Source organism: Bactrocera neohumeralis, chromosome 3 (assembly GCF_024586455.1).
Source record: "Bactrocera neohumeralis isolate Rockhampton chromosome 3, APGP_CSIRO_Bneo_wtdbg2-racon-allhic-juicebox.fasta_v2, whole genome shotgun sequence".
Taxonomy (NCBI): Eukaryota; Metazoa; Arthropoda; class Insecta; order Diptera; family Tephritidae; genus Bactrocera; species Bactrocera neohumeralis.
Genome location: NC_065920.1, coordinates 15,250,813 through 15,539,170, shown reverse-complemented (window position 1 = coordinate 15,539,170; position 288,358 = coordinate 15,250,813). Strand labels below are relative to the sequence as shown.

At 37.2% G+C, this 288,358-nt stretch overlaps 1 protein-coding gene across 2 annotated transcripts; it reads right to left on the bottom strand.

Annotated features, from left to right (window-relative positions):
- Positions 1-128,348: 128,348 nt before the first annotated feature.
- LOC126753869 (uncharacterized) lies at positions 128,349-282,870 on the bottom strand. 2 transcript variants are annotated; one of them, XM_050465606.1, is made up of 4 exons: positions 281,836-282,870; positions 228,976-229,002; positions 185,930-185,981; positions 128,349-139,544 (listed from the first exon to the last, which is right to left on the bottom strand). In XM_050465606.1, exon 4 carries the CDS (start codon positions 137,702-137,704, stop codon positions 134,675-134,677), a length of 3,030 nt encoding a protein of 1,009 aa, XP_050321563.1. In that variant the 5' UTR covers positions 137,705-139,544; positions 185,930-185,981; positions 228,976-229,002; positions 281,836-282,870; the 3' UTR covers positions 128,349-134,674. The 2 variants fall into 2 exon arrangements, with proteins under 2 accessions (XP_050321563.1, XP_050321564.1); XM_050465607.1 differs by lacking the exons at positions 228,976-229,002; positions 281,836-282,870 and adding an exon at positions 190,237-190,334.
- Positions 282,871-288,358: the final 5,488 nt, after the last annotated feature.

Below are 288,358 nucleotides of genomic sequence, written 5' to 3'. Positions count from 1 at the left end.
AAAGCAAATATATACGAGTTGTCTGTATGACATTGCTGGCGTTATTTTTGTGGGCTGTGAAGACCGCGTCACTGCCTGCGCGGCGCTTAAAATTAGCATTAAAATGTCTGCTTGTCTAAAGCGCCGGGCAGACAGCATGTCTGTGAAAATGTTGAGTGTTTTCTATTAATATTCTTTCCTTACTATTTGTTTGCATTACTGTGTCAGCCACTTACGCCAACGATAGCAGTATTACGTTCGGTTTTGGTCTTAACCGATTACAATATGTGCGTTTGTAACGCGTAAATCTGAATTCATTTTGAAAAGGATTCACTCGCAAAGTTGTTGTCTTTCTAGTTGCTGCAAGGATTTAGAAAGTTGCTGGCGATATTATTGAAATATTAAAAATGGTTGGCATAACGTAAGTTATTTAGGTAAAATAAATGTTTTTTAAGCCAAATAAATTGTTGTGAGTTTACTTGACCCAAATGTTACTCATACGCACTGTACGTCGGCAGAGTTTCTTGGCTTCTTTTTGAAGAATTACTTATAATTTCATTAACTTAGATATATATTGTTAGTTTGTGCCTAAATAAAAGACATTTCACTATTTATCTTGTAGGCCCGGGTGTTGCTCCAGGAATCTACTCTTGAAATTCGTTGCAAAGCTGTTATCATACACATATAACTGTGGTAAAGGAAATTATAATTACTATATTTAGCTGTATGGAATAAGTAGCTCTCTTTGTAAAGCTACTATAATTGATTTTAAGATATTTTTTTGGTAGTTTTTGACATTTGATTCCTGTTTGTAATGGATATCAATTATTTCAGAAAAGTAATTTTTTGCAAAATTGTTTTTGTTCTAGTTGGTAGTAGGATTTATAATTATTGAAAAAATAAAAATGATTGCTATAATCTAAGTAATTTAGGTGACATTAATGTTGTTTAAGCGAAATAAATGCTTATGAGTTTACATGGCTAAAATGTTACTCATACGCACTATATTCCTACAAGGTTTCTTTGCTAGATTTTGAAGAATTAACAATAATTTCATTAATTAAAGTTAATATGACTTCAGCTTACATCAAGTTTAGAAGCATTTTCGCGCTTACTTTTTTAAATCTGGTACCGAATATGTGGTCCCCAGTGCCTATGTTGACTAAGAACGCATCTCTGTGCCCAAAATAGAAACTCGTCCTGAGGCTGATATAGCGAATATCAGAATTTTGAAAATCCATTTGACTTTGCTCCATAGTTTAATGCCGAAAGTATCTGAAATTTTTCGACAAATCACCCAAACTCTCATATTCTAAATATATAACAATGATATTCGTTATCCTAACAAACGTTATCTCGAATATGACAGTCACTGAAAATATCTTTTCGAATATAGCTGAGTAATGTCCAAAGTTTGCTTAATCAGCTCGCAACTCTTCAGCCCCCATAATACCTTATAGTGCTTTTCGACTGTCCACCTTTCTTTAAACCGTTTAAGTTGCTCTAAAATCAATTGGGCTTGGCTTCAAACTAAACAGCATACTTTCAGGTTTCCCACAGAACAGTGTTCTAGGACCTGTCCTTGGCACAATATTCATTGCTTTTCTGTCTGCTGTCAGAGATTGTCGAGTATTCAAGTAGCTACCTATATTGATGATACAGCTATAAGTGCATTTAAAGATACTGCGTGAGAAGTATCTCAAGTTATTCAAAATGAAATAGTTGAAATAGAGCGATGGATTAGGAACTGGAAAATAAAGGTTGATACTGGGAAGTCGAAACACGTCACATTTGCGCTGAGAAGGGGCAGCGCACTTCCAGCACTATGTTTAAATAACATACAAATTCCTCATAATGATACCACAAGATATCTTGGACTAGAAATAAATCTCACATTAGCTTGGAAAATTGAAAATGAAAAAAACAAAAATGCATTGGCTTCACGGCAGAAAATCGAAGCTTAGTTTGTAAAACAGCAAATGACTGTATGAACATTTGCTATCCCATTGTGGGATCCCATTGCAAGCCAATCACATATTGAAATGGCTTGTGAATAATGATCAAATACATACAGCTCCTCGCCGCACATTAGACATATAGTTTTGCGTTCAAAGTCAAATAAACCAAAAATTATTACGATAATTTTTTGTGTAATAATTATTTGAAATATTGTTTTTTTAATGAAATCGAGAAAAACTTCAATTATTTTAGTAGTTTGTTGATAAGCCTTTATTTTTAATAACAGCCTTCACTCTTTGAGGCATACTATTTAAACAATTCTTTCTCATTATTTTTCAATCTGGTTCATTTAGCCATACAATATTATGTTGAGTGCGGCTACTGTGGGGTTCGTCTGGAATGCAACTTCGATTTAAGGTACGCCCAACAGTTTTCTATGGGGTTTAGGTCGAGCGAATTCCCCAGCCAAGGTAATATATTGGTATCTAAATTGTGAATGAAATCTGTCGTTCGAAGGGAACTGTGGCTGGACGCCCTTTGGGCATATAGGTATGTGTATTGAGCTGCTGGAAGGTTCAGTGTTGCAGTACTGCTCATTACTCATCGCTCGCTCAACAAAAAAAAAATGGTCCAGGTTCATTTACCGATATGCAGCTCCAAATTATTACAGAGGAAAAATGTTCTACCGTTTTTTGAATGCAGTTCTTTGCATAACGTTCACCCGATCTACATCGCTTCTAGCCGGCATTCGTCGCTAAAGATAATCTTTGTTAAGAAGAAAGTCATGTTAAATAGCAGCGTGACTTTAAATGGGAGATTTTTGGAGGTCGCTCATAACTTTTTCTGTTTACCTTACTCCAATCCCTCTGTAAGTAGTTTTGATGGAGCTTGCCCATATTACCCGTTGATTTTTCATTCGCTTGGTCAATTTTGGTTTCTTTGCTGGATGGCGGCATTTTCGGGTTTTTTCTGAAAATAAGCGTTCAACTGTTCTTTGCGATATTTTCACATGGGCATCATTTAGCTCCTCTGTAAAAATATTTACATATTTACATATGTAAACATGCTATACGTTAAAGATGAAATTCGCAGAATAAACACAAAACATTGGGTAGTCGAAAAAGTCTTTTCGTGTTTTGTCAATAGATTTCGATGAAGTCGTATATCTCCAGTGGTACTAATTACATTTTGTACATATAGTGTTGGAAAGCCGAGATTGTAAGCTTTATTCAACCGAACGAAAACATTAAATTTGGGAAAGTTGAAAAAAGTTACAGCTGTTCAGAAATGAGTGAAAATAATGAAAAAATTCGCTATATTTTCAAATTTGTTTATAAAAAGAGGAAGAATGCCACGCAAGCCACCAATGAAATTGGTGAAATTTGCGGAGACAATGCTGTATCAGTTTGTGTAGCACAGTAATGGTTCGCTCGCTTCTATTCTGGAAATTTCGAAATTTAGATTTAAACTGATGAAAGTTTTACACTGATGGAATAATGTCTCTGCGTAAAAATGGCAAAGATTGGTCGACCAAAATGATACATATTTGTTTATTTAATTGTTATTATAAATATAAGAAAAATAAATTAAAATTTCATTAGAAATACGAAAAGACTTTTTCGACTACCATAAGATCTTAATTATAGAATTTGAAATATAATAGCTGTCCTCATTGAACTTCAACTTTTTCTGTGAAAATATTAAAATTTTCAATTGATTTACTCAATGTCATACCCAAAGATTGTAAATAAATAATTTATGAAAAAAATTAAAATTATTTTACTTTAGCTGATTTTCAGCCTAAAATTAAAGTCAATTGTTTATTTTAAGTTCACACTCACACATCGGCGTTCACGCACAAATTGTTTTGAGCCAGTTAATTTGGCGCTTAAACGCCACCTAAACTTAATGTTTACAAACATAATAGCCAATTAGTGCGCGTTAGTCGCTGGGCCAATTTTCGGCATTTAATATGCGTTTTTTGTTTACAACAATTCCCCCAAGTGTCAGCGTAAGCGCCGCGAATGAGCGCGCATTAGTCTATTAAATTACCTGCGGTCAAAAGGATATTCAATTAATGCCGCGCTGGCTGAATATTGAACTAAAGTGAGGCTGACAGCAAGCAACAGGTGTGGAAATGCTTAAATTCCGCTAAATGTGCCATTGTTTGCGGAAATGTAGTTTTAATAAGAGTTTACATGCCAAAGCTGTATTGTTGCTGCAGCTGAGCTTTGACTTTTAATATTACAACTACACACAAGCAGCATATTAAATTTATTTTGCTGCATTTATACTTAGATTTACTGACTGCTAACGCAAAGACTGGCGTTATTTATTCAAAAACTTCGTCATGCCGCTTATGCCGCTCCTTACCGTGCTTTTCCGAGCCAACGCTTGCGCCATTGCATAATTAAATTCCAAACCGAAGTAATAATATGAAGCAGCGCAGCGCAATAAAATTGAAATTCAGGGCTAGCTAAATGTTTGGCCGCTGCATGAGCGAAATTCGACAAGATAAAGCTCTACGCTGCCCAGGCTGTTCCGTTTCTCCTTTTCAGCGTTTCGCTTTTTGGTGTGTGTTTTTGCTTTTGCGTTGCTGTTTGGCTCGCACAGCTGCCGCTGTATTCGAGCTTGCAGAGTTTTTCTTAATTTCTCGGCGCGCTGCAGTTTTACAATGTTTTGTTTAAGTTTATCATTTGGCTGCTGCCGCTGCCGTCGCTGCCGCTTCGGCGGTCATTTAGCGCAGCTGCCAATTTAGACTGCATTTGATTCGGTTTGCCTTGCGCGCACGGCAGCTGCAGCGCTAAGTAATCTTGGCATGCTTGGCTATGCTTTGTTGTGCTTTATTGTTTTTGCTTTCTTTTTTACCCTTTTTTGTTGTGCACTCAACCATTTTTTACAGCGTGCCGATTGTTGTATAATTTAAGTTTGGTTAGTTTCGAAAAACTGCACAAAAGCGCCGGAGTGTAGAAGCGAATGGGTGAGGGGGCGGTGGGCTGTTGGTGTGCGCGCAAAAGCGTGAGTTGGTGAATTTGTGCTTGTGTTGATTTTAATTTTTTAAATTATTTCGTGCGCGTCGCTGCTGCCATTCGCTAAATGACCGACAGCTGCAGCTGCGTGTTGCCAAACGGGAATTAATTAAAACTTCTGTGTGCTCGCTTGACGAATTCATGATGTTGCATGTTGTTGCATGAAGCGGCGAAATTAATTCTCTTCAATTAGTTGTGTTTTTGTAAATTTAGTTTCCTATTGTTTACTTTGTGGTTTTATTTTTTCGGACGAAAAATTGCATGTTGTAGTTGTTGCCCACGTTTTATTTTCAAGCGATAGCCAAGTCGATTTCATGGTGATAAGTTCCAGCATATTTTAAAATATTTATATATTTACTGATCACGTATAAAGCATGCTTAACAAATTCAAAGTTAAACAGTTTGTAGTAAACATTTTAACAGCATTTTATAGTACGCGCGTACAAGGGTTTTAAGTTATGTAGCCAAGTTTCTTTAAGCGAGAAATCATTTTTGATTATTATTCTTACTTTTTTCATAAAGGGTGCGTTCGAGCTACATAAAAATTGCAGCAGTACACTAACTATGTGCCCTGCTTCCTGATACTCTGCTGATGTGCAGACAAAAATTTAGTTTTTTTTTTGTAAGTAAACAGGACTTTTTGAATCTAGCACCCCCTGGTGGCGCCATCTCTATATCGATGCTGCGTTAGAATCTGCTATCTTTACCAATTGTCCAGTGAAAATTTCATGACTTTCATGATTTCATTGATTGGAAGTGAAGTTATTGCGTTCTAAGTGTCAGTTTGTTTGTGTTATCGGTGCGAAAATGAGCTTCGAACAAAGAGCCAACATTAAATTTCGTTTTAAAATTGCTAAAACTTTTACCAAAACGTTTCAATTGCTGAAACAAGTTTATGGCGATTAATGTCTATCCCGTAGCAGAGTGCACGAGTGGTTTCTACGTTTTCAAAGTGGTCGTGAGGATATGTGGGTCAATCAAGATTACCGGAAATTCCTACGAAACTGTGCGTGAATTCATCTAAAATCATCATTGAAATTCATGGAAATGAAATTGAAAATCTCCAAAATATCGATTTATCCCATTTTCACGGAATATTTGAGCTTACAGGTGTATGCACGGTGTGTTCCGCACAAATTGACTCAGGACAAAAAATTGCTCAGAACCCAACATTCGAAGGACGATTATTTAACCAAAAATCACATTTTAACCATTAACCACTCCCCGTATTCACTTGATATGGCACCGTGCGGCTTCTTTCTTTTCGGAAAAATACATTTGCCCATGAAAGGAAAGCGAGGGTAAATTTCTTTGGGGATACCGCCCAGCAAGTACTATCATACCTTGCTGGACTTGCGTAACAGTACACTTACGTACTAAACCCTTAACTCCGACTGCAGTTCACTGAACTTACGGGATCGCCGTTAGGCATTTCTTAGCAGAACCAAGCTCAGGCAAGATTGGCTCTTCATGGGTACTTTTCTAATCTACTTATTCCTCGCTAATTCTTCTGTTTTCGTTTTCGCTTGCGTTTCTTTTCGTTTTTTCCTCAGAAGTTACTCTTCTGGGTGTTGGAAAGTCTTGTTCAAAGTGGAGTCGGCTTAATTAACCATCTATCGGGTGATTTTTTAAGAGCTTGATAACTTTTTTTTAAAAAAAAACGCATAAAATTTGCAAAATCTCATCGGTTCTTTATTTGAAACGTTAGATTGGTTCATGACATTTACTTTTTGAAGATAATTTCATTTAAATGTTGACCGCGGCTGCGTCTTAGGTGGTCCATTCGGAAAGTCCAATTTTGGGCAACTTTTTCGAGCATTTCGGCCGGAATAGCCCGAATTTCTTCGGAAATGTTGTCTTCCAAAGCTGGAATAGTTGCTGGCTTATTTCTGTAGACTTTAGACTTGACGTAGCCCCACAAAAAATAGTCTAAAGGCGTTAAATCGCATGATCTTGGTGGCCAACTGCCCATGCATCCCGAAAAATGCACTGTTTGGTGTTGTTTGTACGCTGGTGGAATCATTGGACCGTATTTTTTCAAAGATGCTGTTGGACGCAACGTTACGGTGAATGGCGATCGCTATCGTTCGATGCTAACAAACTTTTTGTTGCCAAAAATGGAAGAACTGAACTTGGTTGACATGTGGTTTCAACAAGATGGCGCTACATGCCACACTGCTCGCGATTCTATGGCCATTTTGAGGGAAAACTTCGGAGAACAATTCATCTCAAGAAATGGACCCGTAAGTTGGCCACCAAGATCATGCGATTTAACGCCTTTAGACTATTTTTTGTGGGGCTACGTCAAGTCTAAAGTCTACAGAAATAAGCCAGCAACTATTCCAGCTTTGGAAGACAACATTTCCGAAGAAATTCGGGCTATTCCGGCCGAAATGCTCGAAAAAGTTGCCCAAAATTGGACTTTCGAATGGACCACCTAAGACGCAGCCGCGGTCAACATTTAAATGAAATTATCTTCAAAAAGTAAATGTCATGAACCAATCTAACGTTTCAAATAAAGAACCGATGAGACAAATTTTATGCGTTTTTTTTAAAAAAAAGTTATCAAGCTCTTAAAAAATCACCCGATATAAATCTACCCTGTTACAGATAAACGAAAATTAGAAAAATTGTATGAATTCGAAAACATAAATAGCACTACAAGGATAATATCGAAAAGTTTTCCCAAACACATTTTGTATACCTCGAACAGCGTTTTCACTAAAGTTTAAAATACTTACAAGTAAACGTCGGATAGCCACTTTGATCGAGGTACCTCCAAAACATACGTTCATAGCATAGCGCATTTGCAATTCGCATCAATAAAACATGTGTGCAGTAAATTCAGTACAACAGAAATTTCTTACCTGCAATCGTTTGCCAAACTCATTTCGATTGACAATGATAGCTTAACACTAATGCTCGTCTATAGCGGAGGCAATTTATATCGCAACGGTCGCGGTTATAAAAAGCGCGGTCGAACACACATATCTACCAAGGATAATGCATACAATGCGCCTGCCAAAGGTGATCGACTTCTCGTGGCAAACAGTCGTACATTGCAATAAAAGCAACGGCAAATCAACACAGACGCGCCAGCGCCAAAACCAGCAAAGCAAATAGACACAAAGTCAGCCAAACAATGAATTATGATCAGCGCTGGCAAATGAATGCGTACAAAAACCGTGGCAGCCGACCTTTGTGCTGCGAGGTAAAACGCTTCAATTCAAGCGAACACAAACAGACACACACACACAGACAAACATACATACACACAAACACTCATTGATGCATAGAGTTCCACGTAGAGACACACACAGTTGGTTTGGTTGGGCGGCAAATCGCTGGCAATGGCGCAGACACAAAGCAGTAACTGCATAAATAACGCAGAAGCACAAAAGCAACAGCAACAACAACAACAATAATAAACGCGCATGAAACAATGATAACAGAAGCTGTAGCATAACCGTAAGCGCCGACAATTTGGTTATACCCAAACCGTACGCGACCGCAGTCGTCTATACTATTTGACTCGCCACACAGCACTACACGCCGACGAGCCAAAGCCAGGCGCACACATACACCCACACACAATTGCAATCACATAAATTCGTAGAGTTGTACGTTGGCCCTCTAGGTACCACCTTGCCACATGCACTTGCGATGACAGTCCAATTCATCGATCCCAACTCACCGCTGCCTACTTTTCTAGTGGTTTTAATGACTCCTCTGCCGGCGCTGTCAATGTCAATAACAACTAAAGTACAAAGCTATTTGCCAGCTTAACCGCAACAGCATTACCAGACGGCAGCACCGGTGTAGGCAGACAGCAATACGCCACACACATACACACACACTCGCATATATGCATACAGAGTAGACCTGCACTCAAGTTGCTGTTCGTTAGCCTATGCCATTGTGGTATAACCGCTCGGCAGTTGCTGTAGCTAAACCCCTCATCGATATGGCTGTGTGTATGTGTGTGTGTTTGTGTCTGGTGCCACTTCAGTACGTCTGCTAAACAAATATCTGCTTGTTCTCATACATAAACATGCTCGGCTTGTATTTATAAGCATCTGCCTGTCTGTCTGTTCTGCTTTGTCAGGTTAATGTGAAGTGGTGCGCCAAAGGGGGAAATAAAATGAAATTGTTGCAGGCAGTCAGCATGTGGCGAAGGCATAACTTTCAGAATCAATTGAAAGTGTAGCGCTTTTGAATATATGCAGAATTTTATTGACTTTTTTTATTGCCATGACGATGGCGACGATGACAATGAATGTGCTGATTGTATTTACGAGCGTCAGCACAGGGCCTTAGCTGCTGTAAGTAAATACACACACATATTTATATAGATATATATATTAAAACATATCGTATGTATAGCAAAAATTTCATAGCTGTGTGCAGCACGCTCGCTGAATTATTTACTTTGTCGAGGGTGAAAATTTGTATTTATTACCGAGCGCTAATAGCTTTGATAATAATGCAATCAATCAAAATGATTGGCGAATCATATTAGTAATGTTTGATGTGGATTGGCGTTTTACAAGCATGCATTTAGGCGCTTAAGATGGTTCATGTGCACATATTGGCTTCATATATATACAGAAGTTGCTTATCAGATTACATATATATAAATTCGACACACATGTAGCTGTTTTCATGCTATTTTCAGCACCATGTAATCTCGAAGTGAGCCTCTACGCTGTATTTCAATTAAATTTTATGAGCACTCGAGTTTATTCATGGCAAAAAATATTTAATTTTTTCTTAATTACACAAATTTGGTTGGTTGAATGCTAACTCAGAAACGTTTGGGTCCTTCTGGAAAATATCTTTTTCTTCTTTATTGCTGTAGACACAAGTGGAAAGTTTCTAGTTATACTATATTTATTGCATACGAATGCACTCCAAACCGCAGCATAAGATAAAAATGGGAGATCTACACTTATAAAAACTTTAGTTCGAAATCTCAATATTTACAAAATTTTCAAAGCGTATTATAAACAAAAATAAGAAAATTTATAATCTTTGGCTGCGTCAAAGCTATAATACCTTTCACAACTGAATTTCTCAATGCACCAAAGAGTATTGGATCAAACAGTTTGTACGGCGGCTATATGCTATCGTAGTCTGATTTGAAACATTTTTTTTTGGATACCGTACCGTAACCTTGAAAAATGATCTATTCAAAATTTTGTTATGATATCTCGATAAACAATGAAGTTTACCCTACAAAGACTACATTTTGATCGGTTAGTTATATGGCAGCTATAAGCTATAATAGTCCTATAAAAATAATTTGTTCGCAGATTGTAACTTTAGCTTGCAAGATAATCTGTGTTAAGTTTTGTGAAGATACCTGGACAAACAAAAAAGTTTTCCATACAAGGACATGATCTCTATCGGTTAGTTTGTATGGCAGCCTTATGTCATAGTAGTTCGATACGAACGATTTCTTTGTGGATTATAGCGTTGCTTTGGTGTAAGAGTTTTATTAAATTTCTTAAGAATATCTTTTCATATAAAAAAGTTTTGTATAGTAGAACTTTGTTTAACTGATCACTTTGTACGGCAACTATATGCTATAGTGATCTGCTATCGGTACTTCCAACAAATAAGCAGTTTCTGCGGTACTTAAGGTTATGTGAAAAGTTTCATACCAATATCTCAAACACTGAGGACCTAGTTCGGTTATAGCAGGTTTTTTTTTTAAACGACGCTACGAAAGTAGACCAATAGGGATAGCAAACGACGTCATATTTTTCCCGTTCTTTTGACATTTCTCTTCAGTAAGGTATGCCATTTCATTATAGGAAGACACATGATCTAACAACGAGTCGAAACTATTAAAATTTACTTCCGAAATTCGAAGTCAGTTACCTCAACTTTAAGAGCGCTACGTCGAAATTATGATCGTCATAATCGTCCTATCAAATCAACAACTGAGCGTCTAGTGGAAAAGTTTTAATCCACAGGCACAGTACAAAATGTTCCCGTGCCAGTGAGACGAAGATGTGCCAAAGATGTCGAGAATATAGCGGCCGCTAGCGGATCAATTGACGAAGACCCAAATCAGTCTCTCACACGTCGTTCTCAAGCGTTGGGCATCTCTGTGACGTCGTTGTAACAAAAGATCTTGGCTTACAACCTTACAAGATCAAATTAACGCAATAACTGAAGCCGCTTGAGCACCAAAATCGTCATATATGTATTCGTAAATTGTGCTGAGCAGCAGCTTCAAAATTATCCGGATTTTCATCGAAAATCATCTTCAGCGACGAGGCTCATTTCTGGTTGAATCACTTCGTCAAAAAGCCAAATATGCGTTATTGGTCAGTCCGCAATCCACATGTACTCCATGAGTCACCATTGCATACCGAACAAATTACGGTTTGGTGCGGTTTATGGGCCGACGGCGTCAATGGGCTGTGAATGGGAATCTTTACTGAATATTTTTGAACCAAATTGGATGTTATTATTTTGGACAATATGTGGTTCCAACAGAACGGCACTAGAATCCACACAGCGAATATCACAATCGATTTAATGAAAACCAAGTTTGGTGACCGTGTTATCTTACCAAATGGCCCAGTAAATTGGCCGCCTCAGTCGTGCGATTTGACGCCGTTTGACTATTTCCTGTGGGGCTTCGTCAAGTCTATGGTCCATGCCAACAAGCCAGCGACAATTGATGAACTTCTTAAGAATATCGAACGAGAAATTGCAGCAGTGTCGATTAATGCTTGAAAACCGTCTAAGATTGAGTTCAATGTCTGGACTTTTGCGATCGTGTCCGTGGTGGCCATGCAAAAAAAATCGAGTTGAATACATACTTTTGTAGCGCTCTTATTCAAAAACCCGTTGTTATATTAAATCAAACTAAATTGAACTAACTCGAAATATGGAAAGAGGGCAGTAGTTTCGGATAATATTGAGAATTTAGGTATATTTTGGAGTTAAATTGAATAATATTAGAATTATTTGCTTTTCATTAGAACAGGGTTGCCTAAATCATATTTCTTATATATTATAAAAATATAATTTTTTTTTTCATATTTCATAATTATTTCTATTTCAATTAAATACGTGCAGAATTAAGTAACAGAAAACGGTGTTAATACAAGCTTTGAGGTCAAGTCTTCAAATTTTTACTTTTTCGCGTCGAACCATATACAATTTGTGGTGGCAACTCCGGTAGATTCGGCGTTTCTAGTCTCAGATTAAAGCAGTAAGCAGTCAAAGCAGGCTTTAGAGAATACTCTCACATTATCTTGTCATTCGATCGATTGAAGCACGCGGCCAGCAAATTCTTTCCTTACACGCTGTGTACTTACATTTATATATAATTACAAGTTATTATGCATATTTTATATATATTTACTATACCATATATGGGTCTACAAGTACATATCGAAAACATCTTTCAATTTTCCAAGCTATCGTACACACTCTCACTGTTTTCCATGGTCAGCTGACCAGCAGACTAAGAGCATTAATTGGAATTGAACTTAAATGTTTCCGAGTTTTCTATCTCTATTTTTTTAATTTTTTGAAATTTTTTTTTAATTTTTTTTTGAAATTTTTTTTCTTTTATATATTTTTACATTTTTGTTTTAATTTCATGCCTGGTGCACAGCAATAAAGCGCGCTCGCCGAAAGTTCATGACTTAACGCATTTTATAACTTCAACAGATTACGTGCGAAACATTTCGCTGCACTCCACAGCCACTGTGGCTAGCTTCGTGTAAACACCAACCCTCATACCCCACCCAAATCATACGCATAGCCACACTTGAATATATGCGCGTCTGTCTATTCATTGCTGTTTGGTGCGCATTCCTTTTAGATTACATTTTATTTCGCCGATTTGCTGCTGCTCAAACTCCTGCATGCCGTTATAGACTCGGCCAGTAGCTATGAAAGTTGTTTGCCGTGTGCATGGTAACGTTATTAACAAGGCGCTAGATCACAATAAACACACACACACATACACATATATATACTCGTATTGTGGTGGTATTTGCGCCGATTGGCTGCGGTCCTCGCGCACGTTTGTTCACCTGAAATTATTCAGTGTGAAATTCTGGTAAATTAATGCTGTCCGCTGTATAGCAAAACTTTTCACCAAACTGCGTGAACTTCATTTGAATAACTAAAGTTTTTTTGCTGCCGTTATTTAATAGGTTGGCGGTGCGTCAACGTCTGCGCTTGGCACTCTTTTGTGTTTGCTTTGGTGTTGGCCAAGGGCGAGTACGTTAGCGTGAAGCACGTGCCGTCAGCAAGTTGATTAAGTAATATTAGCCGGCAATATATTATATTAATATTATCAAAGTTTCACATATAAAGTTAAATTGCGTTAAAATAATGTAGACTGAATTTGCTGGCAGTCGCGAAGGGGGGAGGCCAGTGAATTATGGAATTTCTTTCTCACCTTTGAAGAACGTGGAGCGTGATGTATAGTTCGCAGAGTATTCGATATTTTTATTACTTGCAATTTTTTGCAGCTTCTATAAGATTACTCGCTTGTCTAGTTTTTAAAATTTAAGTTTTCCAATTAAATTTTCATCGCTTTATTTAGGGTTGTTTCCTTTCCTTTGTTTCATAATAAAAGGAAAATGAGTTGGCTGATGATGAGGCTGGGGATAAATTGGCTGAAAAGCTCGTCCGCTCCGAAGCAACCACCAACATGGTAGGACCCGAACCTTTCATTATGGCTTATCCCCATACTATTAAAGAGCTGCTTCTCAAGGATAAAAGAGAGCGGAGTTATTGGCCAAGGCATTCGCTATGCAAAGTTGCTAAGGAGTGGTTCCAACCTTAAAAGATTTAAATATGTAATCAACCTCCCAAGGGATGGCTACTTGTCCATTTCCGAACTGATTCTTGCAAGCCCACGAGCTCTTATATAACATGAGCCTAGTTTCTTGTGCAAATTGCCGGTTCTACAACGTACAGGTAGAGACTGAAACTCTAGAACATCTGGATAAAGGCCCTTAGATCCATATTTCGAAATAGGAATCACATCGCCTCAATAGCAATTATAAAAAAAATTATTTTTAAAAACCAGAAAAGCACTCGAGTTACATATGTGGGAACAAAATATCATAAAAGCCGCAATATTTTTTTTATTTCACTGAAGGGTCTATGGATCATTCTGAATCTCAATACGCTAATGGACCAGGTAGCTTGTTGTACTCACTCCTATAAGCTTTAGATCTAGTTTCACTACATATCACTTATTTATTTAAAGAATCCACAGCGCTGAAGCGATTGATATCTTTCTCTCTCCAAGTAAACGAATATCTGCTCTATAAATATAGGTAATATAAACTTCGAGCTACTGCACTACATAGAATTTATGTTTTCAGGTTTTCATTTATGAATTCAGGTTTTGATTTTGCTTTTGACAGCTCTTCGCACTTTTTTCTACAAACGAATGCCAGTGTTTGACACTGCTGACAATCATCATATAAGCGACAGTTACTTTAATCTGTTTCAATACAAATTTCCAGCACTTTTGTTTTGCAGTGTTAAAATATTTAATTTTATTGGAAACTAAACCTACATTGTGCGACAAAATCGACTTTTTTCTGGGTAATTGAATCAAACCAATTTCTTTAAGATTTCGGCTTGTGGAAAAAAGAAATTTATCCTTTCTCGAAATTAGCCTGCAAACTGTCTTCGAATTTTGAAATAAACTTATTGAGAACATCACCATAATCTTTATCTTGGTTCCTAAATTAGTGGAATTACAAATTTCTTTTTTTAAATACTGTTTTATAGCTGATATACAGTTTCAAAGGAGGACAATTTATTTTTAAAATAAAATATTTTTTATCCTCATATCTTTTTTCCTTAATACGTTTGCAGTGGTCGTCTCATCCGAGGCTGTTTCGTTCCCCTGGCAGGGATGTTTTGCCTTCTCACTGCAGCTCGCCTTCAAACGGATATTCCTTGGCCATCCAGAAAATATTTGCTCCAAGAACGCAAGTCGTGAGCTGCTTGAGCGATATGTTAAAGAATAGCTTCTGACCACTCCCAAGTGAATGGCGCTCGGAGAACTTTCTTCACTTGTGTGAACTTCTACACTTGGCTCCATCCTCCTCTCATAGTACTTATGTATATCATACAGCTCGTATCTTCAAATATTTAAGCCTGAAAGGGAAATGATATATACCAAAAGCGTTTTTGGAGATTACGGAGAAACTATTTTTTTCTAACAGTGTTGGAAAGGAGTTAAAGGGAAAACGTGGCCACTATCCCCAAAAATGATGTTTTCGCTTAACGAAACCTTAGTTAAGCCAATACTGATCTATCTTTGATGGACGGTGCTCAACCGCTGCTACTTTTAAGGGCATTGAAAACGAGGCGCAAACTTTTTGGATCGAAGCTGAAGTAGAAGGTTGGAGCTGATAGTGAGCTCATAACTAGAAAGGAGTGCATTGCCTCACTAGCAGAGGGGTAGTCTTCTTCCGGGAGCTCTCAACCAATTCTCGTTTCAAGCTGTCAGGCCACTTTAGTGTATTTCAAGCAGAAGTTTCAGCCATCAAGATAGCAGCAGGTTCATTTTTTGCGACTTCGAAAATGCGACATTCTTTTAGGAAGCTATGCATCCGCTGCGATGAAGCATTGCTGCACAGCGGAATCGTCGGAAATACGATGAGCTGGCAAGATACACTCTAACTAGTTTTCCATATGAATGGAAACGAACCTGTCTTCGCGCATTCGGGCATTGGATTTATGATCCCCCCACTAGCTCAGTAAGCTTTGGTCAGTAACCAGCACTTGTAGGGTTACGAAAGATTTTTGGCCCAGTTTGGTAATTTGTCAAAGAGGTGTGAGGTGGAAAAGTCTAGATACTTTCCCCTTCATTGTCCTGCTCTCAATAGCCGTCTCAATAAATTTGTGGCAGAGTCTTGGCGTTTTATCGATATGCAACGATCTTTTTCATCTATAACTATGAGTTCAGAACTCTACAACGGACAAATGATGATAATTTCTTAAGCTTTGCTTATGCCACCTACGTAATCTCAAGGCACCCTAGAACAATCCTAAGCAGACCTAACCGAACTTTAGTTAGTAATTAGTAATTTTTTTGTCAGTTTATGGGTTTATGGGCTGAAAATAGATAAGTAATGGAAATATTATTATTTTTTCATTAACTTCAAGTACGACACACTCACATACATATAGTATACCAGTGTAACTATAAATATACATCCCCCAAAAAACTTATTTCTAATTCTGCATATCATAAGCTGTGCTCAACAAAAATTATTTTCGATTTGATGTGTCAATGAGCGCACTCAAGAAACTCAATAAACTGAACTTTTTTAACGACAAAACGAGAGCATGTGGAATGGACATGAAAAGTATTAGAGTACTGGCAACATCTTAGCAAGTGTTAATAGTGGCAGTAGACAAGCTTATAGCACATAGGCTTTAGGCTTATTTACATTTAGCGACACATTCAGCAGGAAAACTTTTCGCAAACACACAAGCTGCTGACACACATAACAACCGACACACTCACGCACGCATATATATGTCAGGCTCCAACTGTGAGCCTCCAACTATCTGCTTGCTGCGCATGTCCTGCATGTCAGACGAGTTTCCAGCATAAGTACTCATAAAGTTTTCAACATGCGCCTGAAAGTTATGCCTCAAAAATTATGGCAGAAAATTCCTTGCCATGTTTTCGCAATACAGTGTGTTGTTGTTGTTGTTGTTTTTGGCATTGCTACTCTGTTTTGTTTTCACTTGCTTCGCGTTGTTTACCAGTTCAACTGAGTCAGTTTAGTCACACGCACACATGTGAGCACATAGGAGCAGCATATCCCTTCGGTGTTTACTTGTATGCGTGTGTGTAATTGCTGCAGCTATTTTCGGCACCTAACTTATGAGGCACATACGCACACACATCGATATTCACACTAGAGCATACATTTAGGCGAGTAGGCACGCAATGACCTCGACTCGCCAACTTTGTAATGAATAAATGTCGACAACGCTTTGTGTTGTTTTCAGAAATCTGCAGGCGTCCCTCCGTTTCTCTGTTTGCAAACAATTTTCAGCAACATACGACTATAAAGAATAGTACTTGGGGTATTTCTGTAAGCTAAAATGTGTATGTGAAGTTCTTACAGATATGGTAATGTTACGAGTTTGGTGGAAGGAGTGAGGATTTGAGGTGAAGTGCTCGGTTCCGTCTCGTCTTCTACCGTAAAGCTTTTGCAGATGGCGTCTGGTAGAATTCCCAGCCTTACTGCGTGGACACAAATATTGGCCTGCTAAAAGCTTCACAACTAGGAAAGAGAAGATAGCGCTTGCACCTATGGTGGCCCAGCGCTAGCTAAGCTTCTGTGAATCCCAGCTATCTAGTAGAAGAGCACAAGAGGATATGGGCGCACCATATCCCATTCAAACGAAAGCGGTTCTAGAGTTTCTTTTCTTCCTAGCTCATCAGCTTTCCAGTTTCCTGCGATCTCGCTGCTCTGCTATCTGAGTGGATAAGTCTGAAAGACACTGCAACAGACAAGAAGTCGGAAGTTGGAGTTGATAAAGATCTCCTGGCAGTAAAGAAGCTCACTGCCCCTCTTTTCCAACGGCTTCTTCCCACTCACCACCCCCTCGCAAGTATATGGGCAGAAAAGGAGCCGCCAGAGTTCGGTTTGGCGACTCCATGATCCAAGTGATCCGGTATGATGTTAAAGTGAGTTAGGATTTCCGAATATTCAGACAAGTGTTCTTTTAGGAACATAGACTCTCTGAGTCTGATAGGAACTTTTGCAGCCAGACTCCTTCCTACGGTGTCTACGAGCGATATATGCAAGAGATGGCGTTAAGTGCCATGGTTGGAGTAGACTTTAGTGCACCACACATGCTGATAAGCGCCGCTCGTTGAACGCACTTCAGTTTCCTTGCAGGTGTGGTCTTTTCTAGAGCCCTCCTCCCCATAAAGACTCCATAGCACATAATGGCCTTGAGAGCAGGTATTGGTATTTCGACAAACTTAAACAGATTTCCAAAACAAAAAATTATCATTTTCATTTCCTTATAAAGCTTCGAGCTCATTGGTAATTTTGGGCTTCTCCAAAGCACAAAATGAGCAGCGAAAATGAAGCGAATGGTCCTGTGACCTAAATTATTGAGTCTGTAGAACCAACTGATGCCCACATGCTCTGTTACATATGTATATATACTTGTCAGCTCTGGTTTAGTGTAGGCGAGCTTCGAGAGTGTTGCCTTTTGGTGTAAAAGTTGTAGCAACTTTGTGCAAAAATTTGCGTGCTTCAGCCTTATTTCGCACAAAAATTGTTTCCAACAGCAATGACTGTGGCATGTCCCAACGTCGTATTACACACGCTCATGCAAAGAGAAATATACTTATGTACATTAGAGGGCGTTCATTCACAGAGAGAAAATACGGAAAAATCGCCATCGAGGAATGATTCTAGGGATCATACTGAACAACTTTTCCTTAAAGAATGAGGGTCAAGATAGAGTTTCGACCCAGCGACTTTAAGGTTAATTTTTTTAGCGATCATAAAAATTTGTTCGTCAGTGAGATATCCCAGGGAAACGTAGCTGCATTTTGATATTGTGTTCATCATTCATCTGAATCGGTCAGATCCGGTAACTGTATCACATATTATCACATATCTCCCATACAAGCGATTATTTAGACTTTTTAAACTTCGTATTAAGTCGCTAGCCTGAAATCGAGCTTTGACCTATAGTGTCTTAGGCAAAGTTCTTCAGAATGATATTTTTTTATAGAAAATTGATTTTATACAAAAATTTTTTATAGAAAAAACAAACCGACCTGCTCTAATGTACACAAATGCTTAAGCAAGCTATCTCATTGATGGCGCACATACCATTTGTCCAATTTCATGTTCACAAGACATCAAATAACAGTATTTCTCCTATACTCTTTAACATATGAGCACACACACATTACCAAACCTGCACACAAGCACGCATACATATGCATTTGGGCCAGCAGACTAAGTAATTATTCACAATGTTTATTGAGTTGGCGAACAATAAATTTGAAGACATGAAATAACTTTATCAGAATTTCTTATTTGTTATTTTTAATAGCTTCCTTAGGCGCATGATGTGGGTACTCACCCACACATACACACACATGCATACATGACACATATCTGCGCAAATATAAGTGAGTTTGTAATGGCATAGTTGGAATGTTGTTTATCTATACAGACAAAATGGCAACAAAACCCGCAAAGATTATTTTGGCCTGCTTCGGCAAAGTTTTTATTATTTAACTTTTCAAACATTTAATTTGCTGAGTTTTATCACATTCTCGAGTATGTGAGCTATTACAAAATGAAAAGCGAAAATATTTAAACACATATAAATAATATTGAGCTCGTTAGCTATGCAAGCGTATATACATTTGTATTTGCGGCACTACAAAGTAATGAAATTGTGGTTTCGGGCTGATGATATTTGCGCTCGTCTTCTACGTGCCGTTTAATTATTTCCTGGATAATTGTTTGAGTGTGGTGAACTAAAAGTGGAAATGCCTGGCTGTGTTATGTGGATATGTGAATATTATCTTGAATTGATTATACTTTATTATACATAGAATAATTTGTTATAAAGAGAAATCGAGTCGAGAACAGAAATGCAGAGTTGGTCCGTTAAAGTCTAGTACCATACACTAAATTCTTTTTGCAGTAATGTATAGTTGAATCACCCACATATAAGCCAATGATCTAGGCGTTTGATTTTGTAGCAGAATTGGTATTTTCAAAAAATTAAAGTCTATGTAACTGTTTAAAAAGCTTTCTATACAAACAGGTGGCCATTGAGGCGACCCAACATGGTATTTTATTAACAAACTTTTCTCATAATAATGGGTTGTCAAAAAGTCTTGCGGTATTTTTATTGAAATTTTTTTTTATTGAAATTGAAATGAATTTTTGATGACTCATGCCCAGCTCTTGACCGATGCTATGGCTGCTACTATGCCGGTCTCTTTCGACCAGTTCAGCGATTTTATCGCAATTTTCGACGGCAGGCCTTCCGGAGCATGGCGCATCTTCAACCATCTCTACACCAGAACGAAAACGTTGAAACCATCGTTGTGCGGTGGAAATGGAAACTGTATCGGGTCCATAAAATGCACAAGTCTTATTGGCGGCTTGAGATGCATTTTTGCCTTTATCGTAGTAGTACTGTAAAATATGCCGTATTTTTTCTTTATTTTGCTCCATGTTTGCGACGTTTATAACTCACGAACGACTCAAAAGAAACGACAATCAACACGTGTTAGCGCGTGAAATGAGCTTTCTAAAAAGGTATAGCATGACCCCATGCGACGAATAAAACTAGAACTACGCGCTTTCAGCGCCAACTAGCGAAAATACCGCAAGACTTTTTTGACAACCCAATATGTTAGGAATCTTCACTCTATGAAATATGAAACAATAAGCCACTACATTATGTTAAGTTAAGCCAAGAGTTCGACGACTAAGATTAAGAGAGTGCTTCATATATGTTTGGCGGAAATTAACTTATTTCGATATTTCAATACAAATTGTTAATTCAGCCACAGAAATTTGTTCTCATTTGTGTTGAATTGTTCTCAACTACAGAAATTGTTCTCAACTACAGAAATTGTTCTCAATTGTGCTTGATTTTTGCTGAAATGTAAATGCTTAAGTCATTTGTTCTCATTTGTGTTGAAATGTCAATTCAGCTACGAAAATGTGTTGTTATTTGTGCTGAATTTTGCTGAGCTACAGAAATTGTTGTCATTTGTGCAGAACGATTGCTTAAATGCCAATTTAGTCAAAAGTTTGGCTACTTCCTTGCAGATTGATTGCTAAAAAGTCAATTCAGCCAAAGAAATTTATTCATATCTGCGCTGAATAATTGCTGTAATATTAATTCAGCCACAGAAAAATTGTTCACATTTGTCCGGAACGAAAACAGATCTGTCAATTAAGACTTTCAATAGTGATCTCCTATGTGATGAAAGGTTGTTAATTAAAATGTGCTCACGTTTGTGCTGAATGTCTACGAAAATGTCAACTGAGAGAAATCTAAGTTCAATGTTTTGCATAAAAAATGCAGAAACAACAATTCATCCCTTGAAATGTGTTCTTATTTGTGATTAAATGTCAACTCAGCCCCAGAAATGTTCTCTTATTTGACCTCAAATGTCAATTTAACCGTTAAAATGTGATCTCCTTGATGAAATGTCGATTCAGGCATAGAAATTTGTTCTTTATTGTCGTGAATGTTTGCTGAATTATCAGTTAAGACATTAAAATGCGATCTTCTTGGTGGTGAAAGATTGTTGATTGAAATGTGCTCACATTTAAGCTAAATGTTAGCGGAAATATCAATTTAGAGAAATTTGTACTCATTCTTTTGCTGAAAAAATGGTGAAATGTCAATTCAGCCATAGAAATTTCTTCTCAATCGTTATTAAATATCAATTCAGCCACTGAAATGTTCCCTTATATGACCTGAAATGTCAATTTTACCATTAAAATGTGTTCTCCTTGCTGAATATTCAATCCAGCTATACAAATTTGCTCTTATTTGTGCTGAATAGTTGCTGAAGTATATATTCAATCAAAGAAATTTTTTCTCAACTAAGCTGAATTTTCGTGATCAGTTCAGCATTTGAAATGTGCTCTCATTTGCGTTCAATGGTTGCTGAGCGATTACTGTAGATGATAAGACTTTGATCTTGACGTATTATTGAATAAAACTAGCTAAAAAAAGTTGCTTTCGTTAAAAATTATCTAGACTCGACAGCAATTGGTAAAAAGGAGTTTTAGAAGAAAGATATATGAAGACCAACAAAGAATAAAATCCAATACGCATATAAATGGGTTTCTTCTAACATTTATAGCTCATTTGAGAAATTAACCCTCATGTGAGCCATACAGGGTGGCAAATAATGCATTAAAAATTAATTGAGTAAACGTATTAAATAAAATTTATAGAATTTTTATATTATTGAACCAACTTTCCCGTTTCAAGGGGTAAAAGCAAGCATTTGGTATTTTGCTATAATTTTTCAGCTAATTATAATCACGTGATCATATGGAATAATAAATAATGGGAATTAAAATTCGAATTTCAAATCCATAAACAAATTTAAATTTGGTAAAAAACGTTTTAATGTGCGCATTCAAGTAATAATTATTTGCATTATTGATTTTTAGTAAAAGTCATAAAATTAAGTAAATTTAAAGCAAATTATTTCTGATTACAATTCATGCCAGCAGTTACTTAATTAATGCTTTGTGCTAAAACAAACCGAAAAAAAAATTGTAAACATTCAATAATTTCCATCTTTTTTTGACAACTAAGTAGTAATTATGTGCTGAGAATTAGCATACATATATACATATAAAATGATATCAGAACAATTGAATTCAATTTCTGTTTATGTAAATGGCTGCCGAATGACTGCTCATCAAAAATTCCGGCAACATTTGGAATTGCAGCAAATATGCGAAAATTCTATGGTTTTTTCAACATTTCACAGAAATATAAGTAAAGCGCGGGGATTTGAATTCAATATAACTAAAATTGAAATGAAATTAATTGAATAAATTATGATGAACATTACAGGCGATTTACGCTGCGAGTGTGTGAGTCTGCGAGTAGGCGCGGCGCCATGCTGTATAACTGAAAATAATTTGTAAGCACCCAGCAGTGAGCCAATGAAGTTGTGAGAAAAATTGCTGCTTTGCAAAGCGAAGTTGCTGACGTAAATGGAACTAGTTAGTAGCAAACTAGTTTCAAACTAGTATGCAGCATAGTTAGGAAATATTGAAAAACATTTTTTTCGTATTTCGATAGTTAATGCCTTTGAAAACATATACTAGAATTTCGAAGCAGTAACTCAAGCCGCGCTTTTGAGTTATAGCTATTTAAAGGGCACCGATCAGTTCAATCCGGTGTGCCCTTCAAAGATTTCTGACCGAAGTCTGTCAGCTGACGTCTTGTAGCATATTATCATGTAAAAAATGAGTTATTTTTATAGTCGATGGACCAGTTCACGTTACGGTTCGAATTAGTAAATAGTTAGTTGGCAATTCGTTCTTTTTCTTCTTGGCTAACAGCACTCGCTTTTGTATATGTGTTTACATTTCAATGGCCAGACAGACACCACAGCGCAGCAAGATGTCATTTATTATTGAACAGAACTATTAAAAATGCGCAAGTCGAATAAACAAGCGCTACAAACAAACATACAATTATATATATAAATACATATATATATATACATAAATATAAGCTGCTCAGCAATGATATTGAGACGCGGCAAATGGCGTAAATTGTGGAAGACCTACGCTCCAGATTTTGTCTGTGGCACGTAAATATTGTGCGCCATTTATGTGGTAACGGCATTCATAATTCAAAATCGACGCTGGCTTATTTACTGAGAAGAAAATATAATTTTCGACATTTATAAATATATATTTTCAAGAAAATAGCCACAAGCGAAGGTTATTGATTAATTTTATGGAGATGTATTGAATGAAAACAGATTTTCAGATTTTGTGGCTGCTGAAAGTTGCTTTGCCCCAATCCGATTGAAATTTTTAGAGCAAAATTATTTAATTAAAAATTTTCCTAAAGGGCTGATAGCTGTATCAGGGTGAGATGGAATGCTTTAAGAATATCTAGGATCGCCAAGATAATATGAAAAGGTCCCGAAGAAAAGCAGCTATGGTTTTACTCAAACGGTCTTGAAATGACTGCAGTATGGTTGTGGGCCACTTGACAGGTCACAACCAAATGGCTTCATATGCAAGCCAGAAGGGCATAAGTCGCGACGATTCATTCTGAAAGTGTAGATAAATTGGTACGAGAGAGACACTGGAACGTCTCTTGTTCAGTCCAACATTTTCTGGTACTCGTATAAAATATCTAGAAGCTGCGCAGTTAAAGGGACTAGACTAAGCATTAAAACTAAGTTGCTCTGAAAGTTGGCAAAAATAATTGATGTGATGTATGACGAATACTTTAGCTAAAACCGAACTGAACTGGCATTACGAGGGACCAGTAAGTATATGCGTGACGTGACAACCGGCCAGTACAACCACACTTAATCATTTTAATTAATTTTGAATTATTAAAAATGGAGTCGCTTTAGTAGTAGTACGGTTACTCAACAATATAAACTCTTCTTTCTCACTATGGATCCTTCAAAACATATATGTATATGTTGCATGTTACTTTCTTATTTACTAGCGTAGACACCGGTTTCGTGGTTATAATCGAATGTGCCAGGTCTTTCTTCATCCGATCTCTCCAACGGATTGGTGGTCTTCCGCTTCTTTTGCTTCCACCGCCGGGTACCTTCGAAGCTGTAGTGTTTCCTTCCATCCGAAAAAAATATCGCCGTACTCAATATTCTTTTCAAAATTTTAAAGGAAAAAGCACCAACAAATGTATCGAGTTAAAGTCTACATAGAAGTACAACCTCGCAAAAGCGCATAACCGCTTGTTTTCCACCACTTATTTTTATACCAGTTCACCGGCAAATTAAACCATTTATTTTTCGATTCGCCACCCTTTTATAGTAATTATAATGTAGACTATTCTTAATTGAAGATACCATTGTATGGGATTTATACCGCTGCTTTCTAAGCATTACCGAAGCTAATGCTCAATAAAACATGCGAAAAAAATGTCGCCGTATTGCTCGTACAGCTCATCGATCCATTCACTGCGGTGCTCGCCATTGCCAATACGCAAAGGACCACAAATCTTTGGCAAAATCTTTCTCTGGAACACTTCTAAGGCCGACTCATCAGATAATGTCATATTTCATGCCTCCGCACCTAATATCAGGACGGAAATGATGATGGGCGACTTGTGGAATGTGGTCCTGTTCATCGGGAGAGACTTCAAATTCGTGATTGTCAACAGCGATATGTGAGCCAGCTTCCGAATGCGTGACTACTTCTTTGAAGACAGAGAATATTTCGTTTTGAAAAGTTTCAATGCGCTTATATAATATGATTATAAAATCTTGCAAATACCTAATCCCACAGCATTCATAACCCCACTTTCGCATGGAATAAATAGTAGTTTTTGATTTCAGTTTTGAAACTAAGCCAATGAGCATATAACTCGCCGCTATTAAATACTAAAACAGCGAGTCGTAAGCGTAAAATGCTGGAATTCAGCAAACTTTCTTAAAAGTGCACAAAGTTTCTGATGTCAATATTTTTACCGTTGCAGCAAAGGGTGCTTTTATTGCACAGTTACGTGATTTTCGTTTTCTAATGCCGCATTAAATTTAACGAGTACACCTCGACGAATTGATAGTCGAACCGTTTTACAGTTTTATGGCATGCAGTAACGGACTGCCACTGCAAGGGGACAGCGTTGATGTTATCGTAACGGTAGATTTGGTTGATGACGCGGTAGCTGATTTCAGCAGCGATTTCTGTGCATAAAGCGTTGCAAAGCGAATTAACGGTAAATGCAGTTTATTTTCGATGGACGAGGCAACCGCTCACCTGGAACTTTTTCTTTCTGCATCGTCCAACGCCGAAGCGCGGGTGAAACTCTTATTAGTTTCGGAATATGTTGCAAAGTTTAATGATGGCTGGTGGGCAAACTGGCAAAATACGTTGGTGCTAGGGGGGCGAGGGGAATTGCGTAAACTTCTGAATGTCACAAGAAATTACAAAAGTGGAAAGTGGAGTATGATTATTAAGGTCAATGTAAACCGGAGAGTATCATATTTTTTTGACCAAATTCTTCTTTATAGCCTGAGCAGATTATATTAAGTTTACCACGAAGTTTATAACAACCAGCAGGATACGTTGAAGGCTGTATAAAATACTAGTATTTGTATATAAATTAGTGACCATGGCGAGACAATAGCGAGTTGAGTCGATTAAGCCATTTCGGTCTGTCTGAACAATCAAACTCATTTCCTTGTAGGGAAAACTATTTTGTTTGTTGAAATATTCTCACGAAATTTGGCACAGATCATTTTGCAAGCCAAGGCTGCAATATTAGAAGACCTCTATAACATATAGCTGCCATACAAACTAACCGTTCAAAATCAAGTCCTCGTATAGAAAACTTTTGTATTTGGCAAGATATCTACAAGAAATTTGTCATGGATTATTACCTAAGGTAGCAGCATAATATCTAGAGTAACTGTTCAGATTGGGTGACTATAGCGTATAGCTGCCATACAAACTGGCCCGACAAGCTCAAATATTGTATGGAAAAATTTTCATATGAAGAGATATTTGCACGAAATTTTCCATGGATTATTGACTAAATCAGCTGTAGAATATTTCGAAAAATTATTAAGATCGGACTACGATAGCCTATAGCTGGCATATAAACTGAACGAACCGAGTCAAGAGCTTGTATGGAAAACTTTTTCATTTGACTAAATATCTCCATAAAATTTGGCAGCAATTGTTGCCTGAAGTAATAGTGTCATCTCCGTAGAAATTATCCATATCGGATTTCTTTAGCATATAGCTGCCATACAAATTCATTTTCATTCATTTCATTTGTATGGAAAACTTTTTTATTTGACGAATTATGTTCACAAAATTTGGCGTGGATAAATTCTTAATGCGGTAGTGTAATCTACAAAAAAAAATTTATAAGATCGGACTACTATAGCATATAGCCACCATACAAACGATCCTATTAAAATCAAGTTCCTTTGAATAATCGTTTATATTTGTGACCAAAGTTAATGTTTTTTTAGTTTTTAGAAATTGGTTTACAGTCATTTATTGTTTATTCCAAGAGTGAGCTTCGAAAAAACATCAATTGAACCGACTTTTTGACTTACCTACGCACACACATACGACTTACTAGTAAAACAAAGAACACGAAAACTTCGTTGCCTAACTCCAGGCGCGCCAATTAAGTGCTACATGTGTACGATAGGCGCTTGAAACACCTTTACAGCCGCCGTTGTGTTGCGCAGCGTTCCATTTGACTGCACGCCATCGAGTGACGCCTATGCGCTGCACGAAACCTAATTATCGAAGCAAGAAAAAGCTAAATCAACAAACAAAAGGGCAAGTAAAGCGGCAGCTGTCAAAGAGCGCAGTTTGTGTTGATTTTTCAAATGCTGCTTTGCCGTGCACGTCGCGCAAGGCATGTTGCGCAACGCAGTTGAACTATGAATGCATGGCGCTGCCTACTGTTGCAACTTTTGGCGGAAGTCAAGTCGCTATGTGTCTGTGTTTGTGTGCGGCTGTGAACGCATCGCAGCCAAGCGGAATAATTCAATCAACAAAAGCAGCAGAAGTCATCGGAAAACAACAAACCAACAGCAACCGAAGCAAGCGCAAATGAGTTGAAGTTGAAAATCAACAACAGCGTGATTACTCGCTAGCGCTAGCAAATACTAACAGCTCCTAAAAAAAACAAAAAAAAAAAAAACAAAAAAATCAAAAAGGCTGAGGAAACACACATGAACAACAACATATACCTATGTAAAGCTGTTCCTCCGCTTAAAAAGCAAAATGCAAGTGTTTCTCGTGGCGCTCGGTGCCTGGCGCTCACATACGCCATGCGGATGTAACAAGCGGCGCAAATTTTTGGCAGCAGCAAGGTGTAAATCCGCAGTCACATTTACAATAACGGTACACCTGCAGCAATTATGAGCACACATGCTAATGCAAACACACAACACGCGACGTAAACAAGTGTGTGCGCGTAAGGGTAAGTGCTGACTTAAGAGCAATGCCCGAAAATAGTGCGGGGAGCAACGGTACTTGAAATGCGAGCAAAAAGACGCAGTGCTGATTATATTTTTGCACACTTGCTTGCGCACCCTTTCTTAATTATAGACGCGATTGCGATTGGACCCCGCAAGGAAATACGCTGGCGTAAAAGGAATTTTGCCAGAAACTTGAATCAGAATTTAAAGAATCTGCTGTCCAGGGTGTCCTAAATCTGCTCGAAGTAAGATTCTAAGAGTTGTTTCAACCATTCCTGCTCAGGCTCCGAAGATAAAATATAAAGTTCCAATATCTTTGTGGTTTGTTGAGAATAGCCAGCATTTGATTATTGTTAAATCAATTGATAAGCAGCACTGCAGTCTCCGCTCTTCCTCTCGGTTCGCCAATTCTTGTTAGTGCTCTAATTTCTCGTTGAAAGTAGACAAAAGAAAGCAACAACAAATGTATCAAGTTGAATTCAACATAAAAGTGTAAGCGAACACCTCGGTAAAAGCGCATGACCGCTTAATTTCTATCCCTGCTTTATTATACCAGTTCACTCGCATATTATACTATATATTATTCGATTCGCCACTCTTCTATAGTTATTGTAATGGTATTTATACCAGTTAACTGTTCACTTCGCTGCTCTCTAGGCATCACCCAAACCAGTGCTTTATAAAGCATCCCTAAGCGGACTGCCACCACTTAACGGGTTAGGTGTAGTTAAGGCATAAAAAGTGACAATTTCAAGTCAATTGAACAAAAAAAATTATTTTGGTAATAGGCCAGAAGGAAACTTTTTATATCACACAACATTTTGCCACAGAGTAAAGTAAATTTTTTCTCATTCCGTTTGTTTATATCACCTAAAACTAATCAACATATATATGAAGTTACATATACACTAAAAAAGTTTGAAGACGCCGAACTAAAAGTAATATTGCATAAGAATGATGCTTTGAGTCAAAAGCAAATGTCAACCATGTTTGCATTGCACAACAAATAGTTTAAGAACGTTTAAAACTTTGGGAAAGATGCAAAAGTGTGAAAAAAAAGTTGCCACATGAATTAAATTAAAGACAAATTGAAATCCGAAAAACACTTCTGAAATTGTGTTTCAAAGTTAAAAAAGAAAATCAGTTTTGCCTCAAATTGTCACTGGAGATGGAAAATGGATTTAGTTTAAGAATCCTAAACGGAGAAATTCATGGGTAATCCAGGACAACCATAAATATCAACATATCGATTGGGATCCGAAGGCAATGCTTTGTGTTTGGTGGGATTAGAAGGGTGTGGTATATCATGACCTGCTGAAACACAAATTGGTTTGCTTCAAAAAATTAATTCGCAGCCAGCATGGTAGGCTTAGTCACCATATAACTGACATAAATATTTTCGAACTACTGTATCACTCTACCTTGCGAGAGTATAAAATATTTGGTAACACTTGCACTTAGTCCTTCCTTACTTGCTTTAATATATGATATTTGAAGTTATTCTAGTTTCAGGACTTCTTAACTACGATTTCTTGCATGGCATCTGCCAATATATGTATGTATGTTTGTATAATTATTTGGCTGCTCTTTGCCAGTACTATTTACTTGTATATAAGTATTAGTGCGCAAAATAACAAATTAAGTTTTCAAATTTGCCAAAGGGAACTTTTGGTGCGCTCCAACCCCTGCAGCAATAACATAGCCGAGTGTGTGGAGGTACTACCAAACATTCCTGGTATTAAATGTATAATAATTACAACGTTATCCGCGTTAATCTAAAAACATTTTTAGCATTTGTTGTATTTCAAAATTGTAGCCGAGTGATATTTTTGTATTTAAAACGTTAAGGAAATTTGAGGTGAACTTGAGTGTAATTGACAAACAGGTATTCTTGTAGAGCAAAAGCTTAAAGAGTAAGAAAAAATTTGAAAATCTTTTTTATTTTATGGTCTTTTGGGACCGATTCGACCGACATGTTATCAAAAAAATTTAACGATAATTCTGATAATGCTCAAACGAGGCTCTTAAACTCTTTGAATGTGTTCCATTGATAATTTGAGACCTAGAAAAGGAATGCTGTTGATATTGTTTTTGTTCCAACGATTATCCAGACTCTGCTTGTGGGAAAGCAATAACTTAACTGTCATCGAAATCACTGAAAGGTAGGCTCAGGAAGCTAGCTGGTTTGACGGGTTCGGACTATAAAGAAAAGGGTTTTAAGTGAGCTAGTTTTATTGTTCATACAAGATATTGTTAATGTCTTGCGGGTACTCATGGCTTACAGGACATAGGTTATGTATTTCAGGGTCTATTCTGTATAAGTAGGAGTTTAAGTTATTAATAGATCTATTGTGAATGGCGTGCAGTATCCGTCGGGAGTTGGTCGCGTCCGAAATTTGGACGCCATGTTGGACGAATGTTCCCCCTGATTTTCAAAGAAGTCGACTACGCTTCAAGGTGACTACAGAAATGGTTTCACTCAAGCACAAACTGCTTAGAGAAAAGTTTTGTTTGCTCTTTATTAGAAAGCATGCGGGACTTACTATGTAAATGCTGGTGGATAAAAGATATCAAAAGACATTCCGAAATATTCCAAGTTGCGGTATGTACCTTATCCATCTTCATCCTGCTTAATCCGTATGACCACATTTGGGCTCAATGACCAATTGGCCAATTGCTGTGTATGTTGCCAACAACGTTCCTTTGTCCTTGAACCCAAGCTGCCGACTAGCGACTTGAGAAACCTGGGACTCTATACTTTGGTTACAATTGCGGACATGAGCGGAGTGCAGCACTGCGAACTATCGAATGTAACACCTAAATCTTAATATCATTAATGGCAATGATCGAGTCCGTATTCCTTCATTCAGGTTGTAAATAGGATGGCAGTGGATTTGGCAGGGGAGAGTTTTAGGCTGAGAAGGAGCGTAAAGATTTTGGAAGATAAGCGTTACCTTTGAGCACATTAGAGTGAAGAGGTTACCACCCTGCGTAAACCCCGGTTTAATTATCTTTAATTTAGTACGGATGATTGTCGACCGCTCAGTTAGTTCATAGTCCACCTCTTCTGGCTCTGGTGGGAGCGCAGTTAGTTTAATGTCCTCAAGCAGCGTTGTATGGTGGATTGACTGTCAAAAGCTACGATACTGAAATTGATACAAATTTATACAGTCAAGGGATGCTATTTCGGGGAACTAATCCTGTTTTGGAGGATGGAGTCATGTGTAGAAGTTCACACAAGTGAGGAAAGTTCTCTGATCGCCATTCACTTGGGGGTGGCCAGAAACGATTCTTTTACATATAGCTCAAGCAGCTCACGACTTCCGGTCTTAGACCAAGTATGCTCTGGGTAGCCAAAGAACATCTGTTTGAATGGTTCATAGGGTTGTGCGCTGGGTTTGGGACCCGCCACCAGTAAAGAAGAAGAAAAATCCTGTTTGGTTCGATCATAAAGAATGATCGTGCTATGTGTTTTAGTTCAAACATTGAAGACAAATACATCGTAGGTTACACTTTTCTTTTACTTAACCCTCAATTTTGCTTTTATTAATAGTTTTTGCCTAAAATAACTCAAATGTTATCGAAAGTCGTAGAAACATGTGCCAATTTTGAAAACTGCATTTTGAAGCATCCAAATTTAGCAAACAAAAAGAACTTATTCACGACAGCAAGTGCTAACCGGTCGCGACTTAAGCTGACACATTTGACGGAGGTCACCAAAAAGTACACACAAACTTCAGAGCTGAGCCAATTTCTCACAAGCTGACGTCCACTCATTACCTGCTTCACACGCTCACACATAAACACATGCCAGTGCGATGAGCTGTGATCATCCTAATTTGAAAATTTATAATCAAAGGACTTTAACCCAGCTCACAACGCGTCTTAACAGGCTTAATTGCTGTCTTAAAAAAGGTTAGATTCTTGCGCGGCAACGCAGAACAAAGTGAAAGCCGTAAAAGGCAAATATTATAAATTTTTAAATTTATGACTACAATGCAGATTACACTATCAAATGTGAGAATCTTTTTTAACACAAACGAAAAATTTAAAGCCGCAGTGAAATGAAATTGAAAAGGGTGCCGTTACCTTCAGCAACCGTTGAGCCGCATAATTTGTGTAGCGAAAGCGGCGCTCAAGCAATTAATGGCTCGGCAGCAAACGTGCAGTAAAAATGACAAAACTCGAAAGTCAAGACTTTAAGTTTGAGGAATTTACACGTTCTTAAAACGCCTGGTACACGCACACAAGCGCACTTTCAGTTGCCTCCGTGTGTGTGTCAAGTTTTGGGGCATTTTGCAGCCGCCATTACTTGCCAATGCCAAAGATATGCGATCGAATTTGTTAAATGGTTCGGAAAGGTTTTCCGTTATTTATTAATTTTTGTGCAAGTTAAGAGCGCCGGGTTTCTGTGAGAGTATGTGCTCATTACGATGTGTGCCCTGCTGAAATTTGTGCGCTCCTTGAGGCAATGTTATTCATGTACTTTCTTGGTGGCAAGTGTGTTCATATATTTTCAAGGTACGGCAAGTAGGCAGCTTAAAAATGCCGTCGGGGCCCACACTACCACATAAAACGATTACTATTTGGGTATTTTTTGGTAGTAATCTATATATGAAGAAATTTATTTGACTGCTTTGGCTTTCCCTGCAGGGCTTGAGCGAGTTAAGAGACTGAAACAAGCAGCATTTTAGTTTCTAGTTTCTTTTTGCTTATAAGTTTGCAATATTGAAAAACTATGCCCGCTCCATTTAGCTTTGATCCGTTTTGAAAACTACATATGCATATATTATATGAATGTAAGAAAACGCTGAAAATTTATAGAAGTTTGCTGTTCTCTGAATTTAACGAGGCGGACTTCCTGTGCGCCGCAGCAAGTCCGGTGCATAAAGGCTAGTGCCAAGAATCTCTTCCAAGTTTAATGATTTTGTTTTTGCTGGTATTTACATATAATATTGAGAAGAATAGAGGATTAGTTTGAGGAAGTGTGTAGAAATCATTCAATTACCGTTTTTGGTTGTGATGGAACAATAATCGTTTTATTGCCGATTGGGACACGACAGAAGTTTAACAGTTGGCGTGGAGCAAGAAGCAATGAATGGCGTCCTCCCGTTCTTTACGGCTACTACAGTCAGGTTATCTGAGGAGAAGGTTAGATCAATATATGTCTGCATGCTTTTCTTTGCCAGTATGGCTGCTCTTACCTTACATGTTGTACTCGGAAAATATTTACAATATATTTCCGACATTAGTCCAGATACCATGCATTCTGAGGCTATCCATAGTTTCTGAACCAAGGCCTAAACGTAACCGATCCTCTCCAAACTGAGAAAATTTTGGCACAGGCGGCCTTGCATTTATGCAGGTTCATTTGAAGAGCCTCTGTTAAGTTCGAGTTTCTTCGGGAAGTCGAGTAAAAGCTCTGGCACTGGTCTGATCTCTGGTAACTCCTAGATCCTTCTCTTGTTTTTTTGTAGGTTCTTTTGAAGAGCTTTTGTTAAGTTCGAGTTTCCCAGGTCGAATCTTCGGCTCTCCTTTACCGGCATCGTGTCGCTTTAATGTGACTTCTAGAGTCACTCCTAGATCCTTCTCCAACTGTCGATCCTCTATCCTGTTTCCATTATTGTTGGCCTCGTGGCAACTCTTGAGACGCCTCTTTCACGAACAGTTCATATAGTATATCCTCTTGCCGACTTGTTTATTTGGAGAGAATGTATTTTTGGTTGTCATCGTCTTTGCCGAACTAGATAAAAGAACCTTCGCCCTCGAAATGGATTGAATGCAACTACTGTCCACTATTTTAAGAACGTCTTCTTCCAACGGCAACAGCTTCAACTTATAACAGTGAGGAGTGGTTCTTAAATTTTAGGATCTTCATCCCATTGACCCAGCCAGCATCATCGAAAGTTGGCATAGGCGTGCCCGGGTCTCCATACAATCTTGTAAAGAGCGCATTCAGCAGTTTCAGCTCTATTACTTTCTACATCTTCTCCATAATTTATTTAAACCAAACTTATTTTTTCCTTCTTCATACGATTTTTCTTTCAGCTAAGTTTTTCATGAATTTTCACCGTTGCTTTGTAAGTTTCTGCTTTCAACACGTACATACTGGATTTTGCACTCGACCTAGTCTTTAACGTCAACATAATACTTTTGACATTGTCCAGACAGCGTAGAATAGTGCACTTTTCCGTAGTGTTGAGCTTTGAATGTTTTCCAGATCTGCAAATAAGTAGCAAATCGGGTTTGATAGAAGCACCACAACCGCTTTGAACTGCCGCCTTCATAGCATAGCGCCAGTAAACTTGCTGCGCCCGCTTTTGGTAGAAGCCAGTGACGTTTGGGTAAAGGTTGGATATTCCTGTCCGCTTTTCTTCTATTTGTCCTCCATAGTGAGTTTTGTTTTCATGAAATCTCTATTTTTGGCGTTCCACATTAGCAATGGTAGTGTCATTTACAAATCAAGTTACCAGGAAGAGGAGAACTTTTATCTACCTTTGCCTTAGCTAGACGCCACTTGCTTGCAGCACCAAGATCTACTACAGAAACTAGTCTAGATATCAAGCTGTGATGATGCCAGCAGCGGCGTCCATTGCCCAGTTAGCATTCGCGAAGAGAATTTTCGCCGACCATGGTATAATAAGTTTGTCACGAAGTTTGTAACACTCATAAGCAAACGTCAATTATCTTATAAAACCTAAATATGTATATTACTGACCAGCATGTCGAGCTGAGCCGATTTGGCCGTGTCTGTCCACCTGTCTGTATACATACATACGTCTCTCAGTTCTTAAGATATCTGCAAGAAGCTGTTCACTTACCGGAACTACCGATATCAGACCATTACAGCATCTAGCTGCCATACAAATGGAGCGATCGGAATCCAGTTCTTGTGTGGAAAAGGGGGGTTGCCACTTACATCGACATTTTTATGAAGCAGTTAAATTATATGTAAGTTAAAAAAAATTTAGAAAAACAACTGGATGGGTTTAAATAAAAACATTTAATTTTTAAATATTTTCAGGAGTGGTTGCTACTTATGTCGATATTTTTTTATAAAAAATGTAAAAATAAATATTTCAATGTAGGCCAAAAACTATTTAGGGTTTGATAAATAATAAATTTAGTTTTGAAATAAGCTTAGCAAGGGTTGCCACTTACCATATTTCGAAATAAAAAAAATCAAATTTAATCTTAAAGTCTAGGCAAAAAAACTGGGTAGATTTAGATAAAAAAAATAATATTGAAAAATGTTTAGAAGTGTTGCCACTTACATATATTGAAATTTTGAATAAGAAAAGTAAGTTAAATTTTAAAATGTGGGAAAAAATTATTAAGCTTTAGATAAAAACATTTAATTAAGAAATAATTTCAGAAGTGTTGCCACTTATATTGAAATTTTTAATAAGAAAATTAAGTTGAATTTTAAAATTTGAGCAAAAAATTGTGAAGGTTTAGATAAAAACATTTAATTTAGAAATATTTTTAGAAGTGTTGCCACTTATATTGAAATTTTTATTAAAAAAAAATTAATACAAAATTAAAAATTAGGCAAAAACTTATAAATGATTATATAAAAACATTTAGTTTAGAAATATTTTTGGGAGGGGCTGCCGGATCAATCGAATTTTTTAATAAAAAGTTGAAATAAGTATTAAAATGTAGGGAAAACCGAAAAGTTTTGTAACAGTTCCTGCAGTTAATATGTTTGTTCAGCGTTGCCGTCCCTAACCGATAAAAATAAATTCAATATTGATATTTCTAAATACTTTTAGTTCAATACTATTATATTAAGGATATTAAAGTGTTTTTTTAAATTTTCCTAAATTGTATGCCGTTATTTAATTTTGAGAATTCAATGAAAATTTTCCCATTCTTTCTGTTATCTTCAGGGTAAAATAGGATATTTAAAGACTTTATAAATCTAGATGCAAGCATTCTAATTATCGATTATATCTTATTTACTTCCCTCTGTACCGAGATTTCGCTTGTTTATGACCTCCTCACCCTCAAAAACCCACACTGGCATTCAGCGCCCAATTCCAGCTTATTTATTTAATATTTATTTTCATGCACTTCCATTGTGCTGAACACTCGTGTGCATATATTTACATAAACATATTTGTGTTTAGTACATATTTTTTCAGCCCCCCGCCAACACCATGCCGCCTTCAGATAAAGAACTATGGCACACATGCACGCAAGCGTTTAAAAACGAGCATTTCTTTCGACCATTTTGCCTTTGATGTTGCTTTTGCGGCGCGCTGATACATAGTAGCCGCTTTAATAGCCGTATTGTAAAGTAAAAATAGTTTATGTCGGAAGTCATTAGGTGGCATGGTTTATGGTTACAGCAATTGCGGCAGTCGCTACAACAACACGAGCTCGAGCTCCAGTAAGAGCTAAAAATAATACACAAAGTGAAAAACATTTATACAGCAACAACAATGAAACGGAAAATGGTAATACAAGTAAGAGTAATAATCAAATTCTATGGTCCGGGTAAAAACCTTAACCAACGGGAGCACCAAGTGCACCATAACCATCAGCGCCTGCACTACCGCCGCGCCATTACGATAGTGGGACCCAATAGTTGGTTGGAGCTGGCACGAGCGGCGGTTAGTGCTGGAGACGGCAGCACGAACCGCAACCGCAGTAATTCAGTAAGGACAGCAATTGCGGTCGTTTCCTTTGGCTGCTGTTTATGCCTTGCTTTTCGCTTTTTGTTCTTGTTTTTTGTTTTCCATTTTTTTGACTTTCAATTTTCGTTTTTCGACGCGTCTCTTTCGGTTTGCGCTGTGGGGTTGTTTTGAGTTATGATTACGGCTTGGCACTTCATTGCGGTCGCAATTTAAAATAAATAAATATCAGCGCTGTGTGCATGCATATATACAAATAAAAGCGCATGTGTGTGTGTGTATTTTCTTAATTTATTTCGGTTAACGGCGCATAAGCCAAGTTTTAATGTGAATATGGTCAATATTGCCGAATTGAAACGCCACAACACTGTTATGCATATGCATCCATATACATATGTATTTGTGTCTGTGCGCTTTAAATGCGCTGCTCGTTAGTGTCTGCTATGTTGTTTATGTAGCAGATTCATAGTCGCTGTTAAAGCATACATTTGCTTTTTATGCATTTGTTTCTTTATGACTTTTTGCTTACATCAATTTCTTAATTTCCACTGAATATTTGATATTCGCCACGCCGAATGAATTTTCGCCGAGCTGCGCGCGTGATTTTAATTCACTTTCAGTGCCTTAATCTGTGCTCGAGCCACGCTGCGGGCATACATACACACACACATATATTTCCAGCGCAATATTGCCTTTTTCAACATAATATCCACACACACATATGTAGTTCTGTATATATGCTGCTCGTCTTAAAACAACTTTGTATCGATGTTGTTGCGCTGCGCTGCTCTGCCGCTGTCACGATGCGCTCATAAATATACGCTAAATGGTCATAACGCAATTTTTTATAGCAGCAAAATCTATTGAGTTGCACTTAACTTGCTTCAGTGCTGATGTTGCCGATACACATTAGTGCATGACTATATATGCTACTATATATATACGTATACATATGGAGATAACCCAATCAACCATAGGAAAGGAAAGAGTATTTTAAATTTGTGTTAAAAAAGCATATTTATAATTATTGTAGGAGAGCAGTGAAATCCCTAAGGAGTTAGATGAACATATCAAATAATCGATTTTTTTTTTGTTTTTTTTTTTTTAGCGAAGATTACAATATATTTAAAATATTCAAAATTTCAAATCGGTGTGAGTAAAATTCTAAGAAAAGACCATTCAGAAGTTCCGATCAACATGATTTTGCAGCGACTTTGTTCAAATTTTTCACACACCGTTGAAATTACATTATCGAGTCACTACATGATAGATATTTTAGAGTTTATTTCGATTAAACTAATTTCTTCGAGCCAATACGTGATAAGAATTTTGCCATAATCGTAGTTAAGAATTATTTTTGTTTTTCATTTCAGATTAACCAATATAGTCCTAACGAGCATGCATTAGCTTCTTTGTAGAATATGGTCGGATGAAAGCTCAATACACAAAAACAGAGACCCGGCAAACTGCGCCAACTACCGTGGAATAGGCCTCCTCAACATCGCATATAAGGTTCTATTGAGCGTATTGTGTGAAGGATTAAAGCCCACCGTCAACAAATTGATTGGATTTTATCAGTGTGACTTTAGACTTACAAACTCAACAACTGACAGGTATTCACCATGCGCCAAATCTTGGAAAAGACTCGTGAAAAGAGTATCGGCACACACTAACTCTTCGTCGAGTTCAACGCTGCACGAAAAGGAGCAGCCTTTATGCCGCGATGTCTGAATTTGGTATCCCCACAAAACTAATACGGCTGTATAAGCCGACGTTGAGCAATATCAAAAGATACGTCAGGATCGGGAATTATCTTTACGAGTCGTTCAAACGAGGTTTCAGACAAGGCGAGGCCCTATAGAGCGACTTCTTCAATCTACTACGGGAGCAAATAATTTGAGCTACAGAGCTGAATAGAGAAGGTACAATCTGTTACAAGAGTGTACAATTGCTGGCGTACGTCGATCACATCGATATCATTGTTCTCCAGGTTAGAGAAAGAAGCGAAGGAAATAGGTCTAGCAGTGAACGAGGGTAAGGCGAAATAGCAACCGATGAGTCGACGTTACGAGTTTTCGAGAGAAAGGTTCTGCGAAAGATTTATGGTCCTTTGCGCATTGGCCACTTCGAATATCACATTCGATGGAACGATGAACTGTACGAGATATACGACGACATTGACATAGTTCAGGGAATTAAAAGACAGCGGCTACGCTGGCTAGGTCATGTTGTCCGGATGGACGAAAACACTCCAGCTCTGAAAGTATTCGACGCAGTACCCGCCGGGGGAAGCAGAGGAAGAGGAATACCTCCACTCCGTTGGAAGGACCAAGTGGAGAAGGACCTGGTTTCGCTTGCAATATCCAATTGGCGCCACGTAGCGAAAAAAGAAACGACTGGCGCGCTGTTGTTAACTCGGCTATAATCGCGTAAGCGGTGTCTGCGCCAATTAAGATGAAGAAGATATGCTATAGTGATTCGATCTGAAGAATTTTTTCGGAGATTGTAATATTGTCTTTGACAGTAACGCATAACAAATTTCGTGAAGATAACTCGCCGAATGAAAATGTTTACAACACATGCACTTGATTCGGACCGTTTTCGGAAATCACATCTTTGGCTTGGAAAATAGCCAATGCTAAAATTCGTGGCTTCTCAAATAAAAAACGTTTGCATACAAGCACTTGATTTCGATCTAAATGCTCTAATGTTGCGATATCAGTAGTTCCGACAAATGGGCAGCTTCTTGCAATGAAAATAACTTGAGCAAAATTTCGAAACAATATCTCAAAAGCTGAGGGACTAGTTTGCGTATATTCAGACCGACGTACATGGCTAAATCAGCTCAGTTCATCAAGCTGATCATTTATCTATCTATCTAAATATATTATTCAATTCTATTCCAAAGACTGGGAGTAATAATCTTATTGCTTCTTTCAGTAAGCATCTATTTAATGCTCATTGGGCTAGAATCCACTTCTAGCAATATACGCCATCATAAGATTTCCAGTGATAACACATAACACACATAAGAATACACGGTCTGGGCCAGCCATAAGCGCAAAGCGAATCAGCTGTATAAATACAAATACAAATACATACCTTATACATATGTAAACGTACGTGTATTACACATGATACGCGCTGACGTCGGTAGCCTCTGAGCAGCTACTTGAAGTAACAAAGTATTTTTTCGGCAAAGCACAACGCATCTGTTTGCTGTCATGAATTTATACGCTTTGCCCCGCGTGTGGCGAGTGTGTGTGTACGAGTATTCTTACACAACGTTGTAATAAAATACGTGATATGAAATAATAACTTCTTTAGCTACTATTCAACTATCGATGGACTAGCGCTGAGGCGCAAGAGCCCACAAAATGGAAGCGTTACCTTGTGAGTGCGGTAGCGAAGGGAGGCGGGGGGATTTGGGGAATATATGAATATCGAAATCTACTATTCATGACAGAGATTCGTTGGTGCCGGGCTAACGCTTTATTGACACATTTTTAGACATTTTCACACTTATAGCAATAACAGTAACAACATTTGTATACAACTTGTATATTTGTAAGGACTTCTAGTGGCGCTGTAATAGGAAATGTTTATAAATACACAAAAGAATTTATGTTTTACGAATGGAAAGGCATGAAATGTGAATACGCCGTGCCATGCCCATTTGTCGTGTCACAAACCGGCAGCTACTAGTAATGAAATATGAGGCTATAATGTACTATAAATAGATCAGTGTCAAAAAAGTTGTATTTGTAATAAATTTATCTGTCTTTTTTGTAATAATAATATGTGATAAACCTCTTTTGAGACCCAAACAGGACACAGTAAGTAGTAGTACTAAACTCTAAACTCCGTCGTCATTGCTTTTATTCGGTTCACAGCACCTACGTGGGGCTAAGCTAAGCCATTCGGTTCTTCAGTCACGCATTTTCGCCCTAAGTCTAATTAATTCTTATATCTTCCCTGCGTTGCCACTTTATCCTTCTTAGTTCTTGCACAGCTATATCTGCTTACGCTCTCATTCTGTCTCAGACCACCTTCGATTGGATCATGTAAGGCACGATATTCTCCGGCATCACTCGATCGTTTGCTTGGTCAACCAATGTTAGCCATTATTCTTTTAGCGTCGCCGTCACCCTTCACGCTTTTTCGCAGGCTTTGTCTAGATGCGTCTTATCATTCAACCTCGAGTCTATCACCGCTTCTAGATATTTCAATGACGTAATGGCATATCCATCAATACTAAATGTGGCGACCTCTGGCTTCTTCCAGCTTATAATTTATATGGCTTCCGTCTTTTGGCCAGATAGTAGAAGCTTTATCGCCATAAGCCATTCTTTAATTTTTGTCGCAGCATGATTGCACAGGCGACTATCATCCGAGTATCCAGTTAATTGTACCTTCTTGGGTAATGGTAGGCCCAGCACTCCATCAAGTGGGCCCAGTATCATATTGAAGTACCCATATATATACAGATAGTTAATCGGCTTTGAAAACACTAAAGTCTCTTAAAGTTTCGCCCAAGTTGGAGAGAGAATATCATGATCTCTTGATGGCTTTAGTATCCAATTTCACGATAACCCTGCAATAGGTTCTGGAACATAGTCTCCCTGAGAACTGTGAGGCAGATCAACGACATAAGAACTCCAGGTAGAGTCAAGCGCCAGCAGGTTAGGAACCCCAAACCATGACTATTTTGGAAGCTTTTAGAAGGTAGCAGAAATAGATACTACAGAACATCTTCTTTTCGAATGAACGACTTTGTATAGAAAAATAATCACTATTATTGGGCGAGAGTTTGCAGACGTCGCCAAGAGATTAAATAAAATAATGTAATGTATTGATGAACACCTTTTCTTCAGGAGCACAGGGTGGTTTATATAAGACATAATGTAGTGAGGGGACTTTAGTGCCTGTGATTTCTCAATGAGTCTTTTAAAGACTTAAATACATCGTCAGACACCCAATCTAGATTTTGGTAATATAAGTGACAAATATATAGAATGAATAATTATCGTTATTAAGAGTCAAATTAGTAAGGTTATAAGCACACAAATCCTTTGAAATCCTTCTTCTTATAAAAAGGTTGTATATTTTCACAATATGTTACAGCGTTTCCAATCCACTTTGCATACACCACTATTAAAGAGTCTATTAGCCCTCAAATTTCAGCACCTGGCGCCTGTTGCTAAGCTTAAGCCGCCATATTAGCTCGCTCCCTTTGTGTTTTCGCTCCATAAAAGATTCAAAAGTCACCCTAATTATTAAACGCTGTGGCTATAAATTACATCGATGCCGTATAAATAAATCACCAAATGTTATTAACAACAACACAGTGTCGTATTAAAATGCATACACACACACACATATATACAAGCAATGGATAAAATTCGGCACGCACATTAAATGGCATTCGTACATAAAACGGTTATAAATATAAATTTCGCAAATTGGCGCTGTCACCAATTGTTCCTCGGGCCATTGTTAATAACATGTTCGCTATCGAATGGTGCGAAAGTCAAAAGAGTCTTATATAGGGCTTGGCTAAAGCCTTTAGACATTGGTGGTGTAAGTGTATGTATAAAAGCGTGTGGGTGTATATAAACGGGCATATATTGAAGGCCTCTGAAAATGACGTAAACAACTGTTGCTGCTGATTTAATTTTCAACTTAAACTGCTTAAGCTGAAACTCACACAGTTTTGCATATATAGTCAACAAATATTTATATATTCTTATGTATCCCGCAAGGTTTATTAAAAATGTGGTCCATTTGTGGGTTATTGAGCTTATTGAGTGGTCCATAAAGTGATTTTTTGTAATGGAGATTGCACCAACTCAAGTTCTTTAACAGCCAATTGATGCACGAGTATTGCCAATGAAAAAATATTCGTCGATCTCTGAAAAAATTACAACAAATATCTTGATAATGTATATTAAATTAGATAATTTACTTCTTTTGCCTGAAAGCTTGCATTAAAAAATAAAAGTACTTTTTTCAGCTAACCCATAGAGTGGTTACTAGAAAGTAGTCACAAAAGTAGTTTCCTAAAGCTACTATAAGAAGTACTAGGATGTCATAAAACGGTGGATTATGGGCATATCCAAGTCATCCAAATTTGAAATCGATTAAATCATTTTCAGACTGCTCTATGATCCACGGGGAGCACTTTTTTTAGTCATGTATGTAAAAATCTGAAGTAGAGATCATCCACGACTGAACAAAAATAAATTATTTGAAAGAATATTAAGTAAAAAAAAATCGACTTGTTTTGCCCGAAAATATTGTATAAAAAAAGGAAAGTACTTACTTTCAGATAATCCTTGGAGTAGTGGCTAGAGAGTAGTAAACTTGAGAGTAGTTTCCTAGAGGCAGAGATTTGAGAGTAGTAAGTTTAGTGTAGTTAGAAAAGTGGTTACCAAGAGGTACTCTAAGGAACATAATGGATGTCATAAAACGTTGAACTAAGTGTATATCCTATGCATCTCGATTTAAAATTGAATTGGTTGCTTTCGGAGTACTCTACGATCCACTTGTTGTTCTTTCTTCACACAGCTATGTAGTAATCTATATTGGATATACATATATATGCCTATATAATAATATAAACGTGACTGCGCGAATTTACACCGAAAACGATGAAATTATGTTGAATCAATAAATTTTACACAATGTCTGTGATTTATGACTATACGCAATGGCAATTTTGGACAAATATTTGCTCGTAAAATATTAAGTGTAAATAATTGTATAATTAGCTAATTTATTAAAGCACATAAAGCTTGATAGCATACAAATTGCACTTGGTAAATATAAACGCATTCATGTATATAGTATATATTTTTTTGTTCGAAAGGGTGTGGTCAGAAAATGTGTTATTATAAATAGGTGTACTTAAAATATATATAAATATTAAATTTAAGTAATAACACAATTTCGCGCTTTTATGGAGATAAGCTAAGTATCAGATATTAGGTGCACAACTAAGTTTTCGCTGTTTTTCTAATAAAAATAAAATTGTATGTTAAGAAAATGGTTACAAATGAGTTATTCGATGTATTGCTCATCGCCGGTCACAAGTTTTTCATCTTTCTGGCAAAGCTCGAATACCAGTACGGTAAAACTGTTTATGTTGTAATGCCGTTCAAGAAGAAAGATATTTTTCGATGTCGTCTTGTGAGTGGAATTGCTTCTGAGCCGTACCATGTGCCATTGCGTGGAAAAAATAATAAATGGACGGTGCAGTATCTGAAGAAAATGGCAGGCGTGCTAGGGTTTCCCATTTAAGCCTGTCCAGGTAGGTTTTTACGGGTTTAGCAACATTATATCGAACGTTGTCATGCTGCATAACCACTTTTTCGAGCCTTTTCTGTTATTAATCTCATTTGAACATATTTTTAAGCAACATAAAGTAAAATTTTTAGGTCAAAAGCAAGAATTTTACATTTTTTTTGGAATTTTCTAAATTTATTTTTGGATGATGCCTATATATAAAACTATAAATCCAAGAAATTTCGCTCTAATCAATTATTTCTTTCCTTCCCAAAAAAATCCTCAAAAACTCGATTTTTTGAAGCCTGTAAAGCAGGCTCCCCCCTGAAGTAGAGTTTCTGCCAACGAGCGCAGAAATGAGAGAAAGAGTATCCATGATTGGCAAGAGCAGTGAGATGAGGTGGATAAAGGAAGAAGGATATATAGACCAAATAAAAATATACTAGTCTGGTCTGAGATAGACTTCTATTTAACGCAGTTTTTGTCGGGCCATGGATGTTTCAGGGAATACCTACACAAATTTGATCACGACGACGAAACACAATGCTCCTTTTGCGGAAATGTTGCAGAAATACTCAGAGCACATCTTTTTTTCTGTTCGACCATAGAAGAACTAACAGACGAAAGAATGACGCCCAACAACATAATGAGTCACATGCTGCGATCCAAGCTGGTGTGGGCTAAAATAAAAGAGTGAGCCGACAAGAACTAAGGATGAAAGAAAGACAGCGGAGGCTAAGGCCACATGAATAACATTGGAGGGAAGGTGTAAAGAGGCATTAATCGCCCAGCTTGTCCCTCCGAAATAGTGCTTAACGGCAGTCACGAAGGTCCAAATACAAGCTACAGCAGCCGGAGTTAAGGGTTTAGTACGTAGGCATACTGTTCCGCAAGTCCAGTATAGTTATTTAACTGGGCGTGGTTCCGAAAGAGGTGTACTTTAGCTCAGCGATAACTTAGCTGAGCAGCTAATATTTCTCAATTGCAAAAGAGTTTAAAAATTGTTTCCGCCAGACTCTAGCTCTCTATGACTGCCATATATTTGGCTTTCAATTTAATTGTTTCAAATCGAAATTAGCTTTTAATAACAAGAGAGCGTAGAATATGATAATGGAAGGCTTAAATGATAAAACATATGCCAGGCCTAATACATACTCAGTGAGAACGGCACTGTAGAGATAATTAGTAAAGAATTTGTAAGTGCTCATGACCGACTCAAAGCTAACTCAGCGCTAATACACGCACAACAACACACCGACTTGCGAAGCGGCGGCACTAATTCATTCATTCATTAACCAAAGTGACGGGCCGAAATTGCTTGGCGCCGAAATTGCCAGTTGTGCAAATTTGTATTGTCCTTCAAGCTTTGCCAGCGGCAAGTTGACAGTAGCAAAGAGTAAATAGTGAGCACAGCTGAGTACAAACTGCTGGAGATTTTTGTGTATTAGTAGCTAATTATGTTTAAATTGGCGCGGCACTTGAACAAAGCTATGCGCCTCCCACCCGCCACACTCCACCACATTCAGCAATTGCGCCCCGGCATTCGTAGCCGAATTTCAAACAAATCGCAATGGGAGCAGGAACTGCGTTTGCTGTCGAGCGCCACCATGCATACGACCTCGCGCATTAGGTTCAGGCAGTGAGCGCCCAGTTTGTTGACTGCGGTGAATCGTAATTGGAAATGGAAAAAAATAGAAATTCGCTGAAAAGGAATACAAATACGAATACTTTTCCACGGCACCAACTGCGTATGCTGAATGTCTGGACACACACACACACACCAACACATTGAGCACTGCTGGGGAGCTTAGCTAGCGCGCTAAAGCTATATAGCAATTGCACAAGGTCAAACGAAAGGCGGACAAACCGACCGACGACCGACGATGAGTGCAATAGCCAAACAATTAGCTTATGCCCGGCAAATGGAAGCCACCCAGCAACAGCCAAATGGAAAATGTCACAAAGCGATCCAGCGGAGCTAAGCCGCTGCGCCAACACCAGCTCAGTCATCAGCGTAATTTGCCGTTCTGCAAATGTGTGCGCGGAATCGAAAAAACAAAATGTTCGCCACAGCGCTACAGTGCCACATGCAGTTATATATGTATGTTTGCGCGTGTGTCCACTGCAGTGCGCTGTGGAGAAAAAAGCAAATAAATTCAGCAAATGTGTAGCAAAAGTGGAAACAGATTGAATTGGCAAGCGACAATAGTCGAGGAATAAACAAAATTACTAGCCAACCGGGAGCTGCGAAAGGGCATTGTAATAAATGCGTCGGCATGGCGGAAGGTGTGTCGCCACATGTTCGCACAGTGCTCAGCACACACACACACCAAAGCATAGCGCGCGGCGCACAAAGCAAAGTGCCACCGCGGCGCGCAGCTTTTGTCTCAGGCGTGAGGGAAAAGCGCAGGGCGCAGACATGCATATATATTCGGTGCTATCACTCGAGGGCGAGCGCTATTGTACACTTCCACACCTATAGATGTATATATGTGCTTGCAGACGCGCTAACAGTATCGCGCACGGCTGTGTGGCAACAGCTGGTTGGGTGCTAAGTCAATTGTTTTGTCACGACTGTCGCAATGTTTATTGCATTTTATTTAACTGCGTTTTTGTTTATTTTTTTGTTTTTGGAAAAGTGTCTACGCTGTGACTTCTTTATATATGTGTGTTTGTATGCTTGTGTTTTTTCTCCACTTTCGTTGTTAAGTGAGGAGTAGAAAGCAATTTTCGGTGGAAAAAAATGTCTCTTAAATAAGGTTTAAGCGTGCAACTAATGTAAGTACTGTGAGTCTGCGCCTTTGTGTATGCTTCAATTCTTGGTAACTCGCTTTTACAAAACTATTTAAAATATATACTTACAGGTGCAACATTGCATATGAGTAATATTGAACGTTAGAGATTCATACTGTAAGTCTGCGCCTTTGCGTATGCTTCAACTATTAGTAACGCTCTGTAGTAACACTATTTTACTTATATGTAGATGCGTCATAGCGTATGAGTAATATTGAACGTTGGTGATACATATTTTGGAAGTGTTGTTATTTTAAACTGATTATAGTTACTAAACTGGCTGAAATCGCTAAAAACTTACAATTTTATATTCACTTATGTATATACTTATATGTGAACTTTGCATAGCAATTGAGAATATCATGCAACATGGTGTTTGGTATGCTAACAATGATGCAGTTTGTCGAGGTTTTCGTCTTCCAAATCTATATTTTGATTTAAGTTACTCTACACATTATTATTAGCTGCTTTTCTGTAATAAGCTTACCCACAATTAGTGCCATTGAAAACGAATTTCAAAACTATTTTTTTTATATCACAGACTACAAGAACTCAATTTCAGTTGTCTTTTACTCTTCACGAAGTGGCTGCCTGGCTTATAAATGAATTAATTTACTAAGTATTTGCACCAAGATAATGAAGGTGGGTCGGTAAGAGTCAAGTATTTTTGGCTCCACACATTTAATCTCTTAAGCGCATCCCTCGGACATGACTTAAAGGCTCCGGTAACACGTACATGTTTTCCTCTGTGGTGTATTTAATTTTCTTATATTACATTCTTTCTCTAGTTTAAGCCAGCAGACCTTATATTATTATGTCTAATCTCTTCCATATAACTATATCTGGTTTTAGGACTCAGTTCCTGAGCCAGCTGAGTGTTCACAGTTGAATATACATATTTTGATATTAATTTTCTAGCTCAGTTCTCTACCCTCAGATATTCTGTCTGAATCTGGGATAGAGAAATTGTAGCACCACTGAGTGAAGGAAGATGAATTTGAGGTACTTTGTGCTTCTTAATGAATAGCAACAGTATTCCGTTCAGTGTCACAACCTATGAAAGCGTGAAAAGGACACCTCTCTGAGGAGTCAACCTACTCGCAAAACTAGTTCATGTCACTAATCCGTCTGTTGCTATAATAGTTCTTTTCATAAGCATTGCAGTCATTTGAACACCTTATGGTCTATGTATGTATATTAAAGATTAATTGATCGCTACATCGTTGAAATCTCCTTGTATATCAAGAGTAGCCACTGAATACTGCTTGAGATGCTATGACTCTTGTATTATACTTATCGTTTCATAAAGTTCTGTTGAACGAACTTTTATGTATAGCAAAGAAGTCCTTAACGCAAGTAGTCGACTTTTTGTTTACGCCTTTGCATTTGCTCTTCTATGTAATGCATCAAGTAGTTAGTTAATACTACCCAGAACTAAGTATCTTGCTGTTATTTTTTTTTTCTAATAAATTCCTGAAATCTTCTCACAAAGAGCACAAAATTTGAGAACTAAGTGTATATATATGCTCGAATATGGACTCAGTTTTCAGACTACACTTATTTTCAATAATTTTATAGAATTTAGTATTTGTTCTAAATAGCTTCTTGGTACTCTTACTAAAATGATAATTGGTTTCATGCACCAAAATTTATTAAGAAATTCAAACATTCATAAAATCCCAGCAAAGAAATACGAATCTGGTTACAAAATATGTAACCTAGGGAAATGAAGTTAAAAAAGTAGTCAAATGGAATGTTACTGCCGCTATGTGAGCACATTTATCAACTTTCCCTTAAAAGAAATGCAGCGTATATGCGCCTTAACGAGTTTGCATTTTTTCCGCCCACCGAAATTCACTATTATAAAAAAATCGTGTTTTTTGCTTTGCTCTGCAATCTCCAGCGCCGTTAGTGGCTAGGCTTTTGGTAATGTCATGGCTGCGAACACCCATCTATCACAGAGGATATATGCGCTGTATGATGCATGTGCACTTCAGACAGCTAAGGCGTAAGGAGACAGTGACACAAGGGCACTCATGTGTGGGTTGTAAGACTATGCCACTACTCCACTACTCTTACACAACTACAAGAATACATATGTATGTGCCTACGTGGTGACAATCAGTAGTGTCAGCCTGCAGTGAGTGATGTCCTTTGTTTGTTGTACTTGGACTTGTTTATGGCGTGAATTATGCCACTGATTTGGTATTGTGGTGAAAGAGGGTTACTTTTTTCATTTTGGTGTGGAGAGGTAAAATAATAGAAAGGTTGGCGTTGTGAGCGAAAGGATTGAGACATACTATTAGAGATTTAAGTAACTTGAAAGCAAGCTTTTTTGGATTATTTAATATTTTCATTATTTCTGGTGACGTGGTCGCTTCATATTCGTGTATAGCTTGCTTCGCTAGGCAAATGAAATTATGTTTTATGCTTTGGAAAGGTGGTTATAATACAATGCTTGAGAGCAGCAACAACAATAATACTCTATAAAATCCCTCACAAATGCAACAGATTCCTTATAAGAACTCGATTTCGATTGTTCAGTTTTGTATGACAGCTATATGCTATAGTGCTCCGATCTGAACAATTTCTTCGTGGATTGAACTGTTGCTATAGGAAACAACTGATGCCAAACTTCGTGAAGATATCTCATCAAATAAAAAATCGTGCCATACGAGTATTTTATTCCGGTCGCTTAGTTTGTATGGCAGCTATATGCTATAGTGATATGATCTACAAAATTTATTCGGAGAATGGACTAATGCTCTAATTAATGATCAACGCCTAATTTGGTGAAGAAATCTCGTCAAATAAAAAATCTTTCTATACAAGCACTTGATTTCGACCGGTCAGTTTGTATGGCAGCTATGGGCCAAATCAATTCGATTTGAATGATTTCTTCGTAAATTGAACTGTTACTGAAAAAAACTACCTGTACCCAATTTCTTGAAGATAGCTGAACAAATGAACAATCTTCCCATACAAGTACATAATTCCGATAGTTCAGTTTGTATGGCAGCTATATGCTATAGTGGTTAGATATGGTTAGTTCCGACAAATAAGTAGCGTCTTGACGAGTAAAGGTCATGTGCGAAATTCCAGATCGTTATCTCTAAAACTGAAGGACAAGTTTGCGTATATACACTCGGTTCAAGGCATAAAAATTATTAGTAATATGTATTGGTTTAAAAAAAATTTTATTATTGCTCAAAACTTCAATTTTCCTCTGTATAGTTGAGTAAATATGTAAAATTAGTTTAATGCTATACTGAAAGTTAGCATACACGGCGTATACGTAACTAATATGTAACTCAAGTTAAAACGGTTCACATGATTACGTATACGCCATGTACTACGTTTTGAGTAAGTACAAGTAAGTTCACCATATTAAACGGTTACGTATACGCCACGTGTTCAGCAAGAACAAGTAAGTACATGGCGTATAAGTAACCTTTTAATATGTGGAACTACTATACTCACCTGCAAAATTTCATATATTTCATACTTTGTCCATTTGTTTACTCACATATACTGTTATAATTGCCTCATGCACCATAAATGACCTTTAAAGCGTATTTGTTGATATTTTCTCTTAATTTTTATTGGCTTAAATATATTTATTAATATTTTCGTTGACACGCAAATTCATTATATATAAATGAAGTAGGTAAATATGCATATATGTATTGGGTGTTTGAATAATTAAATTATTTAAATAAAAATATTTTATTTGTGCCTTCAATTTTAATTTAAATTTCTTGAAATATTGCGACACTTGAGTATATGTGCACGCATCACTTATTCAATAAACGAATTCCTTTGAGATGTGTGTTGACGATGGCTTAACTGCTTATGTGGTTTCAAATAAATATATTATATATGTCATACAAATACAACAACATATTATATCTGTGTGTATTTTTGTAGCAATAAGTATCTCCTTTATCATCTTGGCAAAATCTACGCAAACGCACACACAGCTGTGGCACTTATGCACATATGCATGCTCAACTGCTCTGTGATTGTCTGCGAGAGTGGCAAACCATTATTGAATAGCTAAACAATGTTTGAGAGCAGCAACAACAATGACAACTGATGCAAAATAACCGCACTGAAGCGATTTGGAAGCTGTGGTCAGGCAAGTGGCAAATTTATTTGCAACTAAAGCTATGTGTTCAGATGTGCTACCACACACACATACACACATACACATATTTTAGCCAAGGCTAGACAAACTGCAATGACAATCTGCGTAATGCTGCGTCGGTTGTGCGCTTGGTTATACATATTTTATTTTGTATAATATTATTTTGTATTGAATAACCACTTTCTTGCCGTAGCATGCACAAATGCTTATATAATACTTATGAGCTTCCACTTGTTGCCAAAATACAATTTGTATACACACATAGGGCGACAAATGATTTATGCCTTCTTAAATTGTATCCGCTTGTAAATTAAATTTGAATATTAAATACTACATTCCATAACGAATAGTATGTAGTTTATTGTATGCATGAAATCAATTGGTTATTAGCATAGTTGGCATTTTCGAAATTCCCATAATTAACATATGCATGGCATTATTTGGTATCAGTTTGTGGTTTTGGGTACCAAATTTAAGTTTTCTATTCACATTTTTAATGCACAGTAATTATTCGTATGCGTTCATTAAGGAATTGATATTGAGCTAAGGAGTTGTCTTATGGAAAAAGGATTAAAAGAATATTATGAAAAGGTTATGCTTAATGCTTTCAGAGTTTTTAGTTTTATTTTAATAATCAGCCGATACTTCTAAAGTATCGTCTCAGTGTGAAATTTCTGAGAAATCACTTTTTTTTGCGTTATTGGATAGTTACACTGTAGAGTAGATTTTATTTTATTTTATTTTTTTTGAATCCTATGTATTTTTTATGAAAAACTGTCGGAAAAAGGGACCAAAATCTATACCTTTTTCGAAAATATAGAAAACTAAATGTTTTAATTTATCTGACGTCAATACTTGCTCCATTCTCCTACCATGATTCTTAAATTCTGAAATTTTTGATGACAACTTGCAACTAACTTTCTCCCTTATTCCGCAGAAATTGATCTCCAGGTATCTTGTACTAGCCGAATGAATTTCCTTTTGATATTAAATTTTTTTTAATATTCTCTTCTCATTGTTATTGTATTATCTTTCTCTATTGAGTTACGGGCTAGTCACTGTTATGGCGACTCTAAGGTAACCAAAGGGGTTTCTTGTTTCATTTGAGTATAAAATGTACTCCTATGTTTCGGATCATTGCCTTCTTACAGTATCCAATTATGATTATTTTTTCCGTAAAACATTTCAGCAGACTTCAGCAAACCCATTTTAAACGATTTCGTCGGTCTAGTGCCGTTAAAGTTTGCTGTGAAGCACTTCAAACGCCAATAAAGAAGAAGAAGACGTACCTCAAAACACCAAATCTAGAGCAGAGCAAAGAAGCATCCATAAGTTCAATGTGATACAACTCATTACACTTTGAGAAGATGGAAAAATGACTGGCGCGTACAGAAAACGCATTATTTTTTGCAGGCGCTGTACATTAATTTCCTACAAAAATTGTCTTTTTTTATGGTATAGAGTCCATTGAGTGATATGAAATTAACTCACCTGTTCTACCAAACGAGATCTCCAAATGGGAAACTTCAAAAATGTTGCTTGTTGTGTTACGTGGTTCAACACTCCGAACAACATAGAATTAAACAAAATTTTTTCGAGTGAAGAAAAGTAAATTCTCAGATTTTTGAAGTTGTTCTCCAAAACTGCATTGTTTGTTTTCAAATTTTGAAACTAAGTTTCTGAAAAACGTTATTATTAATTACAGTGTATAAATCACTAAGCATGTCCATATACAGCATACTCATTTTACTCTTATTTCAGTGGTGTATGCCATTGCGCGATCAATCTTGTATAAAATGTACTATAAATTTGACGCGGATTTGGATAATCGAAAAAAAATTTATGTTTCAAAATATAGCCTCAACTTTAAAACCTCTGAGAGGAAATGTGGATGACGTCCGTAATTTGTAGCCTGTGATTTTCGGCTAAGAACCGATTTGAAATAGTAAAAAACCCTTATAAGTAACTGAAAGTATGGGAGTATTAATCATCCCTAATATCGAAAAGCTGGTCTATGTAACCGAAATGGATGTTGTTTGATCAAAGGCTTTGGAGAGAACTTTTTTGCGTTTTACAACAACAAACATAAATACTTTGGACAGAATTTTATTAGTTTTTTTTCAGGGTTATTTTGGCTCAGCATTCGTTAACCCCCTTTTGCTAACGATATTTGGTTTTTTTCTTTTCCAAAATAGTGTTAAATTTTTTTCATTAATATTTTATGCAAAATTTCGAAAAATTAGAGTTTCAAACAAATAAATCAATACTTAAACAAATTTTAATCAAGTGACTTCAACTTACTCAAAGAAAGATAAAAAATTCTTATAAAGATTTTTTGAAGCCAAAGAAAACGAAAATTAAATTCGTGAAATCACTTCGGTAAAAACTGATGCTATACTACATAGAAGAAGATATATATACAAGTATGTGTGAGATACCTAATACCAGCTAAAAGCCAGCTTGCGCAGCAGTGTCTATGTCTAACCACATGCCGATGGCGCATCGATATTGAATTAAGGAAAATATATTGGCAAAGCACACACACACAGCGTTTATTGTTGTTGTTGTTGTTGGCCAAAAGGCAGCAATACACACAAAGCGATACAATTAAAATCTAATGTTGGGCTGTTAGTGTTGGCGGTTGTTTGCGACAAAAGAATGAAGCCATTGTCGGTTGAAAGCGGAGAATTGTGGCAAAACGGCAGCTGGCAACCGCCAACAGAGTCAGCTTTACGGCGGCGATGACCAGCAAGGCAGAAAGGCAAGCAACACAATACGTGTGTATATGTGTGTAGGGGCCAGCAAAAGGTAAGGCAAATAAAGCAACCCAAAAAGCAAGCAAGGCAGGGCGTGCCGGGAGGAGGCGGGCGGAAGGAGCGTGAAAGTGGCAAGTGCGAGTGCGAAGTAGCTGCAGCTGCCACAGCATATGCGGCCTGTTTATTCAATAAGATTGAATCCTTTTACCCTGCCATGTTGTATATATGTGTGTGTGTATTTGCTGCGCGTGCGAGCTGGCGAGCAGTGAATGACTTCATTCATTTACGCACATTTTCCAAATATTGAATTTCATTTTTTCGACACAATGGCCGGCATGCAGTCACACAAGCGTCTAACGACCGTGTGGCAAGTAATTTCAATAGTAACCGCAGCTGTTATGCTCCCTTTGCGCACAATGGCCGCACAACTACTCACACATACGATGCTAAGCGAGCGATGGTTTGTGTGTGTGCCTGGCTGAGTGAGTGTGTGTGTTTGAGTGTTGCAACACAGCTGCTATGGCATCATGAAAACAATTAAATTTCCATTTCAATGAGAAATTCAGATAAGATATGTTAATACAGCACAGAATGGCGCTGACTTATGCGCGTAGCGCAGTTAACAACAACAAAAAACCACTCATACCACCAGCAAGCTTAATAAAGCCATTTGAAATGTGTAAACACAAAGGCATGCCACAGCACGTTACATACCTCCGGCCGTTACATTTTGGCTGCTCGTAATGAAAACTTACCACTGGCGTTGAGCACAGGAGCGTCCAGGCCGAATAACTTACGGCTAACTGGCGCTAGTGTTAATGGTGAAATTGATTGCGTATACGCCGTGTGGGTCAGCGCCGTGATACGCTTTGACAGCATGTTAGTCGGCTGATACATATTCCCTGCGCGCTACTTTCAACGCCACCATCAAGTAGTCAAGCCCACAAAACGCCCATCCGACAGCCCAATCGACAGCCAGCCAACCAGCTAGCCAGCTAGCCAGCAACAACACCAACCACACCATGAATGGCGCGGCCATGCCATTAACCACTCGCTCAAGTTGTTTGCTTTGTTGTTGGTTGTGCCGTTATTATTATTCTGGCTGTTTGGTTATTTAAGTGGCATTGTCGGGCTCCGTGCGTTGCTGGCGCACGCTAACCGTGCACGGCTTCGTGCTGCTAGTTGGTCTCTCGGGTGTATTTTGCACGCCTTTGATGGAGTGCATTAAAAATTTTCCTTCAATACTATCTTAATTTATCAACGGAAGGTTATTGAAAATAGATTAAGTTTTATTATTGGCACATGATGAGGATTATCGTATTTATGTGTGTGTGTGTGTGTGTGTGCACGCTGTTCGTAAAGTAATCGCTCCAACCATTTTTTATCAGGCAGAAAATTCCTTTTATACCAGCATTTGCTCCCACTCTCTTTTGGCTTCCTTGCCAGCGCTTTAGCATTTTGCTATATTGCCTTACTCAAGGCGAATATCATTAATCATTATGGACACGGGCTGGCTATGCAATGTTGAAAAACAGCATCATTTATTGTAAAAATGTAATAAGCGCATGGTGAGGGTTGGCATAGACCGAGCTAAGTGGGCAATGAGATTTCTATTGCTGGCATTAGTTCGATGCTTAGTGGGTTACACAACGCGCTGTGTGCACATACAGTTGGTAGTCAGTGCAATGTGAACACTCTCGTATGCTAGAAAGCATATAAAATATTTTACTTAAATTTTTTTCCAGAAAGAAAAATATTCTTGAACCTATTTTTGGTCCGATGTACATGTATAGTTTGTTATAAGACGGGTTATAATAATTTGGGCTGAAATTAATGTTGGGATCAGATTAAACAGCATTTGCATAGCCTTGAGCTTAAGTGGGATGGATTATATTATAAATTATATATGTGTACAATAGGGTGGGTAAACAAAATTAATATAATGGAACTCTAAGAAATAGGTTCTTAGACAATTCTAAGAGAATATCTCCAAATATAAGCTTTTAATTGAGACGGGAATGTCTTTCACTTCAGTTCTCAATTTTTTTCGTATTATCAGAAAGAAAAATTCATGACCCACTTCCAACGAATTAAAAATATTTCGTTACATAGAGAGATTTTTTCGTAAATTTTATCATTTAAAGATATTAGAATTATTAAATTTCTAAAATTTTTCGTATTTTTGAATAATTTCGAGATAGGCTTGCATGCAACAGTCATACATTACTCTTAGAGGACTTTATACTTGCTACAGTGGCCGTAATAGTAAAAATCGTTGTACTCTCCCCTCCCACTGAGTGGTTATAATTATTCTTTAACATTTGAGTTTGCAAATACAGATTAATTTGTGCTTAACTATTCGACATTTTGCAAACTTTAAAGGTGACCAGTCCAGTCCCTTGAACTGTGAGGCTCGTAGATATCGAAGCCGAATTCCAGAGAATTCCTACTACTTTGCATGTTCTATATATGTCATCGCTAAAGATGCCCATACGGCTCGCATAATCTTGGTGATCCGCACAAAGACATTTTTTCTCATCCTAATCCGTCTGTCAGCCTCTTTTGAATTGTGTATCATTTTAGTGACTTGCGTGACCTGGAACTCAGTGTATGTGCAGCCGGCTTCTGGCAGCCGCTTTATCAACTGCCTCGCTGCTTCTAAGGACATTGGAGAATATTTGAATACTACGTCTTCTACCTGACTGCTTCTGAGGATAGACGCTATGCTGCAAGAGCATATTTTTATAATTGTCACTTGGATATCGACAAACATATTGATATTCTTACTGTCGCTTCCTGCGGTTTAGCTGTCTCAGTAGCTTTCCTAACCACAAAGACTCATTGTGGAAGTTTTTCGTTAGCTTGGAAGATCGCCAGAGGTCCAGCTCCGCGCAGTATACCCTGGAAACTGCTCCATCAGCCATTTTCGATCAGTCCGTTCGTATAGATGTTGAAGGTTTTTAGTGGATCACATGCTCCTGCGCCATTCACTCTCGTTAGTGGGACTTGAAACGTTCTCTCTTAAATGAAAATCAAAGAAATATGATATGATTCTATTTAAACCACATAATCCCTGCTTTTTGCACTATGCCCGAATGTTCTTATGGTAAATTCACCTAAAGTCGTCAGTTTTGCAGCTAATCTTGCTGCCGTGCTCATCACTACAATGTCAATAAGTCGTAGGTTGTGTAAATTTTCTATTGCAGCCATTCTAGTCGGTTTTGTTGCTCCCGTTATGCAGAGAGAAATGAGCCGCTGTAATCGCTCCAATGATTTCCTGGCATCGATTCACCACACCAAAGCACGGTAAAGAAAGATTGGATTGACTTCCGCTGTGTGACAGCAATGCATGGGGATAGGGGCATGGCTTAGTGTTGAACCCATCACCATTTTACTTGCGTAAAGAGCACAACTGGCCTTTTTGTCTTAATACTTACAATAACAGGATCTTGTACCTCGTTATAAAGTGTACCAACATCGTTTTACCAACATTTACCTCTAGATTATTCGATAGCGCTCTTTGTCGTCTGACCGTTAGAGTGTTTTTCATCACGCTGCTAATTGTATCTTGGAAGTTGCTTGTCAGTAATCTATCTATGCCGTCCGCATAGGAAGTCAGTTTGGCTACTCTTCCTTCAAATTTTCCAGGAAGCTCATATGCTACAAGGGACACCAAAAAAGGTGACTTCTTCCTGAGGAATTGGAAAAATATTTGCAATCACATACAGGGTTTGTCCGGAAAGTAATAGGACTGATTTGCTTCTGCCGCGACTGTAGTTCGGAGCGTCCGCGCACTGACTGCATTCGGTAGAGGACGTTCCTAGCTAGTTAGTTGTATCGAGAACCCGGTGAGTCAGAGCAAACATTTTCACGTGACGTGTTTCTGTGAGTGGTGCAAGCCGAAAATGCAGCGGTCGTTAGTGCAGAGGTACGCTATTAAATTTTGTGTGAAACTCAGTAAATCTGCGACGAAGAGTTTGATATTATATGATGAAGCAGGCTTACCCAGATGTTGGCTTATTGGAGAGCCGGGAAGAGGTCGCTGATGAAGACCGTGCTGTGAGACCTGCGACTTCGACAAACACCGACAATGTGACTCGTGTGTTTTGAACTCAGACCGTCGACTAATTATTCGTTTAATTGCTCAGATGCTAAATTTATCAAAATTTGTGGTTCAAGACATTGTGATGGAACATTCAAACATGCGATAGGTGTGCGCGAAGATGGTTCCAAAAGTGGAAAAAAATGTTTGAGTTTCCTCTGTACAGAGGCCAACCTTAGAGAGAAGCTATAACTATTCGCAGAAGCAACAAATCAGACCTGTGAAAATATCAAAAAGCCTCGTGAGAATATTTAAAAACATCGTAAAATTACGAGTATGTGTGTGTTTGTAGGTCGCTTCATGTGTAGAGTGGCATGTGCATAGAAAACCCGCTTTACATTGGAATATGAAATCTGCCAAAATGAATATGAATTTTTCGAAAGCCCGCGTTTTCTACTAGCAGAGAGCAAATGCATGCGCGTATGTCCGCTTATTATATAAATGCAAATAGTGCAACGTGCAACAAAGGTCCGAAACTAAAATGGCGCGGTAGTCCATCACGTAGGAAATTGCAACTGCCCGATGAATTGTTGACAGCGCGTAGCTGTGCAACAGAGTGCCGCATGCAATATGCCGCGCGGATGAACACTTACACTTGTCACATATGCACACATACATTTAATTTTATGCGCCCAACTCACATGGTTGTTGCATACCGCATTCTCTATGTGACGCAGCTAAATAGCCAGTATGTAGCTAATGTAGCTATGCAGCCCACACATATGTACACATATACGTATTTAATTTTTGTTTAGAATTGCCGGTGCATAGAAATTTCAAAGTTCATTTGGTTTTAGGTGACATATCGGTGCATCCTCGTTAAACCTTGGCTAACTATTGAATTTTCTAAATTCCAGTAAATATGCGTAGCTTCCTTTGCACATATCTCTACAATTCTGCATGTGTGCGTATGCCTCGAACTTTGCAAACAAGGGAGCTAGCCTAAAAGCTTTTTTAAAACTTTGACGCGAGAATCAACTTCCCGTGTGAGCGCCATTTGCAGTTTCCGTTATGGAACTCTGTTGAAATTTTCGACATAAATTTGGCATTGATGGCGTAAAATATGAGATCACATTCAGTGGACATATGTGAGATATACAAGGTGCGTTTCAAAGTAAACAGGATTAAAAAAAAACAGAACAAATAGTTTTTCGGCAAAATCAATTTATTTTGTTCAAAATAGTCTCCTTCTGCTTCAATACAGCTTTTTGTACGGTCCAAAAGCATGTCGAACGAGTGTTTTAACTCGTTGGTCGGTATGACCGCCAGTACGCCGGTGCAAGCCTTTGGCTGGCCTCTACGTCTGCATAACGCTTTCCTTTCATGGGCAAATGCATTTTTCCGAAAAGGATGAACTTTCACGGTGCCATATCAGAAGAATACGGGGAGTGGTTAATGGCTAAAATGTGATTTTTGGTTAAATAATCGTCCTTCGAATGTTGGATTCTGAGCAATTTTTGCTCGTCAGTCAACTTGTCCGGAACAAGCCGCCCATACACTTATCGTAAGTCCAAATGTTCGGTCAAAATGCGATAAATCGATGTTTTGGAGATGTCTAATTCCATTTCCATGAATTTCAATGATGATTTCGGCTGATTTTTGATGAATTCGCGCATAGTTACGATGGAATTTCCGGTGATCACGGATTTTGGTTGGCCCACATGTTGATCGTCATTTATATCCTCACGACCACTTTGAAAACGTTGAAACCACTCGTGCACTCTGCTACGGGATAGACATTAATCGCCATAAACTTGTTTCATCAATTGAAACGTTTCGGTAAAAGTTTTATCAATTTTAAAACAAAATTTAATGTTGACTCTTTGTTCGAAGCTCATTTTCGCACCGATAACACAAATATACTGACATTTAAAACGCAATAACTTCACTTCCAATCAATGAAATCGTGAAAGTCATGAAATTCTCACTGGACAATCAATAAAGACAGTAGATTCTAACCCACTAGTCGACATACATATAGATGGCGTCACCAGGGGGCGCTAGATTCAAAAAGTCCTGTTTACTTTGGAACCCTCCTTATATGTTGGCCTTTAAGCAACAGGTAACAGACACCGGGAATGCAAGCCAGTTGCTACAATTAATAAATGAACAACTTACATTTTTCTCATAAAAACTGAGTATGGATTTATTTGATGGACGCTAAAATTATTTACCTAAGCGCAACTTACGGATGTGTAGCCCATTGTTCAGGATACTGCATCATTTCAGTGGCTTAAGAGTCCTATAGTTTAAAGTGAAAATAAAAGAGGCAGGTATATAGAATATGGACAGTGAATAAGAAATAGCTAGCTATTAATTGGTTCAATTATTTTCAGCCATTCTCGGATCTTTAAATCGCTAGAGGTTATATATGAAGATATCTTTCAGTGGTATATTTTTTCCAATATAAAAGGGTTACCAAAACTCTTTGTATTGACATTGATTGGTCAGTTTATATATAAAGGAGAGAGTGAGGAAAGTTCTCTGATCGCCATTTACTTGGGAGTGGACAGAAACGATTCTTTTACATATGTCTCAAGCAGCTCACGAATTCCAGTCTTAGACCAAGTACCCTCTGGGTAGCCAAAGAACATCCATTTGTAGGCGAGCTAAAGTGATAAGGCAAACCATCCCTCCACAAGTTGTTGCGCTGGATTTGGGATTAGCCAGGTAAAAAACACCCCCAATGAAAAGTAAACAACAGCTTCGGATGAGAGACTTTGATGACGACCATGGCAAACACATTCAGGATTACGATTTAAGGGAGTATAATGTTCGGACCCTTAATTGGGAAGGTGTCGCTGTCCAGCTGGTTGATGTCCTCTGCAGAGTAAAGGCTGACACCACCGCCGTCCAAGAAATGCGATGGCCGGGACAAGGACTGAGATCAGTAAAAACCTTGTGGCATTTACTTCAGTGGCCATATACAAGAGCACAAATTCGGTGTGGTTTTCATTGTGGGAGAGACTCCGTCATCGAGTTCTGGTATTCATCCCAGTAGATGAATATCTAGCCACAATCCGCATCAAAGCGAAGTTCTTTAACATATCGCTGATTCGCGGTAAATTCAGACTTCATGATGAAACATCCCCAAATGAGTTGAGGTTGCATCGACTTCTTCAGAGTCCGAAAGATGGTTATCTGCAGTTTTAGATTTCATCATAGAAGAATTCTTCATGCTGCCTCCGGATCCAGTTTAGACGTACGTACGATCCGAGGTCATAACATCGGCTTGGATCAATATCATGTTATAGATAAAATACGTACCCACCTCTGTGCTGCCAAAAACGCACTTCAACAAACATAAGAAGGTTCGACGTCGAGACAGCTGCAAATGAAATCATTTCGGAAAAAGCAAAAGAACTGCTGGTACGATGAGGTGCGCTATGTCGCAGTGGTGAGAAAACAAACTCCCTACCTCACAACGTTACAATCGACCATTTGCTTCGCTTCCTTATCCAGTCTGGAGAAAGCAGAATAAATGGCGCATTTGTTGAGGCCAATGATATAAATATCATCGGCGTACACCAACAGCTGTACACTCTTATTGAAGATGGTACCTTCTTTATTCAGCTCTGCAGGTCGAATTATTTTATCCAGAAATTCAGACATAGCGGCAGTTTAAAAATCGACAAAGATGTGGTGTGAGTCGATCTTATTTTCAGTTGTTGATTTGGCTTAAAGCCACACTGATAAGGTTACATAGGTTAGGTAATGTTTCAACAATAAGATGCTAAGAAGTATTGTTCCTGGTCTGTAGCACACCAGAACTGCTGATATTCATCGTGAAATAAAATTTTAGTCAGAGGCCCACTAAAAAGACATAGTTTATATGTGAATGAGGAATTATGGAGGCTGGGTTTTTTGACATTTCATCATAAATCTTGCAAGAAAAGGTAAAGTAGAAAATAGTGTACCATTTCTGAAAACTATGCTCTTTAAATCCCATTTGCAATTTTTATTTAAATTTTTTTTTCAATTCAGATTTAAGGGCTTTTGCTTTCCCGCTGTTTTTAATTAACTGTTATTGTGTCACAATATAATGAGCGAATTAGTCCGTTAACTTTGATTACACAGAATTACTACTTACAGTTATGCACACATGTGACTGCATATCTCGCGTTATTTTATTGTTGCTACTCTAAGACACACACACAAACATATGTATATACAAAATATGTTATTGTCTTTCCTTGATCTTCTCTTCTCTAAGCGCTAATGTGAGCGAGTCCAACTGAGCTGAGCGAGCACTGCTGTTGCCATGTCAAAGTGAAATTAGCCCCATGAGCAGCTGCTGCTCGGACAGCGCCCGATGGTGATGCCACAGCTTACCTACACACATGCGTATTCGTGCGTGTGCCGGTTAATATGCTACACAATGGCAATTAAAGTGCAATAGAAGTGTAGGAATTTTCGCTTTATTGCCTTTAATTTGCCTCTGCTGCTTGTCCGCTTAATCACTGCCTGCTGGTGCGTACTAAAATATACATACACATATATGTATGTATGTGTGCATGTGTAGAGATAGCTTGTTATTTTTCTGCATCCAGCTTCAGTGTAGGGCTAAAGCAGCCGTAAATAGCTTTGCCTGACAGCCGCTTAACACTTAAGATCCCTGAACGTTAATTATCTCCTTGGCCTATATAGAGAAGTGCGGCGTTATTAGAATTGCTATTAGCTGCTTAGTACTGCCAGCCTGTTGTGATTGTGCTGGTGGCATGGCTGCTTGGCAAACGCACTGGCCTTCGATAAGGTTCCTAGAAGTAAAAAAAAATACAATTTGTTGCACAACAATAAAAACAAAGTGCATTTATTCACTATTAATCTAACCGAATCGCAGCGCGCGTTTACTTAATTCTTGCAGCACCGTTGCCTTGAGCGGCTGAAAATAGTAACTGTATCAAATGAGGTTTGTGTGATGTAATATCTTTCCAATGATAAGCTTGTTAATTACATTTTAATATCGAGAATAAGTTGCGTTCAGTTTATAGGTGACTTCCGTTCATATACTATATATAAGATTTTGCTACACAAAAGCGAAGTAATAAAAACTTGCTTTAAAGCAACATATATACTATACATACTTAATGAAGGTTAAAATGAAAATTTTCTCTACTAATTTATAATTGCCGCCTAAACTGTGTGATTGACACATCTTGAAATATTTGTCAGACAGTGCGTATGATCAACATTTAACCATGACAAGTAGGAAATCTACCAAACACTGCTTGTGCCCAATTTTTTGTTGCACAATGAAGATATCAGTACTGGAGGTCAGCTTATGTTTGAATCTAGCCATGCTAGGAAACTAACTTTGCTTTGGGGAAACTCCGTTGGCTTTGTTGCTATCAAGGCGCATTGTTAAATTAGACTGACGTGATATGGAAATTTAACAACCAAAAGAAAACGTCATAAACATACATATAAATGAGTGATCAGCGTGGTGAGCTGAGTTGATATAGCCAAATACGTCTGGTCGTCTGGTCTGTATATACGCGTACGAGCTAGTCCCTCAATTGTTGAGATAATGATCTGAAATTCTGCGTAAGTCTTTTTCTCCCAACGAAGCTTCTCACCTGTCGGAACTGTCGATATCCGACCACTATATCATAGACCTTTATTACAAACTGAACGATCGGAATCAAGCACTTGTATGGGAAAATTTTTTATTTGACGAGATTTCTTCACAAAATTTTGCACAGATTATTAACCAAAGTAATGGCACCACCTCTGAAGAAATTGTTCAAATCGGATCACTATAGCTAATAGCTGCCATATAAAATGAACGATGGGCAACAAATTTTTATATGGGAAGCTTTCTAATTTGACGAGATATCTTCAAGAAATTTGACATGGGCTATCGTCTTAAGCAATAGTGTAAAATACTGAGAAATTATTCAGATTGGATCAGTATAGCTTATAGCTGCCCTACAACCTGAACGATGGGCAACACATTTATGTATGGGAAGCTTTTTAATTTGACGAGATATCTTCAAGAAATTTTGCTTGGGTTATCGTCTGAAAAAACAGTGCAAACTGTCAAGAAATTCTTCGGATCAGAACACTACAGTTTATAGCTGCCACGCAAATTGGCCGATCAAAATCAAGTTCTTGCATGGAAACTATTTTATATGTGAAGGTTCTTATAGCTTCGGCGCCATCGGAGTTAACGTGATTTCTTGTATACAACAAAATTGCTTCAGTATATGTTTTGGAGCACATAACTAACCTATACAGCGCACAAAATCAGCAAAATAATAACCACCCTTGATCTACGTATCAGCATTAATATTTTCGAAATGCATATATCACCGTAGCTTAGAAGCTCATTTTCGAGCTCTTCTCTCCCCACTTCCGCTATAAATATTTTGCAGTAAAATCAAAATGCTTTATGGCTCACAAGTCATTTAAGTGACATACATATGCATGTATTTTCAAGACTTAACTCGCCATTTTTAATATTTCAAGTAATCAGTATTGTGTGGCGCAGGGCTAAGTGAAAGCATAAAATTGTCATCTTAACTGGATTTGGTAAAGAAATATTGATCGTAAACTGGAAATGCATGCCCTAGAGCATGGCCACGCTAGTCCCAGAAGCCGATGACTGTGGCGCGTATACACTTTACAGTTCACACACCGTCGCCATATTAATAAATGCATGTATGTGTGTGCTTCGTCGTATTGCGTATTGCGAGCGCAGTGACTCAAATGCGTATCACGCACATAAAGTCATAAAGCAAATGTGTTGCGCTCATAAATTCATATATTCACGCTTTTCACCCGCCCGCCGGCACATTTGTCAAATGAGTTGAGCGCAGACAATGTCGATTTTATGACTTATCAATGTCGTGCCGCCATTGTTGGCATTAACATCGTGCACGCGGTTGTGATTTTCGTCGTCACGTCATGTCAGCGCTCGCGTAATCGCGTGTTTGTTGGAAAGAGTTGCAGTTATGCGGATTGGGATTTTCACATATTTTTGAAGATTTTAATAGTGTAAGAACATTCGCTTGGCTAAAGAGAGGTATCTTCGGAATATGACCTTCCTCATATTCGGAATTTCTCCTTGAATTTAGCTATCAGAGACCCAAAGGTTTGGCCACATTATTCTGCTCTAACTCCCTGCCGCCAAGTGTTAAGGTTCTAAGGCGCGGTGAGGACCTTTTCCTCGTACATTAGACGATGAACGCTTTCGATAGGATAATTTTCAGTCTAGCCGTATTTGTACAATGCCTTCGCCAGGTCGAATCCCCTTTTCACGATATCGAAGCGCGTAATCTCGAACTTACATCTTGCTGTATCGCTGGTTAGCAGCTTAAGAAGCTAATACACGACTAGGCTCCATAATAAGGTGGGCAGTACTTAACCTTGCGGACAACTTCTTGCCGTACAGAGACGAGTCTTAGTTCCTGAGTAAGAACTGGAATAAAAAACCCAATGCCTCTATGTATTTATAACTCTAAGGCTTCGAAATCCGTTCTTTCATGTCTCTTTTGTCACTCAACTTACGATCGTGTTAACTAAAAATAAAAATAAAAAAAAGCTCTGAAAGCCTGACTATATACAGCTTAGTGAACTTGCGTGTCAAAGCAAAGAAATAAAAACAAGCGCCAAAGTGCAATCGCTTCGAGCAAGAAGCCAAGTCAAATGAGTAAAAACTCTAACGCACACAAACAAACAAAGCTGCGCAGCCATTTAAGACGCTAAATAAGGAAATGTGAATACAAATTTTGCACACCGCACACACATGCGCAGCTGCCGACACGCTGAGTTTTAATCACATATCCGCCAGCAGTGACACAATTTCGCGCGTGTTCGCGCTGGCAAAGCGGCGCGCTTGACGTGCAACACGCCACAGGCGCTTGCGTTAAATGAAGAGAAACCTTTGCTTGGCTGCGCCAATTCGTTCACAATACGCAGCCACAGCATGTCAACGCTCAGCCAGCCTCATTGAGCTTATTTCTATTTTCACTTTTTGCCGTTGTGTTGACGCGTTTGCCACACAGCGCTGCAAATGCTTCCGTCTGATCTGCGCCCACAGCCGCGCACTATTCGGGTCGGTGGTCGGGTACTCAGGCAAAGTTGCTTTGCTTATCGTTGTTGAGTACGCCTTCTATTCAACAGCCTTTCGTTTTTTCGCACTTTCGCCTCTTCTTGTGCCACGCCAACTGCAACTTGCCACACTTGCAGTGACTTTCTTGACTGTTCTTGCCGCCGGTTATGTGACTGCAACTTGACTTCGCTGTTGACTTGTTGTTGCAAGCGCTCTTTGCCGCCCATTTGGTAGGGGAAAGTCAGCGCGTCTCTAAAGTAGCGGAAGGCAAGTACATAAACGGCTTTGAGAGTTAGCGCAAACATTTCGTTTTCAGACGCTTGGTCGCGGTTGTAGCTTTGTGCGTTGGAAAATGTTCGGTATGCACCCAATGAACCAGAGCTTTCCAAAAGGAAAAAAGGCAGTACCAAATACTTTGTTCACTCAACGGCTTCGAACCGTATGAATTCCCTGGTATGGACGGTATTTTCCTAACCACGATGCAGCATGTATCAACAGCGCTGGTTCCATACCTGATGACAATATATGAAGGATGTTTAAGGCTTAACCAATTCCTTGTCCTTTGGAGAGAGACGAAAGAAAATAAACTAATAAGTCTGACCTCATTCCATCTGAAGTCCGCCGAAAGGATTATGAATGCCTACATTAGGGACAAAATTCCATCGGCTAACCTATCAGAAGCTCAATACGCCTATGGAAAGGTTAGCTCTACCGAGACACCACTTCACTCGTTAACATTGAATATAGATAGGGAGAGCTCTAGAACATAAGGAATAACCCTCGGTGTCTCTCTTGACTTAAGCGGAACATCTAATTATGTTTCAAATGACGCAATCCCTAATATTCTGGAAGGAGCAGGAATAGATCCCGCCAAAGTAACATATGTAATGTTATTTACGTAGCTCTACTAAGCTTCAGGAAGATGAATGCCGAATAGAACGTGGCCAGATTGCTCAGATCTGCTCTCCTGTGAGTATTTGCAGCCAATGAGCTTTTGGGAAAATTTAAAAAAAGAACTTCCAAATATATAGCCTCTGCGGACGGCATAGCTTACTAGTGACGGTCAAGTTCCCAGACATAATTAGTAGCGTGATAAATGGCTTTAAAAGTCATTCGACAATGAGCAATATCTGTTAGTCTAGAGGTAAATGCCGGTAAGACGGATACGGAACTCATTACAGGGAGGTACATGATCCCATCATGTAAACCCACGAGATTCAACGGTGTAGAGTTAAATCCATCCGATAAACGCTTGAACATTTCTTCTACTTCTGTCCCGCATTATCTAGAACTCTGCTTAGCTATTCAGTAGCTTCGCAGCCCAAGGAACTGGATGAAGTATTAGTATCAATTATCAAGTCTCGAGTTAACTTCGATAATCCAAAAAATTGCGTTGGGTAATCAAAAACTGTTGAACTGTTTACCTTTACACCTACTTAATTTACTTAAGTGTTTTGCATATTTGTTGTTATTGCAGTGCCAGCTCGTAAAGGTGGGTTCAGCGCCTCTTTGAACGTTCAAGTGACTGTATTCACCGCAAGGCAACACTTTATGCGGCTTAAATGTTTGCTTGTATAGGTGGTGGAATAAATCCGTTATTCATGCAAGTCGGACGGGATCGGCGTTCTGATGATGCTTGTCACCACCGTTACAACAACAACGTGACGTTTTCATATTATTAATGCAATGGCTGACTTGCTCACGCTGACAGCTGCAAAGGAAATCTTAAATTTGTTGCGCTTGTTGTTGTTAGTGCAGCTGTCACATGCATTCTTATTACCAGTCAGTTGTATAGGAACGGTTTTTGTTATTTTACTGTGTTGTATGTTGTTGTTGATGAATTGCTATTGCTGTTTTTCTTGTTATTGTTGTTAATGAATTGCTGTTGCTGCTTGCTTTGTTGTTTTTGCTGTTTGTTTGGTTGTTGTTGTTTGCGATGTTGTTACTGTTGCTATTTTTTGTTGTCGCTGTTTGTCTGGTTGTTGTTGTGCTTGCAGTTGTTGACAACAGACCGCCAGTTAAATACGAGGCGTTGTCTGTCACAGACTATTGAAGAATATTGCCTGTAGGTTTGACCTGCTGACCCCATTGTCCCACCACATAAACGTTTTCCAAATTGTTGCCGTCATTTAATTGGTCGTGATTGGGATTGTATACAATTTTGTTGTGTGGAGATTTATTTATTTTTTTGATTTCGCAGACAATCAGTATGAATTTCGAAGACACATGTCAACAAAAGAGGCCAACAAAAAAAATTATGGAGGTCACGAAAAAAGCAATAGCAGGAACCAGGTGAATGTATCACTTCAAAGAACTGCGTGGTAGTCACATTCGATGTTAAAAATGCTTACAACTCGGTCTATAGACCGCATATCATAGAAGCCCTGTAACGAAATAAATCGCCATACTACTTGCTGAGTATTATATCTAGCTACAATTGGATAAGTTAGTACTATATGATATAGAGGAGAGGACTCTGTGACTTTAAAAGCACCTATACAATCACGCGACCGAAATACTTGGATGTGATGATAGACGCGACACTAAACTGTAGGACTCACATTGACAAAGCCTGTGCAAAAATCGGACTGTGTCACACGAAGCCGTTGGAATTATATTGTAGATATTACGTCACCAGACAAAATGGCTATAGAGCTTAAAAAAAAGATCGATAAAGGAAAAATGTTTAGCAGATGACTTAGATAAGTAGATAGAAGTAGAAATTGAGATACTGCGACATATGGTCAATTGTGTGCTCCTCTATATTACATATGGTCACAAAGGTCCAGCATTCTGAACAATTCCACGAGCTTTCTGGGCGCGACTGAGGTGATGTGATTCCTGTCCACGTATATGAAACCTAGGGCCTTGAGTGTGCTACTGCAAATTGCTGAGCTCTCCAAAATTAGATGTTCTGGAATTTCCTGTTCAATGTCGAAGAACCGACAGTTTACGCATGAGACTATGCCGATGTCGGATAAGTGCTTCCTGAGCCTGCAGTGCCCTGTAAAGAGCGCGATAAGGAGGAGGAATTCGTCAGACGACTTACTAATGAAGAAAGGAAGAGGAAAGACAAATTAGCCTACATAAGTTGCAGTAACGCTGTGACGAAACGGCAAGGATAGATGACACACACGCTAATTAGAATCGTGCAAGAGTGGGAAGAGCTGTTTTAAGGAATACATACATAAGTTGTGGCAAAGAGTTTGAAAATGCGTAGCACATATTCTCTTTTTCTCCGCGCGATAACCCTAATAGAGCTTAGATAGAAAGAGTTGCAAAGAATGAGCGAAACACGGAAGATGAACGAGGAATCGGAAATTTTATAGATCTAAAGCCAACCAGCTAATGCTTGTTTTTGCCAGGAAATGTCTAACTGAGGTCCCGCAAAGAAAAAAAAATCTATATTATGGGTTCAGTATGTAATCGTCTAATTTAACAAGTTTCGTAAAAAGCTAAAAGCTGCTGAGGTATGACCCCGGATGTTGTGTGTCTTTACCGTCAGCAATATGGCGATGTCTCTTGAAAATTTCAACTCTTAAAAAAAGCACCTGCTGCATCCTCTATGCAGTTGTTGTTGCAATTTATGCAGCTTTTGTGGTATGCTTGCAGAATTTCTTTAATCTTTGCACTGTTATTGTAGTTGTGGTTAAGTACATTGTCGCTCATAACCGGTTCAGCAGCTTGCCACTGCGGCAGCGCCACTCACAGACGAGTGAAAGCTCCGTGTTTGCATGTACACAACTTCAAACTACAGCTTCTTTTTATTTGCTTTGCTGTCAAAGTTTGCATTGTTGTTGTTGTTATTTTTATTAAGTATACTACTTTATTAAGTATACATGTCTAGAATTACACGCCAGAGTTGCTGATTATTTTCTGTTTGTTTTGGCAGTCATTATTGTTGGGCGAGCGTTTTTGCTCTTTCTGTCGTTGTTGTTGTTGTGGTTATTGCACTTGATAATGTGTGTTAATGAGCAACGAGTATCCGCTTTGTGAGTTTTTCACACGAAATCGCGCGAAAATATTCATTGTCTACTGCATTTCCGCCAACAACAGCAAAGCACGCGCTTGAACTCTTGCGAAAGGCAAATAAAAAACGAAAAATAACAATAAAAAATTTTAAATAAATTATGAAAATGGCATACAAGTGGAGAATGAAAAACATGAAATAATAATCAAAAGTAGCTTTCGATGTCAGCTTTGCTTTGGCTCTCTGTTAGCTGTCGGCAGGTGCTTCACGGGTTAAGTGAGCGCTGTTTATGGTTTAATATACAATGAAAATATAATTACATCAACTTTCAGTAATTTTTTTTCATACCGGCATAATGTTGTTTCAATTAATTGTTTCCCGTACAGACCGTTAAGTTTGCATGTGCAACCAATTGCGCGTGTGTGTGTTGCAACAACTTTGCATGCACTGAATTGAAATTTTAATATTTAATAATAATGCATAGCGGACTGGTTATATGAAAGTAATCACTACACGTCATGAGATAATGCGGAGAAAATGTTCAAAAAGTTTTAAAAATATGTCAAGAGTAATGCATAAATGTTCAAGCACTTAATTATACTTAAATAGATCAAATATGTCCAAAAAACTCTGCAAGCAGCTTAAAAGTAGTTTGAAAGTCATACTGAGATTTCCGCGTTTATGACAGAGAGCAGAGCGGCATAAAGGAGAGGAGGGTTACTAGGTACAACACGCAGCAGACGGAATAAATCGTTCAAGATGTTTCTTTTACGAGAAATTGGTAAATAAAATGGCATTTTTTATTTGTTTCAGGTACATAACTAACCGCTTCAATCACCACAATCGATTGCAGGTAATCCCAACACAGCTGAATTTTTGACTAAGCTATAACAGTCAAATCGGTAGAGAGTTGCGGTCCTATTGACCCAGATTGGCATCTTTTTATATCTGCCTTCATCCAGCAATAAGGGAGTCAAAGCACGTGTTAGGCAGGTAGGTAAAGTGGATGTTTGATAACGCTACTGGATCTAGACAGACCATTGTGCAACAACCAGAACTAAAATTCCCACACCCTATTATGTCCTCTCTGAACCATCCCGGGCTTCTGATGATGTCCATCAATACAAAAAGTTTTATTTGTGCAGCAACTGAAGCATCGTCAAGTAAATCTCATCCAATAGCTGCAATTGTCCCGAGGTTAACTCATCTGGCATTTTGTTTTCTTCTTATCCTATATGGCTAATACCAATTTGATATATATCGAGTTGCCCACTAAGAATTTCATAAACAAACGCAATGAGATTTAGTATTGCTTAATTGTCGCTTGTCTGTTCACTAGAAGGTTTATGGAATTGCTGGTTAGTGTTGAAGCCCAGTTTAACTGTCTGTTACGCCGATAACTTCGGTCTGAAAGACTAAATGTTGTTAGTTTGTTTGAAGCTACATTTGCGTATGTATATAGATTGGAACTGGCGATCAAAGAATCACTGGTTCTTTATTCTTTGCTGGGTAATAAAAACTATATATTTAGTATCTCATGAATCTCCTTGTCTTGATCGCAAAGCTAATTTAGCCCGAGATCTCTAACAAGATCGAGTATGAGATGTCTGTAATGACGTCGAGTTTGGCACCCATAACCTAAAGGCTTGTGCCGGCTGACCGTAAACTCCCACAAGTAAGCTCGTTACATCTGGTCTACATACACGTTCAATTCTGCACTTTTTCGATAATGTTATCCACCACACCACCGCAACCTATGATAGTATGGGACAAATGGCACTTGTTTACGCCAATAGACTATGTGAGGTCATAAATCCCCTTATGTTATTGTTATGTTTTATACTATATCTTGTGAAGTGAAATAGGCTGATGATAGGCTTATTTTACACAATGAAATTATCATTTGGTTAAGTCATATATACAACAAGTTCGGTTATGATATACTACTAGACTTTCAAAGTACCAAATTAAACTTTAAAATAAACTCTTGTTGCTCTTCCACTAAACTTCTTTTTTGTTTTTCAAGGCTTCCGCTGGACCAATTTATGGAAGGTATGAGGCATATCTGTCGAGGAAAAGACAGTCCTCACTATCTATGGAACAAAAACATATTTATTTATTTAATATTTATATATTTTTGTGCACTGGTTACGTGTTAATTCCTGTACCTACATTGTATATACTCGAAGATGGGAATAAAAAAAGACGTATTCATTTTCAAAACAAAAATATATAATATAAAACTTAAACAGGAACGGATATACCCTCGAAAACTATTCTCCTACCTCAGTTCCCTAAGACTTGTCATTCGCTTTACCAGTCATGGAAACACGGACGAATCGGTGGCACAACGCAGTCCGATTCACACTCCCTGACCAAGGATCGAAGTGGCTGTTTAATGATACATCACGCGGCTGATACCTCAGCCTTTTTCCTGAAAACAGAAAACATGAAATATTTGCTTAAGGGGTTAGGGGTAGTCAGAATTATCAAAAAATTTATTGTTTTTTTGCATTTTCGTTAAGTGTAATATCTTAAAATTATTCTCTAAAAATTTCACGTTGATCCGATAATTAGTTTTTGAGTTATTCGGCAAATAACCAAGAGAGCTCGGGCACTTCAAAGCGCTAGTGTGAAACTTTAAACGCGTTTTTCTCAAAACTATGTTTTTTGAACTAGTGACAACTCTAACTCGAAAACCACTCAGTAGATTTTAATGAAATTTATACGGCTTTTAGAATACATAATAAGCTCGGGCTTGATCGAAGGATTTTTATTTTCGAAAATTTCGATTTTTTGAGACCAATTAACTGTTGATTTTTTCGCAAAAATTTAAAAAAAAATTCCTGAGGCCGCCATTTTGTTAATTTTGAAAAAAAAAATCCTTCGATCAGGCCCAGAATTGTCTATTTATAAAACCAAATTTTTTTGGTCCGATTGATTTTAGATGAATCTCCAAGGACTTTTGTTTGCCACCGCAAGTACTTCTTTTTTGGAACTGGGTCAACACAAACAACTATAACTTTGGAAATAATTTTTTTTTTTTTGAAATTTTCGTGACTTCAAGTCAACACATTCTATAATAATGTCAGATAACTACTTTTGTAAAATAACACGATTTAATAGCAAAAAAAAAAATACTGAAAATTCTCTTTTTTTCGTACCTCTGACTACCCCTAACCCCTTAATGTTTTAGCTCCCATGTACTTGTACATACCTAAATAATGGCTGTGCTTATAAAGTTCAGACAATTTTTCTTGATGTGAATTTTTAAAAATTTCTTACCGTTATAAATAAATTTATTAAGCAACAACTGCTTATGTTACTCGCCTAAGCATTTACTTAACTAATTTAATTAGAGTTGGAACATTTATTGCCATTCTGCCACCGTGGCGGCATCAAAAGAAGTAGGTGAAGCACCAGACTCAGCCGACTTCAATCGCATTCACAATATTTTAGCATCATTTTCTGCACGATTAACTCACAGCGATGAATTTTTATTTTTGCACAAAAGAAAACGCAAATACAGAGGCAAGTAATCAGCACGCCGCCGCCTGCCTACTCAAAATCCTGTAAGGAGAAGGAAAAGTATGGTAATAGACGCGGGGCCTGAAGTGGATTGACGCGGAAAACAAACAAATTCAATTTCCACAGATTGTTTTGCTTGAGAAATCCCCAACCACATACCCAAATTACAACTGCGAAGCGGAGAGCGAGATTATGTGCATGTGTATGTGTGTGTGTGTGGCTGAGCATGGGAGGCCTGGCTGGATTTTAAATGAATTCGCGCAAAAAATTAAAGAAGCAAATCAGAAAGAAACACAACGGCAAAATTGAAACTTATAAATTTTTAATGTTATGCCCTGCTACCCAACAACAACAACAAGAGCAACAATAAGCGCGAAGGCAATAGCAATAAAGAGGCAATGTGCAGAAACGAACGAAAAAATAAGTTGCCAAACGCAATAAAATGCAAAAGTATTGCCAGCAATTGTTAGAAAGCAAAAAATACAACAACAAAACAAAAGACGAAGAAAGTACTAATGGAAGAAACAAAAAAAAAACGTAAACAAAAGAAACGCATACAAGGCTGAACAAAAAGCGACTGGGAGACTCGCACCAGCGGAGCATTGAAGCGGCGAGAACAATGGCCACCAGCTGACGGCAGGCAACGCTGCGGTGTGCGCCTTGGCAGCAGCGAGCACAATTATATTTTATTGCGTTTACGGGTTCACTAGGCGCGCCAAGTGAGAAGCAGTTAGTGCGAAAGCAGCAGAAGCAGCCTTTGACAAGAAATGCGGCACGTCACGCCGGCAACCGGCCGAATGTCGGACTACTTAATCGCACCAAACGACCGCGCCAAGGACAGCCGCAGCTTAGTGACTAAACAGTAGTCACACAAACCCGCCACACACCGGCCGTGCGATTGGTCAGCGCTCTGTTGAAGCGTTGACAGACCAACGACGACACAATGACAACGCGCTACAATAGACCGATGCTTCCGCGTAGCCTGGCTGCCTCGCAGCTTCTGCTTTAGTAGTTTGGCGATGGAATTGCGCGCTCAAAGGATGTGGCCGACCGCCATTGGCGCTGTTGGCAGCCGCCAAGGAAGTATGATTCCACTGACGATACATTTAAGTATGGGAAAGAACGCGCTACGTGGCTTGGCAAAAGAATCGTGGTCTTTCGGCACGCGAAAGTGACAGCCAAGCAGCAGCGCACAATGTGTAATAATTGCTACTTTCACACCCGCGTTGCCGGCAAGGACCAAACGTGAATTCACTTCAACCTTTTTTTTTTTTTTTGTATCATGAAGGGAGGCTCCCGCTCGCACTTTACCTTCAGAGCATTTCATTTTGACGGCACAGTCAATTTGGTTTCGTTTTGTTTTGTTTTTACATTCTTTAATTATTCGTATCGCGCGCGCTGTTGTTGGATTCCGGTCAGCGCTCCTAGAGGACATTTTAAGGCAGTCCGAAAATGTAGTGCCAACAATGCGCGCTGAAATTGATTTAAATTGTTGAAGTGCATACAAAAAGAAAAATTTTGAATTTTTACTAAGAAACGTTTTCACAGTTCGTAAGCCGAGAATGATTAGCAGCAGAATGAGGTTATAGCAAGTGAGGACTTTAGACGACATTACTAAGAGATTTGTTTATTATTTATGAAGAATTTTACGGAATACTCCACAATTATGTTAAGATGACTTCTTTTAGACCACACTCGTCAGCAATCTATGACCTTTAAGGAACTACTAACATTTCTGGGACGGAGTTGATGTCAGCCTTTACCTTCTAGAGGACGTCAACCAAATGAGTAAGCGCACCTTCCGAATTTAAAAACCGAACCTTACAGTTACATACCCTTAAATCACAGACCTTATTACGTTTTCTGTGGTCTTCATAAATGTGGAATCTTTCATTCGAGGCTGTTGTTTCTTTCCCATTGGAAGTAGTCTCTACCTGCCGGGTCCCTAATACAGCGCACAGCCTCGCTAAGGGAGTAGTATAGAGTTTTATACACATTTATATAACGAGTCGCTTGTTTCAAAACCGACGCCCTTTCGTCAACGAACTCTTAAACCGGATTTCTCACGTTTCCGGTGATTAGAGTCATTCGAGAACTCATTGCACACTGGACATGTATTGTGTATAACGGGATCGAATGACGGGAAAGACTTCTTGCTGGTTTTAGGAGACAGATCCGGTTCAAGCAGAAGACTCCAGCAGCCGAAATTGCTTGAAGGATGTTCATTATGTCCCTTGACTTCAAGTAAGCGGGCCTCACCTTGTAAATATTCAATTGCAGACATCAAGAGGCACCCTGTTATCGTCCTGAGTTCAGCATTTTTACAGGCGACTACATCGATGCAGCGTTGTTTATGAACTTCCAGCCGATTGCCTTGTATATTTCCATCCACCTTTTATTGTCTTTTCCTCATGAACTGTCGACTAGCGAGCTCAGGATTTTGATACAGCTCTGCCGGATAAAAAATCAGGGTTCGTTTCGGCTACGTAGACCCGACTGTCGTGGGAACGGGGACTTTTAATAACATCGACTGTGATGATAGGATGCAGTCTTTACTGATTCGTCCAGCTAGTGTATATGATCACTGTGGAATTATTGAGGGAGAGTGGCAAGCTCCTTGCAGAGATAAAACGAGGAAGATCGGTTGGTTAGCGTATACTTTCGAACACATGCTTGACGTCAATATCGTACAATCATCCGCATACGCAACGATGGAAATGTCTTCTGTTGATTGAGGGAGTTTCGAAACAGTAGCAGAGAGAAGATACTGCCCTGTGTAATCCTCTGTTTTGATCCTCCTAATTTAGAATTTAACAGTGCGGATGATTGCCAACTGCTCAGATAGTTCATGGTCCACCTCTTAAGACCTGAAGAGAGCGTGAAATATTCCATGTTTTCAAATAGGCGTTGTATGATTGACTGTATCAAAGGCTTTTGAAAAGTCCAGCGCTGCGAGGATTGTCCTCTCAAAGGGTGATTTTTGATTCAGACCATAAACCATCTAGGCGTTTATGACGCGAAGTGCTATGGTGGTGTTGAGCAACATACAACTCCCACAACACCTGGTTCAATGTAACGGGTATTTAGCCGGATTTTATCTGGTCAAGGGTCGTTGTTTCGGATTGTCATCATTGGATTTGGTTAAGTAATGTAAAGACAACTAGGGCACTGTTGCATACCTCTAATTGGTTTGTACTCCAATTTTTATAGATCTACGGCTTTCATGCTGAGTCGATATCAGTCTAGCACAGACAACGGCCTTCAGATTACTGCACATCTAGATCGCATTTATGAATATATATTTCATGATGAATTTAACAGTTAGTTGCGGCATGTCCATGAAAGAGGAAAAGGTGCGCGCGAATACTGTTGATTAACTCGACTTGAAATAAATCAGAATATCAAATGCTCAACTAACATAAACACTTCATAACGCCCTAGAGTTACAACGCAAATTAATGAAAGTGCATGTGCACATATACATATATACATGCAAACCAACCTGAGCATGGTATAATTGCAAATATAGCTGACGGCCGTTGACCAGCGACGACTAGCGCAACCAATAGCGGATTGTGGCTAGCAAAAACTTGCTTCTGTATGAGTTCTACAACTCTCGTAGCTGCTGCTGAAATATGCACACACACACATACACGCATACATGCTTCTGCTGGTTATGCATGCTAAACGAGCATTTGCAACAACTGCAAAAAAGAGCAATAACGACCAATCAGATAGCAACAACAAACATTTATGGTAAAATGAATCGCAGATTGCACGGCATAAAGGAGAGGACAGCGACCAGCAGCACTTGTTGGAACATTAAAATCGCCATTACTTCGCGTATGTGGGCAACCGACAAAAAAAGTAAGCAGCAGTGTAGCGGTCGCGGCAACGTTTGCTGGCAACGGTAACGGCAATAGTGGCAATCAAATGACCGCATCCGCCTCAGCACATTTGCCATATTTGCATGGAATGGTGGATTGGCAGCAATGCCACCAATATGTTGCAATCGAACTATTGATGAGTCAAGTATGCTGATTCAGCTAACTCTTGCAGCAGCTTCGTCATGTAGTGTGCGTGTTTGCGTATGTGTGTGTGTGTGTGTGATAGCAGAAGTTATGAATGATCAAGTGGAAGATGCGTATGATAATCAATATTGCGTCCTCTCACGGGGTTTAAGCGACCTTTCAAGCTTCCGGCTTACAGCAGTATCTTCCAGGTGGAAGTATTGCTAGTTGGAAAAGCGGCTGAGATAGCTAACCACGCAGGAAAAAACATAAAAAGGATAAATATAAACGCTGATAGCCAGGCAGTAATGAAGCTAATAATCTCACATCGCATTACGTCTGAAAATGTCCTTAGAAGCACGGAAGCGTTATAGTTAAGGTCTGCCGGAAAGTGGCTGCATATATACTGGATTTTAGTCTACAAAGGAATTCCGGAAAGTGAAGCAACTGATGAGATTGCCAAAAAGTGCCATTCGCAGAAGTGAAAACAAAACATACAGAAAAGCAGCGAAGTTAATATGAGAGAGACGCTGGAACACCTTTTATACCTTTGCCCAGCGCTATATAGAACTCGACTGAAGTATCAAGGAGCTTCGGAGTTCAAGGATTGGACGAAATATCAAATAAAAAAATCAAGTCGCTCTTAAAGTTTGCAAAAAACGTTAACGTCCCCTGTGACGAATTCTTCATCTCAAATTAAACTGAATCACAATTTGACATTACTAAGGACCAGGAGGTCCATGTATGGCATGACAGCCAACTAGTATAATCTAACCTAACCTAGGCCATTTGCTCTTCCAATACTTCCAAGATAGTTGAGAATAGCGGCCAAAGCATGAGCTACAAAGTTAAGTGAGAATCAGAATAGCTCAATGGTTCCAAAACAACCTTTTCTATAAAAATTTATTGATTTTAGACAGCGTCACATCTGTCTTGTTTTTCCAATGCAATCAGATTTATACTAAAATTTAATGAGTGCACAAAAAAGGGTTTCAGCAGGCGTCTAATCAAAATCAACACAAAGAAATGGCGAACTTCCATTAATTATGCAATTTGTTTTGTTTGCCACAAGTTGGCTTAGCGGTGGCTGAGCTGTGACCGCTCATGCACGAAAACTGTTTGCAAATTGCGCAAATAAGTAATCCTATCCACCTGAGATTGACAGCTGCTATCAAAGTCTACACTGCAATTGATAACTTTCCGCCTTTGTTTGTTGTAACTTTTATGGAATTGCGTGGGTAACAACGCATTTGTGAGATTTGACTGCAAATAAATGGCTGAAAGGTCAAACCGGCAGCTGCGTGGGGAATAAATTTGCATGGAAAGTTGCTTTTGTTAGGTGAGTTTCATTGTGTTAAGGGAGATAATTTGGAGGGGGGAAAGTATATAAAGGGATTTTCAATAAGAGTAGAGGGCGAGTGGTACATATACAGAGAGTGATTTATTAAAATAAAAAAATATAATTTGTTAAGTAATATCAAATGGTTTTTATTTAGTGTGAAGTACAATCAATACAATTAAGTTCTGAATTTACCATCATTCAAATGGCTTCCACGACTTCTTTGGCAGGAACAAATTCGATGAACTCAATTTTCGAGTACTTTTTTCAATAAATCAAGTAGTATGTAATAAAGAGAACATTCAGTATTGACCTCTAAGGTTTGGTTTTTTTACTTCAAACAAGGCTAAAAAAATTAGTCAAATGTTGTTAAATCACAAGTTCTTGGAGATTATGCAATGTCACAATTTCTTGAAATAATCAAATCTCCAAACTCTTCTCACAAAAATTCGGTTGTTGCGCGTGCTATATAGCATGTAAACCCATCGTGTTGGAACCAGATGATGTGACGATCAGCTTCCTCCAACTGCGATCACAAACAGTTGGCCATCATTGATCAGTACCGCTCTCCATTTTCAGTAACGATCTCATCAGCTTTATTTCGAAAGAAGTACGGAAGTAGATTGCATCAGACCAAAAACCACACTAAACTGTCAATTTAGGTGAATGTAATGGTTGCTCACGAATCATTGAATTTTCTTCGCAGGAAAATCGACAGTATTGTTTATTTACCGCACCACAAAGTTGAAAGCGGTTCTCATCGAAGAAGATGATTTTCTTGGAAAATCGTTATGGTTTTCTAGTTGTTCCAAGGCAAAATCAGCAAATTTATGACATTTACGGTGCTCAAGTGGCTTTAGTTCTTGAGTGAGAGCAATTTAATATGGATGTAAGCCCAAATTCTTTCTCAAAATCCGCAGGGTTGTGGATTGAGACAGTCCTAATTCTTAAGAACCTCTTGGAATCGACAAATTGTTGTCTTCAGCAACACTTGTCTGAACGGCAACAATATTTTCATTACTTCGAGCAGTTCTTTGTCTCATTTGGCGCTTGAACATTGTGTAAGGAAAATGTAAACTCGAAATTTTCCACAATTCGATGAATAGCGAGGCAGTTGGCCGATTATTGTAAACATAAAATGGGGAAAACGCTAGAAAGTTGTAATTGGAGATCGATTGTTTTGATAATAATATTTAATAATTTCTAAGCGTTGTAGTTGCTATCTTTTTATGATGAAATACAAAACTAAACAAAGAAAACAAATTAGAGAGAAATTAAAGAGTTATCCTGCCAACGCAGGTGCAGCTTTTTTCGAAGGGGTCACCGGAAATGGCGTCGCAGTGGTCAGAATTCTTTATTAAATAGTAGTGTAGGTTTGGAACAATAAAAAGTTTTAATAAAATATTTAATTTTCTACAAGAGAAAGAAATTGTTGAAAAAAGCCTTTTTTTGCCCGAGGAAACCCATGTAACCCCTTAATATTTTTTCAAAGAAGCCCAACGAAACGAAAACAAATTTTAAAAAATTTGTTCAATAAAATTATTTATTTTATTTTCAATATATATCTGGAACCACAATACCCTCATTTTCAAACCAAAAATTTCCCTTCACTATAATTTTTCCATAACAAAATCCAAAGCGCAGGAAAAAAGAACGAAGTACAATTTTGACAAATTAAATACATTTGCCACCGCAATGCAACAAATGTAAAAAGTACGCTGAAAAAACAATAAAAAACAAGCCGTTCCGACTTAACTATCAATCAAAATAGCTGAAAGGACGCCGCGTTGGGAGTATCCTTAAGCCAGAGAGCAAGCCCGGCACAGAACAGGGCGGCTATCAATGGCTTTATTAGAGCCAAGAGCATCAGGGGCGAACAAAACATCGCAAAACACCAGCAGGTGGCAAGCACGTAAAGTGGCAGCGGAAAATCGGAAAATGCGGTGAAGCAAAATAAAAAGTAAAACTTAAATGTGGAAAATGAAGAAATCAAACAATACTAAAAAAGGGATCATAACTACTGCGGCGCCATCGCAGCCAAAGGTCAATTCTCCAATGCATGTCCTCTGCGTCGCAAACTTTTCGCTTTTTTTTCATAAAACTCACTGTGTTGCAACAAAAAAAGAGACGCTTTTCTATGCTTTCATTGTGCTTATTTGCGTTTATTTTGCAGCGCGTCCATCAGTTGAGGTCAGTTTGGCTGCGCATCGCTCGCTTTTCAATTACTACAATGTATTGTTTCTATACACATATACACAGCTAGCTGTGTGTGTGTGTATGTAGGTGTGGGGTTTTTTCTTTCATTCGGAGCGCACGTGTTGTGGCGAGTGAGTCATGACCCATCACTACAATTTGTGCTGGTTTAGTTGGCATCAATTCATTTGTAGTTGCATCAATATTTCATTGAATTTGAAATCAATGTTAGCACAATTTCACCAAACAAAAAGTAATCAACAAAAAGGCAAAGTAAAAAAGGTAGCGCTGCCGCTTGTGCAAATTTATTTTGGGTTCGTTCGAATATGCGTCGATTTCACCGGCACAAAAATTGATATTTGCGGCTTTCATTTCGGAAAAATGTGCGCCATGGGAGTGACTTCGACATGCTTTAATAGCGGGTATTACATTTTTATGATTTGATTAGGAGATTCTAGCTGGAATTACTGATGTGAGGTACATATGGCTTAGTTAAAAAGGAAGTGAAATGAGAATAATAAAAATAATAATACATTTATTAGATTTTTTTCTTTTAATGAAGGTAGTGGCTCATCAGCGATGATGAATGAAGATCAAAAAACATCTAAAAAATATTTTCAAATAAATTATATAAAATACCTATTGCCATTTTTTGACTATCATCAGAAATAAATATTGCGTCATTCTGTAAATAATTTCGATTTTTAAACGAGACTTGTTTTATTGTGTGTCAAATATTTTATGGCTTTTGCCATCTTTTGGGCAAGATATTGGTTCCGCGCTCATAAATTTTTTGTTTCTTGTAGACAAAAACACTGACGGAAGTAGATTTTTAACATGCTGATTTGGGGTGTAGGTTCCCCCATCAAAAAAAAAACAAAAATCCAATCCAATAAGAAATAGTCCAAAGGTGCCAAGTGTGGAAAATATTTTTGGTCTGGCTAGCATATTCCATTCAAGCTCCAAAAGTGTTTGGCTAATCAGCAAACCTGTATGAGCTTTCGCATTATACTGGTGGAACACTACACTTTTTCTCTTGTTCACTTTTGATCTCTGCTGTTTGAATGCATCACTCGATTTGTCCAGCTGTTCACAATACGCTTCAAAATTATTCGTGGTATTGTCGACAAAGCTCAAATTAGCCGATCTCATTGAGCTACTAACAAACAGACAACGTCACCTTTTTTAAATATTTTGAGCTGGCTGATGCTTTTTGGAACATCATCACTAGCGTCTTACATTCTTTTAAACAACCCAAAACGCGCTTCAAAAATTATCACTTTTGTAACGTTTGACAAGAAAACCATAAAAGTGTCGTTCTATGAAGACATAAGAAACCCTATGTCAAGTTTCGAAAATAATTGCAGACGCTTAATGTGCTTGAGAACGGTTACACTAAGCAAATTTAATCTTTCACTGATGAAATTTTGCAAACCAATTTTGTCTTTGCCGTTCGCTTAATTTATCTTCCCCGTCCATCGTTCTTAATTTTCGGTTGAACTTCATTTTTACCCTTTTATCATCTCTTATTGAAAAGAGCGCTCCAAAATTTTTGGAAATAAAACAAAAACTAGTTGGGTCATCAATGAAATTATTTATTCCAGTGAAAGTACATTTAATGCCATTAAGAATGGAACTTGATTTCTTTCGTATAGCCACCACGAAATTTTAAGCATAAATCGGCTGATACTGCTGAAATTTCACGTTCGATATTCGTTCGAAGTTCATCAGTTGTCACTGGCTTGTTGGCATAGACCATAGACTTGACGCAACCGAATAGAAGTTACTCTAATGGCGTCAAATCGCACAACCGAGGCCTCCAACTGATTAGGCCATTTCGTGAGATAACTCGTTTATGAAACTTGATTTTCAATAAATCGATTGTGATATTCGCTGTGGCACTGTAGGCCATATACGTATCATCCTATTCAGACTAAAAAGATTCGGTCATCATTCACGAAAACGTGCTGATCTTGATCATCACGGAAAAAGTACGACCTAATGACGCCGCCGGCCCATAAACTGCACCGTAGAAAACCAAACCGCAATTTTTTCGGGATGCAATGGTGACTCATGTGCAATAATGCATATTTTGCTTATTTTCAAAGCCATTCGGCCAGAAATGAGCATCATCGGTGAAGATGATTTTTCAATGACAATGAGGATCATTTTCGAGTTGTTGTTAAGCCAAATACACGAACTTTCGACGATTCTGGTGGTCAAGTGGCTTCAGTTCATGCGTTGATTTGATCTTGTATGGATGTACGTCATGATATTTTCGCAATATTCGCCACGTGAGAGATACTAATTTGGGTCTTCCTCATTTAATGCGCTAGCAAATACTCCGACCGATATGGAGCTATGGTGCACAACTCTGGAGATGTACTAACGCAAACAATAAGAAAGTAATCCAACAATTTCAAAACAAAATACGAGGACTAATTGTCAAAGCGCCTTGGTATTGTAGATGTGCAGATACAGAGCGTGATCTAGGCGTAAACTCGGTTAACGCAGAAATATTAAAAATTGCAACAGCACATAGTGCATGATTGCTACAGCAATGTAACGAAGAAGTAGCTATGTTAACTTCTAGAGATGGACGACCAAGACGACTCAAACGCCTCAAACCCAGCGATCTTTCAAATTAGCCAATACTCTCATAGTAGTTTTGTCATTTTGTAATTATATATTTAAATCATATTCAAGCTGCTTGTTAGTTCTTTCTTCTATTTGAACTAGTTCCAAAGTATAAACAAAATAAAAACAAAAAGATTAATGCGCTAGTGGCAGCAATATCCTCTACGCTACGGCCATTTCTTTGTCTCACTGGCGCGGGATAATTTTTTACTGTGTCTGTGGATTAAAATTTTTCTATTAGACGCTCAATTGTTGATCTGACAGGACGATTATGACGACCATAAATTGGACGCTCTTAAAGTTAAGGGCACTGACTTCGAGTTTCGGTAGTAAATTTTAATAACTTCGACCCGTTGTTGGATCGTATATTCACTCAAATTATATCTTACCAAAACATTTCAATGAAATTAAAAATTAAAACTTCCATGCTCTAGAATTTTAAAATCATTTTTTGTTAGTGAAAATTAAAATGAAAGTGGAAAGAAATTCAGAAAATAACTCACCTTAGCACGCCTAGCCATCCCCACAACTAAACATGGGAAAATTAAAAAAGAGGAGGTACATGCCTTCCGTCCTCTTATGGCATTTCCTATTCTTTCTATGATTTTGAACGCGTATTCTGCAACGTTTCATTGCTACAGGCAGCAATTTTATTTTCACGTTGTCAGATGAACACTACATTCACCTATAGGTGTATATGTGTGAGTATGTTCGCATCGCATTTGACCCACTGTCCGCCATTTGTGTCTACCATTCGGCGTCACGGTGGCCCCGCGGCATTGCCTTTGAGTCGGTCACGTTAATGAAGTTTAATGTGTGTGCGTGTGCGCTCATTTAAGTGTCTGCGCGCGTGCTTTGTTCGTCGTCCGCGCTCCAACCGGTGCATTGTTACAGCTTCTTAAAATCTACCGACATTCACGCGGCTTACTGTCTGTGCTGTTTGCCAGGGTGTTAATAAGACTAGAAGACTTGTGTGTCGCTACTGCTCATTCACGGATAAGTCTCGGCGCTTATACGAGCGTACAGCTTTGTGTGTGTGTGCGTATGTATGTCTGGCACGGCAATGGGGCATTAAAGCACAAAGCGAATTTTTAATGACTTTCACAAGTTGTTGTAGCAAATAGGCAAGACAACGAGTGCGAGCAAGCGCAAGCGTCAGCTGCTGCAATAACCGCCGAGGTGTTTCAGCGCGAATTGTATATGCTCAAATGGTGGAAACGACGTGTTTACGTCCTTGTTTACGCTTAACGGTTAACGAAATTAAATTCTTTCATTCCTTTAGAATTAGAAATTATTGGATTTTTTTTTCCACAAAATATATGAATTTCTTAAATGCAAACCTGTTTCTTTATTCAAATCGAAAGCTTTCACAGGGATATTTATACCCGGCAGAGTACTATACTAAGTTCTCTATGAAGTTCAGAAGATCCAAAAAGAAAACGTCGGGGACCCTATAAAGTATGGACATAAGTGTTGTATATCAATAAGCATTTCTTTTTAAGATTTTTGTTGAGAAAACTAATAAATTTGCTGCTTTTCTTATATAGAATTCCCTCTGAAGTCATCTTGTGACTTCCACATCAAATCACATTGCGACGCGCGAGTCAACTTAGCACTAGCCAGGCGCGGTGCCTGCTTCTCTTATATGGAGCCGGCTGGCTGCCAGTTTCCTCTGAAGTAACTTTGTGACTTCTACATCAAATTACTTCGCGGCACTAGAGTCACCTCAGCAGCAGTCAGGCGCGGTGCCTGCTGTTCTTATATAGAGCCGGCTGGCTGCCAGTTTCCTCTGAAGTCACTTTGTGACTTTCACACCAAATCACTTCGCGGCACTGGAGTCACCTCAGCACCAGTCAGGCACGGTGCCTGCTGTACTTATATAGAGCCAGCTGGCTGCCAGTTTCCTCTGAAGTCACCTTGTTACTTCCATACCAAATCACATCGCGAAGCGGAAGTCAACTTAGCACTAGCCAAGCGCGGTCACCTCAGCAGCAGTCAGGCGCGGTGCCTGCTGTACTTATATAGAGCCAGCTGCCAGTTTCCTCTGAAGTCATCTTGTGACTTTCACAACAAATCACATCACGGCACTGGAGTCACCTCAGCAGCAGTCAGGCGCGGTGCCTGCTTTTCTTATATAGGGCCAGCTGGCTGCCAGTTTCCTCTGAAGTCACCTTGTGACTTCCACATCAAATCACTTCGCGGCACTGGAGTCACCTGAGCACTAGTCAGGCGCGGTGCCTGCTTTTCTTATATAGAGCCTGCTGGCTGCCAGTTTCCTCTGAAGTCACTTTGTGACTTTCACACCAAATCACTTCGCGGCACTGACTTCCACATCAAATCACATCGCGGCACTGGAGTCACCTGAGCAGCGCGGTCAGCAGTCAGGCGCGGTGCCTGTTGTTCTTATATAGAGCCAGCTGACAGCCAGCAACCATTGAAGTCACCCGTGACTTTCAAATCACATCACGTCGCGGTGTAAGCCTCATCAAAGCACTAGCCAGGCGCGGTGCCTGCTGTTCTTATATAGAGCCAGCTAACTGAAGTCACCATTGACCTCCTCTGAAATCACCTTGTGACTTCAGTTTCCTCTGAAATCAAATTACTTCGCGGCACTAGAGTCACCTCAGCAGCAGTCAGGCGCGGTCTCCATGAGAAATAAGCATATAAGGATTTCGTACGAATATATGTCCGAAAATATGTGCTTAATTATTTATCTTTTACTCATTCCGAGCACATCGAGCTGGCAAGAAATGAATTTTTATGCCCCCGTATTTCTAATTAAAATCAAAGTAAAATTTAATCACATACCACATTAAGTCCAACAATAAAGTTTTCCGAATGCCTGCTATATTGCTCTGTTGATTTCAAAATTATCTTTCGCTTGCATTGTATTTGTGTTTAGTGCAAATGTGAAAATGTCCATAAAAGTTTATTAAAGCGAAAAACATGGTGTATTCCACATGTTTATAGTCTAATCGTCTTACAAGTTTATCTTACTGTGTGTAGTACAAAGTAGTGAAATTCATTGTGAAGTCTTCGTAATCTTAAAACTGAGATTTGCCCAACTTTAAGCTTCCTTTCATAAACTTTCGATTTCGCTTTTTTGCTGTTACACGGTTTTATCGCATTAGTGCAGTTTTATTCAGTTTTAACTTTGAACAATACATATTCCCACAAAAAATTTCTGCAACAGCTAAATTAGTATTATAGAGAGCCCTTGTGAATAACTTTCTCCAGCGAAAAGGGAGTCTTGAACTAGTTAAATAATATTCATGTTCACAATTTATGTAGTACAGTTTTTCTATTATGAACAAAATTTAACAAACAGTCAACCACACGATAAGTCGGTGGCCAATAAATATTAATATATGTTGGATTTTATGATTGATACATATTACGTCAAGCTTTTAACCAGGCCCTTTGCTGGAGTGAGATATATGGGAAATGACGAATAAGTTTAGGATTTGTACTGTCCCAGCTATGAAGCTTTTGGTCTTGAAAATATGTGAATGTGGTTACTCTGCTAACTTATCCCTCCATTAGCTGCTTCTTGTAATATCACTCAGGAAATATGCTGTTTGTGAATACAAAATCATGAATTTATCCTTTGACTATTCCATATATAGAGATTTTATATTCTTATATTAGTTACAGATAATGCAGAAAAATATTACAAATCTTCTTCTGTATTCCACTTGGCAAAATTATTGCTGTATTAAGGTATCCGATTTTTTTTTCTAAACCTAATTTGATTTTTGTAAAACTTCTTAAATTTCGGGTTTTACCCTAAATAAATGATCCAAAGGTAAGAAACTTTCTTTTCCATTCTAACCATACGTACAATATTTGGCTTTTCCCATATTATTATATCAGATTTTTTGACCTTTTGTAAAGTTGTTTTTATAACCAAAGCAAGCAATCCCACATCTTTAAAAATTAATATGATCATACAAAACTATCTGCTCATTAAATTTTTTGTATAAAAATATTTCTTTAAAAGTTACGCACAGTTAAATTTATGTATCAAAGGTAGTATATTCATATAGTACACCATGTCGTATGAGTAACACTTAATATATGAGGCAAATGTAGTGTATTCAAATAGTACACCATGTCGTATGAGTAACATATAATGCATAAGGCATTTGTATGAATACTCAAACCATTTGCTTTAAAACTTCAACTGCGAATATCTTTTAAAAGAATGTTTAGAATGAAATCGCTGTTGTAAGGCGCAGAGTTCTAATTTTTGGACAAAAACTAAAGAAATTTTTTTTTTGTAAAAAACAATCACTTGTGAAACAACATACAATCTAAAGCTGCATCCAGTAAGCCTGGCAGACTTGGATGTACAGTCAATCAATCAAGATATCCTAATGCATTTACATATATGCTATACAAGCATGTTGCCAATAGCAACAGTAGAAATGATACTCCAAAAAAACTCCAAACTTTGAAGAAAACAGCACATATGTATATGCCGAAAAAATTCATCTAAAATCAAAATACGAATGTACTTCGTTGATTTCTGATGAGAAAAATATACATAATAAAATACTTCCATATTTTTACAACAACTGAAATAATTGTCTGTTTTGTAAACATAGTTCCGTTACATGAACAAATCAATTTCTTCCAAGTATCTGTCCAACAGAGCCACAATGCAAAGTTTTTCAGCATTTGCTCTACGAAATCTAAAAAACTAACTGAAAGCCAATTTCGTTTGAATTTCCTCATTTATACCGCAAACAATTTAAACACGCTCGAATGCATTTCTATTGTCTTATTGGCAGTTACAAAAATTCGAAAAAACATATGCAACAAATTCGACAGAAAATCATCTGACAACAAAAGTAAATGTTACAAATGCGGTTAGTAAGAAAATGCATTTCCTCTGTTAGGCGAAAACAAAACAAAAATGGTGAAAAGAAACACGTTTACATGCAAAGAATTGTATTAATGTACTCCGTGTACATGTCTGCTAGAAATATTTGAAAATGTAATGTAAGTTGGCTTTGAAGTTAGAAATTATTTTCTTCATTATTTGGTCTCTTTGGTAGCAGCCATATAAGGATGTTCTTATAGGTGTCGCTAAGGATTTTCATATCGCTGAGGTATTCAGAAACAGTGAATTCGGCCAGTATAACAGATTTTGTCAGTAACTGCCTTTCGGCGTTCTTTTATAGGTTTTTCTGTGCATTTTCCTTAATGATTAAGAAGATATCAAAACCTCAACTCGCTTTTTTCAAAGGAATTTTGTTTTAATGCCCAAATCGTATACTTTGGATTTTCGTCACCAAGCATAAAGCAGCTCGCAGCTACTTTAGTGTTGAGCTGTTTAGTCGAAGAGACCGAAACCCAAAACGTCGTCTGATTCCTTGTTTTTGGCTTCTTCCTTCTTTTCGGCAGCAGCATCAGCACTAGCAGCTGGAGCAGTGTCGACGTTATCGCATTTGATAACTAGGCTATGTGTATTTTGCCCAAACTTTAGGGAACATTTCGTTGGTATAAGTCTTATGTACAAAATATTCATAGAAAATAGGTCGCCTATATAATCAATACTGTTCCAAAAGTTAGATTAACAAAGAGTATAATACTCCCACATCATTTCCATCACTCGCCTAACAAAAAAGTCAGATATCACACAATATCGCTGGAACTAATTTATCTAAACAGTTCACATTTCCCAACGGGCAAGCAGCGGACAATAGATCTGACAGCTGGTTTCATGTGCTTTGCGCTTTTTCAGCTCATCAGTTCACCCTGTAAGTGGCCACATACCATACGTATATATACCTAAGCATGTCACCCACACATTCAGTTGACTTTTACACACTCGTTTATGTATGTGTGTGCTAACACATGTGAGTTTCATTGCTGCCAGCTGGCCAGCAAGACATTGTCCTTTCCGGACTGTTATGTTTTCAAATTTCCTGCTTATATCATCACTATTTGCACCCAACGCTGTCCTGGCGAAATGGCTCAGTTTTTGTGTTGCAGCGTTTATGCTTATTTGAGTTATTTCTTCTGTTCATCACCATTTCGCTTTGTATTCATCTGCGGTGTACGCTCTCGACATCTGCACATCTTTACAACGCTTATTTAAGAATTTTTTTTATGTTACTGGCAAACATTGCTTTGCTGTCAACTGCCAAGTAGCTTGCCTTGTCAGTGGAGCACAGCAGCACCAGCCTCAGTTAAGATGACTCAGTTGAGGTGCCTTACCAAAGCATGTTGCACAAAGCGGTGGAGAGGATATCGAATGATTGCCAAGCAATATATTTCGCTTTGAATTGTATGTTATACATATATGTCATTTTCACTTATATATAGTAGTTGTGTGCGTGCGTGTGTAAGTGTGGGTGTTTGTGGGCCTTCACAGTTTTGGCTTTCGTCATGTCAATTGTGGCATACCTCCAGTTGATCTTCAGTCAATCCGCCACTTTATATGCTCTCTTGACGTTGATGCCCAGCTCTTCTTTGCTCAGTTCGCCGGCTAAATTTGGCAGCCCCAGCACAATAGCAACAACAAGCGTAGCTGAAAAATGAAAATTCAAACAGTGTTTCGCTGTTGAATGAAAAGCAAGTGCCAAGGCCAAATTGTAGCTTATTCTTTGCGCTGCTCGCTCTCGCCATTGCCATGCATAGCTGCTGTTCGCCATTTTTGCGAATTTTTATTCACATTCTTTCCATCTTCATTCATCTAATTCGACATCACGTCAACTGCAACGAACGGGCTTTATTTGAGATTGGAATTCAGTTAGTTCGTTCGTTGGCTGTTCTCTTGTTGGCCGCTTGTACTCCAGCTGTGTTTGGTATTCTTTCGCTTCGCTTTGCTTTGCTTTCGTTTGCGCTTTTTTATACACCTTTTTTTTCTTTTTTTGTATTTTCTTGCCGTGCCACACTCCGTTGATTGACGTGTGCAGATTGTCTGCGTTGATTGAAAGGATACATTTATGAAGCTGCCAACGCCGTTTAGTGAGCTCATCGCATCTCATCTCTATTAGAGAGTACTGAAAAAGCAATACAGAAAAAGAATATACAAAAGCGATTCTAAAACTCCCAGTTTGTGCAACGTCATTGTATGCACGATAAGGATATACATCTCTTCAGTTGTTTTTTGCATTCGTAAGTTGAAGTGAGTGACAAATGAGTTTTTCGGTTGCAAATTTGTAAGCAAACGTTTAGCAAACTAGTTCAATTCTTTGACTTTTCGTTCCTGAAAGTGAAGACAAATTTCTTATATACATTTATATTGTCGGCCCGAAGATAGCTGCGAAGCCGCATGGAAGCTTTTTATTAAAGATGGAACTCTACTCAAGGTTGCTGTAAGCTATAAACGAATTTGGTGATGATTCAACTCCCTTCAAGACTGGAATACTTTGTCTTAGACTTAAATTACTCGTTAGCCGAAGCTATGATTGCTGAGATGTTTTAACCTCAGTCTTGTAAAAGTTGGATAACGGAAAAGCAAGCACCTTTGACAGTTTGCGTCCGAGTGTATCTTTAGCCTAACTGTATGAAAAAGGCACGCAGTTCATTAGATCTTTACTCTAGGCTACTCCCAAGTGAATGGCACTCAGAGAACTATCCTCACTTGTGTGAACTTCTACACATAGCTCAGGAGGATGGAGACAACACCTTGAATGCACTCGATTTATTATTCACTTTAATTAGAAAATGTTAGACCGCTTATAATAATCTTCAGATCTTTCTATACCATTAATTTTATCTTATATTTCTTTGTCTCGATTTCATTTAAGCTAAGTTTCGGGCATGCTTTTGAGAGCTTGTGGGCTACACTTTGGAGAATATGTTCGATTCGGTAGCAATTATGGCGCCTGTTACGCAATTTTGTCACTTTCAGAATTCAAATAATAACGTTACTTTGTCCATCAAATATTCTGATAATGATTTTGCCGCTATAAATAGATAGATAGAAAGTAATTGTACATCACATATGGTCGCAAGGGTCCAGCACTGTGAAAAATTCCAGTAGTTTGCTGGGCGCTACTGAGGTGATGTAATCCCTTTACATGTAGATAAAATTGAGCCTGCCTCTACAAATTGCTGGGCAATGTATAATCAGGTGTTCTGGACTTTCCTGTTCCATGTCGCAAAACCGGAAGTTTACGCAAGAGACCATGGCCATGTTGGAGAAATGCTTCCTGAGCCTGCAATGCCCTTGTTTAGAGTGCAACAAGGAGACGGAATCTATCTCGGGAGAGGTTGATCATTTTTCTAAACCTTGTGAGATTAGTCCCTCCCAGTAGCAGTTTGGTGTGGCGTATTTCTGCTGCTTGCTGCCAGTGCCCTTCTCTCCTCCATGCTGAGCAATTCTTTATGGTGTTGGGCCCCACCGCAATGTATGGTTCTGAAGTATTGCCGCTATAGTTTTTTGTTTTACTCGATAGCAGATCAAATTATTCCATTCCCAAAATTTGGACGCTGTAATTTCGCCAGATAACACCTGAGGTCTTGGCACACTACCACCGCAGGGTATACTACAAGTTTACTTTTGGCGTAGTAAAAATTGAGAAAGTGCATTCGGCGGTATATGTGACAAGCGCGGAGGATGATAGGATTCTAAAATATTATCTTTGCGAATGCTCAGCTTCAGCTGAGTCGTAATATATTCTAAGGCATCCAAAGCACAAACTTTGTAAATATTGGGCAGTTGGTGGTTTCTGCTTTTTTAACAAATCCACTGAGTTGTTGGATAAGGCTAAGGTTAATTAACACTCGGGAGCACACTGAGCCTAATCATCCATTCAGTTTCAGTTTGGGGGAAAGGAAAAGATCAAATGGAGCCAACTCTGTTGAATACGGTGATTTATCGATGGTATTCACTGCGTTTATGGCTTCATATTCGGTTACCTGAAGACAAATCCAGGAAGTTTTCTTCCACAATTCCGGCCGTTTTCGACGGATGTCAAACTCATAAACCCATGTCTAATCGGCAGTTTTATTGCTGTCCATAAATGTGGGATCGGATTTTGCCCGATGAAGAATGTCCAAAGAGATCTGTTTTCGTTACTCTTTGTGAAAAAAATTTGGCTTTATCGGGACGAGTCAAGCAAGAACGCATTTCATACGCAAAACATCCACCAAAATCACTCGAACCAACTCGCGAGAGAAGTAGATCTTTCACGCCGTCTTTCTAATCACCCTTTACTTTCGACCGTCTTTGAACGCTTTGTACTCGTAGGTTTGTGTTTTTGATAAAACTGAATCACTGTAAGCCTTTTCCAACATTCTCACACGAAATTCGGTTGAGACAAACTCTTTCTTCGATATTTTTATCCATTACAAAAATTGCAAGGCACTACTGAGGTATACCGACTTAAGCATGTAGCCCTGGTAATATTTAGTCAGACATGACACACCCTGTATTATGCAAGCAGTCATTGGGGCGATGCAAAAATCGCATATCCGAGGGCAATACGAAGTAACAGCCAACTGGCCGCCCAACCCAGCACAAACACACTGTGAATAAATAAGCAAGTAATTACTATTATTCGCATTTTGCTCTCAGCAGCATAAAGTTCGAGATTATTTCAGAGTTTTTGGAATTTTGCATAAACTCTATTTTGTTGCAAATATGCTTTTTGCAGCAGCAGCAACAGCAGCACTGCTGTGTTTGTGGTTTTATAAGACATTTGGTTTATAAAAGTGCTGTTGTTAGTGCTGTTGTTGGTGCAAGGCTGACATTTCATTAAAGCGTAAAGTGCACACACACTCACATTCACCGACAAGCTAATATTTGCATGCGAGCGGATGTGCGTTGCTGTTGATTGCATTGTGTGCTCGGCTGCAGTGTGAGGCTTTCAACAAAAATACTGCAGTTTATTGTTGTTGTTTACATTTTACATTTTGCTCTTTGTTTTTGTATTTCTTGTGTGTTTCAATTGTGTATTTTTTGTGTGCATTTTCACACTTGTGTGCGCTCTGCCCTCGCCGCCTCTGTCTGCACTTATCCGTTTGTATTTCCTTTTAACAATTGTCCATTGTAGCAGACAAACACAAACACAACCGCACACGCAGGCACACACACACATACAACAACATAAATATTCCTTCATTTGAGTGTTGAGGCTGCTCGTAAGGTCCGTGCGGATGTCCTTCCATCATTGCAAAGCTGAAGTTGAAGGATCGCACCAACATTTTTCATTGCCTGACTGCTCAGGGCTCACGAAAGTTACATGTGTTTATGTATATGTATTTACACATACACGCATACGTATATACGCATATACAAACATACATTTGCAATTGTTTATCAACTACGTGTAAGCTGTTTTAGCGCAAATGAATGTGCTTGTATGGCCGCAGGCAAAAAACACCAACTAACTTAATATGTATATATGTATATATTCACACACATACATATTTCACATATACTGACATTCATACATCTCTATGGTAATTTCTGTTTGTGCGCTTAAGCAACGCTGTCCCACACAGCACCAAGGCGTTTGTTTGTTTATTTGCTTGCCACTTTTTGTCTGCCTTCCTGCATATGTCCCCATATTGCCACAACGCTCTCTCAGTGTGTGCGTTTGTCTGTACGTGCGTGCATTTGCCGTCGGTGCCTCCTTCATTGTGCAGTGTTGCCTTGATTTACGGCCCGAAAGAATCACTCTTGCCGACTAAGAGGCGAGATAGTTTTTGTATAAATTAACATATAAAGTGATTCCCCAACACCACTATTAGGCGTCGGCCACCATCGGCTGCTGCTCACCGAAATTACCATTAAACGTAAGGTAACCTCACGACCACAATAACCCAACTCTGCCAACAACAAAGGCGACTTTTTGCCGTGCTGAAAAAAATGTAAAGCAAGTGTATTGCTATTGTTAGGTGTCAGCAGCGTGTTGGAGAAATGAAGGCTAATATTCACATGAAAAACTTGCATACTAACTTTGGTGTACATGTGCGCATGTGTAGGTGCGCTGATGTCACCGGGGTGAGCGCCCGCCAGCAAGAAAGAAAATGGAAATTTATGAATTGTTTTCGAGGCTTTTATTTATATGGTTACAAAGTCGCACACACATACATACATACGTGTATATGTATATCACACATATGTATGTAGTTGTGCGTCTGCCTTGCTATTTGCATATGTTTGCAAGCTTCCCCCTCAAACGTGGCACATGCGTTGTGGTTTATATTTGGAATTTTGTTTTCTATTTGCGTGCAAAACAATTGGTGTTTCCCTTTTGACTTGAGCAACATTTTAAAGCATTAAAGTTTGACAAATTTAAGCTTAAAATCTTCTATGTTTATGTTGCATGAATAAATGAACCTAGAGAATAACTGTTTGTTTAAGCTAGGTGAGACGGCTGATCCCTCAACTTACTGGGGGAATCACATTTAGACTGTTGTACATGTTACAGTCCTTTGCGATGCCAAATGAAAAACTCTTTCAACTGTACGTCAGTTTTCGACACAAACAGTCTGAACCTATCGCAAGTCTGCTTAGGTATTTTATTTTTATTTCCGCTACATTACCTGGAGGTCTGAAAGTATGAGATCCAAGGTATTTTTGCCTTGAACTAGTAAAAGCGTTACTTCTGAGGAGCAAGTGTTGATGACTCTGCTTCATATTCTTCCAAAAAGCTGATTCAACTGTCATCAGGGAAGATATTCAACATTGTTGTATGAATCCCGATAGAAGAGTAACCAGTTAGAACAACTAAAACCATTGAAAAGAGGACCTTGCTGAGAGCGTAGTCCACGCTAGACCTCTTCCGATTTACTTTGGGACAGAAAATTTTGCGACTGCACAGGTGTTGGTAGTTTAGCAGAACTTGCCAATTTGGTTTGATGCCCAACAGTCTAGTAGTGAACCACAAAAAGTCTACGGGGGCTTCTACCTGTTCCAATGCCGCTGTTATTAAAACTTAAGTATCTGTTTTAGTAACCACACAAGCCTCTGTTGTCTGCAATACCGCTGTGGACAGACACCAGTCTAATCTTAAAATAACTCGATGTTAGGTATAAGGAGTCTAGACATCTTGTCTTGAGCGGTGAGTCAGCGAACTTAAGGATAATATCTCTGCTACTACTATAGGAATGTGTAGACAACACTCTGGCAAGGGCGGCACTCCCGAGCAGTAGACCAACTGCTAACTTTATGGCAGCCACCTCCGCTTTTAAGACAATGTAGCGGCCAGGAAGCCTAAAACTGGCGCTGAAGGAAAGTTCACAATAGTGTACTCCCCCAGCAACCCTTCTCGCAAGCTTTAATCCTTAGAAAAGCACATCGCCCTCCTCCTCCCTTATGCCTTCTCATTTCCAATGCCTTCCTCGAAGGAATGTGTGTACGGAAACGACAATCAGGTTTGGGTTCCGCGATCTGGTAAACCAAATTTGTCAGAATAAAATCAAAGCACGCGGATTAGTGCTTTATGCAGCAAGACAATTAGTGCGCTATCTGGCGTGTTTCGTAGTGCACTACAAATACTGATAAGAGCAAACCATTGAACAATTTTTCCAGGAGTGCACTCTTTACCAGGGTCTTTCACCAAAAATAGTGCTATAAATGCCATGAAACATTAAAGGCTCAACTGTGGTTTCATAGAGATAAAGAAGTACATTTGGTGAAGAAGTACCATCTTTTATCAATGGCTCCCTTGCAGCCGTACAGGGAGATCCACGCTTTCTTTGCTCTTTACTTGATATTGGGTTTTCACAAGACCTTTCAGTCTACGATGAGCCCTAAGTATTTACCTCTATCCGCACATCTGATAAATACGGTGGTAGATCGATGGTATTAAATGCTCTTTTGGGTTTAAAATCGGTCACCATCGTTGCTCGGTGTGATGGTGCATTATCATCATGTAAAATCCATGAATTGTTCTTCCACAATTCCGGCTGATTTCGACGAATGCTCTCACGCAAACGCTTCTATTCATTCAAATAGAACATCATCCTAACCGCTTGTACTTCCGGAACAAAATCATGGTACATAAACCACGAGTATCGAAAAAAAAAAGTTTTTTTTTCATTCTAATGATTGTTGACTTGTTTGCATTTCAAATTCATAAATACATGTCTCATCGACATCTGTAATGATCTCCACAAATTTGGGATCGGAATTCGCACGCTACTCTTTTTGAGAAACGAAACTCATCCGTCGAGTAATTAAAGAGAAATCATTTTATAATCATAGAAAGTCAAATGCAGCATGATCATTTCATTTAAAAAAAAGGGCTTTATAAAAAGGATTCTTGAGCAAAAACACACTTTAAAGAAAGTGTAAATTATTCATAATTTTCTAGTTTAGTGGAATAAAATTGTATTTTATCTACTAAAACGGTAAATTAATTGCAACTCTGCTATTAATAAACTGAAATACAAATGCGAAAAAAATGCAAAAAAATAAAAAATAATGGTAACAACAACATCGGGTAATTACGTTGATTGCTTAACAAACCGCAAATTTTCGCTTCAGAAGACAAATGTTGGCAAATCAGCAATCGCAAGCGCATACACAGCCATCACGTGTTGTGTGCGTACCGTTAAATACGCCAGCTCTGCTTCCTGCTGGCCGCCGCCATAAAGAAAAAGGCAATATAATTAACGCGCACATAACGCGCTGGAACGTGAGGTTGTGACTCGCGGTGGCCCACCTTTTTATTTCAACTCATGCTAACAGCTTATACATATATTTGTGCGTCTGTAGCATTACATTTTAATTTAAATATTATTCGCTGTGCAATTATTGCCCTTTTCAGGTTTATTTGCTTTAATGCCGTAAACAACTTGGAACTTAGCGATATCTGGTATATATATACTATAACAGAGTGTGCTATAAAAAGGTGCATGTTGCCAGCAACGCACCAGGTCGTGGCCAAAAAGAAAAAGCATTTGCCGTAAACCCAAAAAAGTGGACCAAAAGATTTTTAGTCACTCATACGCAGCGGCGCACAGCTGTGTGCCATATGAGCTAGCAGTGTTTGCTTGTAATATTTGTTGTTTTTGTTGCATGCATAACCCAAATGCTTATCATTTAACCATTTTAACCTGCTTGCACATAAACTGCCACACACAAAAATAAACACAGTGACTTGCGTCGGATTTGCTGGTAAGTGAAGATGTGATTGCCAAAATGTATGTGCACCGATGTATATACGTATACATAATGTGAGTGCGCTCATATTGTGCCAAGCCGGAAATTTACATATTTTTGTTTTAAAATCGGGAGTATGTGCTTCTTCTTCTTCCATTAGCTTTAGCAGAGCTCTGTAGAGCTGGTAAAGGGGTGCTGAATTTAGGCGTGTCACGTGGCAGGTAGAAGTAAGGTGGTGCTTGTGCTAGGATCTGGTTGGCATTTTGAAGAATTTTTATGCTAAGATCAAGAAAAAATTTTAACTTCCGTTGCATAGTAGCTATAATATCTTTCACAATTACAGCAGATTCCTTACAAGCACTTAATATTGACCGACCAGTTTGTATGGCAGCTATAGACTATAATTATCCGATCTAAATAACTTTTTCGGAGATTGTTTATATGATTTGGACAATAATCTGCGCCAAATTTCGCAAGGATATCTCGTGAAACTAAAAAGTTTTCCGGTCCGATCGGTCCGTTTGTATGGCAGTTATATGATATAGTGGTCCGATATCGGTGGTTTCGTCAAATAGCTAGCTTCTTAGGAATAAAAGAGCGTATGTAAAATTTCAAATCGATGTCTAGAAAGTTGAGGGACTAGCTCGTGTATATACAGACAGATGAACATGGTTAAATTGTTTTCAAAAGCAGCAGATTTGAATTTGTTTCACCACACAAAAGTTGTCTGAAAATTTTTGCAAAGGCCACAAAACTATATATTTATATATACTTAGTACCTACAGCGTCCCTGTATTCCAACAACTTTCTTGAAAATATATTTGCATTCAACCCTTCTTCCTTGAAATCCGATCCTCTCTCTATCGCCTACAAACGATCACCTAAACAATTCCACGCCGCCCTTATACTCATGACAATTTGACATTATTTCTCTACACAAAACATTAGCATACGACTCAGACAACTACAAAAAAAGGTTGACCAAAATACTTAACCCAAACCATTGGAGCGATCCACATAGCAAAACTGCCAACAATTATGCAAGCGCTTTTTGTCAAAATAAACACACATCAAAAGTTCGTTTGTATGTACATGTGTGTGTGTGGCATATTTCATACACCTTTATAGCCAAGGGCCAAGGTAGCACCTGCTCCTCCAACCAAACAACCTGCTCACACTACGAGCACCATTTGCTTACTTGCCGCTACTGCCAGCATAATGGAATGGGCAAGTCGTTAAACTTAACGAGGGTCCATGGTCGCCAAAGGCAAACCGCCTCGAGCACCTTCCACGCTAACTGACCACAGCTGAGGCTGGCGGTTCTTATGTACAAACAACACAAACCACCTTTGTTAACCTCTCGGCTGCGGGCAAAGCCATCAGTTACTGTGTGTGTTTATGTAAGTATGTGTGCTTGTGTCTCTGTGTGCCGTTATGTTTGCTTATTTTCCATATAACTACGTGTCACTTATTTGCTGCTTATTTGTTTTTATAGTTTTTAAGCGTCCGGGGTTATTTCTGACGGCGAAGATTTTGGCAACAACACATACATAAGTGTGTTTGGGGGCATAAGATGTCAGTGCGGGCGGCGCTCACACTCATTTGTTATGCTGTAAGCAGTGTTGTTGTACATATGTTCCGTTAGGTAAGGCTGTGTAGTTGCATATTTAATTTAAGACCTTTTTACATTCGTATTGATAACGGTTCACATGTGTGTGCGTGTATTCTAGGTGTAGTCGAAGCAACAACACAATTGCCATCAGAGTTATTTCAGTGTTTATATGTATAAATCTAGTCTAGTGGGCCATTTGGCTGCGCTGATAGGCAAAAACTTTTTTATGTTTGTTTTTATTGTTTCCTGCCGGAAATTTAATGTACGCCAGATTGTGTCACTAACTACAAGCAAGATAACTGTTAATTTATGTGCTACATTATTTAATAAGCAAATGATTTCTCAGGTATATAAATTAATTTTATGGCAAAAAACATTCATTGTTTTATAAAGTTCAAACCATTTTATGAGCAATTGTTTTTGTGTCCTTTGAGAATCTTGTTTTTATTTCCTTTTATTTTTTGTTGCTTAAGTTTCAATTTAAATTATCTTTTAGCTATTTTGGGTGCCAAATAAAATGTAGAGATTAGAGTGAGGGGAAAATTTTTTTTTTGAAAATCTGCGATCTTCGATTTTGCAAAGTCAATTTGCATAGTAGCTATGCTATATATATGCTATAATTCCGATCTGAACAATTTTTTGGAGACAGAGATGTAGTTTAATAATCCGTGGCGCACCAATTAAGGAAGATTCAAATCAGTCTCTCCACATCGTTGGCTTTGATCCTTACAAGACTAAACTGTAGCCGCCTGACCACCAGATTCTTCGTATGTTCGTGAATTGGGCTAAGCAATAACTTGAAAATGATCCGGATCAATTGGTCGACTCGGTAGTGCGATTTGACGCCGTTAGACTATTTTATATACTCGTATTTGTGGGGCAATGTCAAGTTTAAAGTCTGTGCCAACAAGGGAAGAAGACATGGATTGCCTTGTATGGCTGCAGAAAAGCCATTCGCGAAAGGTATAATCTCTTACCGAAAGTGGTTATCTAGCTGCACAACACTACAGTCAAGCCAAGCCTTTTGTGTTTTATGCGATCTTTGTATTGTGGAGGGTGTAAGAAAATACTTCACTTGGCACATTAGAGTGTCCATAGATATCGTCGGAAGGCGTATAGCCGCAAAAGTAGCTTTCAGACCCTTTGAAACTGAGCTTCTAAATTCGGACACTCTGATCGCCGGTCCTTTTGTACGTATATCACGGAGTTGTCAGACGAAACTCTGCTGGCTTTTTCCCTGCCAACATATCTACATGGAAGTTGTGGGTGGACAGAAGTTGTTGAAAGACATGACAATGAATTTTTTTATGGTTTAGTTCAATTTTTTTGGTGAAAAGATATATTGTGAGGAGCCCTCTATCAACTTCAGTTTCAGACGACCTTAAAATTGCTTAGTTTTTTCTCCTCACTGCTTATAGCAAGACAGTAATACTAGCATCAAGAGTATCAGCCTTGCGTTCAGGGCTGTTTAATAAAAGCCAAATCTCGTGTTGTGGTCACTTTTTGATGATGTGACTGCTGACTATAACGCTGATAAGCTCGCAATATAAGGTAACTTAGTCCCACTATCAGTAAGGGCACTGGATGGACTTTGCAAAACAGGAACTTCACCAGCGCTGAGTTACCATAAGTTAATGTGCTGTCGTAAGATCTTTTTGGCCAATATTGATTATACTAAATCCATTGAGATTTTTGCCTTCAATAAGGCTAGCCTCTCCTTAGTGATGGACGTTCTTTACTCCAATCGCAGTAAAGGCTGTAAAGTTGATAAGCTTATCAGACTCCAGCTGAAAAAGCTGCAAGGAAAAAAACGAGCGGGAACATATCAGTATTTCCTTCTTGTTATCCTGCGTTTACGAGGTTGAGGTTTAAACACTTGAAAGCTCACACTTTTAGATAACTAACCAAAGAGGTGGGAATAGAAATTAAGCGCCTTCAAATTTTTATTGGCCACAAAACGTTTTGCTAACTTCAAAGTTAGAATTAAATAAGTTATATTTTTAAAGCTTCATTAAGAATTATACATAATGATCCAAGTGTAATCTCTAGATCCGCCATAAATCTAACCTAAAGCAACTTTATTCCACATTGTTTACTCCAAACCTTCAAATTCCGAAATGAAAGAAGCTAGTCTGCTATAAAAGGAGCTGTGATTTGGGGACCCCCCAGGTATGTTTCATTACAAAACTCACCAAAACGGCTTCATTTATCCATCTTGAATCCAGTTGGTCATAATGGATTCTTCGAGGTTTACGTGTGTTTTGTACACTCAACCATCAGCAGTGCAACTGCACTACACTCAGAAACTTCTTCAGTGTCATCAAACATTTTTCAGTACACCAAGGTGCTCTAATCTGACTCTTCTCGTTCTTAATAAATTTTTTGAGGGTGTTCAAAAAAAGCTCAGCAAAGCATCAAGCGACATGACGAGCGTCCACTGGCAATGAGACAATGCAAAACCCTTAAAGTCAAGCCAAACAAAGCTAAGCTCAAATCCGTTCCAACGGCATATATTCACAAAAAATTACAAACATATACGCACACATGCGTGTGGCAAAGGCGACGCCAACAGTCGTCTATTTCATGCCGTTTTTGGTGTTTTTTTTAGCTTTATAATTTGGCAGCAACAACACTAATCAACTTTATGCGCCTTTCATCTGTGAACTTTCCTTCATTTCCTCTCCGACATGCGAGCTCACAGACGGACGGTGGCTTGTGCCGTTGAAAATTTTCCTACGTTAAGGATTATTTATGGTCGGAAATAAATAAAGCTTAACTGTTAACGACGAGCCGTTGCTCATACATACGCACCCACACACGCACACTCATCAATTTGTAAGTGTATGTGTGTAAGTGCATTTGTCACGGAATTTGGCTTTTGTGCAGCATTAGGAGTTGAAGCAAGTTGGCATTGACTGCGTGTAGAAGTGGAGCTAGGTGTCCAGATAATAAGTCGAAAGCTTTTAAACAAAATAAAAAGAAGCGAATGTTAAAAATAATGCTTTTCGTTTGACGGATTTTCTTACAGAATTTGCAGTGTTAAGGACATGTCTGTATGTGGAGGTCTTCAGTTTTCGAACTGAGAAAAATTTCAATCTTATAGCCTGTAAGAAATCGTTCCGCCAGTCTTATGATCGAGTTTGAAAGCAGAAAATGCAAAAAAGAAATTAAAGAAAAAGTTAGCAAATAATCCGAAATGCAAAAATTAAAAAAAAATATAAATAATTTTACATCCAGAGGTCATAAATTATTATTACTAAATAAAATATAAATGGTCACCTAGAGGCCTAACACAGAATTCTAAGTATTTCCAACTATTTTCTATCCTTTTATTTGCTTTTTCTGCTTTGTGCTCTTTGCAACAGCATATTTCGACAGAAAAAACCCTTCCACACTCCCTTCAAATCCATTTATGTTCTGATGAATAGGTGTTGTCGTAAAACTTCAACCGATTGCGGTGCCTCTATGTTGCAGCAGCCAAAAAACGGCAATTAAATTGAGCAACAAAGTCCTAAATTCAGCACAGTGTTTTTGCAACCATCAACCATTCAGCTAAAAAAAAGATTCCTAACTCCACAATATTTTCGTTGAGCTCCTGCGGGACACCTAAGTGCACCTATAGAGAACTCGGATGCATTTCGAGTTCAATAAAACTACAGTTACATGTGTTTTTGTCTAAGCGCTGAATGTTTTTGTGAGCTTGGAATCCATACATAAACTTCGTTAGTGCTTTTAAAATGCTGCTGCATTGACGCTATGTTCTATATATGTATATGTATATATCGGCAACGAGGTATGTACATTTCATGCAAACAGTTAGCTGTGGGTGTGGCTACTCAGTTGCCGCACTACTGTTATCCATTTCCGGCACAGCTTTTACTCTCTTAAATGCCGACACTGCATATGAACATCACCATGCATATTACCATGTACATGGTCCAATCTCATCTTGACAGCGGGAAATTAAAGCGTAAGGCCTGAAGGCGCATATTTAAGTGCGAGCATGCAAACGTTGATTGTCGACTAAAGTGTGGGTCTTGCATGTTTGAGAATTTTGTCAGTTACCTATGCGGCGTTGAACTATATATAAAATGAATTTGAAAGAAAGAGTTGATGATGTTAAAATGGATTTATAAAATTATATACTTGACCAGGAATTATGCGTACTATGTGATTGGGCGAACATTTGATCTATACCTTATGGCAGAAAATGCATTATGACGTAGAATATGATAAAGACATAGCTCAAACCGCATCAAAGGCAACGTTTTTCAGTTTTTTGATTTCACTTTCACCTTTTAAGGTGATCATGTTATTAAAAAATATGAGGTTCCAAAAAGATCACTATATACTATACATATCTTTCACGCAAGCCACCAATCAAATTTATGAAGTTTACGGAGACGATGCTGTATCAGTTCTTGTAGCACAACAATGGTTCACCCGCTTCCATTCAGGAAATTTCGATTTACAGTGATGAAAGTCGAAGACGAAAAAATGGCAAAAAGTGGTCGACCGAAATGGTACATATTTGTTTATTTATTTATTATTATAAATATAAAAAAAATTGAAGTTTGATTAGAAATACGAAAGGCCTTTTTCGACTGCGAATTATATACCTCCCAGTTCTTTGGTTGAGCTGCACCTACTGTTATAATATTACTTATTTGCTCAATTTTAATTCGGACCGGCAACTACCACTACTGAAATCATCTGTTAGCTCTCTGATAAGCCATACTAAAGTACTGCTTTTAATTATTTTGATGTTATCACAATTAACAAAAGTAGAAGGACAACGAAGTTTCGATCAGCACTTCCAAACGCACGCGGTAAGCATTCATTTTTATCAGCGGGCGCGATTAGTGAGTGCGATCGGTTCTTTTCTTCTGTCTGTAGAACTACTTTAAAAAGTTGCTGTCCTCTTAGAACTCAGAAAGATAAGCGGAAACCCCTCTCGTGGACACCGTAGCTGACTAAGATCAGAACTTCGAGCGGCAGACTTTACACTAAAGCTAGTAAGAGTAGGGACTGAACGCTGTATAAGGCAGCACTGGCTATATACAATTGCGAGTTAAAGAAAGCCAAGACAGCCTCGTGGAAAACCTACTGCGAAAGTGTGGAGGATTGTCATGAATCCTGCAGGCTTAGTCGCAGCCTGGCGACTACTCCAATGGATTGTTTAAGAAATGCTGATGGCGGATGGACGCTCAGCAGTGAGGAGTCGTTGAAGCTATTACTAGACACACACTTTCTGTACAACCATTCCGCTGACGACGTGACACTGGGGAAGTTTCAAGAGGCTGTACTGGCTGTCACGTGGCGGGTCTTTTTGCAGCTTCTGCACGAATCGCAACATAACTGTGCATTGAATTCGTTCAAGCTTTTTAAGTCACATAGCCCTAAGACATCATATCGGCGCAACTACAGGGGATAGTCAAAAAAAACATGCAGCTGGCTGGTCCTATCCACTCGAACTATTTTGGTTTAAGCCACGCACCGAAAGCTGGAAGAGCTCTCGCTTTATTGCGAAGAATTTCAGATCCATTAGCATATAGTTCTTTCTGCTGAGAACGTCGGATGAGCTCTTCAACTTGTACATTAAGAATAGAATAGCGTAGGGTCAACTGTTAAAGGCCCAAAATGTCTATAGCACAGGTCAACATTGATCTACACGCTGTGGTGCTAAGGTTAGATGGAATTACTGAATGTAATAGTTAAAGCATTCGAAAATATTTTTGTGGAATTGAATCTGAAGTCCTTCATATATAGTAAGTCTTCTCTATGACAACATGGTATTTGTGAAGTCACGCTCTTCTCCCCTCATTCGAAGATTTATCCCTTTAGATAAAGTGAAATACTTAGTTTTTAATCTTGATAGAAAGTTTTCATGGAAGCAAAAAATATAAGAAAGAGCACGGAAAGCATCTTAGGTTGTCTAATATTTACGTACGACAGAAATTTGCGTTCTATCAATACACAAACGTAAAGCGCATGCGCTTATCAGCAAATCTTTTCGACAAATAAATCACATGAGATCTACTGAACTATATACCCGTAGTAAAGTTAATCCTGTCTAAATAGTAGTGGGGCACAGAGCACTATTATTTAGGCATTAACGCAAATCGTAAAGGTTCTATGAAGGTGGGTAAGGTTTTTTAAATTCCCGTACTTTTGCCTCCATAATCCAGCCTTTGAAGATTGAGGTTGAAATATCTCGGCAGTCTTAATTTAAACTTGAAGACATAGCCGAAACTGAAACTAGTCGTTTCAGCGAATTTATGATCGGCTCAAAGCGCTATGTCGATTTGTGACAGTTTTGTAATCTATTATACGAGTATAGTTTGAAAGATGACTTATAACTGTACATTTCTACTGCACAAGGCCTTATTGAAAACAAATATCGAAATTAGCCAACAAAACTTTTGGGAAAACTACAGACATTATTTCTTTGATTGCATTTCGTCTAGTTTGCGTAAAGCTTATGCAATTGTTACAGAAATTATTTTTGAGGTCATATCTTTCATCTAGACTTCTTCTTCTTTATTGAAGTAGACACCGCTTACGCGATTATAGTCGAGTTTACAACAGCGAAAAGACTGTTGCTTCCTTCTTTTTTTTGGTGTTTTTTTTTTACGTGGTGGGTCCCAAACCCAGCGTACAACCCTTTAGCTCTACATGAGCATACTTGGTCAAAGGCCGAAAGAAGTGAGCTACTTGAGTCATATGTAAAAGAATCGTTTCCGGCCAAAGTAAATGGCCCTCTGAGAACTTTCCTCACTTCCGTGAACTTCCACATATGGTTCCACCCTTTCTTCCTTGCATCTTGACACTTTGGAACAATGTGTTATATACAATTCGTTATACGCAATTCGTCAACCAACATAAAATACCTCTCTAACGCTTGACCACTCAGCATAACAGCGTTTCGCCATGGAAATTTAGTCGCACTGATATATTTTCTTTCTGTATAACACACTTTGTGTTTTTACCATACAGCTTTTAAACTCGTAGCTTCTTTTGCTTTCGACTTAACCGTTTTTATACAATGTAAAACAATACGCTTCGTTTTGCATGGCAAATTTACATAATAATCCATTTTTGCTTTTCAACAATTTTCGAGCTGTTCGCGTACACATTGTAACTGTTGTATGCAAATCGGCGCACGGGTGCAGGGTTGCATGTGCGCGTATGCGAATATTTGCATTCTTTAGCAACGAGCTTTTGGCATAACAGAAATGATCGTAAGTGTGAAAATATTGCAAAATACACCCATGCATACGTGTGCATATGTATGCATTTGTGCGTACGTGTGTGCATTTTTAGAAAACAGCGAAAAAGTACGTCGTTTTTTTCGCATGTGTGTATGTGTGTGTCCATATGCTAATTCATTGAAGCGTGGCAAAAGCGAAATTCGCACGCTTGAAATTTGCAAAAAATGCATTGCGAACGGTTTATCAACATTTTCAACATGCTCCGCATTTTAACATTGCAACTTTGTTTTCTTCATTTTCTGTGCTGATATCTTGTTTGTTATATTTGCTCATTTTTGTGGTTACTTCCATATAATATGCGTTCATATACATACATTCATGCATGATTATATGCGAGGACCCGCGTAAAAGCTTGCATTGTGGCGTCGGTTTGCCTAGGATCCCATAATTGACCTCATACATAATAATATATTATACTCATATATACATATACTTAAATTGTTTCGCGCTTCGCGAGAATATGCCACGTGTTAGTCCACTATACCTACATACATACATATAGTCATGTCATCGGCTGTCATTTAATCAATTCTTACATATGGAGCGCATTGTAGACATAATATAATATCAGAAAATAAAATGGAGTACAGAGGGCATCCTGATCAGATACTACTGGAGCTATTAAGTCATGTTCGAATGATTGGCATAATATTCTGCTACATCGTCTGTCTATAGATGATTTCATACGGAAAGTGGCAACATTTTCTGCTAAGAATTAAGGAGATTGGTGGCTAGAATATGAAGAGTTATTGAAGATAGCAATATACTGAATCAGTTCAACAGAAACATAAACAATATATCCTCCTTTCAAATTGGATTTCGGTAGAGCTTATGCGTTTTACTTCAGGTAAGAATACGCTTTAAATGTGAATAGAGAAGAGGTTTAGTGAGGTTAAAGGATACTATCTTAATCTATACCCACGGGTCCAAAAAGGACTGCAGAGTTGGGACGATAATCTTGATAGATTGATAGCATCTTCTAAATGAAAGTACTATATATAGAGAAGGTCTGTGGAATTCTACTAAAAACTTTGGGCCTTACCGTCGCCAAATATTATTGCTAGCAAAGTCAACAAATGTAGGAAGGTTGTAAGCCCACTTGCGGATCAAACTCACTTGACCATTATTTGGATTCCCCGTCACAGGAACATTTTCAGCAACGAAAAAACAGACAATGTTGTCCAAGTCAGAAGTCACTAAACGAATACGAGGCAGATATAATACAGTGCCTGCTAAGAACGCTCAAGAGGGAGCTCCATATACAATTTGAACAAATAGCTCAGAATAAATGAAAATCTGGAACCAAATGCTGGATAATGAAGCACATGTAGCCAAAATATGCCAACACAAGAAATAAGATCTTATTAAAAAGATCCAGAAAGTATAGTTGTATAGACTTATAACATATACAAAATCGAATACAATGACGGTCAGTAAGTAGTTACAATGAGGAAACCAAATGCTTTGAATACAACGATGAAACCTGATATTAAGACTTAAGAGACTTACGTTAGGGTATCAAAATGAAATGTTTAGCATTACTTGAGCTCAAAGAGACTACACACCTAACTACCTATTTCCTGGATTTATCAGCGTGTTATAGATTTCTCCGCCGAGAACCTAAGATATTTGACCAAATATGTGCTACATTACCCTAAGAAGAGCAAATTCAAAACTGAACTCAAAAGAAAAATTAGGAAAATAATTCATTTTGTTGATTTCGAGATTGCTAAGTGAGCGAAATTTTCTATAGAAACAATTTTGGAAAATATTAGTAATGGATGCCATTGCGCTGTGATCCACACACAAATCTCCACAAAGTTCAAAAGAACACGTTCACCAATTTCATCAAAATCTTACTTTGCGAGTGGTTATGTTAGGTGAGCGTTAAATTCGTTAAAGCCACTCTTTCTAGGCAGCCAGAATTGGTTCAACGAGGCTCCAATAGGCATAGCCTATGAACAACACCAACGATGGCACTTAAAGCCATACTAAATATATCATCACTGGATACTTTAACGGTTGCAGAGAGGGACATACTGAAATCCTCTTTCACTTTGACTGCAAGCCCGATAACTTGGACTATGTGCCACGGATGTGGATTCAAGCCCGGGTGGATCCAAGCTCAAGGGAGAGATAGGAGGGAGAGTCTTCTGACGGCAGGTCTCGCTGAACTGCTGTATCAGACTGCCAGACCACTTTAGTGTCTTTCTAGCTGAAGTGGCAGCCATAAAAGTAGCAGCAAATGTCTTTCTACGGTCTCTTTTAGGGAGCTATGAATCCATTTCGACAGCAGAGCTCTTATACAGGCTCTCTATAAGTGAGTGAAACCAAAGCAAGTCAAGCAATGCATCACCTCACTAGCAGTAGCATCAATATATTTCCATTTTATATAGGGCTTGGTGCTTGGCCACGGCGAAATCTTCGGAAATTGTAAAGCCGAAGAGCTTGCAAGAAAAGGCACACATACCCAAATTCGATCAAGATAAGAGTAAGCAAGGATTCTTCAGTTTTCATGCACTCAGTTTCAGGATCTCTGGTTTTCGCGCGAGCTCGGCAAGTGTTGATCGGCAATCTGCACTTGTGAATTTGTGAGAGTCTTCTGGCCCAGAGTGAAACGTAAAAAGTTCATTGAACTGCTAGCTCTTAACAAGGCTCATATAACCGCAATAATAGACGTTATAGCTAAACTCTGTTCAATTGGCCCGCACGCGGTGAAGCTAAAGATCCTGGAAGACTGGGCTTGCGACAGCTGCAAAGAGGAAGATGAGATAGAAACATCTTGAAACTTTATTCCCTAATGCGCAGCTTTCAATACACTAACTTTAAAGCATCTCGGTGGCCATATTGATATTAGCTGTCTCAATAAATTTTTAGCAGATTCAGTTCGGATTGCCGATATGCAACGGTTTTTTAGATACATACTAAGAAGTTCGGGGCATCATAACGCATAAGCGGGTCTAGCTATTCCATTGGGATTATACGCAACCTCACAAGAAGTCAGCAAATGTACCTAACATAACATAACCTAACCTACTCTAACAATGGCTTATAATATATTTTTTAGAAAGGGAATATGCCACTGGTATTATACGAGACATTCAGGCATGGTTTAGAACTGGGAGAATAGACACTTTTGTAGAACCAGCAGGGAGTGAAGTTATAATTGAAGGATGAAATTGGAATGAAATTGAATATTGTACGGCTTACATGTGTTTATTATCTCTCTAAGCAACTAAAGATGAAACTCTACCCTCGCTGAAAACTTCCTAAGCTAAAGTGCTAAACCCAATAACCAATAAACTTCAGATTTGAGTCAAAAAATGCCACAGTACGAATGGTAAAATAATGAGAAGGAAATAGTAAACACGTGTCCAAACAATTGCCCAGAAATTATTTATAAAATATTTCTATAAAGTGCCGAATAGCTGCTTACATCACTCAAAGCACACAAAATAAGAAAAACGATATGAAAACAATTGGGATTTTTTATACAAAGCCGTCGCTAACATACCAATCTCTTTGGTCGGACAATGGCAGAAAAAAATACAAATTTATGCTGAGCCGTGAATAAACAAGCAGAGTCAGCAAGAGCGCCGATGAGGAGAGACGAAGCGCTACAGAACGAGCTTGACACACTTACCGCAAACGCAGTCGAAGTGCTGGCGTTAGAAGGATGCAAATTCACTGGAACGAGTACAGTTTATTTAAGCTATTTTCTATTGAATGGCGAAAGTGCTAAGAGTGAAAGTTGTGTTGTGCAACATTTGTTTGTTTTTTTTTATTATTGTTATTTTCTCATTTTTACTTTGTTTTGCTCGGTCTCTTTTTGCGCTGCTTCGATTCACTCAACTAACCCAAAATTTGCTTTTATTGTTATTTATATTCATTTTGCATTTCGATTGTGAGCGCAACTTTGTTTACAGAATAACTGTGAATTAGAAATGAGTGCGCTTTGTAGTGAAAGCTTTTACAAAGCTGCAGGTCTTCCTCTTCCTCAGCTTCCCCCGGCGGGTATTGCGTCGAATACGTGCAGAACTGGAGTATTTTCGTCCATACGAACGACATGACCTAGCCGGTGCAGCCGTTATTTCTTAATTCGCTGAACTATGTCAATGTCTTCGGATATCTAATATCTATCTAAGCGCAAGGGACCATAAGTCTAAAATCATTATCCTTAGTGCGTTTGCCATTGTCGTCATGAAGAGGGGGGACTCTCATCCGAGGCTGTTTATGCTTTTTCATTGGGGTCCTTTTTTACCCAGCGCAAAGATTGTGGGTTAAGCTTAACATAAACTCAACAAAACTGGCCATCATTCCTTTTACAAGAAGGAGAGATTTTCCATCCCTGAGAGCTGTAACGCTCATTGGGGTGGAAGTGGCTACGTTTGATGAAATAAAATAACTATAGCTGGTACTAGTTTCAAAATGGAAATGGAAATTGCGATTGCGAATGCCAACAGAGCGTGAATGGCGTGCAAACGCCTAGCTGGTAGAACTTGGGCCTGAAAATCAGTCATACTACGTTAGATGTACACCATGATACTCAGTCTAATGATCACATATGGAGCGTTCTCATGGACGTCAAGTGTCTCACTCACAACTGCTGACTAAAGTGAAGAGACTGGCATGTTCAGAAACAGAGCAGCATTGGAGAGAGCTATTGCTTCTTGGCACTCGTTTCTAGAGACGACGTTAACCGGAAAATTTTCTTTGAAAAGAGATTCAATGTCGCACTGGACAGTAAAAGTAGAATGGCAGGGTTTCGTCCTTGAGGGTATATAGGCAGTTCAGATAAGGGAACTGGAATTCAGGATAGTATAGTGGATCCTCATGGCAAACTGTTGGTACCCACAAGTAGGCTATCACGGACTATGAACTCTCATTCTTAGTGATATTCTAGAGGTAATTCAGACAATCTCGTCTGTTGGTTCAAATTAACAATGATACAGGAGTTCATAGAAATGCTTAACAATATTATCACTAAGATATTAATGGAAATGAGCAAGCCAATTTTCTTGCGAAATAAACTGCGAAAGCAAGGCTGTTTCTCGGAGAGTTCCAAACAAACGGTTCAAGAAACTAATCGCTCTTCCTAGAAACAAATTACGGCAGCTTGTGGAATTTTATACAGGCCACTGCGTGCTGCGGTCACATATGCACAGAATACGGTATGGTCCTATGGATCTGTGTCGGTTATGTGACTAAAGAGCAGAGCCACCAGAGCTCATACTCCTGGATTGCTCAGAAAACTCATGGATTGTCCAGAAAACACAAAAAGAAATCAGAAGAGTCAGTCTACCGAGCAATTGTAGCAAGTGATAGAATACATCACAACCATTAATTCAGGAGCTTGTTGAAGTGATGTAATATCTCGAGAGGGAAACTTGTGGTTTTTGATTTTGAATCCAATTTAAAGCTAGCGAATATACATTTTATTTAAATCCTCTTGAATTCTGTGTTTCGAAAAACGTTTTATGCTCGAAAGATTGTTTTAACCCCATATTCAGAAATCACATCCTCAGCCACATCGGCGATGTCGGCTCTGTCTTGGAAATTAATACTGAACGACGGGCCCAGACGTTTTCGAAAGAGATGTAAAGAGTCATCCAGGAATTTTGAGAACATAGTGCTCGGTGAGACAAGGGCGTGAGCTAAGATACACATTACTGGTACAAAATTTTTCGCTTGAAAGCCACCACACTTAGAATATTGTTGAATTTTAATGTGGCAGTCACCTCAATTTACCGACTACACTTAGTCTATTGTAAGATTATATCTATATTTACGATAGACGGATGGCAAATTTCGTGATAACCGCCAACCAAAGCTAAGTCGCGACTGATCAACCAATTAATTTACAACTCATACGCTTGATTACCTCTACGCTATACTCAACTGCTTGCGGTTAAGCGTTAAGCTGTGAGTTAGCGCATAGCTGCTGCACTGAATGTAAATTAATTAAAATATACTACCGTTGCCGTTGCGCGTACGAAGTGATTAGGTGGTGGCGAAATCAAATCGCTAGGCATTAGTCTCTGAGCGCCACATCTAAGCGCGCGCTCAAATACCAATCTTAGCGAATTTTTCTGCCATTACTACCATTACTAGCAGAAATCTCGCTGCATGCGTGAAGCTTGAATAATTTGAAGCGATTTTGATGAGCGCTCGCGCGCCTTATACCAGGAAGTCGAACGCATACGAGTCGCGCAGCCAGCGCGGAGCGTGGAAAGAGCGCGCGTAAATTGAAATTTCACACAATTACCTAAATTGGTGTAATAAATATGCGTAATAAACATGAAAAGGATTTCAGTTAATTACAACACTCGAAGGCTTAGAGGAGCAGCGGCAACAACAAACACGCCCGCGACACGGGTGGATAAGCTAAATAAGAAACAACAGGGCGGCGGGTGAAAGGCGAAGGCAGGCAAAAAATAACATGTAAGAGTGGCAAATTTATTGCAACAGATTAATTTTCTGCTGTTACATGGCCAACAATGGCAAATGCAGCATTTAATGGCAGAGTAATAACAGCAATAACAACAGAAACAACACAGCGGCGCCGCAGCAATAACAGGGAAAGTCAAGAAAGCGGGGGTGGGGAAGACAGCAAACTATTTAAGCAGCACTAACACAACCGAAGCAATGAGGCTGTGGCGTACATACACACATTTACACATAGACTTATTACAGGATGGATAAATTATATAAAGCTGGCAGTGAAGAAGGAGAAAAACAAGAAAAAAAGGACACGGAAATCTGTGTACTTGAATCGAGATACAAGTGCAAATTGAAGTTGAAGTGCTGCAAAAGTGTTCGTGCGCCAACGAGGACGAGGACGAGGACGAAGTAAAGAGGGCTGACTACCGGCTGCAAAGGTACGCTGGGCGAACGCAAAAACAAAAAGACAGGCGAAACCAACGCCAATGCGGGGCGCTTGGAGTGCGCTTAATTGAATTTTTCCTCAAACGCAATTCGCCTCGGCAACGGAATAATGTCCACTTAATGCAAGAGTGAGCAGGACTACAATTAAAATATAGCAGCAGAGACAGCGGTGGACTTGAGCGTATCTCCCCCAACACCATCACCATATTCTGATCAAAGGCAGTCGCTAGCTGGTATATGCGAACGCTTAATGAAAATGAGCGTCATGGAAGGGAAGGTAAGAGGCAGCATAAGCCGTCCCTAATATGGCTTGCGTAACAGGACAGTAATAAAAACAACAATAGCAATTAAACACAACGCATTTGGTGCAATATTAATTGCAACAATTAATAAGCAGACAACAACAGCAACGGTAACAGCAACAATTGATCAAAGGCAACGTAATTGCGTAACGGCGGCGAACTCGAGAAAAATTGTCGACAACTTGAATGTAAAAGTGCTCAAGTGAATATGTTGAATATGTGCATAAAAGAAAAGCATGTAAGGCTTTGAAAATTATACACGACTGGAGTAAAGTTGTGCTCAATGGAATGAGCGTTGAGGTGTGCTTCAGCTATTTACTGGGCAGACAGATAATTTTAAAATAAATACAAATTTATTTTTAATTTTCAAAATCGATGTTATTACATATTACAGTTATCACTACTGGCGATATGCTAATTTTGACGAGCGGCAGCGACAGAATTATGCCAAGTTGACAGTCCTTGGCCGAAGAAAAATGCGGGTCCGTTCCGGTTACGTACAGCCGACTGTCGTGGGAGCGGTTTTGATGACCTTCAAACTTTTTACAGTAAGGTTTGACTTATTAGTTTGTATATTACTTCAAAATGGGTCTCAGTCTAAATCATTACATTTTTTTGCTTCTCAGCAAACAGTTTTTGGATGTTTCAGTTTATATAAAGGTAGTCAAGACTCAGATCCAAAATATAGGGTGGCTGCAAGAGCAAATTGCGACTCAACTCATGCCATTTCAGCAACACTTCCCTCCTCTTTAAAAGAGTTTGAAGTGAGAAATGTAACATATTTAAAAAATATACTGTTTCATCAAGTTATGTCAAAAACAAAAACAAACACAGCTTCTAAGTGAGCGCATAAGAATTTCCAACCTCTTTCAAGATTAATTTAGTAAACCCATATTACTCGGCGTTAAATAAAATCCTACCCTCATTAACTATTCTCAACACTTTAATTAAGCTCCGATTGCAATTTTAATTGCGCAATTTAGCAGGAGAGCAAGAAAAATTAAGTAATTTTTATTTACTTTTACTTATTAAGTGACAAAAGGAATTGTTTGGATTTCTTTATGAAACGAGGAGATTGGGGTCAGGCGTTTGAGCAAATATGAAAAAAAGAACGAAACGAAATAATTTTTAAAGAAAAAAATAAATATTTGAAACAAAAGCAGAGTAATGTTTATTAGCTGTAAACAATAAAGAAAGTTATGAGACTGTAAATCGGTTTATATTAAAATTGTACACATAATTTAATTGGAAGGACTCACCATAGACAAAATATAGACAAATTGAAAATATTATGTGTGTTCCCTTCTTTAAAAGTTTAAGAATATGTCAAAGAGATAGGAAGCGTATTTACTGGTATATTCGATCAACTCTGGGAAAAATTCAAACAGAATAGCAAAGTGCTCAAGCTTGTTTTTTCTTTCAGATTAACTGAGATCATTTAATTCGTTTCTGAGGAGATGAGTAACTCAAACGAGCATAGTCCTAACGTATACTAGTATAAAATCGAGAGAGAACGAAGTCATTTCAAGATCCTTCATATATTGCTGCTATGTATATATAGTTTTTTTTATAGACGTGTGGTTTTCAACGTGCCAATAATTTTTGTGGAGTTGGTCTTTTAACAGTTGTTACTTACACCCGTTTTGCTTGCTATTTCATATCAAAAAAATTACTGGGGAATACCGTTTTTAAATCGTGCAAATCGCTGTATTCATATTCAACATAATTGCTTAGAAAAGTCGGAACTTCGAACTAGATTGGATTGATTTGGCACCACTTTTACTCTAGTGGATAATGCGCTTCCTCAGAGATGTCGCACAGCGCGCACAGGAGACGCTATTGCTGATGTGACGCAGAAAATATGGAGTACCAAGAAAGACCCGAATGAATCCATCTGCCATCGTGCGCAATATTTGAAGTTGTCCTCATCGACTTTATGGAATATTTTGCCGAGAAATCGTGGTTTGCGGGCTAACAAAATTTAACTCGTAAAAAATTTTAAGCCGAAGGACTATCAAGCGCGTCGCACCTTAGGTGAATGGGTCCAAACGACATGATCACTGATTCCAATTTTCACAAGAATAAGTGTACATCACTTTTACACTCACTTTTGGATGAGTACATTAATTATAAAACATGCGACGTACGTTATATATAGCTAACGAAATAATAATTTTATTGATGTAAATTTGATGAACGCATTATTTTGTGTCGTAAGCCTAACATGTGACCTCCAAGATTGTGCAATTTACTACTATTTGACTATAGTTCATGAGGTTAGGAGGATGCGCTTGTGTACGCCGGTAAGCCTGAGGCGATTGATGCATTGGAAAAGAATATCCAACGGTATAGCTGACATGCTGCCCCAGTTGCTACCAAAAGTGGTCGAGCCTCTCTGCTGGAATTCATTCAAGTCATCCACGCCGAACTCATGCACGAATTCATTTCCAAAACAAAATACCAAGCCCTTTCTTTATAATTAAAGCTAAATTCTTGCCTAAAATACAAAGCGTCTCTCAATAGGGTTGACGTCATTGTGACAGTTCGTCACGGCCACGTTTATTGTCGGATTTGTATTAAATTTTCCCAGTGTGTTTATTAAGGTTTACCATTTCTTCAGATTATATTTTTCTTTAATATAACGCTTGGAAATTGTTCACAATTTCCACGCAAATTCAAAATTTTTGTTCAGAAACTTACACTAGTCTACAGTCATTTGCCATTCTGATGCTAGAGGCTGTTTTTTTGCTAATTTTGGTTTGCTAAAACCGAAAATGTTAGTATTTTTATTTCCTGACACGTAGCATGTTTTATGCTGTAGTTAACTCGTGCAGGAGTAAAACTACGACCATTTACTATAGTGACATAAATAGCTGTACGTGTTGAAACAATTTTAAACCCAAATTCATAATCAGTACACCTCAAACACCCCACATACCTCTTGGGTCAGTTGGAAATTTTTTGCCTCAGATTTGTTAAGTAGTGTTATCTTCTCAGGTGAGGGTCATTTCTGGTGGAATGGCTTTGCCAACAAATAAAATTGTCGCTATTGGAGTGACCCGAGTTCTCATGTGGTTCAGGATAAGCAATTGCATCTCTAAATATTGACCATTTGGTGCAGTTGCATCAATAGCAAGCTTTATAACATGTTTTTGACCGACTTTTTTACGAAATTTTATGAATTCGGCGCTGATGATTGCTATTTTCAACAAGACGGTTCACGTCTAAAGATGAACGCATTGCGTGCAAAGTTTGGCGAGAAATTTTGAGAAATGACCAAGTCAAGTATCCACCCAAATCTTGGGACTTAACACTTCTGAACTACTTTCTTTTACAAAGCAAACGGAGGCGTGATAGCCATTTTTCTTACATCATAAAGTTATCTGCAAAAAAAACAAAAATAACAGAGCACCCATTTCTTCTTGGTAAACCCCAAACGTATTCTCTTAACCAAATTTGTAGATTTTTCTATTTCTGAAGAAAGTCCACGAGCTACCACAACACAAACTTTTTTTTTTGAAAAAATTTCGGTATCTTGATCAATGTATCTCCCTCCAAGAGTGACATGCTGATTATAGCAACCTTCCAACTTTTCTATATTTCGTTGTACGGATTGTCCTTTTCTTCAAAATAGGCCTCAGTTTCGGCGATCACATCTTCATTCCACGAAAATTTCTTCCCAGCGAATGTTCTTTTCAGGTCTGAAAGTAGAAAATAGTGGCTGGGGACCAGATCTGGAGCGCATAGTGTATGCGGAAGCAAAACGGAGTCCAATTTATGGATTTTTGCCATACTTTTCAGTTAACTTGTGACACAGTGCATTGCCTTGGTGAAAGAGCACTTTCTCTTCTGTTTTCAAACGGTCCACTAATGCAATGTAATAATTACAACTGATTAGCCTGCCTTTTTCAGGAAAGTAAATAAAAATTATTCCATACGCATTTCAAAATACAGACGCCATAACATTGCCGCCCGACTGCTGCGTTTTTCCATACTCTGAAGCGGGTTCATCGCATGCAGTCCAATCGGCAGTCATCCGAATCGAAGTGAAATAATGGAGCCATGTTTCATTCGTTGGCACATATCGATGCAAAAACTCGGGTTTATTTCGCTTGAAGATCTTTAAAAAATGCTCCGAAGCATCAACTCGTCGCTGTTTCTAATCAAAAGTCAACTCGACCAAATATTCGTTCACAATATATCCAATATGTTCCTTTAATATCTTTAGAATACCTGCTAACTCGAACCATTTCTTTGCGTCATTTTGACCTGTTATATCAGCAACCGGACAATAGTTGAAATATCTAAATTTTTCTTGATACATTATTGGTATCTTTCTAGGAAAAAAGCACTTGAACGCTATCGATTGCTTACGGCAAACATTCAATTAACTTAATTGCTTTTAGTCGCTTTTAAATTAAACGCAATTAATTGTAAAATCATTTTAATTTTTGTAGCGACACTTTCTCTTTTTTGCTTTAAAAGCATTTCGCTATTTTTATTTTTTTTTTTTTTTTTGTGACAGCATCCGTTTTATCACCCAATGCCTGCGGGTTATATTGCTCCGCCGTTGCTGTTACCCACCCTCGGCTGGCTCAGCTGCTTCCGAGCAGCTCACGTTTTATTGTAATCACTTTTCATTCGAGTTTTCGCGCTGGCTTTGCCTCATTCAGCAGCTGATATTACATAATTTCATGCTCGCTCGCACGCCCAAATCGAAGTCAGTACCACCAATGCCACCAACGCCATCATTGTCTTATGCATTCACTCAAAAGTCAACTCGTTTCGTTGTCTGTCTCAGTTTCAAGCGAATCGTAGCGGGAGTCGTAAGCCCCTGATAAAATTAAAAATCGAAGCCATAATCCGTTGTGCTTTCTTGTTGTTTGCATAACAATGAGATGAATTTCAATTTTTGTTTTCAATATACATTTGTTGTTGCTATTTGTTTTTATGCATCTTCTGCGAAGACGTGAGAGTTGTGCATGCAAAATGTACATATGAATTTAATTATGCACACATATGTACATCGAAACAAACATACATACAATGCTCTTCGGTTGCTTAAATTTTTATGTTTGGCAAAATTATTTGATTGGTCTGAGAATTTATACTATGAAGAACATACAGAAGTAATCAGCTTAAAATTTTATAATATTGCCCCAGTACTTTTTTTTCATTTTTTCGTTATAATTTAAATTGAATAAAAATAGTTGTTCTAAGATAGTATAAATTTTGCAAAAAAAAATAAATAAATAGAATAGTCCCCCAAAAGCAGGCGATTAACATAAGGTATTCAGCAAACTTATTTGCAAAAAAGCATTCTTGATTATTTTTCATGATTATCGCTTTTTTGTGTCTGCTCTTGATTTAGAAAATAAATTTTTCATCTCATCATAATTGACTTGATTCCTACTGATTCTCCAAAAGATTAGAAGACACTTTAAAAGTGCAACAACAACAGCGACTGCTCACTAGAGAGCAGCTATTTCTTTAAATAGTTTTTCTGAGCGAAGTATTTCATTTTTTTCTCTTTCTTTGGACTACGCAATCAGCTGCAATGAAGCTAAGCGGCTTAAAAACGGACTAATAGTATTTGAATCGCAAAATGCCGAGGCGGCTAGCAGTCTTTAAAATGGATAAAACTTCAAACGAATTTAATATATCTCCACTGGCTTACGCCAATTTCCGCTGATTCGGTGTAGCATTTCGGCTGAAATTTCGCTATTGTGCGCTAAATATTATCTTCGAGCTCCTCGATCGTTGCTTGTTCATTAGTGTAAAGTAATCTTCAAGCATTAAATCGCATGATCTTGGCGACCATTTAACTGGGTCGTTTCTCGAAATCAGCGAATCGTTAGTGTTATAATGTTTGCTATTGATGGTAATGATATTTTCTGCCTTATTTCGAAGGAAATAAGTTTCAAGGCTGCTTTTAGCTCCAAACGTTTAGTTTTTGGGCACGCGATTGATTTTCCTGAACCATACGAGTATTTGACTAACCTTAGCAGTGGCAATTTTGTTTTTTATCGTAGCCATTCCAGAAATGGGCCTCATTTGGGATGCTGATTTTTCGGAGAACGTTAATTTGCTTAATAATCTTGGACAATTTCCAAGTGTTATACCAAAATGAAAAGTAACAGTATAAAATGGCAAATCTTACTGAATGTACTGACAGAATTTCAGATAAATTGCTGAACTAACATAGCACCACTAGCTGTCAAAATCATGTTATTTTTGCTGGTGGACGTTCGTCGCAAACTAGAATCTCAGTTTTTGAGATATCGGTCTGACATTTTGCACACGTCCGTTTTCTCAATAAAAAGTTGCTCAGTTGTGGCAATCATCGCTATCGAACAGCTGTAACATGTAGTGTTCAGAGCGGCCAATTACATCATACAGTTGCCCTTCAAGCTGACCCAACCAAATCAGAGTAAAGATCTTCTTATACGTGTTTATGCTATGAAAAAATGCAACTCTGTAGAGTGTTCAGCTTCAGTGTAGTCGAAATTACGGAGTACACCTAGAATGACAGCCTAAAAAAAGTAAATTTTTGGGAGTTAAAAAAAAACTTCTATACAGATTATTTCGGAACTTTCAGGGTATATTTAAAATTGTTTGGGAAATATCCAATCAATTCCGACAATTTGAAAAGAGAAAAATTAACTACTTTTTGACTTATAGGAGTTTTCCGACAGCGCTATTAAAACACCTCCACTGCTGCAGCGATACCGAACTTACCTGTCAATGGAACTTAAAAAGTATATAATGTCGTTTAACAAGAAAATATTCTTTTATACGTACTATAACATACAATAAAAGAACATCAAAACTTGGCAAATTCATTTTGGAATAGATCAAAAAGCAATACATCGTTGTATTAAGAATAATATCTAAAACAAGCAAACAATTTTTGGGAAGATCGAATCATTTGGCTTCGAGTTATCACTGCAGCACTGCAGTTCACAATAAACTGATGAAGCTGATCGAACTGATTTTTTATTTTTTTTTTATCTCCGAAAAAACAGCCCTTGGTCGGATGAAATCCGAGTCAATTCCGGTGTGTGGAACCGGCTGTCGTGGGAATTGATCGAACCGAGCGGCTACCCTTTAAATTGCTGTTAGTCAAAAACTATTCGAGATGTCGATTTGAAATTTTAGTATTGTTTTTTTAAAGGTCTACCCATCAAAACATGAAAATCGGAAAATTCGCTTATTTTAGAATTTAGAAGCTACGTGTGCACCTTTAAATTTCACCTCGTCTTCTTTCAATATCCTTCTCACTTGTTAAGCATGAAATAATTTCGTATAGAAAAACATATACACATATAAGTGCTTCAGTGGGCAATTGAGCTACTACTATATGCAAAAAATACTATACTAGTATGAGCACAAAATAGTAACATTTTGTTAGTAATTTTTAAATTTATGCTTTAAATCTTTATATCCGTCCTGGCCCTAAACACTAGTGCCAACGTTTTTTCAATCCTCGAAACAGTTGTTAAAGTCAATTTCTGGAAAGGCCTTCAATGGCCGCAGCGATTCACGTTGTATGTATTCAGAAGTTATAGTAGCTACATAAACAGAGGGAGATTCAAAGTAGTAGTATGCATTATTGTCAAGCTTGCCGGAAGGAATTGCGCGCAAGCGACACAAAACGCTCAAATAGTATTTCTTGTCAATCGGAAGGAATTGGGAGTGCACAACACCTCGATAATCGAAGAAAACTGTCAACATAACCTTGATTTTTGATCTACTTTGACGTAGTTTTTCGGATTCGGCTCACCCTTACCACGATATTCGACAGATTGTTCGTCTGTTTTTGGGTCGAAATCATAGATCCAAGAATTATCGTTAGATAATATTACGTTTTATGACATGCTTGTAGTTGGAAAGCTTTGTTTCACAGACGTTAACACAACGTTGTGTTTCGAAAAATTGAGTGATTTTGGAATCAGTTGAGCTTTCATTTTTCTTAATCGCAAATGATCTTTAAAAATGGTTCTCACTGATCTTTTCAATATTTCAACTGACAATGAGATCTCTGACTATTAAGCGTCGATTTTGAAGCACGAATTCATATATTGCTTTGACGCGTTGATCATCAGTTGATTTTATTGGCCTGGACGTAGTTTGCGCCAACATATTCTCGACCCTCTGTAAATAATTTTTACCAAAAAAATATTCCTGCTCACGACAAGTTATTATCACAGGAGGCATTTTTATTATTCTAAAGATTTCGGCTCCAAAAATTTGACTCCGCACACAGAATTAAATGGAACTTCTTGTTAAATAATTTCACTCATCGTTGAATACACTTTATGTACTTCAGAAAGACAAGCGTATACTAAAAGTTAATGATTATTTTGACGTGATATTTGGCACAGATGTCTCTGACAGTCATGCTAACCTGGCAAAAATATATTTCGAAGAGTGGGTTTTCGCGCAAAACTTAAAATAAAAACTATGTTTCGCCCACGGTAGCATATAAGTAAATTAAACATGGTATCCATTATAAAATGTTGCAAAAATTCAGTGAAAAAAATTAAGTAAATACCATATAACATCTCTGCATAGGTAAACATCTAGTACTGAGTATATTTTAAGAAAGAGGCATGCATTCACCGCATTTTAAACTGTAAATTTAGCAGCCTGGTCAGTTGTACTATAAAAAAGCTTGCTCAAATGAAGGAAATCACTTCGTTTTTATTTGCCTAACCCAACTAATTGTGAGCGTAATTGTTTACATAGGATGCCATTTGCTCGAAATATTTTTGTAAGAAAACTGCTGTGCTCACTCAACATTTTAAACATTTCAAGCATACACATGTATATGCGCAATTTTTCACAAATTGCTTACCTTTTCCATATTTAGCGTCAGCGTCGACGTGCCACTTTCAAAAGCTCATTCGTTGCATTCACGCAAAAAGCACAAACTGAATCCTTTATTGGCCGAGCAATTAAACACGCTCATTTGCTAAACATTGCTGACCCTCACAGTGGGCCACGGACCGCAGCAAGCCTGAAATATACCCCAGCTGTTGAAATATTGCAAAGCCTCCGAAATAAATACGCTTACGCACAAAAGTATTTTAATTTCATTAAATTTTATTTACTCGTCCTTTTTCCGACGCGCCCCCTCACCTGAATTATGCATTCATTCACTTAATTTAATTTTTTATATTTTCGCTTAATTTCTGCTTCCATTTCTTTTTTTGTTGCTTTTTTCTCTGATTGTGTGTTTTTCTTCATTAATAAATTGCGTTTGTGTGGTCTTTTTGTGTATGTGTGCGTGTGTGTGTATGTGTGGGTGCAGGTGAAGTGCGTTGTGGTTGCTTTTTTGCGCGTGTTGCTGTGACAAAGTGGTGATGTATATGTGTGTTATGTGAAAGTTTACAGTTATTGTTTTTTTTTGTTTTTCAATTTTTAATATTTTATGTTTTTTTTAATGTATTTTGTTGTTGTTTTCTGCAATGCATGCTAAATAAAAATAACTACGCTTAGGTCTAATTATGCATCTAAATATTCAGATTTCTGTTTAGTCTTACAACGCTATCATTCTCATATATTAAAGTATACTTGTAGTCATTTACAGTTAGGGTTCATTAACGGTAATCAGTTGTTGCATTATTACTATTCAAATTATTTTTGTTTTTGTTTTTGTTTTTACATATGTTTATCTACGAGTTTCTATATTTTTATGCTTATCTCTTAATCATTATGAAATGCTAAACAATAGTTTTAGTGTGATTTTCTGAATTCTTGCTTAATTTTAATTTATTTTTCATTCGAACTCAATTTATTTTTGCATTTTTCGCTTTGCTCTTTTTGCTTAGTCTAAATTAATTAACTCTTAATTTTTTTGTTGTTTTATTTATATGTTGCCTAATTTTAATTTAATTTTTTGTAATATTTTTACATTTTAATGGTAATTTTATTACGTTACAAATATACACTTCTACTTACTTTTTCTCTTATAATTTCTTGCTTTACACTAAATTGTTCTTTTTGGTATTAAAATTTATTTTGCATTTTCTTCTGCACTTCTTCTTTATCTTTTGTTTATTTCAATAGTTTTTCTCATCTGTATTTACATACCGCCTTAAAAGTTTAATAATATTCATTCAGTTTAGCAATTTCTAATTTTCTTTTTTTCTTTCACTGTCCTTACATTTTTGTGTATTTATTATTCTATCGATTAATATTTAAACCATGATTATTTGTTTGCGCTGCCTAGTCGAAATATTTTCTATTTACACTTCATTAAAATGTCTTGAAATAAATCAAATTTATTGAGAATATTTGCATACGAAATCAAACACCAGCATATTATTACCATAATTAACGTGTGCGACGTGGCGTATGAGTAACATACTCGTAAAGTGAAAAATTGAATTTTGGTTTTAATTATAATAAAACTTAATAGTAAGAATTCTATAATAATTGCGTAAGTGAATTGCATTTTCTAAAGTTTGTTCGAATATACGAAGACATACCTTGTGCGTCACTTGGTTAGCACAACTTCATCGATCTACTGATTTCTTTGTTATTAATTTGCTCCTACTTTGTTGTGTGCTGATTTTCTCATCTCTGTATGAATTGTCAATAGTAAAGAGAATTCGCTTTAAAACTGGTCAGCTATATGGATTTTGCTCCTTTCTTCTATTTTTAGCCCGAAAGTATGCTTGATTTTTACATAATCAGTTTAACACTTGCAATAAGTCGCTCATTTGTCTACGGAAATTGAACACATAATGACACCAAACATTTTGTATTGTTCGAATGCAGTATTAAATTTAATATGGGTGAAGAAAAATCGCAATCAGCTAAAGATGAAGCAATGCAGCTTTTAATAATTAAGTGAAACCAATCGGCAGTAGTCGGAAAGTAATATACAATTTCTTACGTATCAAAATAAGATTTGGTTGAAATTATATTGAGGGTAAGAATAGATCTATCTTGGAACCAGCGCCAACACCTACAACAATGTCAACTAATGCAGAATCACTCAAAACTCTACAAGTCTCTCATTATTCCCGTCCTGTAATATGGTGCGGAAGCATGGCAAATTTATGGTTATTTACGCATTGACAACGGTGAATATGGTGAATATCGTGGTCGATGGAACGATGAGCTGTACTGTAGGAATGCTCCACATTTGAAAAAACTAAAACACATCGCTGGGAAGTCTAATTGACTTTATTATATCTTTTTAGATGAAAGAAATATAATGTAAGGGCCGATGGATACAGATATTTTTTACTTGTGGGTAGCGTGAAGGCCATCTCTCACCAATCTGCCAACTATTTTTACCAATTTTCAAAATTAATTTGAAAGCCTTCAAAAATGTTTCAAACACGATAAGTTTCTGTTTCGCACTGCCCGGGTGAGTAAGTCTTCGAATGAGGGATGAAACGTATATTGTATGCAGTGGCCACCTAACCCAAAAGACATTACTATGAAAGAAAACGTGTGGGAATGGCTGGCTCGCAAAGTTTAGTAAAGCCGGCAATATTGCACTGAAGTGGTATTGGTTGAAAACATTAAATATACTGCGATGACAATTACCTTAAATTATATTATAAAATTGTGCGAATTGCTAACCAATTGGATCTATGAGACCATATTCAACAAGGGAGGATCGACTCACTACTTATTAACTCATTAATATCTAAATCAAATTTGCAGGTAGGAAATTGTTTTTGTTGTCATTTATTAGTATACTTATGAATAGATAGAAGTTTAAAAGAAAAAACTTAAATATTTTTGAACATGTTTTGAGGAAAGGTGAAGAGAGCAATGAACAGTTCATGAAATGAGCAAAGCACTGGCCTTCAATGCAAAGGGTTTTGGTGCACAATTCACATCGCCAGTGGCACTCATAGTGAAAAACTACGAATTAGATCACATAGCGTGTAGTTGTTGGTATAAAAATTATCAAAGTATACAATATGTTAATTTGTGAATTGAATCATATCGAGTGAAGCAACTTTGTACAGTGAAAAAATTGTAAAAAGGAATTTTGCGTATAGAAAAAATTTTGCTTTTAGGAGAGAAAAAAATACATTTGATACAAAACTTGATTTAATCCTTAATTTCCGGACTCTGACCTAGGAAAATCAACCATCATGGATTGGTATGCGAGGTTTAGATGTGGTGAAACGAGTGGATGTCCAATAGGGATTGTTACCGACGAAAAAACATCAAAAAAGTCCACAAAATATGTTTGAATGAACAAGAGGTGAAGTTGTTCTAAATAGAAGGCAACTGAACAAGTTCATGAATATTTGTATGAGAAAGCTTTGTTCAAAGCAGCTGCCGCGGGGGCTGATTTTTGACAAAAACCAACGAAAAGTGTTTGAAGATGTAAAGGTATAATTAACTCAAGTTCTTGCATCGATATATAACAACGTGGCTTCATCGTGTTACTTCGAAATCAGGGTGGACTGCACACGTTAAACCCGCTCCAAAGCGTGGAAAACGCAACTGTCGTCAGGCAAGGTTATGCCTTTGTGGTTTGGGATGCGCGTTAAATAATTTTTATTGGCCACCTTGAAAATGAAAGGGCCAGCAATAGCGACTATTACATAACGTTAGTGAACTGTTTGAAGGATGAAGTTGCCGAAAAACTGTCGCATTTGAAGAAACAGAATTTGCGGTTTCACCAAGGCAATGCTCCGTGTCAGATGTCAGTGAAAACGATGGCAAAAATTGATAAATGGGCTTCAACTTGTTTCCACATGCAACGTATCATCCAGATCTGGCCCCCAGTGACTGTTCTTAGATCACAAAAGAATGCTCGCTGGAAAGAAATTTTCGTTGAGTGGAACTGTGGCCTATTGCGAAGCAAAAGAACGATCGTGCTACGAAAATGGTATTGAAAAGTTAAAGGGTCGCTATAATCAGTGAATTACCCTTGAGCGGAACTATTAATAGAAAAAAAAACATTTTGCCAAAAAAATATGCTTTACTACGGGAGTGGGTTGAAATAAAATAAAAATATTTAATTTAATTAAAGCATACATATTTAAAAACACGAAAATAAAGGAAAAACACTAATTGTTGTTTAAACACTAATAATTTTAATACTGCAGCATCTTTATTCTGCTAAAAATTAGCTCGGACTGTGCTAACCTGATGCAGCGCAGGTACTGCTTTAAGTACGTATGTGTTAGAGACGTAGGGCATGTTAAAATTAGTTCTTTACTATGTTGGTAGTCGAATGAGTGGTATCTCTTATGAGAAGAAGTCGTTTATGTAAATTATAAGCTTAAAATAACATTTCCTGTATTATTTATTCGGCGTTTTGCTTATATAAACAAAATATGTTTAATAATGCGTGTGCGAAAAGCATTATATTTCTTAAACAAAATACAAACTAAATCAGTTTTCAATTAGTTAACTCTATTGACACAATAAAATTTTATAAAATAATAAGTTTATGCCTTCGAATACATAATATTAATGTCAACATCTGCTTAGCTTTGCTACTTTCAATTCCAGTTTTAATAATTTTAATAGTTTCATATGGTTTGAAATACTTTGCAATCCAATGATTTCACAATTTCGAAACAAAATCTTACACAAACAACAATTTTGTACATTTATACAAGTTATGCCTACGATTTAGCCGTTTCACTAATCTAACACTTGTACTGACTTAAAATGCTATTGTGTTGCTTTTGTTGTTATTTGTTGTTTAATAAACTCTATAAAACCGATGTGTGATTACATTTAGTATTTACAATTGTTCAACAAATTATTTATTTAACTGCATTGACACCAAACTTACACACCGCAGTGCGCTAAACTGGCTTGTGTGTGTGTGCTCACTTTTCTATGTGTGAGTGTGCACATGTCTAGATGTGTATGTTTGTGTTTACTTGCAAAAGTGTATACATGTAGCTGCGGTAGCTGCATTCAAATTACTTTTCGGTCTGCTATATGAAGATTAATGACAATGAAACAAAGCACGAAATTTCAGTTATATCGGGTGATTTTTTTGAGGTTAGGATTTTCATGCATTAGTATTTGACAGATCACGTGGGATTTCAGACATGGTGTCAAAGAGAAAGATGCTCAGTATGCTTTGACATTTCATCATGAATAGACTTACTAACGAGCAACGCTTGCAAATCATTGAATTTTATTACCAAAATCAGTGTTCGGTTCGAAATGTGTTTCGCGCTTTACGTCCGATTTATGGTATACATAATCGACCAAGTGAGCAAACAATTAATGCGATTGTGACCAAGTTTCGCACTCAGTTTACTTTATTGGACATTAAACCAACCACACGAATGCGTACAGTGCGTACAGAAGAGAATATTGCGTCTGTTTCTGAGAGTGTGGCTGAAGACCGTGAAATGTCGATTCGTCGCCGTTCGCAGCAATTGGGTTTGTGTTAATCGACCACATGGAAGATTTTACGCAAAGATCTTGGTGTAAAACCGTATAAAATACAGCTCGTGCAAGAACTGAAGCCGAACGATCTGAACGGGCCCTAGAAAAGTTGGCAGAAAATCCGCTTTTTTATCGACAAATTTTGTTCAGCGATGAGGCTCATTTCTGGTGAATGGCTACGTAAATAAGCAAAATTGCCGCATTTGGGGTGAAGAGCAACCAGAAGCCGTTCAAGAACTGCCCATGCATCCCGAAAAATGCACTGTTTGGTGTGGTTTGTACGCTGGTGGAATCATTGGACCTATGCTGTTGGACGCAACGTTACGGTGAAGATTAACAAACTTTTTGTTGCCAAAAATGGAAGAACTGAACTTGGTTGACAATGCCACACAATGGCCATTTTGAGGGAAAACTTCGGAGAACAATTCATCTCAAGAAATGGACCCGTAAGTTGGCCACCAAGATCACGATTTAACGCCTTTAAATTTCAGTTATAAGCCAGCAACTATTCCATTAAATTATTTTAATGCTCGAAATTGGACTTTCCGAATCGGTTTTATGAAATTATCTTCAAAAAGTAAATGTCATGAACCAATCTAACGTTTCAAATAAAGAACCGATGAGATTTTGCAAAATAAAAGTTATCAAGCTCTTAAAAATCACCCGATAATTAAATTATTTTAATGCTCATCTTTTATGTAGGCAAATAACTCAAAATATTATTATATTTATTGCTGCACACACACACACACACATGCCGTATGCCAGTGATTTATCAGCCTGAATTTTGACAGAAAACTCACACGAGCAATTAAGTAAAGATTTATGCGTTTGTCTTTGTATGTGTGTGTGTTCATGATTTCGAGTTCGCTTCTTCTTATGCTAAGACATTATTTATGATTAAGCTGTGTTTTCACTGTTTCAATTTCGGCCGAATTGTATTTACTTACGCGCAATCATATACAATTATCATTTATGCCAGTGTTCGCTCAATTCAATTCGCTTCATTTGATTCTCACTTCAGCTTCATTAACGTCAAATATTTTTCGTGTGCAGTGCAGCTTATTGCTTGCTGGTGGCCGAAGGTAAGCACGCTAATTGCAATTAAATTCTAATCAACTAAAATAACAGTGTTTTTGTTTTTGTGAAGCATTTCCGAAAATATTAGTGGTATATGAAGTAATTAGTCCGATTGTGAACTAAAACAGATTTTGCAGAATTTCATAGAAAGGCGCACACATAAAAGCATATTGACAGCTATTCAGGCTTTAATGTACTTGCAGTTGAGCAGCTGCGGTTGAAAGTGTGTTGCATGAAAATTGCTATTAGGGCGGCGATTTGTTTATACAAATGTTTCTATTAGTGCCTGACCTTACAATAACTTATAATGGGACTTGCTTTGTGCAGCGTGTCTAATTTAATTGTTTGCTATTGATTAGACGACAAGAAGTTGCTGTACAGGGTGCACCATCATTTATCTCGCTGTTGCAATAATGATGAAGTGCTTTAATAGCGGCTAAAATTTACTAGACGTGCTTTGAAAAGCAAATTTATATTTTGAAGCACTTTAAACAGAAACGGACTAGACTTCAAGAAGTTGTTGTACAGCCTGAAGCATTTTTAATCCAACAGCAGCAATAATTATAAAGAGATTTTCTACCGGATTGAATGAACTGGACATGCTTTGGAAATGAATTCCAGACTTTCAAGTTGTTCATCCAGAAATAAAGACAAAAACAGAAACAGAAATAGGTTATAAATACGTGAATAACAGTCGCAGTTTCGTTATTTGTATCGAATAATGCTTGGGCACAATAGAGTGACATACAGTCGACGCGCGGTTCACCATCAACACACGCATTCGAATGAACTGATTGAAGGTTTCCTCAAGAATGATGCACAGAATCTACTAAATGAATCGAAATGTTGGATCTATAACAGCTTTTAACCGATAGCGTTAGATGCTGGCTCATTATTAATATCGACTTACGTTTATCTCTAAGCTGCAATAATGATAAAGTGCTTTGCTAACAAACTGAGCTGGCTAGGCATGCCTTGGAAGTTCTGACATTGAGACGATTCAAAGAGAAACAGAAACAGAAATAGTTCATACATATCATGATCAACTGACATCGTCTTGTCCTCTGTTATATAATATTTTTGGACATGCTTTAAGAAGAAAATTTTGACTTTGGAAGGCTTCAAATGGAGACAGAAAACAGAAACAGAATTAGTTCATAAATTGTCGAGGTGAACAGACACAGTCTTGGCGCTTGTATTAAATATTTTTGATCATGAGAAAGTTCACTCACATCGAGTGGATCGATTGAAACATTTAGAGATGACTCATTATTGGTAGATATAAATGCTTCAAAAACCTATCGACAGTTACTGGTGTCAACAAGACTTGGCAAGACTTGGATCAAATCTGTTTGCTTTGGATTTGGTAAACCATCAAGAAGCTCTTGATGAGCTCAAGCCAAAACTGCTATGCCAGACGAGCTGACGAAAATCGTGATGGATGGTGACATAAGCGACGCAAATTACACACACTGTGTATATGAGAGACAATAATGAGTTAATGAAAGACAAATTAATTTATAATAAAAATCAAATAATTCCTAAGGCAGATGTCGATACAACAACTTGCTCTAACATCAAAGCCATCTCACAATTGAAATTCCACTGAAAATATAATTTTCGAACCATTTCAAGCACAGTTACTCTTTTTACACTACGAAATTGCTTTAACAGCAGTTATTTCTGGCAACTGAATTGTTTGAGAGGCGTGTTGATTTCCGAGTAAGAAAGATGCAAGAAATCCGTTTTCGCATTCTTCGCGTATGGATATTTTATGCCACCTTCTGCAACGGTATTTGCGAACATAAAACATATTGCCGTTAACTGGCACAAGTGAAGTGGCGCTCGTGCCAAAGTTGCAGCGCTGTTAGACACGGCGTATGAGTATTAATAAATTTGCTGGCAAACAAAACGAGAGCCTGCGTTGTCATAAGTGAGCGAGCATGCCGCTAGCGAGCGTTAGTATTTGCTTGAAGATAAAATATATTTTTAATATATATGAAGCAGCCAGTTTTGTGTATCTGCCAAGTCGTCACTTTTAATTTGATTTTTCTGCGCGTTTCTCACAATCAAAAAGCCTGTCAAGGAAAGGAAGTGGCATATACTCAACACCGTATGCTCGAGTGTACTTATAACAGCAATTTCACGTTGCGCACATATTTACTTGTATTGTTTTCACAAAATTGTGTCACACCTGTGCGTGTCTGAAAGCAGACTTCGGTGTGCACACTTGAAATGCACATGCTCGTATAGACACGACCTGTTTTCTTATATGTACTACGAGTGCTGTGGCACATATGAAATCATAAAAAATACCTTTGTTGCTAATAATGTAAAATGCTTTGTCTAACTGCAGTTACTGTCTGTTTTTCGTCTTTAACCGCTTTTCTCACTTTTCCACTGCCTATCTCTCTCTTGCCCGCACTCTAGTGTTCACTCCACTGAAACAAAGTGGAAGCGAAGTGTTGTTTCTTCGAACGCGGCACACCTTGCAATCTGAGTTCCAGATTGATGCTTTAGTAGCGCCCAGTATTGAATCGTTTCTGGTTCTTTTAGCCTGCGTCGCTCAGTACATAGCCGAACAAAAGCGCATTTGGCCTACAAATCAATTGTTGAGAAGTTGCCCCGAATACCAAAGGCTTATGGTTTGAATGGTATGCCTGTCTAAATGAAATTCTATCTACTTCTTTGCCTAGTTTGCCGTTCTATCGAGGAGTTTACCCGCAAAAAGGACCCCTGCAACAAGAAAGCTCTCATTGCGCGCACCTTAAGTTATTCACAGTGAGTTGGGTGCAGCACTTCAAAGAATGGGACAAAGTTAAATGAAATGAAAACTTTTTCAATTACATCAACTGGAATAAAATCGCACGCCAAATAAGTCAAAAAAGTCAAGTCGAAATGTAAATGGCGGGATGCGCAGCTAATATTGTAGTATATGAATGAATGGAAGCTGAATGAAAGGCACGTGCACATAAATTCTAGGAAGTGGCAGCGCATAAAGGCAAGTTGAGAAACAAAATCTTTTGTTTTCATTTAAGAAAAATGATTTAAAGAAATTTGCGCTGGTTGTTCTGGCTTTCTTCATTGCTGCGCGCGTTGTGAAAAGTTTTTTTTTTATTGTTTGCTTTGAATAGTGAATAGGGTGACCAGGCTTGTGATTGCGCCACTTTACTTGAAGTTAGGCCAGAGGCTTTGAATTGGGTTAGCCGGAAAAGGCAGGGCTAATAGTAGGTCATAGCATCTTGGGAAGATAATACAATTCATTGGTAGCGAAAATGAGAAAGCTTTGAACTAATTAAAATGGCTTTAATGCTGAAAGTTGTATGAAGTTGGGCAACCCAAGAAGAGCTGTTGCATAAATATTTATTATATAAGGAAAAAATGCGAAGTTTTATGTCAGGGAAAGGTAAGAAATATATTTTATTAGTGGCGAATTTCTATGTCAGCAAAATATATAGTATATATATATATTTTGAATTTTTAAATTTAACTTTATTTAAAAATATGGTAATATCAAATTTAAAACCGAAACAAAATTGATAAGCAATTCAATTTCACATTATTTTCTAGCAAATCAATTGCTCATTGCTCAAAATTCACTTTAAAATTTAGTTAGCTTTATATTTTCTTAGAAAGTTGCTACCTGTATTTAATATAAGAAAAAGCTAAGTATAAAAAATTGTATATATGTATATATTCATGTGAATTTTTGAATATTATTATCAAAATTTTTGTTATTAAGAGTTGCCACCTGATTATATATATGTAATTACTTTTCAGTTCAAAACGAAAATTTTAAATGGAATATCTGTTTGTATGCCTTCTTCCAACTTGTTTAGCAGAAAAAGTTACTAATATATTTTTTTTATTAATAGGTGCCACCTGATCATAAATATTTTTTTTATTTAAAAATAAAAGTTTTCAATAGAACTTGGGTATGTACGCCATTTTCCAACTTATGTAGCTGCAAAATTTGCATGTTATTCTAAAATTATTGTTTTTGAGAGTTGCCACCAGATTATAAAAAGAAATGTATTTAAAGTGTGAAAATTATTCACATGTTTTCACTAATTACCTATAATTTTCTTTAAAATTTGGAAAGCTTAGTTACGAAGAATTTTTTAACAAGATTGCCACCTGTTATTAATGTAAGGAAAAATTATGTGTTTAAATAATTATGTATTAAAAATATATCGAAAAAGTTTGAGAATAGTATTTATACCATTATTATTATTGAGGGTTGCCAGCTGATCATACATTTTTTTATATTTAAAATGAAAAACTTTCAATACAATGTCTGTTTGTATGTCACCTTATTAAAAAATTATTTTTGTGAAGAGTTGCCATCTGATTATAAAAGAAAATTAATTTAAAATTAAAAATTTGCAATAGAATTTGGGATGCCACGTTACTTCAAAATTATTGGTATTAAGAGTTGCCACCTGAATACAATTTTTTTTAAGTTTAAAACAAGAAATTTTTAATTAAACTTTGTAAAAAAAAGTATTGCTCTTAAGAGATGCCATCTGATTGCAAAATAAATTGTATATGTTATAAAAGATTTTCAACAGCTTGTGAGATTTTAAGCCTCGTTTTGACTTATGTACATATAGTATAGCAAAGACTCGTGTCACGTTATTACAAAATTATTATTATTAAGAGTTGCCACCTAATTTTAAATATTTGTATGGCAATTTAAAACAAGAAATGTTCAATAGAATGTCTGTATTCCTTTGGTCAACTTGCTTAGCAGAAAAAACTGCAAGTTTTTGCATATTTAATGTTATTCAGGGTTGCCACCTCATCGTAAATATTTTTTTTTTTTTTGATATTTTAATACGAGTAGATTTCAATAGAAGGTTATTAAAAAAATATTATTTTCAAGGGATGCCACCTGTTAACAAAAAAATTTTAATTTGTAATAAAAAATTTTCAATAGAGTGTGAAGCTTAGGCCTCATTTTGAATTATATAGCAAAGAAAATTACCAATAAATAAAATTTTTCAATACTCGAAAATAAAGCACTGTCACCTACTAAGCCGTTACAAGAAGTTTGTTTTTTTAACTTTTGACAACTAATTAAAGAAAAAAAATTTGCTTAGAAAAAATTTACAAATTTTTTGTTTTCTGGCTACCTTGTTCTATAACTGGCGCGACGTACTCTGTGGTGGCTGTTAATTGAAATCAATAAAAGCTGTTATTGCTAGCGAAAACGTCCAGCATACGGACACAATGAGAGCTTGCGACAGGTATCGAAATGGAAAAAATATAAAGCTGTCGTTTAATTTAATGCTTGACTGGCCACGAAGAGCGAAGCGCAAGTAAGAGGAAATGAGTAAGAGTAACAATGAAAAACAAAAAATATATCAGAACTTCAATTTATGGGTAAATGCGAACAGCCAAGTGGTGATGATATACTTTTACTGGAAAAATTTGCTGCTACTCTTCTTTTATTTTAACGATTTTTAGCTAAGCTTGCAAGAGAAAGCAGCAGTTGAACTAGTAGAGTGGTGGCGGAATATTTTGTGAGGACCAAGGGTGTGATTTGGAGATTCTGCAGTAGATAAGACTGATAATCAATATTTTCACTAGTTTTATTGAGATGTTAATGGATTTCTAATTGTCCCACAATATGCAAGCAATAAACGGTACAGCACAGCTCTATAGAACTTGACCACCATCATTTCACATCGAATTACACCTCGTGAAGCTGAAGCAAGTTCGTATGTACATATGTATGTGTGTATGCATTCGCACACAATTTAATTGTCCAGCTACTCACACAACACATGCTTATGGCTGTGCCCACTCTACAATGCCACCGAGTCGTCCATTTTGACCGCACTACAACCGCTGCCGCCCGCCTTGCCGTGTGCGTTCGCGCAGCTGCCATTAGCGCCGCGTCGTCATATATCGGAGCCTTCGTGCGAATCGCCCACATAGCCTTCGTCTGGGCTATCCGCCAAGGGGCCGTTTAAATGCCGCAATTTTGAGGATTCTTCGGAGGCAGTCGCTGTGGCCGCCGTGGTTGCCGTCGTGTTGCTTGCAGATATGGTTACTGTGGTGGCGCTGCTGCTGCTGCCGTCATTACTGCTGCTGGCCGCTGTCGATGTGGTGGGTGAAACGTCGTTCTCATCGCATTCGGGTATGGTGGAAGCGTCGGCCTGCGCGGCTGCACAACGCTTTGTGACTGTCGACGCGGACGTCGAACCGCTCGTGCTGGTGCTCGCTGTGGCCATAGCCGTGACCGCTGTTGTTGTTATTGATGTGGGCACTTGTGTTTGATTTGTTGGTCCATTTGGTGTTAGCACAACCGCTGCCGTCGATTTCTGTTGCTGTTGCAGCAAATGCTGCTGCTGTTGTTGTTGCATATGCGCCTGTGGGCTTAATACGCCGACAATGGTCGGTGGATAGCGTATGGCCTGCACATGATAGCCGGGCAAACAGGGTGGCCACTGCTGAAACGTAGCATTTGAAATTGTGGAAGCGACACCACCCGCGCCACTTACCGCGCCGCCGTCATGTAGGCTGGGCGCGGGGCTTTGACTGCTCTTGTAGCCCTCCGGCGGCGACGGGTACTGCACTATATGCTGTTGTTGTGTTTGTGGGTAGCCCTCGGCCGTGAAGCGCACATTGGGCATATACTTGTCGTAGGTTGGTGTGCCGGAGCGCTGCAAGAACTCCGCCTCTAGGCTATAACGCATGCCTGGATTTGCAGCGGACGCGGCGAATTGCTGCTGTTTGTGTGCGCGGTTGTGTGGTAGAGTGCGGTAAAAGTTTTGCTGTTGCATGTGTTGTGCGTGTGAGGGTTCGGAGCCCAATGAATGTTGCGGCTGCAGCTGTAGGTGATGATGCGAAGGTGGTGCAGGCGCCGACTGTTGCAAGTGCGCGTTGCTGTAATCATAAGCAAAGCCATCCTGACCAAGGAAGCACACTGGATTCAAGTGCACGTCCACTTGGTGTTGTGGCGCGGGTGCGGCGCTCAAACTGTTCATTACGGTCTTCAATTGCATACCACGCGGCAATGTCGTCATAGCGCCAAAGCGTGCTGCTGCAGCAGAATTCAGTTGCATGTTTGCCGGCCGTATAATCTGTGAGCCATACTGTGGTGCCAGCTGGTAGCAATTGTCGAATTGCACCGGCGTCGTCGACATACCCTGTATGCTGCATGGCCCCGAGCAATCACTAGCCGCATCGTAGTCTGCGTCTAAGGACGCTGCTGTTTTCAGCTTGCCATGATTAACGCTCTCGGCGTCATTTACCAAATCTGGATTTTTCTCCGCATAATTGCGCACCGACGAAGGCGGCGAACAGTAACTGACAGCGTTGCCAACTAACATTGGCGGCGGCGTACCGCTCGCACTAGCCATGCTAACGCTCAACTGCAGCGTCTGGCCGCCATCGCCAATCACTGCGCTGTTGGACGTTTGCTGTTGGTAATGCGCGGGTGCATATAGCAGTAAATTCTGTTGCATTTGACCGCCCATAATGACGCCGCCATTCTCTTTGCACAGCTTGGTGGGCGTCATGCCTTCAGCCAACAAAAGCCCCGCACCGCCGTTCAGTGAGTCGCCATCGTTCAGTATAGACGAGCATTTCATCAAACCCGTCTCGTTGCCGCTGCTATCTGTAGCGTGTGCGCCACCGCCAACCACATTGGTAACCGAGCCGCCATTGGCACACTTCTTGCGCTTGTTTGGCTGGCGCTGTTTGCACTTGATCACTATCGTACAAAGTAGCACAACAAATATGACGCCAGCGCCCGTGCTGCTGGCGATGATATAGTTCATATAGTCGCGTGGAAAGGACACCTCGTTCACCACAGGCGGTTCTTTGATGATAACGCGCAGCGTGTAGTTGCTGAAAGTTATGCCCGCCACATTCTTGCCCACACACGAAAAGGTGCCATTATCCTCGGGTCCAACATTATAGATGAAGATCTCACTGCGCTTCTCCTCCGCGCTGCCCGTCTCATCAATATAGTAGTACATATGTAGATTATCAATCAGGCTGTCGTTAGTCATCACTTGACCGTTAAATAGCCACAATACTTGCGGCTCCGGTATAGCACGCACCACGCACATAATCGACATATTACGGCCCTCCGAGATTTCGGTGTACGTCGATGAGGGTGTGACCTCTGGCAGGCAAGCCAGTTCGTCCTTCTTCAGCGTCTTGATCGCTTGTCCTTTCAGTCGCGGCGGCTCCACACACTTGGGTTCCTCGACCTGCGGCGTCACATAGTTGTTGAGCCACATATGCAAGTCCAATAAACGGCAGTCGCACATCCAGCGATTGCTCTGCAAACTGATGCCATGCAGCGATTTGGGCAGTATATGCTGACCCTGTATGAAACCGATGCGATTGCCGTCCAAACGCAACCACTCCAGATTGTCCATGCCAATGAAGGCCTCATTCTCAATACGCTCGATCTGACAATTGCTCAGCTCGAGCGTTGTCAGAAACGAGAGATGCCGGAAAGCCGACATCTTCAGCTCGCGTATGGGATTGCCGCTAAGCGAGAGACGCATCAGCGAACTGTAGTCTTGAAACGTCTCGGTGGGTACATTTTGCAGCGAGTTATCCGATAAATCTAGCTCCACGAGATTGGTCAGACCGCGAAAGGCTTTCTCGTGTATGCGTATCAACTGATTGCGCGATAGAAAGATTTTCTGTAGATTCAGCAAATCCATGCGTAGAAAGCGTTCACTTTGCAGCACTTGCAGACTATTGCCCGAGAAGTTCAACACTTGCGTGCCGGGATCCATGCCCTCGGGTATATTCGGCAGCTCCTTGCCGCCGCACTCGACCGTCTGCTTGCCACCCTTCCACTTGCAGGCGCACACTTCGGCGGGGCAGGTAAGTGTGAGGCGAAAATTGGCCAACACGAGCAGCGTGATGGGCAGTAAAAGGCGGGCAGTTGATTGTTGGAGCATTGTGTTGTTGTTGTTGCTAATATTACTTGCACTCTGCTTTAGTCGCTAGCTGTGTACGAGCATGTATACGCGCCTTGCGGTATGCAGTCGTTAGTGTGTGTGTGTGTAGTGTCAGCAAGTGCGTGTTTGGGTGTGCATGCCGCCTTATTTCGTCAACTCCTAAATGTATGCTATGCAAATGTGCCGTTTGCGTTTTTCACCACTATGCGTTTAGTTTTCTTACCAGTCGTGGGGTGTTCTATGAGTTATGTTGTAATTTTTTTATTTTTTGTTATTTTGTTGTAATACTTTTGCTTCTTTTTATCATAGTCTAAAGTCATCCATTAAAGGTTTGGTCCAGTTTATCTTAGCACTTGTCTGCGTAAGTGCCCAAATATCGGCACGTTGTCTAACGTTATTCAGCAACAATGCTCTCCCACTCCACTTGGCAGCGCTCAGTGACAGTTTTGAAGTTTTTTATTTAATCTTTTGTCATTTATTCCCCTAAATGCCGCTACTTCGTTGCCTTCTGCGTGCCTTCAGTTCATTTAAACTGTCAAATTACTAATCGTGATCGCCATTATTTCCCGCGTCAATAGCTTTTGTTGCGTTCTTTTATGCTGCCACTTTGCCGTCGACCATTCAGTGCGCTCAAGTCTAATCACATTTACGTCAGGCACGTTGTCTGTCTGCCTGGTGTTCAAATTAGGTTGATAATCAAAATCTGGTATTCCCGCTTGTGGGCATTTGTGAGTGACCTACAAATGGGCGAGCTTCGACAATGTTGACAGTTTTATGTCGCTTTTCTTCCGGGTTGTCTCCGCTTTATTTTTGCTGTTTTGCACTTTGTCCAGCGACACTTTTAGCATGTAAATTGATTCATTTGACAAACGCGCTTCATAACCAAATGCCGGAGCATGTAATATACTCGCCTGAGCTCTGTGTGCTTTATGTTGAGACTGTTTTATGTCTCTGCTACACCTTCTAAACCCCGCATACCGCTAAACGAGCGTTGTTGTATACCCCCAGTGCCGCTGCTTTCCTTGATTCGCTCAGTCTTTTGTGTTAATTTCTTTTGCTGTCAGCATAAAGCCAGCGATTGTCGTATTTTCATATATTTCCTGTGCTGTTGTTGTCTGTTGTAGTTAGATTAGATGCTTTATCCGCACTTTATTGTGTCTTCTACTTTATGTATGCCACTTTATTTGTGTGTCTTTCTTATTCACTGTCACTGTCAACAACAGCCGAGCCGCAGCAACGGCAATATAGAAACACCGCTATTTTGCTACAACAATTGATTGTTCTTGAAGGCGCTGTGTTTGTGCCTTTGCTTTTATTATAATGTTGTTTTTTTTATTGTTGTTGCAGTATATGCGCTTTTTTATTTATAGTTGACTTCAAGTGCTGTGCTTCCGGCTTTCTTCCCACACACAGCTCCAGCACAGGTCCACTGTTTACTGTTGCTGACCAATTTATATCGGCCTTGTTGTTGTTGTTCACTAACTCTGGCTTTGGCGTCGGCAACTATGTTTCATTTTTTGCATTTATTTCTTATTTCTGCTCAGCTTTATTGTTTACTTGCTCTATGTTTGCTTGGTATGTTGCTGCCGCACAATCAGCGCTGTGCGCCGGCGGCGTCAGTTGGCTTTGTGGTTGCTTTGGTTTGCCCGTTCGTTTGTAGCAGCTTTACACTTTCACACATTACGTAAGCATTCTGCTTGTGACGCTTAAACAGAATGAAGCGATTAAGTTACCAGTTGTGTGTTGTGTTGTTCTCTCAAGTCATCACTTTAACGATTGCAGTGAAAAAATCAATGCAGCGTGCATTTGTTGCCTGCGGCTGATTTGCCTTTGCTGATTTCTGCAATGAAAAGGAAAATGGAGAAAATTAATTAACTCTCCGGACATGGAAGAAGAAGCGATATATTTTTAACTTAAAAATATTTACAAAACACTTTGCTTCACCTTGCAAGGGTTGGGGCGTATACGTAACATAACAATTCAGTAAAAGGCGCTACTGTACCATAAACATTGATATGCCGAGAGGGACGGTAAAATAATGTTAAAAGTAATATAAAATTTAAAACCAAAATAGAAAATAACTAAAGACACAAATTTAGAATAAATTAAAACTAAATTAAAGTTAAAGTAAACGAAATTAAAATTAAATATAAAAAAAATATTAAAATAGTAACAATGGACAGAATAAGAATTAAAATTAAAAAAATATAAAACTCAAATTAAAATCAAACTAAAAATGAAATTAAAATAAAATTAATATACAAATTTAAATTAATTAGAAATTAAAACTAATAAATTAAAAAAAAGAAACTAAATAAAACATTGAAATCAAAATTAAAATTCTAGTAAAATTTGAAATTTTAATTAAAAGTAAAATTAAATATAAAATTATAAAAGCACAATTAAAATTAAAAATGTAAATTAAATTACCATACAAATTAAAGTTAAAATTAAAATCAAAATTAAAATTTAGATTTAAATTAAAATTAATTGATTGATTTTTTGAGTTTTATTTTTATAAAAGTTTATAAAAATATATTAGTATAAATAAAAAAATTCAAGAATTTCAGCCTTACCATTAAAATATTACATAAACTAGGCATCTGTATCTATTAAATCAGTATAGAGACAAAAGAAGAAACGGATTTGCCTGAAAAAGTATTAATTTCTATTTTACTTTCTGATTTTAATCCAAAAGCAACCTCCCCGTACCGAATTTATCACAAAACTTATATAAAGATATAAATTGAACTTATAACAAAATGGTTTTGGACAACTTTGAACAACTTCAGTTTCGGCAGAGTGCGAATTAAGATCTATCGAGAGAGCCAAAACAACGCTAGTAATAAATTGATTGATTGTACGGAAGTTAACTTCTTAAGTCATTTCATTAAAGCACAGCGTCAATCACTCAAATCTGCAACTTTCGGTTTCGATTTCCTATTTAAAGTCTATGACATTGGCTTCATTAAATTAAACGCTGGTCTATTGCCACTAATTTCGGTTATTGCCTCCAGGTAAACTTGCCACGTTGCATACTGCTTTCGGCTATTAAAATTAATGGAGTTAACAAACAACTCTCTGTGCTACTAAATAGAGGCACTATACATACATACAATTACGTAAAGAACAAATGCAAGGCTGCGGAAGTGGAAAGACAAGCAAATTGTAGGCTTATTTACCTCGAGGAGCAGTAAAGCGTCGAGCAAGTAAATTAAACTTGATTATATCCACTTTATCATATTTGCCACCTTCTCCTTTTGCATAGGCCTGCTTGCTGGCAAAAGCAGGCAAACAACAAGAATAATAACAATAACAATGCATGTACAGAAAACGATGGCAGTAGGCATGAATAAAAACGGCCAAAGCAGCAGCAGTAAACGCAATAACAAAGCCAACAATAAATCATGTAACATCTTGTTGGGAAGATACTTAAAGGCATAAAATATAAATTACGCAAAATTAAGCTAAACGCATAGAAAATCTGAAGCACACACACACACACGCAATCAGAGTGTAAGTGCTGAAATCAGTTCGAGTGGCGCGCATACTGGTAATGGCCTAAAGGGGTAAGGGAGTGAGTCCAAACAGCACTGCCAAGAGCATATTTTAAAATGACAGCTATATATCTCACTGCTGAGCAGACAATCGCCACTGCTAGACAAAGCAAAACACACTGCTTTCAGTGGCAACACCGTAATCGTGCGAATGGATTCATTTATTTATGTGTGTGCGTGCCGGCAGGAAGAGGTAATAAAGTACAGTAATTCAAAGCTGAAATAGGCGGCTGCGAGTACACATGCCTGCACCTACCGGCGTTTAATAACAAAAGCGAAAGTTACACAAAATAATGGCTGCAAATGCAAACAAATGCTCTGAGGACGCACATATATATTTATGTATATATATATCTTTATATCGGGTGATTTTTTAAGAGCTTGATAACTTTTTTTCAAAAAAAAACGCATAAAATTTGCAAAATCTCATCGGTTCTTTATTTGAAACGTTAGATTGGTTCATGACATTTACTTTTTGAAGATAATTTCATTTAAATGTTGACCGCGGCTGCGTCTTAGGTGGTCCATTCGGAAAGTCCAATTTTGGGCAACTTTTTCGAGCATTTCGGCCGGAATAGCCCGAATTTCTTCGGAAATGTTGTCTTCCAAAGCTGGAATAGTTGCTGGCTTATTTCTGTAGACTTTAGACTTGACGTAGCCCCAAAAAAAATAGTCTAAAGGCGTTAAATCGCATGATCTTGGTGGCCAACTTACGGGTCCATTTCTTGAGATGAATTGTTCTCCGAAGTTTTCCCTCAAAATGGCCATAGAATCGCGAGCTGTGTGGCATGTAGCGCCATCTGAAACCACATGAGTCAACATTTAAATATTATCTTCAAAAAGTAAATGTCATGAACCAATCTAACGTTTCAAATATGAGATGCAAATTTTATGCGTTTTTTTTTTAAAAAAGTTATATAAAAAATCACCCGATATAAAAGAACATATGTATATCCATGCATAGGCAGTTGGATCTATTGTGCTTTAGTGCTTTGCTTAGCCAAGCAGCCTGCTCTATTGTTTTGAATATAAAACAAAAGGTATTGCCGGTAGCCTAACCTGCTCACAAACACACTCTGCTGCATATTAGCTGCATTGAGCTGCTACGAACAGGAAAAAGAAAAAATTTTGTATCAAATAGGGTAAATTTTTCAGGTATCTTAAAGGCCTGTAGGAAAAAGTTACTGAGGCATAAGCAATAAATTAACATTATTTTTGCTTTTTAAATCAAATTACAAACTTTTCAAAGCTAAACTGTTATTATCTGATCACAAACTTCACATAAAATTGTAAATGTGGGGGGCGTATACGTAACGTAGCATTTCATTATCTACTCTACGCAGCGACATATTTGCGATGCATAGTTTCTATACCTAGAATAGGGTAAGTTAATTTTGCCTGGAAGTTTGGGACATCCGGAACGGTGACGTCAGAGACTCTGAAATATATTTGTGTATAACTGACAAGCATGACGAGCTTAGTCGAATCGTCCATCCGTCTGTCTATATATTCATATGAAATTTTGCACACTTCCCTTTCTCCCCAGGAGTTGCTCATTTATCGAAACCGCCGATATAGAGCGACCATAGCATATAGCTGTCATACAAACTAAACTATCGAAATTAAGTTTTGGTATAGAAAACTTTTTCATTTGATGAGATATCTTAGAGAAATTCAGCATGAATTATTACCTGAACCAATGATGCAAAATTCGAAGGAATTGCTTAGAACGAATAACTGTCTTCTAAAAATAGACTTTTTGTACTGACAACTTTTTTATTTGAAAAGATATCTTTTCGAACTTTGGTACAGATCATTAACCAAGACAAATATACAACCTTCGAAGAAATTGTTCTTATCGGACGACTAGAACATATAGCTTCCATATAAACTCATCTACCAAAATTAAGTGCTTATATGGAAAATTCGTTCACTTATCGAGATATCTTCATCAAATTTGGTATAGATTACTATCCAAAGCAACGCAAGAATCACCGGAAAATTTTTTTAGATCAAAACGCCATAACATATAGCTGCCGTACAAACTGAACTATCGGTTTAAAGTTCTTGTATAGAAAACTTGTTCATTTGAGGAGATTTTTTCACAAAATTTTCCATGATTTATTGCCCAAGGCAACGTTGTATTCTGCGAAGAAATTGTTCAGATCGGTTCACTACAGCTAATAACTGCCATATATAATTAATTGACCAATTAAAATGCTTGTAAGAAATCTTTGTAATCGTGCGGGGTATAATAGCAACCTAACTTAACTATTGTCTTGCTTTATTTTATTTTACAGGTTTTCAAAACTTTCAAAGTTATATCGTCAGTTTTTGGTCACAGAACTTCACTTTACCTTGGTAGTTTGTGGGGCGTATACGTAACATAATATTCCATTAGCTGTCGCTGCCTTAAATAGAATGTAATGTTGTATATATATCGTATTTAGTATTTATGTAGAAAATAAATCAAAGAAAAATTTATAAAATAAAGCAAAATAAAATAGCAGGCGATACTTTTTTTAGGTCATAACAGACGAATTTCAGGAAGCTATTTGGGGTTTTTTAAAATTACCATTTTCGGCCTGAAATATGTAAAAGCAATAGTTTTAAAACTAATTTTTAATTATAATATTGATATATTCACAAGATTTATTGATTCGAACTGATCCATATAAATTGACACAGGAGCTTTTCGCTTCGTAAACAAACAGCTGCCAAACGCACACTAATTGACATAGGAGATCATAGGAGATCACGAATAAAAAAAAATTGTAGAAATCAGCAAAAAATATATAAAAAGATGGTTTTTGAATCTAAGAAAAAGTATCGATTCGGTTTCTGCGTGCAGTTTATACAGACCACTCTGGCTCAATGTAGATCTTGAGTGTATAAGGTCTATTAAATTAACTCTGCTTTGAGGAAGAAAATAAATCAAAATAAGTAATTGTGAAAGCACTGAAAACCATTACCTTTGATACTAAGATAAATACGAAATAATACTGACAATTTATATATTCGATGAGTCAAGTTCAATCTTGTATAATTTACCCATATCTAAGTCCAAGAGCACTATACAAATTTTAACAATCAAATTAACCATCTGCACCTCTATCAAATGTAGAGCTAACATTTTTTCTAAAAAATACTTCTCTAAACAAGAAAAGTGTTCCAACAATGTTAGCGAACAAGCCTCCTGCACACATAACACTTTGCTGTTGCACCCCACGCTATTAGTTAAGCAATTACTTTAACGCTTTAGATACGAAATAAATCCGATGTGAGTCGTCGTATGTGGAGATAAATGTGTCCTAAATTATATCTACTTTCAAAATAATAGCTTGTAATCAGTCTAAGCATTAAGCAACAAAGCAAACAGCAGGAAAAAGCTCACACACAAAGAAGCACTAGCACCAACGCACACACAAACACAAACATACAAGCATGTGTGTGGGCAGGCATGAATAAATTAAGGAAACTTTTTGCTTTGCCAGCGCCAAACAGAAAATGCAACAACAGCAAAAACAGCAATCATTTATTTAAAGTACAGAGTTTGGAAGTGAAAGCAAAAGGTATGATTTCGTTGAACGAATACTGTTTGCTATTGTATTTTTTTATTTCTTCGAGAAACAAAAAAATAGGAAATGAAGTAAAAAAATATAAACCAAGAGCTTAGCAAATAAGTGTGGAATAAATTTCTTATATTTGTTTTTTCTTCAAAAATAAGATGCTTGTATATACTTGTATATGCGAGCGGAGGAAATGGAAGTGGTTTTGAGCAACGGTGCTTATGTTCGAGTGTAAGCGCATTAAATTTAAATCTTCGATTCTCCATGCCCGCAGCACAGCTTGGAGAGAAAAAATTAATATATATAAAAATATAATAAGCTTTAGAATCATAATATAATCGGCATATTTTGCTTTTTGTACTGCAATCTTTTAATATAAAGGCCTTAATAAAAAAATTAAAAAAAACCTTATAAAAAAAAAATAAAAAAATTAAATATTTATAAATAAAATTGTTTTATATAAATTATTTAAATATTATGATAAAATAAAAAAAATCTTTCTCAAAAGTTCAATTTATATCCATTTCAGCTATGACAAACTTAAGCAAACATGTATGTGCACCTAAAATCATACTACGAATTTAAGTAGCTGCGCGAAATTAATATTTCGGGAGCATTATTGCATAAATATCAAACCAAAACTATATTAAGCCTTCATAATTATTATTGAAACTAATTAATGGAGACTTAAAAAGCCCAAGAACTGACCTTGAACAAAGTCACGATTCATCATTGAAGTATTTCAAAATTACGCATTTCTTTTCACAAAGTCAAAGCTTCAAAGCGTGAAAATTTAAATTGCTGCGACTTCAACTAAGCAACCAAACAGCTTATATTACGCTAAATAATACAAATACTTGGAATCTATTCAAATAAGGAAGCTAAATAGAAAACCAATAACTCTATATACCTAAAACTACCAGCAAAAGGGTCTAATACCACAAACTAAAGCGGCAGACAATAGTGGCAACTCAAAGGCCACTAAAACGCTACGAAAGAAGTAAGATAGAAGCACTTCCCAAAGACATTGTGCCGAAATCGTATTAAAATTGAGTAAAACTGCCAGAAATGACAAGCGGCCGCGCAGCGCAGACGGAGTGTAAGGCAGCGACCGCAGTGACACCAGCAGCAGCAACAACATTTATGCTTATAACAAAGCCAAAGCCAAACTTTGTGGTAAGACTAAAATAAGGAGTATTGTTTGGGCGCTGCCAGCAAGATGCGGAGAAACGGAATACAATGAAAGCCCTGCCGAGCAAATCAAATAAACCAAAAGGGATAAAGCACACGCGAAGGCGAAAACAAAAGCGCTCACAAACCCATGCACACACTTTGAGAAGGGCATATTATTTGTTATTGACAGCATTGCTTTGCCACAATGGCTGAGCGGGTGGAGGACAGTCCGCCACACCCTTATCAAGCAAGCGGCAAGCTGATTAACAGTGGCAGCCATTCTAACTTGTCGGCTTAGCTTGCATTGTTTGTGCGCATTACACGACGATTTAGGCAAATATTCGTGTATCATTTGCACATGTATAGCCGGTGCAGATAGAGGGTGTTTTGTTCGAGGTGTAGGAGATAGAAGATGATAAAAAACAAGAAAAAATTAATTTCGCTCCTACCAAAGCATGGACACCCTTCACAAATAATAAACTAATGATACAAGCACTTTATGTAGAATATTTAGTTTGTATAAGAGCTATATGCTACAGTAACCCGATCTGTATAACTTTTTCTGAGATATTATGACTTTTTATGAGATTGTCTTAGCTAATAATTCATGTCAAATTTTGTGACGATATCTTGTGAAGTGAAAGAGGTTTTCCTATTAGAACAAAATTGTTATCGTTCAGTTTGTATGGCAGCTATGCGATATAGTAGTTCGATCCGAAAATTTTCTTCGGATATTGCAAAGCTGCATAATAATTCATGTCAAATTTCATGGCGATATCTTCTTAAATGAAAGAATCTTTCCTACAAATCTTAATTCTCATTGTTCAGTTTGTATGACAGCTATGTGCTATAGGGGCTCAATCTATATAATTCCTTCGTAGATTACACTTCTGTTTCAGCCATTAACCCGTGCCAAATTTCATGAAGATATCCCGTTCACCGAAAAATTTTTCCATACAAACACTTCACTTCGATCGTTCAGTTTGTATGGCAGCTATACGTTATAGTGGTCCGATATCGGCTGTTTCCATAAGTGAGCCATATTCCGACAAGTAAAGAACGTGTGCAAAATATCAGAGCGTTATCTGAAAAACTAAGGATTTTAGGAAAAGGCGGACATGGCTAAATTCACTCAGCTCGTCATGCTGATCACTTATATAAATAATGTATATTTTATAGAGTCTTTACTTAATATTTCTAAAATTTTATCCATATACATATGCATGATTCAGCACGGTTATATTTATTTTCGGAACTCTGCTCATTTGTTATAAATTACACATACATATACGTATGTATGTATATATGAGATAGCGCAAAAAACCTCTTTCGTAACGTTGCTTAGTTAACCATTTGATTTATTGATTTTATTTATATTTTTTCTTTTTTTTACAAGCTAAGTTCACATATAAATACATTTTCTAGCAATAAATACTATAAATAGTTTAATATTCCACATTCCTCATTTTCATAATTTATTCAGCTTATCTAAATCGCCTGTCAACAACCACAGCTAGGCAGCAAATAATTCTGAGCGCTAATTGACATTTGAATTTTATTTCGAAATTGCTTTCAACAAGGACATTAATTATTAGAAAAATTCTCTCCATGCATAAATATTCGTTTTATAAAATCGATAGCAGTGCGGCGAAGATTTTGTTACACAATTTTCTATATAGCTCAACAGCTAGATGCTCATTTGCAGCAGCTGCCACCGAAGAGGAGACTTTCGCTTGCAGCTATGATAGTGTCACAGTGGTGCTAGGAAGTTTGTTGTTTTTGGGCTTAGCTGCCTTTTTGTGTATGTGTTTGAGGAGCAGTTAGCAATGCTCAATTTAGTAAACTTTTTTTGTCATTTGTATATTTTATGTCAACATTTTCAGGTTCTAGCGGGTGAAGAAGCAGCAAACGATTGTAATTGGTATGAAATAAGCTCCGAGGAACTATCGTATATAGAGAAGTATAATAATTTTTAACGAGCCGAACGAAAATTTGACAAATAAAATGTGAACTTTTGGATGCCTATATGTGATTTATTTACTAATGACCAAGCGTATCTTTTTGATGTGCTTTTCATAGCTAATATCAGCTAATTCTTTGTAAAGAGTCTTACAAATATCCGAATTTAGTTCTACATTATAGTGGTTGCTAATTAAAACTATCTAAATCTATTATAGCCCTAACTCGGAAAATATTTTGTTGCAGCCGAGATAAGCCCTCGCCTCTTTGCAGCAAAAAACTCTCGTCAACAAACACAAAGACTTCGACGTCGGGAAGCTGCGATCACAACAGACAGCCGAACTATTTTCTACTCGACTTGCACTCCTGCTCTCTGATAGCACTCATCAGGAACTCGGTATAAGGGAACTGTAGACATTTCAAGCTCCACGTACATACGTACAACTGAAACCGAAACCATTGATTTTCGGAAAATGAAAGAATAACAACTGGTACGCTGGGAAGTGCCGTGTCGCAGTGGAGAGAAAACAGACTGACTACCTCGCAACATAACATTATTCCACAACACGTGCGGGATGGGATAGATATCAAGAGTTGAAGAGGAAGCAAGACGCATTTGCAAGCCAAAACCAAAAGGGCCGAAATGCGTGTGCACAAAGAGCTTGACAAACTGGTACACAGGGATAAAGCTCGAAAACTCTACGAAAAGATGCAGTGACTAACAGAAGGTTTTAAAATCGGAGCATATTCTTGCAGAATCCTATAGGTGTTCTACTGACTGATGTCCAGAGCATACTAAAATTTTGAATGGAACTGCTAAATGGCAGTGAAAGCATAACAACAAGAGGCGGGGCCGATGGACTGCTGGCCGAGCTAATAAAATACCGCGGCGAAGTACTAATAAGGAGCATGCGACACTTCTTTGTAGAATATAAAAAAATGGAACACCAACATGACAACATCTGATTAATCGGCGTTGGAAGTTTTCGAGAGAAAGGTTCTGCGAAAGAACTATATCTATGCGTCGTAACCCTCGGCGAATATCGCAATCGATGGAACAATGAGCTGTACGAGATATACGACGGCATTGACATAGTTCAGCGAATTAATAGACAGCAGCTACGCTGGCTAGGTTATGTTGTCCGAATGGATGAAAACACTCCAGCTCTGAAAGTTTTCGACGCAGTACCCGCTTGGAGAAGCAGAGAAAGAGAAAGACCAGGGGGAGAAGGATCTGACCACACTTGGAATCTCCAATTGGCACCAAACAGCATAAAATATTAATTTTTCACAAAGAATTACATATATCAACAGGAATGTACTAAATTGGTACCTCTAAATTTAGTCTAAGAAACATCCTTTGGTGGTGGATATTTAGCATATGAAACAGGTTCTTGGTCGACTCGTCTCAATAAAGCCGAAGTTTTTCAAAAAGAATACAGTAGACAGGTCTTTTTGGACATGCTTAATCGTGAGACATTCATGGAGAGCATTATAATTGACGATGAGACATAGATTAAGAGTGCAAACCAGTCATCATCGAAATGTAGGAAACAGCCGGAATTGTGGATGAACAATTTATGGATTTTACACGATGATAAAGCATCATCGCAGATGCTAAAAGCCCAATGTACAATGCTAATTGTAATTTTTTTCTTGTTCTCCAATCTGAAATTTCCGCTCCGTGAAATTTGTTTTCAGTCGATCGAACGAAATTCGAAATTCGCTGAAACAGCTAAAGGCCATCTCAAAAGCTGCTTATAAAAAGTATTTCGAAGACTGTCTAGGCTTCCTTACTTCGTGAAGATATCTCGTCAAATTTCAAAGCTTTTCATACGAGGACATGATTTTGATTTGACAAACGGACAGATTATTGGGGTGCTAGTCGTTAATAAAAAAAAAAATTATTTTCCGGCAAGTTTTCAGAAGTAGCATGATCGGTAGTTATTGCCGATATTAGCCTTAAGCAAGTTGTTACCAAACTGAATGCCTTGGAGTATATCACAGCAGATTTCTTTTTTCATTGCAAACAACTATAGTAGTTCTTCTACTTCGTTCTCTAAAAGCAGACAATGAAATTAGATTGTCAGTCATGAATAAAGAAAACGGGAGGAAAAACAAATAGAGGAAATAAAATTCTAATGCGACTAAAGATTGCTGTCGTTTATTGCTCACCGCTGCCACATTACAAACTACTCGTCTCAGCGCGCACTCCCAGCTGTGTGCGTGCGTGTGTGTGGATTTGACTAGAATTGCTCATAAACCAAGCAAATGAAATGCTAACAAAGGCTGTTATGTTGCTAAAAAAGTTTTATTATTGCATTTGCGTCGCCCCCCCCAACACACCACTACAATTATGCATAGAAACCCCACAGCGCCGATTGGAAATGTTCACCATTCAAGTGGAAAAGTTGTTTGGAAGGAGCCGAGAAAAACACGAAAACAACAATCTGGCAGAATAATCGGCAAAACTCTTACGTAAGCACGAGCATAAGAATCTGGCAAATTGATAGCAGACATTGCTGCTGCTGTTGTTGTTGAGGCTTGGCAGCGACGCTTAGCCTGGGGCCTGCAGCGGCTGTAAAACGCGGAAGACGAAGCATGTGCGCAAAGTAGATGTGATTATATTAGCGGCATGTTGCTGATAGCATCAATTCGGTGCGCATAATAGCATCATATATCGCTCCGCTTAAACTGCTGCTTTGCCTCACTACTGCTTATCAGCAGGGGTATAAATAGGGTGTTTTGGCGGCCTGCGAAGAACAGGCGCGACGAGCTGCGCAAAGCGTTAGGAATATTGATTTTGCTCAAACAATTCGCTGCCAGCTGCACACACACACACACATATATGTACAATTATACACATACCTATGAGTATGTGCTTAGCTAGTGCTACAACTGTAAGCCTACACCTATACAAGTTCGTGCGTAAGCTTGCTTCTGCATAATAGGAGCATAAGCGTTCACGCAACTGATTTGCTCGTCATTCAACGCGAGTTCAGGGTTAAAAACGCATTACGCGAAGCGGAAAGTGGATTGATTGTTTGCTGGTAGCGCTATATGCTGTGGCTGGTGACTGGCATTAATATTGTTTATTAGTGTTGGTGTTGAATATGCTACACTTAGTGGCTGCAACTGATGAAGTGTCTTGACATTGTTGTAATTATGATTATTGTTGTTCGCAGTTCGCTCTTCCTTTGGCAGATAATTTGTCGTTAGCGCACAGCTACACATAAGTTTATAAGATACTATACATATACATATGTGCATGTGTGTGTACAAGTAAGTTTTAGCACTTTAATGCTGCTGCTGTCATGCCCACCCTCATAATCTCGGTTGTGGGAGGAAATTGTGCAGGCGAAAGTTGAAAGATAGATTGCGACAATCAGTGTTGGTGACGTTGCACAGTAGGCATGTTTGGTGAAAAATGGCAATGTTAAACATTAAGTGATCAAATGCTAAAAGTTTGTGGGTTTTGAAAAAATGTAGTTAACAGAAAATAAAAACTTTTTTTATGTGAAATAACCTTTATATATATGTATGTACATATATTTTTCCGAAAATTTTCAATAAGTAGTTTTTGGGCACTAAAAAAAGTGGATGCCAGATAATCTACAATTTTTTCGAAGTTAAATAATTTTATATATTTTTTTCAAAAATTTTTAATATCTAGGTTTACTAAAAATTTTTTTTTTTTAAATTGACAGGTTTTGAGATTTTATGAAAAATTTTAACATCTAGATCCATGTTCCAAATCTTGCCTAAGAAAAAAAATCAATTTTTTTAATTTTTTTTCCTATTTAAATTTTTTTTTTCAATATTTAAAATTTTTTTTTTAAATTTAAAATTTTTTTTCTTTCCAAAATTTAAAATTTTCTTTTTGTTTTAATTTTAAAAGAGCTTACGAAATGTAGACACCAGAAAATATAAATTTTCGATGTGAAATAATCATTTTTCTTTTTTTTCGAAAATTTATTCAATACAAATTCAATACCGGGCTTGATGCCCTCGGGGACCTTTACTAAGGCTTTACCAAAACTGTTCAAAAAAAATTTCTGTGTTTTTTCGGGTTCAAAAATGATGTATAGTAAAGCAAAAACTAGACTTATACCAGCAATATTAAGACATATATTTCTCTCGGTTTTTACTGTAATGCCCATATTCTTTAATTTAGTATTCTTTGGATTTGATTAATATCGTTTTTGTGGAATTTATAAGCTGACAACTCTTTTAGAAGCAAAAAATCAATTAAAAATTTAATTTTATAAGTTAAAATGGCAACACAAAATTAATCAAGGGCTGCCACCTTTGTATGTATTTATGTAATTTTTAAAGATTTTCTAAGGATTCAAAAAACGAATATTAAATATGTTTAAATAAAAGTTGACAAAAAAATCTTAAATTTAATTTATTACTGTGCTGCCACCATTTTTTTTTTACTTTTTTGCATTTTTGTAAAAAAATAGAAAAAATATTAAAAATTAAACTTGTTTAACAAATACTATAAATATGAAGTCGTAAATCAAATATATTTTTGGCAATGTTGCCACCTGTTTTATTGTATACATTTTATTATTTAAGATTCAAAATATTTACATTTAATATGCTAAAATAAAACGTTGCCTGAAAAAACTTAAATTTAATTTTTTTACAGCGCTGCCACCAATTTTTTACCTTTTGAATTTTCGTAAAAATTAGAAGAAAGAATTAAAGACTAAATATGATTAACAAACAAAATAAATTGAAAGTGGTAAAAAATATCTTTTTGTCAATGTTGCCACCTGGTTTATTGTTTATTTTTGAATTTTTACAAAAATTTTAAATAATTTCAGAAAAACACCTCGCCACTAAATTTTATTGAAAGTTCGAAAAAAAAATAACTTCTTTTGACAGTGATGGTAACTGTTCTTTTACAATGTTGCCTTCCATTTTTTTTACTTTTTTGCATTTTTGTAAAACTTAAAAAAAATTTCAAAACTAGGCAAGAATAATTTATACGATTAGTCGAAAGTTGTAAAAAAATATTGGTTTGCCTATGTTGCCAGCTGTTTTAGTAGTAAAAAATTTTAATTCTAAAACTATAACGGTAAAAAATTAATTTATTTTGGCTTGCCATTAAAAAACAAAACTATCAAAAGGACCAACAAAACACGAATAAGTGTATATAACCTCACTTTTTTCCGCCAACAGCACACAGTGCCATTTTTGCCTTTCACTCGATTCAATTATGTGCCGATTGTAGCAGAACGCTGCAAACTCTCCACTTTTGCTGCTGACATTGTTGCAAAATAGTTGAATTATGGTATCGCGTCTGACAAAGTGCCCTTCGCAGCATAACTTTAATAAAATGGTTCGAATGTGTGGTTTTGAGTGCCGCAGATAAGCGATATGAAATTAGCTTCAAGTGCAACGTTGAGTAGTTAGTTAGTGTATAATTTTTGTTTTTGTCATTTCACTCAAATGTTTTTAATGACAGCCGCCTTTAACACACACACATAGATATTGTGCACTTTACATTTAGCCGATATATATTCGCCGTTATAAAGCATAGCAAGACGTGGCAAGTGTCCTTGTGTGCGTGTGTGTGTGTGAGCGTGGCTGAGAGCTTTCAAAAATATGTTGCTAGTGGCACAAAAAGCTCATTTGCATTTTGAAATAATTCACGCAGCTGACATTCGAAACTGTACGCGTCATAAATATGCATAATATACGATTTAATTGCACACTTAATAGCAGAAATAGCAAAATTACAACAAAAAAGATTGCAGAAAGTAGAAATGTTAAGTTTGGTTGCAGCGAAATATAAGTAGCCTTCACAAATAAACAAGTTTCTATGCGAGAATGTAATTTTTGACGTTCAGTTTGTATAACAGCTATAAGATATAGTAGTCTGATCTGAACAATTTCTTGGCAGATTATTTTGTTGTTTCTGGTAATAATGCGTGCCAAATTTCATGAAGATATCTCGCCAAATAAAAAAGTTTTCTATGCTAAAACTTGACTTTGATTGGTCAGTTTGTATGGCAGCTATGTGCTATAGTGATTCGATCTGAACAATTTCTTTGGAGAATATTGCGTTTGTTTGAGTAATAATACGTGCCAAATTTCGCGTTGATATCTCTTCATATAAAAAAGTTTTCCATACAACCACTTGATTTCGATCGTTCAGTTTGTACGGCGGCTATACGCTACAGCAGCATGATATCAGTGATTCCGACAAAAAAGTGGTTTCTTGCAGGGAAATGATTGTTTACAAAATTTCAGTTGGATATCTCAAAAACTGAGGTACTTGTTATGCAAACGGACTTACCTAAGTCGACTTAATTGACCCTGTTCAGGGTATAAAAAAATACAATAAAATAAATGACAGGTAAATAATGACAGAAGTGGCAAACTTGCAATAAAATATTGCATTGATTTTGAAATTTTTGAAATGTGCGCATTTGTCACTTAAATATGTCAACTGCAAGGCTTGTATACACTGAAAAAAATTTTCATGAATTTGTAAACACTAAACACTTGTGGTCACTGTACTGAAAAATGTTGCGGTAAATGAACAATGACTTCAATAACAGTTACTTGAAATATAATTTAAATTTTTTATATATTTTTCGCAGTTCAACTAGAGAATTTTTCTGGTTTCAAAGAAATTATTTTGCTTATTTATATTTTTTTTAAACGTTGAACTAATTAGTGCAGCATTTAAATTAAAAATATATATATGTATACCAATTTAAGCTTAATAAGTTATATAAATGACAACAAGCAACCAAAGGAACACAAAAGCATAACTGCAAAAATACCGTTCCTCTCACATTTTAAGCGCCTTTCGTGCGTTTTGATTTCCACGCGCCTCAGACCAGCGTGATCTTCAAAGCAAATGCGCCATATGTTTGTATTTAGTTATGTGTGTGTGTATTTAAGCGCTTTGTGCCTAAATGAACGAGATTTTTGCGTGTTGCTCAGCGGCCAAGATGCGTACAATCTCACATAGAAACACACCCTCACACACACATACACACATTGACAAACAGAAACGCGCGAAGACGCTTCTCCGCACTCGCTGGTTGACAGATTTGCTTAGGCAAAATTGTAATTAGTTACAAAGTAATCCAATTAAAAATAAGCAAAGCATAATAAACAAACAACGTGTCGACGCTGCGTCAACAGCCGAAATCTGCGCATAGACGACACGCCTAATCTCATAAGAAAAATCACAAACATGCCTACATACCTACATACTAAAGATGCCAGCCAAGGGTAGTGATGCCACAGAAAAAAAAAATCTACAAAAATTAAATAAATAAGCTTTTTGCTGCGTGACACACAACTACATAACCGTATGAGATGAGATGTTGCACTTGCCTGACTTTGTGTGCCACGCCGCAAGGCGCCGTTATGTTGCGAGCGTGTCGGTGGACCTTTGTTTATATTCATAATGACATGTTGCATGCGTGGGCGTGACACAGATTTAAGTGTTTTAGCTCATTCCTTGCAATAAATTGCCTTCGACGCACTATCACACAAACAAACAAACAAGTTAGTGGTTTTGACTAATGCACAATAAGCTTGGCGTTATGGGTCCAGGCAGTGTGTAGCTAATTAATTAAATCGGCGGAAAATGGTTTTTGCATTTATTCGACAAAAGACAAGATATACAGAGAAAATGAAATAGAGAGAGAGAAAACATTAGAAAATGGCGGAAGGGAGTACAAAATCATTGTATTTGAAGCCTTAAAACTATTGTTTGTATACGACCATCCATGAACCAAAAAGCTTGGATCGAGGAATAGAATTTGGTTATCAGCAGAGTTGTGACGGTAATTTTTGGGACTCTTAAATTTAATATTCATTTCAAAGAATATAGAAATAACTTTCTTCTCGCTCTATTATTTATTCACCTCAACAAGGTTTGGAAGAGCTTTTTGGCGCTCTAGCAATCGTTTTGCATTTAACCAAGTGTGATCGTCGTCACTTGAAGCTTTCATATCTAAAAAACCTATGGCTTTAACGAACTGTAATATTTTGACGAAAACAAACAAAAACTCTGCTAGGGACCACAAAATATTATAATGAGCATTTTGTTAAGACGTGTATTTGGCTATGAGACATGATTGTAATATCGGCTTGAAAAACACTGAAATAATCAAGAAGTCTGAAGTCGAAGTTAATGGAGAGTTTCTGATGGTAAACGCCATCACCAACATTACTTCTATGTTTTAAACCATCCGTAAAGAAACTTCCTGCTCCTTTGCTCCAACGACTTTTTCCCACCCACGACTCTCTCGCCGGTATATGAGCAGATAAGGAGTCGCCAGAGCTCAATTTTGACGCCCCCATGATTTAAGTGATCCGGTATGAAGTTAAAGTGTATGAAGATATTCGAGAGTTCAGTCACCTTTTCCTTTATTAAAACGAATTCTATGAGTCTGATAACAACTTTCGCAGCCATATACCTTCTGGCGATATCTACGGGCACTATCTGGCAATATATACGGTGGAAAGACATAGAGAAATAAATAAGTCTTTTAAAATTAATATTCTTAGTTTAAAATTACTCGCTAACTCACCATTCTCTCTTTGATACACAACTTTCATATGTTCTAGGTAGTCAAAATGCATCGAGTCTAAAGCATGAAAGTGCGTAATAGAAATTCGAAAAAATTAGCAATTCAATTCATTGCGCCAAACTCATCAATGGCAATCAGTGTGGCAATCTTCATTACGATTTACGAGCAAATTCATGTGACGTACACACATACTTATATGTATATCTGGCTATTTGTAAGTATTTGTAGTTCAGTGCCTATGCATAGCTCCAACACTTCAAACGCAAATCAGCTGTGATGTAATAGTAGCAATCACTTTTCATTTGTCGACAATTCACAAATGTAATGTGCAGCGATAATCGAGTTTGCCAACAGCTACAAGGCAACAACAATAACAACAAATAGAGAGTGTATGAACCAGTATAGAGGCATACTTTTAGGCGTGTGCGCAAGCGCATATGGAAATTTCTTTGGTGCGGGTTGTTGCTGTTGTTGCCATATGCATTGTGTTTGATTGCCAACATAAGCAGCAGCGTAAATGCCAAATGTAATAACAACAACAACATTAACAAAAACAACAACAGCAACATTAAAAGCGGCAGCAGTGTCAGTGTGGCAGTGAATGTGGTAGAAATTGACGGCGTTCCAACGGAGAGGAACTGGTAATAAACGTGTGTCAGACACTCTGATGAGTTAATTGAAATGTGGAAGCAAATCGGATCCACTAAACCCACACGCACATTTCCATAATTGCATGCAGGTGTTTTGTGCGTACATTGAATCCCTCACAAAATCAATATGCCTGAATGACAAATGGGTGAAAGCAGGCCTGTCAACGCGTTTAGTTAGCCAGAAGTATGTCACAAGATGGCGTACAGTGAACGCAAAGACTATGTTGATTTGCGTGGACTGGTGTTTTCACTTTATCTAGCCGTGACTGTATGGAAATAATATAAAAAAAAAAAACTTAAAAATTTTTTATTTTTCCTAAAGTTCTTTTTATACTTTGAAGGGGGTATATTAAGTTCGTCACGAAGTTTATAACATCCAGAAGAAAGCGTAGAAGATATAAATGATCAGCGTTACGAGCCGAGTAAAATCATCCATCTAACCGTCCGCTTGTCTGTATATACACGAACTAGTCCCTCAGTTTTGGAGATATCGATCTGAAATTTTGTACACGTTGTTTTCTTGTCAAGAAATTGTTCATTGGTGAGAATGGTCTACATCGGACGACTATAGCATATAGCTGCCATACAAACTGAGTGATCTAAATAAAGTTCTTGTATAGAAAACTTCTGTATTTTAAAAGATATCTGCACTAAATTTGTAATGGATAATTATCTAAGGCAATGGCATGAACTCTGAAGAAGTTATTAAAATCGGATCACTTTGACATATGACCGCCATACAAATTGAACGATCTGAATCAAGCGTTTGTATGGAAAACTTCTTCACTTAACGAGATATGTTCAAGAAATTTAGTAAGAGTTTTTGCCCAAGGTAGTGGAGCAGTCTCCGAGGAAATTGTTTACATCGGATCAGTATAGCATATAGCTGCCATACAAACTGACCAATGGGAATCAAGTGCTTTTATGGAAAAACGTTTCATTTGGAAAGATATCTTAAAGAAATATGGCAAGAAATATTACATAAGAAAATAGTGTAATCTCCGCAAAAATAGTTGAGATCGGATAACTATAACATATAGCTGCCATACAAACTTTTTTGTTTTACCCATATATAACCTTAAATAAAAGTTTAAATTTTTTAAGTTTTCACCGAATAAAAACACATTTTTTTTATATATATTTCCGAAAAATCAATGACTGATTCAGCGGACTGACAATCCTCTAAAAATTTACTCATTTATTTATGCAAAAATTCTGTTGAAGTTCCCCCACTAAATTCCACTTCTAAGCACTGAGCTACCAGCAACTCTTCCAACGGTCGAAACTGTGTCACATTTCCACTCAGCAAAATTGTTCAAAAAAAAAAAACAAGAAGCCTGCCCATCAATGTGCGTGCTCGACTGATTCCATGTACCAATAATTGGGACAAATCTAAAATGTCACTGTGAATGCCAATTGATTTGGTGGAATGAAAATTATTTCAAACGCTGTCACTCAGCTCTAAATTGAACATTTCCAATAGCTGCCACTTCAGCAGAAGCAAAAGTGTGCGCAGCCGAGTTTACGCACACACAGACACATTTTATTGTGCAACATTTGCAAATACAGCTGTAGATGGTTGCTAAATTGATTGCCGACTCGTGTTGCCATAAACCGAAAGCCATGGTCAGATCGATAACGAATGCCAGCAGTCGGTTGAGAGTTTGAGAAGGCAGCATGTATCGGCCTACATCGTTTGCGACGAAATAAACTGTCAAATCAAAAGTGATTGAATTACCATTTAGTACTTAGAAGGGGCATATGCATGTAATATAGAAAGTTATATATGAATAAGAAGTATATAAATAAATTTATATACATATATATATCTCTACATGTTTATACAAGTACATACATATATAGCCTTGAAAAACTTTTCCTTCGACATGTAAAGTGATATGTTTGATTTAAACTTTTTATCGCTTTTTCATTGCCAATTTACTCGCATAAAAGTGTCACATATTTTGTTTTCCGAACACGTGGTTTCGTGTTGTGACGCAATACTTCGTCCTTAAGCGTCAAAATGAAGAATTGAAATGTGTAATTGCTGATAAGAGTTTTGTTTGCAACAGCTTTCTTTGCATTGTGGGATCCTTATCGAAATAAATCAAACGAGTTTGGTTATTCAGCGCACAGTACCGTACCGAGTTAGGGGCACACATGTTAACACGTGGCAACTCTGCAATACTTAACTCAGAACTTGAGTTGACTTCCATTAAATATTCGAGGGTTTGATTTCGCTACATGGGCGTCAGCTTAGTAAAATATATTGAGTATTAGATGATTCACACACAGTTGGTTGTGGGTTGAAGTCTCTTCGAGTCTCGAGACAAAATATCAAAAGTCTAAAGGAAAGTAAAAAGAAAAGCTAGACTAGTTTCCTGGCAGTGTTTCAAGCATACATTTTTCAATAGATGTACTCATTTGATCCAAAAGTGCTAAATAAGTATCGGCATATTATTCTGTGCTATTAAATCTCCCAGTGGCATTGCTGTCAAATAATCTGTCAAAGTGAAAACGTGCTTTTGACGTTTACATACAGTATTTTTTGATTAATCACTTTGAAAAGTTTTTCTCCACAACAACTCTTGATAATGGGAAGAAATTTATTTCCAATACTCCTCTTTTGTGCAAAAGTCTCTAGAATACTTTATATTTATCTCATACTTGACAGAATTATGGCTTAAATAGTGCTTAAGTAAGCAAAAATATCGAGTGTTTACCTCGAACAATTCGGAGAAGGTTCTAAAGGCTCACTTGTATCCCGAAAAGATTACTGTTCAAAAAAGGCTACTAGTCTACAAGTAGGTTGCTTTTTATACTTCAAGATTTGGCAACCTTAGTGTTGCCATATGGCAACTCCCAATTTTATCGTAAGGTTTGACATTTTAGTATTACACATACTCGGTACGTTTTGACCTACGAGCGCTATTTGTGTAGTTTACAGTAACTTAAAATATTCATCTCGCCCAAAAAATAGAACTAAATAGCGAACAATTTCGTGTTTATATTTTTAACAACTTTTGTCGTGGATTGGTTCAGCAACAGTGCTCGATGAACCTAACTCACATCTTGGCAATGAAGTTCTATCAGGGACCAGTGTTTATCGATCATACGGTGAATTAAATTGAGGTCGTAGATCACAAAAAGACGAAAAAACATGAAGGTCGTCCAAAATCAGTGGTTCTTCCGGAAATTATTGATACTGCGCGCAAACTGATATTGCAAGATCTGCATGTGACTTATCGTGACAGCCATATATATAAATGCATTACTGGAATCAGAAAAATCTGTCCACTTTGGATTCCACACTATTCGTCAATCGTTCCAAAAAAACAAATGTCTGGTGTCAATTGATCGAGAGAAATGTGAGAAAAATATATTTAATATTTTCATGCAATTTTGAATGTATAGTCACTAGTGTTGCTTCGAAACAGATCTATGACATCTTGGCAGGAAATAAATCATGAATTTATGCGTATGAGTCCGAAAGAAAACAGTTGTCGACTGTATGGCTGTTTCCAGATGAGCAGATTCCGACAAAAGTTGTTCGCTTATGAAGCAGTTCCAAGCAAAAGATCGCCTGTTTTTTTTTTTGTAAACTGGACCTGTCACAAGCATGCCACCATAACAACGCTGAACAGCAAATTCTGAGTTTTACACAGCCATTATTATTTTCTTTCCAGAAATCAGGAAAACAAACTGCTGAGGACGGAACGCTCTTCGCCACGATAATTCTGACTCTCACACATCAACTGAAACAACTGCATTTTTGAGCACTTGAAACATCAATATACTGAGTCAACCACTGTATAGTCCTATAGTCCTGAATTGACAGCGAATGTCTTTTTTTGTTCCGTTATGAAAAACAATTAAGAAGTCAACGTTTTTAAAAACCTGAAGAGACGGTTGTTGTATTCACAACGCATGTCTTGGATCATCAATCAGAGTGACAAAAGTGCTTCATCAATTGGTTCAATCGCATGCTAAGGTATATAGAACTTAATGGAGAGTATTTTGAAAAGTAATAAAGTGGTTTTCGATGAACAATATTTGTTTTTGTTTTCCCGAAACATAAAAGGCAACCTTTGTACTTAATCTTAGCTGTAAGATATAAATGCAATAGACCATAAGACGCAGTGCGTACCTCATTAACTTTTTATTTATATATTGAAGGTAGGGTCAACGTTAGCTAAAAGGGTGGACGCCTCGGAGAAGTAGTTCACGACTTTCCAGTTCATAATGATAACAGGTCAATACCAATTCCTCAAGTGTTAAGAGGTTCCATCAGCAGCAAGAGCAGTGTTCGGAAACATAATGCTTGAAAGCATCTATTCATGGTGATCAACTTTTGCTAAACGATTCACTACAACAATGATCGAACACCCTCTTGACCACTTAGACCAAAATATTTACCGCCGTTAGACCAAATTTTATGCATATTTGTCACTTAAACTCATAAATACAAATTCTTGATAATAAAACTATTTTATCATATCCACTTATATGCGTTACTGACAAACAAAGTACTCCAACTGCCTTTCCTATTTATTTAAATTTTTATTTCTGTAAATAAATGGCTATTAGCAATTGAAATTGATTGGTTGTCATGAATAAATTACCCGCGACATGAACAAATATACTCCAACATGAAAAGCGAGAAAATGTATTTAGTATGAATAAACTAGTCTATTGTAGAATTAAAATTAATTCACAACAAAAATTCAATAATTCTTTTATAAGAATTAAAACAACTGATTTTTTGTAGGATTTCATTCGAATTGTTATTGTGTGGAATATAATAGAGCTTACATATACATATATATGCATTAGGCCGTACTTTAACAGAGCAAGTAAATATTGACAGAGATTTCCTTTACTAGGCACCTTGTTCTTCATTGATTCTAAAATGGTGATAAAGCTCAAAAATAATAATTCTTTACGAAATACCCTCTAAACAGCACGAACCGTGCTGAAAAATCTGTTACTATACATTTGAAGTCGGTAATATTGATAAATTAAAACTCCGCCGATCAAATAAATCCTTTCACTAAAGCTTAAACAAGCTTCAAGCACTACCCCAATAATTATGCGTGGCTATAAAGGCGCACACAGTCCAAAGCAAGAAAGATTTTATAGCAAACTAAAAGCAAAAATATAATACAAAAAAAAAATTCTTTGTGAAAAGTTTGTAGACGACGGCCAGAAGTCGGCATTCTGCTTTAGCACGTTTTTCCAATTCGCAAATTGAAGTTACTTTTTAGCTTTTCGCTTTTGACAAATGTGTCTAAAGCAAATGAGGAAACTTTTGCGCATGCACACAATCAAAGTAATTATAACACACAGGCATAAACGCAAACACAAACACATGCGCTCACGCACACACACGCACACGCTCCAGTGGAGCGCACATATGCACGCCTAAATGTATGCAACAAATAGCTGAGCATTAGAAATGCTGATGTGCCCCAAGAAAGTTTGTTGGTAATTTTAAACTGCCACTGTAACATTCAGATATAAAACCATACGAGATCAGAGAGAGTCAAACAAAAAGTAGGACTCGAAAGAAGCTGCCAGCAGTGACGGCAAATATGTTAAAAAAGATAAGAAAAACGCGTAAAAAGAGATGAAAATGAGCAGCTCCTTTTAAAATTGTAGAAAGTCTCAGTCCGCATGCAGAGCCAGGAGACGAGTAAAAAGCGGCACCCACAAAAAGAAAACTATATATAATTCACGGAAATGCAAAAGCTTTCAAGATAATGGAAATCTGGTAGCCTAATGAAAAAAGTGCAAATATAATATGGCAAGGCAGAGTCAAACACACAGCACGTGCCTCGTAAAAACGGAAATGAAGCCCAGAAAAACAACAAAAAATATAAAATGGAACATTGAAAAATGCATAAAATGCTGACTCCTGCTGGTGTATTTGGGCAGCGTTTTAAATGCTTACTGCCAGCCATTTTAACTGCAACTGCCGTTGGTACAGCCAGGCTTCACCTGGCGAGCTATTTGCGCTAGAAACTACGATTGAAAAGCTGCTTGCGAGAAGTTATAGAAATGTATATAATGCACTATTTGTTGCATTATATGTATGTAAGTGAGTTGTAGTATCCGATGCATTCCAATGGTTAGGTATTAGGTATTATTTAGGTATTCGGTTTTTCCATTTGAAGATTGCTAACAGATTCAACCAAGTTATCGGATCGTCTTAAAGCAATGGGGTTGATAAAAAGGCAAATTAGACAGGTTTATGTATAGATGAGCTGTTTTTCAGTTCAGTGTTCCTCACGAATTACGACAATAATAACAATCTAGGAGAAATTATTATATTATTGTGGACTTTGAAGCGGAAGCAGGAGTCTAGCGCTCAGTGATAGATGTGAGGCGACGCTTCAAATTTCCCGAAAACTGCAGTAATTTCCCGGCGAAAGTTTTCCCGCAAGGCGAACAGTTCAGTTACCTAACCAACAACACAGGAAACAAAAAGAATAAGATCAAATATATGTATGTTGATAGCCAAGCGGCAATTATGGCAATAATTTTGCATCGCTTTACATCAAAAAAGTCCTTAGAAGCAGGAAGGCAGTAGATGTAGCGGCTACCGAAAAACTTAGTTGGTAAAATTATTAAGGACCTCAGGGCTCATCAGCCTCTGTTTTGTCTTACTAAAAACTCTGGAGAGACAGATGAACTGGTACATAAGAGGGCGAGCTCCGAAGGATCATTTATCAAGAGTGCAACATGCAACATGCTGCATACTATCGTGTCATTGTTTGAAAATGCCATTATATTCTGGGACTTCGCTAATTTATGGTAAATGGAAATTTTCTGAGTACCGCTTACGAATTGACAGGTGTATCTCAGCGTCGTTGCAAATGATAGCCGTAAACGGTATCGCCATTAATCGATTTATTTTTATTTACTAGAAGGTACAATATCTCGGTGGCACTGCTGCCGCAAATGGGAGACATCCTAATGCATTCAGCGGATACAGTGAAATATCTAATCCCCATCTTGGATAGGAAGCTTTCATGGAAGCCGAATATCAAAGAAAGAGTAAAAAAGGTATCGATTTCCTTGTACTGCTGTAGAGAAGTTATTGACAGAAGGTGCGGTCTCTCATCGAAAGTGGTGCTCTGGCTCTACGACTCCATAGTCAAATCCAATATGTTCTATTGAGTCTTAATGTTGAGGAGGGCTCTAGAAAAGACCGCACTTGAAAAAAAACTGGAGAACCTTCAAGTCGGACGCTCATCTGTATGTGTGATGCACTAGGATCCATTCCAACTATGACACTTAACGCCATCTTGCACATATTGCCCGCAGACTTCTTCGGAATGTTTAAAGCTGCGAAAACTGCTATCAGACTCTGAGAGTCTGGGTTCCTAAACCAACAGGTGTCTGAACACTCGGAATCCCACATGAACTTTGACTTCATACGGAACTTCAGTAAGGTTAGCTTTTTCGTGGTTTTAGAAGTTTTAGCAGGCCATTGCCCTATTAGCGTCCACGCAGTAAGGCTGGGAATCCTACCAGACGCCATCTGTAAACTCTTTGTGGTAAGAGATGATGTGGAAGCAACTAAAAACTTCCTTCTTGATTCTCCCGCGCTTGGGAGGTCAAGACTAAAGCACTTGGGAACATTCCATCGAGGTGGCGGGAATGGAAATTAAACGCCTGTGCAAATTTTTATTGACTACTAAGCATTTTGCTAATTTATATAATCGAACACAGAAGTTCTTCTTTTCTACGGCCTCACAAAGGACTATACAACAGTAGTCCATGTACGAACTCTGATCAGCCATCTAACCTAACCGAACCTAAGTAAATTTATTTTTTCTTTCTAAAAACAATTAGTTATTTTCTACGAACAATTTTCCATTTAAAACCCAAAACATATTCCCTCAATAAATAAGCCTTCAACATAAACACAACAAAAAAGTTGCAAAAAAAAAGTCTTTTGAAATATTTGTTTCCATTTGGTGATAATTAAATTCTCCTTGATTTTGCAATACTCTCGTTTCAGTTGTGACTCTCTCTCTAAAGAGCTCTTCTAACTGATTTTCATAGAATTCACAGTCATTGTTTAACTGTGCATTTAAATTCCCAATTGACCAAATAACAATTTCGTTGTAATCTGCTCGTTGCCTAAAGCACACATTGTTCGCAGGACTATCGAGAACATGGCAGGCGAAAATTTGCCGCTGGAAATGTCGAAAATGCCAGGCAAATAGAAAATAAGGCGAAATAAATGAGTAGCGGATTTTCGAACTAATTGCCATGGCAGCGCATTCAACTGGAGCATAAAGACTGACAGCAGCAAATTGCTTGCTAATGAGAATTCGATGTGTTCAATGATTGGTGAAGAAGAAGCAGCACCGCACCATCAACCGGCAGCAGTTTTACAAAAACTGCAAGAAAAGACGAAAGCAAGAAAGGAAGCGGCGAACAAAAAAGACATCTTTTAAATTAACAAGTTTGACTGCCATTTTATTTAGTTTGGTGCATTCTAGCGCTTGCTAATAGACATTTGTTTGATTTTATTCGAACAAGTTAACGGTTTCTACGTAAATGTAGTAGCGAAGAAAAAGTTTTATTGTCGAAAACGGCAAATCCTTTCGAAGCGGTTTACTTCGTTTAAATTGACACGAATTGAAGAGGATTTGAGTTACGAAAAAGTTGTAGGAAATACTATTTTTTGTTCGAGATAAGATATAATTGGCAATAAAATTTTGTAATAGTTTTTTTTCAAGTGTTTCGTTTAAGGTTTGTCAGCTCTGCTCGCTATAATTGAGCTCTCAACTCTATTGATTAATGATTTTTGTTGCAAAGTCAAAGAAAGACTTATGTGTTGCTTTAGTTTTCAGATAACATGCATATATTTAATTAAAGTGGTATAACCACTTGTTGTCTCACTGTATGGGTTTGTGGTAGTCTGTCTCATTTATACCAGTTGCCTCTTCGATTCGGTAATAACGAACTTTTGAGTACTAAAAAGTTTACATATTCTACTTGTCTATTGTTTGTTCGATTCGTTGCCAAGTCTACGCGAGGCGAAGATAACTTCTTCTAGAATATGCCAGTCCATGTGATTTTTACTAATTGTCTGTTCGTTTCGCCAGCATCAAAATTTTTGGTACTGAAGTGTACTTATATTTTAATTGTTTATATGATTTATACCAGCTGTTTGTCAGATTTGATATCTACCAAAATTTTGAGAATCAAAAACGATTTCTCTTAGAATATTCAAGTCCATATGATATCGACCAGTTGTCTGTTTGATATATTTCTTTCCAAGATTTTTACTGAAATATATCAGCCAATATGATTTATATTAGTTATTTGTTTGATTCGTCGAATTTTTATTTTCTAAAGACTACTTTTGTTGTAATGGTCTTAATGATTTATACCAGTTACTGTTCGATTCATTTCTTTGGCGAAACTATAATGATTTCTTCTAAGATATATCTGTCTTTTTGACTTACACCATCGATTCGACATCGATTTTTTGTTTACTGAAGACTACTTCTAGCTTATTAATCTATATCTATACCAATTATCTGTTATATTCGCTACTTTCGTAGTTTTGGCGAAAGGAAGACGATTTCTGTTAGAATATAAAAGCTCGCTAAAAACGAGAGTTTGTGAAACGAAAACTATTTCATTTAAAATATTTATACCACTTTCTATGATTTTTGCCATTCGTCTGTGCAATTTGCTCACATCGAACTTTTGTGTATTGAAGCGTACTTCTATTTCAATATCCTTAAACCATTTTTCCAGCGGAAAAACTTCTATTGATTCAATACTTCGGAAGGTTTGAGCCTAAAATATTTTTTATACATCGAATATGATTTCGATTAAAATTTACAAGTTTGTAATATTTATACCAGTTGTCTGTTCGATTCATTATCATCATTATCTCCACAAAGACTAAGTCTAGATATTAAAAATAGACATCCTAGCGAAAATTTATATAACTAGAAACTTTTAAGTTTAATACTGAAGAGAGGTAGAGCTAATGTAAGACATGTATGAGCTAATTTGGTGAGTTCTAATCATTTTCGAAGACTTCGAAAAGAAAGCAGAGTAAAGGCAAACTTTATTTTCCATTTTCAAATAATCATATTTTAGATATGAAATAATTTAGTATTTTCAAAAAAAAAATTATTAAAAAAAATATCAAAAATGTTAGTTAACGTTCGCTCACACATTAAACGAACAATCTAAAATCTTTACTTTTCCAATATTTGATTTAATTTCTTTATGCTAACACCACTTGGAATATAAAGTCAGCATTTTTCACATATTCACACGCTTCTATTTGGCTTGTATATTTGGTGACAACAAATTTCGGCAGCGTAAATAAAGTGACAGCTGAGTGGCGAACTGTGTAAAGCGACAAAATGGCCGAAATAAAAGGGAGGTGATTCTCATAAAAAGCGAGCGCCAAATACGAAAATAATTTTGCATAGAGTTGCAAAATAAACAAGTTGCATTTTGCTTTCCACTTTATTTTCGCAACAATTTCGTATGCCGTTTGCCGTTTAACGCGCGCACTGCCCCGCGCTTTAGCTCGCTCCTGCCAACGCGCAGTCGTGCAAATAAAAGCGCGAAATTTATGCCTTTGAAGCAACGCAGTGCAGAATTTTTTGCAAGCTGCCTTAGCGCCGCAAGTATTCCTCGCAATATACACAGAGGCGTCGGCAAAAAGGATAGGTGGAAGAGAAGTGTTGACGCAATCATAAATGTGCATATTAGAGCAGTCGGCAAGGTAGTGTCTGCCTGCCACATAACTGTTGTTGCATCGCATTGCATTCAAATCTGTCCAAATTGCTACATTTGCTGCTGGCAAAGGCACACATGCTACACACACAAATCCAAATAGCGAAAAATTCGGCGGTGCCCGTGTGTGCGTGTTTTTGTTCTAATGTTGTCTACGTGTTGGCGCCTCGCGTCACTCCCTAAATTCGCATTAGTCTCGCTTTGCGTTGACAGTTTTGTAGCATTGCAACACAAATACTTCATAAATTGCACGTCTGCTTGCATTTGTATAGTTGATTGTAGTGAAATGCATGCATACTACAACAACAGCAAAATATATGCAGCTTGTTAGTGTTGCAAAGGCGCTTTTTTTACTAAACCTTATTTATGAAGACATAAATTAACTGACTTTACCTTGAGTTTATTTATTTGCACGTTGTCTTTATAGTTGTTGCAGCAAATAATTTCCAGAGGGTTATATGGACATAAAATTTGTTCTAGGAAACGCTCTTTTACAACCATAAAATGACTTTGTTCAAAGGGCAAATATTTGAAAGAAAATTGTTGGGTGCTTTAAGGCGTTAAGAAGGTGTGATTTGAAATTCGCGCTGAAAGAAATAGTTTTTTCTGTTTTTTTGCTATACATTGTATTTGCAATCTGCCTGAAGACAATCATCAAATTTTATGAATATAACCAATATAACAGGATTGATTGGGCTTCATAGAGCAATCAATATATTCTTCAATAATGAAAAATATATTATTAAAAAAATATCCTTAAAACTACTTAAATTCTGTCTGGAAGGTCCACAATCTGTGTCTATCAAGGTATCTTCGACGAGCTTTGCTGATTTCGTCTTTTACAAAAGATATATTTAAGTCTTTGTGGTTTGGTAGTTGCTTGTATACCAAAGAGCACTTACAATGCTTCTTAAAGTCTTATATTGATATTTTTGGAGGATTTCGATGTTAGATGTACTCGCCGTACCTTTTAACTGCATTGCATGCGTGTGGTTTAAGGATTGACTTGTTGAGTCGAACTTTATTTTCAAGACGAAGTTGTGATCGCGAGCATAAAAGCCAGTATATTTTCTTGTTTTAAATTGCAGCTGCTTTAATTTCTCTTTTATGTGTGTCTTCTAAGTGAGTCTTCTCTCCAAATAAACAGCTAGGTATTTGACTGTTTTGAGCGCTGTCGTATATTGAATTTAACTCGAAAAATATATATTTTTTCTTTGAAAAATTGTATTGCTTATACTTAAACTATGGCCACTAAGTCATTTACGATTGATGCGCTTAATATGCTCCTGCATCAACTGCCCATGGACGTTTTCATGCAGGAAGCAGCAACATTTTCTGCTAAGCCTTAAGTTGATTGGTGGTTTGAACAGGAAAAGTTAGGGACATAGTTATATCCTAAACCAGTTCAAAAGAAATCTAAACAGATCAGACTACATCCTCAAATTGTTATTTTTTAATAGTGGGTACCAGGTGAGATCAGCTTCTATGCGTAAATGAAGAAGAGGCTTTGTAAGGAAGGAGAATACTATACCAATTTATATAAAAGGGTTCCAAATGAAATGCAGCGGAAAGACGGTGGTATATCCGAGAATTTTTATATCTTTCTCTACTTCTATGTGTGTACCAAACTTAGTTAACATCATTTAAGTAAAAATTCTAGGCATAAAGAAGTCCAGTGGAGTTCTACCAAAAACTACGAGAGGTTATAGAAAGCTACCATATGTGAGGCTAGGCAGATGGCATAGCAGGCGTTTTCGTCGTCAAAGAGTAAGTCCACCATAGTCCACAAATGTAGGAAGGCCAAAACCACTTATAATTTGAATTCCCGGTCATAGAAACATTTTCAGCAACAAAAGAGCACACGAAATGGTCAAGTCAGAAGCCTCTCTAGATGAGTCTGAGGCAAAGACAATACTGTGCTCACTAGGAATGATCAAGAGAGGGCTAAATACACAAATCGGATAAATAGCATTGGCCATTTATGAGAACTTGCATTAAACATTGGACTTTTCTTTGCTTTATTTTCAACACTTACCGCAGCTGCAAACTCGAAAGATTTAAGGAATCGATTATACACTTCCTCTGCGAGTACTCTAACACAATCCCAACCGGGCTCATGAAATCCATTTTGGTACAGCCTTCAATTTTCATCCACCAATATGTAATCAAAACGGAGATAAGTAGCTTCATTGAGGACACTAAATAGTTGGAACATAACCATGAAAAAAAAAACAGAAATATTCGAAGCTTTTGAGATAGTGCCATAAATGGTGAATTTAGTGCTACTTGAGGCCGAAGGGATTGCAAAATATATATAAACATACTTCCGAAATTTGACAATGATTCATACTATTTTTTTTTAATTATCAGAACTTGCTTTTTTCAAAGTTGTTTCACTAAGTATAGTTACCGTATGCATGTATATGATATACCAAACCAAAATATGCAAATACAAAAGTTCAAACGTAAAACTAGCAAAAATTTTAAATTTTAGCACCCCAAAATCACTTTCATATTTATAAAGAGCCCGAAAACATGCGCTCATGCAAAGCTACCAAGCAAACACTGCTTCAACGCAGAACAGCTGTTACCATTACACTTTAATAGCCGGTTGCTAAGCGCACATTTGAATTTATTTGACACAAGCCAACCTTAAAGCTTGGAAGTAGTGAAAATATAAAAGTTACACAAAGCAAGCGTATGCAAAAACAACAAAAATATGTAAATATAAAATGGCTTTTTTTATGCATTTTTGTCGCTTCCTAGCAACTTTACAACTGCTCTCTACTAATGCTAGTCCTCCCTAAGCATGCGCTGAGCTGTGTCCAAGCAAGTGCGCTTGCACAAATTTTACGGAATATTCCCTTTGTACGCACCCGAGAACATTGAATATTTTAATGCAAACACAAGCTACTTAAGACTCAGTTAAACATAAAATAGAAAATCATACTTTTATGATTATGTCCTTTTCGTTGCTCTCGCCTTACTTTGCTTTGCTTTGTTTTCTTGGCTTTCTTTTTTTCTTAATTTTTATTGCTGTTTGTTTTTATTGCAGGTTTTATAAGCTATACAGCTGCTGCTAAATGTTGTATGTGTTTCTGAAAGCTTTTGTGAATTACGAAAAATCAAATTTTGTGTGGATATATGCAATTGGGATATGGGAAAATGTATATGTGTATATAAATAACTGCGATTCTAGTAGATGCTTAATGATTACCTTCTTTCGCTTTCCATTACAAAATTAGAAATCAATCAGCGACTCAATTTTTCGAACTTTGGTGGCAATTCATTAACGATTGTTCTTTAAAATTTATTTTTTTTCTGCTTAATGGTCTGCACATTAAGATGTAAAACACTTTATGTTATCCAACCGAAGCCTCATGACGAACTTCCAAAATATTTAATTAATTTTTTTTTTGCGAAAAATTGCTTAAAACATGGATAGTTCAATTTGTTTCTTAGACAAAATACTTTTCAAAGGAGACTATCTAGAGGAATGTTTCTCTACACAATGATTTAAGTATAACCCTTTTAGAAGGCTAGAAGAAATGAAGTAAAGTGATTCTTAATGTCAGGATAGGTTCGGTTAGATTATGATATTGCTATTTCATTGTGTTACCCAAAACCCTGTTTCTGTTGAAAACGTTTGAGAGTCTCACGGACCTGTACATTATAAGCAGAATATCGAAGGATAAAATTCTAAAGGTCCAGTATGCCTACATCGAAGGCAGATCGGCCGACGCTGCATTGCACGATGTAGTGTCAAGGCAGGAGGAAGCTCTTTTGCATTCGCAGGAGGCGGTGATAAAAGCTCTCGACAAGTTTGAGGTGAAATCAAAACTCAAGCATCTCATTTATAGTCTTCTTTGCGACGGAACGGTTGTGACAGAGTGGGGTAGTGCAAAGACATCCCGAAAGCTTCACAGGGGCACCCAGCAAGAGGGGCAGGGGCTGGTGTTACTTTTTTCTGATTAATCTGACGACATTGTTATTGTGGTTAAAGGATAATTAGTAGATACCGTTTACGAGCTAACTGAGGGATATCTAACTTAAAATCCAACTGGATAAATAGAAGCCGCTTAGCCGTCAATCCAAGTAAAACTGAAATGCTTTTATTTACCAGAAGGTGTTATATCCCAGACGTGCATCTCCCCATATTCGGAGGCTCGAGTCTACTTCTTATTAATATGGTCAAATACCTAAAATTCAATTTTGATAGAAAGCTTTCATGGATGCCACGAAAGAACCGGTTGCCTCATATTTCTGTAGAGGAAGCATAAAGAAGAGTTGGATACTCTCACCAAAAGTGCAGTTTTGACTCTACGCAACCAAAATAAATGGTATATTTGTTTTGTGGAAAGCCCACTTAAAGGCTACATTTGCTAAGAAGCTTGAATGTGTGCAAAGAGCTACTCTTAACTATAATCAGAATGACACTTAAATGCAATTTTTCTCACAGCTTCCGTGGCCATTGTTGGCAGCTGCATTGCTGAGGAGTTCGTTCCAAGGCTCGATGAAAACATATGAAAGGTTTCGAATAGGGTCCCGTCGAAATTCTCTCCTACTTCAACTGTATTCTTTAAACCTCGAATCACTGCGTTATATATGTGGATAGGGAGTAGTCACTGAGAAGAGGCCCAGTGAGCTTATTTACGGAAGGGTTGAAGCTAAGAGGGAAGGATGGAGGTGGTTCTTCACACATACATTGCATCAAGCTTCGTCATCATCAGACTAGTTTGGTGCTGAGTCATAGCGGAATCGCTGACAACTGCAAAGCCAACCAGATAACCAGAGGTGACACCTTTGCCCAATCACATTCGAATGGGACCGAGTTGGATCTTCAATGGAATCTTGCGTTCTTGCACTAGTCGACTAATGTGTGACTACAAGATCCTTTTGACATATAGTAAAAATCAGGAGATATTCTTAAATACATGCCCATAGTAAATATTATCTTACGAAAATCGTTAGAGTTCTTACTGAACATCGTCCAACCACTATTTTTTCATCAACAAGCGATATTTATCAATGATTTTCTAGGTCTTTTAACATTAAAAAAAGTTCTATAAAAACATTAATATAAATCTATGTATATGTATTTATTCCAATCTAAACATCTCAACGAAATAGAAACTGTAAAACTCGTCACAGCATTGACTGTGACAGCGACTCAACTGTTGTCATTAAAATGCGAAGAAAAATATTTCAACGATTTTTCGACAAACTGACAAAACAGCAAAAACGTAGCGCCATAACTACTCAACCAAATAGTCTAGACGCAAACATGATGACGTCATAATGGCTACTGCAAAATACCGTAACATAGCGGTCGCAACACAGAAGTTGTCCGGAAAAACGCTAGACGAATGAAAACTAGAAGAAGAAAAAAGCAAATCGCTTACATTTGATTTGCTGCTTTGAAATTCTCGAAGACTTGAAAATTCTCCAAGGCACGCCGCCTTCAAGTCAAGGCGGAAACGTACAAAGTTGTGGAAGAAGTAAAGCATGAAAATACTTGCAACAGCAGAGTGGCATACTAGAAACAAGCATTTCTTACTTACACAAACTTCAAAACGCGCCCTGAAGTAGTATGAGTTGCCCAGCGGAAGAGCTAGGCAAGGAGTAAAATTGCATGGAAAGTGGCGATTTTCGCTGCACACAAGGGAGACATTGAGGTGTAGAGTGAGGCTATGAAATTACGCGCCGCTTCACAAGCAATCATTACAATCACTAATGCTGAAATCAAAAGTAAATGAGCGCACTTTAAAGGAAAATCAGCAAACCAGCGTCATTTTAAATGTGCAAACGAGTGAGTGTGGTGAAAATTTCCAACTCCCACAATTGCTTAACCCAAATATACCTAATAAATGCGCACACTTGAAGGGAATTATTTGCTGGCATACCGAAAATTGCTCATTCAAAATGCCAGATGCCATCAGCATTGCAATGTTGGAATTTTATGACTCTTGTCGGCCGCTCGACAATAATCGGCTAACGAACGGCAGCAACGACACAACGTAATTTGCCAAATTTCACCGCAAAAATTGCGCAATTCAAGCCTGCTGAAGCAGTCGGGCGGCACAAACGCAAGCAAACAGCATCAAAGCGGAAAGCACAGGCAATCACAGTGGACCGTTAGGGGTTTTGCTGTTCTTTTTGTTGTTTTTTTTATTTTTTTATTCAACAGGCGTTGACATAAATATGAAGTTGTTTGGAAATTATGCACAGATTCCGCTGCGCCAGCATCAGCATTTAGGCGCCGCAGTTTTAAAGCGCCTAAGCCGGCAATTTGTTTGCAGTCAAAAAGCAAAAAAAAACAACAACATTTTTAGTAAATGAAATGCTTATGCGTTTAAGAGTTTATGCGTTAAAGCGCTTATGGGTGCTAATGTCGTTCACCTGGGCGTATACGTAACCTAGACAACTGCGGTCTGTACTGGTGTTTATTGTGGCGTTGCCAACCGCAGCAGTTGTATTGAAGGAAGTTGTTGTGATTTTTATGTATTCTTGAGTGATGTTCATATGCTAGAATCTTTAGCTGTGTTTATGTTTGGCTTTCATTTAGGTTTTGTATTGCGTGCTGTGAACTTCTCAGATGAAATTATTATTCGTGAAGTAAAACGGAGGACTCAGGCAGAGAAAAAATACCAGATTTTTAGGATTCATCAGTGTTAATCAATTAATTTTAAAACTTTTCTTTAGGTACTTGGGAATAGATTTTTGAATTCCGAAAATGCAGCAGACAGAGAACCTTTAACGCTACCACATTTCAACTTTTTTGAAGAAATTGCCTAACTATGAGTGATATTAAAATAGTTTATTATCTTGAACAGTTCATTAACACCTCAACAAACATTTTTAAAATCTGCTTTCTGTGAAGACATCTATCTGCTGGTACCAAATGCCTTTTAATTGAAGACATTTCTAATTTAGGTGTCTTCAGTCGCCTTAATAACCCTAAGAGAATATAAAGTTTTTCGCTCCTTTTCGGCTTCTGGTAACTGTTCAAAAGAAACAACAATAAAAAGCATTAACATCGGTTGCACCGTAGCTATAATACCCATCTCAAATACAGAAGATTCCTTACTAAAACTTTCTTCCTTTCGGTAAGTTTGTATGGCAGCTATAAGCTACAGTGACTCAATCTGAATAATTAGAGGAAATTACAACGTTACTTTGAGCAATAATCCATGTAAAATTTCGTGAATATATCTCGTCAAATGAAAGAGTTTTCCATACTAGAACTTGACTTTGATTGGTCAGTTTGTATGACAGCTATGTGCTATAGTGGTCTGATCTGAATAAATTCTTCAGTTGTTATACCGTGGTATTAAATATTAATATCTGCGAAATTTCATGAAGATATCTGTTCAACTAAAAAAGTTGTCCTTAAAAGCACTTGATTCCGAGCTCAATTTGTATGGCAGCTATATGCTACAGTAGTCCGTTATCGGCGATTTCAACTGATAAGTAGCCTTCTTGAGAGAATAGGACGTGTGCGGATCGTTATCTCGAAAATTGAGGGATAAGTTCCCACATATACATGAAGAAAGACGGATAGATTGATGGCTATGGCTTAATCGAATCAGCTGTTCTCTTTGATCTTTTACATATATATTTCAAGGGGTTTCCTATGTTTTCTTCTGGGTGTTAAAAACGGCCAACTTAATTTACCCTTTGCAAGATTGACTTATTGCTCATATTATACTTATACAAAAAGAAAGAAACCAGCGCACACAAATTTGCACAGACGCATATAGCTTTTGGCATATCTGGAAGGCATATCTTGAACTAACTCCTTAATCCTGCTCGAAACAAAAGGACCAACGACCAGTCCCGTGCGTAAATATGTCCACGCCAGGAATCTTTTATAAATGGATTGTGAAGCGTTCAAAGCGCGTAGAAATAGGCTAATAGATTCAGAAACGCTCTCACACCCAAACATTAACAAGCCATTGTGCTTTTCTTAATTTCAGTGCAAAACGAGCGCTTGAGTGCCCTTCAAATCAAGCTAAGCTAACAAAAGCTCTCAAAAGCGACTGAAAACACCTACAAAAACAATCAGCAAGGGCAAACAATAAGCACATGCATTACTTAGTTGACGCTTTAGCTGTGTACTTATTGTGTTGGAGAAGCACTGATTTGCAATTGTTGTTGCTGCTGATGTGTTCTTGCAATTAAACAAAGCGTTATGGGCCATTGTTAGCAGGCAGTGTTGCTATGACAGCAAGCGGGCATACATATACATATGTATGTATTTATATAGAGGAAAATAATACAAACACAGAGACTTACTATGCTATTTATTGTCGAATGGCCAAAGCATGGTCTGAAGGAATGTCTGGTGTAGTTAGTTGATATATGTATACACATATACATTCAAGCTTACATTTTTCCAAAGGGGTCGCTATATAAATCATTATTGTATACTATATACATATATATGCGTGTGTGTGTTTCTGTGTGCTCACTCACTTATTTTATTCGACAACAAAGAGTGAACAACTGTAAATTGCACTTGAAACTGCTAAAGCAGCTCGACATTTCACACACTGTCACAATTAGTAAGGCGCATGCGATGCAGTCGCACGCCAGCACGAGCTACTGGAACAAAAGACACTGCCGAGACGTGGTATTCGAAGGCGAATGCACGCCCTGTGGATGACCATTGTTCAGCCGAAAAGCACATTTGACATATTTCTCACATGCACTGCACTCTTGGACAATACGCTGACTGTCAATGTGTAATGGAGAGGCCAAGCGTTGCCTGACAATGACACTGAGCGCTTGCTTAGTTCGCTACTTGTTAGAGTGTTGCAAGTTAAATGTTGTATGAAAGTGTTGTTGTTGAAAGCAGCTGAATAATGAATGGAGGCGGCAGTGCTTGTGTGGGCCGTTGAAAATTGTCAAAGTGCACTTAATGTGCTGGGCAAGTGCAGAATGACAGCAAAGAGCGAAAGAGAGAGAGAGGGAGAGGGATCAAAATTTGTAATTTGTATATATAGAACGAAAATGCAAGAGTTGCAAGAAGAATTGGAGGAAAGAAATTAATTGAAGTGCAATTTAAAAGCAATTTAACGCAATCTTAATAATTGCTGCATTAAAATAGAAATAAAAAAAAATTAAAAAATAAAAAGATAAAAATTTAAAAAAATTAAAACCAAAAAATTAAAAAAAAATTAAAACTAAATTTGTTAGCAATAAAAAAACAGCAACAACAAAAAATGTTGACTATGATTGCAACGAAACTGTAATACATATACGTCTGAAATACATTTTTTCCCTACAAAAACTTAGTTTTTTATCGGTCAGTTTGTATGGCAGCTATATGTTATAGAAAAGCGTTCTGCACAATTTCTTTGGAGATTGTGGCGGTTCTTGGAATACTAATCTGTACCAAATTTCGTTACGATACCTTGACAAATAAAAGAGTTTTCCTTACAAGAACCTGATTTTGATCGCTCAGTTTGTATGGCAGCTATATTCTATAGTGGTCTGATCTAAACAAGACCTTGGGATATAATTCCGTTTCCTTGGAAAACCATTCATGACAAATTTCATAAGGATTCTTGTACAATAAAAAATTGTATATATGTATATGTATATGGGCGGTTCCGAAAAGGATGCGTGCAAAATTTGGTCTCAAAAATTCAGCCGAATAAACGGACAGACAGGCGGACATGGCTAAAACGACTCAGTGCGTCATGCGTATACGTATTATACAGAGTTACCGTTGTTTCTTTTTGTCTATTGAAAACTTAGTGCTAAACTTACTAAACCCCGATTTGGGCATAAAAAGTTACTTAGCTCGAAAAATTTATTTTTACATAAATTTACTAGTTTGCAGTTACTGCCAAATTAAGTTTATAAAAAATTTGCATAAAATTCAATTATTTTCAATTTTTTCCACTCCAAAACTCAAACAAAATTTGCGAAATTCAAGTATTTTAGAAAGTAAGTCTTACTGCCAACGACATTGTTGCTGTAATTTTTTTACAAAAGCAACTGAAAAGCTGCTTGGATTTAGTGTCGTACACTTGACCACAAAACTTTTGTCGCTAAATAGCGCCTTAACCGACTAGTTTGCTTTGTTGCCCGCTAAATGGAAAGAAATATGCGCAAAAGTTTCGCCGCTGCTGGGTAAACAACTCCCACGATGTTCTGCGCTGCCGCAGTTCACCAGCGCACTTACAATGCAAATTATTGCAACAACGCAACTACAACAACAACGTAACTCCAACAACAAAGCTTACAAGAGCAACAACTTCAGTAACAGCAGCATCCTTAAAAAGTATATATGTATAAAAGCATGAGAATAATAAAAGTTAACGAAAAGAATGAAAACTTGCGCGCAACACCAGCAAAGAATGGAGGAAAAATGCGACAAAGTTTTAATTGACCCGCCAACTTGCGGAGCGCTCATTCTCCGCCTCAGCGCTGTCAACGTTTCCTCGCCGCGGACGCAATTTCTTGGTGAAACGCTTGCTAACACATAGCTTAAAGGCGACGGCAGCCGTGGCGTAAAGCACGACAATGCATGTGGCAACCAGCTTTTGTCAGTGCCGAGTTGAGCCGTCGCTAAGTCAGTCGCTGCTTGGCATTTGCTGGCGCATAGTTGCGCGGCTGCAATAAAATACGCTGCATTAACGGAGATAACGCACCGACGCTAGTATGAGAATAATAATAATGAAGCTGCACATAATAGACTAACAACATCGCGAAAAGTTGCAGTTACAAAGTTGCAAATGACAGCAAATGGCAGCGCCGTCGGCAGCAAATATACAAAATTTGACATGTTGCACAGTGGCGCGAAGGCGCAATGGTGGTGGCATAAATTATGATAGTGGTCAGTGGATCCAAAGATGACAGTAATTTTTTAAGGTTGGAAATTCAGCTTTTGAATTTAAATCAACACCCATATCTCAATCCCGAAAATCTGTCATAAAGTCATCGAAAATTGTAATCAACGGATGGACCATCTGAGACGTGGCCGCGGCCAACATTTGAAAAAAATATTCTGCAAAATATAAATCAAAAAGTAAGTTCTTTCGAATCAAAATAAACATTATCTATTAGATTTGAAGTTTCTGTGTTTTTTCTTTAAAATAATAAGGAACCTCGATAAGAATCACCCTTTATAAATACCATTGAGGTTTAGGTCTTTTGAATAACCATTTTCATTGTAGTACTTAAGTCCTTTCTGGATCACATATCCATCTTTTAAAAATTCGAGCTATAAATATGGTCAATAGAAGACTTTGCTATCTCTCAACTCCTTACCAAAAAGCCTTATGCGCCTTTCTCTCTATGTTAAATTTAATGACGTTAATTTAACGATCGCACAATTTCGCTGACTAAGTTGAGAAAGTTTACAAAAATGGAGAAACGTGTACTATTTCCATGCCGATAATATTTCATATATTTCACAAATAAAAATTCATATAAAAAAATGGCAAATAACAAAGACTGTCATTAAGTTTGACGCAATGATGAAACTTCATTGCTGGGAAAACAGAACATACCTCTTAAAGGTACTCTCATTGGAAGTGAAAATATGACATTATTTCGAATAACTCTACTACAGTTTCTAAAACAAAATCTGTCAATGGCAAATGACAACGACTGTCATTAAGTTTGACATAATGATGAAACTGATTTGCTGGAGAAACGTCTGTAGTGAATATAAGTGTTAAAGGTATTATCATTTAAGTTAAAGCATAACACAATTTCGCATTATTCTACTACAGCTTTCAAAACAAAATTTTTCGAACAAAAATTACAGAATTTTGACGTGATTCTGACAAAAAATCGCAACCGTAAATTTATATTTTGTCGTATTATCTTTCCCTATTGCTTCGATTCTTTTCCGCTACAGCAAAATACACGAGTAAAGCCCTGATAATAATATATATGACATTTGCTTCTCATTTCGCTTCCCTCCACACACTGTGCCTCAGCACCATCGGCATACTGCAAGCACTATGTTTAACAAGATGGCTCATTATTTGCGGCAGCTTGTCTTGCCTCGTTGTGGGTGCAGCAGCTGCGTTGCAAGCGTTATCAGTCACTCAGATTTCTTGTCGTCTTTGCTTAGCTCGGCACTATGCCGCGAGAAGAAGAGTGAGTGAAAAAGCTGTCTTTGCGCGCGAATGTGCGCTTAATGAGGAATTTTAATGCGCCAATTCATGCGGTTACAACTTGAGCAGAAGAATTAATCTCTTTCCACTAGTTCCGGACAAATAGATGAACTGAAAGGCTGGTGTAAACTACCGTATAAAGAAAATTGATGGCAACTCAAAAATGTGGAATGCACCAAATTGTTGGCGCTACTTAATGACTGTGCTTAAGTGCTTATAGGGACGGCAAAAAGAAACTTCCGTTTTCGTTTTTAATTTGGAAATTGGTTGTCTTTACATTTTGCATGTGTGTGCGCGTATGTTTTTAACAGCAAAATTTGACTAATTTTTGTACGAAGAATAATTAGCTGTAAAATTAGGTACTAACTGTTTTTTTTTTGCTTTGTTTGCTTTAAAATATTGGGAATTATTTATTCTCATTATTTTATACACAAAATTTTAAATAAAAAAAGTTATCTTTCCAGCAATTATTTTTATTTCTCTCTTGCAGCAATTTTCGTGTGGAAACTTTACAATTAGCGCTGTCCACCTCAGTGCTGATGAAGCTTCACAATTAGTGCGCTATTGACTTAAGCGCGCGTCACTGTCAGCGCTTATTAAACAAACGCATGTCGCTAATGAAGCAAATAATATTAGCTGCACTCACTTGGTGAGCAGCTTTCCAGAAATATTCCTTGAAGTGTAAATGTGTTTCGATCGCCCAAAAGATGGGAAATGTTGTGATGTTGAACTTTGGACAAGCAGCTGCTAATGAAATCAGCCGTTGCACTTCATTAGCCCATCAAGTCCAATAAATTTAACAGAGGTAGTTTGCTTATTTGTATAGCATTTTCTTCGGCCGCGTGAGGTCTTTCGAAAGTCAGCGAGGATTATTAGTGAAAGCCTAGTACTAATTATATGACGCTAACTGTCCGCAAAAGTTTTTATCGCAGCTAATTAAATTGCTATTTTCAGTTTGAGGAAATGATTGCATTAATTTTGGCGCATGGAAATTACTTAATTTATGTCAGTGTCAGCGGAAAATTTTGGCCATTTTGTCTAAAAGGAGCTTTAAAATTTCTGGCAATTTTTTTTTATAATATTTCAAGGGAGGCAAACAAATGTTATATGTACTTATCAATCAAAGGCTCAATTCGTTATGAAAATACTTAGAAATAATGTTAATGAAAATTTGATATGTTTGAAATCTAAGTGGTTAAGATAGTCCAAGCTTTTCAAAAAAATATTGTTTTTATACCTTGAAGTGCTCTTTAGTCGATGTCAATGGGTTCAGACCTATTCGCCTAACCTCGTTTCTGTTGAAAACGTTAGAGAGACTCGTGCATCTGCTCATTAGGAGCAAAATACTAAGAAGTACACAGTTAAGGGCACAACATGTTCATATGAAAAGCGGATCGGTCGACACTACTTTGCATGATGTAGCGTCTTGGCTGGAGGGAGCCCTTATGTGCAAGGAATTTGCTTTAGGCACCTTTTTTCCACATAGAGGGGGACTTCTACAATGTGCGGCCCTAAGCCGTGCTAGAAAGTCCTCGAAAACTTTGAGATGCAATCAAACCGCAAGCACCTCATGTACGCTAAGAAGGTCCAACATAGAAGTAGGCTCTGGTCAGCATATTTGAAGCATTTCGAACTACACCGAAAATAGCATTTAATGCCATTTATTCCACACTTCCGGTGAACATTGCCTGCAGGTGCATTGCAGCGAAGTACGCTCTACGGCTCAAGAAAACTAGACATATGGAGGGGATCACGAAGCTCTCACCTTCTTCAACTGCCTTCCTGCAAACTTGATTCACTGCATCGCAGAAGCTCAGTCTGCTCACATACTGACGACTGATATGTGGTTGGGGAGAAATAGGAATAGATGCAGTGAGCTTTTTCACAGTTGGAAACTCAGTCCAAGAGCCGAGCAGAGTAAAAATGTGACTGCCGACGGAAATAGCACCAGCGCCATCATCAAACTCGTCTCTTTGCCGAATCATAGCGGAATCTCTGGCGACCACAAAACCTATGAACCTATTGCCTCACTCACATCAGAATGAAACCAAGTTTGACCAAAATTGGCGTCTTGCAATTTAGCACTGGTCTAATGGACTTCCAGTCAACTCGCCTCGCTCCTGTGAGACTGCAAAATCCCTTTGACCAAGAATAAAATGAGCTACGTGCCCTTAGCAAAGTTATTCTTGCCGCTTTCGGCGTGGTTCTTCCTCAACGACTAATATCGTGACGGTCGAAAGTTTTTAAAGTTGTTTGGAGAGGGTGAGATGGAAACATCCAGGCACTTACTCCTCTATTGTCCAGCGTTAACAAGACTGAGACTGGGACATCCGGTAGTCTTACCTTCGGCGAAGCACACTACATAGCCGAAACTGATATTAACAGTTTCAAAATATTTGTAATCGGCTCAAGGCACTTTGTCGATTTGTAAGGATCTTATGACTTATTATATAGGAGTTTTGAGCAACAGCGGACTCTGCGTTCTAAGTATGCCAAGTGAGATTCCTGTTACTATCGAACTCTTACTCCAACATAGCCTAACCTAATTTTTAAAATATCTTATTTAAGCCTAACGTAGTTGCCAGCTCACTTGCGAATGTTTTAGCAACATTTACTCTTCACTTCTACTCATTAAAATGTTAGACACGACACACTTAAAAAAACTGCGCAAACCAACAATTTGATCTTTAATTATAAAGCTTGTGCACAATTTACAAAGCCACACGGAATCTTGATTAAAGTTTTGCGCAAATGATACCCTCGCCACCACGAAGTGCAGACCTATTTAACCTGTTGGGCAACAACTTTAACAAACCCCAATAAATTTATAAAACTCTCACATTTCGGGCCAACGTTTGCTTGTTTCCTAAAGTGTACATTTGTATGCATTTCAAATGTGAAAAGAAATAAAAAACTAAAGTTTTTGCTAATCTACTGTTGCTGCTTCTGTTTCTGTTTCTGCTTCTGTCTCATTTATCTCCCCTAAGCGAAACGCTTAAGGCAAAGCAAACTGATAGGAAACATGAGTGTGCCCAAAAGTGACTCGATTTCAAAACACGCACTTGAACTAAAGCAACACGCTTAATTGTATTAGTGTAGTTGTGCCACCACGCTTGCAACACATCCACAAGCAACAAAGAGTTTGGCGGCCGACGTGGGCGCTGGGCAATTGGCAAGCATTTTATCATTAAAAAGTTGCAAAGTCAATTAAAAAAGTTTCACAAAATTTGCACATGTAAAAATGAGGCAGTGCCTGCTAACACAAAGCATTTTCGGAGACCAGAGATGCATGTCGATGGGTTTGAAAGTAGACTCTTCTACGGTCTGGCTAGATGCTTGTACTAGTGCGTGTTTGTTGCGGTGTCGTTGGAATGTTGGAACTTTGACCTAAATGTTTTTATGCTCTTATAGTCTTCGCAGTAAAATACAAACGTTGAAAGTTGCAAAAAAATATTTTTATTTTGTGATTTAATCGAACATGTTTTGAATTTAGCACACTGTTTTGCAATTCGTAATCATTTTGAAATGATGTTGGCTTGGAGTTAGGGTTCCACAAACTGCATATTGAACGTCGAATCGACATTCAATTTCGGTCAACACTTCAGCATATTTATTTTAATAGAATTTAAATTAATAATAAAATACAACATATTAAAAGATGTTGCATACTTTTCCGCGCCCATTCAATTTCTTTCATATTATTATACCATAGCTTTTTGAGTTACTTAAAAAACAGTTTGAGAGCTTATGTGCCAAGGTTTGTTGGACCTTATATTTTGCATACACATCTTTTCTAGGTTCTAGAATTTTATGCTTAAACTATTTTAATTTTTTTAATACCCTGCGTGAAGTATATTAAGTTTACCACGAAATTTCAAAACCTATAACATATATGTGTAAATGGTCAATATGACGAGCTGAGTCGATTAAGTCATGCCCGTTTGTCGTTCTCCTGTTTGTATTTACGCGAACTAGTCCCACAGTTTTCGAGATATTGATTTGGAATTTTACACACATCCTTTTCCCACAAAGGAGCTGCTCTCTTGTCGGAACCACCGATATCGGACCACTATAGCATATAGTTGCCATACAAAGTGAATGATCGGAAACAAGTGCATGTGAAAAATCTTTGATATTTATGAAGGGCTTCGCAAATAACACCAACGTTAAATTTTTTCATTGTTTCCGTCTACAATGATGGCTTATGAAAACTCTACATCGAACTTTGTTCGGCAGCAGAACCAAATACGGTTCCTTGGCAATGGTAGTGCGATTCTTTAATAATTATACTTCAGTGGTCTTCAACCCAGAATAGCTAAATTAAATAAATAAATGTGCAGTGGCTTTCAAACTTATGAAATTATAGAGGCTCCAAAACTTTGCTGCCACAGAAAACTGTATTTGATATTTTTTAATAGCCTTTTTGACAGATTACGCAGGAGTCGAAGTCAAGCTGTCCTGATATTTCTCTTCAGTATTGCTTAACATTTCATCATAGAGGGACCTACGCCTAAACAACGTTTACAAATCGTTCAACTTTATTTCGATAGTTGACGTTCTGCAAAGAATGTATTGCGCGCGCTTCGATCAACTTACGGTCAACATAGTCGGCCTACTGAGCGTAATATTCGCAAGACCATCACACATTGTGAGACCCAGCATTCATTATTGGATAACATACAAGCGAATAGATCACGTCCAGCACGCAGTGAAGAAAATATCGCAGCCGTAGTAGAGAGTATACACGAAGACGTTTAGAGTCGATTCGGTGCCGTATTCAGCAAGCCAGACTGACGTATAGAACAACTTGGAGCTATTATACATCGAGACCTCGCCCTTCCTAAGTGACAACGCTTCGCTTTATGAGGCCGTGAAAAGTTCTGGGAAAATCCGATATTTTCGAGCCAGTGTGTTCAGCGTTGAGGCCATTTTCTGACTCAATTGGTATGTAAACAAGGAAAATTACCGCATTTGGAACGAAGAGCAACTGGAGGAGATTCCAGAGCTGCCATTTCATCCGGACAAAAGCAATGGTTTGGTGTGGTTTGTAGGTGGAATTATCGGTCTTTTTTTATTCAAAAATGATGCCGGTGAGAATGTGACCGTCCATGGCTCGTGATCTCGGCGATATTTGGTTTCGACAAGACGGCAATCAGTGGATTTGTGGAGAGAACACTTTGGTGATCAGATAATTTCACGTCTTGATTCGGTCGTTTGGCCACCCAGTTCGTGTGATATCACACCGTTAGACTTTTTCGTGCGACATCACACTATTAGCTGTGAGGATATGTAAAGTCTATAGTCTATACAGACAATCCCGCTTCGTTTCAGGCCTTTGAGCAAAACTTCACGCGTGTCATTCGCAAGCTACCAGTCGAAATGCTCGACCGAGTCTTCGAAAATTGGACTCAACGGATAGACCATCTGAGGCGTAGCCACTTCCAACATTTGAAAGAGATAATCTTCAAAAAATAAATACCAAAAAATGATCTTTCAAATGATAGTAAACAATCCACATTAAATTTGAAGTTTCTATGTCCTATTTTACCTGCTTTCTTTTCCCTCGAAATAGAGCACCTTTCACTTGCACAGCTAATAAATTTAAATTAATTTAGAACGGACCATAAAACTTTCCTTTCATTAAAAGATTTTAGGATTGCCAAAATTTCCATTACTGTAAGCGCGCGCTTTGTTTAGTCAGTTTGATTACAAATTAGCGGCATTAATTAAAAATCCCGCAAGGAAGTAAACAACGAAAAAAAGAGCTACGGCTAAATTGCAAGGCTGCGCAGCGGCAGCGCGACGACGTCTTAGCATAAACTTACCTTTGTTCAACACGCCGAAGATTTGGGTTGTGACAACAAGTCAACTGTAAATCTGCAAAGAAATAAGGAGACACAATTTATTAGCTTTTGTTTTGGTCACACTTTTAATTAAGGAACTTTTTGACAATTGTTTGTGCAAATAAATGAATAAGAGAACGGAAATGTGCAAAAAACTTAGAATTCTTAAAGCCATAAATAACCCGGGGTTATTATCATGCGGCAACCTAAATTGTTTTCCACTATAAACTGACAGAGCTTGACTGCGCAGCTTAAGTGGTGGACCGGGTACACAATTCCCTTGGGAGTGTTATATGTGTTTTGAGTTTTTATTTTCGCTACTTTTTTTTGTTTTTGTTATAATGCCATTTTACTTTAAACCGCAAAACCGCCGCTGTGCCGCACTGTCCCGCTCAAATGTCACAACTCTATTAGAGCGCTTTTCAAGACTTCAAAGGTTTGGCCATTTTTCTATTTGCACGTTTCTTTTCTCTTTCCTGCTGCTTACCTCTTCAGCGTTTTGGCCGAAATAGAAATGGCAAAAGTTGCGTTTAAATGTTAGTCATGTTTCTGTTTTGCCATTTCTAAGCCGCATAAATCACACTGTCAGCCCGCTTACGGCCTCAAAAGGAACCACAATAAGAACACATACACTCACACACACACACCGCATATGAACGCGGACGCAAAGAAAGGACGCTGGAGCGTTTAGGCTTTATGCATAGGGTGGGCAGTCAAGCGCTACGTAACAAAGTGGAACCGGTGTTGTTGGTGGCGCTGCAAATCCATTTCACCTGTCAGATTAGAGCTAGCACTTGGCTCCAGCAGAAAGCCAAAATATTCATAAACGAAGGAACAAACAGAAAAACAACAACTTACAGCCATTTATGGTAGATGTATTGTTGCTGCTATTTTTCCAACTCACTAAACGCTCGCCGGGCATGAGTAGCCGGAAGAGGAAGGAGAGAGGGGGAGCACACAAATTTCACTTGTTTACTGGTTGCCATTATTACGAGCATTTGTTATTGTATTATGTTAATGCGAAACCACTCACACAACAAAGCATGTGAATGTGTTTGTATGTGTGTGATCCCACAAGCCCATGCAAATTCACTTAAACATATGCCAGGAGCCGGGGGGCGTGGTGGCGGCCAGTAAACAAACAAAATGAAATATTTTACCACAACAATTAAGGCGAATAGCAATGAATCAAGAGTGAAAACAAGCAACGCCAACATCAAAACAGAGTCCAAGTTATGGAGATTGCATAACAGCGGCAACAAAATTCATATAAAAGCCGGAAACAGTAGCAGCAACAAATTTCCAGCAAATAGCCGGAAAGTTTTCGGTCATAAGCAGATTTCGCACGCACACACAGACTTGGATAACTGCAATGGGCACAGACACACATATATACACACGAAATTACAAATATAAGCCAGTAAAAGTTTGCTGTTTTCATTCCCACTGCAGGAGCACTCTCGAGCAGCAACTTTGCGTACTCATTGCTCTACTCAAGTGCGCTCGTCGCACCCGAAGGAAATGAGCAAAATAAATAATAAAATTGCTTATTTAAATAAAATCACGCACGCGAGAGTTCTCCCTGCCCGCTTACAGCCAACAACAATAACAGCAAATTGTTATTTGCCTACAATGCCACGCACGTGGGTCACTGAAAGCCCCCACAAGCGACGGGCAAGCGCTCACCACATATTAGCAGTCTGGTCTGACCGGCACGAATGTCGCAACTTATGGGATTATTTATGTTTACTTACAGAAATGGAAAAATAGCAAACACTTAATGAGCAGCTGTGACGTGTATTTCGGCACGAATTTCAATATAGGCATCTATTTGCCGTTTTTTTTTACTTTTCAACAGGGCCTGTACCGATTTTTTTTGCGATATATCAATAATTTTTGTCAAACTAGTTACGAAAGTGGAAGTTAAGCTGTAAAAAAATGCAGCGAAAATTTTTTTGAGAAGTAGAATTTTTTTAATCTTAGTTTAGGTTAAGGTTTGCCAAAAAGTGGTTTTCCAAAATCGATAAATTATCGATTGTGCCTCTAATCTTTATTAGGTTGACGCTCTGTGTATACAGGAAGTCTCAAAAGCACCATTTGTTGACTTTATCTAAGCTTTATTATTTTCTTACATATCCTTTCAGCCATAAATAGCCGGTAAACCTAAGTTTTTAATACCAAAGATCCTTGGCAAAAAGAAGTTATGTGCAGAGTTACCACCATCAAAAACAAATTAACAATTAACGGATTTGGGAACTCTAAGTTGTCATTAGAAACTTGTGGGTTGAAGTTTGAAAGCCCGGCACTGACATTAGTACGAACACAACAACGTAGCTGAGAACCCTACACAAATCAAACTCAACATTACTGAGGACGAGTCATGGATTTAAAAATATAACATCGATAATGTTCACAAATCTACCGAATGGCACTTCTAAAATGAGCCGAAAATAAAAGAACTACATCAGAGACGGTCAAATAATCAAGGTGACGTTCAATGTTTACATTGATTGCCGTGATGTGGTACATCTGACTTTGTGTCATAGTGGTCAATAAGGCCGATATTTGGCTATTTTTAGGCGTTTATATGAATGTCATCGTAATCACCGGATTTGTTAGCAATTAATTGATGGATTATGTCCCACAATAATTCGCAGTCCCATTCTATCATGATTGTGATCCACTTTTTGGTGAACCCACGAAACGAAAGTCATCGCTCAGCCACCGTGTGACTTTTTTCTGTTTCTAAAAACTAAAAAAAATTTTCTTCATTTTAAAACTCAAATGTTTGTCTTAAATTCATTCAAATATTGTTTATTTTTATCGGTCCACGTCAAATTTGATCAGATGGAAGTATATATATGTATATATTAATCAAAGTCGCAACTGGATTTTGAAAGAGTTTCTATTTGACATTAAAGATTTGTCTTAAATTTCTTAGGGCGTCTATTTGATTAAATGGAAAGCTGTTTTTTACGCTGAATTACGCTCAAAAGTTTGCAATAGATTAACAAGTGACAATTACTGTTACAAAATTTGTGCATATGTTTGAGATGGACCCAGAGGACTTGGTAGTGCACACCTTTTATTGTTGTGTTATAGAGGAAAAACTGGTTGGAGTTTCTACAGATCAGTCATTTTGGCCGATTTTATTGCTATTGCGAGGTGGAAACACTTGCACTTTTCTCTTCATTGTACAACCTTTACAAGAGTGAGGTTGAATCATCGCGGCAGTCTTACCTTCGGCCAAAACTGTCATTAACCATCCAACATATTTGTGATAGGCTCAAAGCGATTCATCATTTTAAAGGGTATTATGATCTATTACTATATATATTTAGAAGTTCTATGTACCACAAGAGTTCAAAGTTCTAAGCTGTCCAAGTGAGATCTGTTATTATTGACCGCTTAACCTAACCTAACCTATTATTATAAGGTAGTTATTGATTGTTACTGCTTTCCATGTCCTCTATTGTACTCATAATTTGATCACAGCATAGAAAACGTAATTTTGACTTGTTTGGTTCTTTGTTAGCACAGCGCACGGTAGTTTTTGAAGTCTGAGGTGAACAACAGGCCGTCCCCATCAAATTTGTTCAAAATATTTGATGAAAAATCCACTATTGATTCCCTCTGCCATAGATCACACCAAACAGTGACTTTTTGAGAATCTAATGGCGTCTCAGGAATGAATACGGAATTATCATATCTCCACATGCTTTAATTTTGTTTATTACCGTACTCATTCAACCAAAAGTGAAAAGTGGTGAACAAAATTTTCTTAGGAAAATTGGAATCGGTGGCCATCTCGTTTTGGCCCATTCACCGATATCAAAACTTGTAGGTTATTATATGGAGAATTATTTACAGAACATGCAGGAAAGTATTTGATAGTGATCAGACCATTTGTTGCATCGGATCGGATCTTTCTCCGAATTATTACTGAAGAAAACTTGTAAAATGTAATTTTGATGAAAGCACATTTAACATGGCTATATACGCGTAAGCGGTGTCTACGCCAATAAAGGAGAAGAAGACGTTTAAAGTTAAACTGATGGACTGGTTGAGATGAGCGGCTACACTTTAGATGGTTGTAACTACAAAACTATTTCAGATATCAATTTAAAATTTTAGTACCTTATTTTTAAAGGCGTAGTCGGAGAAACCAGTTTTTTTCTTCCACACTAGATGTGGCGCTTAAGCCTCCAACACTTTGCATTTGTCTAACTGATCTCCGTATTATGCATCGCTTTTATGACTAGTCATGAAAACTAAATATAGACACTCACCTGAAATGCTTGTACTCCAAGTTGACGATCAAAATTCATGTTTTTAACACGGCACGATAGGCCTAAGGTCGCGGCGCATTCCTGGTTTATCAGTCTAATCTAACACTTCAGCAACAGCGTTGTCACGAAAAATCAAATTCGACATTCATGTAACACAGTTTAATAACATTTGTCTATGAGGCACCACTCACTCAAACTTTAAGCGCAATTTAATTAAAATGTTTGCATGTTATTAACAACAACAACAACAAGTGTACTTATATTAATTATTTGCCGACATTGCTTTGTAATCTAAGTTGTTTGAGGCGCACACATTTTCAACGACTTTTTAATATATGTGTGTGTACACATGTGTGCATGAATATGCGAAAACATACGACAAAAAGTATGCAAATGCTTGTAAGCAGCCGGCTGCAGACTTTTTCCTGCAGGAAATAACGAAAATTGTCAAATGTTTTCAAAAGTTGTAGTTGCATATTTCTACATACCAAATATCTTTCAAGCACACGCGGGAAATGTTTTTGTTTTTGTTGTTTTTTTTTCTTTTAAGTTTTTTTGTAAAGCTACGCTGTAAAAAATTAGATAGCACTAAATTTACTGGCACACACATTTGAATTTCATCCTCACAGCACTACACAAGTGACTACGAATTTGAAAGCGAACATTTACAAGCCAGCACAAGTGCCATGCAACTTGTTTGTGGAAAGCGCTGTGCGCGCTACAACATCCCGAACACTTACGGCGAGCACCAGCGCTGGGACTGACTGGCAGACTAGCTGGTGTGGGCAAATAGAGCAGTGCCAATGCTGATATGAGACTTACATATATATATACATAAACACATTTACAGAGGAGAGTGCGCGCGTGTGTGTGTGTGTGTGAAAAGTTGGAAAGAAACGAGCAAAACAAAAGAGGCGAAGCGAATGTGGGAAACAAAAGCAACGCGGTGCATTAATATTTCGCCTTTCCTACAGGCGAAGCGCATGCATATTTACACGATTACATATGCAAACGCATACATGCGTGTGTATGTGTGTGCGCCTCAGTTTACATCGATATTTAAGCGCACTTGTGTTGGTGTTTGTTTAGGCGCTCAGCGCTTAGCAAATATTTTCCATGTATGCCATGGCGCGCATGTATTTCTTCTGTGCGTGTAGTGGTGTGTATGGAGCGGCGCGATTTTGTTAGGACCCTTGCGGTACCGCCCGACATACAGCTACTCAACTGCATTGCGCTGGGGAATCTGTTATTGGTTGGCAACGCACAAATACATATGTATACACACACAAACACAACAAAAACATAGAAAAAAACACAACAAAAGCACAAATTTTTTAATGGCAGTGAGGCATACGAATATTTATGTGTGTGTGTATGTGTGAGGAAGCGCGCGCAATCGCGGTATGAATAAACATATCCGCTTACACACACACACTCACGCAATCGCAGGCGTGTACGGTAATAATTAGCATACGAATGGGAATTTCATTTGCATTTTCGTACTCATATATTCCGCACTTTTTCGCGATTTTCTTTTTGCTCACTTTTGCTTAGCTTCTTGGTAGTTTTTAAGCTCACACACATGCATATGTACAATTAAATTTTGGTTTGTAAAATGCAGCTGCGCTTTCTGCTCCGCCTCCTTTCACCATTAGTTATGCAGTGCAACGCAAATTGGTACCGCCTGACAATTAAAAGTATATTTTATGCACACGCGCAGCGCTCATACTTACTCTATTTGTTGTTGTTGCTTAATTTTCTGGCTGTCCATGTAAATTATAGCAAATTCGAAACTCAGCTGTGTAATTTCTGCTTGTGGGGCTTAAAGGATCGCGCACTTGGTGCAAAAATATTGACTTTTGGCGAACAATTAAGCGAGTAAATAATTGTGATGCTTAGCGGTTACCGTTACTGGTTAAGCACTTTAAGAAAAGTAGATGACAGTTTGATATTAAATTGTAGTCGCTGATAAGAATTTAAAAATAATATAAAAATAGCTTTGTTTTATCAAATATCTGCGCTTCACAATATCCGCTTTTTTCTCCAACTTAATTTTAGACCTTGCTCTACTTCATCTTTACTGGAGGAGACACTGCTTACGCGGTTATAGCTGAGTTAACAACAGTCAGTCAGCGCCAGTCTTTTCTTATTCTCGCAATTTGGCGTCAATTCGAGATACCAAGTGCAGACAGAACCATTTTCACCTCATCTCTCCAACGGAGTGGAGTTCTTGCTCTTTCCTTGCTTACCACGGTGGGTACAGCGTCGAATACTTTCAGAGCTGCAGTATTTTTATCCATACGAACGGCATGACCTAGCCAGCGTAGTTGTGGACGTGACGATGCTATATTTCAACAGCGTCCAATGGAAGAGCATGGCCGAGGCAATAGAAGAAAACTTCAGAATACCATAATAACTCAGCTTAATGGTCAGGAGCTTATTGAAAGACGCAATCTTCCTTTTTAGAATCTCTGAAGTACCACAACACTCACGTCAGGAGCTTCCCAGGGACCAATCCTCGGCCCAGACTTTTAGAAGGTCAGCTACGATGGTACATTAAGCCTCGTAGTCCGCGATGAATATTTAGTCGGCTACATAGAGAAAATCATTGCGATAATCACCACACTAAACACTGAAGATACTCGCAGGATAGTTAAATCAGGTTGTGATTAAAGCACAAAAGTGTCTTGACGCTCGTGACCTTAAACTTGCCACTGAAAAAACTGAGCTGGTATTGCTAACAACGAAACATATTCCGATAATAGTATACATGAGAACAACAACAGTGACACTAAGAAAACAAAAGGTTGTCAATTACCTGGATGTAAGACTAGACTCCTAGCTCACCTGTTGGGCACAAATACAACACGCTGCCGAAAAGGTGTCTAAAATAACTTTCTAACTTAGCAGGTTTTTTTTGGTTTCCGCAGGTGGATTCTCCCAAAAACGATCCATAATATCCGCCAAAGTACACCCTTTCGGAACCACGCGCAGTATTAAATAACTATCGTGGACTTTCGGAACAGTATGCCTACGTATTAATACGCTATTCGGGCACGTATACTTTTATTTATGGAAGTAACTACACAAAATGAGAAAAACTGAAAAGTCGTCTTGTAAATATATGACGACGCAATCGAAGACGATGCTGAATAGAGGTCTTTCAAAAGCATAAGCTGAAAAATAGAGTATATCTTGGCCGGACTCCTGCTCGTACAAGAATTGAAGTCGAACGAGCGCCTCGAAAGTTCAATGATTGGTGCAAGCTCGAGTAGGCCACCGATCCAGACTTTCAAAGGCAATTTTGTTCAGCGTACGTTGATAAACAAAATCGCATATGGATGATAATCCACAAGCCATTGCTGAAACACCGATACATCCTCAACAATTCAATATTTGGTGTGCTATATGGTTGAAGCCGAATGATTAAAGATTTTCTCGTGCTTGAATTGGAGTTTGTGGATGAGGATGAACTTCGGTTTCAGCAAGATATCGCAATAAAAATTTTGGTGAGCGCATTATCTAGCTTCGTGGCATCCAAGATCGTGTGACTCAACAACGCTGGACTATATTTCATGGTGTTATGTGCAGATAAGCTAGAGGCTATTGCCTTACAATATTGTACAAGACAATATTCAGCACCTTTTTGCTGACATACCGTTCAATTGCAGCAAAAAGTGGGTAGAAAATTGAGCTTCTCGACTGGAATTTATTTGAGACTTCTCTGAAATAACTTTTTAAAAATAATTCCAAATCTTTATCTTTATAACTAAGCTAAATTCTTGGTCATAATATTTAATTTTTTGCGTTTTGTTTCTGCTTGAAACCGCATCTCCTAAAAACCACCCTTCATTAATATGTTTGCGGACTTCATTGATGACAGTTCTGATTGCCTTCCAGGATATCTATTATCTGCCACTCAAAAATGTACGTATACTCCTAATAAGTCGATTATAAATTAACTTCCTACATTAAAGTTTACTTAAAATTTTGTCGCCTAGAAATATCTGCTTCTTTAAGAAAGAGTAATGCAATAACAATGGATTTCATTTTACATTCCGAAATGACAAGTTTCACGATTCTGGCTTCACTTAAATATGTCAGCTATAAGATATTGAGTTACAGTTTCATTAGTAATTCAAGTGCTGACACTCAATGAGATGAGATCCTGGCTGTATTCCATTACAAAAGCCGCAGTAGTAATGCGATGTCTTGCCGACAGCAAAGTGCAGAAACTCCTACGAATAGTTGTGCGTGAACGCAGGGCAAATTAAAGCACATAAACATAATTGTAAGCAGAAGAGAGAAAAGCTTTGAGCCTCTACAGAAATATTTAAAAGCCAAACTATGAAAGGAAATTCATATCTCACAAATGTCAGCTCAAAAAAAGCAGAGCCTCAGACCAAAAATTGCGTTGCACACAGAAAAATTGCTTTGGCAGAAATAATATTTTTTATTTTAGCAGAAATAAAAATTTTTTTAAGCAAAAATATGAAGCGAAATAAGCAAAACCAGTGAGCATAACGTATGAACAAACTTAATTCGGCTGACTCTGGCATGCGGTAATCTGCTGCGGTTGCAACCTCATAGCGTTGTTGTAATTGCCGTTACAATTACAGTGCGCGTTGCACAGTTGCAATACCCCCATGTACTTACTCATATTAAAATAAGTACACTTCCGTTTTATATACAAGTGTTTGTGAGTGTGCTTATGCGCGTGGCCCTGCTCGCCATGCCACGCAGCCGCTCATACCGCAAACGAAGGAAACGTAATGCAAAAAGCGGAACGCATTGAACCGCAGCACAGCACAGCGGAATGGATGTTGATAAGAAAAAATTTGAGCAAAATTATGAGTATGCAAATAAGCGCGTATGCGTATTAATAAAATTTTTAATGGATCTAGGTTGCGGCGCAGAGGCACTGAGATATAAAAAGTGGCGAGGGACTGTATATAGCTGGCATTTTAGTGAGCAATATTTTTAAGCAATGGTTTTGATTACTTATGGTAATTTAATAAATGTGGTTGAAATTTAATTTGCAATTTAAAGTAATCGTGAATTTTTTTACCGTTGACAACAAATCAGTCCACTAAAAATTAAAAAAAAGTTATGGAGTTGTTTTTGTTATCTAATATGCGTTATTTTCATTTCATCCATATTTGGAAAGTAGCGAATCGACCAAATAACTGGTATAAATCGCATAAACTGGCATAGTCAGTCATTAGAGAAATGCTAAAAGACAATAGGAATAACAATTATTGAGATATATTTTTCATTGTTTAATACACACTCTCATTTTTCATCAAATTTTAAAGAGTAGCGAATCGAACAAACAACAGGTATAAATCTCATAAATTGGCATAATTAATTTTAATTTGATTTTTAATTTTAAAGTAATAATATTTTTTTTATCACCTAATATCTGGTTACTGAAATTGAAAACAAAATGTACGGAGATGTTTTTTTAATTATTTAATATACGCTTCACTCCCTTTACATTTGGAAAGTCGCGAATCGTACAAAAAATTTTCATATAGCAGAGAAGCTGGAGTAATCAAACAGAGAGCGAATTTAAAGCATTTATATCACATTATTAAGCTATCAGCACTCTTTCTTACTTTCAAAGCCATTTTCATTTAATTTTTACCATGGAGCGGTAATACATTTTTATTGTTTATCTCACCTCAGGGTAAAAAAATATTTATGGAGCTGTTTTTTCATTGTATAATCTGTGCTTACTTGACTTCCTTCATATTTTGAGAGTAGCGAATCGAACAAACAACTGGTATAAATCACTTAAACTGGCATAATTAGATGGTTAAAGAATATAATATGATTATAAAATACTGTTAAGGTAACGACATAATTTCTCGTTTTGAAATCTATGATATAACTTGTTATGGTTTTTTTTAAGAGCGAGTAGCGCTTAAGCTTAGCGAACAGAAAGGTGGTGAATCGCATACGTTCAAAAATAAATGCTTGAGAGCGGCAAAAAAGGTGACTGCAAAATACTCGAGCGGAAATATGATATTGTCCGTTGCAGGTAATAAGATATGGAGGCAAAACTTTCCTTAATATGAAAACAATCATACTTAATTTACTTTTAGTTTTTGTATGATATTTTTTAGGTACAAGTGTAAATAAATAAAGCTCCTGAAATTTTATACTCTTTTATATTCTCTCTTTTACACATCCACTCAGTATTATTGGCTTTTAGGGATGCTCGAATACCAACACCCTGTTAAGCTTTTTCTTCGAACACCTCGAAATGTTAACTGGCAGCAGCTATGCATTACCAGCGCATGCACCAGGTATCAGGTAGAGGCGATAGCGAGCGTATTAATTAAATGGCAAAAATATGCAACGCGCTCATGCAGAAGGTGAATGCAAAATACTCGAGCGGAAATATGATATTGTCCGTTGCAGATAAACTTAATTATTATACATGTATGCGCGTAAATAAAATAAACCGAAGCGACAGCATTATCAATACGAAAATATTGAATAAACAAACGAGTGCAATAAATGCAATACGCGCAGAATAAAATTAAGCGAAATTTAAGAAATTTTAATTTTTAAATTAAATATTCATCACTTCGTGATGATTATAGATACAAGTATATGTCGGCTCAAAAAATGTATGTAGAATATGTCTGTGACTGTGTTGATCAGTCTTGTCACAGAGCGTAGTGCATCCCAGCCTTCCAGCTTGACTGCGGGGGACAGCATAAAGCAATGCGTTTATACAGCGCAGACGTTCAGGCTTAACAATTCACGACTATATGTTAATCGAAAATAATTTGCATGCAAAATAAGTGCAGCAGAGCGAATGCAGATTTCAGACTACATGTCTCCACATGTACATTTGCCGGCAATGCAAAATCGTATCAAAAGCAATGTATGGCACCTAGGTGTGTTTGTTGCCGTCGTGCATCTTCCAGCAGCGCGGCTTTAGCATGAAATGCCAATTAAAAACATGACTGCAATTTATTCGCACTTCAAAGAAATTTTAATGACAATCAAAGCGCGAAATCCAGGAAAATTATTAAAAATGAATATGTTTGAAGTTCTCGAAAAAATAGTGTTGGTAAATTTTAATAAAACAAAGGAGGATGCCATGTTGATATGAGGTGTCTCTGAAAAATTGTTCATTAATAATATACACGCTTCAATACACTTGTATATAAAATTATATACAGAACAAGTTGAGTCCAACTGCTGATCGAATTGAATTAAATGCTGCTGAGGCTTTTTACGAAGCAAATTTTAGTTGTTTCGACATAAGCGAATATAAATTGATCTTTATCTTCTACATACATATTGTCATCTAAATTTATTTTTCATAAGTTTACAGGCGAAGTAAAAGCGATATAACAGAAACCACTCATATTGAAACAAAATTTGAGTTTTGGTTATAAAATGGTTATATATTGGTTATATTATTGGTTATATATCACAGCGGAAGCTGAAAATTGTATGCAACATATATGTATGTAATATAATCTAGTGAATCTTATGCAATAAACAACACAATTTCGATTTTTTGGGTGGGACGTTGTTTTGCATTTTAGATGATGATATGTAAAGCTGTAGAGGTACACCCACTAATTCAGAGAAATACTCTTCCCTCGTTGCCACATATTCCGCAATATGCGCAAATGCTTTATATTCAGCATAAATCCTCCCTACACCGCATTTTCGTGGCAAATATGGCAATATGCTGTCACAAGTGAACGCTTTTACCGAACACTTGTTGTAAGTACTTGACAAGCTGACAATTACAATTCAAAAATGCTGCAAGCTGTCAACCAACACAACCGCCAACATGGGCGCTTTGATGTTGGCGCTTGCAAACAAAATAATTAACTTAAAACAGACAGCTTTGATGTGAGAATACTGGGTAGGAGTAAATAGGGATTGCATTTTTTTTTTGGTTTTTAGTTTTCTTTTAAAAATGGAAATATTGCTAATTGCATAGGACATTAACATATGGACATATTGCTGGTCTAGCAATGAGAGTAATAAACAAAATTTAAAATATTTTTTAAAGCCATTTTTGTACCCTGAGCAGGTTACATTTAGCTTGCCATGAAGATTAGGAAACTCTATAAAAATATAAACAAATGATCAGCATGACAGACAGAATCGATGTAGCTCAGTTTTTGCGTTATCTATCAGCAATTGTGCATATATCCTTTTCTCAGCATGAAGCTGTTCAAGGATCGGAATGAAAATTTGTATGGAAAACTTTTTTCATTTTACGAGATATCTTCAAAAAATTTTACATAAATTATTAACTGTATTAAAGATACAATCTCGGAAGAAATTGTTCAGATCGGATCACTGTAGCATATAGCTACCATACAAACTGAACGATTGGTATCAATTGCTTGTATTTAATACTTTTTTATTTAACGAGATATCTTTAAGAATTCAGCACACAATATTGCTTGAGAAAATGCTGCATTCTTCGAAAATATGCTTGTATGAAAAACTTTTTCATTTCACGAGATATGTTTATGAAATTTGCCATAGATTATTTTCTCCGGCAATATTGTAATTTCTCAAGAAATAATTTAAATCGGATTACTATAGCCTATAGCTGTCATACAAACTGATCAATCAAAATGAAGTTTTTGTATGGAAATGAAATAATTTAGTACGAAAATTTAAACTACGTTGCATGTAAAACGAAGGTATTGTCTAAATTTAGCTTTACAGATATTTGTATATGACATATTTATATATTTTCCCATAAATTTTAGACAATACCTATGCATTAATTCACACTAAAAACACTTCCTGCCGCTTTGTACAACGCTCAAAACAATATAAATTTTCTTTACGCCGGCGACAGCGGATTTGCAGTAATAAAAACTTGATAGAATGAAAAATAAATGGCGAAAAAACTCCTTGCTCCGCTGGCACACGCCATGCACTTTCGTGAGTAATAAACTTGAGCAGAATTTTATGATTTCTGCGACCATAATGACTATTCTCGTAAACTGCGCACGAAGTACAAGCAAATGGCATAACTATGAACTACGAATAACGGCCACTTTTTCAACTAGTATTCGAGTCATAACTTTGCTACGCGCCCGCTCAACTCACGCCACTAACTGAGTTAAGTATACAGCCTTGTTCTAGCTCTCTTGCTCTTCCACGCGCTCTCTGCTGCTGCTTTCACAACTGGCGCGCATTAGCACCGCATGACGCCAGTGTCATCAGCAAAGCAAGTTTCGCAATAAAGCTCGTCAACCGACGCAATAACCCCGCAGCAGCGGGTGGCGCGTAACTCACCAAATGAGCGAGTGGGGCGGCACTTACTCCTGCCTCGATATGGTGGATAGTTGTTGCAGATTGCTGTGCCATCAAGTGGGGGGTGATGCACTTTGGCTGCGTCTGCCCGGGTAGCTCGAACACCTTTGCGTCCGTACTTTTGATAGTTGACGCTAATGTTTGCTTTGCGTCAACTCGTTCATTTTCTGTTGATTTGACTTTTGCCACACATACATACATACAAACACACTCACTCTTATACATATGTAGTTCCGACGCTCATTTGCAAAGATCGCTGTGCGCGACCTTCCTCATTCATTTCGGTATACTCCTACGTGCGGTCGCAGTGTTTCGCATGGCACTCGCTCACTTCCTCCGCTTCCTCCACTACTACCATTTCGTTCGACCGTGTGTGTGGGTCCGCATGTTGTTGGCTTTTCTTTGTGGCTAAGCTGCGCTTGTCTGGGCCAACAACGCAAACTAACACTAATTACACCACAGTGATTTAGTTGGACTCATTTGGTGCATCCGCTACGCTGCACAGCGCGTTTCACAGCTCTCCACCCCTGGCGCCCGTAGGCGAACGCCACTCGCACTCTCCACCCCACGGCGCGGTCATTTGTTCGCATGCTTTGTTGCTTGTGTAGAATTGCCTTATTGAAAAAGTTCTTGAATTTATGACAGCGCTATTAATAATGCATAGTTGTTGCAGATATGCATGCACCATGCACTATATATAAAAGACAGTTTGCTACGGCGAGGGCGGCGATGGCGGATGTTGGCAGTTAGACGACAATAGCTGCTGTGCGCGTGTGTGTGTGTGTGCGAAATGGCATTGCAAGCGCTTGGAATGGTTTGTCAACACAGAGTGGGGCACAGTTTCGCCACAGGGATTTCAATTTAATGTGCACCACACTCTCACACACAAACACACCAGCTACAGTGCATGAAGTGCCATATTTCAGTGCGCTCTATATTCGTTGGTAGCGCCCAAAAAAGATACGCATATTGCCGCAATAAAAGCAACAGCAAAGGCAAATCTACGAAAGTATAAATGCTTAAATGCAAGCCGTTGGGAAATCAGTTATAATTTGCATAGTTTTATTAGCCTTCCACCAAGGGTTAAACATCGCCAGCAATGCCAACAAAACTCGCACACTCAAATACAGTTATCACTAATTACATATGCTATATTCGCTCCTAAAACGTTAATGTCTTTGTCTGAATCATAATGAAGTGCGCATATTTAACTGCCTTGACAACTATTAAATGGGAATGATTAATAAACTTTCTGGGGAATAATTAAATTTTTCTGATTGCAAAGTTTACACCACATCAAAGCGAGTTTTCAGCGCTGCTTGTGGAGAAGTCAGCCTTTAATTAAATATTCTATATTCATACTCTACATGATATTCTGTATTGAAGAATCTATAGTAAAAGCGATGGATGAGTCTCTGATACTTTAACTGAACCTTTGTTCTTTGACTACCCAGAAGATAATTCGTCTAACACCGAAGGTAGTGAGCTGCTTGGGCCATATGGCGCTCAGAGAACTTTCCTCACTTGCGTAGACTTCTAAATATGACACCAACCTCCAGAGCAGTACGGTATACTCCACATAAAAAGAATTAAAAAAATAGGAACGCTGAAGACGGAGATTGTAGTTATATAAGACTGGTATATGATACCAGAAAATTCTAAAAGATGAGCTAAACAAGTAAAGACGTTAACTCCGGCTGCACCGTAGATACAGTACCCTTCACCAGTGCGTTTCTTATAGCATAAAAGGGTATGCAAGATTTTTTGCATGATTTTGATGTATCAGCTTAAATGACAACTTTATGCTATAGTAGTTCAATCTGAATAACTTCCTTAGAAAATAATCTTTGCCAAATTTCAAGTAGATACCTATTCAAATAAACAAGCTTTCCATACAAGGACATGTATTTGAACGATCAGTTTGTATGACATCTTTATGCTTTACAAGTCCGACCTGAACAATTCCTTCGGATAATATTCCGTTTCCTTGGAAAATAATCCGTAATGAATTTCCTGAGGATCTTTCGTCAATAAAACAAGTTTCTCTACTGCAAGGCTAAGTTTAAGGCCCACTACTATGGACACAGATGTATGACGGTTTGATAAGAATTCATCAACCAAAAAATGTGGTAGTGGTAACAGTGTCTAAGCATCTGGATGACCTCCGGATAAAATGTGAGGACTGTATACATGATTTGGGCCGATGGTTTGCTACCATGAGTCTAGAACTGAGCAGAAGACAGAGGTCTTGCACATTAGCTCATTGAAGAAAATATTTATATCGGTTATCATAGGAGAATGTGAAATTATTTCACAGTCACAGTTTAGGCACCTTGGTGTAATAATGGACTCAAGACTCAAACTGAAGGAGAACTTGGAAAATTCGAAATGTAAAGCAAATCAAATCTGTAATGCCTTATCTAGAATGGATGGCTTTTTAACAGTTAAGTTAATGAGTATAGTTATATTGTAAGCGGCTCCAATTTGGATACAGGCGGTACATGTACATAAAATCTTATGCTAGACCAATTAATGCGATGCATAGGCTTTCTGCAATGCGCGTGATAAGTGCTTGCCGAAATTAAACGACGCTGCTAAGGTATTAGCCAGGATGGATGACGATTGACATCCAGGGCAACGAATACGCGCAAATATACAACTTAACAAAGACGTCTAAAGCAGCATAAATAGAGGAGAGCACCAAAAGCATCACAATGTGGCAGCAACGTGGCAAACTTCTTGCTAAGGACGTTGAACCCACAGACTGATTCCGGACATACATTCGTGAATAGATAGACAACGTGGGGAGCTGGATTTCCACCTGAACAAAATAATTACCTATACAAAAATCGTCATGTCTTGTTTCCTTTTTTTCTCTTTGTCCTGAGTGTATAGAAACTTTGAACACATATTCTATCATTAGCCTCTGTTTTCAAGTACAAAGGAAAAGCTGAAAACCATACTTGGAGGTAGTCTCACGGTTTGACTGCATCTATGTGCGAGTCCTCTGTCAAATGGAAAGTTGCCATCAAAGCGTCAGCTCTAATCTTAACAAGATTGAGACATTTACAACAGATAAAGCGTCCGTCAGTACTTACAATAAAGGAGACGATTTGAACGTCTTCTTCTCTCCCATGAGGTAACACTTTGCCCAGAGGTCCTATGCAACAGACATGAGACGGGAGTAGGTTAGGTTTAGCGGTTTTTAGTTCCGCACTCTGACTTCCTCCTACAATAAAATACAGGAAATAATCAACTCAGCTCGTCAAACTGATCAACTGTAGGTATAATTTATAGGCTCTTCGACGTGTTGTACTGAGTCTTACAAACTGTATAAAAGAGCTACATATCGACAAACTGCTTTGAGCCTATCGCAAGTCGGTTGTGTCATCTAATTTCGATACTAGTCAATTTTGTCATAAGAAAAAATATTGACAACCAAAATATTCTTCTAGATAATTGAAAATTTGGGATTACAGTGACGAAGTCCAGTCTTTATTACAAGAGAATTTGTTTCGCAAGCATTTATTCTTAATCAAATTCTAATTAAAACTTCTATCTTTACTTTTATTGGCCTCTGTTAACGACGTTATCATAAAAAGCGGAAGGGAAGTCAGCAATATTCTTATTCACTAGATTTGGCGCCATGTAACTTTTTTTCTCACAGATTGATCGAAACTGGCAACGGGGAAGTAACAACTTGTTTTTGATAATCATTTACTGTCAGCAATTGAAACATTGTCTGAAGGAAGCTATAGTCCAGCTTTGGCTAAAGTAGAGGAATTGTGTGCCATCAGAACCAGGCTACGCTACACACATCGCTAGTGATAAGCCAGAAGATCAGAATGCTTGGTTGGAAGAGTTTATGTCTACAGGCACTAAATGCTTACTAGCGTTGCTGGACAATAACAAACGTTTTTTCTGGCGCAAAATGGGAAAATCGCCTGTCCCAATTTTTTGCCAATATCCTTTCAATCATAACAGATTTTTCTCTGGATGCCAAGTGATGCATTTTAATATCATAATTTTAGACCTGTTAGATATAAGAAATAGCTACATATATAGCAGCTATTGACCCTGAGTAAATCGTAAGAGGTCTAGTGAACTCTTCACTCTCAGCAAAGTTCTCCTTTTAATGGTTATATACATAGAGTCTAATTGAGCCTCACCCGATCGGGATTCATGCAGTACGATTAAACATCTTACCGAAAGTCAGCTGCATCAGATGTTTGGAGGAAGTTGTGATAGAATTAGCTCAGCACTTCCACGGGTCTCAGACTTTCAGACATCAAGGTGAAGTGGCGGAAATAAAGCATTTAGGCAAATTTTTGATAAGCTCACCGATAGCTAATATGAACTTACTGGAGTTTTTCATCTAGCTTCATAGAGGACAGTACATAACAGTCTAAGTATGATGCTTCCGCCATGTGCAAGGATCAATCATCTAACCTAACCTAAATATTTATAATATAATAATTTTTGAGTTAAATTGAAATGATTGCTTGAAGAATTTTAACCAAATAAAAATACATGGCAAGCAATTTAAAGCTTGCTGTTAGTTGTTTGGGCAGACAACATAGCCATAAACATGTGTATAACAACTCTAACAAATGCTGAATTCCCATTGGAATTGCTCCAGGCGATTGCCATTAGAATCATTACACATTAACGTAATGACATGTTTTTGCATTATTCACGATCTGCTTTTGTCTTTCGTAATAAATTGTTGCCACGTTTGTGGCATTACGCCGATACAAAAGAAATCGCTGCAAAGGGGGCAGCTTAACGAATGCAAAAACATGTCTACATACATAACAGCATTTCGCAATCAGGGCTTTATCATCAGCGCATTGTGTCACATGCACACACACACACATATCTACAACGACATGTATGTGTGCGTATATTTGCAACATTTGATAAATTATTAGTTGCCTTTTGCAATTTTCATCAAGTACCTGATTTCTTTGCTCATAAATCTTCAAGTTTCAACCGCTTGTCGGGGCCATGTCGACGCGCGTCTGCCAACAAAATCGCACCAGATCATCAATTCGCAGTCATGTTGCATGAAGGCAAAAACACGACCGTGTGTGTGTGTGTATGTGACAGGCCTGCAGGCTACACACGCAGTGCGACTTCACGAATGTGTTGCCAATTCTTTGCCTTTTTCTGTTGTTTGTGCAAGGAAATCAAGCAAGGAGTAATGCACTCACTGCGCAATTGTCACAAATGTCGCGGCCGCGTGGAGGCAAGCAAGTAATACAAATATTTTACTGCAAAAGCACCAATAAATATGTATACTGTTATGCATATGTGTATGCGTGTGTGTGTATTTATGCTTAAGCAATCGCTTGCCTACGTTGGCTTATCACTCATCTGCGTAATCATTGCGCGACAATCAGCCTGCCACTTCTTGTGTGAGTGGCATGCCACAGCGTATGGCGCTACAATGAGGGGTGGGTGCCACAAAACAATAACAATAATAGTGGCAGGCAACGTAAACACCAGCAGGCTCCTGCTTCAATTGCGCGCTGATTGAGGCAAAAAAATGTTGCTGCCGCTTTTCTCATTTATATTGTGGTGTCGAATTAATGGTGTGTGTTTTTTGTTTGGTGTCAAGTGAAGAAAGCACAGTGCGAGCGAACAATGGTAAATTAGTAGCGAAAGACAAATATATTTGCCTACTAGTGAAGCTGGTGTTATCAGGGTGGTTTTGTTGTACTGACTGCCAAAATTTTTGGTGGTTCACTAAATGATTTCGTTTCAGCACATTTTGGAAAGTAGTGAATCGAGCAGGCAAGTGATAGAAATCATACATACAGGCATATTAAAATGTAGATATGTATATAAATAAGCGGTTATACTACTTTAATGAGCTTCGCATATACATACATACGAAACTCTTTTGTTTTGACTCCATTATTTTCACTTTTTTCAAAGGAGCAGCATCAGAAGGTGATAGATGAATTTAAAACGGCTGTAATGAACCATTTTGGACTACTTGGTTAATGTTAAGTAAAGCATCATGTTATATATGTATGTATATATCGCCACCTAAAATGCAAAAGAACGTATCATAAAAAAAATCGAAAATCGTTCTCAGCTAAAGTAACCAAGATATTGGGTAATCGAAACGTCTTTTCGTATTTTTTCAATAGGTGTCATTGCAGTCGTATATCTTCATTGCTGCCAATCACATTGTGTCAGACCATATAGTGCTGGAAAGGTGAGATTTTAAGCTTCATTTAACCAAAAAAAAAAATATTAAATTCGGGGAAACTGAATAAAGTTACAGATGTTGTCAAAAATCAGTGAAAATAAAGAAGAAATTCGCTATATTTTGAAATTTTTGTATAAAAAAGGGAAGAATGCCACGCAAGCCACCAATGAAATTTGTGAAATTTACGGAGACGATGCTGTCTCAGTTCGTGTAGCACAACCATAGCTCGCACCCTTCCGTTATGGAAATTTCGATGTGAAATATGCACCTCGCTCTGGTCGATCTATCGTTAAAAAAGTCAATGAAAATATAAAAAAAATTTATCAGGACCATCACATAAGCAGCCATGACATCGCTAAGGAACTTAACATTCATCATCAAACGGTTTTGAACCATTTAAAAAAGGCTGGCTACAAAAGGAAGCTCGGTGTTTGGGTACCACATAAATTGTCTGTGAAAAATTTAATGTACCCATTTAACATCTGCGATTCTTTGCTGAAACGAAGTAAAATCGAAATCTCTGAAGCAAATGGTAACAGGAGACGAAAAGTGAATCAAATGCGACAATAATGTGCGAAAAAATCATGGTCGAAGCGTGCTGAAGCTCAACAAATGATCGCCAAGCCAGGATTGACGCCTCGGAAGGTTATGCTGAGTATTTGGTGGGATTGGAAAGGAATTATTCGCTATGAGCTGTTCCAGCCTGGTTTAAGGATTGTTTCTACATTTCACTGTCAACAACTGATGAGATTGATGCAAACAATCTAAAAAACGGTCAGAACTGCTCTAGAGAATGGCTTCGTCTTCCATCAGGATAACCCTAGATGACACACATTTTTGATGACTCGGCAAATACTGGGAGAGCTTGGTTCGAAATTTTTGATGCATCCACCATATAGCCTAAACCTTGCATCATCGGACTACCATTTGTTTCGGTCAATGCAGAACTCCCTTCATGGAGTAAAATTGGCTGCAAGAGGAGCCTGTAAAAATTACTTGTCGCAGTTTTTCGGTTTTTTTACACTGATGGCCAAAATGTTACATATTAAAGTTCATTATGAATATAAAAAAAAAAAAATAAGTTGAAGTTTGATTAGAAATACGAAAAGAGTTTTTCGACTACCCAATAAATGGAAAATGGGACTGTTCTTCGAATAAATAAAAACTATTCATTCATATTTTTTTTTTACTTTAAATGGTGTGAAAAAAACAATGTTTATATAAATTCCACACAATTTCTCAGTTTTTCTATTTTTGACCACTTATAGAAAAGGGCAAAACTAATTCCATAAATACTCGCACTCACAAAAGCAAAAAGACCAGCGACATAGTCATTTCAAGTCTTTCGCATTTTTTTCAGCTGTCTTCTGAGTACTTGTCTGTCATTTTTCATTCAACACATAAATGTCAAAGCACACACACACACATACACTGCAATGAGTATGTTAATATGCATGTCTGCATGTATGTATGTAAGTATGTGTGCGCACTAACATGTAGGACAAACATTTTTATATCGTGCCCCAGCACATGAGTGCATTTATCTTTGTTGTTTTGGGGGATTTTCATTTCTTTGCGCTAAGCAAATATGTTGAATTGTTCTTCACACTTGCAGGCGGCGGCACCCTCCCGTTTTGTGACAGCCGCAACCACATCTGCTGCGCCTGTAGTGCAGTGTAGGAGGGTGCGACTGTGGCAAGTAATAAAAAAGTCATAAAAATTCTCTCATTAATCATCGCAGTTGCGCAACGCACACACAGGCAGTCGCAGCAGTTTGTGGCTGGGTTGGCGACAAGCAATACACACGCACACACAGATGCAAACGCCGACGCGCATAAATAAAAGGCTTAGGGAGCTGGGACAGCGACAGGGCGCAACTGCAGTGCCACAGTTACGCACTGTCTGTAAGTAAAGCATACATACATACATATATGTGTTTATGTTTGTGCGCTTTTTTGCAATTCTTCTGCGGCTGATTGTGTTTTCAAGTGTCTGCCAACGATTTTAATGCGCGTCGGTTTCATTAGCTTATTTTTATAAAACAAGAAAACAGTCAGCAGTCAACAGCAGCAAAAAGACAAAGAGAATCTCATCTAATAATATTTTATGCTCTTGAAAACATATTTCTGTAGGCGTGTTTGGCATGTTTTTAAGTGTTTATGTGCACTTGCTCGCTTGCATTAGCATAAAATCGCTTTGCCTCGCATATAATAAAAATTTAAATCCGAAATTATCAACCACCAAATGGCGGCCAAATAAGAAAACATGATTTCACACACACACACACATATATGCGCGCACAGAGATTAGGCAGTAAACGGCGGCAAGTGTTTGGGGCATAAATCAGCGAATAGGCGCGACACATCATAAATTACAAAATAAAAAGATTAACGTAAGACAATGTTTGCCGCTCGCAACATGTTTATGTATACAAATATATACATTTTATTTTATGTTTACAGTATTTTTAAAGCATAAAGTTTCCTAGAGGAACAGCTGTCAAAACAGTTGTCAAAATAAATTCATTTCTTAGATATTAAAATACGGTTTAAAAATTTGGCGTGAAAAAACTCATATTATAATGAGAGACAAATAAAGAAGTAAATTAGAGAAGGATGAAGATAGAGAAGGAGCGGAAAATAGAGAGCGAAATACATAGCTATAAATGGGTCTGTGAATTGTTCTTTTAGATCGTGGGATTTATCTCTATACATCAAGTCGACATTATGTCTCGAACAATGCTCTATTTAGACAAAGATCAGACACATTTTTTTAAATAAATTAAGTAAAAAATGGTTGTGTAATACAAATTGTTAAGGTCTTCTAAAATCTTCAAACAAAATCGTGCATTAAGTGGCTTTAAATATGCAAATATATAATACAAAAATGTATGCTCCAAATGCTGTCAAAACTTCATCCGACTTTACATATTGTGCAAAAATTCATATTTTATTCCACTGTTGTGTACATACATATAGAATTGACAATTACATATCTGATGAAAGAATTTTTTATAGTAAGGGAAATCATCAAAAAATTATAGGTGGAAGCCGAAGTGCAGAACTTTAATCCGCTAACCTAACCTACTCCCAAACACATGTGTCTCCCACGGAACCATTGCACTTTGTACACGTTGGACAATATAGACTGACAACATGATTAACTTCGAACAGATACTTTATAAGACATCTATGTCCGCTCAGTATTTGGCTTAGATGGAAATTCAGGTCCCCATGTCGTCTGTCTCTCCACGAATGAATGTCTGGGTTAGTCTGTGTGTCCATCGTCTTTTGGATGAGGTTGGTCACCGCTGCTACCACATTGTAAGGCTCTTGGATGTCTCTTTATTTCTACCTTGTAGACGGCTGTGGTCGTCCCACGAGTTCATCCCCCTGGATGTCAATAGGCGGCATTCTGGCTAATATTTCAGCAGCATTGCCTGACATCGTTTGAAAAACACTTATTACTCGAATTGCAGCAAGACTATACACTGCTTTTATTGGTCTTGCATATGATTTAATGTCCAGCGCCTGTATCCATACTGGTGCTGCATACAATATCACGGAAGTCATTTATTTCCTATTAAATATTATAATATCGTACACTCCCATAGTGAGTGATATCCTTTCTTCCACCCTCCTTGTGCTTATAAGCAAGCCTTCCGTTCCTGCTCAGCCAGCTCTAAACTCATTGTTGTAAGAAATTGACGCAGATCATTTATGCAATCATTGCATTTGTGACCAAAGGTGTGACTGATCTTCTGCATATATTTCAGAATATTTATAAGAAAAAGCTCTCCTTGGGACTCTCACAACTGCTGATTGATGGCGTCAGAAGTTTTTTGATTCAAAACACCCAAAATACAGAGATAATAGAAAGAGTTTTAAAGCATTGTATGCCTTCACTCGTCGATGTTGAGATGATGAGAGCAGCGTCTATCACGCGGAGGTGACTACCCTCAAGGTATCAGCAGGCATACTGCTACGAAGTGTAGCTCCCTTCAGAGTTGTGTGCACTCATTCCACTTTCAGCCCACGGACTGTGCGTTCAAAACTAGTCAAAGAGTGCATGGCCTCATTAGAAAGACTTTAAGCTACTTCCATTAAGTCTTTTCGCACAGCCAAAATAATTTAGTACATTAAGATCATAATTGAGAAACCAGTTTTTGCCTTTATTGTTATACTTGTTTGTAGTTAATTTTATTTATTTTGTATTTTTTCTGATGATTAAAATTCATTAACTTATTGCTATTTTATCAATGCTCACAACCAAGTTTACAGCATGGACTACAACCGGCAGGGTTAAACACAGTCGATTTTACAATGTGGACAACAACTTGACAACAAGTTACATGCCAGTTTACACTCGACCTCAATTCGATTAAGAAGTATGGTAAATCGATCTAACTAATACATAAAGGTTATAAAAGTTGTATGTGTGCCCGGTCATACCGCAATCCCCGAAAACTGCAAAGACAATGAGCTTAATAAGAAGGGCACCCTTTCCCTAATTTCATCCGACTGAAAGCGAGTCGATTATCGATGTCCTCTTGTGTTCTGGCGTAGAATGCTGAGTGAATCGTAGGAGGTAATTCAAACTACTGACTCTTGGGAAACACAGTCTCTCTTATGGGTCAAAGCGCCTTTCAGGCAAGGTGCAATCAGCTTTTCACTTCCTCCTCTAACGCCTGCCTTTTGCAACTCAGAGATTGAAATATCTCAATAAACACTCGCTTGACAAACCCAACAAAGTTGGTGGAATTGATATAAGCCACTTTAATAAATTTGTGGTAAGCCCAAAATGTTTCGTCGATCTATGGGAATCAATTTTTAAAGATTTATGGACAACACAAAGGAGAGATCCAGTGATTTGTATCAACTATACGCCTTAACCTAACCTAACCGATTTCGGAATCAAATTCTTATACAGTGACATTTAAGATGGTCACTTCTTTGAATTAATAGAACAAACATTCTTCTGCAATATATGAATTGTCTGTTGGCTTTCTGTGCTCTTTAAACAGTGCCCATTGGCAGGTCAGTTACTTGAAACTTCCTGTACAGCGCCCAAGAGTAGACAGAAGGCGGTTAAAAAGATGAAAATTCAAACCAATATTAATTCTTATACATTTCAATTGAAATAAGACCTAACCTCCGCCAAAGTAGCGCGACATTTTGAAAATTTAAAATAAGATCAAAATAAAAATTTAAATTTGACTTCACACCGTTGGCTGACAATGTAGTCAGTTGGGGCAATACATTCAAGTGTTAAATATATTTCACTTGCACGTTCTTCTTGTTGTTGTAGCATGACAACATGACAGTTCCACACGATTTACGCTCCACAACTAATTAATTTAATTTGTATGCGCGAATATTTTGAGCACGTTTTTTGAATTTGCCTCCACTTTGCTATTGCTTGCGCTGCGCTCCCCCTATTTTCTGCGGATTCTGTGCGGAGTTTAATATTCTTGCGAAATTTCTGTGCTGTCTGTTAGATTATGCGTATCAAAGCGGCGGAGATTAAATAATTTTACGCGTTGCTTGTGGTTCTTTCGGTTGGCAGCGCGGGCAATATACCGCTCATTATAGCGCGTAGACGAGCGCTGGCAAATGCAAATACACACATATATACACGTACACTTTGGAAAAATTTAAGTAATGTATGTATGTATAGTATGTGTGCTACTGTTTGACTCCGGCGTTGGCCGCAGTTTGGGTGGCGCGACAGGCGTGTAAAATCTGCAACGTTTCGTTGCCATTACAAGTCGAGCGCAATGGAGGGGAAATCGCTGCGACTTGGGGTTGAGCCTTGGTGTATGCAGCAATTTTCTGCAGAATTTCTGCTGCGCAGATTAATTACGGTATATTTTTTTTATTACTTCGGCGGATGAAGAAAAATAATGCGCTCTTTATTTTTGGCACTAATTACTGTTAAGCTGGCATAAGTTGGCTTTTTTCCTTATCTAAAATGTAATAAAGAATTGCGGTAGAGTTTAAATGAAGTTTGTTTTCGAGAAGAAAAAAATTATATATAATTCATAGCACAAAGAATTTCTTTAAAATTAAATGAATTTCTAATGAAATTGTGTTTGAGAAAACTTCATGAAGGTAAGCTCTAGTGTTAACACACATAGTGAGCTTTCTAGCATAAAGTTGTGCAAACTTTTCGGGAATAAACAGTGCCTTCTGGGTACGGCGGAGGCATGAAGACATGCTTTTGACTTAAGAAAAGTTGGAGAATTGAAAAAAGTTGAACAGTTTTAGCACTTGATTTCGATAGTTCAGTTTGTATGGCAGCTATATGTTATAGTGATCCGATATTGATGGTTCCGACAAAGGAGCAGCTTCTTAAAAATGACGGGTGCAAAATTTCAGATCGATATCTCAAAAATTGAAGGGCTAGTTCGAGTATATGCAGACCGGCAGAAACACGGGCATGGCTAAGTCAACAGAGCTTGTCATGCTGATCAACTATATATCTATATATATATCCATATACATAAATAAATATATATTTATATACTCGTGTTTCCGATACTTTCTTTTGGCTGCTGTAAGCATTGTGGCATGCTTAAAATAACCTGTCCAGGTTGGAACAAATTCATACAGTCAAATTCAGTGTACGCGAACTATTAAAACATATTGCATTCAATAACCAAAAGGCTACACACACCATTTCAACACACTAACACCAAACGAACATTCAATAAAAAGCGAAAGTTGAAAAACCAACGTAAACCATAATTTGTCACAATGGTGATGAGGCGGGTATGGGCGTATCAAAATCGCGCTGATAGATATTTCATTTTCAAATCTCTCATCAATTTATGCTGAAATTCATTGCTGTATGAATGTTTTAAAGTTGGCATAAATGTCGAATCTATTTGGAACGCAGTGAAACATCAACTGGAATTTTTTGAAAATTTTTTTTAAAGCTTGCAACAGAAAAAAACGAGTCATTAGTTTTTAAACAAAACGAAGGATGACCTAAACAAATTTCTTATTAAAATTATTTAGGAAAATTTTATTTAAAATTAATGTATCTTTTTTGAACAAGTTTCAAACTGGTATAAAACTGCTATAAAACTGGTATAAAAATAGTATAAAACTGGTATAACACTAGTATAAATCTAGTATAAAACTTGTATGAAAAACTTGTATAAAACTGGTATAAAACTAGTATCAAACTGGTATAAAACTAGTGTAGGACTGGTAAAAAACTAGTATACGAGAATTTTCGACTATAATTTGAAAATAGGACATAAACAGATTTCACATTGAAGTTATTCAGGAAAATTTATGTAACTTTTTTGGACTAGTATAAAACTGGTATAAAAGTAGTATAAAACTGGTTTAAACTAGTATAAACTGGTATAAAACTGGTACAAAACTGATATAAAAATGGTATACTTGAATTTCCAAACCCCAATTTGCCAGTTCACATTCCTACATTTCAACTATGAAAAGAAAAAGTACAGTTTGCACCCACTTTTATAAATTTCGAATGACGAACCCCATTCCCGACTCATACTAGTTGAAAAGTAATTTAAACCTGGTTGTTTTGACTGCAGCGCACATTTCTATATCTACTCAATGCAAATGTGTGCGCATATATACGCTGCCACTGTTTGTCTGTAATTTGAATTTCGCCGAATGTCTGGCTGGCTTGTACAATTTGTAAATAATGCAGATAAATTTTGGTCGTCGCAATTTCGTTGTGATTTTATCAAAGCGTGGACGGAAACTTTGTTTGTGCACCATAACCATATCTCGTATGTAAACATAGATACTATGTATGAATATCCGCAGTCACTGTGTGCGCCAATTTGCAAATACACGCTCGTTCTTGCAAACAAATACGCTCCCTAAATCACTCGAACGTCGACATCTATAATTGAGGTTATGCTTGTACTTATGGATTTATTGCTGTTTGTGTATGTGTGTGAGTTGTATGGTAGTGTATGTGTGTGCCTGTCCTAGCATATCGCCGACCGCAACCACAACAACGTGGTTTGACATATTTGTGTGCTACACGAGCGCATAAGTTTGCTGCTCACTATGCCTCGTTGCCACCAAAATGTGGTGGGCTGAGCGCATATAAACTATATTGAATAGTTGGCTTGTTGTTGTTGCAAATTTTTGCAATTTTAATTTCAATGATTTGTCGATTTACGTTTTTAGTGTTATGCAATAGTATTAACATTTTGGTAGGCTAAATGCGCGTTTGTTCTATTCGTGGCTTGTTAACTCGAAAAATTTCCTGTACGAAGGTGTATACTCAGGATATTAAACGTATTTGTAACAGCATTAATTTTGCCACGAAATTCGAGCCAAACAGAAAAAGGCGTTGGATACCCTATTATAGTGATTAGCTTGTTCTGCTGAGTCGACTTAGCGATGTCTGTTGTCAGTATGCGTTCTTTTCTCCTCATGAAGATCCAACATTCTGAATAATTCAAGGAGCTTGCTGGGCGCGACTGAGGTGATACGACCCGAGTCCACGTAGATGAAACCTAGGGCAATCTAGAATCAAGTGTTCTGGAGTTTCTTGTTCCACATCGCAATATCGGCAATTTGCGCAAGAGACTATGCCCATGTTGGACAAGTGCTTTTTGAGCCTGCAGTTCCCGGTATAGAGGGCGACACGGAGGTGGAATTCGGCTGTCCACAAAAAGCGTTTTGACTTCGTAAGTTAAGATCGCCTTTAATGCCGCTTGACTATAGCTAAGTATAGCGATACGCTGATTGCTACAGTTGCGGTGGATAATAATTTCTGCACACTAATTTATAGCAAAGACTTCTGCTTTAAAGATGCTCGAAACACATCCCATTGGTATGGATAATTTGGTATGCGGTCCCACAATGCCTGCTCCAATGCCTTCTGCTGTTTTCTCACCGTCACTTTACCACTGGATAGTGTTACCGCTCGGCGGTAAGTCGAGCGTAGAATTCTGAACTTCTTTGTAAAGTTAACCCTCTTCGTTACGCCGTCCCTTGGACTCCCTTAGGACCTTCATATTTTTAGACGACATTATCTTCCCTTTGTCTAAACCATCTGCTGCCATATGCAGCATGGTATGTTTCGCTACCTGTTTGATCACTAGATTCAGCGGTGTGAGCTCCAGCATGACTAAAAGTGCTGCTGTTGGGCAAGTGCGCATTGACTCTGAAGCGCAGACACAAACGAGCCTTTGCAGTTATGATAATTGAAGGTCTACCGAAGACGGCGTTGCCTTAGATGCTCAAGCAACCACACCATAAGTGACAATAGGCCTTACGATCATGGTATACAGCCATCTTATGATACCTGGCTTGCATGTCCAGAATCTGCCGGCTAGGCGTCTGCATATGAGTGCTTTGTTGGCTTTGGACAATGTTAAATCTACATGTCTATTCCACCGTAAGGTTGAGTCTAATTTGAGGTCAAGAAATTAGACCTCTTTTGACACCTCCAACTCCCCTGCCACCGAGTGTTAGGAGCCTCAAGGCAGGAAGAGATCTTCGCTTTGTAAAAGGAACTACGGTTGTTTTTGACGGGTTGGTATTTAGTCTTACCGTATGGCACCATATCTTTGCTGGGCCCCTTTGAACTATGTCACAGGGAATGTTGTGAAATTTACTTCGCGACATTATGATAATCTCATCGGCGTACCCTTGGCATCAAATCCCATTGTTAGTGAGCAACTCAAGGAGTTCATGTATTACTAGGCTTCATAGATAGGACGCCGCCCTGCGGCAGCCCCTCGTAGCACCAAGACGAATCTTCCTTTTTCCACAGTGGTTTTAGCTATCGTAGTACGCAGTCTATCCTATATCAATCTGCATACTGGAACTGCTTTTTAAGACATAAAGTTCCTCTTTAGTTAGCATATATAAGCTGAGATAAACAGTTTTCTAACCAAACGCAAGAATTCGGAAGCGCTTTAAATCTCACTACTCGAAAAACTGCACTCTGCCTGTATATGCACTCCGCCAGGATGAGGCTCGGAAGCAGCCACTCGTATGTACTTAAGTGGAAATATTTATTTATCAACCAACTAAAAGACTTAATTCACTTGAATTAGAAAAATGCAATTAAATTTTAACAGCTCAAGCATTTCCCGCATGACACAAGCGCCATCACTCCTTAATATAAGGATGGCCGTTGAAAAAAACTAGCTGCTTACAAAATATTTTATGAAGAATCGCAAGCACAAGCAGCTGAAAATATGCACAGATTGCAAATAAAAAGTTATAACGGAATGGAAACAAATGCCGAAAAGAGCTCAAGAACACTGAGGCACCACAACTCAGCACTATTAAAGGTAGTATTTTATGTATTTTTTAGTGGGCTATGAGCTCATTTCCTACGCGCTTTTAAAATGCCGCCAAACATATATACACCAACACAAATACATGAAGACGAGCGCGCCAGCTTCGAGTTGAAAGAATATGCAATGAAAGCAAAATACATAAACACGTCAAATTGGTGAATTTTTGCAACTCTATTGTATGTATATGGGTGCATAAGTATATGTCTGTGCATATGTACGTCTATGTACAAATATATATGTATGTGCATTTCAATGTGGCGCACAATCACTCACAAATAAAAAGTTTACTAGGAAATAAATGGCAAAAAGAAAAAATCAAAATTTTCGCAGTGGCAAATAAAAGCTGCTGCTGGGTACGTTGTAAAATTCGCAAGAAGAATGAGTGCAAGAATAAAATATAAAAGCTCATTTTTTCCAGTGCACTTTACACAGCGATAAAATGAAGTAAATACAACGGCGCTGCGGTTTTAGCGCTGCTTGTGGCAGCTTGTGGGCAAATACTTTGTGTGTGTGCGCCACCAGGCCCAGGCCGGGGCAGTGCAAGGCATTGCGAGCGAGCGAGATAAGAGCGACGACGAGTGGCGACGCATTGGCGAGTGGATGAGAAGTTGAGCGGCTGAACGGCTGAGTGACTAAAGTGAACGGCTGAATGGCTGTTGATGTCCTTGCGCTAAAAACGGCAAAAAGAAAGCGTGAATTATCAGTGGCCGGGCAGTGCGGTGTGGTGGCAGATTAAATGCAGCCAGCTAAGTGGGTTGAACTGCTGCTGCTGCTGCTGCGGGTGAAGGTAAACGCTTGAGAAAGACTGGCGAGAGGGGAGACCGAGTGTGCGGTTAGCTAAGCATTGAATCGGTGTAGTTATGCATGAATACAGATGCTTAGTTTTATTGCGCTTGAATGCAGTGCGGGGCGCTGCAGGCGGAGAACGCTGCATAAATGGGCGAGCAAGGGTTAAATCGCTATTTTATTTTTTATGTGGCACTCGTTTCTTTTGATACTCAAATTCTATGCGGATTTGGCAGTGTTCGGTGAGCCAAATGCATAAAATCACATTCAGCGCGGCGCGCTGTGGCAGCTTGTAAATATGAGTATTAAAAGAATGTAAGCATTACTTATGAATTGTGGCAGAAGATATACCTAGCGCTGGCGGAATGTAATGAAATTGCAATCTAGCGGCGGTAAAAAGTAATGCGCAGCAAAAGTTTGCATGCCCAACGCAATAATTTATAACGGCGATCAGTGCTTCGCTTTTAATTACGAGATTAGCTGGAAGATGAGCTTTAGAAAATATTCAAGGTAATAAAATATTAAGAGCTAGTAAGCGGAATTGTGCAAAATTATAGTAAAAAAATACAAAAAAAAATATATAAAAAATATGGAAAAATGTGCACCGCATACTTGCAGCTATAAGCTTTATGGAATTTTTAACTTCAAGCGCTGTAATTTCTTAGTATTTGCAGCAAGACTTGAAAGCTTATCTGTGAGCTTATATAATAGTTGGTATATGGAGCTGTGCATTCTATAAGCTTCACTCGTTGCCTTGTTAACCGCGTCCTTTTTGCTGCTCATGTTTCTGTATCTGCTTCCACTTCTTCTTTATATTCATCTTCTTCTTTTTCTTCTTTTGCTTCTAATTTCGCCGCCATGTACGCGAAAACACATATTAGCAACTATTAGACACACTTGAATGCGCGAGTGCAGTTAAAATGTCTGATTGGCAATAAAGCGCCGCCATTATGTCTGCCTGCGGCAATAAACTGAGCCTTCCGACGGCGCATATCAAAGGCAATCTGGGCGCCAATAACATTAGAGCGCACGCACATCACGGCTGCTAAAGTGTGTCTATATATTTGTGGATACATGTAGAGGTTTGCAAAGGTTGCTGTAGGTATATGTGTAAAGAGGCAGTGACATAAAGGTTAAACAGCCTTTGCATGTCAGTTTTGCAGCAGGGTTGCCATGTAAATGTTGAGGAAAATATGAGTGATATAAGCCAACGCTCAAAAAGGGATTCTAAACCATCTGGCTATATTATTTAGGATTTATTATAAAAATTTAGAAGGTTTCTAACGATAAAACTCAATCTGATACAGACTTTTGGAAATGTTTTGAGATGGCTTTGAAGTTGTATATCTGAAAGAGAAATGCTACCAAATCAAGGAGACAAAAATTAAAGAGCGAATAGTTGTTGGTCCTCAAATATGGTAACGGATATAACATAAGAGTTTTGAAGAATATATTTTGTGAACGTTGTACAAAATTGTCTAAGAAAAAATTATAAAGATGTAATAAATAATGTCACATAAACCTTTAGGAGTAATATGTTCTTAAAAATATATAAGCTGGACTCTCTTCTGGATGTCTTCGCGGCAAATTTCAGCAGATGTTCGATTGCCCGACTGTGAAGAAGTATAAATGGCAGTTACCCGTTTGAAGAATAAGAAATCGGTGGAGGCAATGGATTGCCGGCAGAGCTACTCAAACATGGCGGCGAAGAACTGATAAGGAGCATGCATCAACTTTTTTGTAGAATTGAGACGGACGAAAGCATTACCGAGGATTTTGTAAGCTCTGCCCAATCCATAAAAAAAGAGACCTCACGATCTTTGCGGCAACTACCGTGAGATAAGCCTTCTCAACATCGTATATAAGGTTATATCAAGCGTATTGTGTAAAATACTAAAGCACACCATCAACAAACTGATTGAAACTTATGAGTGTGGCTTTAGCCCTAGGAGATAAACAACCAAATATTCACCATGCGCCAAGTCTTGGAAAACACCCGTGAAAAGAGAATCGAAACACACCACTTCTTCGTCGATTTCACAGCTGCTTTTGACATCACGAAATGGAACTGGCTTTATGTCGTGATGTCGAAGGACCTCTCCGAACATTTCGATACCAAACGAGGTTTCAGACACAACGACTTCCTATAGTGAGACTTCTTTGATCTACCTAAGAGCCTTCTGAGCAGAGATTAAAATAAAAGGTCTCACATATGCACTACGGTATCCAAGATAATTTGTATTAGTATACATGATGCAAAAATTTATATTTCCAAAAAGCCCATTTTTTCAATAAATAAAAACCCTTTAACCGATGTTGTTATATTCGATCATATTTTCGTCAACTTCAAATGCATTCACATACCTTGTCGAACATAAAATATGTGTTAATTAAAGCATTAACACGCACGCCATATAAATTTTGTATGTGCTCATAAATAAATGTGCGAAATTAATAAATAATTATACAAAAACAACAGCAAACGCAATTTGACCAAAAATCACGCATAAAAACACTGCCAACGAATGAATGAGTAAATACAAGCATCTATTATGTATGCGGCTACTGTATGCACTGTGTTGCAAGCCACACACGAATACGTGTTTCATTTGGTTGCGCTCGCAGTTGATCACATGTATACCCGAAATTAGGCGTTTTAACAGCGTTGCCATATGCACCGAAAGCTAAATATAAATAAAGAAAATTTGCTGCTGCCACAGGCGCACACGCGCCTTGGAGGCGACATAAAACAACTTACAACCAGCCGACGTGCGCCATAAAAATCACCCAGAGTATCCATTCAATGTGCAACTTTATTATTCACAGTACTGTTACCGATGTCGCGGCTACTGCCATTGTTTGCTGCTGTTTATTGCCCAAACGAAGTGAAGGTGAAACTTTAAGAAGTTTTAGGCAAATAAAGCAAATAATACAACAAAAAATGCGGAACAAAGCAGCGCGACGGAGCGTATAAGTAATTTATTTCGTCACACATGTGCCGCCGAGACACACCGACACGTATATTACATATGTATATGTATGTAGACCTAAGCACTTTGGAGTAGGCCTACATGGCGTATGAGTGTTTTGGTAGCGCCGAAATTAAATACTTTTCCGTTCTCCTTTTCTTCTGTGTGTGAAGGGTTTGTGTGTGTATGTGTTTGATTGTGTCTGCACATGCATGTGATACACGTGCTCGGCATACCAATCATGAAATACCAACAAATACAAGAATACAAATTAGCGCAAACATTTCAGTGATTTTGCTGCTTGCCACTAAGTTGCTTTATGCGAATTGAGTTGGGAAAATAAGATGTATTTGGGAGATAACGGTGAATAACCATGTATTTATTATAAGCCGATTACCACTTTTCACTCTTTATTGTTTAAATTCAAGCGGATGAGAAGTAAATGAGGTCACTCGTCTGCTAAACGGAAAAATATAGCAACTAATGTCCGATTCAGCATTACCAAAAGAAATATTTAAAATCACAACTGTTTAGGAAATACTATATACAATAAAATCTAGCATATTTTTTTGAAACTAAAGACACTAGAAATTTCTCTTGTTCATAAATAAATTATACTACTGCTTTTCAATTAATTTGACTTTGATGGGCCAGGGTAGTTGAATCAAGCAGAAGGTGCAAAGCAGCCAATGGTATTTAGTAGGTATGAACTAACATGGAAACTTTGGTGAATATTATATATATAGATTTTAAGTCATGTCTAACTGATACGCTCAACAAACTCCTTCATCAGCTACCTTTCGATGTTTTCATGAGGAAAATAGCAGCAACTTCTCTTATAAGAAAAAAGGAATAGAAGGAAGGTGGTTGTAGTAGGAAAGATTATGGATATAGCGTCATCATGAACTAGCTAAACTTAAGTATATCAGACTATAATCTTCCAAGGATAAATTTCAATAGTTGCTTCCAGGCGATAATTGTATCTAGACGTGAATGGAGAAGAGATTTAGTAAGAAAGGAGGATGCTATCTCAATCTATGCAGACGGTTTTAAAATGAACTGAACTGCGAAGTAGGGACATGTGTGTGCTCCGATGATCTCGAAATCTCCCCCTTTATCCGACTACCAAACACAGACAGCTTCTTCCAAGTGAAAGTGCTAGGTATAGAAAAGGCGTCTGGTATTCTGTTGAATAACTACGTGAGGACACCGAAAGTAACCATACATATACATATATAATCAGCGGTTTAGAGTTCTCGAACATTTTAGCTCCTTCCTCAAGTGCTTATCGCCAACAAGCAACGAGGTAGACTTATTAACTCGCGTTTATATATTATTTACCTTCGTCTTCATGAACAATTAGTTTTTTTTTTTTTACTTTTTTGTTAAGGAGAAAGTTGTATTGTATTTAAATCACCCAAGTCTTAAATTTGTTTTCAGAGTTATACTTAAAATAAACAAACTATATATAAGGGAATCAGAATATATATAACTCTAAACGGACATGAAGACAGTTCAGGTGATACGCTTTAATGTTGACAACACTATAGAGCTCTGTGAATGAAATAGCATCTCCTCCAACAATGATTCTGGAACAATGCCTCATACATTCTTCATATTTTGCACAAAAAGTTCGAGAAAGACACAGTTGTAGCTTTTGAACGAGAATATTGAATTTTTGTAAATTTTTTAAGTCTGTAACTCTTTGTCATTTGTCTGGTGGAGGGCGCTTGGAAAGACCACACAAGCTAAGTAGCTGAAGGGTGCTAAAAGATTTGTCTTTTTGCTAAAAAAATGTATGGGATTTATCAGGGCCGCGGGTAGCTTCCTTCCTCAAGTGCTTTCGCAACAAGCACACGAGGTAGACTCAGCAATTCTGGAAGCCCATAAGGAGAAAGAGTAGTTATTTAGTCAAGTCTTAAGTTATACTTAAAATAAAAAACTTGAATATATATAACTCTAAACGGACATCAGACTGAGTGATATTTGGTCTTAATTCCTCCAAAAGAGATCATACTGAACCGTGAATGGTTCTCAGAACTACTGGCCTCAGCAAAGTCTCTCTCGCTCCAACTGATTATGTCTTTTTGTTCTTTCAAAACTTGTGGGACTGGCCAAGACCCATTAGCAAAGTCTCTCTCGCTCCAAATGTGTTCTGTTCCTGCTAAAAGGTGTTCCTGCTAATCATTTTGCCAGAGCTCTTTGCCAAATCTGAATGTAGGAAGACAAGGTGGGGTCAGCTTGTTACTTTCTCTTCTTTTACTCGACTTTTGTCGTACTGAGACTGATATATCTCGTTAGACACTCCCTTGGCAAATACAACGAAGTTATTGGGATTAATATTGACCGCCTTAATACGTTTTTTGTAATCTCAAACCGCTTCGTCGATCAAAGAGGATCTGGAGATCTATTTTTAAGAGTTCATGGGTAACACAAAATACGAATATCTTGCCAAGTGAGATATATCCATTTTAAATGCCATGATCTCCCTTAACACTTACATAATGTAAAATTAGAGATTTATATTAATTAATTAAAGTATCTCAGCACTAATTACTGCCTTTTACGTTAGATAAATTGTCAGATATAACAACCAAGTAAATTTTTAATTTCAATTCCTGAGCGGCGGTCAGTAATAACATCAAGAAAAGTAAAACTTAAACAATTTTTGGAGTTTAAAAAGAAATATGGCTAGTAATCTTTTCACTTTTTTTTATATATTCATTATATTAAACAACGGAGTTCATCAACCACTGCTTCCTTAGTTATTAACCTCAAAACTTATCACGAAGTGAACTAAGGTTCTTAAACCCAATAAATGCCACTATAAATTTGTGCACGCCAGGACATATCTCGTGCTCCTTTGATAAGCAGGAAGCATGCCATTACCGCAAATGCTAAAGCCAACTAATACTGAGCACCTAAAATGAATTCAAATTTCCTCAAAGTGATCAACGTGATAAAGCGGTAGTGGACACTCGTTAAATCAGCCATAACAATTCTGCAGATTATCGCTGAGCTAGTGTGTGGTACTTTGGGAATATTGTCAGAATATTGTCAACGCAGTGCACACTATTTCGACCATTGCTAATGTGAATGAATGATAAGCCTTAGTAACGGTTATGGCGGCGGCGCCTATATGTAGGCAACACACAAGCACGCCTTTCAAAATGCGCACAGGTACAAGCACGCCAGCCAAACTAAGCAATCTAACGGACGGTGAACCCTATGCATACAGTTATGTGGGGCACTGTGCTGACAGCTTGCTTGAATGTCGTATTCGCTATATTTGAGCGCTATATTTGGTATGCATACATGATACGTGTATGCATGTGTGTACCTTTATATGCTGTCTGCGGAATTGCGAGCTATGCCAGCTATTTCGATTGCTTTTGGTGTGGCAGATAATAATAAAATAGCACGAGGTTGGCGTTGCTTGAATTTGCGGCGTCGTTAATAGCATATAACAGTATTTATAGATGGCGCTCAGCGCTCAGCACCCAGCACACATACGTATGCCAGTTATGCAAGTTGATAGTCGAAAGGTAATCGTGTGTGTGGGAAAAGTAGCCGCCGGCTACCGTCTGTGCGCATTAAAAGTAATGAAATATTAAAAATTCTCGATGCGTCGCTATGCTATGGACGCACACACACACACATACAATGTTTGGGGCATGTGTGTAGTAAGGTGTGGGGTTTTAGTGGCAAAGGTACATATATATAAAAATTTGTATATATTATGTACATATTCATCAGTTATGTCGCTGTATTAGTTTCGCCGTCATGCAAAACATAGCAACAACGCATACAAATTGCACATTTACATATGTAGTTGGCTAGGTAATGCGTAATTGCGTTTGCTATGTGAAGTGGCAGCCAGCGGCGGGGTTTGCCATAATCTCAGCAGGTGGCACTTTGCGGTTGTTTAGTGTCTTTCACACGCCAGTTCGTTAGAAATATTTAATTTCTTAACTTCAATATAGTATAATATATAACAATACAATATACATATGTATAAATATGTATTTACTTATATATACGTAGCTCGTAGCTCTAAGATCACCCTTTCGTTTTAGCTTAAGTAGGCGTGCAAATAAATTTGTATTCGTTGGACACAGCAGAAAGTATCATAGAAAAATAATGCTTTAGTGTTAATTATTAAAATAAATATGAAAGCAATTAAGTCTTAAGCTGGAGAATTATAAAAAAACTATGGTTCGATAGAAAATGAGAACAAAAAGCTTTAAAGAAGTAGAATAAACTGCAAATCAAAAATGGAATAGACTTTCAAAGTTATTAGTAGGGATTGAAATCTAATTATTTACGACTACTAGCGGTGTTATTGAGAAAATAGTGTTTTTGGTGGAAAAGAAAATCCCCTCAAGGTCTTTGAAATATCATTGCTTGAGTAAAAAGCGATAGATTTGAACGGCTTTGTCTCCAAATCTTTCATTGAATCTTATTTTCCCAAACAAAATAAAGCATTTGATGGGAATTGGCTTGCCAGAAAATCTCATTACGGTCCTTGAAATATTTTTGCCTGTCCAAAAAGCGACAAGTTTGAACGGCTTTTCCTCCCGAACGAAAACATTTCATAAAAAGGTAACCCTAAATGGTTAACCATATCAATAAATTTGAATTCCAGATATATATGCGCTACTAAGAACATTAACAAATTTAAAGTAAGCATTCGACACATTTTTATTGCGCCGATGGTATCATAAAGTGCGGACTTCCAATAGTGGTGGTTTTGTGGTTCTAAAAAACCGTAGGCAAGTAAATAATGTGCTATGAAGCACAAGCAAGAGGAAATGGTGATTCAAAAGGCTACATTTGGTAAGAAGCTTGACCGTGTTCAAAGAGCGGCCCTCATCGACATCTTCGTTACACTGACTACACCAAAAAATGCACTTTATGTCATTTTACAGATAACAGGCGTGAACATTGCCAGCAAATAAGGCTGAGCATATGAAGAAAGGAAGCTGAAATTCTCTTCTCTTTCAAGCATATGACTTAAAGCGTCCTAAAAATATTTGTGACGGCTTTTCCATCTCACACAGCGAAGAGATATATATGGACGGAAGTAGTTGCTGGAGACGATGTACAGTGAGCTTTTTCACGGTTTGGCTGAAAATATGAGAGAAGGTTGGAGGAGGACTTTTTTCTGTCAGTCTTAAATTTCAAATCATTGAAGTGATTTTCAGGCAGAAGTGGGTAATATAAAGTGGTGGTGGACGTACGACTAGGAAATACCGTCTCTTTAAAGGAGCGGAGCATACACTTTGATAGCAGATAGCAAATAGCATCAAGCTACTTATTTTAGACGTTTTTGGGTGCCTGGTCGTAGCGGAAACCCTGGCAAAAGGAGCGCCCTTGCCACCCTAGCCTTTGGCCAACGAAACTGTGCGACGAAATAGTCATTTTGGCTTAGAGTAGACCGCAGAAGATCGTCTGCACTACTTGCCATGCTCCAAACTTGCGGTCTGGCCTTGGACCAACGCAACTGTGCCACTGGAAGATTCGCTTGACCAAGAGTAGACCGCTTGACCAGTTTGTCTGAACTACTTGACTCTACCAACTGGACCGCTCTTACAACATTGGATATTTCCTAATAGACACTCAAGGCTAAACATCTTTTCCAGCGAAAGTGGTTTAATTTGTACGGAGGAAAGTGAGTTGGAAACAGCTAGGCACTCTCTTACCCATTCTCCAGCCTTTGCAATACTGAAGTCGATGCATTTCCGCAATCTTACCTTCAGTTAGATCTATGAGTGTTTTTCTTGAAACCACCATGGGCCGACGTTATAAGCTGTTCCTGGTGAGTAGTCTGTTAAGATCGTTCTCATATCCTAACCTAACCATATATCCATGTATCATAAAAAATTCAGGGAAATTGGAAAGCACACAATATATTTCCTTGTCGTTTATTGAAGACACAATATTGTATATATATCTACGTAGATAACTTCCTCCTTGCAATACCAAAACTGTTATCGAAAAATATGTCAAATTACAGTTGTGTACCCTGTATATATTACAAAGCAACTTCATACATTCGTATAAATACTGAGAAGTACAAATATTGAAAAGTATTGCCATAAATATTCAACTAAATAAAGTAATAAACCCTGCATTTAATTCAGAACACAAAGCATGACCTCCCTGCATATGAGGATGAGAGCCACCAATATCACACAGCACAATTTAAATTTCAGCAATCATACTAACAGCTGTAATTAAATCAGGCCGTTCTTATAACAGTAAGTGTATATACTTTCAATTTTTGCCAACCTCACATTTACTTTTTTGCTTTGTCGGCTAAGTGCTGCCACCTTCGCAGGTGCAGAATTTGCGAAAACCACACAGAGATCTAAATACGAAATACACCTTCTCAGCCTCATCGTGATATGCATGCCAATGTGTGCCGTGACTTAGCCGTTAGGCAAGAGCGCATTTGACCAAGTCGGCCGTCCACCGCCCGACACACACAGGAAATGCTGCAAAAAAAAGGAAACTCGAAAAAATGGCAACCAAAATCAAATTTGATAGGCAACCGTGTGCGGCGGAAATAAAGAGTGAAATCATGAATTTTTGCTCCATGTCTAATTGGCATTCCTTTTGGCAAGCCGAAATGAATATCGTACGTGCTTCCCATGGCAAAAACGGAATTCTCCACAAATGGGTTTGCCACTTCCGTTCACTTATGTATGCATACATATTTTGCTAGTTGCGACCCGCTACCCAGTGGTGCCGCTTGGCATACAAATGTGACGGCAAGTGAACGCAAATACCAAAAATATACTATATATTCTATATATATTTCTCAAAGAGAATTTGCTGAAGTGCTTTTTGAGTTCGTAGAAATTGCTTATCTAATTGGCATATAAAATATTTATAAGCGCATATTATAGCATTAAAATTTCGAAAGTTTATGGCTTTCAAGTATTTCCATTAACAACTCGTCTATTTTTAAGTTCAAAAGCTATTCGAAAATTTTGAAAAGCAATTGTTCGCTTACTGAACGATTATTCATTTACAGTTTGTTGATCACAAATCGATTGACAAACTTTCATTCAATATATGTATTTATGTTTCTATTTAGATTTTGAGGTCGACTTTGCAAGTATTGTATTATTAATTAGGGTGCCTATAGTCAATTGCACCGGAGTGTGAGTTCACGCTAACTGATTGTGGCGTCAAGTATTCTTGTGCTTGTTTTCATTTGGGTGGCAAAGCCGAGTTTTCTAGTGGAAATAGCTAGCATATTTTGAATATTAAGTCAGCAGTCAAATCTTAGCAAGTAGCTACTCTGTTATAAGAATGAAATTAAGTACTTAACAATAAAATGACGATTTTTTGCGTAATTCAAAGTTTTACACTAATCTGTATATTTCCAAGGAAATTATTAAATTATTACTAAATTTAGACATATATATACTACCAAAAACTGTTGGAAAATCCGCATAATTTTATGTGGGCAAGTGGCTTCTTAATGAAAACATTGTGACAAAAAAGTGCCCGGTAAACGATATTTCGAAAAAATGTGCTTTGTTGATTGGACTGTCCGCAATTACTGTGCTAAATATGAGCGCGATCTGTCAACCGGTTTGATCACAGCAGCTGTTTAAGTGGGTACACCTCAGTAAAGCGTTGCCACTTTTACAATGAGTAAACATAGCGAACAAAGAATTTGTCTTAATTTTCGTGTGCAAAATCGTTGCGAATACTGGAAAAGGCTTACGGTGATTCAGTTACATCAAAAACACAAGCTCACGAATGTCCACGAATGGAACAAAGCCTTCACAGCGGTCGAGAGATCGTTGAATACGTGCCTCGTTCTGTGCGACCTTCGACCTCTTCAACTGATGAAAATATTAAAAAAGTGTAGAATATGGTGCTTGAAAATCGTTGGGCAAGATTTAGAAAGATGACAGGAGAGTTCGACATCTCTCACGAGTCCTTTCGAATTATTTTGTTTATGAAATGCCTTCTCGATCGACTCGTCCCGATAGAGCTCAATTTTTTTTTCAAAAGAGTACCGTAATCAGTTTTATTTGGACATGCTCGATCGTGCGAGTTCCAATCCCACTATCATGGATAGCATTATAACTGCCGAAAAAAGTCAACAATTATCGGATTGAAGGAAAAACGAAGAGCAAGAACAAAAAAAAAATAACGTAAAAGCTGCTCAAAAATCAAGGCTATGTTAATTCTTTCCGATTTTCGTGGTTTGGTGAATCGCAAATTTGAATTGAGGCGTTTTCGTGCGAACATCCGTCGAATACCCTTGGAATTATGTAAGAACAATCCATGAATTTTACACGATGGTAAAACACCATCGCATCGAGCCAAGATTCTGACCGAATTTAAAGCCAAAAACGCAATCAATACCATCGATCAACCACCGTATTCACCAGATTTGGCTCCGTGTGATATTTTCTTGTTCCTCAAACTAAAACTATCCTTCCGACAAACTCGTTTTCAGTTAATCGAATAAATAAAACAAAATTGAAAACTGAAAAAGTCGTTGGCATAAGTGTATTACCATTTTTGGGATTACTTTGAAGGTGCCAAAATAAATATTGGTGCATATTTAAATATTTTGTGTTTCATTTAGTAAATTCGGGTATTTTTTTTGTCATAATATATTTATGTTTTATAGTCTAACTTTTAAAAGACACGTTTACAAATTTTGGCCTTTTGAAAACACTGGCTAGCAAAGAATTTAACAATTTAGTGAAACATTTTATTTCACTTACAAAAATTTAGCTTCGTTTTTCTTCCGCATCCATCACATTCTCCGAAATATTCATGGTTATTTTTCAGTCTACATACTTTAAAAAGATATAAAATATTCAAGCTGTCTGTTGTTGAGGTATTTCTAAAGCAGTTTTATAAAGTTGTATACAAGTTGTTCACTCGTACATTTCCCTATTTCATGCTCCTTATCAAAGTCTTTAAAGAAGCAGGCTGGAATAAGAATCGTTACAAATTCAACACCATCTAATTTCCAATTTTTTTAGCATCAAGCAAATTTTGGCTCATATTTTAGCTTAAACACTTTACTTAAATTTTAGAAGTTTACTTAAAATCTAGCGTAAACACTTTCATTAAAGGCTAGCTTTACTTACAATTTACTGCGTCTCTATGGCTCTTTTCTGCAAAATAAGAAAATAAAATATATTTATAAAACTTTCAAAGTTTTTGATGTCATTTTATCACTTTTTAGCAAAATAGTTAAAACTAGATATTGATGTAATATTTTATAGGGGAAAAACACACACTATCCTAACTTTTTCTTGTTCTGTTCATTCCTTGGAAATGTTGATATCGGACAATATGGGCATACAGCTACCCTGCAAGCTGAACGATGGGAAGCTAGGGCTTGTATGGACAATCTTTTTATTTGCTGAGATATCTTTACGAAAATTGGCATGGAATATTTTTCAAGACAGTAAAGTAATCTCCAAAAAAGTTATTCACATCCAATCACTATAGCATATAGTTGCCATATTAGCTGACTGTAAGGCATATCTTATATTTGAAAGGGTATTTATTATATTTGTGAAGGGTATTTACCATTTTTTTTTTTTTTTTTTTTTTTTAATTTCCTTCTAACCTTCTCACAGTCAGTCTCAGCATATCCTATGTAAAGAGTTTAACGTGAGTAATATGCCCATATGACAACATGATCGACAAACAGCTATTATCTGGAAATGAGATTCATATTTATGTGTGGCCACCCTGCCACCCAGTGTCATAGCTGATGTGTCAGGAACAGCAGTTATTTCATAAAAACGAATCTCATTATTCAAGTGATTGCATAAGTGGCAGTGAGCGTTTATATAAGCTTGCTTCAAATCAAGCGCCTCTATAACACATAAATATAGTTATATGGTAATCATATTTAATATGCGCATATACACTTATATGTACATATAAATAAACAGCGGCGGCTTTTATTTACGCGCAAGGTAACCTGCTTTGGACTAGACCCAGTTAAACGTTGAAACAGCTGCAGCTATACGCCTAGGCATGGTGTGCTTACTCCAGTCATAATATATGCACTTCGGACACATAAGCCGGCATAAGTGTGCAAAATAAATACATAAGCATTTCGTATATTGTGTAATATTTCTCGCGTTATAAGCGCGCCAGTGTGAAGGGTATTTAACACTACGTTCTATATTCTTACGCCTTCGCATGTATTTGTCTAGAGCTTGTTTGTTTGTAGCGAAGCACTATATATAACTCTACATATACAACATGTATATAAGCCCATATAAAGTACAATGGCACCATTTATTATGCTAAAAAAACAATAATATATCATCCACAGTTTATCATTGCTATGACGCCAGTCTGAAATTATTATTCAACGAATTTATTACCATGCGATTTGCGCGCACAGTCCACAACAATAACAAGCTGGCGGATAGCAGGCACGGTGGCAGAGAAACACATATAAAAAAGTGCTTTTGAAAAAGAGCTAACTTGGAGAAAAATACTGTCAAAGAAGTTATGCGCCAGCCAGCCAACCTGCCAGCTGCCGCTCGGTTGCTTAGCAAGGAAGTCACATGAGCGTCAGCAAAAACCTTTTAGCCATGCAGAGCAGAGCAAATACTTGGCAAAGAACTAGGCAACGAGTTTGTTTTTTTACTAAACTTCTTGGAAAGGTGTGTGTGTGTGTGAGAGCAAGAAAATTTCACGGTCTAAGTCGGCAGTACTGTGCAGTGACTTCCGGTGAGGTAGTTTTTTGCTCATTTCACACAGTGTGCTACTAATATTACCAAATGTAAACTTCAATTTTTTTATGTACGCGTAATTTTTGCTTGAAAATTGCAAGCTGCAATTTCGGTAGAGATTTTCATGCTATATTCTAGCACTAAAAGTTTCGAAATATATTTATTTTTGTACTAGAAATTTATGTTGATTTGTAACTTTTCTATACCGGTATACATATATATGTATTCGAATCGGTATAAAAAATGTCCGGACATAATCATTTTGAAATCGAACAATAAATTACAATGGCGACGAGGACAAATTGTGACAGCGGAAATTTATCGAGGACAAGTTGTTGAAAAATGGCATAAACTGCTGAAGTCAGCGATGCAAATGGCTGCGCGTTGCAAGAAAACTGCATTGGATATGTGCACAGCAACAGCCGGCGGCTGCTGCAGCCGCTGAGCGACATAGTTTCAACACTGCGTTAGATAACGGCGTTTGAAAATCGACAGTAAATAAACAGAATTTAATTTTAAACTGTTATGAAAACATCTAAATAACTAAAAAATTAAAAAAAAAAAACATGATAAAAATCAATAAATTTTTCACATAAGCAACAATACTAATTTTTATATTGGAACATATGAACGAATAGGCGTCAAGCAGCTGTCGAAACGACATAAAATCAAAAATCAAAATTTTAATGATTTTAAGCACTTGTGTAAACAAATAAGTGCAGAGAATCGAGAGCAAACTTTTAAGTATGGCAATATGTAAGTAAGTATTGACATTGCCAAACAAATTGTCTACATTCACTCAACCCAACAGCTACAGTTATGCTGAATGTCACACAACAATTCTACATAAATATTTTAATGCCCAATAAACAACAACATTTTTTTGCTCAAATGTTGAAAGAAAAAATTTCGTTTGCTCACAGACACAACTTATTTCATTGCGTTTATATTAGTGGAGCACCCGTCGCCTGTCCCACTCCTTATGCGTGTGTTACAAAGTGTTACATTTACGTGCAGTGCTATGTCCAAGCACTTAAGTTAGTCATGTGTGAAAGTGTTGTCTTTAAATGGAGATAAAAATTCTTATTTTACTTCCGCATGTTGATACTAAGAGAAGAGAGTGCGTATGAGTAACTTTACATTCACATAGTGTCACTAAGGGAAGACAGTACGTATTAGCAACATTTTGTTTCTTATGCTATTTTACTTCCGTATGCTAACACAAAGGAAAGACAGTGCGTATGAGCACCCTTACTTTCACATACCTTCGCAAAGGAGACAGTACGTATGAGCAATATTTTGTACGAACAATTTGGTTCAACTGGAATATCGAATGAATTGTTTTAGTTAGTTCGGCACTAAATATATATCAGATTTAAAGTGTTACATGGGTTTCTTCGGGTAAAAACAGCCTTTCTTTTTCTCATATAAAAAAATTAATATTTTATAAGATTTTTTTATTTTTACAAACATACGCTATAACAAAGAAATTCTGAAATTATTGCAAAAAAATATTTTAAACTCGGCCATTGCGACACCATTTCCGATCGCCCCTCGGAAAAAATATAGCAGAATAACTCCTTTCAGGATCATCTAAAGTGAACGTATTTTAATTAAAACCTTAACTTAAAACTTGAACGAAGGAAAAAAACTCAAAATTGAATTTTTGGTAAAAATGTTTACAGAAACATGACAGTTCTGCGGAAATTTCGCGACATTCTTTTTTTAAATAGTTGTATTTGAAAAAAATTCTTAATCCAAGTCTTTGAAAATTATATCAGAAAGACTTATGTATGTAAAATTTCTTGAGGATCGGTTCGAGAACTACTCCAGAAAGCTTGCCAACCGTATTCAAAAACACAGTATCGAAAAAACTTGTTTAAAGACTTGCGCACTTAGCTTAGCTAGCCTCAAGCGCACAAGTTCTCAAGGCTGTATCGAAAACATTACTAGGACCAACTTGAAAATTTGGGACAATATTCTCGAGGTGTTGTAGACTTTATTAAAACTATAAATAAAATCGATTTTTTTAAACCCGTAAGCCCATGTTACACCTTAAAAAACTTTGTAATGTTTGGCCGCGTCAAAATGAAGTATGTCTACATTTTATGCAATTTTTTACGGAATCAAAAACAATTTCATTTTCAGTATTTTCAATGCCAAGTCAATGTTGACCCACTTTTCTTTCTAATAAGCATTAATATTTTATGAAAAAAAAGAAAATAAAAAAATTTTTAAGCTTATAAATTTTCTAGCTGCGCTCTTTAGTGCACCAACACAATTCATCATAATTTTCTTTATCACCAAGTGTCAAATTAAACGCAACCACAAAATTCATCAAAAGTGTCGCAAAACAAGAAAATCTAATTGCCTTTGCTTTTACAAAAATTTAACATAATACCCTGCCACAAAAATAAATCGGTGTCCCTGCTTACATTTTATCAGCGCTGAAATAATTTCACTTTTATTTGATTTTGACATATTAATTTAGCCTAATTTGTATGGCAGTCGCTTGCATAATCTGCAGACAATAGCCAACATCAGTTAGAGATTATAGCGGCATGCTTTGCCCATTGCGTAAGCTTATAGCCATATAGCTAGCCTGGCCTTGACTGTCTTGCTGTTATTTTTACTGCAGTTAGCTTTAATTAAGTGATTTGTTTTATCCACTTCATTGGAAAAATTTCCACCAGTTTTATTTATTTTTTTCATTTATTTTTCTTTTATTTCTTCTTTATTTCTTTTTATTTTTTGTGCTACTTTTCTATTTTATTTTCTATTTGTCGCTATGTGTGCGTTTGTCTGCGCTTGCGGCTTCTAGTGATGTAAGCATTTCATTGGCCTATATTGCGTTGCGTATACGTCACGTTGTACTTATGGTATTATGCCCGGCCGAAATTTGTGTATAGATTTTTATACATTTGACTTATGTTGTTGCAGTAAATCACAGCATATGCAATACACACACACGCACAATATTGATTGATTGGAAATTTTGCTGCTCGTGCGTTGGCTTAAAGACAAAATAGCTTAGGTTTTGTTTGTTTTTGCCATTGACTGCAATTATTTTCTGCACGCATGTTTTTAATGATTTTAATTGTGAATATGTAAGTATTCAGTACATTGTTGAATTGATATCTTTTTCGTATAATTTGAAGGCATTTTATCATTGAATTGCTGTCAGCTGATTGCTTTGACGTGAACACTTTTCTTTTTTTTTTCTTTGCTACAATTTGATTCAGCTTAAATTAAAATACGTGGAAAAACACTTGAAAAAGAAATTCAAATATTATTGAATTATTTTTGTGTTGATTTCCTTACCGGTTTTTACGGTAGTCTAATTGATTTATATTTAGCCTTAATTATATACAGCAGCGTGTATTTTTGTTTTTATTATTGCCACAATATAGCAATAACATGCGTTTGTGATATTAACAGAAAAAAATAAAGGAATTCTGTGTATAATTGAAATACAAACACATTTCATGGCTTAAATCACAATATTTTCTAGCTTTTTTACTTTGCTTAATCGAGCGCAAGAGATTTAATTTTAATTATGAAACTTTTTTAAATAAATTTTAACGCAACATTTTTCCAGAAATTTTAAAATAACGAAATGTAGACACAATTCGCAGAAATTTGAAGAAATTCCAGAAATATTGAAGTAAAAAATATAAGCACAAGATACACATACACACATATACATGTATAATAGCATTATTTCACTTACAGATTGCATGTCTCTACAAGTCTCTACAAATTAAGATTTTCTTTTTCCATTTTTTCACCTTAAAATGTTTGAGTAAAAAGATAGAGCTTTGAAAAGTCAGATTAATAATTCAATTTCGAAACAATTCTGTGGTCTTTTGCGTGCTGTAACAACTGGGTATTTTGTTTATTTTTACTATCAACTGATAATAAAATTAGGTATTTATATATGTTGCGGTTTATAAAAGCTAAGAAAGCAAAGTCTAAAATACCTTAACTAATTAAGTTATCAAGGGTTCAGTGAAAACTATATAAATACAGAAATAATAAAATTGATTTCAATTTTTTGGGTCAGTATGACCTAAAAGTAGCTTGTAGAAATGCTAGTGAATCAGCAAATTCAATAGCAAATGAACAGTGCAGCAATAATTGCTTATTAGACAGCATAAAAAATGCATAAGCCACAATTTTACTGCTTCAGCTAAACAAAATATTAATTTTGCGGTTTTCAGCTCATGGAAAATTTGTGCTGAACAGGTTTTATTACATTATATTATTTTAATAAAAAAAAAATTACTCGAAAATTTAAGTTTGGAAGCTGAAATGCCGTATTTGAATGAAAACAATAATTACTAATCACGTGCAGTCCTGAACTATGCAAAACATTGTGTTCCAAATATATCCAGAGATCATACTGAACGAAATTCGAATTAGACAAGCTTTTACAATTACAGGCAAAATGATTACTTATACCCACACAGTTCAGTTAATTTATTTGTATTTGTATATTAAATTATGCTTCGCTTATGCTGCATTTGTCTATCCACCGAGAATATACATATGTAAGCGAGCATGCTTATGTATCCACAAATTATTTTTCGGAAATAATGAAATTCCTAGGAATAATGATGTTCATTAACAAGATGGATTGCTAGCAACAGAACCGTTTACGAGGCAAACAAAATTGCGAAAAGCTTATTTTTTTCTAGATAAAAGCACAAATTTGCAATATTCGAAGCGTTAGGCGTGAAAGTCATTAAGGGATTGTATACATTTACAGTTATATGCAGAAGAAACTTTTTTTGATTTGTTGCTACGCTCTTCATATGAGCGTATGTGAAGCTTCATTTCAATCTGTCAATTCATTCTTTAGCTACAAGCCATTTAATGGCGCCCGTGTACAGTATTTTTTTACAATGGAAAAAATTTAATATCGTGCAGTGATAAAATTCTTATTTTTGGAAGGTGTAGCACCAAAAGAAATTCACGCACGAATGTCAAGATTGTATAATGATTGTTCACCTACAAGTAGAACAGTAGAAATATGGGTTGCTGAATTTAAGCATGGTCATACAAGCCTTGAGGACGATTCACGTGAAGGACGGCCAAAAAGCGCAGGAACACCAGAAATCATAGCCAAAAGAGGATATGGTTTTGGAAGATCGTCGATTGACTGAAAAAGATTTAGTAGAGGCTCTACGCATCTTATTGAGCAGTGTTAGCCACATTTTAAGTGAAATTTTGGATTTAAGAAAGCTGTGTGCACAATGGGTGCCGCATTCGCTAACAATGGAACAAAAACAAAATCGAATGCGACTTCCTCAGCAACAGTTGGAGCGTCTGAAAAAAGATAAGATAAAGATAACCATGACTCTGAATCAAAACAGAAGGCTAAAGAGTGGTGTGAACCTGTTTGTACGGCTTCGAATCGAGTTCGCGCGCAGAAATCGGCCAAGAAGGTTATGGCATCAGTTTTTGGGATGCGAAATGAATTTTGTTTGTGGATTACTTGCAAACTGGTAAAAAAAAATTAATTCCAAATATTATTGCAACCTTTTGAACCAGCTGAAGGAAAAAAATCGTGAAAAAAGACCCGGGTTGCAGAAAATTAAAGTTCAAATTGTTGGAGCATCCACCGTATACACCAGATTTGGCTCCCAGCGATTTCCATTTATTTCCAGAAGTCAAAAAATTTATGTGTGGCAAGCGATTTTCATCAAATGAAGAGGTCATAGCGGCTGTTGAAGCGTACTTTGCAGACCTTCCGGATTCTTAATTCAGGAATGTGATCCACAGATTGCAGGATCGTTGGAGCAAATGTATTTATGTTCAGGGAGATTATGCTGAATCATAAAATTGTGTTTTTCTTATCAGACAAAAAAGCTTATTGAACAACCATAGTGGTGATCCCATATCGGCGATTACGAAAAAAAAGCAGTTTCTTGGAAAGAAAAGTGCGTATGCAAAATTTCAGATCGATATTTCTGAACCTGAGCGATAGTTATAGGAATATTCAGAGGAGAAAGTTCAGAAAATTGCTAAATCGGCTCAGCTCGTCACGTCGAACATTTGTATGTACTATACTTTACAATTTCTCCGATGTTGCCTTTTGGGTGTCACAAATATCGCAGCAAACTTAATATATGCTGTTCAGGGTACAAAAATCAGAATTTAATGTTTTTTTCATACTCAGAGAAATATATGTATTAATTCTATGATAAATATATCACATGAGCGCAAAATTATTTCAGAGTGTTTAAAAAAAATTATAATTTTTTATATTTAAATATAATTCTTAATTAAAAACTTTGAAATTTTTACTATTAATTATGATTTTGCCTAAAACAATTTATTATGGAGTTAAAAAAAATTGATAAGTATAAAATAAAATAATTTTTCAAACACCAACACTTTCACTGGATTCCCTACGTTGCATCTACTACACAACTCTACACTCTTCCCACGGCGATTAAGTGCTTAAACTGACTGCTTTGACGCAGTCTTGCAGCTCGTTGTGGCAAACAAGCTGTCAACGATTAACACCTACCACAACAAAAACGAAACAAAAAACAGGAAAAAACAACAAAAACCAAACACATTATAACAAAAAACACACACCTGCACACACTCAAACTGCTGCATATTTTATATTCTTCACAACACCTACTCCCTCACCTTACCACCATTCAGCGACGCAATGTCCCCGACACCCCACAACACTACTATAATAACAGCGCGTGCGGATATTTAATTCACTTCCGTGTCGTAAAAGTTGCGGAAGCTCTCACAGCGCCACCTAACTACACACATACGCACACGCACCCGCACCCGCATGAATACAGGAAATTTCGTTCGCACAAATTTTGACACTCCTCAACAAGCCGTTCACTTCACACCGCCTGCTGTTGTGCGGTACCTGGTAGCAGGCACTAAAGGCTGCAGCCATACGCACGCAAATGAAATGCCAAAAAATGAATTGCTTGCTTGCGTTTGCCGTCGTTTTATTGCTCCAGCTCCGTTTCATGGCTTTCACTTTAATTTTTTATATTTTCTTCTGTGCTCTTTATTTGTTTGCTTTCCACACGTGTCACTCTCTCTGCTTTGAGTACGTGTGTGTGAAGTATATGTGTATGTATATTTAATTTGTCGTATATGGGATCACTGCTATGCTCTCGTTTGACAGCTTTAGATGTTACGGTAATGAGTCTATTCATTTGCTTGTCTCACTGTGTTATTTTTGGATAATTTTTTCCTTTATGAGATTCTTGCAGTTCCTGTTGTATTTCGATTCCTCTTTTTTTTATTTCTAATTGATAATTATATATTTTGCTAGTTTTACAGAAGCCGTTTCAGCTTAAGGGAACCAAGAGTGTTTTCTATTCAGTTATACCAGTTTAAGCGAGCTATACCAGTTATATGATCGTTTTGTTTTCTTTCGTAGTATAGCCATCCGAATGTGACTTTCATTTAATTATGTTTTATTATTTAATTGGCTATACCAGTTTTTGAGTGTTACACAAGTTATTGCTACATTCGGTTTTTCTTCGTGGTTAAGAAACAATATGTACGTTCTCTTTAATTATGCCAGTTAAAGCCATTTATACCAGTTGTATGCTCGGTTGGATGTCTTCTATGGTTTACCGATCCGAAAGTGGCTTCTATTTTATTACACCAGTATAAGAGAGTTATAGCAGTTATATATGTTCGAATGAAGCTTCTATAGAGTTGGGCGAACCGATGGCAACTTCCTTCAAATTATATCGGTTTAAGCGAGTTACCAGTTGCATATATATTCGATTGGTTCTATGTATAGGTTAGAGAGCCGAATGCGACTTCTATTTAATTATCTCTAATTTTCTTATTTATTATACCAGTTTGTTAGAGTTACAACATTCAACATTCATTTTTATATCAGTTATTTTTTCGATAACTTTATTATTCCAGTTAAAGCCATTTATACCAGTTATTTTCTGTATTGAATATTTTCTATGTTCAGCTAGCCACCAGGCTGCTTTTGTTAAATTATACGAGTTTAAGCGTGTTATACCAGTTATAGTTCGATTGACCTGTCTTATACGAGTACTCTACAGTACTTTTTAAAGTTTAATGCACCATAGACAACTTCCAATTGCTTAGGTGAGTCAATGAAGTTTATACCAGTTGTATGTTCGTTTCACTACTTTACAATCTTTATGATTTATGAAAAAATACCAAAACTCGAAGGCTTATGTAATAACTAGAAAGTCTTATCAAAAGTATTTTAAATTCCTGAGTTTTTAACGCTTAGAGAGCAAACATTCTGTCAAGTCAATTTCAAGGGGTCAGTATTGCTTACGCATATCTACCAATTATTTACTACTATTGAAAAAAGCTTATCGCCTTTCAAGCACTCTTTCTCTCTTAAGAACTACTTCGAGTTATCTCATTTTTCTTGCTTACGAAGACATCTCAGTAGATGAAACGCTTGTCATAGCCAATGAAAGAATGTTAAATTAAATAAAACATGCCTGCCACTCATACGCCTCAGTCGCATAAACTGTGGATAAACATCATTATCCAATGTAAATACTTAAGCACGCAATAGAAAGAGCAAAAGTAGCAAAGGAAATGAAAAAGAAAAGCATGTCAACATGTTCAATGTGTATTTTTATACAGGCCAAATAAAAATTCGCATGAATATAGCTACATATATAGTAAGTATATAGACATCACAAATTACGCACGCAACGCAATTCGCATTTGTATGTGTGTGAGCCTTCAAAGCGCTTAGCTTCGCTCCTCACTTTGGGCAAATATCAATAACAAGCTTATATCGAGCAATTCGGAGTTATTAGATTGAACGCATCGACTTTCTATCTTTGCAGATTCATTGAAACGAAGTAACGAAGAGACAATAACAAAACAAACAATAACAATAACAAAATAACTAATAACAAAACAACCAATAACAGAATGAGAAATATTACTGATTGCTCAAAATTGGATGCAGTGGAGTGATGTTAAGCGAATGTGTAAATACTTAAGGATATAATATACATACAAAGTACGCAGCGCTATTTTCAATATAAGTCAGTAAGAAATAAGAGTTTTGTACACTCATAACACGTTGCAAAGTGTATAATAGGTTGGTGCACCTCTAAGTTGTATGCAAGACTTAATACGTGTCGAGAGGGAGAAAGAAAGATACATGCAGACGAGGGGAGCTTAATTCCGGTTTTTCTCATTCTAACTCACCTAAGCACTCTGATGATCGCCACGCCCAAATAATGCTGCAAACCTCAAGTTTTGTTAAGACTTTCTCGTAAAGGACCATTAGACAATTAGCTCTTATCATTGTACTCTGAACTGGCTATTTTAAGTTTGCCACGACTTAACATAAGGAAACGTCAGAGACTCTATGAAATATATATACGATAGATTAGAGTGACGAGTTGAGTCGATTTAGCGATGTTCGGTTCGATGGGAATTAGAAATTTGTAGATCGGATCACTATAGCATGTGGTTGTGATAGAAACGTTCTTGTAGAGAATGTTTTGTGTTTGTGAAGAATATTACACATTCGATGCAACCGGAGTAAACCTTGATTTTGTTTCGATCTAATCTTCTACCGAACCCGAACCTAATGCTTCCTTACTATTTTATACATCTACTTGTAAGTTTCTGATCATATGTACGGTATTACTTATATCCTTAAAGCTGGAAATCATTCGAAGTGCTCTTGATTATGAAGCATGAAACTTATTATTGTAGCCCATACAAGTGAGTATAACAACAACAAGTAACAACAATCAGATGGACGGATGTGAATTATTGTCAGACTAACATTGAATGCAAGTAAATGGGGAATTTTATGTTAAAATATATGCATATAAATATGTATACAAGAAATCATATAAGACTTGTACCAAGCATTATAGAGACTTAGATTCTCTGCCGAATTCTGATAATTGTATCGAATGGAAAATAGTTAATTACTGTTATGGTGTACTGCATGAAGCAGATATATTAAATAACTTACTAACATACAACAAACGTGTTGAGTCCTTGTACTAATTGAACACTTGCAGTTAGGAATGCACATGTATTAAAACTTATTAACTCCCATGAATAGCTGGTTGAAATGATGCTCGGATATGCAAAAGTATTGAAATGTTGAATCGGCTGTATGACAACAATGCCTTGAAATATAATAAGCTTAGTAAGACATTGCAGAGCGAATTTACAGGCACTTGAAAGGAGAAGAAGGTACATTTAGTTTTGTAATAAAATGCTCTTACGTACGAATTAATAAGTTCTGAATTAAATTGTTTGTGAAAGCATGAAATTTAATCAAATTTGTGAACCCAGCTGCGAAATCAATCAAAATAATGCATCAAATAATTAAATTCAAAATTCAGAGTAAGTTCTGCGACTTTCATTTGGGATTTCGTTGTCAAATTATATAGAATATTTGCTCACTAAAAATCAAAGACAGTTATTATAGCAAATGAGTAAGAAACGCACACAGTGCCTCATACGCGTTTCGGCACATGAGCAACACATTCTGAAGCTTTTCACAATCTCTCCTGAACCGACGCCACAGAGCGATTATGTATAAGACCAATTCTGCTTTACGGCGCAGTAGTGTAGTGAACAGTATTACGGAAATCTACGTACTGAAAGCCAATAGAATGGGCTCAGAGGATCACTGCACTGTGCATAATGGGTCCTCACAGAGCTACTTCAACGGCGGCTCCTCAACTGGTACTAAATCTGCCTTATAGACTTTTATGCCGAAAACTTCGCAGCAAAATCGGCGGGACGACTACTGGATGTAGGAGACTTCACATATGAAACTCTCAGGTATAGCTCGGTGGGTAATAAAGACTTGCCAAGCCTCGACCATATGATCCCTCCTTTCAATGCGGAAAGATGTTTCAACGCAAATAAAGAAAAAGATGGTTCAGAAATGAAGGTCAGAATTAGTGCGGGAATGTAATGTCCGGAAATAGTCAGCAGATAGCCTTTTAAACTGTGGGATCACTGAAATATATTTCAAACAGAGGTTTTTGGAATTGAAAGCCGCAGAGCTAGCCAGCAATGAATCAAGAAACAACACCAGAGCCAACATATATGTGGACAAACAGCATCTACTTGGAGAGACAATCAGCAGCAATCATAAGCTTTTAATATACATACATGCACATACATATGAGGCTGTAGCAAAACTATTTGAACAGCTTTTATGAGTTCAAAAAATAAACTAATATATATACAACAAAGAGCAACGGAGAAAGAAAAAATATCTGCAAAGCTTTTAATATACATACTTACACATACATATGAGGCTGTAGCAAAATTATTTGATTTGAAGAAAAAATATCTGCAAAAGTCGGAATTTTTTTTTAATTTTAAAAAGTTTCCTTAAGCATTCAAAGCTTCACATATCAGTAGCACGCAAAGGAAGATAGTTTTCAAAAGAGTACCATACATTTTGAATTGTACAAGAAAAAACTTTTTACTTCGCGGATTCTTGTGGAGCATAAAATAAAAAAAAACTATTTTGGAAGGCATTTTTCTCATTTCGAGAATTCGTATACTTAAAAGCTTTGAAAAGTAAAAAATAATTACAAAATAAAATTACATATGCCCATATCGTCACCTAAAATGCAAACTAACGTAAAATCACTTCTCATAAATAATAAAAACCACTCACAGGGAAACAAAATTTGAGTATTGGTTATAAAATGGTTAAATATTGGTTATAATATGGTTATATATTGGTTATATCTGACAGCGGAAGCTGAAGTCTTTATGCTACATATATGTTATATGATTATAAGCAATAAAGCAAACTAAATTTTGGTTTTTTGGTGATTGGTTGTTTTACAGTTTAGGCAACGACATTTAACAACTTTTAAGATCTGTTTTTTTGCTGTATACACTTTTCTTTTGACTCATCCTCATCTCTTATAAATACATATAAAAACAAAAATATATATATATGGTATATACAGCTAAAACTTGCTACTGTATTTACCTATTCCCGCACGACGTCTCCATTGATTTCGACTCTTACAAGCCCCAGGGAATCACAACACCGCAGACGAAAATCTGGAACATAGCGAATGCCTGGCAAGTTGGCTAGCCAGCCAGCAAGCTAAGCTGATGCCACAAATAAAAAACGGTAGCAAACGATTGGAATTTTTATACTATCTCTTATAATCTACAGTTTTTTCCCAGGCCGCGCCACTTCCGCTGCCACAATATGGCGAATTTTAGTGGCAAAACGGTGGATGTAAACACACACAACGGCATACATACGTGTGTTTGTGTAAGCTTGTCTTGTAGTGTGTGCAAACTTTGGCGAATTTGTTAGTTTAACAAATGGCTTTATGTGTTTATTTACCACACCCATAACACCATTTTTTCGCCGCTGAAACAGTTTCATGTCTTGCCACCGCCGCTCAGCGGAAGGCACTTAAGGCAGCCACAGTTTGTGGACGTGCGGCGGCCGGCAGTGGCAGTGCAAAATATGCCAGCGGATCAGTGGCGAGTAAGATGCCACGACGGAATGCTGCGCTGCAAAGGCACATTAAATGTGCAAAATAAAGTAACACACACACACACAAATATAGCTATAAATCGAAAACCGTATATTCTGAATGCTCTTTAATGGAAGTTTGCCTGTATGAGTGTGTGGTGGTGATATAGACACTGTCGCGTTAAATCGTGGCGCATCGGCGCAAATATAATTTTGAAAGTTAACATTTCTATAAAGGGAAAATGTAGCTTTAATCCTTATCAATACCGTTATAGGCATACATATACAAGTATGTACACTTGGAGAGTTGTTTATACGCTGTTCGAGTTGTAATAATGGCATAGAGCTAATGCTCAATCTGACACAAGCGCAAACATGTAGACTCTCGAAGCACTACAAGCCCATATTTACACACAAACACACACATGCACGCTGAAACATATATTCCTGTGCTGGTATTTCAGTTCACGAATGTTGGCTCATCCGTTCGCCTTGTTGGCGTTGGCTGTCTGCCAAGCGCCAAAGTGGCGGCGCTTCTTGGAAAATGAGCGCGCAAATATTGGCGCTCCTTCTCGCATTTGCCGCCACCCAACTGGGTCATGCCAGGCAGCAGCTCCATAGCGTCGGGCATTACGCTTAACGCTTCACTTGCGTTACGATTTCTAACAAATAATAAGAAAATTGCGAAAGCCGAAAAACGCACACATACGAGCGCTTGTGTATTTATAAAAATCTCATATGTGTCGCACTTAATACTCACACAGTTGCGAAACTTTGCTAATGTATTGCTAATTCAATATTCTCGGTTTAGCTATGATTGATGTAATGTTTCAATCTCGTTTGTTTTCTATAAGTTTCTGGTATAACGCGATAGAAAACTCTATTGTTACCATAACCATAACATAAAGAATAAGTTTTAGTTTCTCTTACTCTCGAGAAATACATTTTCTCTATACAAGAAGGAGACACACAATAAAATTGCACAATAAAATTTTGCTTTATGGTCAAACTTATGTGGGTATTATTGTGCTTAAACTTATTGAATTGGAAAATAATATCAAAAATATAAAAATGTGGCTTAGAGTCATAAAGATGATTTGAATAAAGCAAAAGGAAAGAAAATGAAGTTGTATCAATGCTGTAGCTTCAAATAAACAGTATTTATATTAAGGAAATCTTCTTAAATCACATTTTCAAAAACCAAACTACGATACGCCAATGATATATGACATTTTGGCACCGCGGAGTCTCTCTCTAATAAGTTACTTACTATGATTTAAAAGCCCAAAAACTGTGTCATAACTTCATATACTTGTGACCGAGAAAAGCAGATCCATGGCCAATTAAACGCAACGATTTTATTCTCAGGAGACAAGAATGGACAAATGGTTCTGTGAACCAACGGCGAAATCTTTCCACTGATGGATCAAAGGGTGAAACAAAAATAGTACCAACTTGTGCTATAGTCATACAGAACATACGAGTATACAAGAAGTTTGACAAATATTCACCAATTGGGCTTCTGCCCTAACCAGCAATTCCATTAAGCCTTTGGTGTAAAGCCACCGCCAATTAAGGCTTTATGTAGCGCCTGCACTAACTCTCACTGGAAGATGTTATGCAAGAAGAAAATAACTGGACTCTCAGTGTTAAAATCAGTAAAAATCATCTGGCTACACAATTACAATATATGAGAAAAGAAAGTAAAGAGAAGACAGACGAGCTGTCAGCAGCACTTGGGAAAAGGCCAACGAAAGACAGTGCTGGCCGTGTAACACATAATCGAGTGCCGAGAAGGCATCTGAAGAAGATACAGTCAGTTCAGAATACCGCTCTCTATTGATGTGTTCGTCGAAAACGTCCAAAGTGAGTCCGACTGAGATACATAATACGCCTCTTTCTATGCAGTTTCTGTTGGTATGTATATACTATATAGTATATGCCAGCGGATCAGTATATCTATATAGTATATACATATTATCCCTGTACTCATCTGCTTGAATTCTAGCCGCTTCACATTCACATTCACGGACTAACTATAAAAAAGATCTTCACTGGTTCCCTTTCATTGAATAGAGTCCTTGATGTTGACACAGCGCTTATACATTTTTGCCTGAATCTATAGTGATCCTAGCGCAATACCTCTCTGAATACTATATCAGGTTAAACTCCTCTTTATCCGGAATATACGTCTACGTACTAAACACTTATGTACTGCGTACAAAGGGTCCTTTTACATGCATTATTAAGCCTTGACCTCTTGATACTTGACTTTTCTCTAAACAAGTTTTAGATAATCACAAGGACAACCAAACAAAAAAAAGCTGACGAGTTGGACTGATCGGAGACAGCCAGGAACATAGTTCCTCTGAGCTGCTGTTACCAGGGGACTCTGGAGATACGCCAAAAGTTTTGGAACACTAGCAACACAGGACATATCACAACATTATTTCGGGATAGTCTGATGGCGGATAGGATTCTAAGATCCTGCCTTAGCAAAGTAGAGTCGGTGGAATGCAGAGTATGCGTGGAGGAAGATGAGACGCTAGAACATTACATAGGAGAACGCCTAGGCTTAAATACTCTCTATCTTTTGTGAAAAAGTTATTTCTCTTTAATCAAACCCACAGTGAGCTCCACACTGCCTACTTAACTGTGGTAATTTATGTTAGCTGTTTAGCATTAATTGTTCTCTAATTTCTAATTCAATGCTGTAGGTATGAGTGCTGCCTGAGTGCTTCTCCATAGTAATGACAGACAAAGGACTAAACCGAGACGCTGCTGAAGTTGGAGAGTTAACATAAACATGTCAAAAGCAATAACCACTTACACAAGCAAAGAGGAATATTCTAGCATACAATCACAATATTCAGAAATCTACATACGTGTATGTGTGAGTACATGTGTATGTAGCAAATCATGTGAGTATTGCTGCTGTTGAAGCGCGCTCATAATTGTAGTCAAATAATCGCAGCGCCCCACCAAACGCCTCGCCGTCGAGCATTCACAAACACATTTAAACTACACTTATGTGCCATATGCGACACACGCGCAGCTGCCCACACCCACGCCTACTAACACATGAGTATGTGCGGCAGAGAGAAATAATGCCATCTTTATGAGTCGTTGAGTGCCTCTGTGTAAGACTACATTACTTGAGAAATTTGAATGAGGCCAGCGACCGGAAGTAATACAAGCAGGTCGTGGTTTGGAGACTTACACATAAACTCGCAGACTTGCATGTATACATACGTACATTCGTACATACTTACATATGACTAGGTTAAGGGGTGAGTAGTTCACGCGTTGTACACAATGCGTAGGCAAATGAGTGTGGTATGTATTTAAGGACATATTAATCCTCGGAATACTCGTATATAGCGCTTGACAACAAATGCAAGGAATTAGTCCGCAAATTGGTGTTTTAGTGAGCTTTAACGCATATTAAATATTGTTGTTTAAACTTAAACTGAATTAAAGATATTTAATTATTTACCTGGGAAGGTGATATACCAGTTCTAAAGCGCGTGATATCAGGGAAAAATTTATTATTTTTCATAAAAAAATGGGAAATTTAATACAAGTTATAACCGTAATAAATAATATAATCTGTAATATAGCACATAGTAATAACATAAAATTATTTGTTTCGTAGTGAAACGAACAAGCAAGTGGTATAAACCGGCATAAATTTAAAGAACTGATATAATCCAAAAGGTGGCTGTATCCAATTGTTCAATACATGTACATCGTAGCGAATCAAATAAGCAACTGGTATAAACTGGTATAAATTTTCCGAACTGGTATAAACTAAAAGTGTTTGTTCCGAATTTTTCAACTCATGTACATCGTAGTGAATCGAACAAGCAACTGGTATAAGTTTAATGAATTGTTATAAAATAAAAGTGGCCATATCGCATTTTTCAATACGTAAGTATCGTAGCGAATCGCAAAAGCAACTGATATAACTTTAATAAACTGGTATAAACGAAAAGTTGTTTTCTCGACTTTTTCAATAAATATACAACGCGAAATGGAAAAAAAAATTTTAGATCAAATAGTAGCTAGCGCTCTTACCAAATCAAACGAAATTGTGAATCGATCAGACAACTGGTATAAATCACACACGCTAGCGTAATAAAATAAGTATATAATTACAAATTATTAGGCCATTTCAATACATCTAATAAGCACTTTCATACGGAACCCAACTGAATGACTTTATTATTACGTACTCAGAGGAAAATCCAAACTTAGCGAGCGAATAAGTTGACGACTAATATTTTATACCATTTAGATACAGTTGAGTACAGCTTAAATGGCACCCGTAATTTAGTTAAGGCTGCGACTGATAAAATAAGTTGTAACACGCATACACTTGCAATTATCTTTGGTACATAATATTAGCGTGACTTTACAACTTCCTCCTCCGTCTGCCATTTTCTGTTTTTTTGCCATACAATTATCTGCAGCTGTGAGCGTTAACTCCGATTTCATTTTGTCAACCAGCGCTCATAGCTGCCAACTTCAAGAATGTCAAGGTAGTTGAAAGCTTTCAATTACACCGATAGCATCAATTTTATATACGTGTAGGCGTTATATAGTTAAGGTATGTATATATACGCATGTATATACAGGTATAATATAGACCTATCGCCTGTAAAAGCTAAGCTAAATAGGCACTTCAGTTTAGACGCATGGTTGCTGGAGTTTCCCGACGTCAATCGAATTAAAATGTGAATTATAATGAGGTTGCCTTATGGGCGTCACACAAGTGGGCGAGGAGTATGTGGTCGTATGCTGGAGATAGAAAATTGGAAGAAACCTCTAAACGGCAGAGAATTGGTTTGGTGCGTATGCCAAGGTAAGTTACGATATGTGTGTTTGTATATATGTGTATATGTATGTGTATGCAAATGCTGTGCAAAATTGTCTGTAATTTGCATATGCACTCATACATATGTAGATACATTGTTAATACATACATATATTGCTAGTAGTATATGCGTGGCTGGAGCAGGAAGGAGCTCGCATACCTTTGCAGAGGCAGAACACCATCTCAGCGCTTACTAGCGGCTTACCACATCACTAAGAAATTTAGGCTGCCTGTTTACGAACGAGCATCTTCAACCCTCTTGGCGCGCACACACGCTTTTCGTTAGTTTAATACCTGTAACTTTGTGCTAAACTCCATTGATGTTTCAGAAATTAGAATTCCCTCAGTAAGCAGGTGAATGGCTTTGAAATTGAGTGGTTAGCTCAGGTAACTGAATGGTTATGCCGATTTATTAATTATGTCAGAAATTTTGAATTTCGATATCAAATTATATAACAGTTCAAGAACAAATTGACATAAATCCAATATTTTGACTTACCACTCAATTTCAAGAACGGTCTAAACTATTACAGCTGTCCAGCTGAATTAATTTAGATAATCGTTGATTGTAGCTCTTTGCTCATTCTCTATACTTCTATATTTTAAAAGTTGGGTTAAAACCGATTTAGATCTAAAACAGCAATGGGAAAGATTGTGCGAAACGACCCATAGGTAAGTGGGAAGGTATAGGCCCATAGGTAGAATGAATGGCTGATGACGCACCCGGATCTCCATGGTACCCATTATGAAACCATTGGGGCTAAAATCCTCTCAATCTATTATATCCTCTCTGAACCACCCTGAGCTCCAAAGAAGTTCATCAATATAAAAAATTTTATCTATGCAACCTCCGAAATATTGTCTATAAGCTGATAGTTGTGATTATTTTCCTATAAAAAGCTTTGAATTCGCATAGAAGATGTAGTCCACTCTTCTTTTACTCTCTTGACATCTTCAACTTTAACATTAACATTTTAAGGTGTTCCCAATTTTCTGACATTTCTACCAGTTAGACATTGAGCTATTAGCTCTCATACTACAGTTTTTATGTTATTCTTTTGATCCTTTATAGTCGGTTCTTTATTCCATTTATGCCTCATTTTCCTGCCTGTTGAGTAAGTTAGGGATTGACTCCACTGAGACTCGGCTATATTTACCATAAACATAATTGCCGATTAAATATCTGCTAGTATACAGAAGGATATACATTTCTTCTTTTTCGATGTCCAATTGTAGATTGATGCCTGCTCTGACTAGTTCATCTGTTTCACAGTTAACAGGAATATAACTATGTTCTGGAACCCATTGCAGATTTATTGTGAAATAAGATATTAGATCCACTAAGAAATCAGGAAATTCTTTCATTATCTGTAACGTAACCCTAGGAGACTTTAGTGATTTCGAAATCGCTTGCCTTTCAGTACATATATGCTGCTATTTGGTGTAAGCACACTTTTATGTCAGAACAAGAAGGCTTTCTTTAATTGCTGTTATCTCCACTTGGAAGACCTTGCAGTGGTCTGGTAGAAAGCGATTTTGGTATATAAGTTTGCTGAAAAGGCACTAACTGTCATTAGATTATCTAGTTTATACCCATCCTTATAGTCGCTTATCCCAGTTTCTAGTCCACCTAACCTCATTCATACTCTTCTCTTTAAGGGAAGGCATTAGTGAGGACCAAACTTTCTGAAATATGAGCATCTTTCCAAATAAACATAATGTTGATCTTTATACAATTTGCAAATACAAATATTATACAAGTATGTACAAATAATTCCCACATATTTCAAAACTGAAGAAATAAACTTTCCGATTTTATTATTAAAATTAATTTATTCTGTCAAAATCACAGCCGTTTTTCAGGTATAAGTGGTAAGGGGCTTAAAACAGTTCTATAATTACTCAATGCCTTTCATATATATTCAAATATTTTTTTGCTTCTTTTAGTCATCACGAAAAAAATGCTGTGTTTTTTTAAACATGTCACAACCATATCAATGTGCAACCACACATATATCGCTGTGTTCTATGCGCTTGCAAGCGGCTTTAAAGCGTCCAATGTGTACTAAGCTGTCATGGAAAAGCATTCAGTTGCATTTGCATTGATTTCGGCTCAGTGCAGCTTTGTGCGAATGTAGTCATTACTCAAAATATATGCATGTGCATTTAAGGTGCTTGTATGTGCACCATATTTATAGGAATCCTTCTATTGAAGTCAACTAGTTATAGTACTATGCACTTTACGACTGGTATGAATCGCAGGAATAACTAGTCATGGAAAATAATTTTATAGCTTGAAAAGGGTAAATTAAATTTGCCACGAAGTATGTAGCATCCAGTGGGTAGCGTCTCTCTATAAAATATCTAAGATCCGTTCGATCAGCTGAGTCGATTTAGCCACCTCCTTCGGAACTGTCTATATATATATATGAACGAGTCCCTCAGTTTCTGAGATATCGATCTGAAATTTTGTACACGTCCTTTTCTGTTAAAGAAGCTGCTTATTTGTCGAAACCGCCTATATCGGAGCACTATAGCGTATAGCTGCCATACAAACTGAACGATTGGAATCAAATGCTTGTATGGAAAACTTTTTCACTTGGCAAGATATACATATTTAAGAAAGCTGATTAGTTGTTGAAATTTAGTTTTCTTTTTAACCTACGTTCTAGAAAATCCGAATGTGACTGATGTATTTCTGACTAGTCCGAATTTCATGAGTTGGAAGCTGTTACCTTTTCTCTTCCCTAACCAGTCTGACGTTCCATTGCTGCAGCATGTGTGGTTATTCTACATATATATATACATATGCTTATGTAAGCATTAAATATCTGTCAATTTTAATCATCTTTCAACATATGAAAATATATTGTAGGTTTTTGTGTAGTGATTATAAGGAATACATATGTATATATGCATATAAATATATAGGAATATTTGCTACAAAAAGATCAAAGGCTTGCCAATCGGTTTGTGAAGTTTTTGTCGAATTAATCGTTTATGTAGTATTACTTAAGCTGAAAATAGGCGAAAAAGTAGTCGTAAGCATGTTTGTCACAGAACAGCGCAGTTGTTAGACACATGTTTTGGGACACGTGTAATCCCACATACTACACTGACATGCTTTTAATTGCAACTGCTGTCAAAAGTTTCTAAAATCAAATAACTTTACATGCAATATTTATAAAAAAAATGTGTTTACGTATTTCCACACTTTAAGTCAGCTTAATGAAATGCTTCACAACAGCGCCTATTTGCACACTAAACCGGCTAGATAACCAAAATGCTTGAATCGCAAATTCACACGCCGAGAAAATGCATGAAAAATCCAGTAAAATCGCCTTAATTGAGGACTTAAAGCGCAACCAAACGAAAGACAAAGCAAGGCACGAGCAAAGCTAACACGCCGAAAAACAAGCTACGTTCATACGGGGTTCCTGCTTTTGTCGCGCTTAAATTTACGCCGTTCAAAAAGGTACGAGAAAATATGCGCAAAGAAATGAAAGAAATTCAAAATAATTTGCATATTAAATTGTATACGATGAGCTGTGGAAAAAAATTGCAAATACCATGCCGCAACGCACGCTGTAAGGCAATAGGCATTTGCATAGCTGTAAGGATGCTGCGTGAGCTGGTAGATGCTGGCGGGCAGCTGGCAGCAGCCGCATAAAAATTAACCAGCGAAAACGGCGCTGAGCAACGCTTCCATTAAAATTAAACCGGTGAAAGTACTGCGGATCTATAACTCAGTGCAAATGTGTGTGTGTGTATTACGAAGGAAATTTCTTGGTGGAAACCGCAGGTGTTATGCTAGTTAGAATTTTCGGACTCAAAGTGGACTAGGCTGAGAAGGACCAGTTATGTAATGAGTTAAATTATTTTAATATACCTATTTGTTGTCTGTAGGTGCTCAGTAGACTACAGTTTCTGATGAGTTTTATTTTAGAAGGTTGTCGACTATACTTTTGTCTTCTTAACCAGTGGTTTTAGTACAATGTTGGTTGAGATGTTTTCGTCAATTTTGAACTAGTATCAAAATAGTCTATTCTGAATGCAAACTGACCTTTAAGCTTCGTAGGTTTTTGGTTCTGTATACATATAAAATGAGTCGTCAGAATGAGATACAGTTAGACAGCCGACTAGTTCACATGCCTCACTTGACGAACTAGTTCGCTTGCTCGCTGGTTTGAGCCAATTGTGTGGTACTTTGCAACCAGTTCATCTTCTCAAAGGTTGCTACTTTGCACTTCATTGCCACGCAGGGTCTTCGTTTTGTGTAACGTACGCACAAGTAATGGTTGCCATACACACGCACATGCATGACTGTGCTCCGTGCGAAAATCTACAAAAAGCGGTAGCAATTTAACGCATTAAAAAGGATTTTACAGCGGCTTGAATTGCAAAATTTGAATTTTAAAATGAGTTTTCGCGCAGAGGGCACACCAAATGTTTATATTTATGAAACCGAAAAAAAAAAATTTAAGAACAACAACAGCAAAGTGCACAAGTATGAAATATATAGGAAAAGTTGAGACAAATATTTTAAAACAAACAGCAGCGGCCCAAAGTAAGCAAAGAAAAAAAAAAAACAAAAAAAGGAAAAAACACAAAAAAATTAGAAATAAAAACGCAAAATATTTGTGTAAAATCTACCATTTGCCGCTCTCACTTTCAGTTAAATACCCAAATCATTTGCATAATGAAGTACAGCGTAACTCACGGCCAGCCCATAAGATAAGCTCATTGCGTTGTCTCTGCGTGACAATGTGAGTTCCGGCGCTGAAAAAAAAGGTTTTTAAATTTAAAATAAATAAAATAATTGATCAGACCGATATCTTGCTGCGTGCAGTTTTAATTAACACTTATGTCAGTTGTCCATTTGTAATTAAGTGTAGTGGTAACATGATCGTGTGTCGTTGTCTACTCGCTTCCATTTTAAATTAATACTGGACAAGTAAATATGTTTACAATAATTACTCTATTAAAATTAATTTATGTGCTTGTGTCGGTTTGTTGGCTAATTAATTTTGCAAATTGAATTAGATTTGCTTATGTTGATGCGTTTAGGCTTCAGCAACAATGTTTCCTATGTGGGTATAAATACAAATATATGTATATGCATATATCCACGTGCTATTCCTTTGTTATGGAAACGTTTATTGCTAATAATTAACGGTTAATTACGCCGGCATAATATAATTAATTCTATTACTGAGATATATTTATAATAAAGCGTAATGTTTATATGTTAGGTATATTCATAATATATAATCAAAAGTTGACTAGATCCAGTGTCCAAACTATCTTGAAAGCTACCCCACAGAATCAAGAGGCAAGATATTGTGAAAGAAATGTCAAAATAAATTGCACTGAAAATCATATTTTTGGTGAATATGTCTAAATTGAAGACTTCAAATATAATTTTCGAAAGGCTCTTTTCCAAAATATCGCTGCGTTAAAACTTTTCGGAATAATGTGTCTATTTCATCCTCATGAAAACATAATTTGAGTAATATCTGGGAAGACAATTGCAATTCCAAAAAAGCTACAGCAATAAAATCCACTAGTTATTTACTAAACTAACTCACAATCTGCATGCTTCGGATGCCAAACTAGTCAGCGCACTTCTTTTTATCAAATAAGCAGTTGCTATTTTTTAAGCGTGGATGTTCTAGCAGTTACTAATTTAATTTTTGAAGTCATGTTTTGGTTCGAATTATACCAGTTTCACATTATTATTAAAACACGTAACAGAACTACCCAGTTTTATTTTGGATTCTATCGGAGCTATGGCTTTTTCTTAAGGAGAACCAATGACATCATATGTAGCTTCACTTTTAGTATTAGCTTTCTGCGCTTGAATGTTTTTCTTAAGTAACATTTGTATTTTTTCTTTTAGTTTGCATTTGGCAAATAAAAATCCTTTTGCTATGATTAACTTTTTGACTTAATTATTGATATTTCTGCACAAATTTTCTGATGAATAATGAATTAGCATGTTGAACTTTATTTCACTTAGTCTTATACAGTAGCAGTCTAATTACATATACCTACATATAGATTTACCTCATATTTACAATTTTCCAATAAAATTGTCTCTATCCCCTTAAATTTCGCTTCACTTTCCTGCAAAGTTGCGCATTAAATTTTTATATTTAAGCTAATTTTAACGGTACTTTTTACCAGCGCACACCTGTCCATTAACTGTACCTATGCGTAGGTAAACTTCCTGCTCAAGCACGCACACGAAACTGTTACACATGGAGATAGCCCTTGTTAATTTCCAAAACTTTGTTGTTGGCAGCAATTTAATATCCGCTTTTGTACTTGTTGTAGCCACTTACTGTTAAGTGTATACGCAGATTCGTGGGAGTTTTCGTGTACAACTTGATATCAAAAGTCCACAAAAACACACATATGTACATACGCGTGCCTAAATTGAGTGAGTAACGTTACTGGGCCAACACGAAGGACTTGGCAGGTAGCGGCTTATCGTTGCTTTGGTTTTTCGTTCGCATTCCGTTTTGTCGCTGCTGCGCGTCTCAGGTGTTTGATAGCTTTTAAGAGTTTAGCGTGTTCGCTGTAGCATAATTGGTATTTACATACATACGAATAGATAAGCTAGAGGCGCGTGAACATTTTTTACTCATAATGTCTGCTGGTTGCCATTGACTGACAATGTTTTTATTAGGGGATTTATTGGTTTTAATCAGCGCTACATTTTTGGTTGGAAATTTATTGGGAGAAGTTAAAATTTAACGAAAAGCGAGCTTTGGTATAAAGTTCTTAGTTTTATGTCAGAGTTTCATATAATATTGCCATAGAATTCTCACTTTTAATTTGGAAAGTGGAGGTCCCAAAAATGGAAAATATTGGTCCATGTTTCTTCAAAAGTTAAGCCGACCATAATGTTGCAGTCAATGGCGAATCGGAGGATGTTGGTGTGGATGACCCGGTTCCGACCTAATTCCGACCCGATTTTGACCCAATTCCGACCCGGTTTTGACCCGTTTCCAAACCGGTTTCGACTTGGTTCCAACTTGGTTCCAACTCGGTTCTCACCCGGTTTCTACCCGGATCCAACCCGGTTCCGACCCGGTTACAATTTATCGAAGAAAACTTTTGGAATAGTCAACTATTTGCCAGTACTTTAGTAACACATGAACTCTTTTTTAGATTCGAAGTTAACAAAACTTGTTGATGAATATTAAAGTTCGTTACCACAGCTGGTGGGTTCACATACTATTTCTACAAAAAAAACACTATGTAATATTTCATAAAATCTTAAATTTTGTATTTAGTTTATAATGCGGTCTTATAATATTCACAATGTCCATGCTGGTTATTGAACTTTTTGAAAGAACGCAAAGCAACGCCGATGCACGCAATAACTTTGTGAAGCCAATTGAAAAGAGCCAACCAATCAAGTGCTGAACCAGACGCTGGCCAACCAAGAAATAAAATGCTTAAATAAATAAGCAGAGTGCGCCAGTCAAAGCAGTCGAAAGACACTTGGCAGTCAATCAAGCAAGCGATGAGCATTACACTAACCGAATACACACTTAAAGTCGAACAAACGCGTCAATTTCGCGCTTGAACTGTGCGAACTTTGCGCCACAACTGAAGTGGCAAGTGCTAGATTTTACATCCACTTTGCGGCATCTTTCCAGCTCCTGTGGCATGAGCGCCAGCATGCAAAAAAGCGAGGCATGTCTATGCTGGTTTGTTATGCGTTGCTTGTGCTTCATTTAGCAGAAGATTTTTTAATATTATGAAAAGTAGAAAATCATATTGAGATTCGAAGAAATGTGGTTGATATGTGTACTCTTTTCCAAATATGAGATTTCTGCATAAAACTCTGCCTTAAATAGCAGTTCCCTTCAGAGAAAATTAATATTAAATAATTAATGAAAATTTTATTTAATAATGTGAGACAAGTTGCCTTATATATGAAGAAGACAGAATTGTGTCCAAGAGGCCATAAAACAAGATTTCTTTCGTCTTTATATTTGAAAAAGTTCAGAATCGAGTCAAAATTCCACCAATAATCTAAGCTTGAAGATCAAGAGCGGAATAATACCAGCCAAAAGGTGCTGCTTTGAAACAGAAGCAGATCTTTCTCTTGACGCACAAAAATTACAATAGTCTCTCGTTATTCCAATTCCGTTATATAAAGAAAAAACATGAACGATGAAGAATAAAGATGAGAAAGCAATTGGAGCATTTGAGAGAACTGTTCTAAGCAAGGGCTTGGGAGTCGCCCATGTGAGCAATGAATATTGAAGACGATGGGATACGAACTGTATAAGCTACACGGTGAGGTCCTACGCTGTTAGGCCATGTCGTTCGCGTGAGAGGTGGTTCTCAAGCGAAAAGCTTCTTCGATTCGAAAACAGTGGATAGGCAACGAAAACAGGTTCGCTCACACAACCTGTGGACATGAGATGTATAATTGAGTGACCTCGCAAGAAACATAGGCAATTGCAGAAGTTTTGTGTTCTCAGTGTTACCCGACCCTAGTTTGCAGTGCCAAGAAAAATAGTTCTGGATTCGGAGTGGTGTTCGCAATATACTAGTTTTCTAATATTTGGATTTTCGGAGGGAGGATCGCAATTTTACATAGGTTTCATTTAAAGATTTACTAAAGTATTGCGTAAGCTAACGAACTCTACGAAATCTATTCGACCCATTACTCCCATATTTTTCCATTAAAAAAATCGTACTTCCCCCTCCTTCGATTGCCTCATTTTACCACGATTAATGTGCAAAACATAAAAACCGAATGGTTTCCCATTGGAATTCATCACTGCGCCAATCGATATACAAATGAAAGGGATTGTTTCATGATTGCATCCAGAAAGGGGATGAGTGTAATTTGCTTTACTTGATAGCTCACATTTCTGTTTCGCTCGTTGTACGTCAATAGCGACTGCTCTTTGCTGATATGGCTATCTAAACATCTACGTACACCCATCCCTTTAACGCTCCTATCGGCTGCCGTCAATTTCCTTTGCTTCGTTTGTCACTTTGATTACAAATTGACATTGATTGGGGCAGAAATGGTAAAGGCGAAATTTTAGCTTCTCGTCAGTGAAAGTTTAACGCAAATAACTTTTGAAACTAATTTTTAATGAAGGATGCCTTAATAGGGGATGAAGGACTGAGCTACTTCAGCTTAGAAATCCGCTTGCATGGAATAAGCAAAGCAGATCGTCAAATCAAAACAGGAAATTAGCAATGATGCGAAAGGGATGACGCAGAAAGTTTCCTCGAACTGATACAAACAAACTTTAACGTAATCGCCTTGGTCGAATATACGATGAGGTATAATCGTAATTGATGATTTTGTTTAGAGAAACAGTTTTCAATACTTTTTGTATAGTTTCACATATGTATATAGAAATTTTGTGGAAGCTTTAAGAGTTAGCAATACAGTAAAGTTATCGGTATTAATGTCGGTTGAATTATAAAGTAGGAAGAAATGGCCTAGGAAACCAAAAGCTAAGCATTTCGTATGATATTAATAATATTTGTTTAATGGAAGTCGAGTTCAATATATCGTCAACTGAAATGCAAATCAACTTATCATCCAATAAATTGAAACTATATCATATTATATGTATATGCAATATTGTAAAATTTCAAGCTTCCGCTCTCAGATATAACCAATATATAACCAATACATATATAACCAAAACTCATTTTTTTCAATATGATTGGTTTCTATTAGTATATATCTGTTTTAGTTCGCCTGTAAACTTATGAAAAATGATCTTACGTTATTTTGCAGTTTAGGTGATAATATATTCTTTTCTGACTGTTTGACTCTCTAAAGCAGTTATGTCTTAGCCCGAATATCAGAAAACTTATACTACGCAAAAGTCTAGCCACCTCCGCCGCATGGAACCAATTCATCTAACAACCAGGGAACAGTTAACAATAGCATTTCCAGCAGATACTGATTAGACAATTATTCACTTTTGCTCTGTGCTTGTAGTCTCCAGTAGGTCCGTACTCTGCTCTACTCAGCTTCAATGCAATACTTTTAACCTATAATTTTTTTCGCCAAAAATCGGTATTTATTCTTCACATTCTTATTTAATGAGATCCAAATCAAAATAAATAAATACTTAAAAGAAAATACAAATGACAGTGAAGAAAGCAAAATGAGAAGAGGTCAATTTAATATTCAGTGCATCCGCTTCTACTCAATCAGCAAACTCGAAGATACTACCATTCAATACCATAAAAGAGCGAAGAAAACTTCAAGTAAAACTGAGATTTCACGTTCAACACTTTGAGACAATAAGCTCTGGCAGCAACGAGTTAAAAACACGTCAGTATTTATTCATTAGAAGCAGGCAACGAAAAGAAATAACTCGAAAGCCAGAAAGAGCGGCAGGGAGTAGAGGAAGGTGCAAGATGTGTCACGTAAAAATTAGCAGGAATTAAAACTTGACCGTCTTAGGAGGCAAAACACAAAGTTCGCCAAGTTTTCAGCAGCTGGTCAACGGCCTCTAAGCAAACAGGGCTTAGTAGTGCTGAGCTGTATGGGATTTTTTTAATGCGCATGCTAAAGTCATTAACAGGAAGGAGCACACTTGGACGGCGGAAGGTCTTAGCACGAGCATAGCTGAAACTTTCATTCAGATTAATTGCCTTTTAATGGAAGAGGTCTGCAGCAGCAGCTGCCGCTGTGAGCGAGTAAACAAATAAAAAAGTAATCAAAAGCAGAATGGACGAAGGAAATGCACAGCAACTTAAGCTAAAAACTGACGGCCTACATGCGGACGAGCAAACGGCTGGAATTAAGCCAACTATAGAAAAATGGAGAAAGCTGCGCAGAGACCGAAATCCATAACCGAAAAAGGATTTCCAATTCCTTTCCTACGCGAAGGTGGACTGGCAAAGTTGCGATGTTGCAACAAAAAATATGCACGGAGATAATAATTTTATATTGAAAGCAGGCCATGGCGGAGCAAACTGTTTTGCATAGACTCGAACATTTCGGCATCAGCATCGCTAGCACGAGCAAAGTTCGTACCATAAAACTTGCCAAGTGTACGCAGCTGTGCAACTTGGCCAAAGCTAAGGGTTGAGCGAATGGCGCCACCACAGAGTTGCGGCGGCAAAGGCCAACAGCAGGCAGCGGCGTGTAATGCAAGTGGAGTTGATGAAAAAGGTGAAGCGAAATGAAAAAGGTAAAGCTGCAAAAAATTTATGCAAAACCGAATCGCTGCGCAGCAAAGCCGGAAAATATGCTGCCGACTATAATGGAAAAAAAACAAAAAATCGAGAGCATCTTGTCTGTATTTGTCCGTGCGCGTGTTTGTGTGTGAGTGTGTGTGTGACTGCTGGCTGAGCTGCTGCTGGCCATGCCAACGGTGCGATTGATTTTCCATTTTCGACATAACGAACATTGTCGCCGGGCCAAAAGTCAGGCATATTAAAGAGGGCCCAAAGTACAAAAACTGCAATAACGGTGGGGATAACGGCACACTGCGCGCTGTGTATGTTTGCTGTAATGTATGTGTGGCTGTGAGAAGAGGGTCTAGCGCAGCTGTGCGTAGTTTGGCAAAGTCTGACAATCTGCAAATATTGGAAATACTTGTGAAACAAAAAGTAATCATATTTTGCAGTCACTCACACACACACACACACAAGCACTCGCATAAATGTTTATTTGCATAATTTTTGCTTTTGCCCGGAGTTTAGAAACATATATATGTATGTACGCTGTTAAATATTTTCCAATTTACAGGCACTTACTTGTGTGTGTGTGTGTGTGCGCGCGTTCGCACTCACATTTATTTGTTTGTTTGCCACTCGCTTCTAAGTGTTTGCCTTAGTAATAAAGTGATTTGCTGTTGTGTACCCAAAAACTTTAACGGTCATTATATTGAAGGTTCCCACACAATGTAGCGCCTAACTGTGTAGTCTGTCCGTTCGTTGCTGCCCTAACTTTCAGTGACAACTGTGTGCGCCTCCAGCCGATTCCATTCTGGTGATTTTCCTTTCGCTCATGCAGATTTTCATATTTGCATAAGTTTATTGTTTTGTTTGTTGTTTTGACAATATGATTTGAAATACTTAAAAATTCAAAAGTTTTTGCCAAGAAAATATTTTTGTTATTGCTTTTTCTTGTTGTTGATTTATTGCATTTTCATTGGTTGTGCAAAAATAAATTAATAAGGCGGGTTTTATTGCGAAAAGTAAACAAAAGGCAAAATTCAAATGAATTTTTGGCCATTTTTTGGCGCGGGTGCGGGAGGGTCTTTAAAAATTCAGAAAATTTCTTTGCGCCAGTCAGCGCACTTTCGCATTATTTTAAGTTGGGACTGTTGATAATAATTTGCAAAGCAAATGTTTGACATGCAGTCTGCATTTGCTATGAGTGAGTGAGCAGATTCTCGGAAGAAATAAGCGCCTATTTACTGTATTAGAATTTGGAGAAATTTTGTAAATTGTTGGTAGCGCTTTCCAATGTAATCCTTTATTATTTTCGAACATAATTTTGAGGATGAAACTCTCTGAGAACGTGACAAAAATGTACGAAATAGCACAAAAGCAACTCAAAAGAAGCTTGATGTTTTATTTGAAGAAATCGTATGGCCATAATAATTAAAGGAATATATAAATTTACGGGTTTCCAAAAATCGATTTTATCATTGTCTTAATAAACTCTAGAACATCTCTTGAAAATTTATTTCTTGTTGATCTGAGTAATAGTTACGGAAATACAGCCTGGATAGCTTGTGTGCTCAAGGCTAGTGTTTTTGAAGTCGGTTTGCAAGATTTCTCGAGAACTACTCAACTGATCTTAATGAAATTTTCCACATGTCTTTGAAAAATAATTTTTAAAGACTTGGACGAAGGACTTTTTTTCGATTATAACTATTTGAAAAAAAGGGGTTTTTCACTGAAATTGCCATCTTTTTGTAAAACTGTCTCCCAAAAATCCAATTTTCAGTTTTTTCCCTTCGTCAAAGTTCTAAGTTAAGGTTTAAACTAAACCATGTATTTTTTTACTTTAGATGATCCTGTAAGGAAATACTCTGCCAGTTTAAAATATTTTTTCTAAAAATTTCAGAATTTCTTTGTTAATAGTGAATGTTTATAACATTAAAAATTCTAATAAAATATTTCACATTTTATATGGGAAAAAATGTTGAAAAAGGCTGTTTTTTACCCGAGAAAACCCATGTAACCGTTTAAAAGATGCTTGATATTTTTTTTTTTAAATGTCTAAAGCCATAATAATTAGTTATCGAAAATTTTGGTTTTTGTTTTAGTTTTGATACGCTGAAGTTTCCCTTAATTTTGCAATGAAGTTTGAAAAAAAGACATCCGTCACCCAATGAAGTATACGCAGTGTGTTTCTCAATAGTAACCGAAAATTTTTTATATAGAATGAAATGCACATTAAACGAGGTGTGTTCAGAAAATATCGGGAAATTTGCGGCTTGCAGAGTTCAATTTGTTGTTTACTTTGGCTGTAACAGCCGCTAAATTTAAACTTGTTTTAATGAGCTTGGCGATTTTCGTTTGTTGAAAGAAATGTATCACAGAACTTTTTATAAAATATGCGTAAAAAATTAAATAAAGTATGTAAGTAAGTATAAATGTTTCGAATGTTCTGGGTATGAATCACAATTTTAAATTTATGAATTAAAATTTTATAAATTTATAGAAACATTTATTGCAAAGTTTATTGCAAAATTTCCTCAATTTTGTACAAAAAACATTGGCGAATGGAGAATACTCTGGTTATATTAAATAAAGTCAAAGACAATGCAGAATTACTATGATAATTATAACAGGTGACGAAACATAAGGTTGCTGATATTACGTTGAAACTAAGACTCAATTGTCCTGGCTCGCCAAGGCGAAAGTGAAGGTTATGCCAACTATGTTCTTTGACTTTAATAGTATAGTGCCAAACGTTTGGATTTGTAGAAAAATAATTCATGGCTTTTATACTACTACGAAAATGTACTTGCTCACTCTTCATTGCTTGTTCTTGTTCTTTCAATTACAATAAGCTAAGCTTCTCCCACAGCATCCTATTCGAGAAAAACTGGCCCACCGTAGCACAACTCACCACACCAGAGAATAACATTACAATCAACATCTGAGAAGAACTTGCAAGAACACACCACAAACACGACACCAGCAACTAACAAAAGAACTGGATCAACGCACTCAACATCAATTTCGCTTATTTACTTCAATCGACATCAATCCTGCGCGCTACGTTCGTTCTTTCGTACATTCGCAAGTAACGAGTACATGTACATTTTTTAACACATTTTATTGTTTAATTTAAAATATCAAAAACTTTTTAAATTAAATTGAATTATATTTAAAGCATTTTTTTTTGAAAGCGAAACTATTTTTGAATGCGAAAATATTTTTTTCAGAAGACGAAAATTCCTTTGACAATTATTATTTATTCAAAATAGATTCCATTTAACTGAGAATAATGTTTGGGACGATCAATCAAAGCATGCTTAGATTTTTTTAGTATTTTATAGAAGTGTTCTTCGCCACCTCAATTATTTGAATAGCCGGAATATCAGTTTTATAGAGAGCATATATGATATATCAGATGCTAACAAATGATGACTAATGAGAGAAAACCATATTTTCCTCAAAAACTAGCTAATTTTCTGCATCTGCATTTCATACTTGGTAAGCAAAGCCGATCCAAGTTTTCTTTAACATTTTACAAATAGCATTTTTACTCCTATTTAATCATGCGGTCAACATTCTCGTAGTAAAATTTGCCTCAATACCAACAATTTCGCGCACTTTTTCCATCAACCCAGCATGATTACTAGCGACCGTGCTTCTGAACGTCCTTCAAATCCTCTCGATCATTGTTAACTACGTATAAACTTGAGTACAACCCATAGAATCATCACCATCAACATTTTCATCAATTTGTCTCTAAGCGAGTTTTCTCTTCAAGTAAAACACAAAACTTTTTAATTTAACCTTTGTAAAAATTCATTTTTTTTCCTTTTATTGAGATGGCCATAACTGGGCTGAAAAGGGGTGGATGCATATTTTTAATGTTTTATAGTTTAAATGTAAAGTTCACTTACTATTGAGATATACCTTGTATAGTAATGAGCAGCGCGACGAGTTAAGTCTACATATTTATATGGGAACTTTTACCACAGTTTATGAGATATCAATTTGAACATTTTTAGAAGTGTTTTCTCCGCAGGGAGCGGCTAATTTTTGGATATTTTTTTATTTGCTTCTACTTACTTTCTTCAGTGAATAGTAAAACAATTATGTATCAGTTCGATAGCCGTTATAAATTAAAAAAAAAAATGCCACCAACGCTTTCTACCTAAAATCATTATCTATCCATACTGTCGTGCCTTGGGTGGTTACACGGCTTCAAAAAAAATAATCTTTGTCTTGTTTAGTTCTATAAAATCTCTAGATTGTGTTCTAATGACCGAAGTTTGAATACTTTCCTTTGAAACTTTTGCAAAATTATTAAGTCATATATATGTATTTTTGAAATAAAAAAGTTTGAATAAAATATTTCACTTTTTATGTAAATGATTATTGAAAAGAGGCCTTTTTTGCGAGATGAAATCTGTGTAATCCCTTAAGCCAATAAATCCGTTAATGGAATCTTCTTCGTGTTATTGCAGTATGCCTTATGATCAATAACTCCATCAAAATATTTTTATATACCGAGTTTCATATCAACTTTATACAAAAAGGCTCATCTCACGAAAAAACTAAAAAAAACTTGTAAATGCCCCTGTTACAAAATATACATTAACACGTTATAGCCGTGATTTTATTCCTATTAGTCCTATAAAATTGATTTTCAGCAAAAAGGTGAAGATAATTCTCCATGATTCGGAGTAAAAAGAGCTTTGCATATTTTTATAAGCCTCTTTGCTTGTAAACGCAGGCACAAAAGTAAATGTTTTTTATTTTTTCTGTAAAAATGTGTAAATATGAAAATGGAATCAGATTCAGGAAATGTGTACACCTTTCCAATAATTTTTGCGAGCTTCATAAATGATAACGTATGTTCCTTTTATACTGGATTTGCTACGAAGCTTGTTATACCCAACACCCTATAAATTGTGCATGTATGTATGTAAATGATCTGTATTACGAGCTGGGTCGATTTAGCCCTGTCCGTTCGTTCTTCTGTCTGTATATACGCGCACTGGTTCCTCAGTTTTAGGTATTTCGCTCTGAAATTTTTCCAAGGCCTTTATCCCTTGAAGAAGCTGCATATATGTTGAAATGGCCCATGTTGGTCCAATATAACATATAGCTGCCATACAAACTGAACGCTTGGAATCAAGTGCTTGTATGGAAAACTTTTTCATTTGACCAAATATTTCCAACAAACTTCACAAAAATTATTCCTTGAAACAATAGTGTAATCTTCGAAGAAATGGTAAAGATTGGTCAACAATGGCATGTAGCTGTCATACAAACTGAACGATTGGAATCAAGTGCTTGTATGGAAAGGATATTTATTTGACAAGGTGTGCTCATGAAATTAAGCATGGAATTTTCTCAAAGTCATAGCTATAATTTCTGAATATATCGTGCTAAATGGATCAATATAGCATAGAGCTGCCATATAAATTGTTTGATCAAAATCAAGAACAAGCAATTTATTTTAAAAAACGTTCATCTATGAAGCATTCTATAGTTTGTCTGCAGTCGAAGTTAACGTTTTTCCTTCGTCATTAATAATAATAGCAATAATAATAACTCCAATATAAAAAATAATAATTTTCATACTTTTATTTCTTTTTTTAACTTTAAACTAAGACCTCAGGTTTTAATTCTTACTCAGATTTGAATTTCTAATATGTTTTATTATTATGTTTTAAAATTTTTAAGGAAAATATGTTAATTTTCTTGTAAGTTATTTGCTTTCATACTCCTATTAGTTATTTGATGCCAGCTTCGGCCCATAATTTTATGATTTTTTCTTCGTCGGTTATGAGCTCTCGACCTACAGGGAGGCAGACTCGCGCTCAATGCACTCACCTTCTAGCGCCCCGCCCAAGTGTACTTCCATTAAAAACACGCAGCCACTTTATGCTTACCTGGCACACATAAACTCACATCCACTCACACACACTAACCCCAATGTGCTTGCATAAATTGAAGGTTACGCTCGCATATGTGCATTTAAGCAGCGGAAAAAGGCACACATATGCACCAAATTCGTTTTGATATCCCCCGCCTGCAAACATACACACGGACAGACGATAAGGAGAACACAACGCTTTCACTTACCGTCGAGTCAGTTTGCTTTTTGCTTTTGGCGAGCGGCCCTTTGGAAAGTATGAAATAAACAGCTATGCGTGGGGCAATACATTGATAACGGTAATGGTAATGCCGGGTAATGCTTCGGTGCACTACTTTTGCAAAGTGGAAAACATTAAAAGTGTGTCACGCACTTACACGCGCACGCCCACAAGCGCACAAGGCAAGGCATAAACGCCTCGACGCTCAACAACACACGCACCGGCACTCCGCGCGGCCGAGACGAGGAAGCTGGTAAGTGCACCAGCCGTTTTAGCAACAAAATGCCCTACATATAAATCCGTTAAGTTTTAAATATGATATTTTATGCTCACATTATGTCTGTGTGTGTGTGTGTGATTGCTGGCTTGTGTGTGGGGCCAACATGCTAGCTTGCGAACGCACACGAGTGCACTTTGGTGTCCATGAGTGCATGCATTTCTCGGTCTCACTCACGTCAAGTGCCGCCCCAGCACGGGCATGCGATCCCCACAAGCACACAAACACACCCATACCTACACACATGCCTGTCAGTTGTGCACTTTTACTTTGTGCTACTGATTTCCTACTTAACTAACTGTATGTGTAAGCTCGTATGGTGGCATGCATGCAATTTTGCGCTCGTCTGTGTGTATGTGCTAGAAACCCAGTTTTGAATGGGTACGAGCATAAAGTTGAAAGTATTTGTAAGTATATGCAACATACATATAGGCGCATAACGCTTTATATGTATGTGGCACTGATGTGTATGCGCGCTGTACATATATGAGTTGCTCACCACCACCAGCGCACTTTTCATGTGAAATTCCATTTATGTATATGTGTGTGGCTGTGTGCGTGTGTCGTGTAGTGGCAGCCGGAAGCTTTTATTGCAAAGCCGAAAATTTAACTTTAAATTGTTTGCAGCGCTCGTTTGTTTTCAATTTGCGTTTCTTTGGCTTTTTACAGCATTTCGCTGAAAAATAACCTTTTTTTTTGCTTTTTTGACTCGCTCTTACTTTTTAACTTTTACGAACAACATTCAAGTTTATGCTTTCCATTTGCATTTTGACATGATTTTAATTACTTTCAAGTGAAGTTTGACCTTTCGCTTTCTGTTCGCTTAGTTCGCTGCAGTTTTACAGTTATTCGACGCAACTAGTTTTACACACACATAAAAAATAAGAGGCGAAACTATGCGCTGCATCACGTGGATGTGTGTGTTGCTGCTTTTGCCTAAATCTACATATGTGTGCGTTTGTTATTTTTGTTTTTTTTTTTTGCACTCGCATACACCCTTGACTAAGTTGGCTGTGCGCCGCCACTTCACCTTCTGACACACTCCAAAATGCTGAACATTTTTCGTTTCAAAACATTTTCAATTATTTGAACTTTTCGCTAGTAAAGCAACGTAATAGCACTGCCATTTTAAAAACAAAACTTACGATATGTCAACATATAATTTTACAGTTCCTTCGGTACTCATTTGATTTTGTTTCATTAAAATAATTAAATTAATAAATGAAACTGCCATCTAATGGGAAACAAAAATCTTGTTATATAAGCTGCCATGCTGGCAAAATCTTTTTATAACGATATAAAACTAAAAAAAAAAAATACAAAATTATTCAATTATTATCCAGACTAATATTATAAACCGCAAAGATTTTATTACTCTTTTAGTTGCATTGAATAGGCTCCGAAACTACTTGCCGAATTTGTAAAATTCTTCGCCGTTGGGAAGCTACACTTTTTTCGGTGAACGTTAGCTATGTTTCAAAAAAAGCAAGGATCCTTACTTAAACTTCGCTAATATAAACTATGGTGTAAAACATGCACTAAAAATCCTTTATATTGCATGCGTTGCGAATAATATTGATTATAGAGCGAAATAATGTCTACGACTTCTTTGACAAATCAAGCGTGAGTCGTGTCAACTCATGTTCAGTATTCAGCAGTGAAGAAAATATAGCAGACGTAGCTGAGAGTGTACACGAAGATCGTGGAGAGTCACATCGAAAACTTAAATTGAAAGCGTACAAAATACAGCTTGTGAAAGAACTAAAGCCGCTCAACCTTCGCAAGCGACATCGCTTCGCTTTATGGGCTCTTGAAAAGTTACAAGAAGATCCCACATTTTCGAGCCAAATTTTGTTCAGTGATGAGGCTCATTTCTGCATCATTGGGTATGTAAAGAAGTAAAATTGCCAGATTTGGTACGAAGAGCAACCTAAAAAGATTCAAGCGCTATCATTTCATGTAGAAAAAATCAATGGTTTGTTGTGGTTTGTGGGTAAGTGGAATTAGTGGTCCATATTTCTTCAAAAATGATGTCGGTGAGAACATAACCGTCAATGGCGACCGTTATCGCGCCATAATTACCGAGTATTTGATACCTGAAATTCAAGCTCGTGGTGTCCTCGAGATTTAGTTTCAACAAGATGACGCCACTTCTCACTCATCGCATCAATCAATGAATTTATTGAGAGAACGTTTCGGTGAGCAGATAATTTCACGTTTCGGGCCGTCCGATTGGCCAACAAGATCGTGTGATATCACACCGTTTAGACTTTTTTCTGTAGAGATATGTAAAGTCTGAAGTCTATGCGAACAATCCAAGCGGTAGAGCAAAACATCACTAGTGTTATTCGTCAGCTATCGATTTTTTTATTTATCGAAATAATCGATTTATTTGGTAACAGAACGATGAAATATAGTGTCTAATTTGTCTAATACATATTTCATAGATTTTTTTAAATAAAAAACTATCGACTTTTTATGTCGATATGAAAATAATCAATTTTACTTGGTTAGGAAACCATGAAATTTTATTTTTTTTCAAATTTTATTAAAAGAGTATGTATAATTTTTTAAATTATGTTAAAAGATTTCAGAAAATGTTTAATATTTTCGTGCTTGTTTTTTCAGGGCCTCTGTCTACTATATTTGTACACAAAGTCTTAATAAGAGGCTTGGGATCAATATACTGCCCATAAATTGTTTCATACTACTAAGCTAAGCTAAAATGTATATTATCGGAAACTTTAAGTAAACATACTAATTATAACCAAGAGCGGCGGTCAAACGGATATACTATACATAAATCCGATTATGTTTAAGTTCCAACGGAAACGGGTCGTAACTGTAAATGTATGTAAGTTATGAATTTTAATTTATTTGTAAACAATTCAACAGAATCTTCGATTAATCGAGTTTAAAAATATTGATAATTTGTAATCGATAAAAATAATAAAAAGTTATTGCAATTTTTAAGCAAACAATGCTATAATATTCCGAACGAATCGTTTAAAATTGGTCTTATTTTGAAACATATAGAAAGTCTCTTTCAGCGTTATTGCCAAAAAAAAATTTAAATCCGAATAAGTCGTTTAAATTATAAAAAGCGATAAAAATTTTATAGCGATAAATTATTATCGATACCATGTAATGAAAAAATTATTGGGAGGTGTTGATTAAAAACATTTTGACCTTCTAACTTTTCACTAACAAGAAAAAAACTATACCACTAGGCTTAAATAGCGATATAAGCAAGATTTTTCTACATATATATGCATATATACCATTATAGCAGTGCGTGCCGATACTTTTGGGAACATAAACGGTGTACAAACTTCCGTTAGCCTGATAAAATGCTTCCGTTGCTATATCCGTCACAGACGCTCACAAACACATACATATAATGCAAGTACGTGCCACATGAGCAATGGCAAGAGGGGGAAGCAAGTAATCTGCTCGCCAAAGGCGTGCAGCGATAAAGTAATGATGACGCACGCATTTTTGGCCATAAATGAGACTCCTGACGACAATATCTGCGCCATATGCATATCAGCAGAGCCATCAGCAGCAGAAACTACAGCCCAAGGCTGTCTTATGGCAGAGCGCTATCAAAAATCAAAGCCCATCTACTGACGCTAAGGTGTCTCCTCTTTGCTGTTGCCACTTTGTAGCTGCTCTGCTAGCGGGGAATACTTTTTTATGTACAAGCGGAGAAAATTTACATTTTTAGTTCACATTTTAGTGGCAGAAGTGTAAATTATTTTCCACTTTGTGACAGCAAACGAATTTTATACGCGCCTAATAGACGCCAACGACGCCACGTCACAAAAATTTTTCTATGAATACCGACTAGAAAAATGCTGTTGTTGGTACGAAGAAAAAATACCAGCATATATGACAGTTAATCGCTTAAATGTGTATGTGTGTGTGTGCATGCGAGCACCGGTAAGCGAACACAACAACAAATAGGAAATGGGATAACAGGAAAACAAGCCAATTGTTCGGCTTCAACGAGGCATGTAAATCTACACATAAAAGTTGAAATGAAAGCCAACTAAAATAACAACAACAATACGGTGTATAGTGGCAATGAGTGGTGTAGACACTGCCTACAATATGTTGTACAAACACGCATGAGTGTGTGTGTATGCGTTTTATGTTGCTACTTTTTATGCTCGTGTGCACCCAACTAAAGTACAAGGACACAGGCCAATACACACACAGCCACACTTATGCATACACCACAAGCAATTTGCGAGCAGTCCGGCTGCCGACAAGTCTACTCATGTGTTGAGGTGTGGCAGGCAAACTAACAAGAAAGGTGGACAGAGACACACACACACCTACAAACAATGGTTATATGTGGCATTCGCTTATGTTCACAATTACACTTTCACACTCACTACACTTACATGCACTCGTGCGGTTGTTGGTGTGTACTTATGTTTTTAGAAATTCTCACACATTCTCGCTTGTATAACAAAAGCACAATAAAGCGAGAAATTCTAATAAAAATGTAAATTTTTCACGCCAGACGTGTTGAGGGTTTCACCCTGCGCTCACTCATATGCATATTATATACATATTTTATATGTGTGTGTGTGTGTGTGCATTACCACACATCTACGTCATAATTTTGTACGCTTGCTTCACTTTATTGTCATATCTGTTGTCAAACACGCTGTAACGGTACCTGCACGAACAACAGCTAGGAAGGCAATGGAAAAAAAACTTTTTCGTGACAATGGTTGTAGTTGTTGCACATTGCATATGTAAGTTAGATAGTTCCAATTGCCAAGTGCATTATATTATACGGATATTCATACCCTGTATAGGTATCAGCAGGAGGAGCTGAGTTGATTTAGCCATGTACGTCTGTCTTTATATAGTATATATGCGAAGTAGTCCATCCGTGTTGAGAAATCGATCTTTCCAACCTTTCCTGTAATATAAAGTTGCCATAGAAACTAAGCGATCCGAATTAATTCCTGCATGGCAAACTTTTATATTTGAAGTTCAAAGACGGACTAGGGATCGTTGAAGATATGCCTCCTTCTGATGACCTCTTCAACTGATGAAAATATTGAAAAATATGGTACATGTACATCGGGAGGCAAGTCTAAAAGAGATGACAAGAGAGCTCGACATCTCTCTTGAGTCCGCTCAAATGATTTTGTTGCATGTTTTGGATATGAAAAACGTTCTCGCTCGACTCGTCCCGATCACGCTGAATTTTTTTCATAAAGAGTACGATTGTGACCGAATTTAAAGCTACAAACGCAATGAAAACTATCGATCAACCACGGGGTTCACCAGATTTGGCTCCGTATCCTATCGACAAGCAAGGCCTTGGCCATGGCGTATGAGCAACTCGTAAAAAGCTAAGTGGAAAGCTCACTAGGCACTTACTGATATTTTAACGATTTTTGCAGATGACCCTACGGTTGCGATTGGAGTTGCGTAGGCGTTCCTTATGAATGTGTGATTTAGAGTTAACGCTGTGGATTTTATTTAGTCACTCTATTTATAGCAAACAGGCTGGAGAAGTTGCCATGGTTTTATAGGAAAAAAACATGTTCGCTGCAAAATTCGGTTGTCTTATTAAACTTCGCGATCACCCAGGGCTGAACAGTTCCCATGGTTTTATAGAATAAATGTTTTCAGACAAAAATTCGATACTTTTGTTCAACTTCGTTGTCACCCAGGGCAATATGATGACTATAATGACTTTCAAACTTTTCACTACCATCGTTAAGTTTTGACTTATTTATCTGCAATTTTGCATATCTGTAATTTATTTCTCTCCAAGAAACTGCTAATTTGTCCGAATCGTCAATATCGGATCACTATAGCATATACCAGTAGTTGCCATTCAAACTGGAAAACTGGGCGATCAGAATCAAATAAATTTTCAAGTTGAGGCCACTGACTCCGAATTTCGGTAGTAAATTTTAATAAATTGGAATTGGTATTGTAAGATATCCATGATGAGATGGCAAACCTTGCTTAAAAAAAATGTCAAATAAGTGGAAAAAATATGGCGTAGCTTGCTGTCCCTTTTGGTCTATTTTTGTAGCGTTCCTATTATTGTCCAGTTACTTGTCTGAAAAATTTTTCACTTGACGAGCTGTTTCCATGGAATATGACGGCTGTTATTGGCGAAAAAAAAGCAATGTTGCAATCTCCGAAAGAATTGCTAAAAACGAATAACAAACCGAAGCTGCCATACAAACTTAAAATAGGAATCAACTCCTTGTGTGAAATATTTCGCATTTGTCGAGAGTATTATAGCTTCGATACAACCAAAGTAACCGTAAAACATTCTTCTTCAGTTTTAAAAGCGCTCTCATAGAAATAATTTAAATTTTTCAAGTTGCCTGCCTTACTCATTCACCCTTTTTAATAATAATTCGCTATTTTTTGTTGACATTTAGTATGTTTAATTCAAAAATATACACTACTCATTTGATACACGTACTCCATTTGAAGAAGAGAACTAAGCGAACTAAAAATCTATGCACGAACGTGCTTGCCACTCTAACGGCGCATTTACAGAGAATGCACTGGCTGAGTGCTCAGTTGAAAATAGTAGTTAAAGCGCTCGTGTTCCCACGCTAAGCATAGCTTTTGAAAGCAGACAAAACTTGAACTCAGGTAACTGTACGTGCATGCACAACAAGGCGGTGGCCGGGTGTGGTAAATATGAACAAGCAAATGTGGAGATTTAACCGTTAGCTGTTTGTAAACGACATATGCAGCGGCAAATACTCATTTGCAGCGACACTGGAGGGCACTTCAGTTGCCTCATGGCAAAATGGCTGCACAAGTAAGTGTTAGTTTACCACACACACACACACACACACAAAGACACATAATACTGGACAACTGCATATATATTCATTACTTTGCTAACGAGGAGCTTAGTAAGCACTCAAAAGGCAAATAAAGTGGCAAATATATTCATTTAGCATTGTATATGCTGCAAACTGTTGCCGCGCAGTGACCATACTTGCCACCACCACCAACAATTGCTTGCCACTATGTTTTCTTTGGCGCGCTGAAGCCTTCGTTAGTCGCTCAAGAATATCATATTATTTGCTTAGCAATTTGCTGAATAATTTAAAGCGCTAGCTTTGCTTCGTTTACACCGTTACGAGTGCTCGTGCTCGTGCCAGTGCCTTACATGTTGGTTGTGGGGCCTTTGTGCGGCGTTTTTGTAGTACACAAACACACAAACATATGTATATGCTTACAATTTGTTAAGCGTGTGTGTACGTGTATTAACACTTATTCGTTTCACCGTATTTATTTTACACTCGCTTCTTCGCCAGTGTCTTACGGTGTTTATTTTCGGTGCCGCATTAATTTGTAAGCTTGCGCGCTTATAGCTTATAAGCAAACACATACATTAATGTACATGTGTGCACAAATCTGACAGCAAACAATAGAAGCTTTCTCTACACGCCGAGCACTCACTTAGCTTTAGCTGCCTTAAACATTAAAACAAACACGCTGGCACACAATAAAAAACACCAACACACACACACATGTGTACGTAGGACGACCACATGTACCCACTAACAGCCTGATTGCCCACAAGTGACTGACTACTTGACTAAATGTCTGACAAAGTGTCTAACAAATGTGGCATTAAATCATGGAAATGCTTTTTAGCTCGGCGGGTGCGAGTGGTTCGGCAGCGCCAAAGCTCCATTCTACCACCGCTCAGCAGCAAAGCAAATAAGCGCAAATATATACTTATATATAAATGTAAATATATACATATATACATATGTACATTTATACTATTTACATATGTAAATGCCGCTGCTTTCGCTTTGCCTTGAAACTAAGAGCATTAGCCTGGCGCGCAGGATTAAAGGCATGCAGATCCGTTACTCAAACCCACACATATGCTTGCAAAATTAAATAAAGTTCTTTATATACATATATACTATATACATATATATATTTATATAGTTGTGTGCTCTCATTAACTTTCTCGCATTTCTTGTGTATCTTCACGTCTCCTAATGAGACCTAATTTATGTTAAATAATAAATTACCACATGCCATTTAGTTTTGTTATTAAAAACGTGACAATGAATGAGCTTGCCGCTTTTTTTCGCCAACAAATGGCAACACTGTCATTACACAGCAAATATATCAAAGCACAAAACTAACTTCGCACCAAACACATTTCCTTTATGAATTATGAATAGTGCAGTCATTGTGAGTCCAGCTCATTAACTTGCCGGCTTTCGGGTTGTGTGTGTGGCAAATTTAATTTATTTAAATGAATTAATGAGTAGAACTGCAAAAGTTTTATTGATATAACCAAAGTTGAAATTAATGTTTTCACACTTCCTACTTGCGGTTACATAAATGTGTAATGGGAATTTACATGCGAATTCGCTGGAACGTGGCTACTTTTGCCTGCCTGCGTATGAGGATGTGACGGTTGCTTTTGTAACAAAAAAGTATGAAAGCAATAAATTTGAAACAAAGCTGAATATTTGGATAATAATTTAAATGATTCTGAAGTTAAAAAAAAGTTGCTAAAATATAAAGATTGACTCCAAAAGACTTCAAAAAAATTTTTAATAGAAAAAATACTAGCTATATAGTGTCAGTTTAAATTGCTAGTTATAGCAACTGATTTATTTTTAATTCGTTATAAACATTCATTACTCATAAAAAAATAAGCCTAAATATATGCTTTAACAGCCAAAATGTAGGCAATGATGTTTCACAAGTTTTTTTTGACTACGAAAAAATTTAGATTTCTTATAAATGCGGGAAAGTTAGTACTCAAATATTTGAAAAATTTCTCCGAACATATGTAAATATAGGTTTGACAATCTAAGTAAGCCTAAATTTGTGCTTTAATCGCCTAAATGTAGGCAACGACTTTGAACAACTTTTTTAATGACTGCGAAAAACTGTAGACTTTTCCGAGTTTTGAAATTATCTACACTGGTTGTTTCTTTTCACCAAGACTATTTCAGGCACAAGCCTTTAATAAACGCTATGAAGGTCTCTTAACTGCAAAAAATTCTATAGTACTTTGAATCTCAAACTTGATTACACGGGTTTTTTCCTTTCAACAAGATTATTGCAGGCATACGCCTTTCTTAAATGCTATAAATCATATTTCTTTAATGTTGAATGGCATTCTTCGGCGATTTAATATTTTGTCAAAAGGGTTGCAACTGCCGAACAGAAATCCAAACCACATTACTTAAATAAATGTTTATATAAAAGCGGAAGAGATATTACTCAAATATTCGAAAAAACTGATGCAAAAATATTTAATTACAAGTCTGACAATCTAAGTCAGTAATATATGCTTGAAAAGCCTAAATGTAGGCAACACTTTTCTATTTTTTTTTTAACTGCGAGAGTCTCCGGACTGTTCCAAATCTTGTGTTGCTTACTTTGACTCACTCTTTTGATCAAGATTATTTCAGACTTAAGACTTTCCACAAACTATGAATGTCCCTTAAGGTATATGACGTGCTACGCCGATTTAATATCTTGTCGCTTTGTCAAAAGAAATCCGGAACAATCTAACAGAAACTCAAGTAGAATTTTTTATCAAAATATTCAAGAAAAATTACAAACATAATTCTCTGATAGTTCGGAACTTTGTTCAAGACATAGGAAATATAAATCTGTCAATCTAAACGTCCGAAAAATCAGGAATGTTATGTTGCTATTTACAACTAAAATATGATTCAGTTAGCTTGGGTTCGATCAGGCTTTTACGGTTACTTAAATTTTAAGTACAGTGTACATAAATATTGCTGAGCGTAAATGGTGGCAGCACTTTTGCCGATTTGAAGGACAAAAGCTATAAATGTTGCTGCGCTTTAATATAGAGAACCCTTTTTCCGATTTGAGGTATAAAATCACCAAGTTTTGCTAGGCTTAAATGTAGGCATCACTATGGCAGACATTTTTTAAACGTTTGAAAGAGGCATTGAAAAATAGATTTTTTTTACATTAAAAAATGCTTACAAAATATTTCAAAATATTAAAGCAGAAAAATTTTATAAACTAAACTAAAAAATATAAAATTTAAAATTTGTATTCTAAATTTTGGCAATTTTTGTAAGGAATAAAAAAGCTTACCACTTGATTACTTCCATAATTTCAAATCTTAAAAAGGGGCTTTCAAAAATTAAAAAATAAAAAAGTATAAAATTCCAACATAAAATTTTGCAAAACTGTTCTACACTAATGTGCCTGTGGACTACATTCTCATATATCTTTTCAGCTCATGGCTATCTCGTGTGCGCTGGAACACTTATACTTCCGCATTTGCAAAGCATTCAGGCAATAACTTACATACAAACTTAATACATTATCGTGTGTAGGCTTATGTGAAAGAGTTGAAAGTTCATTTAACGGCATAAAGAGTTTGAGGTGCTGAAAAGCAAATAAATCGAAAATATTCTTGTTTTTTACAGATTTTGAAACCTTTGAAATTTCATAAGAAATAATTTTTAGAAAAGACATGATTGAATATTACCAAGTTTTCCAATAAGGATGATATGATTTCTAAATATCGTTTCGGCCATTTTTAATATGTCATTATCTGTATTTTTTCATTTTTTTTCATTGTATTCAGTAGTACGCCTGAACAAAATTTTCAAGTTATACTATTTAAAATACTGCTGCCGTGCAGGCAAGTGTTACTGAAGACCACAATTTTTCAATTCCAAGACGTTCTCAAGAATTGGCACTATCTCAAACCACAACAGATTTTAAGAATAATTAAAAAAAATCGAATTACTTAAGATAATTTAGGCTTGCATCCATATAAAATTGTTCTCACCCAAGAACTGAAGCCAACAAACTACCGTAAACGTCGTCAGTTCGCTAATTTTGCTTGAAACAACTTGAAAACGATAAATATTTGTTTTAAGAAAATCATCTTCTTCGAAGAGGCTCACTTTCAGCTGACTGGTGCGATAAATAAGCAAAACTGTGGATTTTGGTGCGAAGAAAATCCAAAAGTTATTCATGAGCAATCATTACCTTCACCTAAATGGACTGTTTGGTGTGGTTTTTCATCCGGTAGAATCATCGATCCATACTTCTTTCGAAATAAAGCTTCTGACACCGTTATTGTCAATAACTAAGATAGTAAACTTTTATGGCATAAGTTGATCTTAGCAACATTTGGTTTCAACAAGACGTGCAACAACCAAATTATAGCGAGAAAAGTTTAGAGATTCGATTATTTCAAGAAATTGTGACATTGAATGGCCTCTAAGAAGTTGTCAGTTAAAAACATTATACTACTTCTTGTGCGGATATTTGAAGTTATTGGGCTTTAACAATAAACCAGACTCTCTTCAAGCCATAGAACAAGTCAATATAGAACGTGCTGTTCATGACACACAACTTGATTTGATGGAAAAAGTACTCGAAAATTGTGTTTATCGATTTTGTGCCTTCAAAAAAGTCGTGGTGGTCATTTGAATGATGTTATATTCAGAACTTAAATGTATCCATTGTTCTTCACATTAAATAAAAAACTGACTTTTTAATTTCTTAACAATTAATGTATTTTAATTTAATAACTTTACAATTTCTTAACAATACATTTTTGGAAAGAAGTCATATCACTCTTATTGGAAAACCCTGTAAATTCATGAATATTTTGTTAATTCAAAATTTTCAGAAAATGGATGACTTCATGGAATATTAAGAAATGAAGATTCCTTTTTTCTGTGAAAAAATGTAAGACTAAATTATAAATCTATTTCAATTATTAAAATGTTACCAAACTAAAAAAATAAGTTTTTTTTTTTATATATTTTATATAACATTAATAAATAATTTACAGTAACATTTTATTTTTTTTATTTTTAATTTTTTTATTTTTTATTATTTTATTTTGTTTTTGAAAATATCAACACGACCGCTTATGTGCTCAAGATGCCTTGCCATTTTTATATTCAAACGAACATTATTATATTTGTATTTCCATTTTTTATCGTTAAGCAAATTTCACGCTCTTCCGCTTTGCATATTTAAGCGCGGCTTCAACGCATACAAAAATATTTGCGCTCAACGCCGCATTGTTTTCACGCTTCAGTATAATGGCAAGCGGGGAAAAAATTGGCTTAAAATTCTTTTTCAATAAATGTGCTGATATTTTTTCTATTTTTTTCCTACAATTTTAAAATTTTTTCAACTTACGTTCGGGTTTTTTTTTATAAAAAGTGCAATATTTTTTTTCTTTAAAAGTACTCCATTTTTTCCATAAATATCCACGCATTTTTTCTGCGCGCGCCATAAATTAGCGCTGACCATAAATTTTAAGCTGCGCGTCGCAGCGAAATAGCCAAACTGCAGCAATAACAAATGGCAACTAGACAACTGTCTGATTAATTTCAATTGTGCGCTCGACGATTTTTATGGCAACGCGCGTTTTCGCCCAATAAAATATATTTATTTGTCACTTAGTTTGGCTAAATACTTAGCGTACTTGTATTTGTATTTGCTGGCATTTTTCGCCATTTTATTTATGAGCGCGTTTTATCTCATGTTCTTGTTGTTGTTGTTTTCAATGGAAAGTTTGTTGGCATGTGTGTTTGTGCGTGGCATTTTGTTGCTCGCTTTGCAATTATTTCTCGCTTTCAACTATTTCATTAGAAAAGTGGCGCCAAAAACGAAAGTGTCAGCTTGTGCAACAACAATAGCGCTGGCTAATGCAACTGCAACTGTTGCAAAAAGCAAACTGTCGTCGGTGCATTCAGCGATTTCTTTTTTTGCCGCACTCACTGCTGTCGCTGTTGTTGCAAATACAATATTGGTGTGTTTCCCATACATTGTTGCTGTTGTTGCCCATACATTGCTGCTGCTGCTGCTGTCGCTGTTGTCATTTCGCCGCGCTGTTGGCTTTGTTGTTGCTATTTGTTGCACTAAATACTTTTTCTAAGTTGCTCTGGCTTCACACTTTGTTAATTATTTCCATTTTGTCATTTTGTTTGGCTTTGCCTGCCACTCGCTGCTGCTGCTGCGCCTGCTGTTGAAAACTTTTAAGCCTTTTTATTGCGCGACCGCATGATTTATTTGCCGTTATTGTGCGCAGCTATCTCGCTGCATCTCTATATATGCATGTATATATAAATGTGTGTGTTTGTGTGCATATGTGTTAGTGCGCTTTTTATGCTTTTTGTGCACTCTTTGCTCAATTCATTCAATCCGTTCGCATTCTATTTTATTTACAGAGTGTTCTAATTAATTTTTATTGTTTTAATTCATTATTTGCCTTTTGCCAGCGTTTGCACAGTTTTTTGCGTCTTTAATAAATAATCGCAGCCTTTATTTGCATTTTCAATTTGTAATGAAAATTACGCTATAATTAATTCAATAAAAAGTCTTAAATACAAAAACACGTAGTATAACCAAAAGCTCTGCAATAAAAAATAAGTTTTAATTACATTTAATTTCAACATGACCGCTAATACATCAGACGAAAGTTGTTGTTGATTTGATTTGTTAGTACCTTCTTGACAACAATTTTATTTATGCAAATATTGGGAAAATTCTACTAGTTGCGAAACTGCAGAAAGAAATTAACTAATTCTTCAAAAGCTTTCAGCAAAGCAAGAAAAAAACTTTATAAAATTGCTTCAACGAGAAAAAATTTGATTTTGATCGCTCAGTTTGTACGGCAACTATATGATATAGTTGCCCGATCTCTACAAGTTTTTCGGAGATTTTAGCCTTGCTTTGGGTAATAAGTTATATCAAGTTTTATGAAGATATCTCGTCAAATGAAAAAAATTTCAATACAAGTACTTAATTCTGATAGATCAGTTTGTATGGCAGCTATATGCTATAGTAATCCGATATAAAAAATTTTTGCGTAGAGTATAGCATTGTCTTAAATAATAATCTGTACCAAATATTGTGAAGATATCTCGTCAAACGAAATAGTTTTTCATACAAGAAGTTGATTCCGATTTTCAGTTTGTATGGCATATATTATAGCGTTGACTTAAATAATAATCTGTACCAAATTTCTTGCAGATATCTTGTCAGGTGAAACAGTTTGCCATATAAGCGCTTGATTTTGAGATATTCATTTGTATGGAGACTATAAGCTATAGTTATCGGATATGAACAATTTCTTGGGATATTATATCTTTTCTTCAAAGAATAATCTGTGCCAAATTTTGTGAATATATCTCGAGAAATTAAAAATGTTTGCATACAAATACTTGATTCCGATCGTTCAGCTTGTATAGTAGCTATATGCTACAATGATCCGATCTAAACAATTTCGTTAGAAGTTGCATAAATAGCTTAGAAAAAATACTCATGCTAAATTTCATCACAATATTTCGTCAAATAAAACAGTTTCTCACACAAGAACCAAATTTTGAGCGATCAGTTTGTATGGCAGCTATATGCTACAGTTATTCGTTATGTACAATTTCTTCGGATATTATATATCTACTTTAAAGAGTAATATGTACCAAATTTCGTGAAGATGTCTTGTCAAAAAAAATGTTTTTTTAACAGAGACATGATTTTTATGGATTAGTTTGTAAGGCTTTAATGATTGGAACTCGACGGTTCCGACAAATAAGAAGCAAATAAGGGAGAAAGGACAGGTGGAAAATTTAAGGTCGATATTTCAAGAACTGACAGATACACAGATATGCAATGGACATCGCTAAACCGACTCACTTTTATATACAGATAAACGAACGAACCAGAGGCTAAGCCTACTCAATTTTGCACACTCATTTTTTATATATACTTTATAGGGTTTCCAATGTTTCCTTCTGCGTGTTACCAAATTCACCGCAAACTTAGGTATATCCTCTTCGTGTTATTGAACCAACTTATCTACCATCTCTCCTAGAAAAGCCTACAATCCAAACTCTTACACTTTATTTTTGCAAAATGTTTTATGCTTGAATTTCTTTCACACAAACACACACACTCAGTTCATTTCCGCAACGCTTAAGTGATAACCAAAGCATTTTTATTTTCATTTCGTCACACAACCCATTAGCGCTCGTCCTCACCTGTCACAACACTGCGCACAGCAGCGTTGCATTAGCAGCGTTTGACAGTTGACACTTTCCAGCAACTTTAAGTGGTCTTGAAGTGCCATGCACAGCGTAGCGCTGTGGCCACCCAGGGTGCTAATGAAAATGAAAACTTCGGTTACCATAGCAAGGCGTAGCGCGCACACGGACCCACCGTACGCACGTGTGCGTATTCGTGCCCACACACACGAACGTGTGGCTAGCATGCTGACGTCGCGCGACCACGTTCCATAGCAACTGTCAATTAAAATCAATCATAATTTTGAAATATCTGTCAAAGTTGCATTAAAACCCAGGAAAGTTTTGACAATGTAAATAAAAACTCATGAGCGCCGGGTTGGGTGGTCGAAACGAACAAGCGATGGGTTGGCATGCGTATATATGTAGTGTGAGTATATACGAAATGTGTGTTTGTGTATAAAACATTAAATGTTGTTAGCATGCTAATTATGGTGTATGGTATCTAGGCAGATTATAATGATATTTTGAGTGAGGACTTTGGGGAAACGTTAGAATATGTAAGTGCCGTAGGTATGTATGTAGGTTGTATAATAGTGCGGTTATGTGTGTATTTTGTTAGCAACCACTAACTCAAATTAGAAAAAAGTTGTTTTTTGCATTGTATGGTATAACTCCGTGCCTAACAATGTGTCTAGTTGTGTTGTATTGTTGTTGTTATCAACTTTATTGCGCTCAGTAAACTAAAGTTGGCTGATGTTGGCGCCAATGTTGCCGAAAAGACCTCACACATACATATACTCGTATAGTAATGGATTTTCGAATGTGAGCGGTAAATTGGCTTAAATAAATACTTCCGGTGTTTTCTTTGACATTTAGAACATTATTTTTTGAAACATGAAATTTGTTTTGATTAAAACTTTTATTAAAATTTAATAAAGTGTTTTTCTGAATCTCCTCACTTTAATAAAAGTAAAAAAAAATCAAAACAAAAATTAAAAAAAAAAAAAATTAAAAAATAAAATTAAATTTTAAAATTTTTTTTAAATTGTTTGTGTTTTTATTTAATTAAATAAAAAAAATTAAAATTAGAAACTTAAATAAATTTTTTTTAAGTTTTCTTCAATTTTTTATTTATGTTTTTGTTTAATTTTTTTATTTTTGTTTTAATTTTTTAATTTTTTTTTTCAAAAATTAATTTATTCTAAATATGCGAAAAAATTCTCTCTTACCTTCGTTCAAAAACTGTAACTTTTTCGGAATTCTCTTCCAGTTTTGTTCGCAGTTTTACTCAAGAAATTTTATGTTTCCATATTTCTCTTTAGATTCAAGTATTTTCGGTATTCTATGGTATTATTAACTTCACTTCCTTTTTTCGCAGCAATATTTTCAAACGAAATAAATCATCAGTATTTCTTTCTGCAAACTTTTGACAACTTTTTTGAACACATAAAACGTTGCACTTGTTTATTAATCCAGAGTTCCACCACGCGCTTGCTTTGATGATATTAAACCGCTTTCGAAACTCACACACAAATCTATGGAAACAAATTACAGTTATTTTTATAATTTTGCTCACTTATTTATTACTTATTTCTCTCTTTTTTACCAGTTAATAATTTGTGTGTGAACCGCTGTAGCTAATCCTTGCGCTTGCTTCATTTACACTTCTGCAACATTTACGCACAATTAAACGCCCAAAATTTGTTTACATGCCGATTCGAACAACTCTCACGTCACACGCGTAATTTCGACGAATTTTTGAACAAACACTTTTTTATAATTTTTAATATTTATTTTTAAACCGCACCGCTTTTTATTTCACTAAACTTTTAACTATTTTTACACGCTATTGAAAAGCAATTATCAGCAGCTAAGGAGCACTATTTGGTTCCACATTTTAAGCGTTGGCTGCCCACACACACTGCTTGCTTGTCATTGTGACTTCTGCTTTTCCCTGTCAAACTTGCAGCAATTTGGGCGTGTTTGTAGCACCGTTACACAGCACAGCTGATTTCACTTGAATGTTCCACTCGTAGCTGGCAATCACTGCTGTTTTTGCACAAATTTGTACCTAATAATGCCTGCCACAACACGCTCACTCTTGCTTTGCTTGCCTTTGGTTGTTAATTACATTACATAAAGCAAATAAGCAACGTCAGCTATAAAACGATTTTTTTTTTGTTTTTTTTTTTGGTAACACAAATTCCATTCAATAGCACCCAGCTGTTCTGGCGAACGACGAACGACGCGACAGCGTAGTGTCATTTACGAAAGACGCTGTTAGACTAGTTTCCAAATCACGCCGTCGCTTATGCATTCATTTTTTCCTGCCTTCGTTGCCCCCTCGTGTGCGCCAAAAGCCGTATCTACCGTTTTGTATGAACGTCACACACAGCAGTATAGTCCAAATCAGCGTTAGCGTCCGCTTGCTTAACGCTAGAGCGTTAATGCAACCATCGAGGCGAGTTTTGGTATATGCCACTCTCAATACGCTCTCTTCGGCAGCATTCGTGGCACGTTCGTGACATGGGTGTGCGTCTAACTGGCATACGCGCCTGTGTCTATGGCAGCTGTGCAAGATTTCAGGCTCAAAGCAGCTGCTCTACACAACACATGACACGAGCGCATATATTAAATTTGTCCTTTAAGCAGACTGCCGCTCTCAAAAGCTTTCACTCACCCATTAGCATTCTGCTTAACCTAACTTTTGCTGCAAATCAGCTGTGGGTAACTGTTATAATTTGCGAAACACTCTCTTTTGCTTACTCCAGCAGCCTTTCGAGTTTGCAAACGTTTTCATTATTTAGCTTTGAGTTTGCGTTTCTCGCGCACCCAGCATTCATACGCAGCGTATGAATCTCTTTCTCTCACTCAACTCTCTCCCCGTTGTTCCAGGAGTTTCTCAGTTGTTTGTCGCTTCTTGCGAAAATTGCTTTGGTGACTTTCATTTGTAATTTCATTTTAAATATGCTGTTAAAACATTATATTATATGTATGTGTGTGTGAACTGTATAGTGTGTGCATATATGTAATTGAGTACCTCGATAATTATTGTAAAACATTGTAGCGTATATTATTTCTTATAAATATTATTATTTCAACAATTAAAGCTCACTTAATGCTATGCTACCAATCATAGTTTTATTTATAAATTATAATACTAGCTTTCTCAATTCAATTTAAGAATACTTGGTAAACTATTTTCTAATAATTCAAAGCACTGTAATACTATTAGTAAGTGAATTGCGTCTGTTTTTACTCTCTCCCTCTCTCTTTCTCTCCCAATTTAACTTAATATTTCCTCCGAGCTGTCGGTGGTTTCACATTCGTGAGCAGTGTACTTCGGAGATACTTCGAAACTGTTTCACTTGAGGTCTGTATAAGAGAAAATTTCCTTCTTCCTAAAAATATTTGTATTTGTTTGTACGTTTATAACTTTTATTTTTAATGGAAAATAGCTTAAAGTGAATCGCGAATCTAAGTTATTTTTCTCCTTTCAAATATGCTTCACTAATCTACGCGAATCTAAGAACCTATATGCTTAACTAATCTAAATAAGGATTCATGGACCTTAATTTGCATAAAATAGATTTGAAAGTTTTGAAATTTTTAATCGAGTAATAATAAGCCCTCCAAAAATATTAATATATACATATGTATTACCACTTTTTTGTTCTATCTTTGTTAAGGGTATTTTTTTAAACATATGGTCAAAGAGAAATAGAACGCATATAATTTAATGCTACGGGCAAAAATTCAGCTTTATTATGAAGATCAGAGATTAACATAATATTATAAAATTTTGCTTGAATAAATTCCAGTCGAGGGAGCCAATTTTTGATCACCTGTTGCAGCAATTGGTCTCATATGTCAGCGAAAACGCACCGAATAGACTCGTCCAAGTCGTTAACAGATCCGGTTTTTTTGCATAGAAAAGCAGCTTCACAAATCCTCATAAAAAAATTATTAAATCATAAAATCTGGGAGGCCTTGCGACAGAGCCGCGACATGAGATGATATTCTCAGCAAAGGTTTCTTCAAAAAATGTATTATTTCATTAGATGTATGGCATGCGCGAAACCTTTTTGTAACCCAAAGTCGTCGATATCACCATCCTCCAAGTCACGATTGAGTCATTGATCAGGTTTTTATAGCGTTCCGTAGTAAGTGTTACTATATGAACTCCTTCATTTTTGAAGAAATTCCTTCTGCTATAAAGCATACCAAACCGTGACTTTGTGAGGATCTAATGGCACCTCAACCATAGCTCATGGTTTGCCATCCATCCAAATGCGACAATTTTGTTTACTAAACCAACCAAATGTGGGCTTCATCTCTAAACAAAATTAGTACAGCTCGCACTGAATCACTATTCTGGTAATAAATTTGCATGGTTTGCAAATGTTGCGCCAGAGTAAGTCTATTCATTATGCAATAGCACACCAAACTAGTATAAATATACATATATATTAAAAGTACTCGGATATTGTAATTAAATTCCCCGGATAAATAATATTGAAAAAATGTATTATGCTAAGTTGGTAGGACTGTCCTTAAAAAGTACCCCAAATATGAGTACGTTTGTTCGGTACATCTCAGCATGCGATTTTTAAAATGAAAAAAAAAATATCGAAGAAAGGATTTGTCTCAAATTTTGTATTTCTTATCATATTTCGTGTGCGGAATCTTTGCGAATGTCTGAAAACGCTTACGGTGATTCCATTTTATTAAAAAACAAGCCTACGAATTGTATAAAGCCTTCAAAGAAGGTCGAGAGATCGTAGGAGCATGCCTTGTTCTGGGCGACCTTCGACCTCTTCAACTGAAGAAAATATTAAAAAAGTCACGGATATGGTGCATGAAAATCGTCAGCAAGTATTAGAAAGATAACAACAGAGCTTGACATTTCTTGCGAGTAAGTTCGAATGAATCTGCCGGATATTTTTGGTTTGCAACGCGTTCTTGTTCGACTCGTCTCGATTAAGCTGATATTTTTCAAAAAGTGTACCGTGAAAAGGTCTCTTTGGATATGTTAGACCGTGCGAATTACGATCTCACAATTGACATTCAAACATGTCAACAATCATCGGGATGGAGAGAAAAAACCAGCCGAAATCAAAAAAACTACACCAAAGCCGCTCAAAAAATAAGGTTTTTTTTTTCAATTTTCGTAGTTTGGTGCATCATAAATTTATTCCAGGTGGATAAACGATCAATATGATCTATCTGATCTATCTATATCTATTTGGCCGTACTGAAGCGATTGCGTGAGAAGATCCGTCGAAAACGGAAGTTATTGTGGAAAAATAATTTATGGATTTTACACGATAATAATGCTTTTGTATAAACGAAGTTTATTCTCAAGACTGAGTGCAGGTTTTGCACCAAGATAATAATATATTTCATAAATCATCGCTCAAGGTACATTTCGAGTTACCTAACTAAATATTTTTAAGGAATCAGAGTGCCATTTATATATAAATGTGGACAATCTTCTCTGCTGCCAGTGAATGTTAAATGAATAAATTTGTGAGTGTTCACTTTAGCATTCCAATTTTTCATCCATGTTTCTATGCTCTCCGATTAGGGTTCAATATAAAACTAGATGGAGTATCATTTGTTGCTATTAAAGAGACTTTCAAACCACTTACACTCGATCGCCTTGCAGATAAGGAAGAAGTTCTGGGATATCTGGATGTGGCCTGCCAAATGGACATTTCAATTAAATCTATATCACAATTAGAAGTTGAAGAAGAAAAAAAGCACTAGATAACACAAAACTGCCAGAATATGATGGTAGTGAAGTGAAGACTAATTAATTTACCGGTGACTAACTCCAAAATATGATTATAAGAATATTTCTCCACTATAACTGATGCACTAGAAAACAAGAAAGGCCAATCAGGAATCGTTTTGGTTATTAAACAAAGTTTTACATTGCCTTATAAAAAAAAACACTTTTCTTATAAAAAAAAATAGAAGTAAACAGAACCAATGTTTTTATTATTAATAAATTCACCACTGCTTTCTTTTTTCATGCTTGCTCATCAATAACAACTGTTATAATCTCAAAGTGGTGAAAAACACGCACATATACATGAATTATACCAGCTCAGCTGTATGTATATGCACATTTAAGCAAACACATACACACATATAACTTTGAGCAGGGTTTGTCGCCAAGTCGATGCATTCCGGGGCCAACAACATGATTGCCGTCATCAGCGCTAACCGTACCACCACTTAAGTAATTCACCACAATTAAATTTATGCGCCTTATTTTCGGCTGCGTGCTGGGCTTGTGGCGGAGCTGAAAACACAACAACAACAAGGAGACGGCGGCAAAAAGCTACGCTGCAAATTGCCAAAGTAAAGAAAACGAATAAGCAGCCGGCAATAATTGCAATGAATCAGTATTTATCAGGTCAACAACAAAGGTCTGCCACGTATAAATGCTATGGATGTGTATGTGTGGTGCTAACATGTGTCTGAACAAATAGGAGTGCTCGCCGCAGCATGCTGTATACAAAAGTACGTCTGTAAACAAAGCTTGAGATATTTCCGGCTGCTTGTAGCGCAAATTTATGCGAGTGTCTAACACACACACATCAATGTACGCTTGTCTATGCGTGTGTTTCGGGTTTTTTGTGTTATGTGCTCCCCGCACAACTCGCAACCTCAGGACTAATGTGTCGTCCCAGATCATCTCTTTGCGACGGTGAAGGCAAACGAAGCCAAATATCGAACACATTTTCCTGATACAACTTCAAATCAACGCGATTGCAAGTGAGCACCAACAAATCCATCATCCCAAATGTATTTGCCGTTGTTGATAGTCCATATACAGACGTGTTTTGGGTGGCAACCTTTCTACTTCCGCGCGTCCGTGCGTCTGTACAGCTGCACGTCAATCCATCCATACGCTTCAGTGTCTGCGCCGAATATCGGTGACATAGTTGCGGCCATTTCCACCAACTGCAAAATTTGCTTTCGCCTACACAATAAGATCTCCGAATGTAACCCGAAAAGGGACGCGCTAGACACGGCAGCTTGATGACTGTGCGTTGCTGCCGTCCCGCAGGCAATCAGTAGCAATTTCGCCAAGTAAAGTCAACGTGTGCAAAAAGCGTAAAAATTGTCAAAGTCGAGGCCCGAGAACAAGAACAACAGCAGCAGCAGCGCAGCCACAGCAGCGGCCGCCACTCCGGCATCACAACAGTTTCGCCGAGAATATCGATTTGTTTCGATTGACAAAATTCGTGCGCTGCACACACACACACACTCAAGCGCAAGAAAACATCCAGCATGTGCGTGAAGCCGTAAGTTTCCCTAGCGCCGTGGAGCGTCTGTGTGCCACACGACTGCGTCTTTTATCTCTGACGGCGTTGCGTATCGCAATCAGCATTTTGCTAACCCAAAAATGCACAACAACAACAACACGTGGCATGTGAGTTCGAAATAAACGCAACAACACAACATTCTGCCAAGCTAGCGACGTATATAATCTATGTTTGCCTTAAGACATGTAGCGAGTAAGTTTGTGCGTTGCTGTCGTCGGCCCCATTTTAACAACAAATAGTAGCCAAATAAAAATAAATAAGAATTGCATATATTGAAATTGTATTTCGTTTATTTGTGCGGCTCCGTGCTACGCTAGCGTCGTCGTTGTCGGTTTTGTTGCTTTAGTACCAGTGTTCCTTTCACAGAGCTTGAGGGTCAGTTAAATCGATTTCATGCGATGATTTTTGAATG

Excerpts from the sequence above, each read along its gene's own strand:
- LOC126753869 (XM_050465606.1), bottom strand. The coding sequence starts at position 137,704 with ATGCTCCAACAATCAACTGCCCGCCTTTTACTGCCCATCACGCTGCTC.